The sequence below is a fragment of the Podarcis raffonei genome, chromosome 2 (assembly GCF_027172205.1).
Source record: "Podarcis raffonei isolate rPodRaf1 chromosome 2, rPodRaf1.pri, whole genome shotgun sequence".
NCBI classification, from domain to species: domain Eukaryota; kingdom Metazoa; phylum Chordata; class Lepidosauria; order Squamata; family Lacertidae; genus Podarcis; species Podarcis raffonei.
Window position 1 is genome coordinate 106,455,543 of NC_070603.1, and position 243,793 is coordinate 106,699,335.

Consider the following 243,793-nt stretch of genomic DNA (forward strand, 5'->3'; position numbering starts at 1 on the left):
AGCATGAATAATTCTAGATATAAAATTGTAGTCTCTTAAGAACCTGTGCAGTATTCAACTCATATGTGTGCACATTTTATATATGCATTTGTGGTTTGAAATGATATAAGATCCTGTTTTGTTAATGAAATAAGGCTTTCAGAGGCTACAAGCCAGAATTTTCCACTGGAAGGAAAATGCCTCTGTTTATCACCAGTGGGAATCACCAGGCAAAGAGCACAGTTGCACTTGGTGCCTGCATGCAAGTTTCCTGTTAGGTAAAGTTAAAGGGACCCCTGACCATTAGGTCCAGTCGTGACTGACTCTGGGGTTGCGGCACTCATCTCGCTTTACTGGCCGAGGGAGCCGGCGTACAGCTTCCGGGTCATGTGGCCAGCATGACTAAGCCGCTTCTGGCGAACCAGAGCAGCGCACGGAAACGCCGTTTACCTTCCTGCCGGAGCGGTGCCTATTTATCTACTTGCACTTTGACGTGCTTTCAAACTGCTAGGTTGGCAGGAGCTGGGACCGAGCAACGGGAGCTCACCCCGTTGCGGGGATTTGAACCGCCAACCTTCTGATCAGCAAGTCCTAGGCTCTGTGGTTTAACCCACAGCGCCACCTGTGTCCCACTAAGTTTCCTGTTAGATCATCCAATTGACCCCCGTGGGAACAGGATGTGGCAGTAGATAGGTCTTTTTATGTTATGAATGTTGTTTTTTCAAATATCTGCCACCACGGCTGTGGGAGGAGACACCAGTGGCAGCCACCTAGGGAGGACAACCAGGTCTGTGGGGACCTAACATGTGGCTGCTTCAATATCCATGAGAATGGCATTTGTTGGAACATTGGAGAACAAGGGGAGGGGGTTCTCATATATACCTTTGTCCTGCTGTGGCGACTTCTGTATCTACTTTATTGTGTTTTATATGTACAGTACACCCAGAATACAAGGGATGCGGGTGGCGCTGCGGTCTAAATCACTGAGCCTCTTGGACTTGCCGATCGGAAGGTTGGTGGTTCAAATCCGCGCAGTGGTGTGAGCTCACATTGCTCTGTCCCAGCTCCTGCCAACCTAGCAGTTTGAAAGCACGCCAGTGCAAGTAGATAAATAGGTACGGCTGTGACGAGAATGTAAACGGCGTTTCCGTGTGCTCTGGCTTCCTTCACAGTGTTCCATTGCACCGTAAGTGGTTTAGTCATGCTGGCCACATGGAGTGGCGGAGCTTCATGCTCCAGCACTGGGGGCGGAGAGCAGGTGGGGCGGGGCTGGCATGCGTCCTGGGGGCGTGGCGCGCTGCCCGCAGGGGCAGGGCACCCAGCGTGAGTGGGAGGGCAGCCGCGATGGAACCCCACTGGGATCACGCTGCTGGGGGCGGTGCGCTCCCCACACACCCCTCTTCTTCCGCCAGTGGCCACATGACCTGAAAAGCTGTCTGTGGACAAACGCCGGCTCCTTTGGCCTGAAAAGCAAGATGAGCGCTGCACCCCATAGTCGCCTTTGACTGGACTGACCCGTCCAGGGGTTCTTTACCTTTTCCTTTTTTCACACCTGTAATTTATGCGGGGGTTATGTTCCAGGGATCGCGCCTAAAGCCAAAATCACATATCTATCATCTATCTATCTATCTATCTATCTATCTATCTATCTATCTATCTATCAATCATCTATCTATCTATCTCTCTATCTATCTATCTATGGTGGGTGGGAATGTCGTTTTCCTTCTCTCTTTTTTGCCACAAACATAAAGCTGAATGCACACAAGTTAAATGTGTGCAAGATGTGTACTTACTGTGTTCTAAACTGCCTTGAGGACTTTGGTCAGTAGGCCGGGTATAATTTATTTATTGCTTAATTATTTTTTTTATACTGCCCTTCACCTGAAAATCACTGGGTGGTTCACCAGGACAGGAGTATAAATACTCCTAAACAAAGAAACAAACTTTTATTTTCATACTTTGCCTGTACAAAAATGTTCTCTCCAAAGAAGGAAGTGTAAAGTGACAGAACAGCAGAGCGACACAAGGGTTACTTTTAGATGCCTGTACAAAAATGTTCTCTCCAAAGAAGGAAGTGTAAAGTGACAGAACAGCAGAGCGACACAAGGGTTACTTTTAGATGCATGGGAGTGGAGTATCTGCTGAATAACGAGGAAATGACAAGCATCATTTCGAAAGTTCGACATTTCACATTGTTTCTTTTTGGCAAGATGACTTGAGATCCATTTTACAGTGGTACCTTGGTTTGCAACCATTTTGGATTACAACCACATCAAACCCGGAATTCCATGTCCCTTTTTTGGATTACAACCCATTTTTTTATTATTACAACCCATTTTTGGAGGGGGAGGCCCCATTAGCGAAAGCACGCCTTGGATTACAACCTGTTTTGGTTTACAACCAGACCTCCGGAACGGATTATGGTTGTAAACCAAGGTACCACTGTACTTCGAAAGAGTGAGGCCAAGAGGAGGGGTGAGTGTGGCTTGAGGGAGAAAACAAGGGGCCCACTGACACCCTGGGCTGAAGGGCCCGCGGTTCCCATTTATACTACAGAAGGGATGGAAAACTTCTGGCTCTCCAGAGGCCAATGGACTACAACTCCCATCATCCCATTCTGCCCGAGGCTGATGGGAGTTGTAGTTCAGCAACCATTTGGAGGGCCCCCGTTTCCCAACCTCTGTACTAGAGGGGAGAGAGCTTGGTTTGAAAGGTTATTCTTTCCCACCTGCGTGCTTCTGTTTGGCCAAAATCAAGAGAGGCAATCAGGACAGACTGGCGCCTGGTGCCACCACACCCTCAGTCACCAGCAGCAAACAAAGGTCCTTTGAGCTACGGGCAGCACTGCCAAGTGTGTGTCACATAGAAACCATATATCTTCTTCTGTTTACATCTGCAATCTACATCTACAAGGGCTTAGAGGAGATGCCAATAATTCAGAAAGCAAGCACATACATTTTACGATCAATTGAAAACAGGAGCTAACACCCTGCCCCACCCCCTGGCCGTGGCTGGTATCACTATCAAAAGCTATAATTTAATGTTCATTGTGAAGACTTGTTTGTGATACCTCGGCGACACGGCTGCAAGCTTAATAAGCTTACGTCTAGAAGCACCTCAAGTTCTGTAATACACAACCAAGTTATGTGTGCATTGCAACAGGACAAGTCTCGACCTGCCTTTTCAAGGTGGAATGGTATTGTATGTACACACCAAGCACAGAAGTGATCTATATATCAAAGATGCGTGCGCATTTTTAAAGTAATTTTTATTATCGTATTCCAAACAGAAAAAATAAAAACATAAGGACTCATATAAAAGACACCCCCCAACGCATTCGACAAACACACGACAAAACAAAAAAGCGTTCCCTCAATGTAATTCTTAAGTGATATGCTTGCTTTGTACTTAATTGAACAAGAAGCAGGCTGGTGACCAGAACAGGTAGTTTGATAGATTTGTAGTTATTTAATTGTGTATTCCTTAATAGCTTACCGTTGGGCAAAATGCTGCCTCCATATTTCCCCTCATATATTCACAAGTTAAATTGCTAGAGAAACCTGCTTTTAAAATGAAAGCAGAAAATGCAAAGAGTGGAGGGGGGCAGGTTAGTTCTGCGGATACAGCCCTGAAATGACCTGCCGGTGAGCAGTTTAAGGTTTCCTGTTAGCCAATTCAGTTGCAGTAGGGCCGATATGACTGTCCTCCAGAGCACCTCTTTTGGGGTGATTGCAGCGTCACATAAATTACACATGGCAAGACACGGCTTCAATATTGCACAGCCCCTCCTCTGGCGCCAACGCCACACAGCGGCCTCCTGACCTTTCCTGTGCCGTGACTGGCGTTAACTTGCACCGCACTATCATTTCCACGGCAACCGTTTCCATAACCACTGTGCAAGACGATGCCTAGCCGGTGGAGCAGCCTCCAACTCGGCCGAGTTTGGCCGCTCTTTTTCGTGGCGTTGGGACTCAAAAGGCCCCGGACTTCCTTAGCAAGCAGAGCAGCCTCTCCTTTAGCTTACTACACTGAGTTTGGACCTTCCTTTTCACATCCTAAAAAGGTAAAGGGAGCCCTGACCATTAGGTCCAGTCGCGGCCGACTCTGGGGTTGCGGCGCTCATCTTGCTTTATTGGCCGAGGGAGCCGGCGTACAGCTTCCGGGTCACATTGCCAGCATGACTAAGCCGCTTCTGGCGAACCAGAGCAGCGCACGGAAACGCCGTTTACCTTCCTGCCGGAGCTGTGCCTATTTATCTACTTGCACTTTGATGTGCTTTCGAACTGCTAGGTGGGCAGGAGCAGGGACCGAGCAACGGGAGCTCACCCCATCGCGGGGATTCGAACCGCCGACCTTCTGATTGGCAAGCCCTGGGCTCAGTGGTTTAACCCACAGCGCCACCCGCGTCCCATCCGCAGACCTAAAAGGCTGCAAATGTCTGGCTTCCTAGGTTCTGTAGTGGAGGGAGAGCCCCATTTCACAACCCCACACGTTCTCCACCGGGATGCGCGTCTCTCCTCAAGCGCAGCTCGGCCTGCGCAGTTTGGGATGAGGAGCAAAAGGGACCAGGGAGCTCGCAAACTTCTCCGTGGCTGACCTCCAAGGCTGATGCCTCTGGCTCCGCACAGCTTTCTTCCTCTCAGCCTTGAGCAAGCGGCACACGAGGGCCTTAGCGCTGGCGCGGAGCCATCTTGGGGTTGAGCTGGAAGGGCCCTGAAGCACCCTGACCAGACCTGGCAGTTCCTGAGGCAGGCGGTATCGAGGAAGGAAGTGCAAGGCCCGAGGGATGTTGCGCCGGCCGCACAGTTTGCTGAAGTAGGCGATGACCCAGTCGCCCTTTCCTCGCACGGCCCCAGGCTCCCCCTGCAGTTCGCCTTTCAAGCAGGCCATGGCCGCCCCAAACAGGTCGTGGGGCTCTGGTGCTTTCATGCCGCCGCGCCGGGAGGCCTTCCCTTGCCACAGCCCGTAGGCGCGGGCGCTGCCGACGCTCCACAGCAGCAGGACCTGGCCCTGCTCTCGGCTGACTTGCTCTCGCTGGGCGTACACCCAGGGCAAGATGCCCAGCCGCCCCACGTGGCCCAGCTCCCAGAGGTCTAAAAGCACGGGGCAGCCCAGGGCTGAGCGCAGCAGCGCCGCAAAAGCACACACCAACTGCTTGTGCTCCTCCGAGTCGGGGGAATAGATCAGCAGGATGGGGCGAGAATGGCGCTTGCCCGGTACGTCTGGGGAGAGAAGGGAGAAAGCGGAATCAGGAGTGCTTCTCATAAGAAGGTGCTGACCCTTGACAGGGACTTCCGAGTGGTGGCTCCCCAGCTGTGGAATGCCCTCCCTAGTGAGGTGCAACCTCTCTCCGCCGTCATTAGTTTTTCAGGAGGAATTTGAAAGCGTTCCTGCGATGGCTGAAGGATACTGTTCCTGACCAATCTTCAAGATCATTGAATAGAAACAGGGTTTTAATTGATTTTAGAATATTTTAAGCAGAGGTTGGGTGGCCACCTGTCATGGCTTGCTTTAGTTTTGATTCCTGCACGCCAAATGGGGTTGGACTAGATGACCCTCAGGTTCCCTTCCAACTCTATGATTCTGTGATTCTGTTTACGGCTTTTTAGTTGAGTCACAATTGTTTTTAGAATGTTTTTGACTGCTTTAGAATGTTTTTACTTTATTTGTAAAGTTGTATTATCTCTTTGCCACCATGGGCTCCTTGGGGAGGAAGGGTGTGGCATGAATCCATAATAATAATAATAATAATAATAATAATAATAATAATAATAATTTATAACTAACACCCCGCCCATCTGGCTGGGTTCCCCAGCCACTCTGGGCGGCTTCCAAAAGGAGATTAAAATTACATTAAAACATAAATAATAAAGGTCTTAGGTTCCTCCTAAATGGGGCCTTGCCAACCATGAGCTACAACGGATCGCCAAATGAGGCTGGATGTAGCAGCATGAACCACCACCGACTATGAAATATCCCTTCCCAGCAGATCATGGGACTGATAATGTCTGGTGTTTATTCTGTTTCCATCATCCTGCTTTAGCTGAGACATGTGTCCTGCTCATAATGCAGCCTGCTCCCGGTTGCACCATGAAATCATAATACAGTCATAAAGGTAAAGGTAAAGGTACCCCTGCCCATACGGGCCAGTCGTGTCCGACTCTGAGGTTGCGCGCCCATCTCGCTTAAGAGGCCGGGGGCCAGCGCTGTCCGAAGACACTTCCGGGTCACGTGGCCAGTGTGACAAGCTGCATCTGGCGAGCCAGCGCAGCACACTGAAACGCCGTTTACCTTCCCGCTAGTAAGCGGTCCCTATTTATCTACTTGCACCCGGGGGTGCTTTCGAACTGCTAGGTTGGCAGGCGCTGGGACCGAGCAGCGGGAGCGCACCCCGCCGCGGGGATTCAAACCGCCGACCTGACGATCGGCAAGTCCTAGGCACTGAGGTTTTACCCACAGCGCCACCCGTGTCCCAATACAGTCATACCTTGGGATAAATATGCTTCAGGATAAGTATTTTCGGGTTGCACTCCACGGCGACCCGGAAGTAACAGAGCGCGTTACTTCCAGGTTTCGCCGCTCGCGCATGCGCAGATGGTCAAAATGACGTCACATGCATGTGCTGAAGCGGCAAAACGTGACTCGCGCAGACACGTCTTACGTTCGCTTCAGGATGCGAACGGGGCTCCGGAACGGATCCCGTTCGCATTCAGAGGTACCACTGTACTTCAATGGAGAGCAAATGGAGGCTCTGGCAACGATAAGCTCCTGACTAGAGCAGAAATTAAAATAAAAGCTGGATGCTGAGAAGAAGGAGCCATTAATAGAGAAGGCTTTTAACTGCATGGCCTGCAGATATTTGCTTTATGTTGGTACGGAAAAGAGCCTTCTCTGTGGTGGCACCTCCCCTATGGAGATTTGGCAGGCACCAATATTGGATGCTTCTGGCATGCTTTGAAAACATACCTATTTGCCCAGGCATTCCTTGGCCATCAATGCCAGTTTTTAGCACCCTAATTAGTGTAACTGATGTTAATATTTTACTCATATGTTTTTATGGGTATTTTTTAGGACTTCTTGGTGTACTGCCATTGCTTCTTGGTTGTAAACTGTTTTGGCACTCTGTGGAGTGAAAGGCAGTACAGAAATAATTGAAATGAATTCATAACTTTGTCCTGCCATATTTTTTCCACATTGACCCTACACACACTTCCAGGCAACGGACTAACATTTTTATACACAAATGCCACCACATGGTAAGAATTGTTTTTGTCATTCTCAACCAATCTTTTCTGGAAAACATTCAGGTTTTTCTTACGTTGCTCTATGGAACGTTATGTATACTTACGGTGTTAAACAATAAGAATGACTATAATTTAGGGCAATTCCTAAATATGCCCCTATCTCCGAGGGAGTCAACATGGCGCCCTTGAGAAGTTTTTGGACTACAACTCCCATCAACCCCAGCAAGCATGGCCAATCGTCAGTGTGGATGGGAGTTGCAGTCCCACAAAAATATTTGCAGGCATGTGATGAAATACAGAGGGTGCTACTGCTCTGACAACTGTCTCACCACACAGGACTGAATTACTAGAGTGCGTCGCCTTTTGGGAGTGGACACCAAGACCATATAACACTGGTCCTGAAAGACCTACATTGGCTCCCAGTATGTTTCTGGGCACAGTTCAAAGTGTTGCTGCTGACCTTTAAAGCCCTAAACAGCCTCAGCCCAGTATACCTGAAGGAGCGTCTCCACCCCCATCATTCAGCCTGGACCCTGAGGTCGAGCTCCGAGGGCCTTCTGGAGGTTCCCCCACTACGAGAAGTGAGGTTACAGGGAACCAGGCAGAGGGCCTTCTCGATAGTGGCACCCGCCCTGTGGAACGCCCTCCCACCAGATGTCAAGGAAATAAACAACTATCTGACTTCAGAAGACATCTGAAGGCAGCCTTGTTTAGGGAAGTTTTTAAGGATTGATGTTCTATCATGTTTTAATACAGTGGTACCTTGGTTTACAACCATAATCCGTTCCAGAGGTCTGGTTGTAAACCAAAACAGGTTGTAACCCAAGGCGTGCTTTTGCCAATGGGGCCTCCCCCCAAAAAATTGGTTGCAATCCAAAAAAAGAGGGTTGTAATCCCAAAAAAGGGACACGCACTTCCGGGTTTGACGTGGTTGTAATCCAAAACAGTTGTAATCCAAAGCAGTTGCAAACCAAGGTACCACTGTATTCTTTTGGGAGCCGCCCAACAGTGGCTGGGGAAACCCAGCCAGATACGTGGGGTATAAATAAATTATTATTAGTAGTAGTAGTAGTATTATTAGTATTATTATTATTTCAAAGACATTTCCCGCCCTTTCACAAACACACATTGATAGTTCTTCTTATTCCTCTGATGCTTCTTACCTCTATGAAGCCTGCGCAGAACACAGCGAATTAGCAGAACGGCTGCGACGAGCAGCAACACTAGTCCTAGACTCACTCCAAAGGCCAGCAGCCCCCAGTGCCTGTGAGTCACTAGTAGGGGGAAAAAAGGAGGTGAGAAATTAACACAAATTAACAACAACCTGCACTACCTTTCCATCTGCTCAGGGATCTATGTACGTTGTTTCTCTTTCCATCCGAAACACTCCTAGCAAACTCATTCTCTGAGTGTGGATCTTCATGGAGCCAAAATTTGCACCATCCATTCATGCACAAGCGGGGGAGGTATCGCCAGTCTCTGGGGGAACCTCAAGGTATGCGGGAGCACTTTAAAATAAATCAATCAATCTAAGGACCGTGTGTGTGTGTGTGTGTGTGTGTGTGTGTGTGTGTGTGTGAAAGAGAACCAAAACAGACCAATGAGAACTGAACATGCTCAGTGGCCACAAAATGCTGAATGCCTCTTGGAAGACTCCTTACTGGGTAAGCAACAACTGCTATTATGGAAGATAGCAGGACTGACAGGAACCCCGCATGAACCAACCCAGATCCCACAGTCATCATCGGAGGTCCTTCTTCGTGTTGTGCACTCTCCAAGACAGGTGTGGAGGGTGGCAATGGGAGAACGGGCCTTTTCAGTGGTGGCTCTGCACTTAGGGAATGCTCTCCCTAGGGAGGCACTGCCTGACACCATCACTGACTACATGTAGGCACCAGGCAACCCCTTTTTTTCTTTTCAACCAAGCTTTCTTTTTGGGTCTTTTTGCTTGGAGTGCCATAAATAATAACAGTATCAACCTGAATGGGAGCACTCACTACTGCAACCTTTTGTTGCAGGACCCACTTGCCCATCCTAAAATATAAAGTTTTGATGCCATCTGTTATGTACTGAGTTGAATAGGATCCAAAAGGCAGCAGTCTGATTGGTCCTAGAACAATAGCATTCAGAATGCAGCAGTCTGATTGGTCCTAGAACAATAGGATTCAGAATGCATCAGTCTGATTGGTCCTAGAACAATAGGGTCCAGAATGCAGCAGTCTGATTGGTCCACAGGAGCCACCCAATCCAGCTCCAGGTGGAAGTGAATCCGCAACCTGATTGGCCTACAGGAGAATCTCGGAATTAGCCAATCACGTGGGGCCCATTGTGTAAATAATGTATATAAAGCAGACATTCTGGGGGAACTTCCATTCCTCCTCACCACTATGAGCTGAATAAAGAGCATGAAATCCACTCTCGACTCTGAGTATATTTCACCGTCCCTTCTCTCCATGGTATATATGTGCTACTAAGCCTCTTATGACTAACCCTACTAGGGAGCCTTAGCATTGCAGCAACACGCCTTGAGGACTCCATCCTTCAATGGAGAGTCTTCGTTGAGGACTCTCCTTCATTGGAGAGTTTTAAGCAGAGGTTGGATGGTCATCTGTCTTGGATGCTTCATTTGAGATTCCTGCATTGCAGGGGGTTGGGCTGGACCATTGTTGGTGTCCCTTCCAACTCTTTGTGAAATATACTCAGAGTCGCAAAGTGACTTCATGCTCTTTATTCAGCTCATAGTGGTGAGGAGGAATGAAAAGTCCCCTCAAAGTATCTGCTTTATATACATTATTTACACAATGGGCTGCACATGATTGGCTAATTCCGGAATTCTCCTGTAGGCCAATCAGGTTGTGGATTCGCTTCCACCTAGAGCCAGATTGGGTGGCTCCTGCAGACCAATCATACTGCTGCATTGTTCTAGGACCAATCAGACTGCTGCATTCTGAATCCTATTGTTCTAGGACCAATCAGACTGCTGCATTTTGGATCCTATTGTTCTGGGACCAATAAGACTGCTGCATTTTGGATCCTATTGTTCTAGGACCAATCAGACTGCTGCATTTTGGATCCTATTCACTCAGTACATAACACTTTGATTCTATGTTCTCCCAGAGGGTACTGATATTTTCCCCATTCGCTGGCTGACAAAACAGGTTCCCCATCCCTGCCTGCACAAAAGAACAAGTGGTACGTGCACTACAACCCGCCTCCGTGTACTACAAGATCTAGAACATCTAGTTCTGACTCATTACTCTTTCCAAGAAGACTTTTCACTGTTCCACATTTAGCTGGGGCCATGGTCGTAGCCAAACGAGGGGGTGCAGGCAGGGAGGGGCAGCTGCTCCCCCCCCCCCAAATCAATAAAAGTACACATAGCTAACAGAGGTTCTGCCCCACTAACAAAAATCATGGCTACACCCATGGCTGGGACCCAGCAAAAACAACCAGGCAACCTCACGCAAGGAATGACACATGCAGCCACGCCTCACAATGGGGCAAGGTGCTGTTCCTTAAATCCCTCCCGCTCCCAGCCTAATATGGGATGGCAACTTACCATCTGGGCACAGAAGCTGTTTGCCAGCGAAGCGCACATCAGAACGCCAGACCTGACAAACCAGATGGAGAGAAAAGGCAGAACACTTGAAACAGGTTTTAGTGACACAAGACTGGACTGTATACAAGATGCACAAGTGACAATAAATTATTTCAATTTCAATTCAGTAGCTCGCACGCTTTGCAGCAGTCAAGCAGGGAGCCAGTGGTGCCGGTCTCCTGGATCAAGCCCCACCTACTGCTGAAACTGTTCTCTACCGAGCAAGGTTCTACTCAAAGTCAACAAAAGAGGTTTAAAGACTCTCCCAAGGCAAATATTTAAAAAATGTAGCATAAACACTGGCCTGTGAGCGCTCCACTTGGATATCAGCCTTTACCAAAGGTGTCATGGGCTTTGAAGACACTCGAACTCAGGAAGCAAGGGAGAAACGTGCTAAGAGGAAGGCATGGTTGGCAAACCCTCACCGTGATCAACTCCCACCTGTCCCCAATGTGGAAGGACATGTGGATCCAGAATTGGCCCCCACTGTCACTTACGGGCTCTCTGTTAAAACCGTGTTTATGGAAGACAATCTTACTCGGCTACAAGTGATCACCAAAGAAGAAGAAGACTCAAACTAGACCCACTGGAGTTAATTAACCACCGTATTTTTCGCTCTATAAGATGCACCAGACCATAAGACGCACCTAGTTTGTTTTCTAGTTTTCATAGGAGGAAAACAACAATAAAAATATTCTGAATCTCAGAAGCCAGAACAGCAAGAGGGATTGCTGCGCAGCGAAAGCAGCAAACCCTCTTCCTGTTCTGGCTCCTGGGATAGCTGTGCAGCCTGCATTCGCTCCATAAGACGCACACACATTTCCCCTTACTTTTTAGGAGGGAAAAAGTGAGTCATATAGAACAAAAAATACGGTATGTCTGTTAACTCCAAGGTGACTCCTCTGGGCAGGACTAGTGATGGATACAATCCAATGTACAGTGGTACCTCTGGTTACGTACTTAATTCGTTCTGGAGGTCCGTTCTTAACCTGAAACTGCTCTTAACCTGAAGCACCACCTTAGCTAATGGGGCCTCCCGCTGCCACCGTGCGATTTCTGTTCTCATCCTGAAGCAAAGTTCTTAACCCGAGGTACTATTTCTGGGTTAGCGGAGTCTGTAACCTGAAGCGTCTGTTACCCGAGGTACCACTGTATATTACAATACAGGGTGTGGTGGGACTTAGGTTGGTCCTTACCAGTACACAGCTTGTCAATGCCCGCCAAGGAAGGATGAGGTCCAAGTCTCCCAGGCTTGATCTCTCCAGCTGCAAAACATAAGGGTGAGTAGGACATGAGGCCCAGTCCTCTGCCTCACTCCAGAAAAAAAATGCAGCCCATTTACCGCACCTTCCCTCACGCATCGTAGAATTGTAGAGTTGGAAGGCACCCCAAGGATCATCTAGTCCAGCCTCCCTGCAATGCAGGAATCTCAGCTCAAGCATCCACGACAGATGCCCATCCAACCTCTGCTTAAAAATCTCCAAAAACCTATCACCTCCCGAGGGACTTCATGCCACTGTCAAACAGCTTGTGCTGTCAGAAAAATCTTCCTGAAGTTTAGCCGGAATCTCCTTTCTTGTAACTTGAAGCCATTGGTTCGAGTCCTACCCTCCAGAGCAGGAGAACACAAGCTTGCTCCGTTTTCCATGTGACAGCCCTTCAGATATCTGAAGATGGCTATCGTATCTCCTCTCGGTGTTCTCTTTTCCAGGCTGAACATACCCAGCTCCTTCAGCTGTTCCTCACAAGTCTTGGTTTCCAGACCTTTGACCATTTTAGTTGCCCTCCTCTGCACACGTTCCAACTTGCCAATATCCTTCTTAATTTGTGGTACCCAGAACTGGACACAGTACTCCAGGTGCAGTCTGACCAAGGCAGAATAGAGCAGTACTATTACTTCCCTTGATCTGGACACTATGCTTCTATTGCCAGAGTGGTGCATGCTCTAGTTATCTCCTGCTTGGACTACTGCAATGCGGTCTACGTGGGGCTATCTTTGAAGGTGACTCAGAAACTGCAATTAATCCAGAATGCGGCAGTTAGACTGGTTACTGGGAGTGGCCACCGAGACCATATAACACCGGTCCTGAAAGGTCTTCATTGGCTCCCAGTATGTTTCCAAGCACAATTCAAAGTGTTGGTGCTGACCTTTAAAGCCCTAAATGGCCTCAGTCCAGTATACCTGAAGGAGCGTCTCCACCCCCATCATCCAGCCGGAAACTGAGGTCCAGCACCGAGGGCCTTCTGGCAGTTCCCTCGCTGCAAGAAGTGAGGTTACAGGGAACCAGGCAGAGGGTCTTCTTGGTAGTAGTGCCTGCCCTGTGGAACGCCCTCCCACCAGATGTCAAAGAGAAAAATAACTACCAAACTTTTAGAAGACATCAAGTTTTTAATGTCTGGCACTGTATTGTTTTTAATATTCGGTTGGAAGCCACCCAGAATGGCTGGGGAAACCCAGCCAGATGGACAGGGTATAAATATTATTATTATTATTAATGCAGCCTAGAATAGGATTCGCTTTTTTTGCTGCTGCATCACAGTGTTGACTCATGTTCAGCTTGTGGTCCACTAAGACCCCCTAGATCCTTTTCACATGCACTACTGGCAAGCCAGGTGTCCCCCATCTTATATTTGTGCATCTGGTTCTTCCTGCCTAAGTGCAGAACCTTACATTTGTCCCTTCTGAAATTAATTTTGTTGGTTTGGGCCAGTCCGGGTGGATCCCAACCCAAGTCAACCCTCCTCCTCTCCAGCTCCAAAAGTCACTTACATGGGTGATGGTATAGACAGGCGGCTCAGGCTCACACTGGTGTGGAGATTGCTTCTGACAAAAGGCCGAGCTGAAGGATGCTGGTGCACGAGAATGAAAATGCAAGTGGAGCTGCCACGGTTTGACACTCATAGATACATTCCAGGCAGTGTCTAGGAAGAAAGACCGGCACCAAGTTGTTCTAATGTCTCAGACCTTTTTAGGCATATGTTTGCACTTTAAGCAAAAAATTAATTCTTACAAACTCTTAGGCGCATCTGATATGTGTGTGACCGCGGCATCGCGCTGAACCCGGAAGTGACCTGGAAACGTCACAATAACTGCACAGAATAGGGCAGAACAGGGTGGAGGTGAAATGGGGTGTTTCAAGGCTCTTCCAATGGTGTTTTGAATATACGCGATTTCACTTAAACGCACGGGGCCTTGGAACGTAACCCCCGCATAAGTCGGGAGTTGCCTGTATAGCAACATCATACACGCATAAAATATATCCCAGAAGGTGGAGTTTAGGCAACACATCCAAATCAACATGGGTCTTCAGAAAACTAAAGCAGGGGCAAGTGAAAAAAGCCTAGATAGGTATCCTGGCACCCTTGCAGTTAGTTCAGTGCTGCCTACAGTAGGCTGTAAGTATTCTGTATTTCCACTACTTTTGCCACATGAGGGCGCAATTGCGTTTCAGTGTTAACAATGCAAACACAGCTCTTCCCGATTAAAGGAAACAAGTGACAAGACTGCTCAAAACTAAGCAGGAACATTTAACTTTAAAATCCACATAACAAGCCATTCTGTTTTCACAAAACAAAGTTGGGGTAAGAATCTTCACGTTGCTTTAGACTGACTACAAACACCAGGGAAGTCTTTTGTTTCAACCGTTCATTGTTTATGGTCAACATGTTTTCTGCCAGTTAAGAGGACCGTGCATTTACGCCATGGGTAGCAAACTAAGGCCCGGGGGCCAGATCCGGCCCAATTGCCTTCTAAATCCAGCCCATGTACGGTCTGGGAATCAGCATGTTTTTACATGAGTAGAATGTGTGCTTTTATTTAAAATGCATTTCTGGGTTATTTGTGGGGCATAGGTATTCGTTCATTCTTTTTCTTTTCAATGTATAGTCTGGCCCCCCACAAGGTCTGAGGGACAGTAAACCGGCCGGGTGCTGAAAAAGGTTGCTGACCCCTGCTCTATCCTCTTCCTTAAAAAGGTAAGGGGACCCCTGATCATTAGGTCCAGTCGTGACCGACTCTGGGGTTGCGGTGCTCATCTCGCTTTATTGGCCGAGGGAGCCGGCATACAGCTTCCGGGTCATGTGGCCAGCATGACTAAGCCGCTTCTGGTGAACCACAGCAGCACATGGAAATGCCATTTACCTTTCCACCAGAGTGGTACCTATTTATCTACTTGCACTTTGACGTGCTTTTGAACTGCTAGGTTGGCAGGAGCAGGGACCGAGCAACGGAGCTCACCCCGTTGCGGGGATTTGAACTGTCGACCTTCTGATCGGCAAGCCCTAGGCTCTGTAGTTTAACCCACAGCGCCACCCGCGTCCCATCCTCTTCCTTAGTGTTCCCTTTATAGGACTTAGCATGGCAGAGAATGGAAACAAAAGCAGAATCAATTGGCTCTGCCTGTCAATTTCTCTGGCTCCATCTACCGTCGGCCCCCTTGCCTTCTGCCCTACCAGTCCCAACGAGCACCAGCCTCCACTGACAGTCGAACAGCAATGAGACAACCTGCTTCTGAGTGCTGTTGTGATGGGAAAGGAATGTACAGACACGGGTAGAGAAAACAGCTTTGGGTCCGTGCTTGCAACCCTAATGAGCATGATTTCTGATTCAGTGAGAAGGAATCGCCTCCCTTGCCCCAATCACCACCTCCCCATCATCCTACGATACCAAACCAGCAGGTTTGAGCTGCAGACTCACCTGTCCGGAGTGGGCACTCAATGTGGCTGCTGTTTTTGTAGGAAAACTGGAAAAGACAGACAGCAAAGACACTGGATCACTAGAAGAGCTGGGGCTGGTGAAACCAAACCAGCAACTCACACTCACAGAATGAAAGAACGGCAAAATCAGCAGGAGTCCTCAATTCTAGCCCCCTGCCTTCCTTCGGGGGGGGGGGGGATACAACAAATATCTTTAGCGGGAAAGAAATCCCACATCTCCATTCCTCCAGTGACGGACAACCTTGAATGCAGTCATACCTTGGATGACATGCCTTGCAGGTCGAATGTTTTGGCTCCCGAATGCCACAAACCTGGAAGTGATTGTTCTGGTTTGCGAACATTCTTTGGAACCCAAACATCTGATGCGGCTTCCAATTGGCTGTAGGAGCTTCCTGCAGCCAATCAGAAGCTGTACCTTGGTTTCCAAACATTCTGGAAGTTGAACGGACTTCCAGAACGGATTCTGTTCGACTTCCAAGTTACCACTGTACAGGACTTGAACTGATCTCATCGATCAAGCCAACTTAAAACTAAAAGTATTTGTCCAAACCTGCTCTTATAAAAGACATGGGGAGCTGCTTTTTAATGAGTCTGACCATTGATCCATCTTGCTCACTACTGTCTACAATGGCTGGGAAATGGCCTTCCGGGATTTCACACCCCTTCTAGCCCTACCTGGAGATGCTGGGGATCAAACCTACAAAGCAGCAGGTGCTGTACTGCTGAGCCACATCCCTGACCCCAGCAGTGAAGATTCCGCGGCACTCCTGAAAGCAACCTGTCCCAGTGCACCAACACCCAGTCAGCCAGTCACTAGGACAGCATGGCTGTAGCTCAGCGGCAGACGCAAAAGGTCCTAGGTTCTGTCCTTGGCATCTGCAGACCAGGGTGAGAATATCCTCTGTCTGAAACCCTGGAGAGCCGCTACCAGTCAGTGCAGACAATGTGGAGGTAGAAGGACCTATGGCGTGATGACTCAGTGGAAGGCAACTTCCTATGTGCCTAAGTTCTTCCCAATGTCCTAACTGAATTCTTGTGCTTGCAGTTTTAAGCCCACGACAATGGCTCATCTAGAGCCCCTAAGACTGCAGACCTTAAGAGTCAGCCCCATGTACACTGTAAACAGCTAAAAACTTCAGCAGGATTTGGATAACGTTTGTAATGTACTAAAAACTAAGGTAAAATGGGATTTTATAAGAAAAATAGGGGAAATAAGTGAAGCAGTGGGAAAAGATTGAAAATGGTAACCATGGAAGGGGGGAGGGGAGTCAAAGGATTCAGGGAATCCTCAATGATGATGATGATGATGTTTATTGTTTGAATTTAAATTTGCAATGTAAAACTCAATTAAAAAAAAGATTTATAAGACAGACAGCCCCATAGGACTCCATGTAACTTCCTCCTGAGTCAACCTTCATAAGACTGCACTGCACATCACAGGGTCTGTTTTCCTTTGGACAAAAGCTTTATGCTTTCGAAGGCTTATCAAGTGCAACGCTTTTCATACTCTGTGACATATGGAAAGAAGAAGAAGAAGAATTTGGATTTTATATCCCGCTTTATCACTACCCTAAGGAGTCTCAAAGCGGCTAACATTCTCCTTTCCCTTCCTCCCCCACATCAAACACTCTGTGAGGTGAGTGAGGCTGAGAGACTTCAGAGAAGTGTGACTAGCCCAAGGTCACCCAGCAGCTGCATGTGGAGGAGCGGGGAATCGAACCCGGTTCACCAGATTACGAGTCCACTACTCTTAACCACTACACCACACTGGCTCTCACTGCTGGAAATACCCCAGCAGGGACTGAGAGCTCATCTGTACCTTGGGCTTTCTAGGCATGGGACAAGCCTAGATAAGCCTTGAGAGGACATGCCTTGGTTGAGGACCAGCTTGTCTAGATCAGGGCACACCAAGTCATATCCTTCTGCAAGAAGTGAAGTTCACTTTTTTTAAAAGCACACAAACATCTACATCCCAATGCTATCTACAGGTGAAACTAAAAAAAAAATAAAAAATAGAATATCGTGGAAAAGTTCCTTTATTTCAGTCATTCAACTTGAAAGGTGAAACTAATATATGAGATTGACTGATAACATGCAAAGCGAGATCTGCTTCTACTTCTCAGAGGTCCAATCTTACTCCATTTGCAATGCTTGTTTTGCTGATTTCATTGAATATTCTCATTTTCCGAGATGGTTCATTTGGGGTTTTCATCAGCTGTACGCCATGATCATCACAATGGTAACAAAGGAGAATGTTAGCCGCTTTGAAACTCCTGAAGGCGAGTGAAAGGCGGGATATCAAATCCAAAGAAAGGCTTGACATATCTTGCTTGGCATGTCATGAGTCTATCTCATATATTAGTTTCACCTTTGAAGCTGAATGACTGAAATCAATGAACTTTTCCACGATATTCTAATTTTTTGAGTTTCACCTGTACTAAATCCTATAATGATAATGCAACTCCCAAGCTTCCCGTTGCTCTCCTGAGACTGTGCAGAGTCCAGATGGCTGCAAGTGGCAACAGTTTTGGGCAGAAAAGATTTGGCACTAGGTAACTGACTTGCCAGTGTCCGGTGCGAGTAGCGACTGGGAAGCAGGCCTCACCTTGAAGCAGAGCCGAGGGTGAACATCCACCTCCTCAAGGATGTACTCCTAGAGAAAGAAAAAAACATGCAAGGATAATCTTGATTGTTTATTTGCAATATCCATCTATCGCTTAGCATGCAAGACCTCTAAGCAATAAGGCACAATAAGATCATTTCAAAAGCACTCCATTATCTTCTCTCCTATATCAATTTCCACAGCTCAACATGGCAAGGGTGAGGGAACCTGTGACTTTTCAGATGTTGTTGGCATCCAACCCTGCCCACTCCAGCGAACAGGGCCAACAGATTGACGTTTGCTGCAATTCAGCATTGAAGGGAAGCGTTCTAATGAATAATGTTTTATTATGTTTTTATATATGTTGGAAGCTGCCCAGAGTAGAAGGGGGAACCTAGTCAGATGGGCAGGATGCAAATAATAAAAATTATTATTCCTTGGAAAAAGAAGAAGAAGAGGAGGAGGAGGAGTTTGGATTTGATATCCCGCTTTATCACTACCCTAAGGAGTCTCAAAGCGGCTAACATTCTCCTTTCCCTTCCTCCCCCACATCAAACACTCTGTGAGGTGAGTGAGGCTGAGAGACTTCAGAGAAGTGTGACTAGCCCAAGGTCACCCAGCAGCTGCATGTGGAGGAGCGGGGAATCGAACCCGGTTCACCAGATTACGAGTCCGCCCCTCTTAACCACTACACCACGCTGGCTCCCAGCACAAAAAAGCACAGGACAAGTGGGAAACTGCTTGGACCTGTGCTTTCAAGCCACAAAACAAGTGGACGTGTTGACAAGCCCTATTGCTTCCTCCAGTTCTGCCATCCTTTAAACACCCCAGTCTCCCCTCTTTTACTCTTTACAGTGGGCAAGGAGCACCAATACGTATTTACCCTTAATGAGGACATACTGCTAAGCCTGAACCACTTGTTTGTGCAAACAGGCTTGCCAGTCTTTGGTGGCTCAAAGGCATCAAGCAATGATTCAGTAGCTAAATATCTTTCCACGTGCCTCTACTGCTCCCTTTCCCTACCTGCTGTGGCAAAACCGAGCACTACCACAAGGAGGCAGGGAAGGCAGGGATCAGTTCCGAACGAACGTCACCCTAAGAGCATCATTGGATCCTTACCCGTTACCACCCCAGCAAGCTCCTAGTATGACCGCCCCATGCTTTCACCTGACGTAATCCTGTGACTGTGGAGTTGGGGATGTCTTGACAGGCCGCACCCGGAGTGGCGCTTTCTTTCCAGCACAGGGAAGCATTGGGATGAAGCAGGCAGCGGCCGCTCAGAGACATAGCCATTTCAGCCTTGCCGCTGTTGCTGTAGTCGCGAAACTCCACCGAGGACCACAGATCTGGACCATCTAGAAGAGAGGCAGCAGCGGGGGGTGTAAATATGATTAGACTGTTGAGTCTCCAATAGACACTGATACCTTATAACAGGGATGAGGAACCTGTGGCCCAGTGTATGCTGTTGGAACCAGGCAGAGGGCCTTCTCGGTGGTGGCAACCGCCCTGTGGAATACCCTCCCATCAGATCTCAAGGAAATAAACAACTACCTGACTTTTAGAAGAAATCTGAAGGCAGCCCTATTTAAGGAAGTTTTTAATGTTGGATGTTTTATTGTATTTTTAATATTTTGTTGGATGTGTCCCACAGTGGCTGGGGAAACCCAGCCAGATGGGTGGGGTATAAATTATTATTATTATTATTATTATTATTATTATTATTATTATTATTATTAAAGGTATAGGTAAAGGGACCCCTGACCATTAGGTCCAGTCGTGACCGACTCTGGGGTTGCAGCGCTCATCTTATTGGCCGAGGGAGCCGGCGTACAGCTTCCGGGTCATGTGGCCAGCATGACTAAGCCACTTCTGGCAAACCAGAGCAGCCATTTACCTTCCCACTGGAGTGGTACCTATTTATCTACTTGCACTTTGACGTGCTTTCGAACTGCTAGGTTGGCAGGAGCTGGGACCGAGCAACGAGAGCTCACCCTGTTGCAGGGATTTGAACCGCCAACCTTCTGATCGGCAAGTCCTAGGCTCTGTGGTTTAACCCACAGCGCCACCTGCATCCCTATTATTATTATTATTATTATTATTATTATTATTACTACTACTACTACTACTACTACTACTACTATTATTATTACCCAGAACTACCTAGTTCAAGTTATGCCCTTTAACCACTACATCACATTGGCTCTCTTTTTGTCTGCTGGACTCTTTATTGAATCAAGTAGGTACCTCCAGCAAAACAAAAAACAGGGGGGGGGGGACGACACCAATACTACCTCATTTTTACACCCAAGTAAATGTATTAATAGTCTAATGGGCAGAGCTAGAGATCAATTTAGTTCTAATAGAAAAGGGGGCTGCATTCTTTCATTAGGGCTAACTAACCAGAGAAAAAGCAGTCTGCTCTGCTTCTGCACCTTTAACAACAGCTCAATGTGCAGAAAACAGCAGAACAGAGCTGTCTTTCCCATTGGTGTTAGTGGTTCCTTGCGCCAGGGCGCCAGCCTCTCAGGGGCGCCCCAGCGAGTGGGGAAGCTGCACCCCCTCACTTGTTTGGGAGTTGCTGGGGGGGGGGTCGCCAGAGGGATCTTTGCACCATGGCGCCGGATATGCTTCAGATGGCCCTGCAGCAGATGAACATTTCACGGCAAGAAGCTATGCATACTTGCTAAGACCTGCATACCAAGGTCCTCTCAAAGGCACAGGAGCAGAGGCTAGCAAATAAATTTGGCATGCCTGTCCTCCACAGCAGACCTTAAAGGTAAAGGTACCCCTGCCCGTACGGGCCAGTCTTGACAGACTCTAGGGTTGTGCGCCCATCTCACTTAAGAGGCCGGGGGCCAGCGCTGTCCGGAGACACTTCCGGGTCACGTGGCCAGTGTGACAAGCTGCATCTGGCGAGCCAGAGCCGCACACGGAAACGCCGTTTACCTTCCCGCTAGTAAGCGGTCCCTATTTATCTACTTGCACCTGGGGGTGCTTTCGAACTGCTAGATTGGCAGGCGCTGGGACCGAACAACAGGAGCGCACCCCGCCGCGGGGATTCGAGCCGCCGACCTTTCGATCGGCAAGCCCTAGGCGCTGAGGCTTTTACCCACAGCGCCACCCGCGTCCCTCACAGCAGACCTTACCTACCTAAAATAAACACTATTGGCATAACAGCCATTCAGCCCTAGCAGCAACAGAGCTAGACAGCATTGGCAGAGCCCTGCTGTCATCAGACCCGGCCCTAGAATAAAGCAAGACTCACAGGCCTCTGGCTGATCCCAGAAAGGGCACACTTTTTTGCGCAAGCTGTCGTGGTGCTCATGATACGATGCCTAGAACAGAAGGGAGGAAAGTTAGGTCCAAGTTGGCTGCTTCCCAGTCTTGATTCCCTCTGCAGTCCCCAGACAGAGGGCTCCCACCCATGTGCTAAGAGGCACCCAAGAAAAAATGACAGGTGAGCCCATTCTGTCCTGGGGTGTTTCCAGATTGTGGGCTTGGGGTAAGGGGCGCGGGAGGCTTAACACTGTAAATGGGTCGTTCACAAACAAGTCAAATCTGGATGAAATTGGTGGTGGCGGGGAACGATGGACTGGACTTTGATGCCAACAAAACTGCCAAAATTGCATGCATAGGGAGCAACCATCCAGCAATCAAGACCCATCTGGAAACATTCTTGGATGTTCTGTCCCCTGCCCAGCCATGGCCACTTTCTGTAGATGGCCTGGAGTGGGTAGGAGGGGCTCTTAAAGGCACAGCCACCCACAAACCTAAGCAAAATCTGCTACAAGACTGAGCCGCAGAAGTAAGCCTCAGCTCAGCTCAGGTTCCTCTCCTCCAGCCTTCCCCAACTTGGTGCTCTCCAGTTGCTTTGGACTACAACAGCTGGTGGGAGTCCAAAGCAGTCAGAGGGAACCAGGTTGCAGAAGGCTATTTCAATCCTTCTTCCCCCTCCCAGTTCTGTTTGTGCATCTCCCCGCCCACCCACAAGAGAGACGTATCTCTCTTTTCTCCTCCCACTGAAAAGTCTTGGAATCGTGGGCCCCTCAACATGATGCGCACATACCTCAATACATAAGCATGGGAGCAGGCGCTCATACGACAGCAGAGCAGGGTGATGCTTGGAGACCAGAACCTGGGAAGAGGAGAACAGGGCCATAACATTGAGGCTCTGGCACAGAATATGTTTGTAATTCTTCTTACTCAACCCGCACATTCCCCTTCATATCCCTCCAGCCTGTTTGTCCGGCCTTTTCCTCCCCCACCCCCCCATTATTTAATTGTTTTATTGTTTGTACAGCAAGCAACAGCCTCCTTGCTCTTCCTTCCTACTAAAGGTAAAGGTAAAGGGACCCCTGGCCATTAGGTCCAGTCGTGGCCGACTCTGGGGTTGTGGTGCTCATCTCGCTTTATTGACCGAGGGAGCCGGCGCACAGCTTCCGGGTCATGTGGCCAGCATGACTAAGCCGCTTCTGGCAAACCAGAGCAGCGCATGGAAATGCCGTTTACCTTCCCGCCGGAGATCTATTTATCTACTTGCACTTTGACGTGCTTTCGAACAGCTAGGTTGGCAGGAGCAGGGACTGAACAACGGGAGCTCACCCCGTCGCGGGGATTCGAACCGTCGACCTTCTGATCGGCAAGTCCTAGGCTTTGTGGTTTAACCCACAGCGCCACCCGCATCCCATTCTTCCTACTAGATGGGTCCATTTCTTTTCTTTCCTCCCTTCTTTCTAAATTTATTTGATTTTCAGATTAAAATTTTACAGTCATATATCAAATATAGACCAAACATAAACACTAGATTCCAAGGAATCTCTTGGACTTCCCTCCTTCCCTTTGTGGGTCCTATTGTCAATCATTTCCTCCTGCATCTTTTATGATGAGCCAAATATTTTACATCTCCATTGTGTCCAAAATTCACCCTTAAACTACAAGTGATATTCCAATACTACTAACGATTTTAACAGTCTACAATGGTCTTTAAGGTAAGTTATAATTTCCCCCCAATCCTTATTAAAATTTTGGTCTTCCTGATTTCGGCTTCTTCCGGTCATTTGAGCCATTTCGGCGTAATCCATCAACATGATCTGCCATTCTTCTCTGGTAGGGACTTATATCTCCTTTTAGATGGGTCCATTTATGTTCCTCCTCTGCATCCTTCCCCTCCAAGGTCTCACCTGCTGGTGGAAAGGCTGGCCCAGTTCCTCGCACTCCAGAGCCAGCTGGTGGCAGAGGCGTACTGTGATGTCAGGGCCCTCGGTGACAGACACCTCAATAGCCCGTTCTGCTGGCACCCATCTGTGGTGGAACTGTGGAACTTCTGGGGAAGGAAAAGCAGGCTGTGGCAGAGGAGAAAACCCAATCTGGAGCAGGACAATTGGAACGATGATGCGGCAAGTGATGAGGAGTTTTGGATTTGATATCCCGCTTTATCACTACCCGAAGGAGTCTCAAAGCGGCTAACATTCTCCTTTCCCTTCCTCCCCCACATCAAACACTCTGTGAGGTGAGTGAGGCTGAGAGACTTCAAAGAAGGGTGACTAGCCTAAGGTCACCCAGCAGCTGCATGTGGAGGAGCGGAGACACAAACCCGGGTTCACCAGATTACGAGTCTACCGCTCTTAACCACTACACCACACTGGCTCTCCACACTCACCACACTGATGTGTTTCAAGGCTTCGTGTATGTGAGGTAATACATGGCGTTGGTATGGAAATGTTGCAAAGCCTGCTATTGCTGCATATTCTATTGCCTATCAGCCATTGTGTGTACTTTGATATAGGATTAAATTCTTGCATGTGCAAGTTACAGAAATATATTATGCTCGTCTAAGACCTTGGCCTCTCTCCCCTCTGCATTGGTCACAGAATAATTCTGGAATGCCAAGGAAGGCACTTTGAATACCATCTATGACCAGTGTTTCCTGAACACCATTTTCCCCCAGCACAGAATTTGAAGATTTTCCGGGCACAGAATTCCAGACCCCTCAGGAGTGGCAGTAGGCCAGGCCTGTATTTATTCTAGCCATGTCTTACCTAATTGGTTGTTAGGGATTAAAAGGCTTTCGTTGATGCTCAGCACCCCGCCAGGAATGGTTTCCAGCGAAACAAGCACCCGGCGGCCGCTCTCTGCTGGGAAACAGTCAAATAGCACCTGCCACTGGAGAAGGAAATGCCACAGTGAGAATGGTGCTCACCCAGATCCCCTGCTTGTAAATCAGGCTGGAATCTTGGCCTGTCCCAAGCTGAAGTAACTCTCTAACTAGTAGCTGCAACGCTACTGCTCTGTAAGCGATTATCTGGTGAATCTCTTAAACAGCAGGAGTCCACAAAATGTACAAGCCAGACTGCACACACCACTGCATCATCACATCCAGTGCTTTTGGGGGTATGAGGTGTCACTGCGCATATCTTGGCAATGGAGCGGCAGTTGTGAGTACAAAATGGCTGCCATGCACAGCAAAAAAAAAGGAGAGGTGATGGTATTCCGTATCAGTCACTACCACCACAAAGAAAGCACTGCTCATATCCATTCAAACCCCTGATCATGGAATCCAGTGGCTTGTGGAGGGTCTTGAACATACCAGCGTTCAATTTGTAAAAAACCCCACACATTTCTAGCCCTCATGAATTTAACTTTAAAAGGTTGAAGCAAATTATGTTAATTCCCAAGTCTTCTCCATCTGTTAATTGTAGAAAGGAAGTACAGTAGTACCTTGGTTTACGAACTTAATCCATTCAAGAAGTTTGTTCTTAAACCAAAGCATTCTTAAACCAAGGCGTGCTTTCCCATAGTGGTGGGGGACTCAATTTACAAAAGGAACACACTCAACAGGAAGCGGAATATGTTCTGCTTCCAAGGCAAAGTTCACAAACCAAAACACCTACTTCCGGGTTTGCAGCATTCTTAATCCAAGTTGTTCGTAAACTAAGCTGTTCTTAAACCAAGGTACCACTGTACTTCCACACAGTATTTTCCCACAAGCCTCGCTCGTAAGAGATGGGGTGCCATTCCTCAAGTCTGCCTGAAACTCAACATCACAATGATCCCTAAGCCTAGAAGAGCATGCATGCTGGTTGCAGTCACCCAACAGGTCCTCACTCTGCACAAGCTCAAGGGCATCCCCATTCATTATGAATTTACAAGGAGTTGAGTTGACCACTCAAAGCAAGTTTTTTAGGGTTCAGTCCTGTCCTCTGTACCTTTTCTACGTCAGGACACAGACATCCCACCAAATAAACTCGGTGTCTGGTACACTGCTAGGGCCATCAAAAGATGGGGGACTGGGAAGCACAGCCAAGTTTCTAAAACCAAGGCCAAGGCTGAGGAATCTGTGACCCTCCAGAGGTTACCATACTACAACTCTCAACCACCCAAAGAATTTAGGTTCCCATAAAATTACACATTGCTCCTACATTTTGCAAAGATGTTGAAAGACACTACTATGAATGAGGAATGAACAAAGACTGGTCGTTTCCCAATGCAATGGTCAAAAGTGGGGTTGTGGTGTATATGTTTCCACCTTTCTTTCCTGGCACAGAACTGCTGTGCTGGCAGGCAGAAGTTCTGAAGCTTTTCCCAACATGGAGCTAAAGGAGAACTTAATCAGCTGAATTTTGGCCTTTCGTACAGCTAATAAACAGAAGGCAGCGACATCCTGTTGAGTGGCGGGAGAGAAGCCTCCCCATCCCAGTCCAACACGTCCAAAGGAATGGTGATAACTAACCAAGGTTCCAGCGCCTGCTCTTCTGAAGATCTGAAGCCAGCCAGAGCGTTTGGAACTTATAACCAGGAAATGCAGCTCCAGTCCTTCAATGCCTGAGGTCAGGAAAAAGAGAGAATAGTGTTAAGTTGTGGGTGAACATATCAGACAACACAGGGATTCTTCAAACAGCTCTTGTTTATTCACAGGCCAGAACAGAGCTGAACTGAAGGGTTCAGTCAGCCTGCTTATATAGAGCTCCAGTACAACGTAACTGTAACAATTTTCTAAAACTGTCCAATCACTGAACGTCACTTTCGATCCCTAATTTGCATAACTATCTACAGTATCCCCCTGCTGTGCCAAGGAGAACAGGCAGTCCAAGGCAACACAAATCTTCACTGAATCCTGGTATTACTTATCACTTTAACGGAGCAATTTGTATCCCACTTAATACGGCAGTTTCGAGGCAGTAGAAGCAGTCTACCTCTCCTGGTGCTTGCAAGGCGGTGTGCGTGCTGTGCATTTGCGGGTTTGCTGAACAATTGCATCATATGGTTCTGAGTTTGTGGGTGCCAGGGTCCCCTAAATTCCTGGGCCCAATAGGTGCTAGAATTTAATCAAAGCTTGGGAGCTAGAATTGCAGAACCGCAGAGTTGGAAAGAAACCCAACGGTCATCTGGTTCAAACCCCAGCTATGCAGGAATCTCAACTAGATCATCCATGGCAGATGGCCATCCAGCTTAAAAACCTCCAAGGAAGGAGAGACCACAACCTCCAGAGGGAGACCGTCCCACCGTCGTACAGCTCTTACTGTCAGAAAGTTCCCCCCCCCCCCGAAGTTTAGTTAGAATCTCCTTTCTTGTAATTTGAAGACATAGGTTTGAATCCTACACTGCAGAGAAAGCAAACTTGTTCCCTCCTCCATGTGACAGCCCTTGAGATATTTGAAGGTGGCTATCATTGTTAGAATTCCTGCTCCATGATTGCAGGCATGAGATTGTGGTCTATCACATGATGGTGTATGTTTTGACTCCACAGAGTGGGAAGTGACGGAGACAGGATGTTTGTGTTACTGTGTTCCATGAAGTGGGACTATTGTCCTTTGTTCTTTCTCTTTGCTGTCTAATGCTAGAGAGAGAGGGAGCCATCTTGCAGTGCCCCATGTGTAAATAAAGTAGATTAGCCAAAAGGCTGAGTTGCTGAGGTCTGTTACGCAAACTGCGAAGACTTTGCGGATCCTTAAGTGTGACGATGTCTGTTGGCATCGATCGCTGCGACGTTCGGGCTGAAGAAAGCTTTTGAAGCTCCCAAACGATCGACCAGGAGGGAGAGAACATGCCAGTCGGGCATGTGTCTCTGCCAGGGTCCTACTCGAGAGTAGGACGAGCTCATGACAATCATATCTCCTCTCAGTCTCCTCTTTTCCAGGCTAAACATACCCAGCTCCTTCAACCGTTCCTCGTAAGGCTTGGTTTCCAGCCCCTTGATCGTCTTGGTTGCCCTCCTTTGCACACGTTCCAGCTTGTCAACATCCTTCTTAAATTGTGGTGCCCAGAATTGGACACGCTCCTAACCCTTCTAAACGACATCCCATTTACATTCGTTTTCTATATCTCATTGCATCATGAGAACACTTCAATAAAAATATTAACTGTGATTTCCTTCCTCCCCACACCTGTTGTAAGAACCCCGGCTGGATCAGGCCCTGACCCACCCCACCTGCTCCCACATCATACCTGTAGCGTTCAAAGCCAAGCGAACACGCACACACGTCTGGCGCTTGCGGAACAGCTGAACTGGGCTTAGGCTAAGGCTGGGCACACGCAGGGATAGGGCTTCCTGCAGCTTCCGCTGGCATCGGAATTTGGACCAAGGCAGGGCACCATACGCTGTAGAAAAGAACAATAATGCAATTATGGGATAAAGCTGGAGAAGCATCTTGGAACAACCAGCCAAGAGGAATGATGTGTGGGCAGCCCATTATAATAATAATAATTTATTATTTATACCCCGCCCATCTGGCTGGGCTTCCCAAAAAATATTAAAATACTATAATACATCAAATATTAAAAGCTTCCCTAAACAGGGATGTCTTCTAAAAGTCTGGTAGTTGTTTATCTCTTTGACATCTGATGGGAGGGCGTTCCACAGGGAGGGCGCCACTACGGAGAAGGCCCTCTGCCTGGTTCCCTGTAACTTGGCTTCTCACAGTGAGGGAACCGCCAGAAGGCCCTCGGAGCTGGACCTCAGTGTCCGGGTAGAACAATGGGGGTGGAGACGCTCCTTCAGGTATACTGGGCCGAGGCCGTTTAGGGCTTTAAAGGTCAGCACCAACACTTCAAATCCATCATTAATGCACCGTTATTCTATCCATGACATATTGCAGAGTGCACAGTTGTTACACACCTGCAAAAAAACACTCATCTGGAGGGTCTCTTAGGGTTTAAAGTGAAATGAACTTCTGTCGTTTCTGTTGCAATAGATTTAAAATGGGTCTTTTCCGGAAATCTGAATTATAGTCCCAGTACTCCAGCCAACTATAAGCACACTTGCCAGTACTTTCCATCTCCTCCAACTCAAAAGCCATTAGCCTGTCTCTCCTTCCCTTCCCACTCTGTAGGGTCCCTGCAAAGAACTCCATACACCTAGAAAGCTAGCATGTCAGGGTGGAGGATTCAGTTGAGCCTTCTCCCTGACACACTATTTTCCTACGTGCACAGCTTTCCACCACCCACCCCTCCACGGAGGAACATTCAAGCATGTACCTTCACATCTCTGTGACACTTTTAATAAACTGGCCTGCACTGAGCCTTTGGGAACCTCCAGACTGTCAGTATTGAAAAGTGTGGGATGAAAAAATGACTGAATGGGGAGACATCTAAGTACCACACAAACAATTCAGGAAGAACACAGGACTAATGCAGCCTACACAGATGTTTAGAACGCTTACAGAAGTCTTAATTTGCTTCAACCATCACGGCTTTAACTTTCTGTATGTTTTAAATTGTGGTTGCAAACTTTTCAGAGATAATTTTATTGCTTTACCTTTTTGGTAAACCACTTTAAGGTGTCCCTCCCCCCCCCCCCAGCAATCAAGTGGTATATAACTTTTACGAGATTGATTAATCAATCAAATTCTCATTGTCATATAAAGGTAAAAGGACCGCTGACTGTTAGGTCCAGTCGTGACCGACTCTAGGGTTGCGGCGCTCATCTCGCTTTATTGGCCAAGGGAGCTGGCATACAGCTTCCGGGTCATGTGGCCAGCATGACTAAGCCGCTTCTGGCTAACCAGAGCAGCGCACGGAAACACCGTTTACCTTCCCGCCGGAGCGGTACCTATTTATCTACTTGCACTTTGACGTGCTTTCGAACTGCTAGGTTGGCAGGAGCAGGGACCGAGCAACGGGAGCTCACCCCGTCACGGGGATTCGAACCGCCAACCTTCTGATCGGCAAGTCCTAGGCTCTGTGGTTTAACCCACAGCGCCACCCGCGTCCCTCATGGTCATATAACCACCATGCAAACATATCAGAATGAACGCTCAGCCAAGACAGGATGTAATCTAACCCCTGTGCAAACAAATCATAATAAATGCTCAATAAACACATTGCCCGGAGGGACCCTTGGTTATATTCTGCAATACAAGGACCCTTACTGCACTCTAGGCCAAGCAACACCCTAGAGTTTAGGAGTTCCAAAATCTTTTCTCTTCAATGTCCACTCCAAAATGCCATGGTCCCTTGCTGCAATCACAGTTGCCACACAAGCAGCAGTACAGGGGCGCTTATTTTCTTACTTACCAGTAGCATTCCAGCATTCCTGGAAAAAAGAAACAAGAGAGAAAGAAAACCTCAGTGGGGTAAAGTGGAATCAATATCTCTCCCTGCAATCCTAAGGCAGAAGCATATTTGCCGGAAGCAAAACAGACAGGCAGGGTCCACAAATGTTTGCTAGTCCAAGGAAGCTGAGAGGTAAAGAAAGTACAGTGGAACCTCGGTTTTCGAGCGTCTCGGAAGCCAAACATTTCGGAACCCGAATGCCAAAAACCCAGAAGTAATTGCTTCTGTTTTTGAACGCACCTCAGAAATTGAACCGCTTCCGAGGCACGTTTCTCAATTTTCTCAGTTGAAATTGCCGATGGCCCTTTGCGACTCAGTTGTCAAATGTTTTGGAAGTCGAATGGTCTTCCGGAACGGATTACATTCGACAGCCGAGGTTCCATTGTAGTTCTTCTCACAACATGCATTTCATTTATGAAGATCTCACTGGTCTGGTTCATGCATCACACTAAGCCACAATATAATGAATACAGTGGTACCTCGGGTTACATATGCTTCAGGTTACAAACGCTTCAGGTTACAGACTCCGCTAACCCAGAAATAGTGCTTCAGGTTAAGAACTTTGCTTCAGGATAAGAACAGAAATCGGGCTCCGGCGGCGCGGCGGCAGCAGCAGGCCCCACTAGCTAAAGTGGTGCTTCAGGTTAAGAACAGTTTCAGGTTAAGAACGGACCTCCGGAACAAATTAAGTACTTAACCTGAAAGCCACTGTATATGGCTTTCAGTAACCTTGTGAATGTGCTGGTGCCCAGTGAGATAGCACTTTGATTTATGGGACGCAAGTAAAGCCGTGATGAGAGGATTTTTGATACAACAAAATACACTAAAGAAGAGAAGTCAAAATGAGAGGAAAGAGAAAATCTTGGAAAAGATAAAAGAAGGGGAAAGGAAACTAAGATTGAAACCAAAATCGCAAGAGATTTTAAGAGAAATTAAATTATACCAAACACAATTTATGGAATTGATGAATCAAGAAATAGAATGGAAAATTAAACAAATGAGACAAAAGACTTTTGAATCTGCAGATAAATGTGGCAAGTTATTGGCTTGGCAAATAAAGAAGAGACAAAAACTCAACACGGTAACAAACTTAGAAGTGAATGGAAAGAACATATTCAACCCAGCTGAGATTAGGAACTGTTTTCAGAGCTACTTTAGACAATTGTATACACAAGGGCCGCAGAAAGAAATGGATATACAACATTTCCTCGACAAAAATGGGCTGAAAAAGATCTCTCAGGAAAGTAAGACAATTTTGAATCAGGAAATATCAGCACAAGAAATAGAAGGTGCCATCCAAAGTATGACGCTGGGCAAATCTCCCGGACCGGACGGATTGACTTCCAAATACTACAAAGTTTTGAAGGAAGGGTTATTACAACCCCTGAAGGAAGTCTGTAATGAGATTATGGAGGGGAGAAGGGGACCCGACACGTGGAGGGAGGCCTACATCACACTTATACCAAAGACAGAGACTGAAAAGACCCAACTTAAGAACTACCGACCCATCTCGCTACTAAATGTGGATTATAAAATCTTTGCTGATATTTTAGCAAAGAGACTGAAAAGAGTTTTGATGGAGGAGATTCACGGAGACCAAGCGGGCTTTCTCCCGAAAAGGCACTTGTCGGATAACGTAAGGAATATAATTGACATTTTGGAAAAGTTGGAAGTGAATATAAACACTAAGGCAGTTTTGATATTTGTGGATGCCGAGAAAGCCTTTGACAACATGTTGTTGTTTAGTCGTTTAGTCGTGTCCGACTCTTCGTGACCCCATGGACCAGAGCACGCCAGGCACCTCTGTCTTTCACTGCCTCCCGCAGTTTGGACAGACTCATGTTTGTAGCTTCGAGAACACTGTCCAACCATTTGACAACATATCTTGGAGTTTTATGCTGAAGAACCTCCGGGGGATGGGGGTAGGCCAAGGGTTTGAAAATGGTATAGGTGCAATATATTCTGATCAGAAAGCAAAATTAATTGTAAATAATGTGGTTACAGAAGAGTTCAAGATTGAAAAAGGGACACGTCAGGGGTGCCCTATCTCCCCACTACTCTTTATATCGGTCCTGGAGGTTTTGCTAAATATGATTAGGAAGGACCAGTTGGTTAAAGGGGTTCAGGTCGGAGCTAAACAATATAAATTGAGAGCATTTGCAGATGACCTGGTACTTACATTACAAGAGCCAGAAGCTAGCACGAAAAGAGTTTTGGAAATAATTCAAGAGTTTGGTCAAGTGGCAGGATTTAAATTGAATAAGTCAAAGACCAAGGTATTGGAGAAAAATCTAACACAGTTTGAAAAAGAAAGGTTTCAGAATGTGACAGGGTTGACTGTGGTTAAAAAAGTGAAATATTTGGGGATAAATATGACAGCTAAGAATGTGAATTTATTTAAAGATAACTATGAAAAAACTTGGATAGAAGTGAAAAAAGATTTGGAGATTTGGTCAAATTTGAAGCTTTCCTTGTTAGGTCGAATTGCAGTTATAAAGATGAATGTATTGCCAAGAATGTTGTTTTTGTTCCAAGCATTGCAAATAATGGATAAGACGGATTGTTTCAAGAAGTGGCAAAAAGATATATCTAAATTTGTCTGGCAGGGCAAGAAGCCCAGAATAAAATTTAAGATATTAACGGATGCAAAGGAAAGAGGGGGATTCGCCCTGCCAGACTTTAAACTGTACTATGAAGCGGCAGCTTTCTGCTGGTTAAGAGATTGGCTACTTCTTGAAAATACAGATATTTTGGATTTAGAAGGTTTTAATAACATCTTTGGGTGGCATGCATATTTGTGGTATGACAAGGTTAAAGCACACAAAGGCTTTAAAAACCATATTGTCAGAAAAGCACTACTAAATGTCTGGATTAGATATAAAGATTTGTTGGAAAACAAAACCCCAAGGTGGCTGTCACCAATGGAAGCTAAGGCAATTAAAAAGTTAAATATGGAGTCTAAATGGCCAAGATATTGGGAAATTCTGGAAAAGGAAGGGGGCAGATTGAGATTGCAGAGTTTTGAGAAACTAAAAGGGAAAGTGAGAGATTGGTTGCATTATCATCAAATAAATGAAGTGTTTAAAATGGACAGTAAAATAGGCTTCCAGGTGGAAAAATCAAAATTGGAGACTGAATTGTTAGAATCCAGCACTAGAAATTTGTCAAAAATGTATAATTTGCTGCTGAAATGGAATACACAGGATGAAACGGTTAAATCAAGTATGATTAAATGGGCTCAGGACATTGGTCATAACATTATGTTTGCTGACTGGGAGAAGTTGTGGACCACCGGGATGAAATTTACGGCATGTAATGCCTTAAGAGAAAATATTATGAAGATGATCTATAGGTGGTACATAACCCCAGTCAAGCTCGCAAAGATTTACCATTTGCCTGATAATAAATGTTGGAAATGTAAGGAAAAGGAAGGTACATTCTTTCACCTCTGGTGGACGTGCCCGAAGATTAAGGCATTCTGGGAAATGATCTATAATGAACTGAAAAAGGTATTTAAATATACCTTCCCTAAGAAACCAGAGGCCTTTCTCTTGGGTATTGTCGGCCAAGGGGTGTTAAAGACGGATATAACTTTTTTTATGTATGCTACAACAGCAGCAAGAATACTCATTGCGAAGTACTGGAAGACACAAGAGCTACCCACTCTGGAAGAATGGCAGATGAAGGTGATTGACTACATGGGCTTGGCAGAAATGACGAGCAGAATCCGAAACCAGGGAAGAGAAGCAGCGGAAGAAGAATGGAAAAAATTTAAGGACTATCTAAAGAAATATTACAAAATTAATGAAAGTTAGAATGATGTTGGACTAGAAAATAAATGGTTACTATTAGTAATGGATAAGATAAGGAGAATAAGGAAGATTAAACTAAATTAAAATAAGGGAAGATTTGCTGAATAATTGATTAGAAATTGGAATACAGAAAAGGGAGGCATGAGGAAGTCGGAGAAGAAAGGTATAAGAAAATAAGATCTGAAATTGTACTTGTTTTTGTTTTTGTTTGTTTGTTTGTTGTGTTTATTGTATTGTATTGTTATGTTTTTGTGGTTATAAAAAATTCTTTAATAAAAATTATATTAAAAAAAAATAAGAGATAGCACTTTGATTAATGAAACGATATGTCCTTTGAAATGTGTTTGTGGGAAGGGGGGGTATTGTTTTGTTTGCGTTCTTTTTTTTATTATGTACTTTGTGGTTTTATTTTGTATTTTTATGCTGTGAACCACCCTGAGATCTTCGGATGAAAATTCAATAATCAAAACAAAACTCACTTTGCTACTGCTACTTCCCAGCAGGGCTACCAACTTGAATAAAATGGGGGGGGGGCAGATAAACCCTACCCTGCAAAACTGATCACAAGATGTGGCACACACGCCATTTGAATGGCAATGCCCATCAACTTGGGTGTGGGCCTCTCAAATATTTTATTGGGGGGTGGGCAAAGGGACCTTGGCTCCTAAGCTCCCCAGGCGCTTTAGTTCAGCAACGAAGCCAAGACACTTCACCCCCCCCAAAAAAATCTGGGAACTGTAGTTTCCTTCTCACGGAGCTACAGTTCCCAGCATTTGTGGGAAGGGTTGCTTTAAATGTGCGCACAGCCCAGGCCTATGTGTTTCAATGCCTCGCTAAAGTTCTGCCTAGCAAAAACATTTTACTGCCTGAACAGCAAATGGCCCCTCCTCCCGTGAAAGTCAAGATGTGGCATACCCAAGGTATTTTGGCCCGTGAGGCAAAAGTGAGCATTAAAAAAACCAACCCAATGCCTCTCATAATTTGCTGACTTTTGTGATCCTCAAAAGCTGCTGCCTGAGGCAGTTGCCTCACTCTGCTTAACGGCAGAGCCGGCCTTGAAAAAAACAATGAGTCCACGGAAGCTACTAGTTCACCCACCCACCCAATCCAATCTTAAGTCACTTGTGGCTTGGAAGGCGGGGTTGAATAAGCCACAAATTTTAACACTTCTCTGTCTAGTCACCCACAAGTGATCGTTATCACAGGAAAGTGACAATTTACAAGCTGCTTCCGCTTCGATCCTCACGTATTCGATTCTCACTGAGGAGGGATACTTATTATGCCCCGACAGATGTGGTTTTCTCCATGTTTATGAGGGTGATCTCTCTCACACTAGATATCTATCTATCTATCTATCTATCTATCATCTATCTATCTATCTATCTATCTATCTACACACACACACACACACACACACACACACACACACACACACACAATGTTGGGGGGGGAGGAAGAGGAAGAGAGGGAGCTCTGATTGTGTAACACCTCACACCTCAGCGATAATAAATCACTGGCAAATAGGCGGCCATGCGCTACCACTGAAATGTTACTCAATCAGATATGTGCCCCTGTGGATGAGAGTGGGGTGCCGTGAGTTTAAATTGAAATGTACTCAGAATTCCGTTCCGGCAGCTCTCAGGTGGGCGCCGTTGCCATTGTAAGAGAACAATGGAGGTGTTCCTGGCGAGTTCCGGCACCTCTTTTTCTAGAAAAATAGCACTGTATACCCCCCTCTTCCTGAATCATCTGTGAGACTGCTATTTAGTCCTGTAGCAGGCCCAAACCAAGAGGCCACTGTTAACTGCTGGGAAACCGGCATACAAGGGGAGGCAAATGAAAGGGTTAATCTCAATACTATCTGCACCTAAGCTAACTTCTGCAGTTGTGGTTAAGCAGCTAGCAAAAACCGCAATTGCAAGCTGTGAGCTACTTCCTCTTTGCAATTACTTGAGCTCTGCAAACCAGGAACTACTCTCTGCACATGCTCTTTGATGCAGTAACGCAAGAGAAGAACACACGAACAAGGGAAGGAGGGGCGTTTAGCTAGCCATATGCCATATAAGGAAATAAGCTTAACCTTGCCAGCTGATTGGAGAATTTGAAGAGGTGGGAAGAGATGGGCAGACTCTCAGGTATAAAGATGCTTGTTTATTTGTATCTATGGGCCAGTCTTTTGGGAACGATCCCACTGGCCACCTCTGTGCACAGATTTCAATAAAACTTTTTTTCTCCAAAGAAGAATCTTTCCTGGTGCTTTTTGCTCTCTCTCTTCGGCCCTGGGGACGCAGGCAAACGATTCCCTGGCAAGGATAAGGCTTCAGCCTTCATTTTGGTGCATTGGCCGGGAATTGCCCCACCCCAGGGGGCCGGGGAGGGCCAGGCCCGACCTCGGTGAACAGCCCCGGACCGGCGTTCGCGGCTCCAAGTGCGCACCCCTGCCTGTTCGTGGGGGGAGCCAGCCACACCGCTCCGGAGTGAGACACCTGGTCGAGGGAGAAAAGAGGACGGCCGAAGGAGGGGTCCGCAGCGGAACAGGTAAACCCTAAGGGAAAGGGCGTGGTAGGAAGCCTGGACAGCTTCCCCTGGCTGTGAGCAGTAGAGTGCCGCCAGAAAAGGGATAAAGGGTCTGGCTGTGAGCAGTAGAGTGCCGCCAGAAAAGGAACAAGGGAACTGGCCGTGGCAATAAGGTGCCGCCCCGCCAGACAGGGACGGGAAAAGGGAAAAGGGGAAACAGAGGTGGCAGTAGAGTGCCGCCAGTAAGGTTGGGGAAAGGGGAAACAGAGGGAAAATTATTTTGGTGTGTTTTGTGTGTTGCATGTTGGAATTATATTGGGGTGTGTTTTGTATGTTGCATGTCAGATACTCCAGTGGTTGAATTGTCAAGTGTGGGCCGGGGCTTAGCGTCCCCTTGGCCGAGCGATTGCAGGGCTGTGCATTTCTTAGCAACGCGAGTTCGCCAAGTCACAGCCTGTAGTGGTTGGTGTGTGAAAGGATCTTAAGCCCGGTTAGGAGCGGAGTATCTGAAAAAAGAAAAATGGGGTCTGGGCCAAGCTAACGTAGTCCTCTGAAATGCTTTTTAACCAACTGGAAAGCAGCTACGAAGCATGATGATTGGGTTCAAATTGAGAAGAGAGAGGATGAGGACATTATGTGAGGTTGATTGGCCCACCCAAGGAACTAATTGGCCCTCGGAGGGCAGATTTAATTTGCAACTAATCAACCCACTATATCAAAATATCTTGAACGTCCACCCAGACCAGATCCCTTATATTTCTACCTGGAAAATCAATGTAGAAAAGAATCCACCGTGGCTGAAAGCCTGCCGAGGCGACGCCCCACAAAATACAATTTGTGCAGTCCAACCGGCAGGGAAGTCAGAAAAGCCCCCGGTGATACCAGAGCCGGAAGGAGAAGAGGGGGAAGTCATTAAACCGCCGCCACCCTATGCTCCACCAACTGCCCCTCTAGTGAATCCCCCAGGCCCAGGGCCCCAGGACCAGGGAGGAGCCGGCCCTCAGCCTGAACCCTCCAAGGTTGATGAATTAGAGAGCAAAGAGGAAGAGGATGATGAGGAGTTTATGAAGGGACTAATTGAGTTAGCAAAGAAAGGAAAAATGTGGACACAGTATCAGACAATTGAGATTGCAACAGTATGTACAACCCTATGCGAAAGAAGTGGATGTTAGTTCCCATTTGTTGGCAGCAGCAGGATGTTCCCCAACACAAGGGAAGAAATGGCAGGAGAAATGGATAGAAGCAGCAACCAGGGCGTCCCTCTATAAGTCCCATAAGGCACAGAAAAAGGGTGGGACTGCAATGATGCCTCTACGCAGAGTGTATGACCCACCAGCCCCCCAGGACAGGGTGGGGAAGCACCACCATGCACTTATACAGTCCAACATGTGCCTTTTTTAAGTGCTGATGTGTGCAATTGGAGAAATTAGAACCCTACCTTTGAGGAGAACCCAGATGATATTGCCAACGCCCCATTATAAAGGCTGCCTTTGTAGCTCAGGCAGCGTCCGATATTCGCCAAAAGAAAAAATCCAGAAGCCTGAGGGGTTCATCGGCCATGGGCTGGAATAGATGTTGGAAATAGCTCAAACCACTTACAATCAGAGAGATGAGGAGGCCCAGAGAAAAAAGGAGAAGTATCAAACAAGGAAGTTGATGACATTACAGGCAGCCGCCCCCACCCCTCAGAAAAGAGGAAGTGCCCGGGGAGGAGGGCGAAGCCGTCTGGGGAGGAATCAGTGCGCCATCTGCCGACAGGAAGGGCACTGGAAGAGAGAATGCCCTATTCTATTATTAGGAAGAGATTTGTTGGTAAAGTTGCAAGCCCAAATTACTTTTAAGCCATCGGGAGAAGCCACAATGTCCACTATGTCACTTGGGGAACTGGTTGTGGAGGCACCCCTTGAGGGAACACTGGCGCCTCATGATGGTAAAAGAAGAGGAGGGACCCATCCCCGCCAGTATTCTGGAACAAGTGAACCCCCCAGGAATGGCAAAGAATATCCCACCAATAATTGTGAAGCCCAAGCCATTTGTCAATCCTGTTGCAGTAAATAAGTATCCCATCCCACGAAGGGCGACTGAAGGAGTATGGGTGCATCTAGAGCGACTGCTCCAACATAGGATCTTGAGGCAATGCCAATCACAGTGAAACACCTCTTTTGTTACCAGTGAAGAAAGGAAGCAGGCTATTATCCTGATACCAGAACCAAAGAACTGCAGGGAACTCCGTGGCTTTCTGGGGTCTGCAGGATTTTGTAGGATATGGATATTTAATTACAGCATCATTGCCAAGCCTCTACATGAGTCAACCAGAGGAACTGAGAGAGACCCCTTTGTTTGAGGCACAGAACAACAGCAAGCCTTCGTGGATTTGAAGAAGGCACTACAGCAAGCCCCAGCGCTTGGCATCCCAAATCCCTGAGAAACCCTTTACTCTATTCGTGGATGAGGACCAAGGGACAGCGAAAGGGGTTTTGTGCCAAAATTGGGAAGCTGGCAACAGCCAGTGGCATACCTATCTGAGCGCCTGATGCCTACAGAACAAGGCTTACCGCCGTGCATGAGAGCAGTTGTGGCAGTAGCCACCCTACTGAACAAAGCAGACAAATTTACTTTTGGCCAAGACACTGTTTGTGTGACCCCGCATGCAGTCCCAGCTCTGCTTGACATGAAGGGTACCTATTTCCTCTCCCAAGCAAAGATGATGAAGAATATTTTAGCAGGCCTGACCTCAAAGATGAAGCAAACCCCCACTGGCCTTCATGGTTTGTGGATGGAAGCAGCTTTGTTAAGGCTGGACAGCGGAAGGCAGGCTATGCAGTGGTAGCCTTGGAAGACCAAGTGATCGAAGTGCAGCCACTCCCGCCTGGAACGTCGGCCCGGCTGGCATAAATAACAGCGCTCACCAGAGCCCTGACCCTAGCAAAGGGACAGAAGATAAACATTTATACTCTAAGTATGCCTTTCTGACTTTACATGCCCATGGAGCCTTATGGAAGGAAAGAGGTTTGCTTACCTCCAGAGGAAACCAGGTGGCCCACCCACAAGCCTTATTGAACCTTCTGGATGCTGTATGGGAGCCCGAGGCAGTGGCAGTTATCCATTGTTATGGACACAAAACTGGACTAGGAGAAGTGGCCAGAGGAAACCGACTAGCAGACAGAGTGGCCAAGGAAGCAGCCCGGGAACCAGCTCCCGCGTCAGTTATTGGAGCACTGGTCCCTGGAAGGATCTTGAACACCGCTGATAAGCCAATATACACCAAAAGGAGAGGGACACTGCAGATGCCCAGGGGCTGACCATGTCCAAAGAAGGATGGTACCTTACTCATGATGACAGAATATGGATTCCAGAGTCCCTTTCTTGGCAGATTACTCAGAGATACCATGAGTCCACCCACATGGGACCAGATGCCACAACCAGACAGCTGAAGCAGTGCTTCTACATAGCCCACCTTTATCAACTGGCAGCCCAGATTTCCAGGAAGTGCCCGCTATGTCAAAAGAATAATCCCAGAACCGGACCCTTGGCTCCCCCGGGGATTCAGCATAGTGGAACTGCACCCATGGAAGACCTTGTTGTGGATTTCACTGAATTGCCCCGCTATGGACTACCTAGGTCAATAGAATCTGACAATGGACCAGCCTTTGTCCACTCAGTTTTGCAATAACCCCCCATGCTAGTCAAAATGTGCAGTTTGATAATTATGTGCAGTAATTCTCCCAAGATTTTCTCTTTTCTTAACAGGTGGACCCAGGCCCACTGCTGTTAAAGTTGCTGACCTCACCCCTTGGGTCCACCACACTTAAGTGAAGAAGGCTATTTTAGATTGGACAGTTACACCAAATCCTGATGATCCTCTGAAGCTAACCATCTCCAGAAGAGCGCCAGACAACCGCCCTGCTGGACAAGTGGATGGGAGGGACGCCCGCGGGCAGCGTCCCCAACGTAGAGACTTTTTTTCCCCCCCAGCAAATTCTGAGGCACCGCCAGGACTTTTGATATTGGGGCCAGAACTCTTTGATATAGTCACTCTGTGTGTCAGGCCTCTGCAAGGGTGGATATATATTCCTGTGGGTATATGTTAATATATGTAGAGGGAGAAGCCCCTTTCGGATACAGTGTGTTGGGAAGAAATCATGAGAGTATTAAGCATCCACAAGGACAGGTGGGAAAATTGGTTAAGATAATAGGCTCCTCCTTAGAGAGGTGGGACACAACCTCCCAAGAAGCAAGGCAGCTGATAGAGCACGAGTATCAGTGGGCCCTTCAGCAATAAAATAGATATGTCCCAGATAATACTGTCAGCATTTCAGCCACCATTGATCACATGGAAACAATGATAGCCAGGAACCCGCTAAAAACTACAGGAGGTGATCTATGGGGTTGGTTATATTTCTGGCTGCCTCATGGCAGTTGGCTCAGGCATATTGTGGTATTATTAGCAGGGCCGCTATTAATCCTTTTGCTTCTTTGCCTCTGTATACCCTGCTTGGTGCAATGCTTACAAGGTGTGATGCAAAAAAAATAAAATATCATGGCCCTTATTGTTCTCCCCCAGGATTATAAACCCAAGAGACCAGGACGAACCTAGGAGATAGGTTGTCCAAAAGAAGAGGAGGGAATTGAAAGGGTTAATCTCAATACTATCTGCACCTAAGCTAACTTCTGCAGTTGTGGTTAAGCAGCTAGCAAAAACCGCAATTGCAAGCTGTGAGCTACTTCCTCTTTGCAATTACTTGAGCTCTGCAAACCAGGAACTACTCTCTGCACATGCTCTTTGATGCAGTAACGCAAGAGAAGAACACACGAACAAGGGAAGGAGGGGCGTTTAGCTAGCCATATGCCATATAAGGAAATAAGCTTAACCTTGCCAGCTGATTGGAGAATTTGAAGAGGTGGGAAGAGATGGGCAGACTCTCAGGTATAAAGATGCTTGTTTATTTGTATCTATGGGCCAGTCTTTTGGGAACGATCCCACTGGCCACCTCTGTGCACAGATTTCAATAAAACTTTTTTTCTCCAAAGAAGAATCTTTCCTGGTGCTTTTTGCTCTCTCTCTTCGGCCCTGGGGACGCAGGCAAACGATTCCCTGGCAAGGATAAGGCTTCAGCCTTCACAAACAATCTCAAAGCGATGTATAACTGGTAGGAAAACAAACGATGAGTACGAAATGATAGCTTAAAACATCCCCAATTAGAATTGAAGGCTGTCGCATGTTAAGGGCTCTGTATCACTGGAAAGGATAAACATAAGGAATGAGCCAGTTCCTTCGCACAAAAGTTTGTGAGAAGGAGGGAGGCATGTATTCATGATCTGAATAATCCCTAGTCTACCATAATGTGAAACGCTAATAATTCGAGTGAGTGGGTGAGTGTGTTAAGGCATTTAAGGAATTTTTTTTGGTAGGTGGGTTTCCCCCCCCATTTTTTTATTAAGGCATGGGGTTTGTGGGTGGAATTCGACTAAGTTTTACTCAGACCCACTGAAATTAATGAGCAAGACTACGTAAGGTCCGTCCATTTTAATGGCTCTACTCTGATTGATACGTGTTTAATCTTCCCTTAAAGCCATCTAAGTTGGTGGCTATCAGCTCTTCACATCTCGTAGGAAGGAGTTTCGTAGCTTCACCATGTGAAGAAACACTTCCTTTCATCTCTTCCGAATCTTCCTTTTCTGAAACGTCTTCAGTCTTACAATATCCTTTTTGAGGTGAGGCAACCAGAACGGTACACGGGTTGGCAGCATTACGATACTGGCAGTTTTATTTTCAGTCCCTTTCCTAAACAACCCCTAGCACAGCATTCGCTTTTTTCGCACACATTTATCTTAGCAAGATGGGAATCGCTAAGGCCGCACTACACACATTTAAAGCTCATGACTTCCCCTAAAGAATCCTGGGAACTGTAGTTTGTGAAGGGTGCTGCTAACTGTAGCTCTTTGAGGGGTAAACTACAGTTTCTGTGATTATTTATGGAGGGGAAGCAATGCACTTCATAGCTCGGTCGGTAGAGCATGAAGCTCTTAATCTCAGCATTGTGAGTTCAAGCCCCACATTGGGCAAAAAACCCTACATTGCAGGGGGTTGGACTAGATGCCCCTTGCGGTCTCTTCCAACTGTACAATTCTGTGATTCTGTGAAATATAAGGGGTGGTAGCCAACTAATGGCTTATCCACACTTTGCTTGTCCCACATCCAGAAATCACAGGTCTGAGAGGTTTTCTGCTTGTTCTGTGCTTTCTAGGCAGATTTTTGTTTGCCATGCAGTTTCCCCCAGGAAAACATGCTCTTTACTGCTGAACTGGAACAAACAGCAATCCATAGAAAGCCCCATTGGAGTTTGGACTGATTCAGCAATAAACTGAGGGTTTTCTCAGGGGAAAGCGGCGGGCCAAGCACAAGTGTGGAAAAGCCCTAGGTTTTACTCAAAGTAGACCCACTGACATTAGTTAACATCCATCATAAAGAAAGAACATAAGGATCTATACATCCAATTGTTAACAGCTGCAAGGATGTTAATGGCTCAAAAGTGGAAAGGAATGGCTTTAGAAGTTCAGGATTTGGCTATAATGGCAAAAGCAACAAAGAGGAAGAATGGCAAGTGAATGTGGAAATAAATTATGGGGAAACTGGTTGTTCCTTATACGATCCCCCCCCCCAAATAAAATAACTACTTCCCATGGAAGAAAATTTAAGGATGTCTGGAGGGTTTCTTAGAGGAGAATTTTATGTTAAGGTGTATTTTCTTGCAGAATATTATGATCCGGAGCCATTTTATTTCCTAGAGCAGATTTGTTGATTTTCCTGAACGACTGTCAGATGATTACATAAATTTGAAAAATAAAAGGAAAGGAAAGAAAGAAATCGGCGTGACTTACGTTACGTCCATCGATTTGAACTGTGAGGGAAACTTAGCTGAATACTACCTGTTGTGTGTATAACGGGGGCGGGGGGGGGGGGAGAGAAAAAACCAACCAGAGAGCCAAAGAGCAGGGCGACTGTCAGATTCTTCTGACAGTCCTCCGCTGTAGGGTCCCTATCCTGCACTTCCACCACGGACAGCCCTCGCTTCAGTTGCTCTGCGGGGCACTGCAACCCTGCCTTGCTGTCACAATCGTTAACGGACTATGAACCACATTCCTGACAATACTAAGCGCGCTGCCTCTTTTCCAGTTCCCTGACGGATCACATTTGCAGATACATCGTGCCACAGCATTCTCTCTCCTCACGCTTCCCCCAAACCCCCGAAGACATCCATATAAAGAAGCAGAGGAAGCAAGAAGGACATTCTCCTGTCACCCGCATTAAAACAACAAACAAGAAAGCAGCCTGGGCAACTCTTGGCTTCAGAGAGCGCAAGGAACAGCCGGGCACTCAGAAGGGTGCCCAGCTTTATCCCATGTCCCTCTTTCCCATCAACCGATAAAGGATTAGCGCTCAAATTTTGGGGTTGCCCTGCGTCTTCAGTGTCTGAGGTCTGCAACATCCACTGCCCGCCCCTTGCCCCCAAAACAATATCGTTGCACCTGTAAAAGTAAAAGCATGCTTACGAAGTTGGTGAGGAGCTGTCGGCGGGCAAGAGGCAGGTAAGTTTGGGGTGCAGCATGCAAGAGGCTCAGGAAGAAGGCGATGGGCAGTAGCAGGGCACTCGTCGTGGGCCTCCCCATGGAGTGCTGGGCTGGAGCTCAGCTAGGCCGGAACATGGCTGTTGTTAAACAGTCAAAGAGTCAGATCTCAGCACTCCTAGGCCAGGCAGCCGCAGGCAAGTCTCCACCCCTCAGTCTCTCCGTTCCCTGCTCTGCCTTGCCCCAACCTAGCCAGTCTGGCCTGCCTGCATTCCTTGGCGGCTGCTGCTGCAGCTGTTCCAGCAGGGGCTGGGTGTTGCTGTTGGGACAGCCTGCGAAGCCCCACAACTCAGAGGGGTTCCGTTTCCCCTTCTGCCCCCATGTCATTGCAGGGTTCTCTGAGAGGCGGCACACAGCCCAGCTTGGCTTAATCATTTCTAGCCCTGGGTCAGGGGTTAAAGGGCAACCAGGACATGGGCGTAAACAAGGGGGAGCAGGGAGGGGCAGCTGCTCCCCAAGCAATAAAAATACTGTATTTTTTGCTCTATAAGACTCACTTTTTCCCTCCTAAAAAGTAAGGGGAAATGTGTGTGCGTCTTATGGAGCGAATGCAGGCTGCACAGCTATCCAAGAAGCCAGAACAGCAAGAGGGATTGCTGTTTTCACTGCGCAGCGATCCCTCTTGCTGTTCTGGCTTCTGAGATTCAGAATATTTTTTTCTTGTTTTCCTCCTCCAAAAACTAGGTGCGTCTTGTGGTCTGGTGCGTCTTATAGAGCAAAAAATACGGTACATAGCAAACCGAGGTTCTGCCCCAGCCCCACAACAAAAGGCCACACCCCCCCTAACAAAAATCCTGTCTACGCCAGTGAACCAGGACCTATGAATCCACTGAGAGGACTCTCCCCATGTAAACTTTTACAGCGCTAAAGCCCACCCTACGCTCCAGGCTCATGCTCAGGAGCAAAGCTTCATTCATTCTTTACAACAACCCTGCAGAGTATGCCACTATCACTCTTTGTTTTATGGAACTGAGGATGAGGGAATGCGGCTGATCATAAAGTAGAGCTTTCCAAACTTTCTATGTTGGTGACACACTTTTTAGACGTGCAGAATTGCACGGCACAATAATTCAGTTTTACTGACAAACCAGAGGTGTAAACTAACCCCTTTCTAGCGCTGTGAGGAGCGTGGGGAGCGTTCGCACGACACATCTGCACACAGGACACACAAATGTGTCACGACAGAGTAAGGAAAGTTTTGTGGTAAAGTGTCATGTGGGGTCTGAATGTCCCTGCCTCATGCTTCGATCTCTGTGACGTGAGCTATTAAAAAGATAAGGAGTGTCACCTGGTTGCCTATGCAATGCAAGGATCCTGCAAGATCAGGAACAGGTGGGCTGCTTGTGTTGCCTTGCTTCTTCTGCGATTGCGAACAGGTGCAAAGAAACGGTCCTGAAGTTCGTTGGTAGTTACCAGTTCTCTTATCTGCATGGAGGTTTGAAAGACAGATCAATCAGAAAGGCGTCAGCATCACACGCATATGAAAAGTTTTGATTGGAGGAATTTACTGTTGTTCTCGAAGGGGACATTGCTTATACAGTGGTACTTCAGGTTAAGTAATTAATTCGTTCATAACCCGGAACTGTTCTTAACCTGAAGCACCACTTTAGCTAATGGGGCCTCCTGCTGCCGCCGAGCCGCCGGAGCACCATTTCTGTTCTCATCCTGAAGCAAATTTCTTAACCCGAGGTAATATTTCTAGGTTAGCGGAGTCTGTAACCTGAAGCATATGTAACCCGAGGTACCACTGTATTGAAGGACGGGCGCCTAATGTTTACTTTAGGAATTCAGGGACATAAAAACTTTACTGTTTTTTATTGTGCTATATTTCATGTTTTTGTGCAAATAAGGGCCTGGAAATTTGGAACTAGTAACCAACTTTAGCGCTTTTACAAATAAAGTGATGCTTTTTGGGGAGTGCATTTTTCGGTCAACCACCAGAAAATTGGCACTGTAATAGGGAGTGACCATATTGTGTGGGGGTTCTGTTCCTGACCCCTGCACATGTCTCATAAGCCAAGCCAAGCCCATTATGCCCTGCCCCCATCATGCCCTCTTCTGGGTCCAAAATGACCCACACTTTGGTGGTCACACAAAATTGGACACAAGCAAAATGGTCACCGCCTGTACTTCACAAAGCACTTCAATTCATTATGAGTGGTTAGGATGAAGAGTATTCTGCTTTTTGTACATTAGAAACCCAAGCTGCATGCAAACTGTACCTTTAAAGTATATTCAAAACACATTTCCCCTCAAAGAATTCTGGGCACTGTAGTTTCTTAAGGGTTGCTGGCATTCTAACTCTGTGAAAGGTAAACTACAGTGCCCAGAATTCTTTGAGGGTGAGAATGTGCTTCGAATGTGCTTTAAAGGCATAGTGTGCAAACAGTATTTAACTGGAGTGAAAAATTGCTAATACAAACTGAAATTGAAGCTGAAAACAGGGAGGATGAAGGAGGGGGATATATGCTGCCAAGATAAGAGAGGTGATGGCAAAGAAGGAAGAGAGATGAGGAAAGTGGGGAGAGGGCTTCATTTCAGATCAGCTCTTTCTCTCTCTCTCCAGATTTTGGAGCAGCTTGCTTTGAATGGGAATTCTTCCTGCAGATATTCCTTTAAGGTCACTTTCTTAATTCTCCCTGTGAAAGCTTGGAGCCAGCCTGCAGACTACCACTCAGATCTTCTCCAACCTTTGTTCATCTTGTCAGCCATCATCCTTCTTAGATAACTGCCCCCCACGTGTTCTCCCCTCCCCAACTACCTCCCCCTAAAGCCCATTCTCAAAGAAAAGCATCAACAGAAACACAAAAAATTGTATGTTGGAGCCACCGCAAAGCTTCCTTTGCAATACACACACCTTGTTTGTTGAGCTTTCCTGCCGGAGCGACTCCTGTCACATCCAAACCGTACATTCAAAGCACATTATACCCCTCACAAAAATTCCAGGGGGAGCATGGTTTAACCCTCACAGAGCTACAATTCCCAGCACCCATTACAAGCTACAGTTCCCGGGATTCTTGGGGGAAAGCTCTGAACTTTACATGTATGGTGTGGGTGGTGTTGCAGAGTTTATCATTCCCTGGTTGCAAACCTATCAAGGCACACCTCCCAAGTCACCAGAGATCCTTCTTTAAGGCTTCAAGGTCAGCACTGCTCCTTCTCTCTCTCTCTCTCTCTCTCTCTCTCTCTCTCTCTCTCTCTAATGCTTTCATTTATTTTTCACGGTACGGAAGATACATATTGAGAAAGCCATTGTTACGACAGTAAACAACAAATAACCCGCCCCGATTAAATGACAGACTTTTGTCACGCTCTGTAATGAAGTGTCACTGGATTACTCTAAGGTCACAGCACATTTTCTCACGGGTGGATTCCTGCCACAGTCTGAACCATTTATGTACTCAACTAACATTCGAAGTTGAGTTTCCCCCAGTAGCAAAACAGAGAAGTGTTTCCAAAAAGTGGATGCCTGTGTCCAGTGCCGGATTTACGTATAAGCTAAACAAGCTATAGCTTAGGGCCCCACTCTCTTGAGGCCCCCCCAAAAAAGTAAAAGAAAAAGAAAACTGGATGTACATTTCTAAAATATCTAAGATAAATAACAAATAAAATAAAACCTACATACAGCAGCAGTGTTTTGTGTTGTGTAGGCTCCTATGATGTAAGTAATGGGCCCTGCCTGCTAGCCTGCTCCCTAAAATATCACTGGTTTGCTCGTTTCTAGATATAGGGTGCCTACATTCTGCATGGACTGGTTGCAGGGCAACATGTGCAAATGGCTTTAGATACCTATTAGGTCCATAAATTAACATATAGCATATATTCTTTTTTATTATTCTTTTTTTGAATATTTTATTAGTTGAATATAAGAATAACATATAATCAAATACAAGCAATAAAATAGAGTTTTCCCCCAATGCCCCCCCCCAAAACAGCCCCAACTATGTCCAGGTAATTACATTAGTAATATAAGCAAATGAAAAAAAATTTCTACAGTTGCTGGTTTAAAAAATATCATTCCACATGTTCCCATGTGTCTCAGGTGGTTTAAATGCATGTTCTTTCTTTGATGCATATGTAATAAAGAAGGACCACGTTATGTAAAAGTTATGTAGTTTCTCATGTTGTTTTCTTTCATGTACCCTTTCTGTTAACTTTTCCATCAAAATTAATTCCCAGACATAAGCATACCAAACTTCATATACGTTCACGTTTAATTTCTTCCAGTGTCTAGCAACAGCAAGACATGCTGCAGTTAGAAGATGCACAATTAAGTCTTTGTCTCTAAGATTTTGTGCTTCATCTGCAAATATAGAAAGCAATGCTATTTTGGGATCTAAATTGATCGACTGAGATGTAATTTGTTCCATTTCCTGAAATATTTTTAACCAGAAGTTTTTAATCAATGGGCATTTCCACCACATGTGTATAAATGTTCCTTCATTCCCACAATTTCTCCAGCATTGTGGAGAAATATTTTTGTCTATTTTGCTTAGCAATGTGGGATGCAAGTACCATCTGTGGGTTAGCTTTAAGGTGTTTTCTCTTATTTGGGCAGAAATAGCTCAAAATGGGGCTTTTTGCCACATTCCTTCCCACAAACTATCATCAATCCCTTCTCCCAAGTCTCTTTCCCATCTAGTCTTTGAGATACAGCATATATTCAACACAAAAAACAGCGATAATTTGTTGTTGACAAAGGACAGCTGGGGGGCCCCATTACCTTCAGTAGCTTAGGGCCTCATCAAACCTAAATCCGGCCCTGCCTGTGTCAATGTGCACAAGCAGGCACATGTGTGGAATACTGCTCTCCCGCACCACCACCACAAGCCTGCCCAGCACTATATACCAAGGAGAGCTCCACAGGTTGACCTCCAACTACAACCCCCAATATTATTGACCACTGGCCATGCTGGCTGGGACTGATGGGAGCCGGGAGCCCACAGCATCCGCAGGTTCCCACGCCGACTACCACAAGTGCAACGCTGCGAAGAGAGTGAAGGTGTCTGACTGCATCCTGGATTTTAGGTGTCACAGAGTTGCATCTTCCTGGGGGAGAAGGGTGGCAGTCCTACAGCAGGTGGAAGCAAGCTCAAACGAAAGGGAGAGCTTTTCAGGGGAGCAAGTTTGAAGGCCTTTCTGCTTAGCCCTAGCCACCTTAGAACATGCGATGTCCCACCAAAGGGACTTGAACTTACCTACCTCGGCCGACTCCCCGTCAGAGCGAATTCCCCTCCTCGCATCTCTTTCAGACAGCTACTGCACAGTCATCCCTTCCTTGCTTCTCTGCCCCGTCCCCACCCACAGGTTTTTTATTTTGTGTGTGGGGTTTTTAAAAAATATTCTAAATGAAGAACTGAAGTTGGGAAATGGGGACATGCTACAGGGTGACCTGGTTTAGCTGAGGTTTCCTGTTGGGCAGACTCTACAGGTAATGAGGACGCTCAACAGCAACTCATCAGCCGATGTGGTGAAAGGAAGCACGAGCAGAAACACTGGGTGAGAGAGAGGGTGGGGAGAGGCAGAGAGAGAGAGAGAGAGAGAGAGAGAGAGAGAGAGAGAGAGCGCTTCTTCCATTGAGGGCATGTCAAGCAGCCAGCCATTCTGGCCTGGCTCTGCCACACCTGTGCTGCTCTGATCAAACATCAACATGTGGATCTTGGCTACCTCCCAAGGGCACAAATACACATTGATTAGAATGAGCAGCAGGAAGCCCTGTAGGTTACGTAGATCAGGCCAGGAAACCTGTTTTTTTTTCCACCCAGCTTGGGCAAGGTCCCATCGGCCCAAAACACTAGTGTTTACATTTCAGAAACAAGAGAGTTCAGAACAGCCTGGAAGTCAGGTCCTTTCTCCAGTACCTCGGATGCCTGTCTGTCCCACATGACAACACTTTGCATGCATAGTATTATTCAAAACGCCTACCATGATCTCAAGAGATTCACAGCAGACCTGGGAGGTAGCTTTATGTGTGTTGCATTAATGTTGTTGTTGTTTAGTCGTTTAGTTGTGTCCGACTCTTCGTGACCCCATGGACCAGAGCACGCCAGGCACTCCTGTCTTCCACTGCCTCCCGCAGTTTGGTCAAACTCATGCTGGTAGCTTCGCGAACACTATCCAACCATCTCGTCCTCTGTCATCCCCTTCTCCTTGTGCCCTCCATCTTTCCCAGCATCAGTGTCTTCTCCAGGGAGTCTTCTCTTCTCATGAGGTGGCCAAAGTATTGGAGCCTCAGCTTCAGGATTTGTGCTTCCAGTGAGCACTCAGGGCTGATTTCCTTAAGAAAGGATAGGTTTGATCTTCTTGCAGTCCATGGGACTCTCAAGAGTCTGCTCCAGCACCAGTTGCATTAATAACCTGCCTCTTTTCTATGATAGAACTCAGGACGCCTTTGAGATCATAGAATTGTAGAGTTGGAAGGGACCCTAAGGATCATCTAGTCCAACCCACTGCGATGCAAGAAGATGCAGCTGTCCCAGATGGGGATCGAACCTGAAACCTTGGTGTTATCAGCACCACACTCTCACCAACTGAGCTGTCTAGGCTTACAGGAGGTTCCCAGGCAGTTTCCAACCCAGACCTGCTTTGCTCCAGCAAGGTGGTTACTTCACGAAAGGGTGGTTACTTCACGAAACTGAGTGAAAGGATACTTATATGACCATTTCCAGAGGGCGCCCCCCCCCCCATGTAAGCCTGCTCTGGCCAAAACGACAAACGGGCTAGCGGTAAGGGATGGAGGAATCTATCAATTACAATTCTCGCAGTTTCTCATTTTCCCAAACTTAAATTCAGTTCTGCACATTTCCATGGCAATTTGTAATCCTCAGGAATGTTCATCAGCATCTTGGCAAATATTTCTCCTAATCAACACATTTTTGTACGCAGTTTTGAATAACGTACACTTTTCTGCAAAGCAATTTCCCCAAATATAGTGGTACCTCGGGATGTGAACAGGATCCGTTCCGGGGCCCCGTTTGCATCCTGAATGGAACGTAAGATGCAACGGCATGTCTGTGCGTGTGCAGGTCGTGTTTTGCCACTTCCGCACATGCGCGTGACGTCATTATGAGCGTCTGCACATGCGCGAGCGGGGAAACCCGGAAGTAACGCACTCTGTTACTTCCAGGTTGCCGCAGAGCGCAACCTGAAGCACGTTCAACCCGAGGTATGACTGTACGATGCGTTTTTATAGCAAGTAATACATTACACACTAGTAGCTTAGAAGAAGAAGAATTGCATTTCTCCCTTATAATATATATGCATTTTTGTAAACTGTGGTTGAGAAATTCATTGCAAAATTCAGAGAAGTGTGAATTTCAAAGGACGGCTTTGTTTCAGTTTGCATATTGTTTAAGAAAGCACGAGTCTGACAGATACACCTTTAAATATGAAGTGAATAAGATTTCTCCACCGTCCCAAGCTAGCAGCACCTTAAAGGCTAGCCAATTTATTACGGCACAAGATTTCATGGATCAAAGTCAACTATATCAGACGCATGATCTTAAAACGGCAGATTCGTTCATCTGATCCAGATCAGCAAGATCCTATGCCATACTATGTTGGCTAGACTTTAAAGCGCCACTAACCCGTTTGTTTCTTACATGACCCTGCTAAGCGAGTTGTCGTCACCGTGAATGCTTGCACAGAACACTTTATTTAAATGAAGGCTCACCTACCCTGGTTCAAAGGAGGCAGGGTAGGGAATTATATCAGATTACATGGCTCTTGCAAACTGGAATGGGATAAGGTAAACCTGGGTTCAGTTTATGACCCAAAAGTTGTCAATTACAGTTTCGAAGGCAGAGGGCCTTCTCAGTAGTGGTGCCGGCCCTAAGGCATGCCCTCCCACCAGATGTCAAGGAAATAAACAACTATCTGACTTTTAGAAGACAGCCCTGTTTAGGGAAGTTTTTAATGTTTGATGTTTTATTATATTTTTAATATTCTGTTGGGATAAGGTTACCAGATTTTTTTCCAAAGAATCCAGGGACACTTTTTTTTTGAAAAGATAAAAAAAAAGTTATTAAAAAACCTTATTTTTTTAAAAAAAGAAATAATATCTTCTCTTCTGTGGTTTCCTCTGTCACACGGTCTTCCTCTGGGCCCCAGCCTGCTCTCTTGGCTCCCGGCTCGATTTGGGTCGTGGGGGGGGTCAGCAGTTACCCCAGTTGACGCGTCAGGTGTCTCCAGTTCCCCCTTGGCAGTGGCGGCGGCAGCAGCAGTCTCAGCAGCCCGGAGCCAGCCTGGTAGCGCAGTTGGCTCTGGCTGGCTTCAGGAGCTGCTTGCTGCCATGGCGCCTGCCATTTTGCCTCGCCGACATATGATGTGTCTTATGCCGTTGAACCAATCACGCAACATTCATTCCCTACTAATAAATCTACAACACTTAAAATATAAATCCAGGGACATTAAATGAAATCCGAGGACATTCCAGGGACACTACTACTACTACAGTTTCAATGTATTACCTGGGGATTGGAGGGTCACCCTCTCAAAACCTGATTGACACGCATGTTTCCAAAAGGAAAGGCCATATATGGTTTGCGTGTGATGGGAAAGATCTCTGTCTAAAACCTTAAAAGACCTGCTGGCAGCCAGGGCTGACAAGATTTGATGGACCAATATTAAGGTGGCATCCTCAATTCGTATATCTCAGCTTTCCTCGCCTTGGGTAATAGTTGTGTAAGTTAATAACATTGCTTACATAATGCTTGACAGCATTCAGAGTGCTTCCCATATATTTTCTTGCGGCAATACTGTAAGTAGTTCAGTATGATTATTCCCATACTGCAAATGGGAGAGACTGAGCTTGGGAGACAGCAGCTTGTCTAAGAATCTAGGTGAATTCATGGCAGGCGCAAGATTCAAAGCACAGATTCTGGATCTGTGGCTTTGCAACTGGGCCACTGGACTCCACTGGTTCCTAACTTTCCTTTTTACATCCTGCTGTGACATTCCTATTCGGATGGCGGAACAGTATATTTCATATTGGATGTCCACCTGGCCAGGGGTGGAAAACCTGCCTTGGTCTTCTGCTCTGTGCCTTTAATAGTAGAAATCAGGATAGGAGACCTTTTGCAACCTGGAGATAAGCATTAGCTGTTAGAAGGTTCAGGAGCAAGCGAAAAAGTTGGCAAGCAAATTCCACCAGGAGTGGCCACTGGGCAGGACTTTGAAGTCCAGGGTCCCACTCGGCTTAAGAAGCAGCCCCCCCCCCCAAATGCAGGAAGGCTGCCTTGCCATATTTCGAAATGTGAAGTGATACACGCTGCCGTCTAAAAGAATAATCCCCTCACCACCCTGGTTAACACCATCAAGTTCAGAATCTAAAATTATCTAACTGCACCACTGAGTTCCACAGCACTTATTTCGAAGTTAAACACAGATGATAGCTCAGTTGGTTAGAGCATAATACTGATACAGTGGTACCTCGGGTTAAGAACTTAATTCGTTCCGGAGGTCCGTTCTTAACCTGAAACTGTTCTTAACCTGAGGTACCACTTTAGCTAATGGGGCCTCCCGCTGCCGCCGTGCGATTTCTGTTCTCATCCTGAGGTAAAGTTCTTAACGCGAGGTACTATTTCTGGGTTAGCGGAGTCTGTAACCTGAAGTGTCTGTAACCTGAAGCGTATGTAACCTGAAGCGTATGTAACCCGAGGTACCACTGTAGTACCTCGGGTTAAGAACTTTGCTTCAGGATGAGAACAGAAATTGTATTCCGGCGGCGCAGCAGCAGCAGGAGGCCCCATTAGCTAAAGTGGTGCTTCAGGTTAAAACAGTTTCAGGTTAAGAACGGACCTCTGGAACGAATTAAGTTCTTAATCCGAGGTACCACTGTATTCTCAGAGTCCCTTCCAACTCTACAATTTTATGATTTTAAGTTAGTGTGCATACTGCAGCCCTCAAAATGTTCAAGGACTGACTTAATCTTCAGTCTGCTGCAGCAAAACCAGCACAGAGACTTGCGATACCTTGCAGGGGTCCTTGAAAAAAACGTGCAACTGAAACGTGCAATTAAAAAGAAAATGGCGGAACAAGACTTCTTGGGTGGCAGTTGTTACTACATCTAGCTTGATTTCGCTTTTGCTCCAAATACCAGTGCCCGAAAAAGGAGCCCCTCCCTTCTGAGGAATGAAAACTCATAGCAGTCTTAGCATTTCAGTTGTTATTCTTATTCTTGATATCTCTGTTATGAACGGCCCACCCTTCACCCTAAGGTCCCGAGGCGGTTGCAACAATTAAAACACAGTGTTAAAAACGTTTCAAAACGACTTACCATCACAAGAAATAAGGCAGGTGCTAAAGACGTACAACTCGGGTGCCAAGAGCCAAGGTAAAGAGGGGCGTCTTCAGCATTTGCTGAAAGCTGTATATAACAAAAATGCCAAGACACACCTCTGTGGGGAGGCAGGGAGTTCCACAATTTAGGGGCTGCCACAGAGAATGGCCTCTGCCGATCTTCACACCTGAGGGATCTAGGGGGAAGGAGGCAGCCTGTCAGGTGTTTGTCCCATCAGAAAAGATAACACTGCAGCTATTTCTGTGCATCTCATTCTGTGGTGCCAATACGACTCCTATTTACTATATACAGCCAGGACCTTTCACCACCGCCCACCTATGAGTCATGCGAAAACATCCTTCATGCTACGAGCCAGGTAGCTTGGAGCTAGCCAACACTCCTGTCGAAACAGATACCCTTGGATTCACTTTCTAGGTTGGTATCAAATCAACATTTTTTTCCTCTTCTCGCTGTATGTTGGGGGGCGTTTTCCATCAATGTGGTTCAGGCTGCTGAGGCAAAACTGATTAAAAGAGCTACCGTAATTCTTTAATACCGGAAATTGGATCTGAGCCCCAGGTTGGGCAAAAGATTCCTGCAGGAGGTTGGACTACATGACCCTCGTGGTCCCTTCCAACACAATCAATGGGAAGATGTAGAATGGGGAGATGTAGGCTTGCCAAACATTAGGAAATTTCCTGACATGTCCTGGTTTTCGGGTGTAAAAATGGCGTCTGGGGGAATTTTGGCGAAATGGCAAAGTGTCAGGGAAAGCCCGGATGTATGACAACGCGATGGAAAAAGCAGTGGAAACAGCTCAAAACCTTTAAAATCACTATTTTGGGGCTAGGTTTTCCCCCAAAAGCTCAAGAATTTGGGTTTGTTCTTCCCTCCCAAAAATTTTTGGTTGTTTCCTAAAAAAACCTCAACAACTTTGCGGGTTTCAGGAATTCTACTTTTTGAAATATGGGAACCCTAGGAAAGATGTGCAAATATCTCACATGAATACCAGGAGGGTTGCAGGATATATGCTCATTACTTTAATGTCTGTGGCCTTTGTTGCCTCTCCAAAACTGCTGCTTGTTGTCCTTTTCACACATAGACACCTTGTCTCCTTGCCCTGTTTAAAGGGGTGGAGATAAAGAGGGGAAAGCTGTTTGTCGGTGGAATGGAATGGTTGGTCAAACTGTCCTTCTTGCACCACAGCACAGAGACATTTTCCCTCTCTTTTTGGAGCTGGGGAGGGGAACCACTGCAGCTCCTTGTCAAGGGCGCAAGGGACCCCAAGTATGCCTCTGATAATATAGAACCAACTCTTCATGTTGTGGTTTTGAACCTTGATCTCTGTTCCAGGAGCCATTTTCTCATGTCACAGACGCCTTCGCCCCTGATCTCATTAGTGTAATTATAAATGAATTCATTGTTTCAATACCCAGAAGCGGTGCTGTTTTTCCAGAAAAGGAGGTGCCGGAACTCACCATGAACACCTCCTTTGTTCTCTTAGAATGGCAAAGGCGCCCACCTGAGAGATGCCAGTTTCTGCAAGTTCCAGTTGGGGGAAAAAGCCCTGCCCTGAAGTCCATAAAGGTAAAGGTAAAGGACCCTTGACAGTTAAGTCCAGTCGCAGACGACTCTGGGGTTGTGGTGCTCATCTTGCTGTACAGGCTGAGGGAGCCGGCGTTTGTCTGCAGACAGTTTTTCCTGGTCATGTGGCCAGCACGGAAATGCCGTTTACCTTCCCGCCAGAGCGGTACCTATTTATCTACTTGCACTTTTTTGCATGTTTTTGAACTGCTAGGTTGGCAGGAGCAGGGACCGAGCAACAGGAGCTCACCCTGTCGCAGGGATTCGAACCGCAGACCTTCTGATCGGCAAGTCCTAGGCTCTGTGGTTTAACCCACAGTGCCACCCGAGTCCCTCCTTAAGTCCATACGCATATGCAAAACCTGGCCCTGTGTACGCTTACTCAGAAGTAAGGGCCACTGTTTCCAGTGGGGCTCACTTTCAGATAAGCTGGATAGGACTGCAGTCTTACTTAGTGGCAAGATACATTGGCTGATAAGGATAAAGGCACACATTTCACACGGTTTGATCTGCATGATTCTTTTTAAAACTTTAAATAGCAGCTGCTGCCGGTGGGGCAATCAGGATGAAGATCACAGTATAGGACGGAGTTTTTTTTAACCCTTCAAACCCCTTGTCATTATCCTGATAAACATTTCCCCTCCTTCCCAGTTTATTTACAATGAGTGGGGAGCTGGCATTAAACTTATCGGAATAAGGAGAAGGGTTGATTTGCAGTCCATGAACACATGGAGCCACAATTATATTTAGCACAGTAATAGTGAGAACCCGTCAGGTCTTATCGGGGCAGATAACAGCCATTTATATAATAATTTTCAAGTTTCATAATGAAAGGAAGCTTCAAAAGCATCGCAGCTCCTGAATCTCCATGGTGATTGTAGGCAGTATGTAATTAAGTATAATCATGTGTTCTTCTGGAGAGTATCTTTCCCCTATTAACCTGGGCAGCGCTTCGTTTCTAAAATGAAAACGTCCTGGGTTCAGGCCTGCCTAGACATGGGTCAGGAAGCCATGATGAAACCATGATGTAGGCATGTACTATTATTGCTCTGTGCCTCCCTTTACTTACAGCCATCTTAGCCTATAGTCAGATGTATATAAAACAATCAGACTGTACTTACTAATAAGCCCACCTTGAGAACTTGTCTGTGTTCCCAGAATTTAAGCAGAATTTGAGTTGGCCTGACCAGAATTGTTGGTCACTTGCGTGAGAAACTGAGGATACGAAAACAGAATATTTATATTTTAGGAACCCGCCCCCGCTAATTTGTTTTAAACTCATTTTAAAATTGTATCTTTAAATTGCTGTAACCAGCCCAGGGACCTAGCGGTGAAGGACAGGTTGGTTGGAAAGAAAGAAAGAAAGAAAGAAAGAAAGAAAGAAAGAAAGAAAGGTCATTTCCATCTGAAAGTTTTTTGTTCAGTGGTTTACTCTGTAGTAAAAAGATTGCAGCATTTGACCACAGCAAAACAAACAGACTATGCATACACACCATACATTTAAAGCACAATACTCCGATTAGAACTGTAGTTTAATCCTGGCAGAGCTGCAGTTCTCAGCACCCTTAATAAACTACAGTTTCCCAAGATTTAGGAATACGTGTCTGCTTTAAATATACTAGCGCATTTGCAGTCAAAGAGGCCTTTCTGTAGAGGAGGTTAATTATTGACAAAAAAGGACAAACATGGTCAAACCAATTAAACCTTCACTTCCTTATTCATCATTAAAAAAACAAACACAGAGATAATTAAAGAGGAGTGAAGGGGAAGTGATGGAAATTAAGCAGAGAAAAACAAACTGAAATATAATTGGCCGACTAATAGGAATTTAATTGTGTGATGCCTGAATTAAAGCTCTTGAGTTTCCCCAGTGATCCTGAAAACCTCTAGAAGTCTAGAAGAACAGAATCTATGTGGCTGCATGATGATTTCAACACGGAAATCAATAAACTATGTATTCCTACCATGCTTGGATTCATGCATGCAACCAATTATTATTTTTCTACTGATTAAATGCATAATATAAAACTTTAGCCTGTTCAAAGTGCTTTGCATGGATTATCTTAACAATATTTACCAAAACCATTAGTAGTAATAGTAGTAGTAGTATTACACGTACTGTACTACTAATATTGTTGCTGTTAACCCCATATTAGGGGCTGAAATTAAAGAATGGTGGCCCATGCTTTTTTCTAGAAAAATAGGTGCCAGAACTCACCATGAAGTTGTTACGATAAGTGCCACTCTTTAACAACAACAAATAGACGTGCCATGTTATAATAAAAATCCTGCTCCCTTTCCCTTATAGGGGATCTAAGAGCCCATATAGAGTCCTTAAGTAGGTTCTCTATTGGTAGGAGAAAATAACAGAGGCCAACCAGAGAATTTTTTTTAAAAAAAATATTTTTTATTAAGGATTTTCTTGTTTTACAGAAGTGTAGTGCCTCGTATTTCTTCTTCTTCTTCCATGTAACATTTTTACAAATCCGTTTCATTTGTTGAGGCATTAGGGGGAGAAGAAAAAAGAAAGAAAAAAGAAAGGGGGGGTGGAGAGAGGGAAGATGGATGGGGGTGGGGTCGGGTGGCGGTGTTTCTATTATGTTTAATGTATGTAGAGTTTGGTGTCAGCGTTGCTTGTGTTGTTCACTTGTGTTCCTTTGGTGGTGAGAGAGGTTGGGGTTGGCCTAGGGTGTGATTGTTTGCTTGTGATTGGCTGTGGTAATCTTTGTTTTCGTGTGTGAGTGAGGTGTGTGTGTGTTTTGGATCAGGTTAGCCATATTGATTTGTATGCTGTTGGTGGATTATTGTCATTGTCCTGTTGGGTTGTGTATGTGATAAAGGGGAGCCATACCGGGGTGAAGGCGTCTTCTTCTGTTTGTCCCCGTGTCAGTTTCAGTTTATTAGTTAATTTTTCTAGTAGGGCTGTTTCCCATATTATTTGGTACCATTGGTCCATGCTTACTCCTGACAGGTCTCTCCAGTGTCTGGTTATGGTGTTTCTGGCTGCTGAGAGCAGGTGGGTTATGAGTTCTTTGTGGTGTAAATGGGCGTTGTTGTCTTGGAAGATGTTTAGTAGGGCCAATTCTGGGGTGATGTCTATTACTTGCTTAGTTATTTTACATATTTCTTGTATGGCTGTTGTCCAGAATAGTTGAATTTTGGGACACTCCCACCACATGTGGAGGTATGTGCCTGTGGAGGTGCACCCTCTCCAGCATTTTCCAACCAGAGAATATTGAGAAGCAAGGCAGCTAGTAAGCCTGATCTTTATTAACTGTTGCAACAGGGTGCTCACAACCACACGCAGGCAGGAGGGACCCAGAACAATGGTGCGCAAGCCCTTATATAGACTTTTGAAGCTGCCCACCCTGTAGCCAAAGACCACCCCCCAAAACATCATACATACATCACAGAAGGGGGCGGGCTACAGCACAAATCCTGTCTGGCAGGATACTGATACTGATCACTTGATTGCTTTACCTAGGCAGCCTGGCCATTCCTTTTGAGATGCTAAATACTTAGTTCCTGAATCCAGGTCACAGGCTCACCCTGTTCATACATAATACGCCCTTAAGATAGGATTTGTGGGCAAAGAGGCAATGGTGAGGTTTTCCCATTTCCTTCCTCACTGCAGAGAATTTTTGAGGTGGCTGGAAGAGTCAAAATTGCTTCGGGATTGTTCTGTACTACAGTGGTAACTCAGGTTACATACGCTTCAGGTTACATACGCTTCAGGTTACAGACTCCGCTAACCCAGAAATAGTACCTCGAGTTAAGAACTTTGCTTCCGGATGAGAACAGAAATCGCGCTGTGAACAGAAATCGAGAGCCAATTTGTTTGGGAGCCAAGGCGTTCGAACTCCAAGGTGTTCGAGATTCAAGGTATAACTGTACAGTGGTACCTCCGGTTACAAACTTAATCCGTTTCGGAGGTCCGTTTGTAACCCAAAACCGCTTGCTAATGGCGCCTCCTGCTGCAGCCGTGCTGCTAGCGCGCAACTTCTACTCGCATCCCGGGGCAAAGGTCGCAACAAGGGGCATCTACTTCCAGGTTAGCGGAGCTCATAACCTGCAGCGTTCGGAAGGAGGACGGTACATAACACGAGCTTCCACTGTAATGGCAACAGTGCCCACCTGAGAGGTACCAGAACTGAGTTCCAGTGAATTCCTGCTTTTAAAAAAATCCCTACATGTTGAGTGGCTGTATTAGCACTACCTAATCCGATCAGAAGGTCGGCAGTTCGAATCCTCGCGATGGGGTGAGCTCCTGTTGCTCGGTCCCAGCTCCTGCCAACCTAGAAGTTCAAAAGCACGTCAAAGTGCAATTAGATAAATTGGTACCACTCCGGTGGGAAGGTGAACGGCGTTTTCGTGCGCTGCTCTGGTTCACCAGTAGCAGCTTAGTCATGCTGGCCACATGACCCGGAAGCTGTACGCTGGCTCCCTTGGCCAGTAAAGCGAGATGAGCCCCAGAGTTATCCGCAACCGGCCCTAACGGTCAGGGGTTCCTTTCCTTGGTCAGACACGACTAAACAACTAAACAAAAGTAAATAAATAAATCTGGTAAGGGCTCCCTCTTGTGCACACCATAGCAATGTATGTAGCAGCTGCCACATAAAAGCAGTGCAGCCACTACACTTTGCTGGGAGTTGCAGCAATGTCCCAGCAAAAATGTTTCCAGGCACTCCTTGCATATATGTCATCATTTTTATTCTAACACCCTCCCCGCTCAAAGTTTAAGTACTACACAGAAAACTGCTTTTGTACCAGGTTGGACTATTCTATCCATCTTGCTCAATATTGTCTGCTTTGGCTGGCAGAAGCTCTCCTGATCTCCCTGATCCTTTTAGCTTGAGATCTCAGCTAGGGACTTTCTGCATCCAAAACATCTGCTCTACAGCTGATCTACAGTCGTCCCGTCCCCTGCCCGTCCCAGTGTAAATAATTCAGTATACAACATGTCACCTTTTCTAGAACACTTTTACATCTTCAAAGAGCTTCACAATCCTTAGCTTTTATCTCCCGCAATGGACAAGGAAGAAGGCTAAACTGAGGCAGTCTTTTGTCCGAGGTTACCCAGAAAACTAAGGGACGCGGGTGGTGCTGTGGGTTAAACCACAGAGCCTAGGATTTGCCACTCAGAAGGTCGGTGGTTCAAATCCCCGCGACGGGGTGAGCTCCCGTTGCTTGGTCCCTGCTCCTGCCCACCTAGCAGTTCGAAAGCACGTCAAAGTGCAAGTAGATAAATAGGTACCACTCCGGCGGGAAGGTAAACGGCGTTTCCGTGCGCTGCTCTGGTTCGCCAGAAGCGGCTTAGTCATGCTGGCCACATGACCTGGAAGCTGTATGCCAGCTCCCTCGGCCAGTAAAGCGAGATGAGCGCCGCAACCCCAGAGTCGTCAGCGACTGCACCTAATGGTCAGGGGTCCCTTTACCTTTACCCAGCAAACTACGCAACATAAAAATAATTCGAGACAGTCCCATGCAGGGCAGGGGGCAGCAGGGTACACTCAGAGGGCTAAATTGGCTGGGGGTCTCCACCAGGCTGCCATGCCAAGGATGCCCCATTCCTCCCAGCCAATGAGGGTCTTATTGGGCAAATCGGCCATGCTGTCTGTATGCACTGTATGGCTTTGATAGTAAAATCTGGATCTGCATTATTACGTACTAGTGTGTAGTGTCAGATCAGATTAGGCAGCGGCACGGCCGTGGCACATCTTACAGACAAAACTTCTGCCTTGGGCCTCAGACAAACTCTGCATGGGCCTGATTTGAGGCACATGGCAAAGGGAAAGGAAATCCTCACTTTTTTTTATAACACATGGCAACCGCTTCTGGAATACATGAGACACTAAGTGTGATCCACCGAAATCCCATGGCAACATGTGCAAAGATTTCTTGGACTAAAATACAGGGGTGTGAGTTAATCTTTGAAAGCTGGCTGGTTGGTAGGTTTCAAGTTGAGTTATTGTGTGTACAGTGGTACCTCGGGTTACATACGCTTCAGGTTACATACGCTTCAGGTTACAGACTCCGCTAACCCAGAAATATTACCACGGGTTAAGAACTTTGCTTCAGGATGAGAAGAGAAATCGTGCTCTGGTGGCGCAGCGGCAGCAGGAAGCCCCATTAGCTAAAGTGGTGCTTCAGGTTAAGAACAGTTTCAGGTTAAGAACGGACCTCAGGAACGAATTAAGTACTTAACCCGAGGTACCACTGTATGTCCTTTTTAATTTATAAAGTTATTTAAAATAATAATAATTTGAGGCAGCTTCACCCGCCTCCAGCACAACCTGATGAACTGTATATATGTCGGTTTTAATTTCTATGCAAATTGATGTGGAAATATGCCTCTATGAGAGAGAGAGAGAAGACAGAGGAGGATGAAGAGGATTCATAAAACCAATGTGTTAACCATCTTGGCTGCAAGTTTCATATTGGTTGCTCAACTTGTATTTGGCTGAGAGTCCATGCGCACCCTCTGACGTAAAGATTCAAACCATTTTACGCTTTCCTTTTTTTAATGAGGCGTCTCCTCCCGGATGTGAAATAATCAAGCAGTTCCTGGGAACTGGGAAGCATTGCGCTAACTAGATGTTCATACCTTTCCTTGCCTCTCTGCATATTGATTTAAAATTCTCCGTGGGCAGGTGAATTTCAAATTAACGCTCCTGGCTGGCGGTTCCCTACACGGGAATATCACGTATATCAAAGAGTGCTTTTAAAATAGGGTTATCATCACCAGTGCTCTTTTTTCTAAATGTTTAGGGGTACTCTCATTTTCCTACTCATATTGAAATACTGCCCCTCAATGAGGCCAAACTTAGATTCACAACATGTTTAGGGCTATGCGTACCCCTGCGTACCCCCCCCCCCCCGAAAAAAGGCACTGGTAATTACTATGAGCGTTTGTTAATTGCCACTACTCCATATAACATGTCCTAAAGCAATTCACAATCATAAAAGCACACATAATGCAATGTTTAAAACATACATCGAAAAGATAAAAGAAGATTTTTACCAGGTTCTGTTTAGTTGTGTCTCTCGTTTCCATGGATTCAGGCCAGAATTAGGGGGTTGTTTCTCAGACAGGACCTTGACTCGTTTTATGAAGGCAACAGGAGCTTTATTTGCCGATCATCTAACAGCAAGCATCACCTTTTATAACTCTTCTCACGGCCCTCCTCAAGATTTCTCCTCCCATTTCCACCCCCTTTCCATACACACCCAAACCTCCAGGCTCTTTCTGGCCTTCATAACCTGCCTTTTTTTACACACATCCCTCCTATGACAGGATGTCCTTGGAGATTCAATACGCCACATGCTGGCTCTATGTTATTACGCTATCACAGAGATTTAATCTCGGCCACAAAGAGATCTTGCCTTAGTAATACTTTCTAATTTGCATTAGCAATACTACTTTATTTTTCTGCAACTTGCATGAGTCATACCGCTTTCTTTGTTTGCTAACCCTGGACTTAATCGTATGTATGCAACTGGGAACAGTGACCATAGCGCTATCAGATTCAGCAAATATTAGATCTGCACATGGCGAAGAAAACCAAACACAGTTGCGTTTGACTTCGAATGAGGAATCTTTGAAAGATGCGAGGGGATTGGCAAAAGGAAGTTGGAAGGCAAAGAAGAGGCTCAAATCTTTCCAGAACGCCTGGGGGCTGTTCAAACCCACAATAAGCGGAGTTAAGCTATACAGTAGTACCTCGGGTTAAGTACTTAATTCGTTCCAGAGGTCCGTTCTTAACCTGAAGCACCACTTTAGCTAATGGGGCCTCCCGCTGCTGCCGCGCCACCAGAGCCCGATTTCTGTACTTATCCTGAAGCAAAGTTCTTAACCTGAAGCACTATTTCTGGGTTAGCGGAGTGTGTAACCTGAAGCGTATATAACCCAAGGTACCACTGTAATTTATACCGCAGTTCGGGAAAGGGTAGCTCCTAGGCCAAGGGGATTTCAGCATGGTTGACAAGGAGGGCCAAAAAAGCTATTAGAAACAAGAAGGTTTCCTTTAGCGTTTTTATTCCTGTTTTTATTCAGTTAATGGCATTTATCAATTGCCTTGCACAATAAAAAGTAAAACGGCTAGACAGGTTAAACTAGGACCCATAAAAGCAGTTTAAAACCGGGGGGCGGGGGGAATTAAAACCCATAAAAAATTAAAGAGAAAGAATTCTGTGCATATAAAGAATTGAGTGCAAAAGCAACTAGAGGAGGAATAGAAAGAATTATCATTTGAGTACAGCAAAAGCAGCAAGGAACAGATATAACTAGAAAAACAAAAGACGTGTGTGGGGAGAAAAGCGATAAAATCTACCTTTTAAAAAGAGTGGGTGGGGAAAAGTAATTTGGTCTAAGAAACATCAAAGCATGTAACTGTCGATTAGATGATGCTGGCTTCATCCCAGACTCTATAAAAAACTATGTGTTAAACTAATTGAAAAATCCCCTTAGCTTGTTTTCAAGCAACTTTTTCCACTTCTACTTAGAAAAGTAAAACATATTGGAACCAATTTTAGATTCTACTTACCCATCAGAAAATTACTCTCAGATGCCTACAATATTATCTGCAATGTGATGAGAGGGGATCCAATCTCATTAAAATCGATGTGGGAAATGGATTTGCACTGTGAAACTGATAACACAAACAGGCAGCAAGCCTTTGCAATTATTTTGGGGAAAAGTATTTGAATACATTTTTTTTCTATTAGGGGACACATAGCACAAGCTGATCCAAGGATAACTTTAGTAAATCTTACTAACTTAGTTGGTCTCTAAGGTGCTATTGGGATGCGGGTGGCGCTGTGGGTTAAACCAGAGCCTAGGACTTGCTGATCAGAAGGTCGGTGGTTCAAATCCCTGCGACGGGGTGAGCTCCCGTTGCTTGGTCCCTGCTCCTGCCAGCCTAGCAGTTCGAAAGCACGTCAAAGTGCAAACTAGATTAATAGGTAAATGGCGGGAAGGTAAATGGCGTTTCTGTGCGCTGCTCTGGTTCGCCAGAAGCGGCTTAGTCATGCTGGCTACATGACCTGGAAGCTATACGCCGGCTCCCTTGGCCAATAAAGCGAGATGAGCGCTGCAACCCCAGAGTCGTCCACGACTGGACCTAATGGTCAGGGGTCCCTTTACCTTTAAGGTGCTATTGGAAGGATTTTGTTTGTTTGTTTGTTTTGTTTCAACTATGGCAGACCAACATGGCTACCTGTAACATTACCAAATCTGTCTATAGATACCGATAATAATTTACTCTTTAATGAACCTACTAATCTTTCTCATGTCTGCAACAAGATACCTGTTAGCACAATATTGGAAAACAGCTACAAACTTAACTCTAGAGGTATGGTAAGGCAGACCACAGATCACAACACTTATGGAGAAACTAACAAAGTATATTTGGGCCCTAAGAAGCACAAAGGCTGAAAATGATTTTGGAACAGTATAGTGCATGTTTATGAATAACACTGGAAAGGACAGTGCTATGTCTTCCCCACCCACGGCTCGCTATGGAACAATCTGTTAAGGCGGAGATTAGAAGACACTTCACTGATAACTCTTAAGATATTCTACAAACCAGCTCAATATTTAAATGTATTGTTTACCATTGAATATGCATGGAATTTTTATTGGAGGTGGGGGGATATATGGGGATTGCTTGTTATATAAGTCTTTTCAGTCACTGAAAAATGAAGTTAAGAAAAGAATCATTCAGTGGAGGGGAAAGCCCTCTCTTTATCTACTTTATCTACTGTGGATTTCCACTGAATGAATCAGAATTGAGATTCAAGCGCCAGACCCCTGTTGCAGCCTGTGCCGCAAACACTTGCAAATCTGTAGAAGTCAGGACATGGGTCAGAGACACCAAACAGCCATACAGTGGTACCTCGGGTTAATAACTTAATTCTTTCTGGAGGTCCGTTCTTAACCTGAGGTACCACTTTAGCTAATGGGGCCTCCTGCTGCCGCTGTGCCGCCGGAGCACAATTTCTGTTCTCATCCTGAAGCAAAGTTCTTAACCCGAGGTACTACTTCTGGGTTAGCAGGGTCTGTAACCTGCAGCGTCTGTAACCCAAGGTACCACTGTATTGTGAATACAGTTGTACCTCTAGCCTCAGTAACTTCCTCTTGTCACATTTATTTTCCAGGTTGTACAGTCTGCACACAGTGACAATGATCACTTCATGTCTTATGAACTTAATTCGTTCCGGAGGTCTGTTCTTAACCTGAGGCGCTATTTCGCTAATGGGGCCTCTTGCTGCCGCTGCGCCGCCAGCACACAATTTCCGTTCTCATCCTGGGGCAAAGTTCTCCACTTGAGGTAACTCTTCCAGGTTAGCGGAGTTTGTAACCTGAAGCGTTTGTAACCTGAGGTGTTTGTAACTTGAGGTACCACTGTACAGTGGTACCTCTGGTTACGAACTTATTTCGTTCCGTAGGTCCGTTCTTAACCTGAAACCGTTCTTAACCTGAGGTACCACTTTAGCTAATGGGGCCTCCTGCTGCCACCATGCCACAGCTGCACAATTTCTGTTCTCATCCTGAGGTAAAGTTCTTAACCTGAGGTACTACTGCCGGGTTAGCAGAGTCTGTAACCTGAAGCGTTTGTAACCTGAAGTGTTTGTAACTCAAGGTACCACTGTAGTTTGTTACTTTGCTGCAGTGAGTGGGCAATTCCCTAAGTAATAGAGATGCGAGCATTATGCCTGCTGGATTGGCAGTCCATGTGTCAGGGAGAGGATATCCAGATTTGCACCCTCGGGACATCTGGAATTTCCTATCTCCCCATATCCTTTTGCATATTCCAAATCCAATTCAAATCCCCTCCCCCTTAATAAAATTCCTCTTTCAGAAAACTTTTATGAACTTCATGCTCTATGAAGGGGACGGTGTCTCAAGTGTCTCTGTCCCTGAGGACCTTTGGTTTTTTTCTGTTGTTTGCTGCCAGCCTCCTATCCTCCTCGCTGCCCTTGGAGCTGCCTGTGTCATCCTCTAAAACTGCCACCAAACTGCTGTGTGCATCTTCCTGTGTGGTTGCTGTCAGCACCTTGGAATCATGGGATGCTATCAAGCTGGAATGGAAAATTCCTAGTCATCTCTCACCCCTGCAGAGCGTAACTTTCCTGCAACTTGCTTAAAGTCCTTTTTTTTTTTTTTGCAATGTACCTGCACCGAGATCCTGGAAAGTTAGTACTTTCACTCCTTCCCATTCTGTGCTGGGTACTGCTTGGGCGTTTTGCATTTTTTACGGAGCACACCTGAAGAATATTAGCCTCTGGGATGTTGCTAGTATCGGAAATGTCTGGGAAAACCTCTTTAAACCATGCCACCGAGGTGGTAATTAAATCCTGCCTTCCCCATATCTTCAAGGACACTTCTCAGTCTCAGATTACTTGTGTTATTTATGTTCTTCCAGGGTATCCACCGTAGGCAGTAGATTCGCAGTGACTATAGTAAAGGTCTCAATGGAAGTGTTGTGCCTCAGGCCTATTCCTACTGTAGACTCTGCAGTCTTTTCAGAGGAATCCTTTTAGAACTGTTGCAGACAATGCTATTTTTCTTGAAAAAGAGGTACCAGAACACATCCTGAATGTCTCCCTTGTTCTCTCGTCATGGCAATTGCACCCAATTTTGTCCCAATTTCCTACTGCTTGAAATATATCAGGATAAAATAATAATACTGTGGTATGGGAGCAATTATAAGTAGCTATTAGAGAATCAGCATGTTAAGCTCGATTAGCGTATCAGACATAAATTGGGGAGATCTGCCTCAAAATCCTCCTCACAGAGCTACTATCCTCTTTTTTTTAATAATATTTTTATTAAGCAATTTTTATATTAATACAAACAAAACATACATAAACAAACAACAAACAATAACAGAACAAAAAACAGGTACCATTTCATATCCTAATTTCTTTAACCTTTCTTCCTCGACTTCCCCTTGCCTCCCGTTTCTGTATTCCAAATTCTTATAATTATTCAGCGAATCTTCCCTTATTTTACTATAAATTTATGTTAATCATCCTTATTCTCTTTATCTTAACCATTACTAATAGTAACCATTTATTTTAATCCAACATCATTTTAACTGTCATTAATTTTGTAATATTTCTTTAAATAGTCCTTGAACTTTTTCCATTCTTCTTCCGCCGCTTCTCTTCCCTGGTTTCGGATTCTGCTCGTCATTTCTGCCAAGCCCATGTAGTCCATCACCTTCATCTGCCATTCTTCCAGTGTGGGTAGATCCTGTGTCTTCCAGTACTTTGCAATAAGTATTCTAGCTGCTGTTGTAGCATACATAAAAAAAGTTGTATCTGTCTTTAACACCCCCTGGCCGACAATACCCAAGAGAAAGGCCTCTGGTTTCTTGGGGAAAGTATATTTAAATACCTTTTTCAGTTCATTGTAAATCATTTCCCAGAATGCCTTAATCTTCGGGCACGTCCACCAGAGGTGAAAGAATCTGGTGGACGTGCCCGAAGATTAAGGCATTCTACTATCCTCAGCCCTCTTAGCAAACTACAGTACCCAGAATTCTTTGTGGGAACTCATGTGCTTTGGACATGATTTAAATGTATGGTGTAGATCTGTATTAAGAGTCGCTTTCAGAACCAATCCTGTTCTGTTCTTCAGCTTCTCTTTTTGCACAGCGGAGCAAATGTCTACACCACTTGTGACTACAAGGAAGCTTTCTATGTGTGTAGGCAAGAGATCCCTGTCAGATCATATTCTCACCCCACAAACCTCCATTTCTTTCCTATTGACAGTGGCATTCCTTAGGCCCGTGGGCATCCATGGAATTTTGAGAAAGGGCACCCATCACAAGATGGCTGCTGTGGGGAATGGAGCAACACAAAATGGCTGCCACCTCTCAAAGAAGAGAAAAAAGAGCCAACATAGACACACATAGGGCATTCACATCAGTAGGGAAAAATGACATCTACGCCACTGCTGCGCTTGCTCAGAGAGAGCTCTTTGCTTCTCTCCACTATGGATAGGAAGGTGGCTGTCCAACTGCAACATCCAATGAAATGTGTCCAAGCTTAATGGGGCATGTTTCAATGTGAACAGGAACTGAGCAGAAGGCACAAACAGCCTCTCATGTGTACTGTGGATTTTTGAGGGGATATTTACTGAGACCTTTCACGGATACTAGATGTACTGGTGGGCACTCTTAGCACTCATACACACCACATTGTTATCTGGCACTACGAGGCCCTCAGCGCTTCCTGAAGACAGAACAATGCATGATTGAGGGTGGTTTCACCTATAGCAGCTCAAGCCAACTGCCACCATCACACCCACCCCCTGCTAATTAAAAACAAAACCCAGGTGCAACGTTCTGCAATATTTTTCTTTATTTGGTACCCAAGTACATGGGGGTGTGGGATGTGCTGAAACTCATTAGCTGGGAATGGGGTGGTGGCAGCAGTCTCTGGGGCACCCAGGCAGTTATAGGAAAAGGCAAGGGGAGTTATGAGCAAAGATGGAAACCCATCTACATGACTAAATGAGCAAGGGACAGCAGGCTGTGGTTGCATCGATTGGGCAGTTGGGCTTTGGGCAGTGAGGCTACAGGGAACCAGACAGAGGGCCTTCTCAGTAGTGGCGCCCGCCCTGTGGAACGCCCTCCCATCAGATGTCAAAGAGATAAACAACTACCTGACATTCAGAAGACATCTTAAGGCAGCCCTGTTCAGGGAGGTTTTTAATATTTAACGCTGTACTGTTTTTAACACTTGATTGGGAGCCGCCCAGAGTGGCTGGGGAAACTCAGCCAGATGGGCGGGGTATAAATAATAAATTAGTAGTAGTAGTAGTAGTAGTAGTAGTAGTAGTAGTAGTAGTATTATGTAGACGATTGATGTCTGTAGTGATGTGTGCGGTTTGAATTGTGGGGTAGGCTGTCGAGCGTTTTGCGGTGGTGCCCCCCCCCAAAGCTCAACAACTCTGGGCAATCTCCCCACAAAAAGTGCAAGAACTCTGAGCAATTCCCCCCCTCCCCAATTATTTGTTGCGGTCCCAAAAAATAGGGGTCGTTATACACAGAAAAATACGGTAAGTACACATAGCATAATCTCTCAGAAGGGCTTGACTGGGAACTCTTAAGATGGGTGAAACGTGATGGGACCTCAAGCCTCACCATGAACAGTTCTCTTACCCAACTCACATCTAACCAACTCAAGAAGATGGAGTCAGACTGCCTGGTCACGATTCAGCGTCCTGCATCTCTCAGTCTGAGCAAGCTAGGTAAGGTCTTTCTGAAAGGCACCAGTTGCCTCTCCTGTAAATCCCTCCCGAAAGGAGGGTTGCCCAAGTCTGCAGCTCCTAGTCCCTGTGGTTGCCAGCAGAAGGTCGGAAGGCACCCAGAGGCTCACCTTTCACCCTGCTCAAACGGAGCCCTTGCCATCTCCCATCAGCTTGGCAAGATGGGGAGGGCAGAGAATCCCAAATAGCGCCATCTGCCTCTGCTTGAGCAGGGCACCCCTGAGCCCCCACCCCAAGCCCCCAGACATCGCTGCATGCAGGTGAACTCCTGGCCGCCTGTTCATTTCTTCTTTTTCTCCTGTGTGCTGGTAAACCAGGAGTCCAGCAGCTTCTTGCTGTAATACAGCTGCCAGCCGTGAACCTGCACGGCGACCACCACCAGCAAGTACATGACGGAGACGGCGGAGAAGCCAAAGATGAAGCGGTAGGCCTTGCCGTGGCGGTAGAGCTGCTGCGCCATTGGGAACATCTCCATGCTGCCATAGATGAGAGGCGCCACTGAGAAAAGGCCCGTGCTGATCATGGAGATGACCAGGTAGCTGATGTTGTTCCGCGGGAAGGAGAAGAGGCCGAAGAGCGAAGGGATGATGCTGAGCAGGTAGGGGTACTCCCACTGGTAAGGCATGGCCACCTGGTCGTGGGGCAGCAGCTTGAAGTGAGCGACACACATCTGCGCTGCCACCAGAAGCCACAGCGCTATCTGCATGTAGATCAACTTCTTAATCTCCGACTTGAGGGACACACTGTGGGAAGCAGAGGGAGGGAGGGGGCGGCAAGGGTGAGCAAGAGCCAGCACTAAAAGGTAATTTCAAATATGGTGGTGAGATAGTCAACCCCAAGACAAACGGGTGTAGAACTAGGCAGAATGACATAGGCTATAAGCTAAAAAAACCCAACAAACCCAAACAAGCAGGGAGTTGATTTTCTGGATGTTAACCCCTACCATCTCAGACTGCAGAATTATTATACTATTGCTATTTTTTATTTTTATTATTATTGTTGTTGTTGTTGTTGTTGTTGCTATTTATTAATAGGGGCGCGGGTGGCGCTGTGGGTAAAAGCCTCAGCGCCTAGGGCTTGCTGATCGAAAGGTCGGCGGTTCGAATCCCCGCGGCGGGGTGCGCTCCCGTTGCTCAGTCCCAGCGCCTGCCAACCTAGCAGTTCGAAAGCACCCCCGGGTGCAAGTAGATAAATAGGGACCGCTTACTAGCGGGAAGGTAAACGGCGTTTCCTTGTGCGGCTCTGGCTCGCCAGAGCAGTGATGTCACGCTGGCCACGTGACCCGGAAGTGTCTCCCGACAGCGCTGGCCCCCGGCCTCTTGAGTGAGATGGGCGCACAACCCCAGAGTCTGGCAAGACTGGCCCGTACGGGCAGGGGTACCTTTACCTTTACCTATTTATTAATATATGTACCACTTTATGCCAAAATAAGCTTCTAAGCAAAGCTTACTCTCTCTTATTGACCCCATTTTTTAGCACAGACAATAATCCAATGTAGCACAAAGTTTCATTTTTGTGTCACTTATTTTCATCTCAGATTCCCAGACATTGTTGCGATGCAACTGCCATCATCCCTGACTGCTGGCTGAGCTGGCTGGGGATAACATCCAGCAACATCCAGGGACCCAGCGTTGATGGACGCTGCTCTACATCCTCAACCATGGGCCCTCAAGTGCTGTTGGACTACAGCTCCCATCATCCGTGACCACAGGCCATGATGACAAAGGCCGAAAGGATTTGGAGTCCAACACTGGCTGCTCTCGACCAATTGAGCAAAAGAATTCCGACTGTACTGGTCTGTGGCAATTGGGATGACCCTATTTTAAAGAACAGAGAATCAAATATTTTATGGGGGGTGCTGCTGATAATTTAATTCTAACATTCTGCAAGGAAGGTGGAGCTGCAATCCAGCTGCCGGCTTCTTTTTTTAAGAACAAGTTTCCTGTGCCTTTAACAGCTGCATAAGAAATCAAAATTCAGTAGAGGAAAACTTTTCCTAGTGCAGATACTGTGATGGAGAAGGCCTGGCTAGCTGAATCTCCAGCTGTGTGAAAGACACAGGCAGAGGAAAAACAAAACCAAACCTCATTAGTAGGTGGCCAACCCATCAACCTCTTCCCACAATACCGGGTCTCCCCCCCCCCCCCAGTCTTACTGCATAGTGATTTACCGGGCGATCTGCACAACGACGTTACATGCATTTAGCTTTCCCCCACCCACACTTTTGAGCAAGAGGGCGGCGGCGCAACGACGCTGCCCGATAAGCGGACGGGGGGGGACCCCACGTTGGCGAATGACTAAGGAGGGATGACAGCGGGAAGCTCCGGCAACGTGCACTGCTGCGGAGGCGGGGGAAGCAGCCTGGTTTCCCCCGCTGGGCGCGCGGCTTGCTGGCCCCACCCCGCACCCCACCTCATTTGGTAGTGCTGTGCCACGCGCTCCCGGTGCCGGAAGTCGCTGCCGTCGGTTCCAGCGGCTCGAGGTCCCGCGCGGGACGCCATCTTTCACCAGGAGGGTCAGCGAACCCAAGTGCGCATGCGTCAAACTAAGGCCGTTCCCGTTCCCTTCGCGTCGGTGGCTATAATGTTGGAAGCGAGGGGGCGGATGTTTGCTCCCCGCGCCTCTCTGATTGGTAGCTCTCGCCGTCTCTCGTGTGATGCTGACCAATTCCCTAGTAGGAGAAGGAAATGCGGGGGGGGGGAGCGGCGCCAATACGAAACTACATTTCCCAGCGGACCTAGCGAGCCATTTCGGGTTTAATCCTTCCTCCGCCGATTTGCGCGCGCGTGGGTCTGAATGGAGCCTTCTGCTCTCCTCGGGGTCGCGATGTTCCGCTCGAGCCCTTGGTGCCTCCTCTGCGGGTGCGGAAGGCCGTTCAGCTCCCGCGCCTGGTAAGAGGCTCGTGAGGAAACTCGGCAGGGAGTCGGGTTGCCCCCCCCCATGTGTATCCCACTCTTTCCTCTCAGCCTGTGCCAGGCAGAAATTCAACAGGTGTGGTTTGGTCGTCGTCCCCCAACACCGGGGGTCTAAGTGATAGGAGGGAGGCATCACTTGTTGAGCTTCCAAAGCTAGCCATTGTGGTGTAGTGGTTAAGAGCGGTAGACTCGTAATCTGGGGACCCGGGTTCGCGTCTCCGCTCCTCCGCATGCAGCTGCTGGGTGACCTTGGGCCAGTCACACTTCTCTGAATTCTCTCAGCCCCACTCACCTCACAGAGTGTTTGTTGTGGGGGAGGAAGGGAAAGGAGATTGTTAGCTGCTTTGAGACTCCTTAAGGGGAGTGATAAAGCGGGATATCAAATCCAAAAGGTGGCTGCAATGATAATGAGGCCCAGACGTTTCTTCTGGATACAGATTTAAGTTACTGGAAGGAAGCTCCTGACTCTTCCTTGACGTACCAGCATCCTGTTAACTGGACAGAGGTGTACAGGGTTGAGCTAGGGTTCCTTTGGGGCTTAGCCCCAAGAACCTATTTATAGTGTTAAGGCCTAATTCTGAAAAGTATGGATAAAGAAAAAAACGCCTCCAAGCACGTGCAGAGTCCCTTTTGCTTTAATCGGTAAGTGCAACCTGGTATTAGGAAGCAGGAGATCTAAAATAGGTAATGGGTTTTTTGTTTTTTTTTAAATGCAACATTGAGCCACTTTTGCCCCACAGAACAAAAACCCTGTGGGTGGTTTGACTGACGAGTTGGGAACGTGGGGAGAGGCTGTTGGTTGAGGTGGTGGAGAGAATATTGGATGACACTGGGTGCGAGTGAAGGGAGATATTTGGGGGGGGGAGGGAATCAGAAGGTGTTTGAGATCTGGTTGGATAGGGGTCGAGTTTGTGAAAAGCGTTGCGTGGTAGATAATAAGCCCTCTCTCCCCACTGGCCCTAAATGTGCTCATTCGCGTGTCTTACTGATTTCAGTTAGATTTAGAGAGCTAGTGTGTCTCCTTTCTGATGTTACAACTACCCTGTGAGAGAGATGGAGATGGAGGCGTAAAAGAACACCATCATTACATCTGTTTTAAAACTGGCTCCCTAGGGTCCCTTTTGCTGGCTGTTGCCCATAATCATAATAACCAATTCTCTACATACATATCCCAATTTCGTGTTTTTCTCCCCCCGCGTAAACTCGTTTACTTGATCATTCTGTATTCTGAGCCCCTTGATGGGCACAGACCCATTATATAATCCAAAGCTGTTGTTAGCAGCTTCTCTCATAGATGCAAGATATAAATCCAGATCACTATTTATGTATTGTTAGAGGAAGTTAAGAGGGGCAGGCAAGCTGAAGGAGCCAGTGTCAGAATGGGAGAGGAAAGTATGGAGCTTAAGGCCAGCTGGCTATATATTGGTGATTATTTACGGTTTCTTATTTTGTAGGTATCAGTTGCTGCAGAAGCAAAGAGGCTCACGGAAGCCAGTCACAGACAACTCCAGTGAAGTAAGCATCTTGAGTCCCACAAGATCACTCAGCCCCGAGGAAATGTTGAACCTGCTGGAAGCATCAGTAGTGCATGCAGATGGTATGTCTGTCATTTCTCATAACACTAGAACGACATGTGAAAAGGATCTTGGGATCGTAGCCTTACCACAAGCAGCACATGAATCAGTTAAGTGTGATGCAGGCTCATAAGATTTGAGGATTCATTAATAGAACCATAATTTCTAACTTGCTGGAAGTGATTGTTCCCATTCATTCTACACAAATCAGACCTCAACTGGAATACAGTCGTACCTTGGATCCTGAACACCCTGGAACTCAGATGTTTTGGCTCCCAAACGCTGCAAACCCAGAAGTGATCATTCTGGTTTGTGAACGTTCTTTTGGAACCCGAATATCCTGCAGCCAATCAGAAGCCACAGTTTTGTTTTCGAACATTTTGGAAATTGAACAGACTTCCGGAACGGATTCTGTTTGACTTCCAAGGGACGACTGTACTGTGTCTGGTTTGGGGTGCTGCATTTTAAGAAGGATGTGGACAAATTGGGACAAATTTAGTATTCTAGTGGGGTGGGTGAAGACGCAGTTTCACATAGCTTAGCCCTAGAGTGTTATAATTCAGACCTGCCTGCACAACTTGTGCTCACCAAGCTGAATGCAGCTCTCAAGCCATGTAGGATGGCTTTCCAGATACTGCACTTGACAACTTATGCTGGGTTTTCAGCCCAAGCAAGGTACAGGCAGTAAAAATAGGTGTATAGATCCTCTGTTGGTCTGCCATACATGGTTAGTGAGCTGCATTCTTCCTAATTGTATAGACCTGGTATAAGCGAATGGAAAAAAACGTTGAGAGTAAAAACTGGCCTATTAGCTTTGGCTGCTCTATCGGAGGACTGTGAACTTGCAGTAGATCCCCATTCTGCTTATGCAGAAAGTGTGCAGAATGTAGTTTGCGTGGTTTGCATAACTAGTATAATTGCACAGCATACCTTTGTGTGTTTATGTATTCTCTCTCCCCACAGCCCTGTCCCGATCCCTCTGAATTTGGTGTCTTTTGTTTAGAATGCTGCTATCAAAAAAAGAGATGTTGGGGAGAAGGGGCCATACATTTGAAAGGGAAAGGAAATATAGAGATGGTGGAGAGGAACAGGGAAGCCCCTTACCCTGAGCATGGAAAATTCCACCCAGAGCCTCCTTTCGATTCTGCATTGTGGCAGAGGTTGTTGACATGTTTTGGAGTTGGTTTGAAGACTCCAGCAATCACCATTTGTCCCTGAGGCTCCTGGTTCTTTTGTATTTCAGGTTCACTGGTGGCCATCAGCAAACCCCCTGGCTTACCTGTGACAGGTATGTGGCGTTACATTTTGATGTGTTTGGATCCTGTGGGGTTGCGTGCCTTGGGCATTTCCTTTTAAAGTGGAAATGCAGGATTATAGAAATGCCTTTAGAAATACATACAGATATGCCTGTACTGTACAGATTAAATATGTGTTGTATGTGGCCTCCCCTTGCGCTTGGCAGTTAGTGCAGAATGCTGCAGCACGATTACTGACAGGAGGGAGGCCTTCTCAGCATATAACACCTGTACTCAGAGGTCTGCACTGGTTGCTGATCCACTACTAGGCTGAGTTCAAGGTGTTACTATTAGTATATAAAGCCCTTAACAACGCTTGACTAGTTTACCTGTGAGATTGCCTTACCCCACATGTGCTTGCTGAACTGCTTTGATTGGCAGAATTGGAACTTTTAGAGATGCCACATAATATTCACATTGCATCTGTCAGAACTTGATCATTTCGTGTGGCGGCACCGACGCTTGGGAACTCCCTGCCTGTTGATATCAGTCAGACACCTTCACTCTATTCTGCTGGAGGCATTCTTATTTAGACAAGCCTATCCAGATGTTGCGCTGTGGGTTAAACTACAGAGCATAGTACTTGCCAATCAGAAGGTCGGCAGTTTGAATCCCCGCAATGGGGTGAGCTCCCGTTGCTCGGTCCCTGCTCCTGCCAACCTAGCAGTTCGAAAGCATGTCAAAGTGCAAGTAGATAAATAGGTACCACTCCGGCGGGAAGGTAAACGGTGTTTCCGTGCGCTGCTCTGGTTTGCCAGAAGCGGCTTAGTCATGCTGGCCACATGACCCGGAAGCTGTACGCCAGCTCCCTCGGCCAATAAAGCGAGATGAGCGCCACAACCCCAGAGTCGGACATGACTGGACCTAATGGTCAGGGGTCCCTTTACCTTTATCCAGATGTTCAGAAAGTTTGTATGAGTTTTAATTTGTTTTATTTTATTCTATTATGGTTTTAACTTTCTGTATGTTTTAAATTGGGACGCGGGTGGCGCTGTGGGTAAAAGCCTCAGCGCCTAGGGCTTGCCGATCGAAAGGTCGGCGGTTCGAATCCCTGCGGCGGGGTGCGCTCCCGTTGTTCGGTCCCAGCGCCTGCCAACCTAGCAGTTCGAAAGCACTCCAGGGTGCAAGTAGATAAATAGGGACCGCTTACTAGCGGGAAGGTAAACGGCGTTTCCGTGTGTGGCTCTGGCTCACCAGAGCAGCGATGTCACGCTGGCCACGTGACCCGGAAGTGTCTGCGGACAGCGCTGGCCCCCGGCCTCTTGAGTGAGATGGGCGCACAACCCTAGAGTCTGTCAAGACTGGCCCGTACGGGCAGGGGTACCTTTACCTTTTATGTTTTAAATTACCGTTGTAATTTTTTTTAGTGATAATTTTTAAAATGTTTTTTTGTAAACTGCTTCGAGGTTTTTTTCTACAATCAAGTGGTATATACATTTTTTGAAATAATAAGTAAATAACTGAGCTCCCAAAGTAAAGCTGGACCAGGGTGGGAAGGGCTGGCAAGCCTTTGCCAAAACAAGCCTCTTCTTTGCAGCCGTGAGTAATGGCTAGCTTCTGTGTGGCATTAATAATTTTTCCCTCCTTCTCTGCCAACAACAGGCAAACCGGAGGAGCTGACTTTGCTGTCTCTTTTACCGGATCTAAGCCAGAAGCTTGGCTTCCCACAGAACCTCGATGTGATAAAAGCTGCAGTAAAGTAAGTAAACGGAGACAAGGTTTTGGAGAGAATGACAACAGGCTGTGTACAGGATGGGTGTTATTGATTTTAACCCCACCTTTCTTCCACCATAGAACTTAAGGCAGCATGCATGTGCTCCCATCCAGATACTACTTTGCTTCAGCTTCCCATCCTGCACCTCCAGACCATGCCCTGACATAATCACTACACTACACACTTGATCTTAGCCAGTTGATCAGCAAGAGGGGACTTGATCAGCAAGATCAAGGACACTTGATCAGCAAGAGGGCATTCAGTAAAATCCGATTAAACTGGTGTATTGCAAGAGAACCCATAGCAAAGAAGTTAGACAGCTGATCTGTACTACAGCTCCAGTTTTCTGGATATGATCGTGTGCTCCGAATTCACTTCAGAACTTCTGTATGCAAAGAATAAAATAAAAATGGTTGCCAGGGGCTAGTGGAAAGATTCGTGATTGGCTCTTGGAAGCCAAAAGATTGCGAGGCTGGAGCAACTCCCTATAAGGGAGGTTATATAACGCTTGGAGATTACTCGCTTAGAAAAAGGGACAACAGCCAAGGACTATTTGAATAAATATTGTAATATTAAAAATTAGAAATTACTTGAAAGTACCAAATAGGCCTAGGATTAAATTAGGATTTATTTAAATAAATGGGGTTTAGAACACTAAGAAAAGTGAATAAATTTGATTATAATTGGAATATTGTTGTTTAATAATGATATTGGAAAGCTGTTACATTCAGACACAAGGAAATTCAGAAGGGAGGGACTAGAGGAAGTCAAGTAATATAAGGTTGGATTTTTAAATAATTAAGTTTGTGTTGTATATTTGTTTGTTGTTGTTTTTCATAGATGTATTTTTTGTTTTTGCTTTGGTTTGTTTCACGGTTGTGCAACGTTTGTTGCAGTATTTGTTATAATTGTAGAAAACTTAATAAAAATTATTGCGGGGGGGGGGGAGAAAGAAAAAGGGACAACAGGGTGGGGAGACATGACAGAGGTATATAAAATAGCCTCAGATACTGGCGGGAACTTGTAGCTGTTGTGACCTTTGGCCATTGATGCCACCTTGCCTGGTTTTAAGCAAGGCACTATTCTGTCCACGGGATTACTTACTCATGGCCTGTGTCAGAGAATCAAAGATAATAAAGGATTTTGCCTCTCCCTAGGGAGAGTTCTGGACTTGTTCTGCTCTCAGGTTGCCCGAGCACCACCCAGCGCCTGCAGGATTTCTATGCCCGATGTAAGAGAGCAGGAGATCCAGCCGCTACCTACTGGTGAGATGAAGACTTCCTAATCGCTTCCCGTTTCCATGGTAGGGTAGGGATCCCTCAGCAAAAAGACTTTAGGTTCCCATTGTGCCGTCCCCATTTCCTTCAAAGTGTTGTGTCAGGGAACTGCCATCGGAGCCTAGAGTGGAGGTAAGGCTCCCTAACGATGCAGGAGAAGGGACCAGCAGGGAGAGAGAGCAAACTTCCTTTGAGGAAGGAAATAGGAGGGACACCAGGAAGCAAGGGGAGACTGCGGAGAGAGGGCTCCGAGACTCTTCCACAGAGACCAGCGGGGAGAGCCCAGGACCTCCGTTGGGCACGCCCACTCTGCGCAGGAGACTTCCGCGCAGAGAGGCTAGGAGGAGACTTGGGGTCAAAGAATTTTTATGCTGGAAGAAGTTCAGAAAACGCCCACTGACGGATTCTGCCAGCGACTGACACAGCCCTGGAGAAAGGGCTGTCCAGCCAGGGAAAGGTTTAGCCAGGCAACGTTGCCTAGAGCTGCAGCACTCTTTACGCACAAGCAACCCCCAATTCCCTTTACACGTTGTAGGCCCAGTTTGGTGTGTGTGTGGCCTGACAGAAAACCTTCTCTTTGCAGTGCTGTCACTACCAGGATCCCTGCAGCCTCAGAAGGGGAAATTCGTACATGTCTCAAACTGATAAAGGTCGAAGACCATAAGCTGGTGAGGATAGGTTTTTAACAGGGAGGGAGGAGAGGATTTGACTCCAGAGAATTTGCCTGCTGCTGTGGGCAGCTCGTACTGTGGAGTCCTTGCAGGGCCTGAAAAGTTTGGTCTCGCTTCCTCTGGGATCCAGTTGCCTGGGCTGGGCGCAGGGATTATTTTTGCTGCTGAAGTTTCCATTGGCCCTCAGGAAACACACTGACTCGGGGCTTCTGTGTGGGTTGCAGGTGGTGCCAGTGGCTTCCCCTTCTCGAGGCAGCCTCCAGAGGAAGGAGGTTAGAAAAACACAGACACTCTATAAGGTGCTGGACTCCCGCGAAGGCTGCGCCTTGGTGCAGCTACAGCCACTGACAGGTGCGTGACGGAGGCCCCGTGGCACAGAGACAGCGCAGGAATAACTGGAAAGGGGCGCTGTGATATGGAAAGCAAGCTGAGAACCTGACACAAGTTCCCTCAGTTACAGCTACTCCCCCAAGATTTTTTCCATTTATAAAATGTATAAACTTTTTGATCAAAAAGCTCTCCAGGTAGCCCAGCATACACTTTGGAACCTGAGATAGCAAACCCTTAGCCGCCTCTTCTTTTTACAGTTGATCAGGTTTCTAGCTCTCATGACTGTAGAGAAACCTCTCCTGTACATTACTGCGTAGTTGTTTACTTGACGGGCCGGAAGCCAAATGGAACTGGGTTAGGTACTTTTATAATTAGGCAATGGGGTGTTCATGACCAGTTGATTTCCCTGTCCCTCTCTGCCTTCCCTTTTCCTTCTCTTATTTTAAGCCTCTTTCTCTTCCTTTCCTCTTACCATCTTAGCCTTGCCCCCCCAGAAATGCTTGCCTGCCCTTTCCACCCCTTTTTGCACATTTAAAGTGTTTAGTTTTGCAAATTACCGTATTTTTTGCTCTATAAGACTCACTTTTTCCCTCCTAAAAAGTAAGGGGAAATGTGTGTGCATCTTATGGAGCGAATGCAGGCTGTGCAGCTATCCCAGAAGCCAGAACAGCAAGAGGGATTGCTGCTTTCACTGCGCAGCGATCCCTCTTGCTGTTCTGGCTTCTGAGATTCAGAATATTTTTTTTCTTGTTTTCCTCCTCCAAAAACTAGGTGCGTTTTGTGGTCTGGTGCGTCTTATAGAGCGAAAAATACGGTAATGTGGAGCAAACCTCTGCAGTCTAGGTTTCTGTCCTTTTGCCTCCTTTCCTTATTTTGGACTGCAGAAATCTGGGTTCCTTGGGTACAAAATCAGACTGTCATAGTTCTTGTTTTTGGACGCTGTCCATTTGTCTTACTCGGGTTTTAAAAAGAGCTTGGATTGCAAGGGTCACAGTGTGAAGCATTGTTGGGAAAGTCTACACTGAGGCCCCCTCTTCATCTCTCCTTTGTCCTTTTGGCAGCTTTCACTAACCAACTCCTGGTCAGCCTGATACTGCTGCTGAGCCCTGCGCTAGGGGACCACGTGTATTCCTCCCGTGTGGGGTCTGTCCTGGGGGAGCCCTTCCTCTTGCCAGCTGAGAGTACCCTGCCTCGCACACAGGTACCAAACTGCTCTGATGCTGCCTCCTATCTTGGTGTCGGGGATATACAGAGCGATGTAGCAGGATAGAAGGAAGGAACCTGACTGAGCAGTGCCTTGGCACAGTCAAATCTCTGTCTCCACAACCCAAGGCTATACCACTTGGGAGATAGCAGCAGCAATCAAGTTTTACATCCATTGGGGAACCTTTTGCCCTGCAGATGTACAGCTCCCAACATCCCTGACCATTGACTGTGCTGACTGGGGCTGATGGGAGTCCAACAACATGTGGCTCCTCATCTCTGCTTTATGGCCATACAAGTAGCTGACATTCCTGGCTACAGCCTTCCAACGTCTCTTTGTGCTCCTTTGTTTCCTTGTAAAGTGGGGCCCAATGGAAACGAATCTGTTTCTCCCCAATCCTAGTCAAACACTCTAACCGCTCCATTGCGCCGGCTCCCTCCTAACTTCTGATGGCAGGGACATGCCTGGAGTAGGGCCTGCTTTTCGTTTATTACGATGGTATGCTGCATTATTATTATTATTATTATTATTATTATTATTATTATTATTATTATTATTAACAACCACCCTGTGATCCTTGAAGAGCGGTATAAAAATCTGTTAAATAAAACAAAATAAACTCTTTGCTTCCACGCTTTCCCCAAGCTGCTACTAACTTAACGGGGGCAGACGGGTACCACACAGGTTTAATTCCTTATTTGTTTGTTTGATTAATTGATTGATTGATTGATTGATTGATATCTGCCTTTCATAAGATCTCAGGGTGGTTCATAGAATAAAATGATCTTCAAAGCAACTGAACGGGGGTGGTGTACAGGTATTTAAAATCAAAGGGAGAACCAGACTAAGATCTTCCACACCACATCTGATTTGGAGCTCAGTTGATCTTCCTACTGTGCTTGGAAGCTCTAGGTTCTGCTCAGCGAAGAAGCTGCCTCTCGCCTTGGGACAAGTCACTGTTCTGTAATGAACCGTCCAAGCTTGGCAAGGATAAAAATGACACTTGGCTCCCTCTCTTGGGTTAGAGCAGGCTTCCTCAACCTCGGCCCTCCAGATGTTTTGAGACTACAATTCCTATCGTCCCTGACCACTGGTCCTGCTAGCTAGGGGATGATGGGAGTTGTAGGCCAAAAACAGCTGGAGGGCCGAGGTTGAGGAAGCCTGGGCTAGAGTGACAAAAAGCTCCCCCTCCCCAAAGTAAAATAAGACTGCTATGCACTTTCCTGTAGAAAGTTGTAATGATGACGCGTTCCCCTCCCACCCTCTTGACAGGTCCTAGAAGATGCTCTGCTGAAGAAGCTGTGCCTGCAGCAGCAACTGGCGCACCGATTGCCTCTCCACCTGCACCTGCACCAGCTCCTCCTCCCGGCCGCCGGCTCCCCTTCCTCCCGCACTGTGCTCACGGCTCCTCCGCCACCTTTTTTCCTGAAGACCCTTTGTCTTCTGGGCCTCGCCTTGCCGCAGGACAAAAACAAGCAGTGACAAGGCATCCGAAGCGTTTGCCTCAGCTCAGCAGGTACCGCCTGCCCCGGTCAAGTGGAAGTGATGGCTTTTGACAGCCAGAAGCAGGTCTCTGCCAGGTTCTTGCTGCGGGAAGAAGCGTCTCGTCTCCTACTGGCCGGATGCTCACAGAGCTGCTGCTGAAGGATGTGAAAGGGAGAGGCTTCTTTTATACCTCCTGCTGTCTTAACAGGGCAGCAAAAGCAATTTTTGGAACTTTTGGTGCCATGCAGCAATGAAGGTAGCAGCGAGGGAAACCTGGGTTCTAGAGTTTATGTTTGCCCTGATAAATGCAGCCTCCACAGGCTGTGAACCAGCAGGCCAATTGCGTGCACATGGTTGCGCCATGGCAACGCGAGTCAGTGGCTGGCTTGAGGTCCAGGCCGGAAAAAGCTTAGGCACACCCAACTCCTACTGAAATCGGCAGGAGTGCTGCACTCCCATTACCTCTGATGGGGTGCACGCGCTCCTCATGCTGTGTGGTTTATGCTCCTTGCAGCACTAAGCAGTTGCTTGCCAATGGTTGCCTCTGGCACTCAAGATAATGGCACTCTTCTGGGGGGTAAAGCAGCGTAGGCTTCTCTCCTTTAATCCGTATATCTATGAAACACAAATGACTAATGAAAAAAATGTGCTTTGGCTTTTCACTATTGATTTTCTACACACACACACACACATATATATATGTACCTCGGTTTAAGAACAGCCCTGTTTACGAACTATTCGGTTTACGTACTCCACAAAACTGGAAGTAGTGTCCTGGTTTGCGAACTTTACCTCGGTCTAACAACGGAAGCCGAACGGTGGAAGGGCACCGGCAGTGGGAGGCCTCATTAGGGAAAGCGTGCCTCGCTTTAAGAACCAATTTGGTTTAAGAACGGACTTCCGGAACGGATTAAGTTCGTAAACCGAGGTACCACTGTATATATATAAAATCAGAACCTTTAAGCATAAAGAGCTGTTGCTGAATGGGTTTCAGATAAGGATCCCTTTGCTTATTCTGTGTCTTCTATTGAACTGAGAGTAATTTTTAAAACTGTCCAGGCCACCATTCCATATGAATATTCTCAGGGTAACTTTTACGTGAAAAAATAAATAACTAAATGGCAATAAGATGAAAACGCAGCTTCAGAAGTGGCAGCAATATATAAAATTCTGTTTTAACGAAAGCCTGGGGAAAAGACAAAGGCCTTCCCCAAGTGATGAGCAGACTGAAGGGCAGGTGTCATGGGAGCCTCCGTGGACAGAGGGTCCCATAAGCCACTGCTGAAGAAGCCCCACCCACCCCCAGTCACCAGCTGGCACCATCCATGATGCCAGGATGTGGGGGCATGAGTGTGCAAGGTTTTGTAGGACTCTGAAGTGGGAAATAGTTGGAATGCTGGTTTAAAATGTTGTCTACTGCTGGCAGCCGGCTCCTCCTCCCGTCTTATCTGAAGCGGCTTTGTGTAATCTGAAAGCTTGTCCTCTTCTCTGCTGATACGAATTGATCCGATAAAGGTGTACCTTCCTTGTTTTCATGCCTAGTAATTTAGTAGTAAGATTGATTTGATAACCGCTGGACTGGTGCCGTTTAACTTACGGCAGGAGGTGCAGAGTTGGAACAAGTGCTCTTAGTAGTGGCAGATGGTTATCTTTACAATGGCTTTCTGTCAACAGGGTAACCGGAGAGCCTTGTTGAGTTACTGCAGTGCGAGAAGGCTTTTAAAGTGAGATAACTGGCATAAAATTGCAGGCATCAAGTTCATCCTGTTTTCAGGCTGTATTATGGTGCAGAGGTGCAAGTTGAGTTCAGAGTAGAGGAATGTTTATGGGGTGGGGTGAATCTAGTTTTGTGCTATGCACATAGGTCCAGGCCACTGAGAGAGTTTGCAGACCTGGGCACAACCACATTACTTGGCCACTTTTTCCTTTTCTTCTAAAGAGGGTGGCTGCAGAGGGGTCTGGCGCAGTCTTCTGCAAGGGCCGTGGGCCAGAGATTCCTGCTTTCTAGCAGCAGCAAGTGAAACTTACGAGAGGCAGAATCAGGGCTCTTGTTTGCAAACATAAAGGTAAAGGTACCCCTGACCATTAGGTCCAGTTGTGACCGACTCTGGGGTTGCGGCGCTCATCTCACTTTATTGGCCGAGGGAGTCAGCGTTTTTCTGCAGACAGCTTCTGGGTCATGTGGCCAGCATGACTAAGCCGCTAATCTGGTGAAACCAGAGCAGCACACAGAAATGCCGTTTACCTTCCCGCTGGAGCAGTACCTATTTATCTACTTGCACTTTGTGCTTTCGAACTGCTAGGTTGGCAGGAGCAGGGACCGAGCAACGGGAGCTCACCCCATTGCGGGGATTCGAACTGCCGACCTTCTGATCGGCAAGTCCTAGGCTCTGTGGTTTAACCCACAGCGCCACCTGCGTCCCGTTGGCAAACATACACACACACTAATAATAGGAAACAAGCATTGTTTACTTCCTTCAGAATGAGGATTGCTGTTTAAAAACCTACAGTTTATTCTTCTTTAAAGGATGGAAAGGCCAGCTTTTGTCCCAAACAAAATCAAGAACTACAGTGGTGCCCCGCAAGACGAAAAACTCGCTAGACGAAAGGGTTTTCCGTTTTTTGAGTCATTCCGCAAGACGAATTTCCCTATGGGATGGGCTTGCTTCGCAAGACGAAACGTCTTGCGAGTTCGTTTCCTTTTTCTTAAAGCCGCTAAGCCGTTAATAGCCGCTAAGCCGTTAATAGCCGTGCTTTGCAAGACGAAAAAACCGCAAGACGAAGAGACTCGCGGAACGGATTAATTTCGTCTTGCGAGGCACCACTGTACATAATTTCCTCCCTCCCTCTCCTCCTGTCTCTCCCCTCGTTCCACCCATCCCCACCAATCGTATTAAAAGAATGCAGCTTATGGTTTATTGTGCAGCATGTAAGTGTCAGAGTGCTACCTGCAGTTAGGCTGCTTTGGAAAGAACGAAGAAGAGCGACTGGAAAATGTGTGCACAGCCTTGCTTGCATTTTGGCTCTTGCTGCCATCTGGAGCCAGGCTGCAGCAGAGCATCACCAAAGTGTGCGTGTGAGAAATGGAAAGAGACTTCTTTGTTTTGTGCATTATTGTGTCTCGTGCTGGAGGGCTGCAGCATGCTGTGATTTCCCCCCCTGTTGTCCACTTTGTAGCTATAAAACAAATGCTACTGCTGGAATAAGTTTACAGGTCTTTGGTCAGCTAGAGAGGCCAGAATGGAAGAATCTTAATGCATGGAGTGGAAAGCAGGAGGGGCCATTTAGATACGTTAAGGCATCAAAGAACATTTTCAAATGTGACACAAGGGTTTCCCTGCAAAATAAAAATAAATAAATTAAAGGGTCGGGAGAGGAAATTCCAGGTACTACAAAGTGATGTTAAAGGTTTTGGTATTTGGCCTGGGTGAGGGACTACAGTGGTACCTCAGGTTAAGTACTTAATTCGTTCCGGAGGTCCGTACTTAACCTGAAACTGTTCTTAACCTGAAGCACCACTTTAGCTAATGGGGCCTCCTGCTGCTGCTGCGCCGCCGGAGCACGATTTCTGTTCTTATCCTGAAGCAAAGTTCTTAACCTGAAGCACTATTTCTGGCTTAGTGGAGTGTGTAACCTGAAGCGTATGTAACCCGAGGTACCACTGTACTTGTACATTTAACCAACGAGGAGTTTATCAGCCCTTGGTAGAAAATTATGGCTCGAAAAGCCTCCGGTTGGACGTTGATCATCCTTTTTATCTCATTTGGGTTATGACATCACCCTTAAATCCTCTTTGAAGAGCCTAATAATAATAATACAAATTAGCAAAGTGTTTCTTTTTGAAGAAGGGAATAGTGCCAGCAGTAGGGAAAGACTGGAGTCTAGGAAGCTCCTTTATATAGAGTCAGAAAGATCATTGGTCCATCTAGTTGAGTATTGTGTCCAGAGGCTGGCAGAGCCTTTGCAGGGTTTCAGATAGAAGTGTTCCTGGGCTCAGCCTAGAGTTGTCAGAGGCTGAACCTGGTCTCTACTGCATGCAGAACACATTCTCTTCTCTTACACTACGGCCCTGAGCGCCACTGGTGCCATAAATGAGCCTTACTCCCATTCCACTAAAATCTCATACTAGCACAAGCAAAGCCTGCCAAGACTGTTGGGTGGTTTCTTTGTAACGTGGTCAAGTTTCAGATTTTACCATTCCGTACAAATGACAGACTTCTCAACGTCCTCCATTTTAAAGAAAACAAATCAATCCCCAACCCCTTTGATCAGAACGTGAAAAACTGAATTCTACAAAGATCAGACTGCAAAGGTAGAAGTTTATTTTTCTTTCACAAACTGCAATCCACAAAACCACTCCCCCAAGGATGCAAAGAATATTTTTTAAAAAACAGACTCACCAAGGAAAGCTGTACAAATGTCAAACACAACCGCACAAAACTTGTATTCTTGGTTCTCTTCAGTGGTTTAGGAACAATGAGCAACCAAAGAGATGCATCAAAGCTTCCACTTCCTGCCTTTAATCATTGCATTTGGAGAGTGGATGGAATTGCCACTCGCTTTTTTACTGTCATTGCCCCTTAATGGCAGGAGTAGCGGTGGGGTAGAGAAGGAATCTGTGGCCCCCCAGAATTTGGTAGACTCCAGCTCCCATCACCCTCAACCATTGGCTACAGTGGCTGGGGCTTATGGGAGCTGAAGTCATAACAACATTTGGAGGACCACATTTCCCCATCCTTGCTTTAATGGCCGTCTGACATATTGAAATATAACAGGTGGAGCTTTTCCTGCCCCTCTGTATATGAGAAAAAGGTTTACCAGCTACATGACTCTGTCTCAGGCTGCTGGCAAGTATGGGAACAGGGCTGTGTTTTTGTGTAAGTAAAAACCTTAAGCTTGAGTAAGAACAAGGTAAAAACAAATTATAGCATGCTTTTGTATTGTAACAAAAAGATACGGCACAACTATATAACCAAAGCCTAGATAAATATATGGAATAATAAAAGTAATTTTTAAAAAAATTCTTCCAGAAGGTGGTAAGATTCAGGTGGACTTCCAGAGGAGAGCCACCCAGAATCCTGAAATAAAGATGCCTTTATTTCGAAGTAAAACTAAATCTGTTCATCTAGCCCAATACTGACCATGGTGACTGTCAATGACTCTTCAAGGTCTTAAGAAAAATCTGACCCCAACCTTTCTACTTGAAATCCCTCAACTAGCAATGCTAGGGATTGAACATGTGGCATTCTGCACGCCAAGCATATGTTTTGCCCCTAAGCTGTGGTCTCCTTCCCTTTCTCTTCCATCTCCTTTTAATACAAGAACCATGCTAGCCAGCAGCTGCTCCAAACCTGCTTACAGAGACCATCATGGCATGAGCAAAGGTGGTCTGTTGTGTAGAGTTTCATACAGGAGGATGGAACCTCAGCATGGAGGAGAGGCCATAAGGAGCCAAGCCACGTCCTAGAACAGGGAATCTGTGGCTCTCCCGATGTTGGAGTCCAGCTACCATCAAGCTTAGCTGGCATGGCCACTGTGATGTGAATTGATGGACTGCAGCCGCTGGAAGTCAGACACCCCTTTCCTAGAACAAGGAACTAATGTCTTCATTTCTAGCACCACTTGGAGCTGAAACCATGGGAGAGACCTGCTAGAAGGCTATGGGATTTATAAAACCATACTGTGGCTATTAAAACATTTCCATTTGCACATACACCCAGAATCCACAAGCCATCTAACATACCGTATTTTTTGCTCTATAAGACTCACTTTTTCCCTCCTAAAAAGTAAGGGGAAATGTGTGTGCCTCTTATGGAGCGAATGCAGGCTGCGCAGCTATCCCAGAAGCCAGAACAGCAAGAGGGATTGCTGCTTTCACTGTGCAGCGATCCCTCTTGCTGTTCTGGCTTCTGAGATTCAGAATATTTTTTTTCTTGTTTTCCTCCTCCAAAAACTAGGTGCGTCTTGTGGTCTGGTACGTCTTATAGAGCGAAAAATACTGTGCCTATTTCCCCCCCTCAAAGGCAGGCATTTAACAAAGCCTGCATTGCTACTACGTGGTAAATTAATGAGCTTTCAGGTGCTTTGCATTGGCCACGGGAGTGATAGGCTGAAGCGCCGCTCTTGTCTTTTCCTCCCCTCTGCATGTCAGTTCCCAGAATTGTGTTGCACTGTATTTAGCAGAACCCAGTGTGGAAAGGCTTTGAATTTTCCCACTGAGTTCTATATGACGAATGTAACTGGGCTGCAACCTGGAACACAGTTAATTGGGTAAAAACAGACATTGGAAATTCCAGGAATGGAAGGGGGGTAACTCCCCGTTTTCCGGAACAGAAGAGTCACAGTGGCACCAACAGTTTTATCCCCTCTGAAGAAACGAATGTGAATCCTCCAGCTGCCAGGCACCAATTTGTTGCTCCTTTTAAGCCTGGCGGCAGGATAAGGAGATTGTGGAGGAGGCAGCAATGTTTTGTGGGGAGGAAGGAGGGAACAAAAGCAGGAGCTACGGTAAGTTCAGGTGGGGTGCACAGGAAGAACAAAGGCTGGACCCAGTCCCAAATCCACACCTCAAATTTCACTAGCAGTATGCTTACCATGATTTTTATATATTAAGATAACAGTCTTGAATTTTGCCTCTCATACCCAAACATTGTTAATGCTCCATTGTGACTCTAAAATACCATGCGGGGAACTGACTTTCAGGAAGTGAAGCAAAGACTGGCCAGAGAGTTTTATGAGTGGAGGGGAAAGAAGGCAAGGCATCGGTAGAGAATCATATTGCCCTCTCTGCACCCCCAAGCCAAGTATGAAATGCCTCCTGATCCAATAAAATAGCTATTTCCTTTTTCTACAGCCAGGATTTTTTAAAAAAAGATTCAGGCTAGTATTGGCAGCCCAGAAGAGCCTCGCTTCTCTTGGGTGGGGTTATTCTTGAACCCTGAAGGCAGCCCATCTGGGGGAAGGAAAGCACTGATCCTAAACCTCCACTGCCTGGTGGGATATCTTTGGGAGAAGAAAAGGCTAAGGAGTAAACCCTACATAAATCCAGAGGAGTCCCTAAGTGGGTTGGGTCGTGGGTTGGTACAACACCTTCTGATAACTCTTGCAGCCAAGCTGGTGCCAATGTACGGCTCAGCTTTCCTTTGGAACGCATCAGCGTGGCCAAGGGTGGAGTCCTGTTCATCTGGCAGCCCAGAACTTCCATATTCACTGCCCAGGCTTGTACCCCAGGGAGGCCATTTTGGTGTGGCTAATGCAGCAGTTTGGTTGCTCTAAAAACGTAGGGTGGCGGTTTTATCTACACAAGAACCAAGCAGGTGGTGCTGTACCAATCCAATGCCTAGTGCAAACGTAAGGAACAAAAGAGGCTTGCACATTTGTCTGAAATGCGGTGAGTTTGCTTCCACAGTAGACTCGACACACAAATTATGACTATATTGTTTCTGCCTTCTGTCAGGGAAGAATTTCTGAAACCAGAGAGCATCTTTTAGCCAAAGGTTGGGTTTGCCTCCTCCCCCCCCCCACCTGTCTGACTAGCAAGAATTCAAGAGGCGAAAGTTTCACTGGATTAATGTGATGAGACAAATTGATGGAGGGTCTCGCTAGCTCTGTGTTTCTGAGTACCAGTTGCCACTGACTGCAAGTTGGAGATGGGTTGTCGCCTTCATGTCTTGTTTGGGTTGGTGTCAACTGGTTTGCCACAGTGAGAACAGAATGCTGGACTAGACAGGCCTTTGGTATGATCCAGCAGAGCTCTTTTTTGTTTTTTAAGTTTCACTGATGGGCGGACGGGAGTACCATCTGCTGAATTTGATGGTCTGGCAGCTGTAAAAATCACAGGAGCGCCACCGAGGTGGCATGGGGTGTGGGAAGAGTGACAATCTTACCTGAAACCTACTGTAAGACTAATAATTTTATAATGGGGCCTATGGGATCCTGTGCCCTAGATCAGTAATTTCACACAAAATGTACATATTTAAATGCTAAAAACATAACCCAGCACCCAGCATCCATTCCTAGAAGCCTTTTTCAAAGACATTTCCAGGGCTTTTTTTCAGCATGAACTCGCTGGAACCTGGTTCCGGCACCTCTCACTATTGCCTTTCTAAGAGAACAATGGAGGCATTCATGGTAAGTTCCGGCACCTCTTTTTTCTAGAAAAATAGCACTGGAAATTCCTATACAATGGAACCTCGGAAGCTGAACACCTTTGAACTCGAACGTTTCGGCTCCCGAACAATAGAAATTGTTCCGGTTTTCGAACAATTTTCAGAAGCCGAACATCTGGTGCGGCTTCTGATTGTCTGCAGGATGCTCCTGCAGCCAATCAGAAGCCACGCTTTGGAAGTCGAACGGACTTCCGGAACGGATTCCGTTCAACTTCCAAGGTACGACTGTACTGGTATTAAAGCCAATATTTCTCTTGTTTGTCCACCACCTATTTTTACACTGCATCTCTCATTGTCAGAGACAATTGTGTATTTACAGGCTGGTTACTTAGAAGCTGGCCAGGTTATCATCCATGTTTAATGCCCTGGTTAGCAATTAGTATTTACTGGGAAGCTATTTTGAGGACATGATAGATGGTATCAAGCTGTCCCCAGCTTTGTGAACCTTGAATTCCTCTGCACATATACTCTTGCCTCCGAGTTGGCAGCAGTGGGCGCTGGTTAGTGGTCAGATTCGGGGAGCCCTGTTGTCCTCCAGACACACCGGATGCTGATCCCTGTGTTAAGGACTGACAAAGGCAGAGGGCAGCAAGCATGGTTCTTTGTTTTAGCATGTGAGATAGAGCCCTCTTATGACCTAACGGGTCTCTTTCGCTCTCAGCAGTTTTGATCTTCTTTCTCCATGGCTTTGCAACTCTCGCCTTCCGCTGGGTCTCCCAGGGTGCCCCATTTTTCACATCGATGGTTGGAAGACTTCCAAAAGTTATCAATCGTGTGATGGGGAAGAGCCTAGGAGCAAGCTAATTCTGCAGCCTGGCGGTTGTTTCGGGGAAGCAGAAGAGAGACCCGGTCATCTTTAGAATCTACAAACAATTGATTCAGGCACTGCACGACCCACTAGAGGTCTTCTCAAAGTTCCAAGCCAGAGTGGATTTCTACGTGCAACTCTCTCGGAGTTCCTCCTCAAATTTTTACCAAGCCTGACGGCATCAAGTCGGCTGCCGTGGCGGAGTTATTGCATGTGGTTTCATAGTCTCCTTTTCCCCCCACTGGAGGCAATACAGACATCTGATTTTCAAAAGCTGGTACCGGTACCAGGGGTGGCAGGTGTTGCACATCCTAGACATATGGGTGAGGGAAGGATCAGTGGTTACTGGTCTGGGAGGGGAGAAGCATGTCCAAAGAGGGGGTGTGGGGTGTTTGTGGTGACCTCTCGGCTCCTGCTCGAAGCTGCAAGATGTGTTCTACAGAGGGAAGCAGCTTTCGACAGCCTCCAAGGATGGAGATGCAGAAGGAGGCAGGCAGAGAGGGGAAATGCCGGTCAGTGGGGCTTCTCGGGGCAGGAGTGTGGTCCCGTGAGCACTCAGGGACTCGGTGTATACCTGAGCCTGGCATGAGATGACCACCTTGCGGTAGAAGAATTTGGGAGTTCTAGGAAGCCGCCGCCGAGGCCCAGCTCTGGAGCCGCACAGCACTTGCCAACTTGCCATGGCTTTCCCGTTGCAGAGGAGGCGGGGGAGCTTGTGAATTGCAGCCAGGCCTGGGGAGGAACCAATAATAGAGCACGTTGCCTTGATGCTGAGAGACCCCGGAAAGCTCTAAAACGTTCTAAAAAGAGCGCCCCTTCCGCGCAGATGGACGGCCGCTTTTTAGCCATTGGCAAAAACAACAACAACCCAAAACAGAATTGTGCAACGGCCTCCCAAATGAGAGGAAAGCCCTGGCCCAGCTCCTTTTGCAACAGCAGGGGAAAGGAAGGGAAGAAACGAGCCCATGCAAAACTCACAGCAATTTAACCCCAACAGCCACTCGCAGGCCCCAAAGCCCAAGACTCAAGAAGCAGCGGTCAATGCAGGGAGGTGTGGGACATGTCACAACATACCATATACACCACTGAAGAGGCCCACCACAGTGGACAGGCACCTGACTGAGAACCTGCGGGCTGAAAGACACACTCATCTCAACCTGTGAGCTTTGAGCCCTACTCAGGGATGAAATGCCTCGACTCTAGGCCACTATGAGCGTAAATGTACAACAAACGATGAAAGGAAGCAATACTTTTGGCAAGAGCTTTGGAGGAGGCTGGTGACTGATGAAAACGAGAGAGTCCAACTGTCTCCATGGTGTTTTATGGGCTGAGCAAAGCTACATATTTTTTTTGCATGTTTGCAAACCTTAATATTCCCCTGTGTTCCAGGTCTGCTCACACCTCTCTGTTGTGCACATAAAGAATAGTGGGTGTGTACTTTGAACACTCCAATGCTGTATATTGTTATCAGTTCAGGCCTGTCATGCAACTGTTAAAGACACAGGCAGTCCCCTTGGAATGGAAATTCAGTGACAAGGCAAGTTTCACCTGTTGGATTCAGTCCATCACACAAGTGTTAAAGGCAAAGGGTATTTTTAAAGAAGACTGGCAAGCCTACAATGGCCTCGGAGGCACAAACCCTATTTGGCCGATTATTTTAAGAGGCTATGAGGGCCCAATGGCAAGCTCTACCCTTTCCAGTACATTCCGGTTCTCTGAGTTATACTCAATTATATTCAGTGTGGATCCATTGAAATTAATGGACCTACATTAATGATGGCCATTACTTTCAATGGGAGGAATTCAACATCACGCTAAAACAAACCTTTTGGCAGTGCAAACATTTCTGTTTGCTTGACAGAATGACCCCATGTTCTGTTCTGGGGTGGTCCCAACCACATACACCCTAAGCTGATTTTTTTTTTGGGGGGGGGGTTCTGGGGGGGGGAGGAGTCCCAGTGTGCCAGCAGGAGTCCTTGCACTGGTTATCAATAGCAGAGCTACTTACCGTAGTTGGATCCAGCCCAACTTTTAAGTAAAAGTTTAATACAACCCCCAGTATTTATATGGCGAACTGCCTGCTTCTGAAAAATGTCCTTTAACTCATGGAGGGCTATTAATAAGATGACTGTGACTTCTGGCAGGGAGTGGGGCTTGCATGTATCGTTCATGATTGTAACACACAAAAACAATGAATGCCTCAAGAGGGAAAAGCAGGAGTCCATTGTGAGGATAAGGAATTTCATGAGAGTGAAAAGGGCCAGCTTTAAAAACTTTTTTTTTTTTTTTGCATTAAAGAGCATCCCTAACCATGAATGATATTTAGGATCATGTTTAGGATAAGCTAAGCACAAGAGGAGCCTGCTGGATCGGGGCCCATCTAAGTTCAGCATTCTGTTCTCATACCACCTCGGCTTGGTCACCTGAATTTTGCTAGTCATTGGTTATTCATGCATTATGCTTCATTCCTTGAAGAAATATTTGGTATATACTGTTGTACATTCCTACTAAATTCAACCAAATGGGTGGTTCCTCGACCATAAAAGTTTGACAGAAGGGCAAGAAGTGTGCGGTTCATCCGACCTCCTCCTCTGGCCCACTCCCTGCCATCACACACTGTGGCCAACGTTCCTTCAAAGTCCTTTATTGGGATGGAGAGTCTAGCTCTTAAGAAAACATGATTCCCTCTCCATACAACCCCACGTTGAGAAGTGCTGCCCAGACCCTATAAATATATATAAATATGTATCTATTTATATATGTGTGTGTAGCATGATTCCTGCCTGCGGCGACAAGCCCCGAACGAGGGCTGCTCCTGGGTCAATGGGGGCTCCTGCCCTCCCTCTGCTGCCGCCTTCGGATCATAGACGCTCTGATGGCAGTGAGTTCGGTGGCTGAAGCTAAATCCATGCCCGGGGGGGACGGGGGATTTGGGGGCACAGGGATGCTGTGCATCAAGTTGCGCAGGTGCTGCTGCACCCTGAGCCTCACGGGGTAGGCGGAAGAGAAGGGAGCGCGAGAGGCCGCCAGGTCAGGAGAGAGGGGGAGAGAACCCATTTCCTGCGACCGCATCTTCAGCCACAACTCCCTACCTGGCATCGGGGCTGCCTTGCTGGGCACCGGAGCCACCGTGCTGGCGCCTTTGGGATCCTTGGCCTGGTGGAGGGCGGTCTCCTGGGGGGCTAGGCTCTGGGAGCTGGACGTGGCACAGAGCTGAGCCGGGCCGGACAACTTGCCCCCCGGGACGACCGTGGTGGTAGCTATGCTATGGGCCATCAGCACTTTCCGGTTGCGGGGGGCTGCGCTGAGCTTGCTGGGCAGCTTGAACCTTGCGGACGTCGAATCGGGGACCTTGCTGCCGGGCGCCTTCTCCCGGGCTTTGTTCTCCTTCCCAGGAGCCGCAGGCTCGGTCGCCTTGCCGTTGGCGGACGCCCAGCACGGGGTGGGGGCTCGTGGGGTATCCTGGTTACTGCGCCGGTAGATCAGCTTGGGCTTGGGCTTGGGCGGCCCGCTGCTGTTCCTGGCGTCGCTAGGCACGGGGCTTCTCTGGAGCGGAGGCCTCTTGACGGTGGAGCCTTCTACCAAAAGGCTAGTGCCAACGTACTGAGGGATTTCCACAGCTGCCTGGGGAGATGAGGGAAACAGGGTGAGGCTGCCAAGCACCCCTCCAGCTCAGAGGGGCAGGGCAGCAGGGATTCTCGGCGGCCCTGGCTTGCAAAGCTGCCACAAGGCTGAGAGAGATATCCTGAGACGGGGCTTTGGGGACACGGTTTCATCACTGGACACCGAGGTCTAGCTCCGAGGGCCTTCTGGTGGTTCCCTCACTGCGAGAAGCGAGGTTACAGGGAACCAGGCAGAGGGCCTTCTTGGTAGTGGCGCCCGTCCTGTGGAACGCCCTCCCATCAGATGTCAAGGAAATACAACAACTATCTGGCTTTTAGAAGACATCTGAAGGCAGCCCTTGATGTGTTATTGTGTTTTTAATATTCTGTTGGGAGCCACCCAGAGTGGTTGGGAAACCTCAGCCAGATGGGCAGGGTATAAACATAGCTGTCAACTTTTCCCTTTCTGTAAGGGAAATTCCCTTATTCCGAATAGGATTCCTTGCAAGAAAAGGGGAAAGTTGACAGCTATGGGTATAAATAATAAATTGTTGTTGTTGTCGTCAAGCAGAAATGGTCCCTGGGATGCATCTGTGTCTGGTGCAGAGGAGGCCCAAAGAAACCCTTCCCAAACTGTGACCACATACATGCTACGGCGTGTCTCGAGAGAACCACTAGGGTGCTTTCAAAAAACCGAATTGTTAAAAAGGGTCCTGTGATGTTCCTTCCCATAAGCCCCCTCCAAGAATAGGTAATTCTGGAGCATCTCTGCACCAGAGTGAAGGAATGATCCAACTCCACCTGATGCCACAGCAGAATGACCCAGAGGAGGCCATCCACTGCAGTTCCGCAGGAGGTACATTCAGGACAGTGTCTGCTTCCAATCTGGAAGGCTCAGTAGGAAGAGCATGAGATTTCTGCACTGCACGGGGTTGGACTAGCAACTAGAGGTTGCCAAGCTTGCTCACTCCACTCACCCAGCCTATCCACCAACCCCTTTGCCAGCTGCCCTTCTCCCACACCTGACCAAACCCCTCTCTCTTTACACTGCTCCTCCCCTCACAGTGCATCCCAACCCCAAATGCCTTTCAACAGAGGGCAAGGGATGCTTCATAACGGCTTGCTAAACTGCTCTGTGAAGTGCCTCTCCCTCCTTCCTGGGCTGCCTGCCACCAGCAGTGCTTCCTTGCTCTCCTGCCTGTGTTCGTCACACTGGAGTTGGCATGGTCAACTGCAAAGCATGTGAACTGCAAAGCATGACAACAGCCTTAGGTTTCTATATATATAGGAAGAAAGGGGAAGTCTGTGTGTGGTGCTGCCTCCCAACCAATCAAGGCACACTCTGTAGAGAAGAAACTCAGGCCTACTTTGAGGTCCTGTCCCATTCCATGAGGCACTGAAGACAGCTCTGAATGACCTCCCTTAGCTTTCTGTTGGCCATTCCTGCCAGCTGGCTCCTCAGGCACCTAATCAGCCTGCAGAAAGGATGAGCCATCTGCATTGAAGGCTACCAGATGGTGGCAGAGCAAGAACCCAAAGGAAAGGGGGGCAGAGCCAGTGCAAGGCAAATAAGGTAGACTGGGGAGATGCTTTATCCAAGCAGCTAATTCCAGTCCCTGAAGCTAAGGCAGCTGGGCCCTGTGCACTAACCTGTTTGTAGATGAGCTCAAAGTCTCCCGTGTTGCAGTTGCGATCGTACTTGCGATCGATGACCACACGCAAGGTGTCCTCCTGCACGCTGGCGCAAAGGCGGGTAGTGATGGCAGTGGAGGCTGCCATGGTGGGGCTGGCATTGATCTCAATCAGCCACGGCTGGTAATCTTCTCCAAAGAGGAAGTCTGCGCCGTAGAGCTCAAAGCTGTTTTTGCGGAATTCCACCAAGTCCTGCGAGGTCTGCATGGCGTGAATGATGGCGGCCTTCATGCCGGGCACAATCACCGTGGACCACGCCTCGGGGGCTCCCATCTGTCGCAGGTGGGCCTGGAACTGCTCGGACGACCACATGTTGTCGCGGGGGAGCTCAGAGTGGCGGTTCAACGAGTTCTCGTAGTGCTTCTGGATGGAGTTGTTGCACAAGTGGATGGAGCTGGGTTGGAGAGGAGGGTAAGATCAGTCCACAAGGGGCGGGGGTTAGGTGCATCAGGCAACAATACAGGATTGGGACCCGGGACCCGGGAGGTGTGCTAAGCCACAATAGGAACACAGAAAATCAGCCCATCTATCTCAGCGTCATCTATAGGGGCAAAGAGTGCAGCGGCACTCAAGGATTTTGGAAAGGAGGCTTTCCCAGCCTTACCAGGAGATTCTGGGGACTGAACATGGCACCTTCTTCATGCAAAACAGAGGCTCGCCCACTGAGCTGCTCCCCATTCTCAACTCCTTCCCATCTATGGTGATCAGGGATACTGTTATGTACTGAGTTGAATAGGATCCAAAATGCAGCAGTCTGATTGGTCGTAGAACAATGCAGCAGTATGATTGGTCTGCAGGAGCCACCCAATCCAGCTCCAGATGGAAGTGAATCCACAACCTGATTGGCCTACAGGAGAATTTCGGAATTAGCCAATCACGTGCAGCCCATTGTGTAAATAATGTATATAAAGCAGATACTTTGGGGGAACTTTCATTCCTCCTCCCACTATGAGCTGAATAAAGAGCATGAAATCCACTCTCGACTCTGAGTATATTTCAGATACTTCTTCCCTGTATGTGCTGCTGTCAAAGAAGCCTCATTCTGCATTCTAAAGAAGCCCTGTTCACAAGAGCTCTGCCCCCGGCGGCTGACTTACCAGCGTGGTAACCACAGTACTTCTTGGGCATTTCTCCCCTGCTAGGCTCCAGCAAAGCGCAAGGCATGGCTGCTCTGCATTGCTCTGCATTCTCCCTTCCCAAAAAACCTCCTCTCCCTCTACTTTAGCCCCACAGCACCCTTGTGGCTTTCTGAACCAGCCCTATCTTCATCCCTCCCCGAAGTACACTCTCCTTATTACTGCAACCACACCCAGGCTCCCAACTCCTTTTTCATGCTCATACTGGATTTTCACTCCTCGGCCACCAGTTCCTTTTTCCTTTCTCCCACCCTCCATTTCTTCTCCACCCTCAGCTGCCCTCTCTTGGGGCTCTCCAAGATATTCAGTGGCCAGCTACCATCACATGCCTTTTCCCGGTTACATTATGCTGGTCAAGTTGCTTTGGCAATGTCTACAGAGCACGTGGGTCTGCACGAGAGCGCTGATTAATTTCATGCAACAGATTTCTCACCTGCTCGTCAGGGCACATTGCCCTCACAAGGTGCCTTATCAAGAGAGAATTAAAACACAACACACACAAAAACATATATGGAGCTTCGCAAGGTTTCAGGCAGGTCTGCAATCTGCTTAAATGGTCAGAGCTGTAGTTCACAAACTATTTACCCGGGAATAATAACTGGGATGATCCTGCAGAATTTAGAAGAGCACAGAAAGCTGCCTTGTACTGTCAGGCCAGACAGTATTGTCTCAGTATTGTCAGCACAGACTGGCAGCAGCTCTCCAAGGATTCAGGCTGGAGAGATTCTCTATCCCACCTGCAGATGCCAATGCATAAGCCTGAGACCATTCTGCATGCAAGGCAGATGCTCTTCTGTGGATCTGCGGTCCTCACGGGACATCAACGAGACTATTTAAGACTGTGAGTGGCATGCACAGAACAAAGACTTCACAAAGCAGCAGCAGCATCTCTCTCTCTCTCTCTCTCTCTCTCTCTCTCTCTCTCTCTCTCTCTCTCACACACACACACACACACACACACACACACCAACCACACACATCAAGCTGTATCCAGCCGTGGAGAAGATAAGCAATCCAACACTCACGTGTCCAGTTTGTGTAGGGAAAAGGGCTGCGTGGAGAAGCGGATGTAGCTATGCTGGTAGAACCAGATGGTCAGTGGGTTCCAGTCGGTCACCAGGAACCACTGGCGCAGATCAAACTTGGTGCCAAAGATGAGCAGGGGCGTCTCAATGTATTTCTGCACCACCCACTTGCCGTCCTTTACGATCATGGGGTCGCAGTCCACTAGCTTCACTATTTCCTCCAAGCGGTCCATGCACATGATGCCTGTTGGGAAAGAAACAAACAAAAGCCCTGGCGGTCGTGACAGACCCACGTCCGTTCCATCCCCACATCCTTGCTATCAGAGCAGTTCAGAGCAAAGCAAAAAGCTCAGGCACCCTTTCTGCAGAAGCCAGGCTAGGTAGACAACACCCTTTCCACAGCCGATGCAGTGGAGACGGCAAGAGAAAAAAAGTGCATGTTTTGTGTTACTGGTGTCCAACCTCCACTCAACAAATAGAACTACTAGGGTGGCTGTGAAACTCATGAAGGTGGCAGTCATATCACACCAGGATCAGGAGCCCAGCATAACCAGGTGGTCATCAGGTTGTTGTGGCAGGACTAATGGAATGCATTTTTATCTTTGGCAGCAACAACAAAAAACGGTTCCAGAAAGGGCCTAGGGTTGCCATATTTAAAAAAGTGAAAATCTGGACACAAAAGTTTAATGACAATCACCAAAATCTACACTACCAACACAGGCTGCCATTTCCACTCGAGGGCTGAATACTGGCCATGTCCAGGAAATTCTGGGTGTATGGCAACCCTAAGAAAGGCTAGCAAATGTCAATGATAGGAAAGGATCTGCCTTTGGGCTTACGATCTGAAAGTCACAACACAAAAGTGTTTTGGTGACACTTTGGCTCTCACCCTATAATGCTGATTCGTAGTTGGGGGTTAACTCTGAGCAACCTCAATCTGCCACTAGGGCAGGCTGCATTCACTGCAGTAAGCAAGTCCCTTCTCAGTTGGCCTTCACTGTCTCATTTGAATGTGTGAACTCAATAGAGAGGCCGGAAAAACCTTCCTCACATTTCAACTGCTGGGTGTCAAGAAAGCACACCCTCTCCTCTCTGAGCCTGCTGGGTGAGGGCTGCACCGGTTGCGCACAGTGCCTTAGCAACCAAGATTTTTTAATAACAGCAAACTCAAGAAGGACACAACAGGGATGTGGTCCGGGTGCCGCTGCTCAGGAAGAAGCCCAGTGTGAACAAGCCCTTTGCCAAGTCCATTTTTCCCCAGTCTCCCCCTAATACAGTGGTACCTCAGGTTACATACGCTTCAGGTTACAGACTCTGCTAACCCAGAAATAGTGCTTCAGGTTAAGAACTTTGCTTCAGGATGAGAACAGAAATCGTGCTCCAGTGGCACGGCAGCAGCAGGAAGCCCCATTAGCTAAAGTGGTGCTTCAGGTTAAGAACAGTTTCAGGTTAAGTACGGACCTCTGGAATGAATTAAGTACTTAACCCAAGGTACCACTGTATGCTCTTTTGGATTATCAACTCGCCTCCATATGCAGCTCCGCTTCTCTCACCTCTGCCCCGGGACTTGGCTCCCGGCTTCACAATCCATATGTTCCTGTCTCCTTCCATGTCCAGCTGCGGGACGACCTTTGACAGTCTCTGAAGGACATCTTCGCACCGCTCGACATGGGCACCCGTCTGCACCATCTGTGCCCCCTCGCTGCAAACACAAACACTCAGAGCAAGGACCCCACCCATTCTCCTGCCAGCACGATCTGCTTGGTTCGGACAGGCAGCTCTTCTAGAAATGAGCTGTATACCGGACTCAACCACAGCTTTATCTAGAAATTGGCACGGTTATGACCAAGTGGTAAATCTCAGAATATGGCCTCCTAATGGACCATTGCACCATTAACAGATTTACAGCCCTTGCAGTCGCAGAGGGAACTCGTGGCTCTCTAGATATTATTAGACTCTAATGGGGTGGAGCTGTGCGTTAAACCACACAGCCTAGGGCTTGCCGATCAGAAGGTCAGTGGTTCGAATCCCCGTGACGGGGTGAGCTCCCGTTGCTCGGTCCCTTCTCCTGCTAACCTAGCAGTTCGAAAGCACGTCAAAGTGCAAGTAGATAAATAGGTACCGCTCTGGCGGGAAGGTAAACGGCGTTTCCGTGCTCTGCTCTGGTTCGCCAGAAGCGGCTTAGTCATGCTGGCAATGTGACCCGGAAGCTGTACGCCGGCTCCCTCGGCCAATAAAGTGAGATGAGCGCCGCAACCCCAGAGTCGGCCACGACTAGACCTAATGGTCAGGGGTCCCTTTACCTTTACCTTTTAACGCCTATCAGCCACAGCCAGCATGGCCAACACATCAAGGGATTGTGGGCAGTATCTGACAACATAGTTCCATTTGCGTAAGGACTTCTGGCTGCATTACGAACTCCCCCCCCCTTCCCCTATGCACCCCCTAAATCTGTTCTTGGGGTTCTCTGAACCCTCTGGAGGATATTTGGAGAGGGTGTGGGAACATGCAGGGAGAGAAAGTCCTTGTGCTGATGGAACTACTTCAATGGGATACCACCCTATAGGCGTTTAGCCCAACAACATAGAGTAGGCTGTAGGTTCCCCATCCCTGGGCTTGGGATACATGAGCATTTTCAACCACAACGTCTCAGGTGCTATAGAGCACCTGGGAGAACCTTCCAGGTGGCTCAGATTTCAGTAAAGGTAAAGGGACCCCATTAGGTCCAGTCATGACCGACTCTGGGGTTGCGGCGCTCATCTCGCTTTACTGGCCGAGGGAGCCGGCGTACAGCTTCTGGGTCATGTGGCCAGCATGACTAAGCCGCTTCTGGCGAACCAGAGCAGCGCATGGAAACGCTGTTTACCTTCCCGTCGGAGTGGTACCTATTTATCTACTTGCACTTTGACGTGCTTTCGAACTGCTAGGTTGGCAGGAGCAGGGACCGAGCAACGGGAGCTCACCCCGTTGCAGGGATTCGAACCGCCGACCTTCTGATCAGCAAGTCCTAGGCTCTGTGGTTTAACCCACAGTGCCACCCGCGTCCCTTGTCAGATTTCAGTACCCAACTGCAATCCCTTCCTCTCTCCATTGTTTCCCATGCCTAGGGCCTTCATACTCAGGTCCGACAGTCATTTCCCTTCAGTCTTTCAGACATAGCCCCCAAATTTATCGTCCCCAGTTTGTGATGATTAAAAACAAAGCAAAAACAAAGAGAGAGAGAGATTAAGAGCATGAGCATGTAAAGATGAGCAAAACTGCCTAATTCACGCAACACAATTCACATAACCTACATAACAAATTTCTGCATGGACACTTCTCAGTCTGCTAATTCCTGCAAAATTTTGTTTGAAAATAGAGCCACATTTCCAGCTCTCACAATTGTGAAGGGAATGAAAGATGTTCAAGGAGTTTCTGCTCAATGCCCCTAGAAAAAAATCCAGGTTTAATCTGGCAGGACTTTCCAGTAGTCAGGGAGTAAGAATTTCTTTACACAATACAAACCCCAGTCCTTCCCTCAAGTTCCCCATTAAGTCCCTGTATCTTCCTCTACATACCCAGTTGCTGTAATCCTGATAGGTGTAGTTTATTCCCCTGTTTGTGTTAGAAGATTGTCCCTTCAGAGTTTATGTAGGCTGCCCTCGTGCCATCGTGATCACATGAACCCCATTCCCAAGGATGCTCAGAGGGGGGAGGAAGGGCAGGAAGAGAGCAAGGAGGAAGGAGAAAGGCAGTGGCTGCAGAGAAGATAATGACACAAAGCTTGTGGTTCAGTCCTGCCCGGTGTGTCCTCTTTTGTCAGGGGCAAGCTACAAAACAAAGCGCCCTAAATGCAAAATCTGTATGTGCGTCGAAAACCTTCTTTCCTAAAATGATTCTACAAAAAAATAAAGTGGGGCGACAAATATTGCTAAACTGAAATGAGCACATACACACAGAAGATGTTGTACCCAGGTGCTGTCCATGCATAAACAGAATGGACTTCCACTTGTGCAACATTATTTCAGCTTTCACTGCCTACCTCCAGCCTTCTGAATACCCTCAAATAAAGTTTTTTTGGGGGGCTTTGAGAGTGGGGTGGAGAGACAAGCGGAAGATGCAGTCTCCTTGCCCAAGTTAAAGTCGACTTGGTGGATTCCACTCTATGCAAATGGACACAAATTTGCACAAAGATCCAGTTCTGGAATTGGGGCTTCCCGGGTTCAAGAACAGATGGTTTTGCTGTGTGGTATATTCCAGGATCTCTTATACTTACTGGGCTAGCTGGTAGTAGCCATGTAGAAACTTTTCCCATTGTGACTTTTTCATTAGCAAAGGAGAACCAGATTCTCTGTCAATGTCCTGGTGCCTCAAGCTGCTCATGTGTTCCTCGCAGGCATGTATCGCAGTCTCAATCAGCTGGGATGAGAGCAGGACCCCTTTCTTCCGGCTGGTGTACTGCTTGACTTTTGAAAACGAAGGGTTGTTGAGCCAGTTATGCAAGGCACACAAAGCAAGACTGCCTGAGATACTGTTTCTGCTGCTCCCTGTAAATCACAGACCTTCCAACATTTCTCCCATGAAACTAGGGACATTCTATTCAATTATAATAATAATTTTACTATTTACACCCCACCCATCTGACTGGGTTGCCCAAGCCACTCTGGGTGGCTTCCAACATTTATATACGTATACATACATACACACACGCAGCTTCCCTATATAGGGCTGCTGTCAGATAGCTCAGGAGTCACATAACTCCATATCTTCCAACATTTCTCCAAAGAAAACAGGGACGTCCTAAAGAGAAGCGGGACATTTCAGGATCAAATCAGAAACCAGGATGGTTTCCATAAATCCAGGACTGTCCCTGAAAAATAAGGACACTTGGAGTGTCTGAAATCAAAGCAACACACACACACACACACGAACAGTCACAAACAGAGACCTAGGTCTTTTTTACAAACAGATTCCCAGTTGTCAGCATCTGGCTGGACACTGAGGAGTGGTGGTTGGAAACTGACTTGGAAAAAGTGATCTGTGATCTGAGGGAGCCTAAAAGCTACACCCACCCACCCAGCTCACTTCAGATAAAGAAACTCCATTGCACTTCTTTCTTAGGACATTTTCACATGGAAGACTTGAAGCAAGCTCATGCTCTAGTTAGTTTCTGATCTAATCTCCATTGGAAAGAAAGTTCATTTCAATGTCAAACACCTCTACTCCATTCTCTCTTCTTACACAGAGGAGACCAGCCCAACCACAGACAAGAGAAGGATCACTCAGCTGTGAAAAATATCTTAAGAGAAAAAGCCAGGGGGCTACACTTTTGGAAGTAGTCCATAGCCACTTCTCAATAGTCTCCCCTAGAACACAACTGATGGCATTAGCAAAAATATCAAGAGAAAGGCAATTTATCACATGTTCTGCTCTCCCATCCAGGACCTTCTCCAGGTACTCCACGCTGGAGACGGCGGTAGAGAAATCTCTGTGGCTGTTCCTTTTTTGAACACACAGCTCCTACCACTTACCTGGAGTCTCTGGGAAATTTGGGGGCTCATTCTGATTAGCATCCAGTCTTGTCATGTTGGGTTCATTCCAGTATCGTTTCACCACCACTTTGAGAAGGCTCCTGGCTGCAGTGAGCTGGAAATCCTCTACCATAACAGGGAGGAAGGACACATAATTCTCTGGTGAGAATCCAGAGCGGGGAGGAAAGGAACCCCTAAACTATCCTCGTTCCTCAACTTACATTTGAGGGCACCCATTCCATCCACCTACCTCAGAGGAGGAGATGGGAAGCAGGGCTTGTTTCATTAGCTTTGCTGGAGGCCCAGTTCCATCAGGTGTCTCCTGCCCCTGATTTGTGCCAGCTGGTCATCATATTTAGAAACTGATGCCTGAATTTTTATTTCCTCTTCCTTCCCTGTCTTTTGCACTTGCGTATTGTGTTGTGTTTTTTTTTTAAAAAAAATATAAGCCAGCAGGTAGGGACTGTTCTGTTTTGATTGAAGCAGCTTAGGTAAAGGTAAATGAACCCCTGACCATTAAGTCCGGTCGTGGCTGACTCTGGAGTTTCGGTGCTCATCTCGCTTTATTGGCTGAGGGAGCTGGCGTACAGCTTCCGGGTCATGTGGCCAGCATGACTAAGCCGCTTCTGGCGAACCAGAGCAGCGCACGGAAACACCGTTTACCTTCCCGCCAGAATGGTACCTATTTATCTACTTGCACTCTGACGTGCTTTCAAACTGTGTTGTTTTTAAAAAAAAAAATATAAGCCTGCAGGTAGGGACTGTTCTGTTTTGATTGAAGCAGCTTACATACAATCAAAACAGACTTCCTACTGCACTACTTTCAAAGTAGAAAGTATATCCCAAAACATGGTGGGCCTTTACTCTGGGATAAGGCATCTCTCATTCCATTGTCCCCATTGTGCTAGAGTCATGGAGTTTCCTTCTCTTCCCCACCCCACCAAAGGAGAGCACTGTGAACAGTTCTCACCAATAAAGGCATGCTTTTCATCTTCAGCTCCAAGGCGGTAGCAACGTGGGAAAAAGGTATCAGCATCAGCCTGGTCAAACCATGGCAGGTTTCGCAGGTTCAGACACAGCCCTACCTGAGAAAGAAGGGATGGATTGCAGCGGCTTAATTTCCCAAGTCCCCACAGCACACATACACAAGCCAGTTGGGCCCAGATCCTGCACATTCCTTTTCCCAACTCGGAGCGCCATTCGCACTCTGATAGCGTGGCCCAGACGTTCAAGAAGCAAAAACTCTGCCCACCTTGGTGGTGAAGGTGCCCGCCTTGGCATAGTGGTTCATCATCTGATCTTTGCGCAGGAGGCGGCAGTCAATGACATCACGCCGGTTGGTCCAGATGAAATAGGGGATCTGATTGCGAACCAACCTTGACTGCCAGGGAAAGAGGAAGGGTAAAAAGTAAATGTGGAAGCCTAGTGAAACAGCACAGAAGCTGGTTAAAACAACAACAACAAAAAGGACAAGGTAGGTGGGGGGGAAACTGGGTGCAGGTGACAGATATGCTGTTGGGAAAGGTGAAATATGAACAGGCAGCTAAATTATTGACTGGAACAAGGTGGCATGATGGTGGCCCAACAGCACTGGCTTCCAATTTTTGTCCAGACCCAATTCAAAGTGCTGGTTTTGACTGTTATATGGCCTTATATGGTTCAGGACCATTATAGCTAAAAACTGACACCCTGAGATCATCATCTGAAGCCCTTCTCTGCATGCCACGTCCAAGGGAAGTCTGGAGGGTGCCAATGGCCAGACAGGTCTTTTCTGTAGTAAAAGGTAAAGGGACCCCTGACCATTAGGTCCAGTCGTGACTGACTCTGGGGTTGCGGCGTTCATCTCTTTTTATTGGCCTAGGGAGCCGGCGTACAGCTTCCAGGTCATGTGGCAAGCATGACTAAGCCGCTTCTGGCGAACCAGAGCAGCGCACGGAAACGCCATTTACCTTCCCGCCGGAGTGGTACCTATTTATCTACTTGCACTTTGACGTGCTTTCAAACTGCTAGGTTGGCAGGAGCAGGGACCAAGCAACGGGAGCTCACCCCATCGTGGGGATTCAAACCTCCGACTTTCTGATCGGCAAGTCCTAGGCTCTGTGGTTTAACCCACAGCGCCACCCACGTCCTTTTCTGTAGTAGCTCCCATTTATGGAATGTTCTCTCTAGGGCGGCCCACCTGGTATTAACCTTGTCATCTTTTTTGACACCAGGTGAAGACATTTCCCCCCAAAGCATTTGGGCACCCCTAACAATATAGTGTTGCACTGTTAAATGTTTTTAAAACAATGTTCATATTACTGTTTTTGTTTGTTTGTTTTCATTTGACTGTAAATCACTTAAGGACCTTTTTCTATTTGAGAAGTGATGTATAAATGGAAAAAACCCAAATCCTGAATAAATCTAGGTGATGCTGAAGAACACAAGGAGGGGGTCTATGATGATCAAACAGACAGCATGTGTATTGCAGCGGTTAGAAAGTATGATTAGGATTGAGGAGACCCAGATTCACATCTCTACAAAGCCATATAGCTCACTGGGTCACCTTGGTCCAGTCACTAGCTACTAGCCTATGGCTGGGTACAAAACCAGAGTATAAAAAGTGCATGTCCGATTTTTCCATGTATGTTTTTGTCCATGAACAACAACACATGAGTGTTTTAAATTGAACTGTATACAGTGGAACCTCGGATTTTGAACGTAATCCCTTCTGGAAGACTGTTCGATTTCTGAAATGTTCAAAAGCCGAGGATCAATGGGTGGTCGGCAAAATCCATTGAATAAATGGAGAAACACACCTCAGAAGCCATTCAACTTCCGAGGCACATTTGAAAATGGAAGCAATTACTTCCGGGTTTTCGGTGTCCGGGTTACGAATCATTCGATTTCCGAGATGCTCGAAAACCGAGGTACCACTGTATAAGGCCAACCAAAACATCACAGAATAGTGTGCATGCTATTAACGATAGAACCTGGAAAGCTTGCACGCTGCCTTGTCACATTTGGTTGGCCTCTATTGCCTTAGTATGGATCTACTGATATTGGGAAAATCTGAATTAGATGGAGGTGAGGGGACTGTGGGCTGCAACCTGGATGAGGACAAGGTGGTGCGGAAGGCATGAAAAGCATGCATCAAATCCACTTTAAACTGCCCTGTGTGTTTGTGCAGCCCTCAACGGGCTTTTGCAGGAACCAGAATTGTGGAGGGAAAGGTTTAGCTGCTTGAAGGAAGCATTTAGGGGTAAGTTCACCATCACATCAAACTAACCATAAGGCTATAGGTACTATCAATGGCATCATCCTGTTCATCTTCCCCCTCTTCCTCCTCATCTGTGAAGGAAATGGAAAACAGCGGAGACAAGGGTCACTCACAGTCATTATCAGGGAGCAGTCTCCTTCTTGGACACAGTGAAACTGTATTTAAAGTGCTTATTACTGTGGGTAAGTCCATAAAAAGATGGGTGCTCATCCATATATTTAATTATTTTGTTATTTTTGTAAACCACTTTGAAATTGATAACCACCTTCAAATCACTGATAGAAAGGCAGCATGGGTTTTAATTTTATATATCTATATACACACATAAATGTTAAATGCAGAATAGCAGAGACACACCTAATGATACTTATTCACACTTAATTTTATAAATTTAAGTTGTAGAATGCACACTCTGAAGAGGCTAAATTAGGAAAATAGTGCAGAGTGCTATTTTATTAGCAAATGTATACAGATCTTGGGTTGCCAGTGGTTTCCTTCCAAAACCTGGAGCAATATTTACATCAGTTACATCTTTTTCTTGTTACAAAAATGCCAAGTGAAATCTAAGAGCGTTTTTTCCAGCCAACCTAATATAGTCCATTTTACTGCAAGTTTTACATTACATTCTTTAGTCTTCACAAACGTAGCTATTTTGCTGTGTTTTCCCTTGCTGTGTTGCCAACATAAACCTCATGCTTAGGAAAACATAGTAATACCATCCTGTGTTTCCTTGTAGCACTTTTACACAGTTCACTGCAAGCTCTTTTAGGTCCAAACAATGGCCATTTGAGAAGGTTAAGTAACCCATGAGAAACAGTGTAAAGTCAGAGGTGACATTTTAAGAGAGGTGGAGGTAGTTTTAAAGTACTATTAGTGCCCTCAACACACATACACACACATTTCCAATCCTAGGACAAAATATAGCTTGGCTTTTCAGGGGGGCCACTAGGTGGCGCATCGGAAGATGGCTGACAATAACATCTCTCCGACCCACACGAGGTAATTTGGAGGCTATGATGGGGGTAATTAGCCTCCTTAACCCCCCCAGGATTGTGGGGGGGGCAGCCCTTGCCTGCTGTGCCCTATAAAACCCCCGAATTTGTGGGGGTGGGGGCACTAGGCGCAAAGCCCTCCTGTGGGATTCTGGCACTCCTGGACGCCGTCCCTGATCTGCGCCTCTAGCTGCAAGAATCTTCAAAAGATACACTTTGGACGAGATAAATTGCACATACTTCAAGGAAAATGGGGGAGTAAAGACTGCTGACAGAAGAGATCTCTGATAACAAGACAAGAATAAAATAAGAGAAGATACGTCAAGATACGGTATGACAAATGAATGAGGGGGGAGAAAAAACCTGCCTTTCCTTTTTTATGTGATTAAACAAGAATCCCCTCCCCTGACGAGTCAGAAAAGGACTTAAGCTGTGGATTTAAGGCTGTGTGGAGATGAACTTTCGAACCAAAGCAATGTTTCAAGACGAAGCTGGAAAGCTAAGAGTTTGGGAATGACGCAGTTAAAAATGCCGTCGCCATTTTGGGAGGCATTGTTGGAGCTCTTGGGTCTGGGAGGAGAAAGAGAGAAATAGAGCTGTTTACATATCGTGGATCAACTCCTCGGTGGGACTTAAGAGTGACAAATGCCTAATTTATGATGGAAAGAGCGATGTTATCTACGAAGGAGATATATGGAAACCATCTGGACTTAGATTGAGGAACGGGAAATTCACACAGGATTATTATATTTGCTTATCGGCTTAAGGAGACTAACAGAAGAGATCGTAAAGGAAAAAGAGAAATTATATGAACAAGATATGATATGGAAACATCAAGATAAGACTGGATAGAATTATGAACTTTGTCTGGACTGATTGGGACTGATTTGGACATTAACGCAGTAATAAGAAGATGATCTGAATCCCCTTTGGATCTTGAAGTATGGGTTCCCCCAACAAAATTTAAAAATTTGGCTTAGTAATTTGGAAGTTATGTGATGTGATTTAATTTGATGTGATTGGCCAGTTAATAAAAATTATTTAAAAACAAAACAAAATATAGCTTGGCTTTTCAGTGTTTCACACTGAACAAATGAAAGCCAGTTGTGATGGGCACTGATTGACTAGTGCCCATGCCATGTCAAACCCAAGTCTCTCTATTAGTAGCTTTGCACCTGTTTTTATAGCGTGCATGAATTTATTGGGAGCAGGAACAGATTAACATGTCCGGTGCGTGTACATCTGAGATTCTTCCAAAAATTCAAAACAAACGTTTGAATGTTTTTAAATACCATTGCAGAGGGTTAAGCTAGATGCACCTTGAGGTCCCTTCCAACGCTACAGTGATACGATTCTATGAAATATCTCTTTTTATGTGGTTCTAATTGAGAATCCCAATGTTTCATTTTACATTTTTGTAAATCGCCTAGAGGGTTTCCTCTTTTGTAAATATACAGTCAGGCAGCATATAAATTTTGTCCGATACAATTAAAAGAGAAGTTGCGAGAGGCTGGTGGCCTTACCGTCCTCAGGCCCGTCACTGTCATCACCATCTTCATCCTGCTCCCCATCAGGCGGACGTTCTCGCTTATTCACTACTTTAGCCACCTTGGGAAACTTCCTCTCCACCCAGCCCCTGCCAAGCAGCCGTCTCCGAATCACGGGGTAAGGGCCGTTCACCATGAAGATCTTCCTTTGCTATGGGGCAACAGGAGAGGCTTATCAACTTTGCCCTGCAGCGGGGAGGGGGGGCAGGGACTCTCCCCTCAGTGATGATGATGATGATGATGATGATAACATTCTCCCCATTGGGCTAGGTTGACCCATCCAACCAAGGCTACAAAAGAGGGGAAATCAGGCAGGCTGAAGGCTAAAAAGGTAGAGACCAGGTAAGCCAAGGCCACTTACCTTGATGGCTCTCTCCACAAACTGCCTGGCTTGCTTGAGGCGCTCTGGGTTGAAGGAAGAGTTGAAGTTGATGCTGCGAGGTGAGCGTCCCTCTATCAGAGAGGCTGCATCTCCTGGAACGAAAAAGCTAGGCTTTCCAACCTTTGTGACCTCTTAGCATTGATACGGAAGGGGGGGGGGCATGTCTTCTTCACCTTCTTCTTCGCTACAATATATCCATTTATTTCCAATTGTCAATGTCAAAAGGGACTAAAATCTATAAAATTCATAGGAAATCAACGTGCCAATTTGCTCAATTTCTCTAGGACTCCATGACACCTCCCCTGTCCTCCATAATCCCTCAAGTAAGGTGTCAAGACCCTAATCCTGTCAAATCACTCTGCCAAGCCTTTCCTCCGGGCAATGCCAGGTGACAGAATATGCATACATGGACCATTGACTTCTCATCACCGGTACTCAGGAAGTGCTTATTTGTGCATATCTCCAGCTCTGCATATTCCCCCCTCCCTCCTCCATATGTTAATCCAGTGTAACCCAACCTCTCCTTAATGTATTTATGATGTAATCTGTGTAACCCAACCTCTCCTTAATGTATTCATGATGTAACTGTGATGTATTTTGCACTGTATTCTGGGACATGGAGGGAAGTTTCAAAAGTTCATGTCACCCCTTTCTCGCTGTTCAATCTCGTCTTGAACCTGTTGCGCAATAAACTTGGATCTTCTGCAGTTTGCTCCTGTCTCCGGCTGAGCTCATTTTCTTCCGCAGGGACCCGCGGACTTAGTCCGACGAGCTGGGTGGCAGAGTAGCCCCGCACCCAGATTTTACCGTGACAGCACCTACCTCACACCAAACAGTGGTACCTTGGTTGTCAAAAGGCTTGGCTCCTGAACAAATTGGCTCCCAAACACCGCAAACCTGGAACTGAGTCTTCCAGTTTGTGAATGTTTTTGGGAGGCCGAACGCCCGACGCGGCTTCCACAGCTTGTGCTTCAGTGCAGGAAGCTCTTGCAGCCAATCAGAAACCGCGCCTTTTCGAATGGTTCCGGGAGTTGAACGGACCCCTGGAACAGATTAAGTTCGACTTCAGTTTACGAACTTAAACTGTACCAGAAGTCCATTCTTAAACCGAAACCGTTCTTAAACCAAGGCACGCTTTCCCTAATGAGGCCTCCCGCCACCAGTGCCCTTCCACCATTCGGATTCCATTCTTAGACTGAGGTAAAGTTCTCTAACCGGGACACTACTTCCGGCTTTGCGTAGTTCGTAAACCAAATCATTCGTAAACAGAACTGTTCTTAAACCGAGGTACCACTGTATTGTGTCCTATATCTATTGCCCAGTGTGCAATAGATATAGTTTGAAATATCTATTGCCCACCTTTGTACCAGCTGTCAACCAGGAAGTCCAATTAGGCAAGGATTTACAGGCAGCCCACACTATCAACGGTAAAGAATCTGTAGCAGCCTGATGGGAACATGGGTTGGATGCACGACTCATATCCACCAGGAGTTATGAATTTGGTGTTGTGGGCCTGATTCTGTAGAATTCCCTCCCAGCTGAAATCAGACAGGCCTTCTCCCTGTTGAAGGTCAGGCATGTAACAAAGGCCTTTCTACTTCAGCATCCATTTTAAGGAAGTTTTGTTTCCATGTTTAATTTTAATTGAACTTGCCCGTTGTATACTTTTCAAAATAAATTATGTGCACTGCTTAGAAACTGCAAAAATAAGTAGGGAAAATAAGGCAAAGAGGATCAATAAACAAAATAAAATAATAAAGCAAATCTAGAGGGGATAGCAAATCACATGAACATCAACCCACGGCACAGAACGACTGGCAGCACCTTGGCAACTCACCTTCTGGTCTATACCTGCTGGTATTAGGAGCAGTGGATGGATGGCGGCGAGTGGGGTGCAGCTGTGTACGTTCGATGTTGGAGGGGGCATCTCCGTCAGGCTTCAATCTGCCAACTGAACACAGTTGGATGAGGAACATTTAATAATAATAATAATAATAATAATAATAATAATAATAATAATAATATTTTATTTATATCCCGCCCTCCCCAGCCGAAGCCGGGCTCAGAGCGGCTAACAACAGTAAAAATAACACAGTTTACATAAAATCACAATCAATTAATTGAAATACATTCTAAAATCAATTCATTCTAAAATCAATTCAGGGTCAAATTAATGGCAACCATTGGGATAGAGTTATATGAGGATTACAGAAGGAGGGGATCAGACTGTGCCTTGGCCAAAGGCCTGGTGGAACAGCTCTGTCTTGCAGGCCCTGCAGAAAGATATCAAGTCCCGTAGGGCCCTAGTCTCTCGTGACAGAGCATTCCACCAGATCGGAGCCACAGCCGAAAAAGCCCTGGCTCTGGTTGAGGCCAGCCTAACCTCCCTGTGGCCAGCGGCCTCCAAGATATTTTTATTTGAAGACCATAAGGTCCTCTGCGGGGCATACCAGGAGAGGCGGTCCTGTAGGTACGACGGTGCTAGGCCATGAAGGGCTTTAAAGGTTAAAACCAGCACCTTAAATCTGACCCTGTACTCCACCGGGAGCCAGTGCAGCTGGTTTTTTAAAAGAACAAGGGTTCAAATGGCACATATGGGGACTACATGGCTAGTCTAAGACCTATTGTAATACAGAAAAGCACACCTGAAGAAGCAGGACTCATTTCTGCTGTGACTTAAGAACGGGAGAGGCAGGAGATAATGGATTTCTCACTTAGGGCCGTATCCAACACTGCAGCTTTGTTGGTGCAACAGATTTCTGTACATGATCTAGAGCAGGGGTAGGCAACCCAAGGCCCAGGGGCCGGATGCAGCCCAATCACCTTCTCAATCCGGCCTGCGGACGGTCTGGGGATCAGTGTGTTTTCACATGAGTCGAATGTGTCCTTTTATTTAAAATGAATCTCTGGGTTATTTGTGGGGCCTGCCTGGTGTTTTCACATGAGTAGAATGTGTGCTTTTATTTAAAATGCATCTCTGAGTTATTGTGGGGCATAGGAATTTATTCATCCCCCCCCAAAAAAAAAATATAGTCCAGCCACCCACAAGCTCTGTGTGACGGAGGACCGGCCCACGGCTGAAAAAGGTTGCTGGCCCCTGATCTAGAGCCTCCTCTTTTTCTTTTGTCCCCTGCCCCCCTGGTGCATCCTCAAAATTAGTTCCAAAGCATTGGAGGAGCCTCCAGAGCAGATTTTGGGGGTGCAGGAGGAGGAAAGGAAGCAGAAGTCCACATTGTGTCAGTGGAACCCTGCTGGTGCAACACTGGATACAATATTTGTCAGTATGTACTAAGCATAGTCAACCTTGCTTGATCTTTAAGGCTAACCTAAAACATTTTGCTGCCTGAAACAAAGGGCAATATTAAGATAATGTCCCAGCCCCAGTCCTGACTGGATTGGCAGTCTCCCCTCCTCTGGTTTCCAGCAACTGGCATTCAAAAGCATTACTGTGCCTTCCACCATGAAGGTGGACTAACCTAGACAGCATCTTAAAAAGCAGAGACATCACCTTGCTGACAAAGGTCCTTCTAGTTAAAGCTATGGTTTTCCCAGTAGTGATGTATGGAAGTGAGAGCTGGACCATAAAGAAGGCTGATAGCCGAAGAATTGATGCTTTTGAGTTATGGTGCTGGAGAAGACTCTTGAGAGTCCCATGGACTGCAAGAAGATCCATTCTAAAGGAAATCAGCCCTGAGTGCTCACTGGAAGGACAGATCATGAAGCTGAGGCTCCAATACTTTGGCCACCTCATGAGAAGAGAAGACTCCCGGGAAAAGAGCCTGATGTTGGGAAAGATGGAGGGCACAAGGAGAAGGGGACGACAGAGGACGAGATGGTTGGATAGTGTTCTCGAAGCTACCAGCATGAGTTTGACCAAACTGCGGGAGGCAGTGGAAGACAGGAGTGCCTGGCGTGCTCTGGTCCAGGGGGTCATGAAGAGTCGGACACGACTAAACGACTAAACAACAACCATGAAGGTAGAGCAAAGTCATCATGGCCAACAGCCATTGGGAGCCTTATCCTCCAGGAATTTGCCCAATCCTCTCTTAAATCCATCAGTGGCCATCACTGTTTCCTGTGGGAAGGAGTTCCATAGTTCAATTGTACACTGTGTGAAGAAGGGCACGAGGTTGGGAAAGGCTGCTGCAGGCATCCTTTTGCCCTGAAGGCACCTCTTGGACCTAGGAAGCATGGAGTAGAAATCTTGGAGTAGCTGCTACCTTACCTCCTCTGCTGGTCCTTCTGCCCCCTCCAGCGTCACTGTCCCCTCCTGCTTTACACTTTGGGCCCAACTGCGAGAGATCAAAAGAAACACTGAGGTTGTTAAAAGATCCTATGACTCCAAAAGGAATGCAGCCCCACAAGACTTCCAGGGGATTGCCCTACTCCAAAGGCAAATGCAGCAAAAATGACCCAATAAAGGTCAAACAAAATGCGGCAGCTAGAGTGGTGACTGGGAGTGGCTGCCAAGACCATATAACACTGGTCCTGAAAGACCTACATTGGCTCCCAGTACGTTTCCGAACTCAATTCAAAGTGTTGGTACTCACCTTTAAATCCCTAAACGGCTTTGGTCCTGTATACCTGAAGGAGCGTCTCCACCCCCATCGTTCAGCCAGGACACTGAGGTCCAGCGCCGAGGGCCTTCTGGCGGTTCCCTCACTGGGAGAAATGAGGTTACAGGGAACCAGGCAGAGGGCCTTCTCGGCAGTGGCACCTGCCCTGTGGAATGCCCTCCCATCAGATGTCAAGGAAACAAACAACTATCTGACTTTCAGAAGACATCTGAAGGCAGCCCTGTTTAGGGAAGTTTTTAATGTTTGATGTTTTATCGTGTTTTTAATATTCTGTTGGGAGCTGGCTGGGGAAACTCAGCCAGATGGGCGGGGTATAAATAAATAAATATATTATTCTTATTATTAACACTGACGAATCTGCAACTCCCATGACCACTGTTTCTTCTAGGACAATCAGCTTGTTCTTGGATCTTCAGAAGCTCTGTTCAAAGAGTTGCAGGAAAGCCCCACTCAAAAGCCCCACTCAAAGCACTACCTCACCCTGTGCTTTGAAAAGGGCTTTGCAGGCCAGCAAACGCCCTTTTGACAAAGCCTCCACTTTACATACCTCACAAGTGACTTCATATATGACATCAGGTGTTGTAGAGCAGGTGGGTGTGGCCTGGCCGGCCAAATAGGGAGGGCATAATAGAATGGGCATAATGAGGTTCCCCACTCCTGTTCTAGGTCTTGCTCTTCTTTAATACTGGATTTATTTTTTGGACAGGAGGGGTGTGAGCTTGTAGTGCAGTGAGAGAGCATCAGCTCTGCCTCTCAAGGCAGCTGCAGAGACTACCACAAAGCACTTAGATTTCTTTGACTGCCACCCTAGCCCAAACACCCTTTAGGGGTCACTGTAGTCTTTGCCCATTGTGTGGTGCCTGCAACCAGTTGAGAACTTGGAGTAAACATGCCCACCATTTATGGGTCATGACAGCCTCTTCAAAACTGAACTGAACACATATCCCATGTATTTCGGGGGGGGGGGCTGCTATACAAGCATTCTACGCTGACGTCCTGGCAAACTCAGCTTCCATTTCTCGAAACCCAGCCCGTATAGCTCTGGGGAGAAAACCTTGCAAATGTGTGGTTACCAGAGTCTGGTGAGGAAGTGAGCAGGGCTTACAAACAGAGAGGCAAGCTGTTACTACTTTAGTTAGCTTTTTATAGTACCCTACAAGTTAATCTACCCCTCAGATCCTGCCCTCTTTTAATTCCCTCAAGTCAGGGACATGAATTCCAAATCCTTTCAAAATATTGATCGCTGAAACAATATATTTGTGCAAAGCAGTACATTCCCAGAGAATCTGGATCTTGGCTGTCCCAATAAGCAGCTCCGTGGTCAGTCACCTGCATATTCTTGGTGCCAGCTCCACTGCCTGTCCAGCAACTCACAGTGAACAGGTATGTCAGTCATGGCGCACCGCACAGCCACCTGCAGGGACAAGGTGACAACTTCACTGTTGCAGCTAAGCTAGAGAACCCTCCTCTCCACATCAATATCCCATATAGGAGCTCATGACAGAATATAATCCGCAGACAGACACCCACATCATACAACCTATGGCAGCTGTCCACTTTCTATTATTGGACGTAGCCAGGATTTTTTTTGGGGGGGCAGGCCTTTTGTTAGGGGGCAGAACCTCAGTTAGCTATGTATTTTTATTGTATTTTTATTGATTGGGGGGGGGGCAGCTGCCCCTCCCTGCCATGGCAAAGAGGAAATTTTTAGTAGGGAAGGATGGATCTGCACCCAGTACTGCTTATTCTTGTTGGAGTCCATTGATAAACCTACCTTTTCCCAGAAGCTTTTCAGAAATGCTCACTTGGGTTCGGACAGAGCAGTAACAGCTGAGCTGACCCAAAGGTGCCCTTCACTGTGTTTCTGCTTTTTTTGCAAACTTAAAATGTGCTTTTAATTTTGGAAATCGTTTTGTAAAAGTGCTTTTTCCTTCACTGCCAGGCACAAAGCAGCTCAGGTCATTAGACAGGGAAGCACTGCTTGATCACATCAATACACACATACACACACACACACAAGCCATTGGGCACCCTTCCCCATCCAAAATCTAAGCCAACAGTTCCCATACCCCCAGCTGCTTCTCCTCGCTATCCACCCTCCAGCCAAGCACAGCATTCCCAGGTGAACATAACCCTGTCAGAAACAGGCCTTTGAGCTCCGAAAAACCTGGCACCCCAACATAGGTGCCAACTCCCTGAGCACCCACAATATTCCCCATGAAGGAGCCGGGCACCCACAGGGTCATTGCACGCTGCATGGCACCCACGTCCCCGGGGCACCCACGGTCGCGGGGCCAAGTTGGCGCTTTTGCACCGCAACGGAGACGAGAGCACCTCTGTGCATGTGCAAAGGGCATTCCTCTCACCGAGCGGTAACGAGGCCATCAGGAGCCACGGCAGACGAACCCCGTTCCTCCTCTTGCATGGGGAGCTCTTCTTCTCTCCCCACCCACAAAGTTACTACCCCACAGCCTGGTTTCCACGGCCGGCTGCCCCAACCAGCATCCCCCCCCAACCCACGGGCAGTTTCCGAGTCCCTCCCCCGAAAAGCCGAGGCTCCCGCTCCCGCTGGCGGCGAGGGCCCAGCTCCTCCGCAAGGCTCCCATGCGGCTGTTTGGCGTTTCTATGGAAACCAGGGAGAGCGGCAGGTGCTCCAGGAGAGGCCTTTTCGTTTTGCTTTGTTAAAACACGGGCCCCTCCCCCACCCCGGGGCCTTTCAGAAAGATATTTTGCAAAAGGTATTCTGAGGAGAATTTATTCTGTCCCAGAGCAACTGAAGCTTGCTAGCTAGATAATGGCCACGATAAGGATAATTAGAAAGGAGATCTCAAAAGCCCTGCACCTCTATTTTAAGCTGCTCTCCAGGAACTTCTTTCTGAATCAAAACAGGGATGTTAACTGATCAGCAGAGGTCGTTTGCCAAACCCTCCTTGCCTACTATATCCTTCTCTCTCTTTCTTGTGGTTAGATAAGGCACTCTCATCAGTGCACTGCTTAAAGTAGAAATTGCTAACCAGTTCCTGAGCTACAACTCCCATTAGCCTCAGCCAGCAGAGCCAATGGTCATGGAGGATGGGAACTGTAGTCCAACATGGATCTTGGGAGAACCAGTTCGGCTGCCCGTGCCTTAAGGATATTGGGCGGCTCTCCTGTGCCCCTCAAAATCAGGTGTGGGGAACTTTTGGCCTCCCAAACATTGCCAAACTACAACTCCCATCAGCCCTAGCAAGCATGGCCAGTGGCCAGGGAAGGTGGATGTTGTAGGTTCAGCCACATCTGGTCAAACGTGCCTCACGCCTGTTGGCCATCAGGCAGGAGGATGGATGTAGCAGTCCGTGCTGGCTAGCTCTGATGGGAGTTGTATTTCGGCAACATCTGGATGGCCCCAATTTCTCTTGCCCTGAATTAAAGGAATTGTGGCAGCAGGGTCTCTTTTAAAGTGACCACTTCTGGCTGATAGGATAGAGGGATGTAGTCATCCAAGATCCAAGGCGACGTGGGCAACAGCAGGAACCAGCCAGGCAGGAGACGCAAGAGAGGTTTGTGTAGTCAAACTGCAAATGGGGGAAATTACATCAAGGATAAGACTCCAGAGGCGGAGGAGTAAGGCTTAGGCAGCAGGGTTCAAGGACCAACTTGTTGAGCAACGAACAGCTCAAATCAGGCTGTTGTAGGTGCAAGTATCCTTAGCTGGCCTGAGGCACACACATCTACACGGGCTCTATCCAAAAGGGACATACTATTCCTAATTTACCTTAGTTGCGGCTCATACTGTCTCCCTGCTACCTCTGGTGACTCATGCACATTTGTGGCTGGCCCCCCGTGCTTGGTGTCCACTTGACCCTGTCAAATTCACGTGGGGGCAAAAGCCTACTTCCGGCTGCAGGTATACGAAGCCCAGACTGGGCACAGTGGGAGGGTTTGTGGCTCAGAAGCAAACAACCTCCCTAGGCTTGAGGCCTACCTTGCAAGAGAGGGCCAATGGCATTGTATTATATCACCTGCTGGAGACCTGCAGAGAATGCTCAGGATGGCTCACCTATGACATCAAAGGGCAGTGGAACTACCATCGTATTCCAGGATTCTGTTCCTTCCTCCCATTGGCTTGGCTTCTTAAGGATCGCACACCGACCACTCCTGGCTGAGGATGGTGAGACAGCGGATGGGGGTAATGTTTCCCTTTCGTTGCCTTTCTCTAAAACAGACTGTACGGAGGTGTGTATGTTATCTGAATTGTTTTTTGTCCCTCCCAGGGGGATCAACTGCAGGAAAGAAAAACCTTCCACCACTCTCTGAAAGACAAGCTAGCTAAACTAGGAATTCTTCAGCAGTGGAGTGCTACTATCATCAACACAGGAACAGATGTGCAACACTTGAGTTTGGCAGGTGCATGAGGTAAGGGGCTTCGTGTTCATTGGCTACAATGTTCAGAAGGGACAACAAACCTGCCTCTTTAGGTCTCTTTGACATGAGAAACTGGATTTAGCAAGTCAGGTTTATCTAGGTTTCAAGTCCAGTAGGTAGCAACCAACAGCCCCCACCGCAAATACATTTTGTCCTCAGAACCACGCAGTCTTCTGAAATCTAGCGTCATTCATTGCTTCCCCACATTCATATGGTTCTGCAGTTTGTGCTTGCTGTGCAATAGCCAAGCTGCTGGATCGCCTTTTGCCTTGCAAAAGTCTTCGCCACTGTCAGCAGATGCTTTACTTCTCTTGCTGCTCGGCTTCAGGACCATTTCAACTCTCCCCCCCCCCCGAGTCTTGGTGTAGACAAATGCGTGTGCGTGACTGCATATAGAGTATGAGGATTTGCTATGCTGCACAAGAACGTCAAATCACACTTCAGGAAGCAGCCCACAAATCCATTTATAGGCTACAATGCTCTTGCCCACAATGGCAGAAGCTGAGCTTGAGGAACCAGCAATGGTTGTTCTCCTTAAGAAAAAGGGAAATGCTTAAAACAGACCTTTACAACTTCTAAAAAAAGAAAGCGGAGACATTGCGGTGGTGCAGGGGGAAAGACAGGAGAAACTGTGAAATTTAGTTATTTATATACATTCTTCTCCTTTTGCCAATTAATGAAGCGACATTAATGTTTTGCTTTGAGGCAGAGAATATTTTGCTAACTTTCAGTAGAGGAATAGGCAGCGTTGAGTGTAGGATTTAATGTCATATTTAAGCAAACTGTCACTTCCTTTTATAAAACCTTCAATACCCACTACACTGCCTCAGTGGCTTAGGAAAGGAACAGCTAACCAACTCCCATCAGCACCAATGTTAGGAATGACTGGACCTCTGGGGAAGGGCCATAGCCCAGTAATGGAGCACACACTTTGTGTACAGAGGGTCCCAGCTTCAAACCCTGGCATCTCCAGGGAAGGCTGGGAGAGACTTGTGCCCCCAACCTTGGAGAGCAGGTGCCAGTCAGTGTAGATAGACAGCAGTGTGGTAGATGGACCAAAGGTCTGGCTCAATGTAAGCAGAATGTATGGAGGGCCATATGTTAGCCACCTCTACCATGGGTGCACATCCTACAATATACACACCTAATAAATAAATGCCTCTTGTACCAAAACCTTTCAAAATAGGTACAATGTGAGCTTTAGAAAAGGTGGAGCAAATCTACCCAGCAAGAATATTATCTTCACTTCAGGGAGTATTAGCTGTTCTTTACAAAGCAAGGAGATACCCTCATAACATAATAGAACATGTTCTTTGTAGGGAGCGTGGTAAATTGTTTTGCCTTGGCTTGGGAGAATGCAGCCTACAGTCTACTAAGGTGCGGAAACAGCACCTACTCTGAAAACATCCTTTAGGGCAGGCACAGGCAAACTCGGCCCTCCAGATGTTTTGGGACTACAATTCCCATCATCCCTGACCACTGGTCCTGTTGGGTAGGGATCATGGGAGTTGTAGTCCCAAAACATCTGGAGGGCCGAGTTTGCCTACGCCTGCTTTAGGGCAAACACAGAACATTGGTCAATCCTAGTTGCTGGGACACGACAAGAAATGCCATGCGCTTCCCAGGCAGCAGAACCAGACTCAGCACACCACAGAGAAACCATGCAACCACCGCTTAACTTCAGGAGGCAAGAAGGGGAAAAAAGGCTTTAATAGGGAAGGTCCCAGAGTAAGAAAGTTACAGCAAGTGCCATAGCAAAAAGAACCAAGAGTTACAGATTCCAGCTCCGTCGCGTTTTGCTGACGCATGGCCTGGCCCCTCCCATCACAGCTCCCTCTGGCACAGATGTGGAAGGGAATAGAAAGGGAATGAACAGGAGGCAGTGCTGTGCTCAGAATGCTCTGATTGCTGTGGGAGTAAGGGAAAGTGGGCTACAGAGAGGGCGATCTCTCTAGAGAAGGGGAATGACTTGGCACAGGGGAGGACTGCCATCTTCAGCACCTGGCTTGCCTGCAAACTCATGATTCCGCTTGGGAGGCGGACCAAGGTAGTCACACCTTGTGCCAGTTTGTCCAAAGAGATGCTTCAGGCCTCATTTACTGGGGCCAAACCTTATAGAGAAAGGCAGTTTTTGTGTGTTATCTGTCAGAGGTGATTTTTTGCATGCACAGCACTGAGATGAACTCCCGCAACAACTCTTTCTGAGGGCTGCTGGAACAGTCGATCCTTCCCCCTCCCCCACAAGGCCTCGGCCACTAAGAGACTCAAGTAGACAAATAACAGCAAGTATCAGTCATTAAAAAAAAAGAAAAGGATATCAAGTTGACACAGTCTTAAACAAGCACAGTTTTGTTCCAAAATTATTTAAAAAAGCACCCTCCCCTCCCCTGGGCACGCTGGCGAGCATGGTGTACATTTAGCTGGGACAGCCCCCGCAGGTCTGGCTGCTTCTCATCTTGCTCCCAAACTGTGGCCCTCTCTGAAGCCGCAGCAAGGTGGCTGTGCAGAGAGAATGAGAAAGCCAAGCTGTGGATTCCAGCCCTTAGTCTAGAACTGTGGGGGGAAAGAGAGAAAGAGAAGTCAATTAATTCAAAGTTGCATTACTCAAATTGATTAATACAGCTTCTCAGAGGCACACACTATTAACACTCGCATACACGGGCTAGAAAAGGGCCTTTTCAGTGTTGGTGCCCTTACTGTGGAATACCTATCCCCAAAAGGCTCGCCTTGTGCCTAAATTATGGTGTTTTCAGGGCTAAGTGAAGATTTTTGTCCCTGGGCCCTTTAGTGCATTTGAGCTGGTTTCCATGTCATATTGTACAGATATTTTAGAATTTTGACAACATTCAAATTTTAAGCTTGTGAAATACTGAGAAAACTTACTGTATTTAGAAAATTTCTTAAATCTCTTTATATTCAAAAAGAATCTCAAAGCAACGTACAAAAAAGAAACAAAATGTATTAATAACCAGTGGCCCCAGGTCACCTCAGGGGCATGTGGCCCTGTAAGAAGCACCTTCTCCGAAGACTGAGGTGGCCACTGTTATATAGGAGATAAGGCACTTTCGTTCTCAGGTTTCCTAAGACATTAAGGCAGCCTTTCCCAACCTGGTGCTCTCCAGATGTTTAGGACTCCAACTCCCATCAGCCCAGACGGCATGATCAATGTTTAAGGATGAAGGGAGTTGTAGTCCAACACCATCTGGAGGGCCATAGGTTAGGGAAGGCAGTGTTACGGGCTTTGTACACTAAACCTTTGTAATACTAAACCTTAAGCCTTGTCTTGCGGCATATTGAAATCAACTTTGTAGATACAGAAGTGTCACAAATATTAAATGAACCAAAATGACACAAAAACTGCAACACCCTGGAACGGTTCACTTCTCTAGCGAGAACTTTACAAGGGAAGACATCTGGAAGAGGTTGCTACCAACCTTTTTGCTATCACCTCCAAGGGCTTGTTTGCATTTTCATTGCTATTAGCAGCATGTAACAGGTAATTCAGATCACTTCTCTTGGAACTTGGAATCCAAACAAGCTCCTATTTGATTCCCATTGGAACAGTCCATACCGAGGGCTTTGTGCTCCCGAGTAACAAACAAATGTAAGGAGCAATTTCTACTACTCAAGGCTATGTGATGAACTGTATACAGTGGTGCCCCGCAAGACGAATGCCTCGCAAGACGAAAAACTCGCTAGACGAAAGAGTTTTCCGTTTTTTGAGTCATTCCACAAGACGAATTTCCCTATGGGCTTGCTTCGCAAGACGAAACGTCTTGCGAGTTCTTGCGAGTTTGTTTCCTTTTTCTTAAAGCCGCTAAGCCGTTAATAGCCGCTAAGCCGCTAATAGCCGTGCTTCGCAAGACGAAGAAACCGCAAGACAAAGAGACTCGCGGAACGGATTAATTTCGTCCTGCGAGGCACCACTGTATAGTCAAGAAGATATCTGAACCCTGATATATGCCCACAGACAATTTTGTATCACATAGGCTTCCCGCTGTTTCTAAAAAACATTTCATAAACACTTGTGATAAAGTTCTCCATTTTCATTTCTAAACAATTTTACATGTATACAACATTTTATTCATATGCCGGCTTTCCTTAGTTAAAACCATGCTCAAGGTGGCTTGCTACATGAAAAAATGTACGCAATTTTGTTTTTTGTTTAGAAGGCATTGCTCTTCTACAGATGGCGCTGGCAGTCACATGACTTACCAAGCTCCCACAAACCACTGGTGAATTTTGGCATACCATTTTTGTTTCACTTCTGCCTAACAGACCCTTACATTCTTCAGGAACTCCTCTGCCACAATGCGAGCTCTGGCATTGACGGACAGCTTCATCTCGCTGATTTCCTTGTCAATTTCCTCCATGAAATGAATGACAAAGTCCACCAGCTTGTGCTTGTACATCTGCTCTGTATGGAAGTTTGTAATCAGGAAGCTAATGTCATAGCCCTGGGATAAAAGGAAAGCAGCATGTGATTAGCATCTATTAAGCAAAGTTTCAACAATCACACCTCCTACTCACTCTGACACCAACTCAGCATGGGGAGAAAGAAATTATCCTGCTTTTTTCTCCCTTCCATAAACAGTTTGCAGATATATGTAGTGGGCTTGGCTACATGTAACAGTGAGAACTAGCTATACTAACCACCCAGTCAATAAAGCCAAGCCTTATGAGGAACAGTTGAAGGAGCTGCATATGTTTAGCATGAACAAGAGGAGACTGAGGGGAGATATGATAGCCATCTTCTAATATCTAAAGGGCTGTCGCCTGTGTTCTCTCCAGCTCTGGAGGGTAGGACTCAAACCAATGGATTCAAATTACAAGAAAGGAGAATCCAACTAAACATTAGGAAGAACTTTCTGAAGTTAAGAGCTATTCAACAGTGGAATGGACACTCTTGGAAGGTGGTGGACTCTCCTTCATTAGATGATTTTAAGCAGAAGTTGGATGGTCACCTGTCATGGATGTTTTAGTTGAGATTCTTGCATTGCAGAGGGTTGGACTGGATGGCCCTCGGGGTCCCTTCCTACTCTACAATTCTGAGATTCTATGATAATACATTCAACAGCTGAGAAGAATCAGGAGAATACACAGACCACACTGGAGTAATGGACCTAACCCCTGTTGTCTGCAGATACTGCAACACCAATTATGGAGACAGCCATTTTAACATCCATCAGTGTATAGCAGCACACACATGCATATCTCCTGTAAAAAAATGCAAATCAAGGCTTTGGTATTCACATCAACTCAGTCATTTGGACTCTAGCGACCAAGCGCAACACAGGGCTGAAACCACACCTGTTTTTGAGTCATACCAGTGCTGCAAGAGGCAAGCTCACTGTTAGCCATGGTCACTGCTAATACTACTGTGGAAGATGTTGGCAGTCAAGCAACATCTTGAAAATAAAAGCCACTCAGTCAGACATCTTATCTCCTGAGAGAGCGTCACATTACTGAGAGCAGTGAGGTGTGGGATATGCTACAACAGCTGTCAAAGAAATGGCCTGTGTCACATGCTGTTGCTTGGCTAAGAGACAACAGAAGAAGCCCTTTGTAGCATGCCACTGACCCTGGGTCAAGTCTCCTTACCTCAACTGGTTTCCGACGTAAAATGAAGAAGTTCTCTGCTCTCATCATCATGAAGCGCATAAATTTGTGACACAGGATCTTCTCAATCTCATCGGCCTGCAGAAGGAAAAAGTGACAGCCATTAGCGTTTTGCAATGACCACCCCACCCTTCATCTCCCATCCATGCTTGGCTTACCTGCTTCACTGCAATGCTGACTCGCACAGAGTTGATTGACCCTTCAATTAGGACCTTTTCTTTCTCATTCCTGCTGATGATCACTGGCTGCAGCAGTAATTCCTTGCTGCTTCTGCAAACCCACAGAGACAAATCTATGTCAGGGACCACGGAGAGGCACATGTTGTCTCTCCTTCGGAAGGATTCCAGCCATAGCGCAATCCAATGTTCTCTCCTCTGCCCAACCATTGAACTTGTATTCCTAAATGCAAGCTCTGCAAGTTTTCACCACTTTTTAAAATTCAGGAGGCGGTGCCCAAAAGTTGTGGAATTCCTTCTCCAGAGGTGCATCTGGCACCCTAATTGTACTGTTATCATCATATGCTGATGGCACACCTCTTTACCCTAAGCCATTTGACATCTGAGACACATTTTTTAGAGTCCACACCATTGTAATGATTGTTAGTTGTTTTAAATATGTTTAACATTGTCTTTTTAATCTGTTGTAACCTGCCCTGGGACTTCATGGTGAGTAAGAAATCATATAAACAATTCTTCTTTGGACCAAGACAACAGTGTTAAGTCAGCTTCCAGTGCTTATACCTTTGTCTGGCTGATGTAGATAACGTATGGCCTGCTGGCTGCAATCTGCCCTCTGATGCCTGCCCCACCAGCAGCTGATATATGATAACTCAGCCATGGGATAGCTGTTCTGGGCAAGGAACATCCCAGATACAGAGCAGGGGCTATACACTGACAATCACTGTCCTGAGGACCCTGTACAAGGGATTCATTCAACTACTTGACCAGAGGAATTGAGGTAGAACATGCAAATGAGCACAATCAGAGAGAGTTCCTAAGACTCTTTATACAAAACATCATTACAAGTGCCATCATATTCACTTTCCAACTTTGGGGGAGACTTTTGACCTAGTAAACCATCTTGTTCATTTTGTGAGCAATCCAATGTCTACGAGCCAGGCAGCTCTAGAATTTGCTCCTGCAGCTAGTCTGGCAGAAGACCGAAGAAGGTCCAAGTCTGGCAGTTGTGGGCAAATGCCTTTCTGGCATTAGTCAGACCACAAGCACTTCCTCTTGTGTAACTGCACTTTAGCTCACACAGAAGATATTGGATTCAGTAAGAAGCCGTGGGAGAGTAGAACCATGTACCTAAACTCAATTGCCATCCCAGTATTTCTAAAAGGGATGAGAAATCCAATAACTCAGAGTGCAAAAGGGCAGTCCAGCAGACAGGAGCGTTGGGAAAGGGGTCACCACATATCAAGCCTGTTTATGCAATATAGACTCACTGCCACAGCCCACCTATTGAAATTTGGTATGTGGAGTGTAGTTGTGATTCTAGTTAGAAAGTAGATATTACTTGTTAAAATCCCACACATGCAATAAGGATTTGTAGAGCAAAAACAATAAAATCATTTATTACAGGAGTTATATAACTTAGAAAGAGAAACTCTTCAATCCAAGTTAAGTAATCATTCTAGACTCTAGAGAACACAAAGGCAGCCATGCTTGCTCTTTTGTTCTCAGAGGATAGATCCAAGATGACCTCTCATCGTGAATGAGGAGTATGAGATGGAAGTTGAAGAGGATGCAGCCTAAGCAGTCTAGACTTCAAAGGATAGAGAGGTCAACTTAGAAGTCAAAGACATAGAGATAGTCTAGGAATGTGGCGGTTCCTTACTCTATCAGTACCAAGTCAATGCAAACCCCTTTCTGCAAGGTGAGGTTCAGCCAGACGTCTAACACCACCGCAGTACCTTCCTGCAGAGTACTGATGTAAACTACATACAACACACAGAATACAATTGTTCTAAAGATAGTGACATAAGAATGAGGACCAGGAGCTTGCAAGACAGGCACAATAAAATGTGTTGATTTTACACCTGTACATTTCAGGCCAACTAATGCACCCATATGAACCATGGTGCATTAGTCATATTTGCCTTCTGAGCAAATGTAAAATTATCCATTTGTTTCACAGCTGAGACCTTGTTCAAATATTTCTCTAAACTGATTACTGTACTCACACAATTCAGTAACATTTTGACTAGGGAAATATCTGCAGGGACTCTTAATGCTCAGAATTAGATGGCTCCCTTTACACACTTTCACATAGATTTTATCGCAGTGGGGAGGGAATAAACAGCAGGAGGAGACAAGCAGAGAGCAAGCATAGGCCTCACTTGTTGGTGGCCATGCCACCTGTTTCCCATACTTAACACAAGTCAGTAGAGTGGCATTTACTCCACTGATTTCTACCAGAATGATTCCTGGGCGAGGCCCCCTCTTAGCCAAGGAAAACCCTCAAGTGGGAGGGCAGGAAGGACTTTCTGTTTACCATGAGTATCTAAGCAGCTGCAGTTTCCCCTCAGCTGCTAACCAGACTTTCCAGCTGAGGAACTACAGGGAGATAGCAAAATGTTTCTTTCCTTGCTACTGCTCTTCATACGGCCATCTTTCTTTTGCTCCCTACCCAAGACAGTACAAAAAGGAAGTCAAGGCAAGCCTGTGGCTACTTATTTAGAAATGACCCAGGAGGTTAGGGAAGTCTTTGGTTAGAGCACCCAAGAGGATGCAGAAGGAATAGAGATATCTGAATGCTGCAGTCCATGCATAGCTCTTTGAATCAAACCCTGTGCTGAAATCAGAGAACATTAAAAATGGGCCATCCACAGTTCCAAAAAGTATGAGGAACAGTAGATATGGAAGATTGAATTTGTGTAACTGCAGTCACCATGGTCCACTTAAGGGATGAAGCAGAGGAATGGAATGAAGCAGTGGCATGACAGTTGATATGCAGAATAGGAACAAGACAAAAATAAAACAAAAGATGTAATAATAATCACCAACGGATCAACACTATCCATAGCAGGATGATGAGATACTTGGGCCACGGAAATTAAGAAGAAGGTTATTGTAGTCACAAAAATATGATACGATGAAGGGGAATAATAAGCAGAAGTCAAGAAATGAGAAGGTAGAGGGCACTAGTGTCATGACAGCGGGGAGAAAATACAAACAGCAAAAAAATGAATCTAAAATTGCAAGCCCCTGGAAAACCAAGAAGAGCTTTTGTGCTGACCAATTAACAGTGCACACGAGGACAACTCATAAATAAGTTCTACTTAATTCAGTAGTGCTTACTCCCTAGTAAATGAGGTTAGGACTGCAGCCTTAAATGTTCTACAAATAAAAGTTATTTTTTAAAAATGGGTTTGCAGCCTTTTTTATTTATTTGATTCCCCCCCCCCATCTTTTAGGGTCTATACCCTTCAAAGGTGGCTTACAAGTCAGCAAAACACATCAAAACTCTAGGATTTCAATTAACAACAGACAAAACAGATTACCACAATGTAGACCACACTTTTTTTAAAAAAGTATTTAGGGTATCGGAAACCTTGAACAATGGGTGGCGAGAGAAAGGTAGCAGAATTAAGATGCACACCGTCTCTCCACCAGCAACCTACCCTGACAGCTATCATTTCACTTTGGAGTGCATTGCAATGTGGAAACTTTTCAGTCCCCATGGCAACCTTCAGGCCCTTCCATTCATTCTCCCTCGACTCCACCTCCTCGGTTTCCGCACTTCCGTATGCGGCTTTTATCCCCCAGCCTTTTGCCTGCATCTGCTGCCTCTGCTTCCCGCAATGAGCCCTTGAAGGCCCGTTTCCATCAGCCACCCTTTCGCTTCGCGCACATTGCTTTAATCCCCGGTATTTATAGGTTTAAAAAAACAACAACACCCATTCATCAATCGACACCAATTCATAGCCATCGGAAAAGAAAAAGCAGGGAGTGCCGACAAGCCGAAGGAGACCATTCCCCCTCCCTTCAAAAAAAGCACATTATTATTATTATGAGCAATATTTATTATGCAGCCCCATCCCCGCCCCCAATACCCACCACCACCGACACCCACCTGACTTCCACCTCCGGCTTGTTGTGCCGCTCCACCACCTGGGACGAGAAGTTCTCCAGGCACAGGGCGGCCTGCAGGGTAGCGCGCACAGCATTGAGATAAGGGCGAAGGGTGGCAGTCTGCAAGGAAGGAGATTCGACAGGTTCCCCCCCGTCAAAATAAACGTCGCACCTTTAAAACCGCCGCCCGTGACGTCACCGCGCACCCTCCTCCTCCTCTGGGCAGCAAGAGGCCTGTCAGCCGGGCCTGGGCGAGGCGTCTCCCCTCAGCGCCAAGCTTCCCTTCGGAGCCCCCTTAACTCCCTCCCCGGGCCCGGCAGCGCCTCCCCTCCTGCCCTGACCGGTTACCACCAACGGACAACCCTCCTCCCCTTCCCCTTTCGGCGGGCCTCGCGCTGCCCCAGCCAGGCCCTGTCAGCCAGACCCACCGTCTCACCCCCTCGCCCACCCCCTCAACTCCCTCACCATGGCAGCAAAGGCGGCAGCGGCAGCGGCAACAGCCGAGGGTCTTGGTCCCAGGAACGGAAGCGGAAGTGGCCCCCGCCAAGACGCGGAGGCGGCGCGCGCGGTGGGGTGGGGGGAGAGAGAGAGAGAGAGAGATCCTCGTTTCTGGAACGCTCCAAAATCTTTCGCGGAGGGGGGTGGATAGGTGGATGCGCGCTCTCAATACCGGCTCCTCTCGCCCCCGCCCGGTTTCTGGAATTAGGTGAGGTCGGTGTTTTTTAATACAGTGTCGGAAAAGAACGCAACCAGCCCTTTTTGTCTTTTGTCGTTTGCTTTCCTCGCTCTGTCCCTCCTGACCCACCCCTGTTCCTCAGTTGGTACGACCGAAGCCTCCCTGTCTCCATATTTGGGAACAAGAGAGCTGTGGGCGTGGCCGGAGGGGACACGGGCCAATAGCAGGAGGCTGAGGGGAAGGAAGAAAAGAAAAAAAGCCCCGTAGAACTTGACTCTCGGCCAATAGGGGCGGGGCGGCCGAGGGAGCGTCCAGCCAACGGGGAGGCGCCGCAGGAGGGGCCAGGAAGGAAGTGAGCGGAGCTGAGGAGGAGGAAGCAGTCCGGCGGGGGAGAGCTTGGTCTCTATCTATACAGTATAGCCTTCGCCTTCCCCCGCCTTGCAGTCGCGAAGGCGCCCCGCCCGCGGCGCTGCTTCTCCCCTTCCCTGTGCGCATGCGCGGGCCTTGGTTGAGTGTAACCCGGAAGGAGCCCCTGAAACCGGAAGCTACCCCAGCAATCTCCCCCCTCCTTCCTCCAGCGCCCCCTCCTGGCCTCTCCCCCCCCCCCACGCTCATTCATCACCTGTTTCTTCATCCTGCACATTGGGTCCGTTTTTCCAATGCTGCTCATCCCACCTTCCAAACCCTCATTGCTTTGTGCTTTTCTTCCCTTGCACGTTTGTGCCTTAACCCTGCAGAGGGTCTCCCCTCCCGCTGCCCATTCTGCGGTCCCTTTCCCACCTGCTGATGTTCTGTAGACTAGCCTTGCCTTCTCGTTCTTTTTTCCTTCTCCTCTTTTTCCTCCACCTGCAACCTGCTTGCTCCCATCCCTTCAACACTTGCCCCTCACTGTGGCTCCTTGCCTGCCCTGCTGATGATACCTGTCACCATGTCTCCATCGATGCAGGTTTCCTGGTTGTGAGCCGCCTCCCTGTCTCCGGTTATCCGTAGGGTAAGAGTTCTCTGTGCTAACCTGTGTCACTTGGCCAGTTAACCGTTATCGGTTTTTGTACAGTAGTACCACGGGTTACATACGCTTCAGGTTACAGACTCCACTAACCCAGAAATAGTACCTCGGGTTAAGAACTTTGCTTCAGGATGAGAACAGAAATTGTGCTCTGGCGGCACAGCAGCAGCAGGAGGCCCCATTAGCTAAAGTGGTGCTTCAGGTTAAGAACAGTTTCAGGTTAAGAACGGACCTCCGGAGCGAATTAAGTACTTAACCCGAGGTACCACTGTATTTTGTTTTGCTTTTACTCCCTGCTTGTTTTGATCCTCCCTCTTGGCACCTGCGTTTGTTGCTGTTCCGTTCCTTCATGTCACTTTCTCTTCTTGCAGACCCAGCTGGCCGCACCATGTCTGAGCTAAAGGACTGTCCCCTTCAGTTCCACGATTTCAAGTCAGTGGACCACCTGAAGGTGTGCCCTCGCTACACAGCTGTGCTGGCCCGTTCGGAAGATGATGGCATCGGCATTGAAGAACTCGACACCCTGCAGCTGGAGCTCGAAACGCTGCTGTCTTCTGCCAGCCGCCGGCTTCGGGTGCTGGAGACTGAGACCCAGGTCAGATGGAAATCAACCTGCTCCATAGAAGGGAGTGGTTCCCAAACTTCTTCCCCTTGTGGATCATTTGAAAATTGCTGAGGGGCTGCCTGCTGTAGCAATTCTAATAAGCTGTGCTAGATGCTGAATGGTTTTTAATTGGATTTAATTGCATCTTTTAATTGCATTGTTTTATTCATCTGGAATGCAGTTTTTTATAGAATGAAAATCATAAAACAGTAAAAGGTAAAGGGACCCCTGACCATTAGGTCCAGTCGTGGCCGACTCTGGGGTTGTGGTGCTCATCTCGCTTTATTGGCCGAGGGAGCCGGCGTTCAGCTTCCAGGTCATGTGGCCAGCATGACTAAGCCGCTTCTGACAAACCAGAGCAGCGCACGGAAACGCCGTTTACCTTCCTGCCGGAGTGGTACCTATTTATGTACTTGCACTTTGACGTGTCTTCGAACTGCTAGGTTGGCAGGAGCAGGGACCGAGCAACAGGAGCTCATCCCATCGCGAGGATTCGAACTGCCGACCTTCTGATCAGCAAGTCCGAGGCTCTGTGGTTTAACCTACAGCGCCACCCGCGTCCCATCATAAAACAGTATAAGCAGTTAAAATAGAATTAAAAATCAATACGAATATTTAACACAGTGGTTGTGGCATCTCCTGTCTTCAGCCACAAATCCACATATGCGTTGCAGACCACCTGAATGATGATTGCGTTCCACTGGTGGTCTGTGGACCACAGGTTGGGAACCCCTCCTTTATCTCATTCAGAAAAGGGCAGCCTAATTTATCAAGGGGTGTTGGAGCAACTCCACTATGAAGAAAGGTGACAATGTTTGGGGATTTATTTATTTTTTGTTAAGAGGGACATGAGAGAGGTATAGAAAATTATACATGGTGTGGAGAAAGTAAATAGAGAAATTTCTCTCTCGCTCCTGATACTAAAAGTCTGAGACATCTAATGAAGTTGAATGTTTCAGGAGAGACAAAAGGAAGTGGTTCTTCACATAGCACATAGTTAAGCTATAGAATTTGCTCCCACAAGATGTAATGACAGCTACTGACTTAGATGATTTCAAAGGGGGATTAAGCAAATGTTCTCCCTCTTCCGTCAGAGGCTGTATGCTTCTGAATAACACTTGCTGCGAATCACAAGTGTCTGTTAGAATTCCTGCTCCATGATTGCAGTCATGGGATTGTTGTCTATCACATGACGTTATATGCTTTGACTCCACAGACTGAGATGTGACAGAGACAGGATGTTTGTGTTACTGTGTTCCATGAAGTGGGACTATTGTCCTTTGTTCTTTTTTTCTCTTTGCTGTCTGCGGATCCCTAAGTGCGCCGGTGTCGGTTGGCATCGGTTGCTATGATGTTCGGGCAGAAGAAAGCTTTTGAAGCTCCCGAACGATTGACCAGGAGGGAGAGAACATGCCAGTCGGGCATGTGTCTCTGCCAGGGTCCTACTCGAGTGTAGGCCGAGCCCCTGACAGTGTCGAGGACATTTTGTACTCGGGTTCTGTTTGTGGGGTCTTCCACCCTTTCCACCAGTTGCAATGTAGCAATTGATGGAGCTAAATTGGGAAGGCCTTGCAAGAGTCCTAGGGCTGTATCCAAGAAAGTGGATTGACTTCTGCTCCTGCAATAGAATTCGCCCCATGCATTATTCCCAGATGTACACTGCAACCCCCCAAAATCTGCCCAGGAAAGCCTGCTGAAGGAGGGCAGGTTCTGTTGTGCAACCAGAAGTTCTTCCATTTGCACAGTTAGTTTGCTCAATTCAACTCCTAGATGTGCAGAAGTGGGAGGTGGTGCAAAGAACCTGGACAGCATCTAGAAGGCCTTTTTCACATGCCTGCTACACTCCCTGATTCTAAAAATGTGGATTTATATATATTTATATCTTGCTCTAGCACAGTGCATTTCAAGAAGAAAGTGCTTGTACCTCTAAATGTTGTCTAGCATGTGGCATTGCCAGTGATGAAGCTACCTTTTTCTGTCGAAACCTCTTCCAACACCTGAATTCCCCCCTCCCCAGCTCAGGTGTGCTATGAAAAGAAGAATGCAGTGCAGGAGTCACTGGGACCAAGGAGATGGGAGCAGTTTTGGGGCAGTGACTTAGCAGCCTATGAATGAATGAATGAATGACTATATCACCTTTTTCTCTAACAGGGACTAACAAAGCAGCTGTTTTGGTTTTTTTCAGATCCTGACAGATTGGCAAGACAAGAAAGGAGACAGGAGGTTTCTGAAGCTGGAAAAAAAAGAGCATGAGTTGGGCACTCCTGTCAAACATGGCAAACCCAAGAAACAGAAGCTGGAAGGGAAAGGAGGTCACAGCACAGGACAGGGTCCTGGTCGGCCCAAATCCAAGAACTTGCAGCCCAAAATCCAGGAGTACGAATTCCCAGATGACCCAATTGATGTGCCCCGTATCCCCAAAAATGATGCACCTAATAGGTATGTGGGAGAGGGATTTCCACTGCAGCAGTAATAATGAAAAATACTTTGTTACATATAATCTGCATATCTTGAAGGGAGAATCTATCTATCTATCTATCTATCTATCTATCTATCTATCTATCTTTGCTGGACTGCAAAGAAACCCAAAACACTCAAAGCGGTTTACAAAAAGGAAACAAGAAAATCAAGAAAAGTTTACAATAATACTTTAAAACTTACAAAAAGATACTGCAACCAATTAAAATTTGTATGAGCTTTATAAGCATCTGAGTAGGCTTGTTTAAACAAGACTGTTTTTAGCCCAAAAGAATACAGCGAAGGCACCTCCTTGAAACAGATACACCTCTGCAGCAATGAAAATGTATTTTTGAAAGCGGTCGATTTGAAGATGTAACCCATTGTTTTGCCTGCTGTATGCAGATCAAAGGAAATGAGTTGCGTTACATATCTCTGTACAAAACCCCACAAGATATGGTTGGAATATTGCTGGATAATCAGTTTTATATTACAGTGGTACCTTGGTTTACAACAATAATCCGTTCCGGAGGTCCGGTTGTAAACCAAAACTGGTTGTAACCCAAGGCGCGCTTTTGCCAATGGGACCTCCCCAAAAAGGGGGGGGTTAAAAAAAATGGGTTGTAATCCCAAAAAAGGGACACACACTTCCAAATTTGACATGGCTGTAATCCAAAACGGTTGCAAACCAAGGTACTACTGTAATTTAGTGTACTCCACTGAGGGATTTAGGTTGTCTTTTCCTCTTGTTGGCCAGAGTACCTGAGCTACAGGTGTGTATGTTTCTCAGTGTTAGTGTCCTGCTCTCTTGTTTGCAGGTTCTGGGCCTCGGTGGAGCCGTACTGTGCTGACCTCACCAGTGAGGAGGTGCGTACCTTAGAAGAGCTCCTCAAGCCGCCTGAAGACGAAGCAGAACACTACAAGGTAAAAATCAGCTTAATTGAGACACTTCATTCAGCCTGCCTACCTGCCCCTTCGCAGCCAAGTTTCCTGACGTCCACCAAGTAGCCCTTTTTATTTATTTATTTTAAAAAATAATTTTAAAATTTATTTTCCATTTAATCATATACATTCACATTCATATTATCTACTTTACCGCCCAGGCTCTTTAGAGCCTATCGACTTCCTTCCCTCCTGCCACATGGCTTTCAAAATTAACCTTTATATCATTGCATTTTGTACGTTATCCGGTTCTAATTGCACTCATTACATAATGGTTCAAAATATAAATAAATATAAAGAGGTGGAAAGTTTCTCATTTCAAGTCGTCAGACCACCCTGCTAGAGATGTTAATTGCTTACAATAGTCTTTCAGATACCGTATAAATTTACTCCAGTCCTTTTGGAATACTTGATCGTGCTGTTTTCGGACTTTTCCTGTCAGCTTCGCCTGTTCTGCAGAGTCCAACTTCTCATTGAGAGAAGTTGCTGTAACTCTCTTCTTATCTTTGAGACTTGGCTATTGCTGGATATGGAACTTTTATAGCCTTAACACCAGCCAGATATGTGAGACAGCGGGTGCCAAAGTGAAGGGAGCCTCCTCACACGAGCCACCTCCGTTATCTTTAGCGGCAAGGTCACATGTTGATGCTTCCCAGATAACACGACCAGCGTCTTGTTCACATTCCCTCTCTTGACCTTGGACATTCCCCTGCTTCATGAAACACCTCTCTTGTCGTTTATATATATTTACCTTGAAAGGCTTTTATCTGTCCTTTGTACCCAAGAATTCAACATGGCCTTCTGCCATAAGATTGGAAGAATAAAAGATGCAACATCTGGGGTTATATAAAATACCAAAGCCAGCTTAAACAACAGCTGACACATTATTGTTATTTATTTTTTAATTTTGTATACTGCCCTATATACCCTAAGGGTCTAAAGGCGGTTCACAGAATAAAATCAAGATATAAAACCACAAAATACCTAATAAAAATAAAAACAACAACCTAATAGCTTCCCCCACCCAAAAAAACCCCCAAAACATTTTGTCAGGGAACTGCCATCGGAAGAACAGGAGGTGAAAGGGCTCACAGAGGTTGGGAGAGACTTATCAGCTGAGGAGGGAACCAGCAGGGGGAGAGAAGGAGCTCCAAGGGAAAGTGAGTCGGAGGGATGGCTCAGAGACACTTCCAGTGAAAACAGTGGGGAGGTTTCAGGACCTCCTATAGGGACACCCACTCCTCGCCGGAAACTGTCGCGCTGAGAGTACAGAAGGCGCGTTTCCGTTAAGGAGTTTTTATGCTGGAAGAAATTCCGTAAACGCCCACTGTCGGATTCTACCAGCGACTGACGGAGCCATGCTTAAGGAGCTCCGTTACAGACAGAGGTTTGTGGACTTAGCCAAACTCTGAGGGACTAGAAATTTCACGCACAAGCAGCTCATCATCCCATCACACATTTTAAAAGGGCATAGGAGGTAAATCGGATCAACCAAAGACCTGGTTAAAAAGGCACGTTTTTGCCTGGTGCCTAAAGGTGTATAATGAACATCAGAGAATCACAGAATCGCAGAATTGTAGAGGTGGAAGGGACCTCAAGGGTCATCCCAGTCCAACCCCCTGCAGTGCAGGAATCTCAGCTAAAGCATCCAAGACAGACGTCCATCCAACCTCTGCTTAAAAACCTCCACTGAAGGAGATCCCACAACTTCCGGAGGGAGACGGTCCCACTGTCATGCAGCTCTTACTAAATGGAGATAAAACTTCACACATACCCTCAGTAACACCTGGCGTTGGCAAGATGAAAGAGCTCTCCTCTGCATCCATCTTGCACCAGTATTTCATCTGAGCATGGGCAGTGTTACTTCTGCCCTTGCTTAACGTGGTTCTCCTCCATGGTTTTGCCTGCTCAGCGGGCTGCACCTGCCATTGGGCGTGTTGGATAACTGTCCTAGGTGGCAAGCAGACAATTTGTGTGCTCCTCTTCCCTTCTTTGCCTCTTGACCGCTGCATTTAGCTACAATGCCTGTTTCAGTTGCCTAGCGAAAGGTGATGGGGATATCACTAAAAGCAACAAAAGGGAGGGTGCCTGATACATTGAGGGGCGCAATGGAGTTCAGCATGGAGCAGGTTTGTTGGGGGAGGGAATAAGGTAGTGCACGTGGTGAAATGGAGGCAAGGACTAGCGGGAGGAGGAAACGGCAGAGGGTAGGGCAATGGGATTTGTATGGAGCTACATCCGGGGATGTGGGTGGCGCTGTGGTCTAAACCACAGAGCCTGGGGCTTGCCGATCAGAAGGTCGGCGGTTCGAATCCCCGCGACAGGGTGAGCTCCCGTTGCTCGGTCGCAGCTCCTGCCCACCTAGCAGTTTGAAAGCACGTCAAGTGCAAGTAGATAAATAGGTACCACTGCGGCGGGAAGGTAAACAGCGTTTCCGTGCGCTGCTCTGGTTCGCCAGAAGCGGCTTAGTCATGCTGGCCACATGACCCGGAAGCTGTACGCTGGCTCCCTCGGCCACTAAGGCGAGATGAGCGCCGCAACCCCAGAGTCATCCGTGACTGGTCCTAACAGTCAGGGGTCCCTTTACCTTTACCAGCAGGCAGGAAGAGGAAACGGTAGAGGGTAGGGCAGTGGGATTTGTGTGGAGCTACATCCGGGGAGGGAGGGAGCAAAACATCTGGACATTGATGAGCGGAGGCAGAGTTATTGCACAATGTGAATGCACGGTTTTCCTGCCCCTATAGATCCCACCTCTGGGGAAGCATTACTCCCAGCGCTGGGCCCAAGAAGACATGCTGGAGGAGCAGAAGGACGGGGCTCGAGCCGCCGTTACTGCTGACAAGAAGAAAGGCATTTTGGGGCCCCTGACCGAGCTGGACACTAAAGGTACCCGAGAGCCTTCTGCGGAATCTTGTGCCATCTTTTCTGGGGGAGTTTGCAGCTCACTAATACGGGCCACACTTTATATGTCACCAATACGGCGCACACTTTTATGTATCGACATGCCACGGGCTTCATGCAGCCCTGAGTCAAACTTTGTGTTGCCCTGCAGGTCTCTTTCCCTGCCACACCTGAGCTGTTTAGCCCTAGGAATAGCTGAGAAGGGCTCCCATAGGGGGTGCTTCTTCGCTGTTCCCGGACAGCCAGATGGGTGGGAGGCACATGGCAGGATCACTCAGATCCCGTCGTTTGCCTCCCGCTTCCTGCTGCAGTTGGCACGGTAGCACCACTCAACTGTTCCCAGCACTAATCAGTTGGAGAGGCAAGCAATGTGCAATTGATTGCTGTCATAGATGGAGGGGAAAGTTGGCAGGATATTGGTGGGCAGGGAGGCAAGGAGTGAGTGAGAGAGGGCAAGAGAGAGAGAGAGAAGGGGAGGACCCAGGCCCTGACTACACCTATTGCCAGCCCTGACCCCTCCATGTGGCCATTGATCCACCATTGTATGTAGCACTTGAAATCTTCCCCACCCTTCCTTTATGCAGATCAGCCTGCAGGTGTGACTCCCGGTTAACTAAGGATTCTTGGGCAGAAGTCTTCAGATAGAATCATAAAACTATAGAGTTTGAAGGGACCAGAGTTTCCCAAACTTGGGCCACCAGCTGCTTTTGGACTGCAGTTCCCATCATCCCTGACCGCTGGTCCTGCTAGCTAGGGATGATGGGAACTGTAGTTCGAAAACTGCTGGAAACCCAAGTTTGGGAAACCCTGATCTAGTCCAATCCCCTGCAATGCAGGAATAGGCAGCTGTCCTGTACGGGGATTGAACCTGCAACCTTGGCATTAACAGCGCCACGCTCTAGCCAACTGAGCTATTATACCCCTAGGCTGGCAGGGCCTTTAAGGTTTGATGGCCCTCGGCTTGATGGACTGCTCATCTAGGTTGATATAAGGTTCTTCTCATTGACTTGTGGTACACCCAAGGTTTTGCTTTCCCTTACGGCCTTGTGGTTATTATGGGAAAGCCCAAACTCTTTCCACCACAGAACATTCCTACGCGGTTGGGCGTCTGCCTAGGGGTTCCCGCTTTTGCCTAAGGTGCCAAGCCAGCCGGCCCATCCCACTACTCAACTGTTGATTCAAGCCAGCAGAGCCAGCAAAGTTCAGAGGAATTTGGCCACCCTCCAGGTGCCCGGCTTGAATCCTTGTTGACCTCCTGTCTGCAACTCCCGGCAAGATCAAGGCGAGGTCTTACTCGGCGATTCTTCCCAACGTGAAGAAGAACACACCACTCCTCCCCCCAGGGAGGGGAAAGAGACAGACAGAAATGTATCTACATGTCTTTATTCCTGTCTTTCCAGCAGTACAGAGAAATCATGTCTGTACTCTCTCATCCCAACTGCAGAGAGAGAAAAACTCCACCCATGTACTTCCAGTACAGGGTCATGTGCCACTCTGAGCTAACATCCGGTGCTCAGTACACTGAATAGACCGTCCCTGGTTCCCACGGTACAGTCCCATAACATCAGCTTCCTGTTTACCATTCCAGCCACCTGGAGCTCGCTTCTGCATTGCTCCTTTTTCGTAACATCAACTGCTCCTTTGTTCCCACCCTTTCCAGATGTTGACGCTTTGCTGAAGAAGTCGGAGTCCCAGCATGAACAGCCTGAGGACGGCTGCCCCTTTGGACCTCTGACCCAGCGGCTTCTGCAGGCATTAGTAGAAGTAAGTGGACAAAATCCAGACTCCTTTGGCTTCAGCAGGCCCTGATTTCTCGGGGAGAGGAGGTGGTGGCATCAGAAGGCCAAGACCCTGTAAGCCTCACCTCTCCCATCTTCCCTCTCTCTGTGTAGGAGAACATAATCTCCCCCATCGAAGACTCGCCTATTCCTGAGATAGCAGGCAAGGACTCTGCAGCTGATGGGGCCAGCACTTCCCCCCGCAGCCAAAACAAGCCCTTCAGGTGAGCGCTTCGTAGGATAGTAATAATTATAAGTAATAAATAATAAGTAATAAAAATTTATTATTTATATCCCGCCTATCTGGCTGGGTTTCCCCAGCCACTCTGGGTGGGTCCCAACCAAATGTTAAAAACACAATACAGCATTAAACATTAAAAACTTCCCTAAACAGGGCTGCCTTCAGATGTATTTTAAAAGTCAGATAAAGTGGTACCTTGGGTTAAGAACTTAATTCGTTCCGGAAGTCCATTCTTAACCTGAAACTGTTCTTAATCTGAAGCACCACTTTAGCTAATGGGGCCTCCTGCTGCCGCTGCGCCGCAAGAGCCCGATTTCTGTTCTCATCCTGAAGCAAAGTTCTTAACCCGTGGTACTATTTCTGGGTTAGCGGAGTCTGTAACCTGAAGCGTCTGTAACCTGAGGTACCACTGTAGTTGCTTATTTCCTTGACATCTGGTGGGAGGGCATTCCACAGGGCAGGTACCACTACCGAGAAGGCCCTCTGCCTGGTTCCCTGTACTTCTCACAGGGAGGGAACCGCTAGAAGACCCTCGGAGCTGGACCTCAGTGTCCGGGCTGAACAATGGGGGTGGAGACGCTTCTTCAGGTACAGTGGTGCCCCGCAAGACGAACGCCTCGCAAGACGGAAAACCCGCTAGACGAAAGGGTTTTCCGTTTTGGAGGCGCTTCGCAAAACGAACTTCCCTATGGGGTTGCTTCGCAAGACGAAAAAATCTTGCGCGTCCCCGCGGGTTTTTTTCGCTCCCCCCCCCTTTTCCTAAGCAGCTAAGCCGCCTATCAGCTGTTCCACTGATAACCCGCTTAACAGCTGATCGCTGAAAGCCGCTAGACCGCTGTAGCGCTAATCCGCTAAGCTGTCAATGGGCTTGCTTCGCCAGACGAAAAAACTGCTAGACGAAGAGAATCGCGGAACGGATTCTTTTTGTCTTGCGAGGCACCACTGTATACAGGACTGAGGCCATTTAGGGCCTTAAAGGTCAGCAACTTTGAATTGTGCTTGGAAACGTACTGGGAGCCAATGCAGGTCTCTCAGGACCAGTGTTACATGGTCTTGGCGGCCACTCCCAGTCACCAGTCTAGCTGCCGTATTCTGGATTAATTGCAGTTTCTGAGTCACCTTCAAAGGTAGCTCCACATAGAGCGCATTGCAGTAGATTCTTGTTCCTTTTAAATCAGCCTTCTAGAAATCTGCCCTTTCTTTTCCCTCATTGGCACTTTTTGGGGTGGAGGCTGGGGGAGTTCCTAATATAGTCAAACCTCGGCTCCTGAATTTCTCCATTATTGTACGTTTCGGCTCCCAAGTGCCGAAAACTCGGAAGTAATCGCTCCGGGTTTCAAACAATTTTCGGAAACAGCTTCCGGGGAGTTTTTTCCTTTTATCTCCATTGACTTTGCTGACCACCCTTTGATCCTCTGTTGTTAAGCGCTTCGGAAGTTAAATGGTCTTCTGGAATGGATTACGTTTGACAACCGAGGTTTGACTGTAAATCATGACTGTATACCATCACAGCAACCAAACTCTAAAAATGGGTTCTAAATCCTAGCTGCATAAAAGGGCAGCTGTGAAAACTCACAAGCAGTCCAAGTTATTTGCCTTCAGAGGCTTGTAAAAAAACAGGACTTAAAAACAGAGAAAAAGATTAACGTTTCAGCTCAAAAGTAGCTATGTTGGTGGCAGCTTCGTGGGAGAGGTGGCACTGCCAGGTGTTGGGGTAACTGGGGAAACTGTCGGTGCCATTCCCCCCCCAAAAAGCAGCCCAGGACTAGCCACTGGCGTCACCTTTCTTTACAGCTTTTGTATACTCTTTTCTGTCACAGGTGACCTTGAGACGGCTTACAAATGATAATATCAATGCAAACCTTGAAACACAATGGGCTTTATCCAACACTGTCTCTTCCCCCTTCACTCCCCTGCGCACGCACACACACATACTGCACACTCCCAAAAACTGGGGGTTGGAGCCCCTCTGGAGCAGATTTTGGGAGAGGAGACGAAGAGGAAATCTGCTGCATGAGTGGAACCCGGTGAAAACATAAACTACAAAACGATGCTAATTTTGCATACCGCTAAATTGCCAAAGATGGCAATCAGTTCTGACTATACGGAAGGCGGAAATGGCTCTTGGGAAACCGAGGCTGAGAACAAATGACTCAGCCAAAGCTTGCCAGGTGTTCCAGTTTACTGGAAGGCTCCTTACCTAGGTCTAGACCAGTGTTTCCCAACCTTGGGTCTCCAGCTGTTTTTGGACTACAACTCCCATCATCCCCAGGTAGCAAGACCAGTGGCCATGGATGATGGGAATTGTAGTCTGAAAACAGCTGGAGACCAGATGTTGGGAAACACTGGTCTAGACCTTATGCTCTGCTCCCCGCCACCAGACCTCTTGTGGGTGCTGAGGTTTCCCTCACCGTGGCACCACTTCTTGTGTCCTCTTGCAGCGTGCCCCACACCAAGTCTCTGGAAGGCCGCATCAAAGAAGAGCTGATTGCTCAAGGCCTGCTGGAGTCGGAGGACCGGCCTGCTGAGGACTCGGAGGACGAGGTGCTGGCCGAGCTGCGGAAGAGGCAGGCTGAACTCAAAGCCCTGAGCGCGCACAACCGAGCCAAGAAAGTTGAGCTGCTCAGGTGGGAAGAGGAGGATAATGATTTCTTGCCCATCCTTCACCCCTGGCTCCCAGGGTGGGTGGCAACGTTGTAAAAATGCAAGGTTGAAACCGGTTAGAATAATTTACCGTTTGGAAAAAAAACACAGATGTGGGTGGAGAATCTAATAGCCTCATCCCTTTGCCTTCTTGGCCATGCAGATGTTTTTCGTTTCATTTTTATCGCCCTCCTCCTCCTGGGGGGTTGGCGTTCCGGACCAGAGCTGGATAGAGATGGAAGTGCAGACTGCCGTGGCTTAGGGTTTCCATGGTGTGGTTGAAACCTCCCCGTGTTTTATCCAGTTTGGGACCGCTTTGCGTTAAGGACCACCTTTCCCCATAGGAGCTTGTCCGGACCCTCAGATCATAATCAGAGACCGTTCTCTGCATGCTACCTTCCAGGGAGACCTGGAGGGTGTCAGAAAGAGGCCTTTCCTGCCTTAGCCTCCTATCTGTGGGATGATCTCAGGAAGGCCTGCCTGGTGGTTGAGCCAGTGTGGTGTAGTGGTTAGGAGCGAGGAGCGGTAGACTCATAATCTGGTGAACTGGGTTTGTGTCTCTGCCCCTCCACATGCAGCTGCTGGGTGACCTTGGGCTAGTCACACTTCTCTGAAGTCTCTCAGCCCCACTCACCTCACAGAGTGTTTGTTGTGGGGGAGGAAGGGAAAGGAGAATGTTAGGCGCTTTGAGACTCCTTCAGGTAGTGATAAAGCGGGATATCAAATCCAATCTCTTCTTCTTCTTATTTATTAAATTTGCCCTCGTTTCAGCCCCAGGCGAATATGGTTTTGTTTTCCTGGGCATGTGAATGGCACCAGTGACCGGATTATTTAAATACTGCTGTGTGTCAAATATAAATAAGTTTTTTTCTTTAATTACTGTGTTATATTCCTGTTGCAAATCTGCTCTGGGGGTTGCTTCCCGTTGCTGAAAAGCAACCCGCGGATCCCGCAAACCCCCTAACCCCTTGCAACCCTTTGCAGGCTGGCCAAGGAGGAGCTGCACAGACAGGAGCTGCGCCACCGGGTGCGCATGGCTGACAACGAGGTGATGGACGCCTTCCGCAAGATCATGGCTGCCCGCCAGAAGAAGCGCACCCCGACGAAGAAGGAGAAAGACCAGGCCTGGAAGAGCCTCAAGGAGCGCGAGAGCATCTTGAAACTGCTTGATGGCTAAGCCCTCGCATCCCGGGGTCGTGTTAACTGGGAACCCCTTAGCCCAAGCGCCTCCAGTTTGAACCGTGGTGTAGGCCCCAGCTTTAAGGGAGGCGACAGCTGCAAATATGGACTGCAGCAGCTCCCTCCATTCAGCTTACCAGCATCCTGTTGCAGCCAGGGACCTGGGCAGGCTGGATTTGGCCTGCTTGCCACCCCTCCTTCCTGTGTGTGGCTAGGAGCACTCGTTGCATGGTGAGCTGGGGCAGGGGGAGCCTTGATTGCTGCTAAAGTTGGCAGTTCCTCCTCGGACATCGGCAGGGCCGGCTTGCGGCATTGGAGATGGGGAACGGGACAGAGCCTATGAGTTGGGTCTGAGCATCGCACAGACGCTTCCAGGACTCTGCCAGCAGCGTATGAACTTGTGGAGGCGGATGGCTTTGGATTCTGTTTCGTATTTTCTGCCCCCCTTTCGCCACGCCGCATGCGAACCTTCGGAGGCTGCAGAGACAGCGAAACCTCGTAGGCGGCGGCCAGAATTCCCCAAGCGCCTGAGTGGCGTTCAGCTGGGAACAATTTGCCACAACACTCCGGTGCCCTAATCTGGGACAGACCCAAGTTAAAGTGGCCAGTGAAGCTCAGAAACTGGAATACCGGTTTGTGTAAATAGGTGCCTGAAGTGCGTGGCATTGAGCAGTAGAGGGAGCTGCTTGTCTCCCGTAGGGTCTCAGCTGGACTGTTCACTGTTGGCCTGTGACAAATAGTGAAGGTCCCTGTGCTGTGGAGGATTATGGGTGTTTGTGAGCCTGAGAGGCAGCCCTGACGCCTTTCCTCTGCTCCCTGTCCTGCTCAGCCTCTTCCTCTGGTGGTGTGATGTCTTCTGCCCCTGCTTCCCCTTTCTCTGATTGTCTAAAGTACCTACCGAGGGGTTGGCCTTGGTGTGGGAATCGAGTAAAGGGGTCCCCTGGGTTCTAGATGCAAGGGCTGATTAGAAGAGGCCCTAGGGCAGTACGTTCCCTGCAGGGCAGAGCAAGGCCGGTCAGAAGGGAGGGGCTGGAGTGGCCTTGGCTGGGCCTGAACAAGAAAATCACTAATGGGAATAGCAGCTAGAACCAGCGGTGGGGAAAGCCCCTGGGTATGGAGAGTCATCTTCCATTCTCTCCGAACCTGTGTCTTGGCTCAACATCCTGGGAAAAGGCGCAGACCTAAGAAAGCGAGTGGGGAAGAAGTAAAACATCAGGGTCTCTTTCCCCATCCCCTGTGGGAAAGAGAAACAAGCAGGAGAAGGGCAGACTTCTCAGATCCACGGGGAGAGGGAAAGGGAGGGGGGCAGAGCAGAGATCACCTGGCTGAACCCATGTCGAGAACTCTCAACCCTGCCAACTGCATAATATCTAGCCAGGCTTCGGAGGGCATACAGATCAGGCGAGGCCAGCACTGCCTTTTCTTCCTCTGTTGCCTGCCAAGAGCGGTTGGAATGGTCCTGCCCGCTCTGCCTAAGTTTCACCTTCTTCTTGCTCCCTTTATATGGCATTGGGGTGTCAGGTGATTGACAGGCCCAACTGGCCTGTCAGAATGGCCTGGAGGGGAGGGGGCCAGGAAGCTGAGGACCCAGCGCCCTGCTCCCAGCTTTACGCAGCTGGCTGTAAGTGTGTGTTTACCGTTTACTGTAGTCATGCCATATTGCAGCGCTGCGCAAGGGAGCCTCAAACTCCGGCTGGCATCATAGCACAATTCCAACACAGCAGTAGGAGGAGAATGAAGCAAGGCTTTGGGCTTCCTCTTGGACACACCTCACCAGCTGCACTTTACCTCCTGAAAGTTTGATGGGCAGCTGACGGCTGTCTTAATTAAGCATACAATGCCTGTATTTAAAAACGCACTTGGGGCCTGTTCTCTTCTCCTCCCCCCCCCCCACTCCTTTCACTTACCAGCAACTTTCAAACACTTCCTGCTGTGCCTGCCTAGAGGAGGTTTCAAGCCTCATTGGTCTGTGACGTGAGGCGACTTTGGGAACAGATGGTTTTGGGGGCTGGAAAGGGCAGCGGCGGAGAAGCCCGGAGGAAGGCCTGGCATTTGGGAGAGGATCGAATGAGTTCTTCACACGTTGTGGTCTCTTCCAGTCTGTGTCAACATGGTGCCTCACTAGAAATTCTTCCAGAGTGTCAATAAACACATGACTACGAGAGCAGCTGGTGTGTTTGGGTGTAAACTTTGTCAAGGACCCTAGGGTTTGGATAGGACCCAAGAGGATGTTACTGATAAATTTGAGTGCTGTAGGAGAAATTGACAGAAGCTGAAGGGGATCTAGCAAACCCCAACCTAAAATAGCACGGGAGACTTTGGAGCAGGCTAGCCAAGGCTTTGGATGTACAGTGGTACCTCGGGTTAAGTACTTAATTTGTTCCGGAGGTCCGTTCTTAACCTGAAGCACCACTTTAGCTAATGGGGCCTCCTGCTGCTGCCACGCCGCAGGAACCCGATTTCTGTTCTTATCCTGAAGCAAAGTTCTTGACCTGAAGCACTATTTCTGGGTTAGCGGAGTGTGTAACCTGAAGCGTATATAACCCGAGGTACCACTATATTCTTGAAATACAAGCAGGTGAGCCCGGACTCCTAGGACGGAAAGGTCAGTACTACTGAGAAGGTATAACTGAAGCTTAGTGGAGACAACTCCTCTGATCAGATTAGATCAGCTGGAGGATATAACTAATTCAAAAAGTATTGATGTAGCAGAAAAGAAGGGGAGGTGTGTTGTTGTTTTTAAAGTGTACCGCTACAGGGAAAGATGAGCAGGGTAGCCTGTAAAGAGGAACTGGTAAAACAAAATTAGCGAGAAAGAAATAAAAGCCACATTGTGGCTTTCACAGTCCACTGAACCAAGGAAAGGATGGGGATGGTGAAACACATTACAAGGAAACGTTTCAAGGAAGCAAGACTTTAATTGACTTCAACTGCTCTGATATCTGCTAGGCTTCAAGCTCTACTAACCAGGGAATCGCCCAACAAATTCCTGCCAGACCTTGCTGACAACAACTTCCTCTTCCAGAAGGTGGAGGAATGAATTAGGGGGGTTGACTGTCCTTGATCTGAATTAATAGGGAAGAGTTAGTCAGCGAGATGCGAGTGGCAGGAAATTTGGGGGGGGGGGAGTGGCCGCAAGTAATGATGGAACGCATCGTTTTGTGTCAAGCCTAAACTAAGGATCAAATGTGTACCTTGGATTTCGGGAAAGCTGATTTTGTTTTTAACAAGTTCAGGAAAATACGACATAGGATTTGCGTGCCAATGTGGTGTAGTGGTCAGAGTGTCGGACTAGGACCTGGGAGACCAGGGTTCAAATCCCCACTTGACCATGAGACTCACTGGGAAACCTTGGGCCTACTTCACAGGGCTGTTCACCACCTTGAGCTCCTTAGAGGTAAAAGGCGGATACAAATGCAATAAATAAATTCCGCAGCTAGATAGGGACAGGAGTCAAAGTTGGGCGGCATCTTCTGGAGGAGGAGTTACTAAAGGCACAATCTCAAACCATTCCAATGAGAGAGAATGGCGAGGCATCTAAGAAAGCCAGGGTGGCCCCCGCAGCTTAATGAGGAGCTGGAAATAGAGAGCCCGTGTTTGAGAAGTGTAAGGAACGACAGGTAACCAAGTAACCAGGTGAAAAACCTGGCCTGTAGGGCCAGTGTCAGGAAAGCTAAAAGCTCGGAATGGTGAAATTTGAACAGAGCTGCTCAACTGTTTTCCCTGACATCTCCCTTAAGGGAAACTCTGTCTAATCTTAAATAGAAGATGTAATAATTTATGCCAGAAGGGAAAAACAGTGGCAGGTAGCCCTGCTCTCGTTTCATTGGAAGTCCTGCATTTTTATAAAATTGTTAATAAAATTGATAAATTAGATAAGATTTTTATAGCACCTTTTTGTTTTGTTTTGTTAAGTTTTAGAATTTTGTGCGGCCTATGTATTTGATGGTCTTCTTGTCCCCGATCTGACGGAGCAGGTTTCAAGTCTCCTCTGAACTAAGGTGTGGGTGGGTGTTAATCCTAAGGTGCTTGGGAGGGTTGTACACCTTGTACATGCAGAGTCCCTCTGTGCCTTTGATATCCCGGCTAATGTTTAAAATTCCTCCAGTATACTAGTCCTTTCGAGGTAGCCTGCTACCAAAAAGTCCTCTGAGACAAGGTTGGAAGAGCTGGGTATATTTAGCATACAGGAGACTGACGGACACTACAGCGTTCTTCAAATACAGTGGTACCTCGGGTTCAGAACTTAATTTGTTCTAGAGGTCTGTTCTTTACCTGAAACTGTTCTTAACCTGAAGCACCACTTTAGCTAATGGGGCCTCCCGCGCCACCGCCTCACAATTTCTGTTCTCATCCTGAAGCAAAGTTCTTAACCCGAGGTAATATTTCTGGGTTAGCGGAGTCTGTAACCTGAAGCGTCTGTAACCCGAGGTACCACTGTACTTGAAGTGTTGTCGCATAGATAAGGTCAAAGACTTGTTCTCTGATGCCTTAATGGGCAAAACTGGATCTCAATGCGATTAAGGTACAGAGGTGTTTTGGTGGAAAGCAGAGAAAAACATCTTGCTGGAATAGCAATTTGAACACACACACGCACACACGCTTCCTAAGATGCTGGGATCTCGACCTGCACTTCGTCAGGTCGTTTCCTGCTATGCATGTTTTTACTCAGAAGTCCACCCCACTCGGGTCAGCATGCAGAGGATTGGAAGCCGCAAGCAGGTGCAGAAAAGCTGTCTTTAAAAGCGTAAAAAGCAATTACTATCATTATTTGTTTCGAACATATTCTGAGGATCTCATCTGCGTTGCAATAGGAAAGGATGTTCCGATGCGAATTCCTTCTTGCGTGCATTGTAGCAGAAACGAAGATGTTTAAATCAAATGTGCTTCCTTATCTCGTATACTTTTATTTATATTTATCGTGGAGTGAGAATAAGAGCAGACAATTAACACAGCGCTCCACTCCACCCAGTCTCGCCTTCCATAGTACCCTAATGTTGACCTTAGGGGCTGCAGCTCATGGCGTTACAAACAGCGGATAAAAACTAAATGACTCCTGTAAAAAGGGACCCCCCCCAAACTTTTTAAACGCCCCCCCCCCGCGATAAAATTCCTCCCCTGCCTGTTCTATCCCTAAATCAGGCAGCCCAGAGCGCCGCGGTGTGTGAGCGTGCGCGCTCTTGCGCTGCGTATTTATGAATGGAGCGGCGGCGCTGCCTTCTCCTCCATCCAGCCCCGTTTCACTTCGGTTTAATCCCGTCGCCAGGCAGGTCCCGCCTCCCGAGCCTCGGATTGGCTTCGTGCGGGCTCCAGCTCCGCCCTCTCGCGGTGACATCGCCGCTGGCTGGAGGGCGAGCGCGCACAGAGCTGGGGAGGAGAAGGCGGAGAGGGGCGCGACGACGGACGCCTTTCCCCCATCTCGGCTGGCGGCGGCGGCGGGGCGCGGAGGACCCGAGGGAGCCGCTGCCGCGCACTCAGCTCGCGAAAGCGGGACAGCCCCGGCGGAACCGCCACCGCAGATCCCTCCATGTAAGTAAGGAGGGCGTCTCGGGACTGCGCCGACCGGGGACAGATTGGAGACGGATGAATGGGCGGCTGGCGGCGTCGTCTGTCTCCCTGGCTGCAGCCGTGCGCCTTTCTCTGCCTGCTGCGCCCGCGCGCCTCTACCGCTCCTGAGCATGCATGCTCGCCCGGGTGCGGGTAGGGAGGTCGGCGTGGATCTCGACCTGCACCCCGCCAGATCTGCGCTGTGTGAGCCTTGGCTGCCTGCATTTGCCCGCGCGATTTACTTCTTCTCCTTTTCCTTCCTCCTATGGTGAGCTGTCGTTGCGCGTGTGCCTTGCCTGCCTCTCACTCCGCAGCACATCATCTCGGCACTTGGCCGTTTCTCTGCACCTGCTTGAGGCTCCCAATCCTCGGCATGCTGGCCCGAGGGGGAGGAGTGTAAACATGCATAGCAGGATCAGCGTTGTGCAATCCTCTCTCTCTCTCCAAAAGGGATCTGCATAATCGCCTGTGCGAATGTGTGTCCGGTGCGTGGAGAGGGTATGAATGGCTCGAACCTGTGTGAATAGGTGCACAGGTGTGCCTGAGTCGCCGCGGCCATTGTCTGCGCAACGCTCTGCACTTCTGCCTGCATGTGATTGTATCTGACCCATGCACATACTTGCGCACTGTGCATGCCTTGGAGCAGGATGCCATGTCTGGAAGGGCTGCGTAAAAAGTGGCACATGCCTTTCTCTGCCTCTCTGCAGCTGGGGAGGAGAGACACGTTGCCAAATATGCCTGCCTCTGCCCCGGCTCTCTGTCTGCACAATCTTAAAAAAAGATAAATGATGCATGTCTGAGTGAAGAAATGGGCATAGATCTTGCTCTTCCCTGTGCATTGATGTGCGCTTATCTCCAAGCAAATGTACATGTGTCGAGCCATGATGATGCTAAGCGTGTGGTTATCATTGACATCTGCCTGCATCTGTCTGTGATGTTATGCAATTGTTTTGTAGGCATGAACCTGTCTCTTTCGATAGGTCTATTGTAGTTCTTCCATGTGAAGGTACAAGTGCATATGTGATGCCACCCGTGTGGCTGTTTCTTTGCCTACTTGTTGAATGTATTTGTTTCTGTTGGTGCCTGTTTCCATGTAGCGGTTGTCCTCATATGGGTGAATTTAGGATCTTTCCAAATGATTCTTTAACGCTCTACCTTTGCAAAGCTCTAACCCATGCATACAGACAGACAGACAGACAGACATAATATATACTGGTATATATCCTTTTAATACCTGTTGTGGAACAAATGGGGGGGGCGCGACACTTGTTGTAAAAGGGAGAGCTGAGAAAGTGGGATTTTTAAAAATTAATATATAAAAAGGACACATACTACCAATAATAAGGGAGGGGAGCCCATTTAGCCTCTTTGGGCAAGCCAGCCTTCTCCATCCAAGTATTGCTTCTTTTTTTACTCATTTCTTCAAAATCCAAATCACACTACTTTGGGTGTTTGGTGAAAACAGGATTCTTCCACTTTGTAGCATTATTATGGATAATCTGCTGTAATTGCACACTCATCGTGGGCACTGATTGGACTGTGCTGATGTCGTGTTTTCTCCTTACACACACACACACACACACACACACACACACACACGCTCCCCCACCATATACCATTTAAAAACCTCCTCTCACCTTCCTTTTCTGGGGAGGAAATAATAATTGCGTACCTGAGGTTTTTTTAATACCAGCACAGATGATTCATCTAGCGAGATTAAAAAATAATAAGAATCAGGCAGATTTCCAGTTGCTCCATTCCACTTGGTGCTTCCATTCATGGGCAGCCTGTTAGCCACTGCAGCAACCTCCCTTTCTGCTTCCTCCGGATACAGGCAAACAGCAGGATGGCACTTTTGCATTGTATCCCCCTGCCGTCACCCCTATCCACCACACTCCTACCCCTAAAGGGGAACATGCCGTCAGCAATTTCTGCTGCAAACAATTAGCATGAATGCTGCAATTGGTGGGCAAATGCAAATGGGGCACGTGAGGGATGTGTGTGTGTTGGTCTAGAATATTGCATTATCACTGTGTGTATCTGTGTAGATGACCCTATGCCTGGTTCTCTAGAGGGGTGTGCGCCTGTCTGTTTACATCCCTGCGATGATGGCATTTGCCTTGGGTAGCGCTGAGTCTCTTCCTGCCTGCCTCTTCTGCGTATGCAGTGCTCCATTTACCAGATACAAAGGTTTCGATGGAGAGTTTATTGACGTCTCTGGCCTTCCCTTGTGGCTTGGTTTGAAAATACAGGGGTATCTGATGGGAAGCCCAAGACGTTGTTGAATTACAACTCCGTTTTCATCCCGTTGTCCATGTTTATTGTGGCTCATGGAAGTGCAACAATATCTGGTGGGCCACAGGTTTCACATCCCTGGGATGGGGATGCAGTAGAGTAGCTACAAGGGAAGCGGAGTCTGTAGTTCCATGTTAAAGTCCTTGCGTTCTTCAATCCCCTGCAACTCCAGTTCCTTTCTTTTTTTAAATGTCAGGCAGTAGGGTTCTGCTTGAGACCTTACAGAGCGGCTGCCATTCAGAGAAGCCAGGTCCTTGTCTCTTAACCTTGTAGCAACTTGTAGGGTATGAATTGGCAGGCAGCAGCCGTGTTAGTCTGTTGGAGCAAAGCCAAACACAGAGTCCTGTGACACCTTCAAGACTGGCACCTTTTCCATCAGATGTCGCTGCCCACCTGCCAGTTCTTCATATGCAAAGCTATCTTTAGTTGCCTGCAGTGCTGTTTTGCTAGAAAAAGAGGTGCCGGAACTCACCACGAACTCCTCTCTTGTTCTCTTATAGTGACAACCTCGCACCACCTGAGATGTGCCAGAACTGAGTTCCGGTGAGTTCTGGCTGGAAAAACAAAAAAAGCCCTGGTTGTCTGGCTTGCCTTGTCTTTCTTACTTTACTTAATGTAAAGCCTGATGAAGCGGACTTTACTCCATGGTCGTTTATACCATAATAAAGCTTGTTAGTCTTTAAAGTGCTGCAATACACTTGGTTAAAGGTAGCGTTGGTCAACTGGCAGCCTGAGATCCCAGTTTGTCCCCTCTGGCCCCCTGCAGCAAGATCTCTGACCCAGTGGTGTCTCTTTGCATTCCCTGGGCATGTGTACTGTTTTCTCCTTAACCTCTTCCTCCCCAGAGTGATCAACAGCAAAATTGAAAAGCTCTCTCTCTCTCTCTCTCTCTCTCTCTCTCACACACACACACACACACACACACACACAGGTTTGATCCAGAGAGTTGCAGGGTTCTCTCCTTCTTATGCACCTCAACTGCTCTCTGTTATGTGAAAGCCAAGAGACGTGCAAAACAGTTGTAATTAACTATCGGGCAGAAGGGGAGAACTCTCTTGCCTTTGCCTGTGCCTTGGCTTGGCAGGACCAGGTGATTTAACAAATTACATATCCCCCACCCTATGAGTGCATCCTGGATTTGTCTGCATGCTATTCAGGCTGCCTTCAAGTTGTCTCTGTTTTTCAGGAGGGATTCAAGCTCATACCCAAAATGTAGATTTGTGCAATTAAAGCGAAGTAAACCACTCTTTTAGGGACGCGGGTGGCGCTGTGGGTTAAACCACAGAGTCTAGGACTTGCCGAACAGAAGGTCGGCGGTTCGAATCCCCGTGACGGGGTGAGCTCCTGTTGCTCTGTCCCTGCTCCTGCTGACCTAGCAGTTCGAAAGCACGTCAAAGTGCAAGTACATAAATAGCTACCGCTCTGGCGGGAAGGTAAACGGTGTTTCCGTGCGCTGCTCTGGTTCGCCAGAAGCGGCTTAGTCATGCTGGCCACATGACCCGGAAGCTGTACGCCGGCTCCCTCGGCCAATAAAGCGAGATGAGCGCTGCAACCCCAAAGTCGGTCATGACTGGACCTAATGGTCAGGGCTCCCTTTACCTTTACCTTTTAAACCACTCTTTCACCCTAGTACAACAAATCCATTTCCCCCAGACTTTTTGCACATGGACACAAGCACACATTGGGAGAGACTGACACATTTCCACTGTGTAATGGGAGTGGAACCAGTATGTTGGTCCTTCAGCACTTGCTCAAGTCAACATGGGACTAATAATAATAATAATAATAATAATAAATAATAAATATGCTGACCGCCGGTGTAGGCTTCAACTCCAGGCAGTTTTGTGAAGAGGAATCTGCAATTATACAACACTGACTCATGAACACCAGACCCGGCCCTTCCATGTTAAGCTTTGTAGGTGCTGCACTTGGCTTGCGGTTCATAGTTGCATTTTGGCACTTAGCTATCTCGGCTGGATGATTCCGCACTTAGGTTGCCTGGGGCATAGTGCTGCTGTTTCTCCTGGTAGGAGGAAGTGTCATTCGATAGCATCATGTGTCAATTCATCTAAATGCAGGCTGATGTAAAATGGGCTGTTAATGTTGCCGTTTTTAACGATAGCCGTGACACAAATATTTCTGCCCAGGTGGGAGAAACCTGGCTATATAATGAAGAGATGAGGAACGACTCACTAAAATCACCCCTGACCATGCTAGCTAGACCTGGTTGGGAGTTGCAGTCCAACAAGAACATGTGGAAAAAAGTCCCGCATCCCTGTTATTAGAGGGCAGGATGTCCCTTTGGAGTTTGGACAGCATTGGTGTGGGTCTGGGTCTGGCTGGGGAGCAGTTAGAATTGCTGGATTAGACCAATGTCCCATGTAGCTAAGCATTCTGTTGTCACAGTAGACAACTAGGTGCCCTTCTGAAGCCCCCAAGCAGGACAGGCATACAACCACATTCTCCCCACTTGTGAACCCCATCTTTGTTATTCAGAGGCATATTGCCTCCGACATAGCAGGTGGTGCTGTGGTCTAAACCACAGAGCCTAGGGCTTGCCGATCAGAAGGTCGGTGGTTCGAATCTCTGCAACGGTGTGAGCTCCTGTTGTTCGGTCCCTGCTCCTGGCCACCTAGCAGTTCAAAAGCACGTCAAAGTGCAAGTAGATAAATAGGTACCACTCCGGCGGGAAGGTAAACGGTGTTTTCGTGCGCTGCTCAGATTTCGCCAGAAACAGCTTAGTCATGCTGGCCACATGATGTGGAAAAACTGTCTGCGGACAGATGTCGGCTCCCTCGGCCTATAGAACGAGAAGATGAGCGTGCAACCCCAGAGTCGTCCACGACTGGACCTATCTCTGAGTGGTGTGAGATTCCCGGGGTTCCGGGCGTTCTTATCCAGGGTCTGTGTTTCTTTTTGGGAACAAGGCACAGCGGCGTCTGCGGTGTCTTTATGATATGATGCAACCTGATCCTATAGCACAGGGCCTCCCAGCATTGACACTCCAAGAGAGTCTTGCTTCTCCCCTAGTGGTAGCCTTGGATTCAGAAAGACACCAGCTGTGGTTCTTTGCAGCTTGCTGACTTTTACAGAGTGCAACCTTTCCCCCCTAAGCCACCTCACAGCCAGTTCTGAAACTCTGCTTTTGAACTCTGCTTTGGCTTTCCGAATGGCTCGTTACCTTTCCTTTGTCCTTCTTAATGGCTCGTCTCCCAGGCAATTTCCTGCCACGGGAAGCTGTCCTGGCTCATATTGTAATACTTGCTAAATCCAGTGTCTGGCATCCGGTTTTAACACTCCAAGCATTGATTAAATTCTAACATTTACTGAATCCAGGAATTTAGGGTGTCCAGCACTCAAAAACTCATAACAATATCTTTTGGAAAGTTCCAGTTACAGAAAGGTAGCCGTGTTGGTCTGCCATAGTCAAAACAAAATTTTTTTTTCCTTCCAGTAGCACCTTAAAGACCAACTAAGTTAGTTCTTGGTATGAGCTTTCGTTTGCATGCACACTTCTTCAGATACCTGAAGGTCAGATACACTTCTTCAGGTATCTGAAGAAGTGTGCATGCACACGAAAGCTCATACCAAGAACTAACTTAGTTGGTCTTTAAGGTGCTACTGGAAGGAAAAAAATTTTTTGTTTTGGAAAGTTGTTTGTCTGTGCATTTGCACACCTCTTAAGATATTGTGGCTACATTTGAATGTATTTCTTGTACACATCGGTTTTATGCAGATACCTATTTGAACCTTTGGAGGGCTTAAATTAACCTATATGTTTAACTAAGGATGGCTGCACTTACGGTTATTGCATGCTTAATATGAGCTGATTTTTGTTGTTGTTCATATATTATTTATTTATTTTTCTTTCTCGCTCTCATTTATTTTTCTTCTGCTTCTCTCTCTCTCTCTGCCCCCCCCCCAATTTGTTAAATTTTCAAATAACAAAGGGTATCTTAATCAAATTTTCCACAGTGGTTCCTGAGATCAAGGAGCGGTTTTTTTGGTCTGGATTTGGATACAGTTGGATACCATTTTGTCCCAAGATGGCAGACTGAACCTTTCAAAAACTGCACTGCTTTTAACAATCAATTTCAAAACTGCACTGGTTTTGCTGTTGGTTTGTTTGTTTGAATTCCTCAGCACTTCCATCAACGAACCTAGTGGATGCAGCTCCATCAATGAACAGCTGACCTGATTGTGGGTAGCGTGGAAAGGCAGTGACTCCAATCCTTGAAGTTCGCAGGCAGTTATATCAGTTTCGCCAACTACCAGGAGCATGTGGGCACATTTAAAACTAGTGCGCCAGCTCCGCCTGTTCCTGGAGATGTCTGCTCTGGCCATGGTGACAGTTACACCCTGTTTGGATTTATGACACAAGAGAGGGCCTTCTTGGCAACTGCTTTCCGATTGTGCAATGCCCTTCTATGACAGGATAGCCTGCCCCTCTCTCTCTGCTTTCCTTTTGCTGACAGGAAAATACTCTTTTTCCCCCCTTGTTCCGACAGGCCTTTTGGCCACTAAGTGTCTGTTGTGGCAGGGTTTTCAGCGTTATACTTTTATTTTTCTTAAGTTATAAGTGTTCTCAGTGCTTTTAAATAGAGTTACTTATTCAATTGCTTCCTAGTATTCATATTTCTTGCATATGTTCTTAGTTATATCTGTTTTCATTTATGTCGTGAGCTGCCACAGATCCTCTTGCCTCTTTAACACCTGTGTTGTCCACCCAGAACCAGACAACATATTAAAGAAAGACTCATGGTACAGACCCCCTGAAGTGGTACAGTGGAACCTTGGTTGTCGAATGTAATCCGTTCTGGAAGACTGTTTGACAACTGAGACTCAATGGGTGGTCGGAAAATTCAGTTGAGAAAATTGAGAAACGTGCCTCGGAAGCCGTTCGACTTCCGAGGTGTGTTTGAAAACAGAAGCAATTACAGTGGTACCTCGGGTTACAGATGCTTCAGGTTACAGACTCCACTAACCCAGAAATAGTACCTCAGGTTAAGAACTTTGCTTCAGGATGAGAACAGAAATTGTGCGGCGGCAGCGGGAGGCCCCATTAGCTAAAGTGGTGTCTCAGGTTAAAACGGTTCCAGGTTAAGAACGGACCTCTGGAACAAATTAAGTTCTTAACCCGAGGTACCACTGTACTTCCAGGTTTTTGGCGTTCGAAAACTGAAATGTTTGGCTTCTGAGACGCTTGAAAACCGAGGTTCCACTGTACCAGTTCAGAATTGCATGTTTTGAATGCTTCCCTGTGCTTTTAACAAACCTCCCCCCCCCCCGCCCCGTGGAAAGATGACATAGCACAGCCTTCACCAACCTAGTGCCTTACAAGTAGATGTTTTGAACTACCACTCGCATCAACCCCAGCAAGGGTGGGCCAAGAACAGGCCTGCTGGTGTCAGGCCAAGTGGTCCATCTATTCCAGCATCTTGTTCTCACAACCTCTGGGAAGCCACAAGCAAGACCTGAGCACAAGAGTTACTGTTATTGTCAGTTACTGTTTTCAGCAACTGATATTCAGAGACTCTGACAATTGGAGAAGGATAAAGTAGCGTCACTTTCCCTCTCAATCCCTAACATGCCGACCTGGGAGAGAAGATACGACCTAAACCGGGAAGAGAACAGGGGTACAAATCTTCTCTTAAAAAAAAAAAAGAGGACGAACATCCTAACCCCATTTGACTGGGTGAATGCTACAGAAATAAGATTTGACTTCCTCCCCCCGATGTGCTCCTGTCTGCTACAGTGAGCAGAGCTGTTTTCACTTCAGAAAACAGAGCCAAGAGGAACTTCAGGTGGCCTCACATGACTCGGGTGAATGTGGCCTTCCTTTGGAGGAAGGGAACAGCATTACGTAATTCTCTTCTTAAAATGTTTGCGAACGGTAGATCGCATCCAGCGTTAAATCATACTTTGAGTAGGCGCTTGGGAATGAGTGGGTATGACTAATTTAGGTCCATTAATTTCAGTAGGTTTCCTCCGAGTACAACGTAGGCTGCATTATCCACTATATTTTTTAGAGCACATTCAAAGCACATTCTTTCCCCTCGAAGAATTATGGGTATTGTAGTTTGTTAAGGGCAGCTGGAATTGTAATTCTGTGAGGGGTAAATGACAGTGCCCAGAATTCTCTGAGGTAAAGAATGGACCTTAAATGTGCTTTTAAGGTATTTGTGTGTGCACAGCCTCAGTTGGCTACAACCCAGGAGATTTTATTGTGTTTTGACTGATAACCTAGAGCTCCTCCAGGCAACATGTTTGTTGAGCATTAATCCTGATTTGCTTGTGCGAAGCAGACATTAGAAAATGCCCAGTCTTTATTGATCTGATTTGTTTGCAGGGAGCCATTTTCACCTTGAATTGCTTGTGCAGCTTCTCATTAACGTCTTTCCCATCACTTTCCTAACAGCAAAAATGGTCAATCTTTAACAAGTGAGTTTATTGCGCCAGAGTCGTGGAACGTTTTAGTCCGCTTCAAGTGCGCAAACCCAAGTGCCTGCTATGCGATGGAAATCCCTCCTTGAAAAGACTGACATTCTGTGGCAGCCCTTGTCTTCAGCATCAGGCATAAGGAGCAGAAGTAAACCAGAGGCCTTGTCCACACTTCCTCCTCCGCTCCCACCACTTTCCCTCGGAGAAAGCTGCTCTTTAGCACTCAGTCAGAGCAAATGGCAATTCGGGTTTTCTCCGGATTGATGTTTGCTCCGATTTAGCACTAAATGATGGGTTTTCTGTGGGAAAGGTGCGGGCGGAAGCGGAAAACCACTCAGGGCACAGGGCAAGTGGGAATGTGGATGAGCCCAGAGTAAATCTTTCAAGGGAAATGGACACCCTCTGGCTTAGCCTTTCCGGAAACCTCCAAATGCTGCTCACTTTAAAGTTCATTTGAACACGGTAGCTCACGTCGCAGCACGAAGGCTAGGCCGTAATTCAGCCTTTGCCAACTTAATGTTGGCTGAGGAGAAGTTGCACTCCAAATCATATCTAGAGGGCATCAGGTTGGAGAAGGCTGCTTTGAGGGTGTGTGTGTGTGTGGGTGTGTGGTGCGCATGAGTGTGCAAAAGTAGGGGCAAGCCTGGCCCCTTGGGAGATGGAGGTTGAGGCAGAGGAAGGAGCTATGTTTTCGGTGTTGCAGGAGCTACAGCTGTTGTCATGGCAACAGCTGCAATGTTACCAAACAGGCTTAAAAGCCTGAGCAATATGCTGAAGGGCACAAAAGTGACGAGGAATTGGGAAGAGGGAGGGCGAGATGAGCTGAAGCAAAAGACGCCCTTGGGTCTGGCCACTGTACCCCACCTCACCCCACTGCCCCCTCCTTGAAAGACTTTGCCAGGGGGAGCCAATATGGTGCCTCTTTCAAGATGTTGGATTATCAACTCACATCAGCCCAAGAGCCAGCAAGGCCCATGGTCAGTGATGATGAGAACTGGAGTCCAGAGACATCCAGACGGAGGGCACTATCTTGCAGACCCTTGGGCTAAGCCTTTGGGGGGGAGACTCTAACCTGAATTCTGAGGTCCCTCTGTAAATCAGTTAATTTTAAACTGAGCTGCTTCACCAAAGATGATATACCAGCCTTCCTGGACATTGGTGACCTCCTGATGTTTTAGACTACATCAGTCCTGAGCATCAGCAATGGTTCCTGTGGCTGACGGAAAACGGTAGGCCAAAACATCTGGCTGGGGAAGGCTGTGGCACATCTTGGGTTCCGTATCCCAGCTCTGTTGATGCTGAGCAGCTGAACAGTGTGAGAGCCTTCTGCTGAAAGGCGGCAGGTGAACTTTGTTCCTTCATATGCATGGGATCTGCAGAAGCAAACTGAATATGTAACACTCCTGCAACACTCAGGTTGGCCCCTGTTTGCTCTCCTCCTAGGTAGTGCTTAGCTCCAGGAAAATTCAATAAACACACGAGACGTAACCGGCTGTGTTCTTCAATAAATAAGGTATACTATTCATGTATCAAATCATAAATTTCAACGGAAGTAACTCGTAAAGTTCAACAAACGAACAAAGCAGAAGACCCAGTGGATCAGATCATTCTCTAGTCAGTTCATTCATAAGGTCTATCTGTGTAATACAGTGGTACCTCGGATTACATACACTTCAGATTATGTACGCTTCAGGTAACAGACTCCGCTAACCCAGAAATAGTACCTCGGGTTAAGAACTTTGCTTCAGGATGAGAACAGAAATTGTGCTCCGGCGGCGTGGCAGCAGCAGGAGGCCCCGTTAGCTAAAGTGGTGCTTCAGGTCAAGAATAGTTTCAGGTTAAGAATGGACCTCCGGAATGAATTAAGTACTTAACCTGAGGTACCACTGTAGTGTCTATTCCACCTGTCTGTTCATAAGGTCCAAACAATCCACACGAAAGGTTGTAGCAGTTCCACAGAATCCTTTCACAGAGTCTAAGGATTTCTGGAATTTTGGCCTTGTTTTGCCGTCCTGGGCTTCATCAGTAGTTAAAGCTCATATGTGATATTACAGGACAGTGGATCTTATGGCATAGTAGTAGCTACTACTACTTTGCGGTCCTGTTCTAATGCCGATATCCCTGTTCTTCCTCTCTAGGCCCTGAGTTTGCTCCACCTGCCTGCCCCTCTGCTCTGGGACAGCTGGGCACAGGGCAGCCCAGAGGTTCAGCCCGATAAGAGACATGCCCTTGGAAGAGGAGGAGCCCAGTTGGAAGAAACGAGCGGAAGATATCCGGGAGATCTATGAATTCCGGGAGGTGCTGGGCACGTGAGTCGTTGTTTGTTTGTTTATTGCATTTACATCCCACCTTTTTCTCCAATGAGCTTAAACTGGTGCTCGTGGTTCTCCCTCCCCCGCCCCCATTTAATCCCCACGACAACCCTGTGAGGTAGATAAGGTTGATAGGCAGTGGCTGTCCCAAGGTCACCATCTTCAGCGATGTGTGGGGATTTGATCCTTGGTCTCCCAGGTCCTAGTCTGGCACCCTAACCACTACACCACACAGCCATGTGGTTATTAGGGATATCTGGGTGAGGGCTGATCCTCTAAGGCAGGGGATTTACAGTACTTTATTTTCATGAAAACCTCAAGGCCCACCAACTTGAGCCAGGTTCAAAATAGCAGCTTGTTTTCTTCATTTTAGTTTTCTTCATTTTCGGGAAGAGGGTGCCTTTGTTGTTCTTTCTGTTATTAAACAATTGGAAGGACCCTCGTGCACCTTCTGCAAATCTCCTAGCAGTAGATGCTGCCAGCTGATGTTCTAAGAGCTTGTTTTCTATCATCACGATTCCAAGGCTGTTAGCCTAAGCTAATTGACCTTGTCTACATGAAACAGGAATTAAAAAATGCTTCAGAGTCACACTGGTTGCCATGGTTTACTGTGGTGGGAGTGAGTTTACCCTCCCTTGGGGCCTCGTGCTTCTCCTCTGACACAGCTGCAAGAAGGGGCTTGGAATATTTTGCGTCTGCTTTTTTAATTTTGTTAACCACATCTTGTGCTTAACCTTAACTATGGTTTGTTTGAAAGCAGCCAACTTCAAGCAATAGCTTATGAAGCTGTCTCGTTTCACCAAGCCATCGTTAAGCTTAGCCACAGTTTAGGGTTCGAGCATAACAGTGACTGTGGTTAATTGAAATTAGAGGCCTCCATTCGTCTTCTCTTGGCTATGCTGGATGAGGAAGAGAGCACATGAAGAGAACAGGGAGTGTTAGGCTCGTTCTGGTCGAGATAAACCATGGCTTATAATGATATCTAAACAAAACCACTTCCTTATATTTTGTGCTACACCCATGAGAGATAATAACCCTAGTATTGTTTATCTGATCAGTTTTTGAAAAATGTGTTAAGAGTCCATGAGGCGGCTGCTGCTTATTGATTTCTGCCTTGTGTTCCGCTTGAGCAGGGGAAGCTGGCTGATAGCTCATTTCCTGTTTGGGGACTTCCTGCCATGAGAACAGGGTGCCACACCAGCAGGGGCTCCTCTTCGGTTCTTAACTTCTCATGCCCCAGTAGGAGACTGTCTAAAATGTAGGAGCCAGGTGTAGGGTGAGATGCAGGGTCCAGGCTCCACTAGTGGCAAACGTCTTCTCCCCTGCCCCATCCTAAACTGCTGGGCACACTCCACCTTGAATTTGTACCAAGGCTGGGCCAACAGGTGGCGAATGCGCTTTGGAAACCTGTGGCTTCAAATATTAGCACAGGGCTCAGTCAATATTGACAGGAGACCTGGGCTGCTGCTGAAGTATGTGGCCAGTCAATAGTACCCTATTTTTTATTTTTTTGCAAGGAGGGGTTTTTACCTCAGGTAGCACATGCTCACAGGTGCTACCTTAAGGTTTTCAAGGTTCAGGTCTGGCAGTGGCGAGGGCTCTCTGTTATCTAGGCAGCTATTTTCAGCCTCTCCTTTCTCCAGTACCATTGGAAGCAAAGCAACTCAGCTATCTGTGTGGGTCTTCATGATCAACAGCAGAATAAATGAATGAACTTTTCTGTTGGGCAAGAAACAAAGCGAAAGCCTTTCTCTGTCCCCATCCTGTCCCCCACTTCCTTATATGTGTCCATATTTTCTTCCAACGTGGTTGTGATATAAGGCAAGGATAGAAAGACTTCGTGCTTGAGAAATCTAATTGGGTGTGGGTGTGTTTTATTTATTTAAAAGCCTTTTAAAATTGCTTTACACTATATATTACGTTATATCTATCTATGTCTATATCTATCTATATCTATATCTATATGGATAGATATTGGTGTGTGCTGTGTATGCAGTTGTTGTTGTTGTTTAGTCGTTTAGTCGTGTCCGACTCTTTGCGACCCCATGGACCAGAGCACGCCAGGTACTCCTGTCTTCCACTGCCTCCCGCAGTTTGGTCAAACTCATGCTGGTAGCTTCGAGAACACTGTCCAACCATCTTGTCCTCTGTCGTCCCCTTCTCCTTGTGCCCTCCATCTTTCCCAACATCAGGGTCTTTTCCAGAGAGTCTTCTCTTCTCATGAGGTGGCCAAAGTATTGGAGCCTCAGCTTCAGGATCTGTCCTTCCAGTGAGCACTCAGGGCTGATTTCCTTCAGAATGGAGAGGTTTGATCTTCTTGCAGTCCATGGGTCTCTCAAGAGTCTCCTCCAGCACCATAATTCAAAAGCATCAATTCTTTGGCGATCAGCCTTCTTTATGGTCCAGCTCTCACTTCCAACCACCACTACTGGGAAAACCATAGCTTTAACTATACGGACCTTTGTTGGCAAGGTATGCAGTATGCAGTAGACACATGCAATTTGAATGGCTTTAAAAAAGGAGTAGACAAATTCACTGAAGTCCAAGACTATCAACAGCTACTAGGCACAATCTTCTACTTCCACTGTCAGAGGCAATACGCCTCTGAATACCAGTTGCTGAGGAATTGCGGGTGGGCAGAGCGCTGTTAACCTCATTTGCAGCTTGCAAGCTTCCCATAGGCATCTGGTCAGCCACTGTGAGAACAGGATGCTGTGCTAGATGGGCCATATTAGCCTGATCTGGTAGCCTCTTTTATATTCTCAATATAACAGCAATATCCATTAAAACAGCAATGCAGCATAATCTCAACGAAAGAGTGCAAAAGAATAAAAACAAGTAGAATAGAGATTTGTGCACAAAAATCAGGGTCCAGTCTTATGGGTCAGGGGAAACCCTGGGCAAAAAGGTAAGCCCTTTTATAAAATGTTCAAGGCAACTGGTGGTGGTGGTTCATGTAGGGCAGAGGGAAGAACTTCAAGATCTACAAACCAGGGGTGGATGCAGGATGATGGCACAGGGCATCTTCGAATCAAGAGTTAAGGTGCCACAGAGCACACGCTTGGTTCAGGAATTTGCTGTCAGGACCAGAACTGAGATCACTGCGTAGCTCAGTTGGTTAGAGCGTGGTGTTGATAACACCAAGGTCACAGGTTTGGTCCCCGTATGGGACAGCTACGTATTCCGGCACTGCAGGCAGTTGAACTAGGTGAGACTCAGGGTCCCTTCCAGCTCTACAATTCTATGATTCAATAATAATAATAATAATTTATTATTTGTACCCCGCCCATCTGGCTGGGCTTCCCCAGCCACTCTGGGCGGCTTCCAACAAAGGTTAAAAATACATTAAAATGTCACACATTAAAAACTTCCCTGAACAGGGCTGCCTTCAGATGTCTTCTAAATGTCAGGTAGTTGTTTACCTCTTTGACATCTGATGGCAGGGCGTTCCACAAGGCAGGTGCCACTACCGAGAAGGCCCTCTGCCTGGTTTCCTGTAGCTTTGCTTCTCGCAATGAGGGAACCGCCAGAAGGCTTTCGGTGCTGGACCTCAGTGTCTGGGTAGAACGATGGGGGTGGAGACGCTCCTTCAGGTATACTGGGCCGAGGCCATTTAAGGATTTAAAGGTCAGCACCAACACTTTGAATTGTGCTCGGAAATGTACTAGGGCCCAGTGTAGGTCTTTCAAGACCGGTGTTATATGGTCTTGGCGGCCGGCCCCAGTCACCAGTCTAGCTGCCGCATTCTGGATTAGTTGTAGTTTCCGGGTCACCTTCAAAGGTAGCTCCACATAGAGCGCATTGCAGTAGTCCAAGCGAGAGATAAGTAGAGCATGCACCACTCTGGCAAGACAGTCTGCGGGCAGATCTCAGCCCTTTCTCCCTCTCTCTCTCCACAACCTCCCCCCTTCATAAAGGGCAATGAACCTTAGCCCTGTGGTCAAGGGCTGTGTTTGACACCTCAGGTGGAGCTGCCTGGCAGCAAAGGAGCTCAGACTGGCTGGCTTGCAAAGTAAAAGGAGGGCAGCACCCGAGACTGGCTAAGACACCTAAGCGGGATTAATGTGTTAATTACAGAAAGGATTAGAAGGTGAGAGCTCTCGCAGAGGTCACCATCATCCAATCTCTGGAGGAAAACTTCTCTGGTTCCTCACAATCCATGTGGGGTTCTTCTCCTGCAGGCCTCTGTGTGACAAGTCATGCCACCCTCCCTAAGTTACCAGTTTAGATTGCTGCTGCCGCAGACGGGCACCGTGTTTTATCTTGCATCCATTTTGGTGCCAAATGACACGTTCAGGTGTTCTATAAGAGGAGGCTCAGTCTGGCCACTTGTGTTTTGAAGGAAAAGTAGCCATGCAGGGTGCCGAAGCAGAATGTGCTCTCTGTCCGGATGGGGTTCCCACTCCAGTTCCCCATCAAACCTCTCCTTAAGAGGCCATCTTAAGTATCCTTTTAAAAAAGTGTGGTTTGGCCCTTATATGGAATTGGCACGGACTGCCCTTTCTGCTCTGGCAGCTCAGTCAATAGAGCACGAGACTCTTACTCTCAGGGTCGTGGGTTCTTGGGCAAAATATTCCTGCATTGCAGGGGCTAATAATAATAATAATAATAATAATAATAATAATAATAATAATTTATTATTTGTACCCCGCCCATCTGGCTGGGTTTCCTCAGCCACTCTGGGCGGCTTCCAACAAAGATTAAAAAAACATTAAAATGTCACACATTAAAAACTTCCCTGAACAGGGCTTCCTTTAGATGTCTTCTAAATGTCAGGTAGTTGTTTATCTCTTTGACATCTGATGGGAGGGCGTTCCACAGGGCGGGCGCCACTACCGAGAAGGTCCTCTGCCTGCTTCCCTGTAACCTCACTTCTCACAGTGAGGGAACCGCCAGAAGGCCCTCGGCGCTGGACCTCAGTGTCTGGGTAGAACGATGGGGGTGGAGACGCTCCTTCAGGTGTACTGGGCTGAGGCCATTTAGGTTAGACTAGATGACTCTCGTGGTCCCTTTAACTGTACAATTCTGTGATTCTGCCTCGTGCATTTCAAGGCTGTTTGACTCTAATGCAGGGGTGTCAAACTCAAATTCATCGGGGGGCCGCATCAGCAGTTTGGTCACCCTCAAAGGGCCGGTTGTATCTGTCACATCACAGGATGGCATGCGCTCAATATAAAAACAAGTGGAGGTTTCCTGAATGCATGTAAAGTGGAGGTTTCCTATGTAGAACGGCCAGCGCTACACGGGCCACATGACGAGGTCTGGCGGGCCGGATTCGGCCCGCGGACCTTGTGTTTGACACCCGTGCTCTAATGTATCACCTACCAACCTCTCTGTATACACATACATAAACACAGAGGAACCTCCTTCATACAAGTCTAGGCCATCTAGCACCGTACTGGCAGCCCTGACTGGCAGCATCTCTTCAGGGTTTCAGGCAGGAGTCTCTCCCAGCCCTTACCTAGAGACAGTAGGGGCTGATCCCAGGAAATTTTGCATGCAAAGCATCACATGCTCTACCCCTGATCTGCATTCCTAAGCATCCGCACTTGCCAGCTGAGGTCAGCCCTACCCACCACATCTGATGGTGGAATTTAGTCCAGGAAAGCTTCTACCATCCTAAACTTGCAAATCTTTCAGGTGCCACAAAACTCCTGAGCTGCTTTTGCTGCAATGGGCGCTAGCACAACAAATGCTTCAGGGTCACAACCTCCTTTTAGGTAAAGGTAAAGGTAAGGGGACCCCTGACCATTAGGTCCAGTCCTGACCGACTCTGGGGTTGCGGCGCTCATCTCGTTTTATTGGCCAAGGGAGCCGGCGTACAGCTTCCGGGTCATGTGGCCAGCATGACTAAGCCGCTTCTGGCAAACCAGAGCAGCGCACGGAAACACAGTTTACCTTCCCGCTGGAGCGGTACCTATTTATCTACTTGCACTTTGACGTGCTTTCGAACTGCTAGGTGGGCAGGAGCAGGGACTGAGCAATGGGAGCTCACCCCGTCGCGGGGATTCGAACCGCCGACCTTCTGATCGGCAAGTCCTAGGCTCTGTGGTTTAACCCACAGCGCCACCCGTGTCCTTTTATGTACTTATCCCTAAATCAGATTAGTCAGCTCCTGAATATATTTTACCAACCCTTTTTTGGGTGTGTGTGTGCAGGGGGTACTCTCAGCCAGGATGGTTTAAAAAGTGGTAAAATGCATGCTTAGGGAGGATTGAGAATGCTAAATAATGGCAAGCAAAAACAGTGGCATCAGATTTTTGTTATTTTTGTTAAATTAGCCAAGCTGCGGGGGGCGGGAAGGGTGTTGATTTCTGCTAATAGAGTCAGGAGGAAGTGGGAGTAGCCAGATAGGACAGCAGGTTTCGCAAGCCATCATATGAAGTGGCGTAACTTTGTTTTTCACGAGAACATAGGAAGGGTCTGGTCTAGCATCCCGTTTCCCACAGTGGCCAGTCAGCGGCGCCTAGGAACCTCACAAGCATGGTGCGAGGGCAATAGCCTGGTCTTGAAGATGCTCCTCTAGCAGCTCAGGGAAGGGCCGTAGTTCAGGGGGTGGGACATTTGCTTGTATGCAGAAGGTCCCAATTTTTTTTTTAAATGTATATATACATTTTTATTAGTTTTTTTAACATATCATTTCCAACAGTCATATAACATAACTTCTTATCTTATACAATGTTTTGGACTTCCGTCAACACCTCTGATGATTTTTCATTCTTTATCACTTATTCTGCATTTCTTAATTCCTCTCTTACTCTTAATTATCATTAACTAATCATTCTCCTCATAGTCGTTCTTGCAATATTTCAAATAGTCCTCCTTACAAAACTTCTTGCAATCCTACTAGCGTAATCTGTTCATTACTATTACTTTTCAAATAGTTTGTATATTTACTCCAGTCTTCTAAGAATCTCTGGTCCCGCAGGTTTTGAATCCTTCCTGTTAATTTATCTAATTCTGCATAGTCCACAGAAGGTCCCAAATTCAATCCCTGGCCAATCCAGGTAAGAGAGAGACTTTTGTTTGAAGCGCTGGGGAGCTGCTGCCAGTCATTGTGTTGAGTTGGATGGGCAAATATGTACGTAACTGGTATCCAGGTCCTCCTCTGATTATCTGGAGATAGTAGGTACCTATCATGTGTACCCACCGATAGCCTTATCCTCCTACGAATTTTCCTGGACCATAAAAAGCAGCTGGCAGGTGGAGATTCTCTGACGGGGCAACAGGGCTCACTGGCATATGCCAAGTGGCATATGGTGCAATGGAGGGGACGGGTGCTGCAGGTTGTGAGCTGTGCCTGTCCTCGCAGCAGCGAATTCCTCAGAACCTGCCTCTCCCCATCTCTCCTTGGCTTGGGCCCCGAGTGCCGCTTTGTACAGATAACAAACCCTTTCCTTCCTGGCCAGAGACTGAGCCCATTCGGCTCTGAAATTGTGCCATTTCCCTGCCCTCTCTTTTCCCCTGCCCTAGATGGGGCTGAAAAGCCAAAGGGCTCTAATTGCAAGAACCGGCGATAAGCAGGGAGGGGAATATATAGATAGTGCCCTTTGTTTGCTAGCTTGTGTTCTTATTCTGAAGGTGGCACAGCCAAGGCCAGCCAAGAAACCAGGATGGTGTGTGTGTGTGTGTGTTCATACACACCTGTGCAGTGGGACACCACCACAGAGATACAGGTTTTAGAAGCTCTCTGCTCAGGTAGAAGGGCCCATGCCTCTTGTCTCCAGATCCTGTATCACTCCTTACCAGGAATCTGTGGCAATTCCTCCTATTATAGCCCAATCCTCACCCTCCTGCTGCCCAGATTTCACTGAACTACGACTCCCATCATCTGCAAGCAGCATGGACAGCATCCAGGCTGCCAAGCTATGAATCCCTTTCCCTTTCTAATCCATCTGTAGATCCTGGAGGACTTGGCTAGATTTGCTTTTCCACGGATGCAACCTGCGTGGTTCTGCTTTTAAACTCACCCCCTCCCTTGCTGGAACACAGTGTGCCCAGTCTCTGTCTTCTTCCTACCTGGCGCTTCCTCCCAAATTCTTTACCTAGCGCTTCCTCCCTTCCTCCTCTCACCCCTTTCTTCCTGGCACATTCTCTCCTGCCAGCCCGGTTCCATCTCTCACACGCTCTCCTATAAATAGCTGAAATTCTGCAGGTTGCTGTGGTGACAGCGGCTGGGTGAGAGATCCAGCTGGGCGTGATGGGGAGGGCCTGGTGCTGGCAGGATGTCAGGTCAGAAGATGACAGGGGCCTTGCCTGCACACACCCACGCCCCCTCTGTGTTTATGGGTTGGCTTCACCCCATAGCTTTCACTGTCTGGAGCTCCATCCATGCCGTATTCCTGTGCACGACGTTGAAGTTGCTTACAAGTTCCTGATTTTGCACGTGGCTTTAAAACACATCTTGGTCAGAAAACGTAAGGAACTAGATGCCCCTGTGTGGCGATCACACAGGGCCCCCGCATGTTTGACGGTCTATTGACCCTGTGCCACCACTGTCATTGCGTTCTTCGCTGCCACCAACCCGCTTCTCCTCACGGGTACACACGGAGTCCAGTCAGTTGGTAACATTAACAAATAATCAAGTTTATTTTATAGGCATGAACAAGCTTAAGGTTTCAGTTAATTTTTCTTGGCAGTTTCTTAATCTTAGTTCCTTAACTGTCTTATTCATTCCTAACAACTTCAAACTGATTATCCCAACTAACTATCTATCTGACTCCACCTAACAGTTCCTCTCACTCTCTCACAACACAACTCGACCAATCCAAGGACTTTTATCCTCCCTCTTCCTTCTCCAACTCCCAACTCTCAACTGACTTCCAAAAAACACCCACTCTAACCCTAACTCCTCCTATCAGCTTCCACTGGCCAATCACATCACACTCATTTTAACCCTTTCCTTATGACCCACCTAGGAGGCAAACGCTACACCCTGAATTCCGAAATAAGCTTGGGTCTGCTGCATCGTGACGGGGGGGGGTGACTCTTCAAGATCCGCAGTCATTTCCCCTAGCCAAAACATTTGACTTTATTATTTTTATTTATAAAATTTGTATACTACAGCGGTACCTCTGGTTGCGAACGGGATCCGTTCCGGAGGCCCGTTCGCAACATGAAAAGAGCGCAACCTGCAGCGACACGTCTGTGCATGCACGGGTTGCGATTTGCCGCTTCTGTGCATGACGTCATTTTTGCGCTTCTGCACATGCGCGAGTGGCGAAACCCGGAAGTAACCCTTTCCAGTACTTCCGGGTCGCTGCGGGACATAATCTGAAAGAACGTAACATGAAGCGGACGTAACATGAGGTATGACTTTACCCTTCATCCGAAGATCTCTGGACGGTACACAGCATAAACGTGCGCTGACCCCAAATGAAAACGATAAATAAGGAAGTGGGCATGTGTACCCCAATAATCAGCCACTCCTGTTGATAGACACCTGTACCTACTGGAGAGTGTCTTCTATAAAATGGCCTTGAAACCCCAGGCCCTCTGAACCAAGGGATCTACATACCTGGCTAAGAATGGGACAGGCCTGTCGGGCTGGGCTGGCCTGCTCCGCCGTCTCATTTCCCTCCCCTCCCCTTCTGTTTTTCAGAGGTGCCTTCTCTGAGGTGGTCCTGGCCGAAGAGAAGTCGACTCAGAAGCTGGTAGCCATCAAGTGCATCGCAAAGAAGGTGTTGGAAGGGAAGGAGAGCAGCATCGAGAATGAGATAGCTGTGCTACACAAGTGAGTGGCGCTCCCTCTCATCCCCCACCCCTCCCTTTGAGAACAGCCACTGCTGGGTCAAACCAAAAGTCCTCCACTCTGGTCCAGTGACCCCGTCCAACAGTCCCTGGAAGAGGAGCAAGGTGGAAACAGTCCCTGCTTACCCCCAAATACCCAGGGCATGCTTGCGTGGCGTTGAGAACAAAGCAATGGCGCTTGCAATAAGCTACCTGAACTAGTGGGGTGGGGTGATAGACAGAAAGGCAACTTGTTCTTCCTTCTCCTTTATTCCTGTTCTTTTAGTAGCTACATGTTGGTAGACCACATGACTTCCTCGCAAGCTCTGCTTCCTTCCTGCTCCTTCTCCAAGTGTCAATACCAGTATGAGCTAGCAAGGGCTTATTAAATAGTGGGTGAACATAGCAGACGACACAGAGATTTCTCCAAGTAGTTCTTTATAAGTACAGTGGTACCTCGGGTTACATACGCTTCAGGTTACAGACTTCGCTAAACCAGAAATAGTGCTTCAGGTTAAGAACTTTGCTTCAGGATGAGAACAGAAATTGGGCTCCGGCGGCCCGGCGGCAGCAGGAGGCCCCATTAGCTAAAGTGGTGCTTCAGGTTAAGAACAGTTTCAGGTTAAGAACGGACCTCCGGAACGTATTAAGTACTTAACCCGAGGTACCACTGTAAGCTGGAACTGAACTGAACAGCAAACAGCTCAGCCGGCCTGCTTTTATAGGCAGCTGGCTGTCAACATTGTAACAACAACAACCCAGGGTTTCCTGCCTAAATTAACTGACGTGGACCTGAGTGAAAACTACATACACAATACTCCTGGTGGCCAGGGTGAGAACTTCAGTACATAACAGGGTTGGTGTTACCTTCTGCAGCTCAGCCACGAGTAAAACCTATGCTTAGAATGGCTTTGTTGGCCATGAGGAATAAACCCAAAGTTTTCTTTATGCTTTCATCCGGCATCCTGGTAATAATAATAATAATAATAATAATAATAATTTATTTATACCCTGCCCTCCCTGGCCAGGGCCGGGCTCAGGGCTACTAACACCGAATATAAATTACAATAAAATGTAATAGAAAAAAAGGGGGGGGGAAACCCAGTTAATTAAAATACGGCTTAAAATACAGCTTAAAATGCAGTCTCATTTTAGTAGTAGCCCATAAATCAAGACCATAAAGGGAGGAAACATCAGATATTCACCCAAGCCAGCAATCCATGCTGGTCCTACATGGGCCAGCAGAAAAGTCAAGGGAAAATTTATATACCAAATCCTATATAAGGGGTCAGAGTGAGTCCAAGCCAAAGGCCAGGCGGAACAGCTCCATCTTGCAGGCCCTGCAGAAAGATGTCAAATCCCACAGGGCCCTGGTCTCTTGTGACAGAGTGTTCCACCAAGTCGGGGCCAGAGCTGAAAAGGCCCTGGCCTAGTTGAGACCAATCTAACCTCCTTGAGACTCAGGACCTCCAAAGTGTTGTCATTTGTGGACCTTAAGGTCCTCCGTGGGGCATACCAGAAGAGGCGGTCCCGTAGGTACAAGGGTCCTAGGCCGCATAGGGCTTTAAAGGTCAAAACCAGCACCTTAAACCTGACCCTTTACTCCACTGGGAGCCAGTGCAACTTGAATCTAAGGAGCTGCCGTAGATGCATGGAAGGGACTACAGCTTATCCGTGTCCCGTTTTCATGTGCCAACACAACACTTTTCATATTTCTGGATGTCATGCACAGCCATGCACAACTCGGGATTTGCTTTGCTCTTGCAAAATCTATATACAGTGGTACCTGAGTTTTTGAACGTAATCCATTCTGGAAGACAGTTCGAGTTCTGAAACGTCTGAAAACTCAATACAGAAGCCTGAATTCGGAAAACTCAATACAGAAAGCCGCGTGGCATGTTCGACTTCCGAGGCTTGTTTGAAAACGGAAGCATTTCCTTCCGGCGTTTATGGCATTTGAAAAGCGAAACGTTCGTCAGCGGAGACATTCGAAAACCGAGCTACCACTGTTTGTTCTGCAAAAGCAATGAATGTTGGTGTTGGGCTTAGAATTCAGGATCCCAAATTTTTCTGTTTAAACCAAAAAAAAGTAAGCAAGTTTCCAGCTGTTCTGGATGCATAGGTAGGGTTGAAAAGGTATAGTTGCTGCCTGCTGAAAATAAACCTGAAAATAAGCCTGCATAGGTAGGGTTGAAAAGGTACAGTATAGCTGATGTGCAGGAAATCTCTCCCCTCATACATGTGGCCTGCCAGCCTGATCACATGTCAACAGCTCTTTGCATCATCTCCATGGGCGCATAATTTACTACAACTGATATCTGGGCCTGGGATATCAGCCTTTCTGAAAATAGTCCTGGTTGGCACTGCACAGTGTCTCCTTGTGCTCGGAGCATGCCACGTTTTCGTTCCTGTGACTCTCTCATGTTCAGCGAGGGCAACTAATCTATGACCTCTGTCACGAGCATTGGAGAGGGAAATTCAGGAGAAGTGGCTGCCACATCTGGAGTCTCCATTACAGAGTTGGAACCTGCACTTCCCATCCTCTGAGTACAGGGGTGGAGAACCGAGTACAGTGGTACCTCTGGTTAAGAACTTCATTTGTTCTGGAGGTCCGTTCTTAACCTGAAACTGTTCTTAACCTGAAGCACCACTTTAGCTAATGGAGCCTCCCACTGCCACCACGCCGTTGCTGCTCGATTTCTGTTCTCATCCCGAAGCAAAGTTCTTAACCCGAGGTACTATTTCTGGGTTAGCGGAGTCTGTAACCTGAAGCGTACGTAACCCAAGGTACCACTGTATCCTCCACATGTGGCTGAATCCAACGCCCATCATCCTTGACCATTTACCATGCTGGCTGGAGTTGATGGGCATATAATGCAGGGCACGATGCTCGTGAGACCCTCCCAGCTACCTGCCATTCTATTATTATATTATACATATACATGAGCACATAAAAATTATATGCAAATTTGTGCCTTAGCAACAACCCTGGGCCACAGGGTTTCTGGGTCCAAAGCTGTGAGTTCTGGGGTGTCAGGTCCAACAAAACGAAGGCAGGTTCTCCCAACCAGTCCAACATCAATGACCATAATGTGGACCATTGAAACTGGGAAGTGGGACGCTCACTCAAAGGAAGTACAGTGGTACCTCGGATTACATATGCTTCAGGTTACATACGCTTCAGGTTACAGACTCCGCTAACCCAGAAATATTACCTCGGGTTAAGAACTTTGCTTCAGGATGAGAAGAGAAATCGTGCCCCGGCGGCGTGGCAGCAGCAGGAGGCCCTGTTAGCTAAAGTGGTGCTTCAGGTTAAGAACAGTTTCAGGTTAAGAACGGACCTCCAGACAAATTAAGTTCTTAACCAGAGGTACCACTGTACTCGGTTCTCCACCCCTGTACTCAGAGGCCCCGTTAGCTAAAGTGGTGCTTCAGGTTAAGAACAGTTTCAGGTTAATTACGGAACTCCAGAACGAATTAAGTACTTAACCTGAGGTACCACTGTATTTTCCAGGAACTAGTGAGTGATTTCTCAAGGAACCCGTTTCAATAGTGACTCTTCTGGTTAAGGCAAAAGGGTAGGGAAGAGGTGAGGTTAAAGGAAAGAGCTTCTGTACACATAAAAAGTGACCATCTGTCTCCTACTAATAAAAATCAGCTCTAGAATATGATCTGGGTGTTAAGGTTACTTCCAGAGTTAGCCTGGAATTGCTACCCTTTGTTCATTCACTTTTTACGGAGGATCCAGATGACATCATTCCCCAATTATTGCAGTCCCATGGCTTACTTTTTTCTTTTCTTCAGACTTGTTTTGTTTTTAAATACTAGGACAAATATAGTATATAGAGAGCAAAAACTCCAGCAACAGCCTATCCAGTGCTGTTGAGCCTTTTTGGGGTGACTTTAATTGAAAGCTTCCTGCTGATCACTTCTGCTACTATGTTCACTAGTTCCTCTTGAGCACGGCAGTGGGATCACTGATGACTTGCCCTTGTCCTTTAAAGGTAAAGGTAAAGGGACCCTTGACCATTAGGTCCAGTCGTGGCCAACTCTGGGGTTGCGGCGCTCATCTCGCTTTATTGGCCGAGGGAGCCGGCGTACAGCTTCTGGGTCATGTGGCCAGCATGACTAAGCCGCTTCTGGCGAACCAGAGCAGCGCACGGAAACGTCGTTTACCTTCCCGCCAGAGTGGTACCTATTTATCTACTTGCACTTTGGCGTGCTTTCGAACTGCTAGGTGGGCAGGAGCAGGGACCTAGCAACGGGAGCTCACCCCGTGTGGGGATTTGAACCGCCAACCTTCTGATCGGCAAGTCCTAGGCTCTGTGGTTTAACCCACAGTGCCACCCGCGCCCCTTTCCTTTAATTGCTGCCTTAACGTTGGCTTCTGCCCCTGTGTCTGTGATGCTGGGAGGCTTCGATTACTGGCTTCCTTTCATTATTTTCCTCTGGGTGGGATTCATCCAAGCTGTTGTGTGCAAGGGAAGAGGTCTGCTTGCACAACAGGAATCCCTGCCCCTCCTCCCCCTTTGTGCCCGCACCCCCCCCCTAAAGCTGTTCTATGGGGAGAACCCTGAGTAGGTTTAGGGATGTTTGGAATGGAGGGAATTCTCATTGCACTAATGGACCTTGTTCTAGGCATGTAAACCCCACTTACCGCTATGTTGAATTCCACCTCCTCTTTCTTTCTTTTATACCAAATTGCTATACATTATTATTTCAGCAGTGAAGGAGGACGTGGCTCTCTTTTGTCACCAAAAACAATGGCTGCACATTTAAATGTGCAGCTCACCCACAGTCTCCCCTATGAATTTTCATGAGTCTCCCCTCCTATAGGTTCTTCTTGACTACTACCAGTGACATCACAAGTGAGTGACACAGATCGGTACCTTTACAAACTTATTTGTTTTTTAAATCTTTTGAAGCCGAACCACTCATTTTAAGCCCTCTTCAAAACAAAGCTCCACCTAATGCCTGCAAACTGGTCTGCATGGCAACACCCTGCGTTTCTTAAAAAATATAATACTTTTCTTTCTTTCTTTCTTTCTTTCTTTCTTTCTTTCTTTCTTTCTTTCTTTCTTTCATATATATTTAAATAGCTGTTTCTGGCTTGTGTGCTCATTCTTCCCAGTATGTAATATATATACAGTGGTACCTCGGGTTACATACGCTTCAGGTTACCTACGCTTCAGGTTACAGACTCCGCTAACCCAGAAATAGTACCTCGGGTTAAGAACTTTGCTTCAGGATGAGAACAGAAATCGTGCTCCAGTGGAGCAGCAGGAGGCCCCATTAGCTAAAGTGGTGCTTCAGTTTATGAACAGTTTCAGGTTAAGAATGGACCTCTGGAACGAATTAAGTACTTAACCTGAGGTACCACTGTATATAGCATTTATTTGACCCTTCCCATACGTTTCTTCAGTCAAGTACTTCACATACATTAGCTCGGGAATTCTTACAACAACCCTGCAGTGTAGATTTTGCTATTATTCCCTTATTGTAGGTGTGTGTGTGTGTTTTTGTGGGGCAGTGGCCTGAAGCTGAGAGCAGTAGTTTGCTTAAGGGCACCTGCTGGGTTCACAGCAGAGGCAAGATTTGATTCTGGGGATTGTTTGTTGCATAGCTCTGTCGCACAGCAACTAGCTTATCACCGGGACATTATCTCTCTGTTTCTCTCTCTTTTAAAGTAGCTTGTCAGCCTGTTCCTCTCAAGCAGCATGAGGAAACCTCTGGTTGGCCTCCCAATATTGCTGGACTACAACGCCTATCATCCCTGACCATTGGCTGTGCACTCTGGGACTGGTGGAAGTTGGAGTCCAGCATTACGGAGGGCCAAAAGTGCCCATCCAAGTTGTACAGTGGAAACCCTCGGGAGAAAGGGTGTTGCACAGCCGGTGCTGGTTGTGGCCAAAGCTAGGAATAAAATGGATGGGAGTTGCCACCTGGACACCCACCCCCTTGGTTTTGAAACAAAGGTACAGGCAACACCCCGCTTGCCTATGATTTATTTGTGTGTGACTGCATACACCGCCACGAAATAAATAAATAATCCGTCTCAAACTTGGGAGTGGTGGGAGAGAGCTGGAGAGTTCTTGTGGCTTGTGAGGAGACCCTCCCCAGAGCCCGAAGAGGATGTCAGCGAGCCAAAGGCCAGAAATAAATGTTTAAAATGCTTTTAAAACACACACACACACACACACACACACACACACACACACACACACACACCACTTATGGGTTCCAAAATGGTGCAGGGAACTTCTGCTGCTACCCTGCTCAACAGCTGTTGGGCAAGAAGCTGTATTGCAGTGGGCTCGGGTGTGCTGTTCCCTTGCCCTTTCTGGTGATCTGGAGGCAAAGGGACTGAATAAAAGAAAAAGAGCATGTAAAAACAGGTCTTTAGAGCTGGCACAGGCAAACTCGGCCCTCCGGGTGTTTTTGCGACTACAATTCCCACCATCCCTGACCATCGGTCCTGTTAGCTAGGGATGATGGGAGTTGTAGTCTCAAAACATCTGGAGGGCCGAGTTTGCCTGTGCCTGGTTTAGAGGGTGCTCCCCACACGCTCATATCGCTTATGGGTGGGGCAGGGCAGGGCGGAAAGTAACCCACGCATAAGTTGCCTCTGCCATTGGGGTCTGTGAAAATAGCCTTGCCCGACAGAGAAGCTGGGAAGCAAGCCTTTCAGGCTAAACAAGGCAGAGTGATGATAATCCACGGACCTCTTGCTGAAGGAGCTTCTCTTTCTCTTGCAGAATCAAGCACCCCAATATTGTGGCTCTGGATGACATCTATGAGAGCGGAGGACATCTCTACCTCATCATGCAGCTGTGAGTTGAAGGCTGGGAATTAGAGGAGTCCCAGCTACGGCCGGCCCAGGGGGGTGGGGGTGAGCCTCTTGGCACAGCCTGGCAGCATTGGTGGAGCTTGTGGGCAGAGCTCACCCTGACCACCCTCTTCCTGAAGGGGTCTCTTTAGGAAAGCAGGCCTCACCAATGTTTTTCCTCCCCAATGTAGGGTCTCAGGCGGGGAACTCTTTGACAGGATTGTGGAGAAGGGGTTTTACACGGAGCGAGATGCCAGCCAGCTCATCCGGCAGATCCTTGACGCTGTCAAATACCTGCATGACATGGGCATCGTACACCGCGACCTCAAGGTAGGGGCATGTACCTGTGTGGGGATTTCTGTCGTAGCCGCCTCGGGGGTTAAGATGTGCATTTGCACAACTGTTTGCTGAAGGCCGGACTAGACAATTCATCCTATTAGCAGTTGCTTGGGTGGCCTTTCCAAAATAAAAATAGCTGGCAATTTCCCTCTGCTGCAGTCCTTGGACCTTGCTATGGCATAGTTTGGAGGGCTTTAATCCTTTGTCTCTTGCTGCTACTCCAATTTGGATTTGGGGCTCCATGCCCCCCTCTCCACGAGTTGGAAGGAAAGCTTCTGTTTGCCTCCTCCCATCCCATGCCCAGTCTGGACTGGGACCACAGCAGGGGCCAAAGGCCCCCTTATCCCCTGCCAAAACCTCAGTCCAAGATAGGGGGCGCCCCATACCTGCTATTCATTTGCTAGTTGGGGTGAATAGCATCTTGACTAGTCTGGTCCCTAATCTGCTGTAGGACGTGGGTGGTGCTGTGGGTTAAACCACAGAGCCTAGGGCTTGCCGATCAGAAGGTTGGTGGTTCGAATCCCCGTGACGGGGTGAGCTCCCGTTGCTCAGTCCCAGCTCCTGCCAACCTAGCAGTTCAAAAGCACATCAAAGTTCAAGTACATAAATAGGTACCACTCCGGTGGGAAGGTAAACAGCGTTTCCGTGCGCTGCTCTGGTTCGCCATGCTGGTTAGTCATGCTGGCCACATGTACGCTGTACGCCGGCTCCCTCAGCCAATAAAGCGAGATGAGTGCGCAACCCCAGAGTCGTCCACGACTGGACCTGATGGTCAGGGGTCCCTTTACCTTTACCTTAAACTAGAAATACAGCTTTTGTATTTACCAGTCAAGTATTAAGAGCTTACTTCCGCCATTGTCTTGTGGTTTAAGACCTAAACAACATGTAGTTTTTGATTAGATCTCTTTCCTGTCCCTTGAAAGCAGCCTTGGAGGCAAGGGGGGAAAACTGAATTGGGGCTGCCATGAAGAGGAGGGAGATTATAGCCTTCTTCCCTACCGCCATTCATTGATGCAAATCATTCCTTCTCCCCACAAAGTTCTCATAGCTGTAGAGGGGCAAGTGGACATTCATTTATTGTGCCTGTCTGCATTTCACCCTGTGAGCTTCTTCTTATTCTGCAGATTTTGGGGCGGTTAAACATGATCTTGCTTTCAATACTGTTATTACCTGCCTGTAAACATTTTGGGGCAGACATAACACTTCATTTCCTGTCGGCGTGTAACGTCCTGCTGATATCCTGTAACTTCTTATGCCACAAATTTCCTGGGCTTTATTCTTTCCCTCTTTTCTTGCCCCATAGCACAGGATTGCCCCTCCAGATGGCAGTAGCGTGGTAATGCCAGGGAAGCGTTGCATAACAATTTACAAAGCAGGATGATGTGTGGATGGTCCGGTATAAATCCACTGGAAGTGCACTGTTATTTTGTCAGTGACACATTTCAGAATACAACACCCCACAACACACACACACGCACACAGTCTGGGCCCTGTGTTCAAGAGCAACTTCAGGAAGCTATGTGGAAAGAGTGATTTTTGTACCAGAGAATTGTTGCGGGAAGGTGGGGTTAAACTCTCAATGTCTGCTGAGAAAAACACTAGGAGAGTCCACTACTCTCACAACATGTTGATTTTGTCCCTTAAAGAAGTTCTGATTCTGGGATAACTGGTCCCGTAGTTGTGGTGGAAATGGTTCTGTGCCCTCAAAGTTGAGGACAGGATACAAGTTGATAATCAACATGCAGAGACAATGGAGAGCCGTTCAAGTAGTCAAAAATAGCATAGGAACAACCCCAAAGGAAAAAGAAAGACTTACATAAAAAAGGGAATTCTTCTTTAGGCCAATTCTGAATGCCTTAGTTTGAAGGTGGGTGAGTTAAGAGTGTGCCGTGTTAAAAAGAGAACAGGACACAGTGGGAATATTAGAAACAATTGGATATTTATAATCAATGGATTTTAAATCTGTAGAAAGAATTCTATGGGAAGGGAGTGCAGGGTGTGGTGGTTTTCCAAGTCAAAGGAGGACTCTCTTGAGAACAGTGACCACAACACCATCAAATTCAATATATGGGTGGGAAATTGCCTAGAAAATGCAACACAGGCACATTTAATTTTGGGCTTGGGCATCTATAGCAGCCCAATGATTTAGGCTGGCACTGTTTTGAACGAAACTCTGCCAATAGTTGATTACTCTTTTGGATGTGTTTTGATTTCCCTGTGAGCTTGGCAACCATGTGCTTACATATGTACATAACATACTGCTGTTCGCCTAATTTTATTTTACGGAATGGACGGCACAGTTTCGCTTCATGTTTTCTTCCAAAAGTGGGGTCACAAACACGGTTCGTGGCTCAATTGAGGAAGTCTCCTTCCTGACCTTACTTTCTCTTTGGCCTTTTGAGGCTGAACCACCATATGTTGTTGCTAGCTCCAGCTATGAAAAATACAAATCGGGATGTTGTTGCCGCTAGTGAGCGGGGAGGAGAGAATGGCTCTTTTCACCTCGGCTGGCTCGGGACAAAGAGAGAACAATTCTTCCCAGTATAGCACTCCTTGCATCATTCAGCAAAAGAGGGAAGAGCAACAAGTTTGGTGGCTGTTCATCTCTGTGCTCCAGCACCTTGCTGTACTCTGTCCTACACTCCGCCTAATGGTAGGGCAGGCCCTGTGGATATTCTAGGGTGCATGCTCAGTTCTTGCAATATGCCTGTCTGGGCCTCATTGAAGCCCCAAATGAACTAAGAGTGTATTAGAACACCATCTGTACTGCCCAGTGGCTGCATGGTGTCACAAGAGAAGGCTGGCAGTGCCCAACAAGCCAACTTTCATGGAAGCTGCTTTGCCATTACTGATCTCATTTAGTAACCTCTCCTAGTCCTCTGCCAGTCTGTGCAGCAGATTTTGACCAATTGCCTTATTGCAAACTTTCCGGTTTTGCTCATTTCTGTGTCTTGGGAAAATGGATGGGCTGCTTTTTTCCTGTAGTAAGACGGAGCTGTTCCGCCTGGCCTTTGGTTTGGACTCAGTCTGACCCTTATGTTTCCCTCCCCTTATGGTTTTGATTTATGAGCTACTTTTAAAATGAGGCTGCATTTTAAATTGCATTTTAACCTGTATTTTAAATTGTGTTTTTCCCCCCTATTATGTTTTTACTGTAATTTTACTGGTGTTGGCTGCCCTGAGCCTGGCTCTGGCCGGGGAGGGAGGGGTATAAATATTATTATTATTATGTGCATGCTATTGATGATAGAACTTGGAAAGCTTGCACACTGCTTTGTCACATTTGGTTGGCCTCTACTGCCTTAGTACGGATCTACTGAGAACCATTTCCCCGCCTGTTGGGTGATGAATTCAATGCATCTGTGTTCTTTTGGCCATGGCCGCAACCACATCCTCACATGTCTCAAAGTGAACATTTGCTTCTCCCATTGCTTGCCCACTTGGATTAGCGCATGGGTTTTGGAACTGAAACTTAGATGTCTCATAAGAGCTTAGGAAGAACCTGCTGCATCAGGCCAATGGCCCATCTTGTCCACCATCTTGTCTTCACCATGGCCAACCAGATATCTGTGGCAAACCCATAAGCCAGACTAACAAAGGCACTGTTTCTTTCCGCAGTTTCCAATAATAATAATAATAATAATAATAAATTTTTATTTATATCCCGCCCTCCCCAGCCGAAGCCGGGCTCAGGGCGGCTAACAACAATAAAATAATACAACATTCTAAAATCATTTCATTATAAAATTAATTCAAATCAAATTGATGGCAGCCATTGGGCTCGAGTTCTATGAGGATTACAGAAAGAGAGAGGGTGTCAGGCTGTGCCCTGGCCAAAGGCCTGGTGGAACAGCTCTGTCTTGCAAGCCCTGCAGAAAGATGTCAAGTCCTGCAGGGCCCTAGTCTCTTGTGACAGAGCGTTCCAACAGATCGGAGCCACAACCGAAAAAGCCCTGGCTCTGGTTGAGGCCAGCCTAACCTCTCTGTGGCCCGGGGCCTCCAAGATGTTTTTGTTTGAAGATCGTAAGGTCCTCCGTGGGACATACCAGGAGAGGCGGTCCCGTAGGTACGAGGGTCCTAGACCGTATAGGGCTTTAAAGGTTAAAACCAGCACCTTAAACCTGATCCTGTACTTCTGTACAACTGCTATTCAGAAGCATTACTGCCTCCAGCCATCATCTTCTCAGCTTTCTATTTTGGTTTGGGCTTCCATTTCAGCATCTATGCATCATGAACTCTGTGTTCTAGGCCAATCGAGATTTTGGGGAAAACTATCCCCAAACCTGATGTCCTGCATACTGGACAAATCTATACAACCACTTGAGCAGCCGCTGAGTTCTAATGAAGTACAGAAGGTGTACTAACTTAAAAACCCAACGATAGCACAGAGCTCAGATGACTGTTTTCCACAGGGCAAGGCTGGCTTTGCTGTGTAGCAGTTGCTTTGAACGGGAGATTACAAAACGGATGACGTTTTTTGGCTTTCAAACCCTATCCCTGTACAGCACTTAAATATCAATGGCTGGCACAACTACAAGGATGTAACCACAAAGGATTAGATAAGAATTAGCTCACAGAACCAAAACAGGCTGAGATTTTTTCAACCTGCAAAACAGGTCCGAATGCCCAAAGGAAACAGATAAGGATGGTATTTATAATAAGGGTGGTATTCTGCTAAAAGACAAATTTTCTCAGATGGCAACTTGGCACCGTTTCACACTCAAACGTGTCTCTATGAAGTGGCTTCTCATATGCTGCTCTGTACTAAATAAATAATAGTAAATAATAATATTTTATTTATTTATACCCCGCCCTCCTCAGCCAGAACTGTGCTCAGGGCGGCTAACATCAATAAAATTACAATGAAACGTAATAGAAAAAGCGAAGAAAGTTAATTAAAATACGGGATAAAATATGGGTTAAAATACGGGTTAAAATACAATTTAAAATGCAGCCTCATTTTAGGTTATAGCACTTTGTCTGGAATTATTTTACATAACTTGATAGCCTGGACTGTTCCAGCTCTCTCTTGTAGAAACCATGTTTTCTTAGCTGCTTCTTTTTGAGTGATAAAAGCTTTCAGGCAATAAGGTAGAAACATCTAGCTTTGGCATTTAGATGTTTTTGTTGCTTGGCCTAACCTCTGAGGTTTCCCCTCCTTCTTCGCTTTACATCATAATTGCTAATTCTACTTTGAGCAGTAAGATTTCAAGAATCTCAAGTCTCGTGGTTGTAGCGATTGGCAGGCATTTAACATTACACACTTACAATTTAACTATTGCAGCTTGACCTCTTCCCCTTCCCTCAGGGAAATTTAGTTCTGTGAAGGGCTAATATGCTCCAGGAGAAAAAGAATTGGTATCTTAAATAATGTATTGTGTAATGTCCCCCTCCCCCCAAAAATTATGTTTACCTTATTGTGACAAGGCTACCTTTAATCAGCTTTTAGAAGTATGTTTAACAGATCAATCCATGCATTTCTTATGCACATTTGATTTACTTATGTCCATAGAATAGAACTGTAGAGTTGGAAGGGACCCTGATGGTCATCTAGTCCAACCCCCTGCAATACAGGAATCTCAACTAAAGCATCCATGACAGATGGCCATCCAACCACTGCTTAAGAACCTCCAATGGAGGACAGTTCCGTGTTCTTTTCTGGACCAAGCTTGTCTTGATTATTTGGTTTTGTGTGGGGTTCTTTCTTAAGATTCTTAGAATGGTCTTTTCTCCCTACTGCCTGCATAATTTCTTTCTGCATTCCACCATGCTACCTGAACTGTCCCAACTGGCCGTTATAAGAACTGCACTTTAACAACTAGTGCCTGACTTTTGTTGTTTTCCTCTACCCTCCTCATCCCTTTCCCCTTTTGTGTCGTGTCTTTTAGACTGTAAGCATAGAGGGCAGGGACTGTCTTGTTTTTTTACTGTTCTGTAAGCCACACTAGGACCTTTTTTGTGAGGGGGCTGAAGTATGGGATTAAAAAAAAATGCTTTAAATAAATTGTTACTTGGAGCTCTAGTCTGACAGTATTTATCTCCCTCTTTCCCCTCTGCTCTCTGCCCTTGTTAGCCCGAGAACCTGCTGTATTACAGTTTGGATGAAGATTCCAAGATCATGATTAGCGACTTTGGGCTGTCGAAGATAGAAGGATCAGGAAGTGTCATGTCTACGGCATGTGGGACTCCAGGTTATGTGGGTGAGCTGCAGAGGTTTCTTATTCCGCCCCCTGCCCCCCAGTTGAGAAGAGTGGATCTGGCTGACAAAGAAAATCACTGCATGCCATGAGGGGGGGTTTATGAGGAGGTGGGGCTACAGTTTGCCTCCAGCTTTCCAGACAGGAGGGACGTATTAAGTGCCTTTCTAAATATGGATAGCACTTCAGTGTAGGAAAAAGCATGTAAATCCAGTGTACAGTGGTACCTCAGGTTACATACGCTTCAGGTTACATACGCTTCAGGTTACAGACTCCGCTAACCCAGAAATAGTGCTTCAGGTTAAGAACTTTGCTTCAGGATGAGAACAGAAATCGGGCTCCGGCGGCGCGGTAGCAGCAGGAGGCCCCATTAACTAAAGTGGTGCTTCAGGTTAAGAACAGTTTCAGTTTAAGTACGGACCTCCAGAACAAATTAAGTACTTAACCTGAGGTACCACTGTACATTGTAAGAGGGGCACCATTCATGTGTTTCGCCATGTGAAATTATGATTAGCCACAACCTCCCAACATGTGCTCAATGTACGTATTTTAAAATGTATTTTGGGTCTTTTGTTGGAAGCCACCCGGAGTGGCTGGGGAAACCCAGCCAGATGGGTGGTGTATAAATAAATTATTATTATTATTATTATTATTATTATTATTATTATTATTATTAATGATCTACTGTACAGTATCCCCTTCATGGATCACTGCCTTGCCGTGGCGAAGGGGCTTGAAGAACTCAGAGAAGCTATGAACTATGCCGAGCAGGGCACACAAGATGAACAGGTCATAGTGGAGAGTTTTGACCAAACGTGATCCACCTGGAGGAGGAACCGGCAAGCCACTCCAGTATCCTTGCCAAGAAAACTCCATGGACAAAGACAACAGGCATATAAAAGTTATGACGCTGGAAGATGAGCCCCTCAGGTCAGAAGGCGTCCAACATGCTACTGGGGAAGAGCGGAGGGCAAGTACAGGTAGATCCAGAGCTGATGAAGCGGCTGGGCCAAAGCCGAAAGGACGCTCAGTTGCGGATATGCCTGGAAGCGAAAGGAAAGTCCAATGCTGTAAAGAAAAATATTGCATAGGAACCTGGAATGTAAGAACCATGAACCTAGGTAAGTTGGAGGTGGTCAAAAATGAGATGGCAAGAATAAATATTGACATCCTGGGCATCAGTGAACTAAAATGGACGGGAATGGGCGAATTCAGTTCGGATGACCATCACATCTACTACTGTGGGCAAGAAACCCGTAAAAGAAATGGAGTGGCCCTCATAGTCAACAAAAGAGTGGAGAAAGCTGTACTGGGATGCAATCTCAAAAATGATAGATTGATCTCGATACGAATCCAAGGCAGACCTTTTAACATTACAGTAATCCAAGTTTATGCACCAACCACTGGTGCTGAAGAAACTGAAATAGACCAATTCTATGAAGACTTACAAGACCTTATAGAAGTGACACCAAAGAAGGATGTTCTTCTCATTATAGGGGATTGGAATGCTAAAGTAGGGAATCAAGAGATAAAAGGAACAACTGGCAAGTTTGGCCTTGGAGATCAAAACGAAGCAGGGCAAAGGCTAATAGAGTTCTGTCAAGAGAACAAGCTGGTCATCACAAACACGCTTTTCCAACAACACAAGAGACGACTCTACACATGGACATCACCAAATGGGCAGTATCGAAATCAGATTGATTATATTCTCTGCAGCCAAAGATGGAGAAGCTCTATTCAGTCAGCAAAAACAAGACCTGGAGCTGACTGTGGCTCAGATCATCAGCTTCTTATAGCAAAATTCAAGCTTAAACTGAAGAAAGTAGGAAAAACCACTGGGCCGGTAAGATACAATCTAAGTCAAATCCCTTATGAATACACAGTGGAAGTGACGAACAGGTTTAAGGATTTAGATTTGGTGGACAGAGTGCCTGAAGAACTATGGATGGAGGCTCGTAACATTGTACAGGAGGCAGCAACGAAAACCATCCCAATGAAAAGGAAATGCAAGAAAGCAAAGTGGCTGTCCAACGAGGCCTTACAAATAGCGGAGGAGAGAAGGCAAGCAAAATGCGAGGGAGATAGTGAAAGATACAGGAAATTGAATGCAGATTTCCAAAGAATAGCAAGGAGAGACAAGAAGGCCTTCCTAAACGAGCAATGCAAACAAATAGAGGAAAACAACAGAATGGGAAGAACCAGAGATCTGTTCAAGAAAATTGGAGATATGAAAGGAACATTTCGTACAAAGATTACCATAATAAAGGACAAAAGTGGTAATGACCTAACAGAAGCAGAAGACATCAAGAAGAGGTGGCAAGAATACACAGAGGAATTATACCAGAAAGATATGGATGTCTCGTACACCCCAGGTAGTGTGGTTGCTGACCTTGAGCCAGACATCCTGGAAAGTGAAGTCAAATGGGCCTTAGAAAACACTGCAAATAACAAGGCCAGTGGAAGTGATGGTATTCCAGCTGAACTATTTAAAATTTTAAAAGATGATGCTGTTAAGGTGCTACACTCAATATGCCAGCAAATTTGGAAAACTCAGCAGTGGCCAGAAGATTGGAGAAGATCAGTCTACATCCCAATCCCAAAGAAGGGCAGTGCCAAAGAATGCTCCAACTACCGCACAATTGCACTCATTTCACACGCTAGCAAGGTTATGCTTAAAATTCTACAAGGAAGGCTCAAACAGTATGTGGATCGAGAACTCCCAGAAGTGCAAGCTGGATTTAGAAGAGGCAGAGGAACCAGAGACCAAATTGCAAACATGCGCTGGATTATGGAGAAAGCTAGAGAGTTCCAGAAAGACATCTACTTCTGCTTCATTGACTATGCAAAAGCCTTTGACTGTGTTGACCACAGCAAACTATGGCAAGTTCTTAAAGAAATGGGAGTGCCTGATCACCTCATCTGTCTCCTGAGAAATCTCTATGTGGGACAAGAAGCTACAGTTAGAACTGGATATGGAACAACTGATTGGTTCAAAATTGGGAAAGGAGTACGACAAGGCTGTATTTTATCTCCCTGCTTATTTAATTTATATGCAGAATACATCATGCGAAAGGCTGGGCTGGATGAATCCCAAGCTGGAATTAAGATTGCTGGAAGAAATATCAACAACCTCAGATACGCAGATGACACAACCTTGATGGCAGAAAGTGAGGAGGAATTAAAGAACCTTTTAATGAGGGTGAAAGAGGAGAGCGCAAAATATGGTCTGAGGCTCAACATCAAAAAAACGAAGATCATGGCCACTGGTCCCATCACCTCCTGGCAAATAGAAGGGGAAGAAATGGAGGCAGTGAGAGATTTTACTTTCTTGGGCTCCATGATCACTGCAGATGGTGACAGCAGCCACGAAATTAAAAGACGCCTGCTTCTCGGGAGAAGGGCAATGACAGGCCTAGACAGCATCTTGAGAAGTAGAGACGTCACCTTGCCAACAAAGGTCCGTATAGTTAAAGCCATGGTTTTCCCAGTAGTGATGTATGGAAGTGAGAGCTGGACCATAAAGAAGGCTGATCGCCGAAGAATTGATGCTTTTGAATTATGGTGCTGGAGAAGACTCTTGAGAGTCCCATGGACTGCAAGAAGATCAAACGCATCCATTCTTAAGGAAATCAGCCCTGAGTGCTCGCTGGAAGGACAGATCGTGAAGCTGAGGCTCCAATACTTCGGCCACCTCATGAGAAGAGAAGACTCCCTGGAAAAGACCCGGATATTGGGAAAGATGGAGGGCACAAGGAGAAGGGGGCGACAGAGGACGAGATGGTTGGACAGTGTTCTCGAAGCTACAAACATGAGTCTGTCCAAACTACGGGAGGCAGTGAAAGACAGAGGTGCCTGGCGTGCTCTGGTCCATGGGGTCACGAAGAGTCGGACACGACTAAACGACTAAACAACAACAACTGTACAGTATGGACTGCTTACATTAATGTACAGTATTGCTGGAGTGTTTTCATATGTCAGAGGGAGATATTTCTATCTTTCCCCTCTCCTGTTATAGTTGCAAATTCAGATTAGATAGATAGATAGATGTTTAAAATAAATGCATGATGATCTACTCTTGGATTTCATGCTTTGTTTCCGGCACAGGGGTATTAAAACTGAAATATCTAAAACAGTCCTTTCGCTGGGACTTTACAGGACAGGGGATTCCCTTTCATAGGCAGAATGGCAGCCTGGGGTGGGATGAAATAAGTTTCATTCAACTTTGCGGGAGATGAAACAATACTCAACCCGCCACTGGCCCTACCATCTTTTGTTGAGGGAGTGGCTGTCAATGAGTGACATTTGCAGTGCTGTTTTTTCTGGGGTGGGACGCAGGGGTACTCATACCCATAAACATTTTGTGAATCTTTGTACTTTTGTCTATTTGCTGTATTTATTTTCCCCCAATTTGAACTACAAAATGGTGATTTTTCTTGAGTCAAAATGAGAGTACTCCTAAAGATTTTTTTTTAAGAAAAAAAGTACTGGACATTTGTATCTGTTAAGCATTATAGAGTCGTTGTGCCATGTTTCTTGTAGCAGAATAATAGCAAATTGCTCAAAAATAGATGTTTATTATTCTGCTTTGAACGCCAACCTTCTTTGTTCCATGGCATCAGTTTTAGCCCCAGTTCCTTTCAGGCTCTGTGCTTGTCATTTCCACTTTGTCCAGGTACCCAATTTCGTCTTAAAAAATGCTTCCATTCCTCTTACCAGTGGGAACCCATTCAACAGTGTTAGCCTATTTTTTGATTCTCGGGAGAAGACCACCTATTTCATTTGGAGCTAATTTGTGATAGCTCAGCCAGGAATTCATAGTCATCCCATCAGGATTGTCCCTCGCCATATCATATTCCAAGGGTTGAGTTTGCAGCTCTGCATCTATACACTTAAAACTTCCTCTGGTAGCCCTCTTTTTAACTATACATTTTAGAGAAACCAGCTTGTGGGTGAAAGGCTCGATTGTCAATTGTTTCACCAATGTTTTGTTGTCCACGTTGTTGTATTTTGAGTCAACCTGGACTGTAACTTAGCTACTCAAAGGCCTGGAAACGATGCCTTATGAGGAACGGCTAAGGGAGCTGGGCATGTTTAGCCTGGAGAAGAGGAGGTTAAGGGGTGATATGATAGCCATGTTCAAATATATAAAAGGATGTCATATAGAGGAGGGAGAAAGGTTGTTTTCTGCTGCTCCAGAGAAGCGGACACGGAGCAATGGATCCAAACTACAAGAAAGAAGATTCCACCTAAACATTAGGAAGAACTTCCTGACAGTAAGAGCTGTTCGACAGTGAAATTTGCTGCCAAGGAGTGTGGTGGAGTCTCCTTCTTTGGAGGTCTTTAAGCAGAGGCTTGACAACCATATGTCAGGAGTGCTCTGATGGTGTTTCCTGCTTGGCAGGGGGTTGGACTCGATGGCCCTTGTGGTCTATTCCAACTCTATGATTCTATGATTCTACTTTGGTGAGAATGTTACTTAGGGATGAAATAAGTTTGGAGGAGACTTACAAGTCGGGGGTGTGAAAGGGGGGAATCTTTACAAGGGAGAGATGGCTGGCATGACGTGTGTGTGTGTGTGTGTGTGTGTGTGTGTGTGTGTGTGTTGTGCGTAGAAATTCCTGGGAGAGCACACCTTTAGAAGGAGATCCCTAGTACAAGGGTTGCATCTCCCCATCTGTCCCCAAACGACATTTGGGCAACAGGGAATTTCCATCTCTAATGGTCACTTTCTTCTTCTTTCTCCCCTTGGGTCTGGTCCAGCTCCTGAGGTGTTGGCACAGAAGCCTTACAGCAAAGCGGTGGATTGCTGGTCTATTGGAGTCATCGCTTACATCTTGTACGTACTGAGTTGAATTGAGATGGCGGTGGGCCTGGAGCCAGATGCCCTGCCTCCTATTGCTCCTGAATTCACATATGCAAAGGGAGTCCTATTCAGCTAAACACTGGACACTCCCTTCCACTCTTCTCCTTCCACGGTGCTTCTGGCACCACACAGTTACTTTTGCCTGTTCATTTATGGGCCTTTCATTTCTCCTTTACGGACAGCTTGAAGTTTCATAATATTGTCCCCCACCAAGGCCCACAACTCAACCACCAGAGCCACCTTTACCGCTCACAGAGCTGGTACATCCTCTCTTGGGGATTATTACTGTATTTATCAGTGTATTTTGGGGGACTCGAAATTTAGAAAATGGGGTGTGTGATTGTCCAGAGTTGCTGAGCTTTTGATAGGGGGGAATGCCCAGAGTTTTGGAGCTTTTTTGGGGGGGGGGAGAATGCCAAAAATTGCTCACCAGACTGTCCAACGCTGCAACGTGCACACGTCGCATAATCCAACAATCGCCTGCCCGATCGCTGCAAGCAGCCGCCATTTGCCCGCCCAATTGCCACAACAGCAGCCAATCAACGGCAGCCCTTGCCACACCCACCAATCACCCGCAGAATCACCACTCACAATCTCCTACTTGCAGAAGCAACAAATCCCCCATCACCACTCTGCACTACCCATGTATAAGATGACCCCAAATTTTTGACACTGTTCTATCAGAAGAAACCCTTGACCTATACATGGAAAAGTACGGTACTTCATTCCAGCTACAAAATACATTACTTAAAGGTAAAGGGACCCCTGACCATTAGGTCCAGTTGTGACCGACTGTGGGGTTGCGGCGCTCATCTCGCTTTACTGGCCGAGGGAGCCGGCATACAGCTTCTGGGTCATGTGGCCAGCATGACTAAGCCGCTTCTGGCGAACCAGAGCAGCGCACGGAAACGCCGTTTACCTTCCCACCAGAGCAGTATCTATTGATCTACTTGCACTTTGACGTGCTTTCGAACTGCTAGGTTGGCAGGAGCAGGGACCGAGCAGCGGGAGCTCACCCCGTCGCGAGGATTCGATCTGCCGACCTTCTGATCGGCAAGTCCTAGGCTCTGTGGTTTAACCAACAGCGCCACCCGCGTCCCATAAAATACATCACTGGATCTTTAATTAAAAATGGGGTTCGGAGTAGTTCACCATTGCTTAAGGCAGTGGCTTTTTGCCAGTTCCGGGAGGTATGTTCACCTGATCTACATTTCCTACTTAAACTGTGGGGATTGGAACTCAAGTTGTACACCTGCTTCTACACTTCCTGGATCTCCTTAGCTTGAATAATGTGATCCTCAGATGAAGGCTGGTATATAATTTATTATTATTATTAATAATGATGATGATATCATCATCAACATAGGTTTATAAATGTGCTTTTTGAAAGAAGACACATTTAAAATACATATTTAAATGTACACATTTTCATGCAGACTTTTCATTTTAAAAAGTCGGTTGAAAATGGGCTGGAATGGACTTAGGGGTAATGACAACTATTATTTATTTATTAAATTTCTATTCCGCCCTTCATCTGAAGATCACAGGGTGGTTGACAATACAAAAGCACCAAAAAAGAGAGATGCCATCGTAAAACAAACAAAAACGGTGCAACTGCTGTTATCGGGGCCAGGCAAAGACATTTTGGCACCTGAGGCGGACCCAGAAATGGCTCCCCCTCTCTCCGCCAGGAAACAAGGGGTCAGGGGAGATCAACTTCAGGAAAATAGAGGGGAAGAAAAGATCGACTTTGGGATCTGCAGCCCAGGTGAATCTTGCCACCTGAGGTGGTTGCCTCACCTTGCCTCATAGGTGGGCCGGCCCTGACAATGATTCTACCCCTCTAATCCCCTGGTCAGGAAGTAACCTCCTGTCTTTTTTCTTCTTCTCTCCCCTCACTTTCCAGTCCATTTACCTCAGTTCCCCACATTATTTTGCTCCTTCACAGCCTATACATTTATTTCCAACTCTCCCCGTTGTATATTGCCATGCCTTCTGAGTGTCACACATGCCCTTTCCCCACTTTCTCCCCTCAGACTGTGTGGCTATCCCCCCTTCTACGATGAGAACGACACGAAGCTCTTTGAGCAGATCCTGAAGGCCGAATATGAATTTGACTCCCCCTACTGGGACGACATATCAGAATCAGGTGAGGGAAGGAAATGGTGGCTTCTCTGAATGCCAGTGCTAGAACCAAGGCACATATTATGTATATTTGTTTTTTTTTAAAAAAACTGCTGATTTGATAAAATTTATTGCTTGTTTTTTCAGTATTTTCTTGCGGATATTTTAGATCGCTTTATCTAAACAGCTTAGTGGGCTTTTAAAAAAATGAATAAATTGGTAGATAACTCTCATTAATTAAAAATAATAATAAATGGAATCCAATGGATCTGTGCTGTGGGAAGCGGCCAATGGCACCACTCACTGGCTAACTCAGGCCTTCATTCACTTCCTTTCTCCTCTCAGCCAAAGATTTCATCCAGCATTTAATGGAGAGAGACCCTAAGAAACGCTTCACCTGTGAGCAGGCACTACAACACCCGTGGTAAGGAGGAATCTGCACCCCATCATCCATTTAGCTGGCTTTGAGTCTCTTGGCTCCTGTTGACCAGTTGTAAAAGGCAAGTAAGGGGGAGACCAACCTGGTCAGAGAAGGAGCACCTGCAGGAAGTTTGCTTTTTCCTTCCTCCTCCCTGTCCGAAAGATCATTAAGCTCCAGCTGTCCGGTGCCCTGGGACTGCAGAAGCAAGAAGAAAGGGCACGTTGGCTACCATTCATTGGCCAAAGGAACAAGGGGTGCCAATTGCTATTTGAGCAGGAATACCAGCCAAGAAAGGGATGCGGGTGGCGCTGTGGGTTAAACCACAGAGCCTAGGACTTGCCGATCTGAAGGTCGGCGGTTTGAATCCCCACGACGGGGTGAGCTCCCGCTGCTCGGTCCCTGCTCCTGCCAACCTAGCAGTTCGAAAGCACATCAAAGTGCAAGTAGATAAATAGGTACCGCTCCAGCGGGAAGGTAAACGGTGTTTCCGTGCGCTGCTCTGGTTCGCCAGAAGCGGCTTAGTCATGCTGGCCACATGACCCGGAACCTGTACGCCGGCTCCCTCGGCCAGTAAAGCGAGATGAGTGCTGCAACCCCACAGTCAGTCATGACTGGACCTAATGGTCAGGGGTCCCTTTACTTTACTTTTTACCAGCCAAGAAGATGAGCCTGGTCTGAACTGGATGTAAATGCCCTTTTATAGGTCACCATTTTATTCCGGCGTTGGAGAACCGATCTCTCCCCTCTGCCTTTTCCCTCCACTCGCCTTTCCTTGTGTGTCATTTCTTTTCAGTTTGCAAGCCTGATGGTAGGACTTTTCTCTCCCCCTCTCCTTATTGATGGGAGACGATCATTGTCTCTGAAAAGTGGCATTAAAAACAAATACAATGGAAGAAAGCGGGAATATAATGCTGCGATCTTGCAACCACTTGAGAGTAAGCCTCTCATTGTACAGTGGTAACTTGGTTTAAGAACAGTTTGGTTTATGAACAACTTGGATTAAGAATGCTGCAAACCCGGAAGGTGTTTTGGTTTGTGAACTTTGCCTTGGAATAAGAACATGTTCCGCTTCTTGTTGAGTGTGTTCTATTTGTAAATTGAGTCCCCCGCTGCTATGGGAAAGCAGGCCTTGGTTTAAGAACGCTTTGGTTTAAGAACGGACTTCCGGAATGGATTAAGTTCGTAAATGAAAGTACCATTGAACTCCCATCGTACCTGATGAGAGTTGTAGCCCCAAATATCTGGATGCCATTGGTTTGGAGAAGGCTGGCCTACAGGATTTCAAAGTTGGCACCAGGTGAACTGATCGGAACAGGAATTCCCTTAGGTCCTGTTCTTATTAGCAGTTCGCATTGCTTGGAATGGTGGAGGCATCTATTGGTATTTCAATGCCTTCTATAGATGTTGATCTTGGGATCCTGATGGGTTGACATGGTGAAAGGTGGTCCTTTAAGTACAGGGGCCCTGGACCGTAGAAGGCTTTACAGGCCAAAGGCCCTCCTATGGGGCGTGTTAATAAGAACCAATCTGCTCTTCCTTCCAGGATTGCTGGAGACACCGCACTAGATAAGAACATCCACCAGTCAGTCAGTGAGCAGATCAAAAAGAATTTTGCCAAGAGCAAGTGGAAGGTAAGGGCACGTCCTGCAGAGAAGCAGTCGGTGGGTGCTTTTACCCATGAACCTTAAATCTGTCCCTGCTCAAATCAGACTGCAATGTGAATGCAAAGCCTTTGTCCACCAGAATATATGTTTGCTCTTTGCCTTAGTATAACCTTTACCAATGATATTCACTTGTGGCATGTGTCTCTTGCATATTTTTAGTATTTAATATACAGTTGTATGGATTGATATTTTTTGTATTATTGATTTTATGATTATTTCTAACTGTTCCTGCTAAGTTTCTTGGGGGGAATCGTTATACTTACTGTTCATTTGCTATGTTGTGAACTTTGGCACAATTTTGTGGGAATGTGGCATACAAATTAAGCAGATGGGGATGGTAAGGTAAAGGTAAAGGGACCCCTGACCATTAGGTCCAGTCATGACCGACTCTGGGGTTGCGGCGCTCATCTCGCTTTGTTGGCCGAGGGAGCCGCCGTACAGCTTCTGGGTCATGTGGCCAGCATGACTAAGCCGCTTCTGGCGAACCAGAGCAGCACACGGAAACGCCATTTACCTTCCCGCCGGAGCGGTACCTATTTATCTACTTGCACTTTGACGTGCTTTTGAAGTGCTAGGTTGGCAGGAGCAGGGACCGAAAAACGGGAGCGGGGATTCGAACCGCCGAGCTTCTGATCGGCAAGTCCTAGGCTCTGTGGTTTAACCCACAGCGCCACCCGCGTCCCTGCCTGATGGGGATGGTAACCTCCCTCAAAATCTCCTAGGAACTCCAGTTTGTTGAAGCTGTTTAGAATTTTGTTTTGGGATTCCTATCTATCCCCATCCCAGGAACGCCCCGGAAAAAGGAAGCAACTTATTGATCTAGTTTAGGTCCATGGTGAAGATATACTTTTATAGTAAACACAGCTGAGAATAGATATTTGCAGTCTTGAGTTTCCTTGGTACCAATAGCTAGGGAAAAGAAGAAAGGCTTTCATTTTCTGTTTGTCTCATTTGCCACACAGGCGTCACACACCCCATACATTTAAAGACGTGACTCCCCCCCCCCACCCCAATAATTCGGGGAAGTGCAGTTTAACCCCACACAGAGCTACAAATCCCAGCCGCCATAAACTACAGTTCCCAGGATTCTTTGGGGGAAATAATGTGCTTTAAGGGAATGGGGTATACAGCGACAGCATCTCCCCCATCTTTGACAGCAATCTGCTTTTCTTTTTTTCTTTCTTTTTTGTCCTACACAGCAAGCCTTCAACGCAACTGCTGTGGTCAGGCATATGAGGAAGCTACAGCTTGGGACCAGCCAAGATGGACCTGGTCAAGCCATGCAGGAGAGCAATGGTGAGAGGCTGGGAATGGCTTTTGGTGCCGCAGGGTATTCCCCTCCACGTACTGTCGTGACACCAGTATAGAGCCGAAACAGATTTTCTCCTCAAGACCTTCGTCGGTGAATCTTGATATTCACTAATGGCTGGTGGTTAATATTTGTGTCTGGTATCTGGCAAGGTTTGATCTTACTATTTGACCCCCCCCCCCCTCAATACACTGACATATCCTAGGCATTTGAATTCTGAGGTAAAATTTCACCTCAGTGTTGACATTCTGCATTTGGAACTTGAATGGCAAAATTGAAAGCAGTGAGTGATGTCAAGTTAAATACACACGAAAGCTTGTAGACCTTTGACCCCAATCCCATCCCCGCCTTCCTGTTAACAAACACACTTTCTCCAGAGCTGGAGGATTTCCTCTCCTCTTTTCCCATTTATTACTTGGGACAGAATGGCAGTAAATTGGTATAAATGGTTGTAAGGGCCAGCAGTTTCAAAGGCGCATGACCTGTATTCAGGCATATGCTGTTCTGTGGCCTCACGAACTGGCTGTGCATCAACAGCTTCCCTCACAGTTGCTTCTTTGTGATACCCTCACACTTGACTTAATGTTCCCTCCCTCACCCTTTGTAAGGTTTTATTCCAGTGTTGGCGATCCTTTGGACACCCTTTGGACATTTTTCCGGACTACAACTCCCATCATCCCTAGCTACTGGCCGGGGCTGATGGAAGTTGCAGTCCAGCACCTGAAAGGCCACAAGTTCCCTGTCCTTGTGACTCCCACTGTCTTTTCCCGCCATTTATAGCTTCTGCCATCTAGTGATGGCAATGTCAGAAAACAGGAAAAGGCAACTCCCATTTCCTTCCTAGTGCCCCTGAAAACTCACTCCTGTTTGCTTTGTCCAGGGAGCCACTGCCTGGCCTTTCCTGAACTAGAAAATAAGGAAGATGTTTTGTTGCTCCACCAATTACTGTTGTCCGAAATTCAGCAAATTTAGTATTTGTCTGCGAAGGATGGGTGGGCTTGTGGAGAAGGAATGGGGGGGTTTGGGAGTAGGATGTGGGTGAAGAAGGACGTTACAGCTTGTTTTGAAACTAAATATTTTCCCCTGTGTGTGTGTGTGTTATATCAAAATTAAACACATTCACTGCTTTCCACACTTCTTTTTATTAAAAAAAAGTTTACATACATTGGACACAATATGCACACACTTAAATTGGGTATATTGATTAACCTTTGGGGGCAGTTCCCCCTCCCTTGTTTCACCTTGCAGTTTGGCCAGTCAATGAGACGCCATTTGGGTGGCATAGCAATAGCAACTTAGGCATAGTCTGTTAGGGATTCCCTTTACGACTGCTGAAAAATGAGGTTTTGCTCACAGCTGGGATTCCCTGCAAACACAAAAGGATTAAGGTGCTATATATAACCTAGTGCAAAAGCCTATCCTTTGTAGTATGTTGACCAGAAGACAGTGGCTAGGCAGCTTTGCCTCGCTGACTTTGTGCTGTGGTTGTTGTGTTGTGTTGTGCTTGTAGTACCAGTTAGCCCAGTCCTGACAGTCCCTTTTCTCTTCAGCAGGCTCAGCTTCCAGTAGCAGCGAGGAATCCTTGGGGAATGGTTCTCACCGTCAGATGCGGGACTGAACGTTCCCCAGTGGACAGAGGACACAGATGGCGGTGCCAGGATCAACCCACTGTGGGGCGGGTGGCCAAAGCCCCACTCTGCTGTGCTACCACAAGTGGAGCCAGGGAAGGGTTTGGGACTGCCCCACACCCCTCCCAATTAAGTGTGGCTGAGCCCCACCGCAGGGAAAGCTTCCCTTGCTAAGCCACGCCCTCCTGAACCTGGACATGGGGCCTGATCGTTCATAAGCCACACACTTCCCTGGAGATGCTTCTTCTTCTTCTTCTTTTTCTTCTCTCTCTAATACAGAGCAGCCAAATGCTGGCCGCAGCCAGCCAGCTCTGTCTGTGCCCTATGCTGACCCCCTACCCGAGCTGACAATGTCGTCCTCCTCCTTGCCCAATCGTGTGGTGTTGTCTAGGAAAGACCACACAATGGCCTGCTCAGGCCCTTTGCAGCAGCTGTGGAGCTTGAGGATGCCTCACCCCCCTATAAAAACCCTAACGCAAGTCCTCCACTCAAATCATATCACCTCCAGCCAACAAGCAGGTTCACAAAGAGCGAGCCTTCTAACTCTAGATCACCCTAATCATGTCACGAAGGAAAACAAAAGCTGCTTGTGGACCCTTCACAATTTGATCTTGAGGCGCGCCTCCCAATAAGTGCATTTCCGCTATCGAGAAACGTGAAGCTAGATTGAAAGGCTGTTTCAATCTTCTGGTGTCATTTGGCTGTCTGTGGGCAAGGACACGTTATTTTTTAAGAGTGGTGGTTTGATAGAACCACAGCTACCCTTGACACAGATGTACGTTTTAAATATATATATACAGTGGTGCCTCGCAAGACGAAATTAATTCGTTCCGCAAGTTTTTTCTTCTTGCGAGTTTTTCGTCTTGCGAAGCACGGTTTCCCATAGGAACAGAAGAAGTGTGCATGCACACGAAAGCTCATACCAAGAACTAACTTAGTTGGTCTTTAAGGTGCTACTGGAAGGGGAAAAATTTTTTTTGTTTTCCCATAGGAATGCATTGAAAATCAATCAATGTGTTCCTATGGAAACCGCCTTCAGACCAGGTCCGGGGACAGTCTGTCCCCCGACCTCTTCTGAAGGCTGGGGGGGGGGACACAGGGGCTTTTCTTCCCACCGCCAGGCTTCAGAAGGCTGTTCTGAAGGCTGGCGGTGGGAAGAAAAGCCCTTCTCCCCACCTCCTGCCCCGCAAGCTCCGGGGACAGGAGGGCTTTGCTGCCGACCGCCAGCATTTTAAAAGCCCCCGGGGCGATCTTAAAATGCTGGCGGGCGGCAGCGAAGCCTTCGCTGCCGACCGCCAGCATTTTAAAAGCCCCCGGGACAGCGGAGGTCTTCTGAAGGCAGGCGGTGGGCGAAAGTCTTTGCTCCCCCCCGCCTGCCTTCAAAAGCCGTCCGGGATAGCGGAGAAATGCGCTGCGCTTCTCCGCTATCCTGGGAAGGCAGGCGGGGGGGAGCAAAGACTTTTGCCCCCCGCCGGCCTTCAGAAGAGGTCCAGGACCTCTTCTGAAGGCCGGCGGGGGCCGAAAGGCTTTGTTCCCCACCGCCAGCATTTAAAAGAGGTCCCCGGAGATTTCCCTATGGGCTTTCTTCTTGTGAAGCAAGCCCATAGGGAAATTTGCCTTGCGGAACGACTCAAAAACGGAAAACTCTTTCGTCTTGCGAGTTTTTCGTTTTGCGAGGCGTTCGTCTTGCGAGGCACCACTGTATACCCAGGCAGAGGTGGGAGAGAAACAGTTTAGCTGACTTTCCATATGGTTCCGGTTGAACTATGGGGAAAAGGGAACTGTGTTTGGGTACCTTGTCAGTTCCTGCCCATGGCCCATACCATACCATCGGCCTCCAGAGCAAATCCTGCAACTGTTTTTAAAATGCTTTGTGTTTTGTATTTTTCTTTTTGCGGGGGGGGGGGTCAGGGAAGGAGCGCACTTGCAGAGATATGTGTATGCCTCTGTTTTCGAAAACAGCGTAGGAGTAGAAGGGGGAAGGCAAGATTGAGTGGTTGTTGAAACATCGTTTCGGCACGGGAAGCAACTCACCGATGCAGGATTCGGCTTGTTGGGCCGATGCGTTTGCAACGCCAGTTGCCAAAAAGGGAAGTTCACACCATAGACGACGCTCCCACTGAGGCAGCCCTTGAAGCGCTGGGTCTGTCTTCATCCAAGCTGGCCTTTGCACCACCCAACTGGCAGAACCAGGATTCTTTCCACTGTGTAGAGTCCAGCCTTCCCCATCCTGGTGCCTTCCATATGTTTTGGACGGCAACTCCCATCCAACACAGCCGATGTCTAGGGGGTCATGGGAGTTCTGTAGTCAACGTTCTCCAACAATGTTTGGAGAAGCACCAGGTTGAAGAAGACTGGCTTGGTCCCCTTCCCCTCTCGCTCTCCTGCCTGCTCTTGACGCTCACAGCTCCACATTTTGCGCCCATGTTCTCTCTGTCTCTGCACTCTCTTGGTTCAAGAGGACTTTCTAACTCGAAGTTTCTATTTTGTTGCTTGTTCTTGTATTAAAAAGGAAGAAAGCGCACATGTCTTCATCTACCCTATCTGCGGGCAAAGGGGTGGGGGAAAAGAAGGGAGCTGCCGCTGGTGCCCCCTCACCCAGCAACCAACCGAGGGGGGGGGCACTGCACACACTCAGCAGTGTCTAGATCTGTTTCTGAAAGTGAAAGAAGGCTAGGAGAGTTTTAGGAGGACACAACTTGTTTATTGTTATCGTTACAGCACCTTGAAGTCAGCTAAGCACTTTATAAAAGGGTAGAAATAAATAGGTCTCTGCCCAAAGCAGCTTACAATCTAGAAATAGTCAAGACGAAGAAGGCAGGGTTTGGTATAGGGAACGGTAGGTCAAATCGCTGGATGATTAAAAAAAACAAAAACACATGCCCGTGAGCCAGCTTTTCAAATCCTATGGATTTTGATGGGGAAGAAACAAGCACGCTTAAGTCTCTCCCAGTGAAATCAGCGGGATTTTAAAGGGCTTAGCTCTGACCATAGAGCATTCTCATGGTACAGGTTACAAAATATAATTTTAAACTCCACTATAGAAATGGAGGATGTTTTACCAAAACAAACAAACAAAAATTGAGGGAAAAGGACACTTAAGAAAGAAAGACAAAGATGCTAAAAAAGATAACATATTGAGCTGCAGTGAATGTATTCAGGAACAACATTCCATATTAGTGGAAGGAAGAGAAAAGGTATAATAATATTTAATACAACAAGAGGTTTTAGGTTCGAGCAGAAAAAAAATGAGGTGAATTAAAAGCCCAGACTAGAATAAAGGAAGAAAACTCAACTTGGGCCTGTTAAATAAACAAGATGGACGTTCCTTCAGATGGAGACTATGTTGATGCAAAAGCCAGAGGGGTGAATGTGTTGGTAGATGTTTATGGATGCATATAGGTTGGGAGGGGCTTTTCAAGGCCAGAAGGTACTTCTTCAGTGGTTGGAATGGGGAATATAATATGAAGCCAGAAGGGAGGCAAGAGGGGAGCTTCTTGGGCTGGGCTTCGGCCCAAATGGCAGCCATTTTTAGTGTCTGGAATACCAGCAAACAACCTGGTGTTCTCCGCTATCCCCACCTTGACAGCGGGTGGCTAGTCCTCTCCCTAGAAAGCTGATCACCAGCAAAGCACAATAACCCCAGTTCAACTAAAACTGGTCCCGATGAGCCACACAATTGTATGCCTCTACTCAGAAGTAAATCCCATTGGGTTCAGTGGGGCTTACTCCTGGGTAAGCATGCCTGCAATTTCAGCCTTGGTCCCTCTGGAAGCAAGGGGACTTGAGTTCATTACAAACTTGTTCCTCAGGCCCAGCAGAGTGAAAGTGTATTTTGCTGCACAAACTGATATCTGGCAAGTAGTGGGAATTCCTTAATCCAACCAGCGGCGAGGGTTTTGCCGTCGCAGGGCACATGCACAAAGACACCGTTGTATGTATGTATATACAAACATGTACATTTACAAGTTACGTACAAAATGAGAGCGCCGTGGAGTTAAAAGCGTGACCTCTGCTCCCTTGCGCGCACACACGACTTAAAATCTTCTCATTTCAAAGGACACTCTAGCCTAACTTTTAAACCACACCTAGATTAAAGTTTAATAGGGCCCACTGAAATTGCTAAGCATGGTGGGATCTGGGAAAACCGCCACCAGCTAGTTCCCCACTTCCCCACCCAATGTCAACAAGATCACAGATATCGATGAGACTCCAGCCCTCAGCAGCTGGCCTTGAAGTCTACCTGTCACACATCCATTATGTGGAGAAATACTTTTTGAAGTGAGGTAACTCCTAGGTCTAGGTCTATAGAACCAAGACCCTGGTTCTGGTAAGTAGGGACTCTGAATTGAGAAACCCAAAGGCCTGAACTGAGAAACCAGCCTACGCCACACTTAATACTGTACCCCAAAGCCAAAGCAAATGACCAAAGCCACAGGAACAAAACAAAACAAAAAAAGAGGATTCTATTCTATAATACATTGCGGTTACACATCAAGCTTACAACCACCACAGGAGACCCCTGGTGGAAAAGGACAACAGCAGTTTAACTAAGAGGAGAGCTCCACAGCAGACCAGCCTGCTTCTCTTTCTGGCAGCCCCTGTTCTTGGTGTGGATGTTCCTGTGCCTCTCCAGCCCTGTAGAGGACATGGTTTTTCTTACTTGCCCAAGCCAGGCACACAAAACAGGAGGCTGTGGGAGAGGTTACGATGTCAAGGTGGGAAGGGTGCTCCTGGCAACTTTGACACAGCGGTGCTTGGCATCCGGATCAGAAGATTCCTGGTACTTTCGTAGATCGGCACAAAAAAGAACCTGGCGAAGGAGGGCAGAGAGTCAGAATTGCGGGGGGAAACAAATGTTTATGAAAGGTGGTTTGGAAATAGGCCCCCCCAAGAAAGGAGGAAGCAGGTTTCTGTGTGAGCCAGGTAAGAGTTTTGCCAGCTGTGTCAGAAGAAGCAAATGTCAACTGCCGTATTTTTCGCTCTATAAGACGCACCAGACCACAAGACACACCTAGTTTTTGGAGGAGGGAAACAAGAAAAAAAATATTCTGAATCTCAGAAGCCAGAACAACAAGAGGGATCGCTGCGCAGTGAAAGCAGCAATCCCTCTTGCTGTTCTGGCTTCTGTTATAGCTGTGCAGCCTACATTTACTCCATAAGACGCACACACATTTCCCCTTACTTTTTAGGAGGGAAAAAGTGAGTCTTACAGAGCAAAAAATACGGTATACACAAATTGGCAATTTTACACTGAGGCCAAGACAAAACAAAAACAGGCCTAGAGGCAAAAAGGCTGTGTGCACAAATGCACCATTCAGACCAGTTTAAAACAGGGCAGGTAAGCATACCTTAGATTAGCATCTACTGGGCTGTGTATTATTTTGTCTGTATATACAGACTGAAGAAAGAAACATCTTCACACAACATGTTGATTACTTTGGAGAACATACTGCCACAAAACCGAGGGATGGCCACCTGAGTCAGAAGGCTTGAAAAGGGAAACAGGTAATTTGGGAGGGTGGGTCTATTGTTCCTTCTAACGGCCAATTCAAGCAAGGTGTTGTGATCGCTATGGATGGCGAACCCTTCCACTCAGAAACAATAGGGAGGTCCACTGCAGGCTCCAGAGAATCCTTGGACTTGCAGAGGCACACAGGAAAAAAGAGACGGCCACCACATCTCTCCCAGCAAGAAAAGCAGGCTGCGCACGAATTGATAAAAGGGAAAAGGCAACTTTGCATCCGAAGTAGAAAGTGATAGGAAGAGGTGGGGAAAGCAAGGAGGCAGAGAAGAGTCGGGAAGAAGGTGACATGAGGGGAGAGGGACCTGGAACAGCAAAAACATGGGACAAAAACTTGCCGGTCCCAGTTGTCAATGGCTGTTCTCCATGTTGGCTAATGTTCAGAGGAAGTATTCCGCAAAAATACCAACGACTGGGGAGCAGTGTCGGAGCTTCGTGCTCCGGCACTGGGGGGGGGGGAGAGCAGGAAGGGAAGGGGCTGGCGCGCATCCCAGGGGTGTGGCACGCCACCTGCGGGGGCACGGCACCCAGTGTGGGTGGGGGGGCAGCGGCGATGGCACCCCACCGGGATCGCGCTGCCAGGGGCGGTGTGCTCCCCCAGCACCCCTCTTCCTCTGCCAGTGCTGGGGAGGAGCGGGGAGAGCTATCGCCTCCAAGCCCTGCTTGTGAGCTTCCTAGGAGAACCTGGCTGGCCATTATGGGAAGGAAGATGCTAAACCAGGCGGACTTTGGGTCTGGTCCACCAGGTCTCTTCTTATATTTTAACATAGCCCAGAACAGAGGTCCCCAAACTAAGGCCCGAGGGACTCGTTTATCCTGCCTGTGGCGATCCCCGCCACCCGCTCTTACCGGCACTGCACGGCTGCCCACTTCCGGGTCAGAGGAGCACTGGAAATAGCTTGTGCGCATGCAGAAGTGTTATTTGTGCATGCACAAGCGTTATTTCCGGTGTACATCCGGGTCAGAGGAGGTCCGTTCACATGTGTACAAGCTATTTCTGGTGCTCCTCCGACCCGGAAATGCACCGGAAATAGCATGTGCGCACGCGTATGGGCATGCACTCCCCCGCCCTCCGGCCTGCCGTGTGATTGGCACTGGAGACACCGGCCTGAGGCGTGGTAAGTTTGCTGACCCCTGGCCTAGATGAAGTAAATATTCCCCTACAAGTCGCTGTGGCGAGAAAAGCTGGATCATATTTACTTAACTGTTTCTGCTTCTGAGATAATCCCCAGACATTGACCATTCACTCTGATGCCCTTTAAAAAAATATATCAATGATTCTTACAATTCTGAACTACTTTACCCTCAAGCCGATTCCTGCAGTTGGACGATCTAGCTGTTCTTGTGTGTTTCCTTCTCACGCATGGCCTTGCACAAAGCCGCAGAAGAAAAAGAAGAGGATTTTCCACTCATTTACTCACCGCTTGTGCCCATCCAGCATATGGTCCCCACAGGCTCCGGAAAAAGTTCCCTGAAAGCAGAGCAGTCAAGAGGGCAGCCTTAGTGAGTTGGAAGGCAACAAGGTGCCTTGACAAGGGAGTGGATTAACACAACCAGTTCTTCAAAGGAAGTTCCCTTATACCAAGCAAGACCCATTGGGTCCATCTAGCTGTGTGCTGTCTGCCCTGCCTCTCCAGGATTGGATAAAACATGGGACTTTCTGCACTCAAAGCAGGCGTTTTACCGCCAAAACATGGTGATGTCTCTTCCTTGGCTCACATTGGCCAGAATGCTTCCTATCTATGCGGATGTTCCCACCCCCATTCTGAAGATTAGAGCCCTAATCTCTTTACTGCCTCTCCTGGTATGTCCCACGGAGGACCTTACGGTCTTCACACAAAAATATCTTGGAGGCCCCGGGCCACAGGGAGGCTAGGCTGGCCTCAACCACAGCCAGGGCTTTTTCGGCTGTGGCCCCGATCTGGTGGAACACTCTGTCACAAGAGACTAGGGCCCTGCGGGACTTGACATCTTTCTGCAGGGCCTGCAAGACAGAGCTGTTCCACCAGGCCTTTGGCCAAGGCACAGTCTGACCCCCTCCTCTGGTAATCCTCACAGAAATCTAGCCCAATGGTTGCCATTAATTTGATTTGAATTGATTTTAAAATGAATTAATTTTAGAATGCTGTGTTACTTTTATTGTTGTTAGCTGCTCTGAGCCCCGCTTCTGCTGGGGAGGGCAGGATATAAATAAAATTTTATTATTATTATTATTAGGAGAGGAGTTCCCTGACAAACCATAGTGAGCACTTGTAGCAATTGGCAATGATTGGTTCTAACTTGTTCTATAACTGAAAGGGCTCTGCTGCCCCCTGCTTTGTGGGAGGAAGGCAAGAGTGAGTTTGAGAAGTTGCAACTGAGCAGCCACAGTTGAGTAGCATTTCAGCAAACCATTAACCCCTCTATCTGATGGAGCCTCTGCAAGCCTCGAGCAAGCAAATTGTGTATTTTCTGGTGCTTTTCTGAAGGAGTGGGCATTGCTGCCCACTTTGTCATCGTCACCTTGTTTTAAAGTTATGCTGGCAGTATACAGCAGCAAGCAGTGGGACCTAAAGGTAAAGCACCCCTGGACGGTTAAGTCCAGTCAAAGGAGAATATGAGGTTGCGGCGGTCATCTTGCTTTCAGGCCAAGGGAGCTGGCGTTTGTCCACAGACAGTTTTCCGGGTCATGTGGCCAGCAGGACTAAACCGCTTCCGGCGCAATGAGACACTGTGACGGAAGCCAGAGCACACGGAAACGCCGTTTATCTTCCCGCTGCAGCGGTACCTATTTATCTACTTGCACTGGTGTGCTTTCAAACTGTAGGTTGGCAGGAGCTGGGACAGAGCAACGGGAGCTCACTCTGTCGCTGGGATTCGAACTGCCGACCTTCCAATCAGCAAGCCCAAGAGGCTCAGTGGTTTAGACCACAGCACCACCCACAGTGGCAAGGGTCCCAATGCAGAATGCAAGTCTGAGGTTGCATGCTGAACCGAATCCAGGAAGGGTTCACAAGAGGCAGGCACCTGACCCCACTGGCCCTCACCGATCTCTCGGTGCACCCGCTCAGTCACACTGCGGGCCCCCATGCCAAGCTCCTGGCCGTAGTACCGCTTGGCAACCTGCCATATATGGGTGTCCACCGGCACGGCCTCTGCCTTGTCCAGAGACATGAGACACACGCAGTCGGCCACCTGCAAAGGGAAGCGAAGAAAATTACACCACGATAGCGGACCTTGTTTGCCGTTGCTGGAGGACACACAGCTACAAACAGGCAGCCGTGTGTCAAAGTTCAAGCAGTCCCCTCCCTACCACACTGCCATAGTTATGCATTCATTTGTTCACTCCCTTCAAAATGTTGTAAGAGAGCCAGTGTGGTGTAGTGGTTAAGAGCGGTAGTCTCGTAATCTGGCGTCTCCGCTCCTCCACATGCAGCTGCTGGGTGACCTTGGGCTAGTCACACTTCTCTGAAGTCTCAGCCCCACTCACCTCACAGAGTGTTTGTTGTGGGGGAGGAAGGGAAAGGAGAATGTTAGCCACTTTGAGACTCCTTAGGGTAGTGATAAAGTGGGATATCAAATCCAAACTCCCCTTCTTCTTCTTCTTCTTCTTCTTCTTCTTCTTCTTCTTCTTCTTCTTCTTCTATAACCTATAGTTATGTATTCATTTGTTCACTCCCTTCAAAATGTTGTAAGCTGCCTTTTAGGATCAAACCCGCCCAAGGTGTTCCCCAGCGTATAAATTCACAGTGTGTCATTCATAATAAATTGTAAACCACGTCACAACATTAGCACACAGCAAGAACCAGCAGTAATAAGTGGGGTAGGAGAGCTTGAAAATAATGCCAATATATTTCACAGCTGGCAACCAATGCCAAAATATACCTCAGTACAACTCCCCCAAATATGGCCATAAAACCTTAATTCTCTTCCCCTTTAATCAGCGAAATGAGGCATCCTTAAGGCCTATCATTTTAATACATCAGTACATGAATGAGAAGCAAATTTCAAATACATTAATACTCAACTCTGGGAGGCTTAGTTTGGTCAGAATCCAGTATATCTGAAGGAGCGTCTCTGAGGTCCAGCCCGAGGGCCTTCTGGCGGTTCCCTCACTGCGAGAAGTTACAGGGAACCAGGCAGAGGGCCTTCTGGGTAGTGGCACCCGCTCTGTGGAATGCCCTCCCACCAGATGTCAAAAAGAACAACAACTACCAGACTTTTAGAAGACATCTGAAGGCAGCCCTGTTTAGGGAAGCTTTTAATGTTTGATACATTACTGTATTTTAATATTTTGTTGGAAGCCGCCCAGAGTGGCTGGGAAAGCCCAGCCAGATGGGCGGGGTATATAATAATAATAATAATAATAATAATAATAATAATAATAATAATAATTTTTTATACACTTCCAGAATTAACACTAAATACTTTACTTCTGGTAAATGAGCCACCATAGCTGCTAGAGGGCTGTGAAAATTTGCATCCTGGGCTTTTTAGGCTCATCTACCCATGTATTATGTGAAACCAAAGGGGCGCATTGGTTGCCAGATGTGTGGCTCCCCTCCTCCACCAGTTCTCCTACCCTACTATAACACAAATCAGGAACAACATTCGGAAAGAACAATAAAATAAAATACAACTATTGTTAGAATTATCAACACCATCTTCAAACTTGTTAGTTTGCTGGTTACATGAAGGTCTCCAATTGACTTACAATGCATTGAAAACATAAAAATACATGTGGTGGACCTGTGGTAAAGTGAAAAATTTCTGGGAATTAATAAACAATGAACTCAAGAAAATTTTCAAATATACTTTTCCAAAAAAGCCCGAAGCCTTTCTATCGGGGTTGATGGAGAAGGAAATTTTTTTAAAGGATCAAAAAAATTTTATGTATGCCACAGCGGCTGCAAGAACTATGCTGGCCCAGAATTGGAAGACAGACGTAATACCTACCATTGTGGAATGGCAGGTTAAGATGATGACGCAGAACTGGCCAGATTGTCGGGAAGAATTGGAGACCAGGATGAACAGAAGTTTCAAGAAAGTTGGAGTAAATTTATGGTGTACATAAGAGATAACTGTAAAACCTTAAAGGCACTGGCAGGACTGGAATAACATGGTAAATATAAAGTAAAATAAATAGAATACGTGATGTGAGAAAACACAAGATACTTGCCGAAGGGGTGGAGGGAGGTCAGAAGCTCAGCAGAGCTAAAGGTAATTATGTGACATATGTGTATTATAAGTGTATGTTTAATGAAAATAATAAAAATTTATTGGTTAAAAAAAAAAGAAAACATAAAAATACAATACGCCATAAAAGCAGAATGAAACAAACCCTGTAAAAGCCACAGGAACCTTGGGTAGCACGCTTAGTAGCTAAACAACATCATATTGCAGGGGAAACCCCATCTTTACCTGGCACCCAAAAGATGTTAACGGAGGCGCTAGGTGGGCAATAACAACAGAGGGATAAGGTGCCTAATTTGTACTCACCTTGGCTCCCACTCCAGGCAGCGTACACAAGGCGTGTCGAGCCTGTTCATAAGGAACGGCTCTCAACTGCTGCAGGCCGGCAGCCCCACCAAGCGTCTTCAGAACAGCGCGGGCACTCTCGCTAACAAACCTCGCCCGATATCCGAAACCAAGGTCCCGCAGCCGCGCTTCTGTGTCTGCTCCTGCAACAGGACACCCAAAGAAGGATGGCAGCCTTTTGAAGAAACGCTACGGTTGTCTAGAGAAAGACGTATGTCCGGCAGCCATTATTATTTCCTAAATGAAATGGCTAACACAACATTGGTCAATTAACCAGTCCTCTAAAATAAAAGATGAGCACACAGCTTACAGGTCAGCTACAATGCCACTGTAACACGCATGCTCCACATCCCAAAAACAAATATCCCTTGTATTTATTTATCGACCTATTTGTACCTATTTATCGACACCATAATGACTGATGAACCAACGTATACTTGAGGGAAACAATAAGTTTATCTATTTACATATATAGTACATAGTTCTGTAACCTTAATTATATATTTTTGTTATTTTGTTATTGTTGTTTTCCTGTTTTTTAAATGTTTTTTTCTTTTCCTCTTCTCTTTTCTTTCTTACTCAGTGTAATACTCTCAATAAAACACAAATAAACAAACAAAATTAATTCCATGTATCCAGCTGGAATTTGTTATAGGCTATCCTTTCCTAACCCTTAGGAGATTTATCCTGCTTAAATCAACATTAAGGCAAAAAAGGCAAAGGACCCCTGGACAGTTATGTCCAGTCAAAGGCGACTAGTGGTGTGGTGCTTGTCTCACTTTTCAGGCCGAGGGAGCAGATGTTTGCCCGCAGACAGCTTTCTGGGTCATGTGGCCAGAAGGACTAAACCGCTTCTGGTGCAACGGAACACCGTGACGGAAGCCAGAGCGCACAGAAATGCTCTTTACCTTCCCGCCACAGCAGTACCTATTTATCTACTTGCACTGGTGTGCTTTCAAACTGCTAGGTTGGTAGGAGCTGGGACAGAGCAACGGGAGCTCACCCTGTTGCGGGGATTCGAACTGTTGACCTTCCGGTCGGCAAGCCCAAGAGGCTCAGTGGCTTAGACCACAGCGCCACCTGCTCCCAGGATCCCTGTGTACCCCAGGTTCAGTGGTGGAAATGTAATTGATCTATCATAGAATCACAGAATTGTAGAGTTGGAAGGGATCACGAGGGTCATCTAGTCCAGCAGGAATCTTTTGCCCAACACAGGGCTTGAACCCACAACCCTGAAATTAACAGTCATGTTCTACTGACTGAGCTATCCCAGGAAGCTTCAGGCTCTCACAGAATAAACAGCCCTGAAATTTGATCTATGGATTTCTGAGCGCCCACATTTTTTGAAACGGGAAATTTTGTTCCTCTTCAGGAACCAATCTAGGTGTTAATACCATGCTACACTTCGCCTCCCAAGTGCTGGCCCACCCATGAGGTGTGCTGAAGCATCTGCCGGTGGGGTCACATGATGGCAACGGCGGCTTCCAGCAAGATCTCGCGAGAGTTGGGACAGAGCAGCAGGAGCTCACGAACTGCCGACCTTCCGATTGGCAAGTCCAAGAGGCTCAGCGGTTTAGACCACAGCACCAACAGCTCCCTTTTTAGTCTCTCAAAAGGATTTCAGCCAATCCTCCACAGAAGGCCCCTTTGGATAATTCCACACATTAGTGATCTTAGTTTCTGCAGCGGTCAATAAATTGGCCGCCTTCCATTGTTCCAGATACTCAAGAAGCAGCACCAACATAGGCAGCGCGTAAAAGCTACTAGAGGCAAAGAGTTCATATTCCATGCTCAGTTGTTAAGGGACAGCAACCGCCATGCAGTTTGAGTCCAGATTCCTCTTGGGTCACCCATGAAGAGCATCCTTACCTGCCATTGCCTGCAGCGAGGGGAATGCGTGGTACGTCTTGGTGTCCAGCTGACAGAGGCGGCGCCCAAAGACCTGGCACAGATGCTGGATCATGTTGGTGATGCGCGACAAGTGGTTGTTGGAGGTGCAGATGAAGGAGAAGAGGCATTCTACGGGGTCCTGTCGCAGCACCCGCACCCCTGAGAAGATAAGAAGGTGGGAGGGAGGCAACGTCGTATTTACGGGACCGCCTCTCCTGCTATGCCCCGCAGAGGACCTTAAGGTCCATGAATAATAGTTTAGAGGTCCCGGGCCCTAAGGAAGTCAGATTATCCTCTACCAGGGCCAGGGCCTTCTCAGTGATGGCTCCGACCTGGTGGAATGCTCTGTCCCATGAGACCAGGGCCCTGCAGGATTTAACTTCCTTCCGCAGGGCCTGTAAGACAGAGCTATTCCGCCTGCCTTTCAAATTGAACTTAGCCTGATCTTTTATTCCCCTTCCTTCCCTCCCCCTCCCCTTTTTATGAAGATTACCCGCTCTGGGATCCCACAGCTAATTCTCCCCTGGTCTCCTCACTGGCCCAAATAGGACTAATTTAGCCAGCTAGCCCTGGTGATCATCTAATGTTTATTGGATGGATTTCCCCCCTAAATTGATTTTTGAATTCCGAATTTATTATTCACGTTTTATACTGTATTTTATGCTGTTTTTTTGTTGCATCAATTAAGTGTTTTAAATTTGTTGTTAGCCGCCCTGAGCCCGGTTTTCTGAACCAGGAAGGGCGGGGTATAAATAAATAAATATTTATTTATTATAACAAACACCCACCTAAGTGATAGAGCTTGACACACACTCTCTCTCTCTTCAAATAAGCTGAAAAGGGTGCCCCCAGACTGATGGCTCTCGGTGGCTAAGGGCTGTATGCACTCAACAACCCTGTCAAATTCATTATCAGGTACAGTGTGTTTTAACCCCCCCCAAGTTTCTAGTCCCTGAGGCAGCAAACTAGAGTTGAAGACATGTAGGCAACAAATTGTGAAATACAAGAGGCATATACCTTGCGGAGAGGGGAAAAGAGGCCAAGTAGGCTTGTGGTTTGTTGGCCTGAAACAGGAATCAAGGACCTCCTCCCAATCTTCCATTAAAAGCAGAAGAGTCTCAAATTAGCAAACTGAGCAAATGTACCTAGTTGGCATTATTTATACAAGTAATGTGATTTAACTTTTTTTTAGCGCTGAAAAGAGTGTGACTTTGCAGCACAATTCAAAGTGTTGGTGCTGACCCTTAAAGCCCTAAACAGCCTCGGTCCAGTATACCTGAAGGAGTGTCTCCACCCCCATCATTCAGCCCGGACACTGAGGTCCAGCACCGAGGGCCTTCTAGCGGTTCCCTCTCTGCGAGAAGCCAAGTTACAGGGAACCAGGCAGAGGGCCTTCTCGGTAGTGGCGCCCGCCCTGTGGAATGCCCTCCCAGCAGATGTCAAGGCAATAAACAACTATTTTACTTTTAAAAGACAACTGAAGGCAGCCCTGTTTAGGGAAATTTTTAATGTCTGATGCTCTTTTGTTTTAAATATTCGGTTGGAAGCCACCCAGAGCAGCTGGGGAAACCCAGCCAGATGGGCGGAGTATAAATAAATTATTATTATTATTATTATTATTATTATTATTATTATTATTATTATTGCAGCAGATTTCTGGACTTTTCAAATGCAGCAGTAGAAAGCCATCGTTGCAAACACTAGGGCTACATATAGCGATCAGAACAATAGATCCCTCTTTAACATTGCTTGTCTGCATGTATCCAAAGACCTTGCTGCAGCCACAAGGACAAGACATGTTAGTCCCTTAAAATAAGAAGGGGGAAATGAACCTAAAATGACTGGGAGTCCAAACCTCACACCTGCTTCTGTGTGAAAATGTGTGCATTTGGCATTGTGCAATGCAATCCTGACGTAGCTCTATTAGTCCCAGGTAAGGTAAAGATAAAGGGACTCCTGACCATTAGGTCCAGTCATGACTGACTCTGGGGTTGTGGCGCTCATCTCGCTTTATTGGCCGAGGGAGCCGGCGTACAGCTTCCGGGTCATGTGGCCAGCATGACTAAGCCGCTTCTGGCGAACCAGAGCAGCGCACGGAAACACCGTTTACCTTCCCGCCGGAGCAGTGCCTATTTATCTACTTGCACTTTGACGTGCTTTCGAACTGCTAGGTTGGCAGGAGCAGGGACCGAACAATGGGAGCTCAGCCCGTCACGGGGATTCGAACCACCGACCTTCTGATCGGCAAGTCCTAGGCTCTGTGGTTTAACCCACAGCGCCACCCGCATCCCTAGTCCCAGGTAAAGGAAACAGCAAAAAGACCAAGGCCACCTGCCTCCATCTCCTGAGATGTGCTGGTGAACTAACTGGGAAAACTGCCCCCTCTCCTCTCTCTCTTCCATCACACAAGTTATCCTTCGCTCATGCCATCACAGTTAATAGAGTTGCAATGCCACCCTGAACCTCACCTACCTGGGAACTTGATAGCCACTTCTCGGAAGTGAGAGTCCACATAGGACCAGCCCTGGTACAACGCAGACAAGTTGACGTGCAGCTGGAAATAATCCTGGAGGATCTGCGAGGGAGTCAGCCCATCCGTCCCCCGGACCAGCTCTCCTGACAAATGGCCGCCCGGGCGCTCGCTGGTACCAGTGCGGATGGCTTCAGGCTGTGCCTGCTTCCTGCCTTTCTTCAGCGGTGGCTCAGAGAGGCTGTCTTCTTCTCTGCTGCCATCCTCCTTCTCCTCTTCATGAAGCGTGTACCAGAGCTGTTCTTCTGACTGGGTGAGGGTCCAGACACGTCCCACCAACACACCAGTCCAGTAGCCAGGGCTGGTTTCGGACCACCTGAGAGGAACGCAAGGCTTTTTAGCAGCAGGGACAGACCAACTGGTTTGGAGAAGCTAACTTAGGCCTTCCTCCGCCTTTCCCTTTATGCTCCAGAAGGTGGCAAGACCTGTATCTTTGGAGTCACAAGGCCCGTCACCACCTCACAGCCACAGCTATGCTACACTATCCTACAATACACTTCCACCAACTACAGTGGTACCTCAGGTTAAGAACTTAATTCGTTCTGGAGGTCCGTTCTTAACCTGAAACTGTTCTTAACCTGAAGCACCACTTTAGCTAATGGGGCCTCCCGCTGCCGCCGCACTGCTGCCGTGCAATTTCTGTTCTCATCCTGAAGCAAAGTTCTTAACCCGAGGTACTATTTCTGGGTTAGCGGAGTCTGTAACCTGAAGCGTATGTAACCTGAAGCGTCTGTAACCCGAGGTACCACTCTACACGACACCTTGTTTCACACGCACGCTCTTCTGACATCAAATGCGTCCCCCCCAAACTGCAAAAAAAAATGGCTCCCTTATTAACTTTCTATTCAGCATTGTATCCTCCCAGTTCTGTAGCAGCCCAAAGGGATAAAAACATCCTAGACGGGTGATGTTCTGGGGTCCTGTGATCCTTCACAAAGGAATTCAAAGAACTGAGAAAGATTTACTTATTCTACTTTATGAAGCCGTGTATTTGATTAGAAGCAGGATGTCTGCGGTTTTTTAAAAGAACTGAATCAGAACACTATTGATCAATAATGCAGACTTTTGGAAGCTGCGTACTGAGACCATCTGGCTCTGTAGTGGTAGGCTGTAGCTTCCCACAGTTTCACAAACGGTTCACAGTTTCCCTACCTGGAGATGCTGGAGGATAAAAACATAGCAAGTGGCCTGTTGGATCAGGCCAAAGGCCCATCTAGTCCAGCATCCTGTTCACACTGTGGCCAACCAGAAGCACTCTCCCTTCCACCAACTGATATTCAAAAGCATTACTACCCGACAGTGGAGGTAGAATGTTTCCACTGTAGCTAGTAGCTGCTGATAGTACTCTCCTCATCCAAGTCATCCAAGTTGGGGGCTGCCACAAACAGCCAATGTCCACTGGAAGCCCACAAGCAGGTCCCTAGCCCATAGCACTGTTCCTACTTGTGATTCCCAACAACTAGTATTTGGTGACTTACTGCCTCCCACAGTGGAGGGAGACCAGAGCCATCATGGCTAGCAAGAGTTGAACTTGCAACCTTCCTCAAGCAATGCATGCACTCTGCCACGCAGACCGATATACCCCTCTGACATATCACAGCCAGCATTTGAAATTCACCAGGCGCCAGGCACATTTTGCACCTGGCTACCAGCCACTCGTGACCAAGCGAAGACACTCAGGTACCAGGATGATGCCTGATGTTTCCACCACCTGAAGGTGCATGCCTGGGGATCCTTGGATCTTGACGGTTTTCACACACTAGCAACACATCCTGTAGAATTCTATCTGTGCAGTCAGATAGATGAATGTCAGGAAGCAAAAAGTCATATTGGAAAATACGACTTTCAAGCCGTCTGGACCCAAAATGGCAACTAGGCATTCCATTTTGGCGACTGCAACCCTGGTTTAAGGAGCCATCTGTCGCCTAGTATTTATATATTGTATAGTCGTACCTTGGTTGTCAAACACCTTGGTACTCATACGTTTCGGCTCCCAAACGACTGAAAACCGCAAGTGAGTGTTCCGGTTTCTGAACATTTTTTCGGAAGCCGAACATCTGATGCGGCTTCCGCTATTGTTTCTGGCACACCCATGCAATTGGAAGCCAATCGAACGGACTTCCTCAACACATTCTGTTCGAAAACCAAGGTACGAACGTATGAGGTTCTAACGCTGATCACAGCTGCTTTCCGCAGATGGTTGTGGGGAGCAGGAGAGACGTGGAGTTAAAGTTGCAATCCTAACCTTACCTACCGGGGAGTAAGCCCCACTGAATTCAATAGGACGTACTTCTGAGTAGACACTGTTAGAATCAGGGCTTTTTTTCCCAGGGGGAACTCACAGGAGCTCAGGTGGGCGCCATTCATTGCCGTTCATGGTGAGTTCCGGCACCCTTTTCTAGAAAAAAACAGCCCTGGTTAGAATTGTGCTGTAGCCCTCCAGTCTAAATAAGTGTCCCTTTTTCCAAAGTGGATTCTCTCTCCCCTTCCGAATTATTAAAAAAAGAGCAGTTGCCATAATAAGTAAGCAACCCATCCTTTGCAAGCCCGTGGCCAGGATGCATAGAAATTTGCAGGTGAGGTTCCGTGCGGCAGACACAATGGTGCTTTGCTGAAAGCGCAATGCAGAGCCATCGGCAAGAGGGCAGAGCTGGCCATATTTTTTTATTTATATATATTTATATATATAAATTATTTATATATATATATGGAGGCTTTTTTGTGCCTTTCGGACGCGCAGCTTCATCTCCATGCCAACGAGGGGGAAAAAACCTGCACTGCACAAGAGCCTTGCAGAAAGAGGAGAAAGAAGGTGGCAACCCGAGAAAGGGGGGGGCAGCGAGAGAGGGGCACCTTGGAGATAATAATAATACGAGGGAGCAAGACATTGGCGGCGGGGGGGGGGGACGGGACACCCTTTCTTAGCAAGGCTGCCATTCCGCGCTCGGGAGCCGCCAGGGGGCGCACTAACCGGAAGGTCTGCCCGCCACAGAGCACCAGGTCGAGGCGGAGTTGGGCGCGCGGGCAAGGCAGGGAGCGCCAGGGGGTAGCGCGAGGCAGCGGGGCCGGGCGGGAGTCCATGCCGTTCCTCCTTCTGCTGCTGCAGCTGCAGCTGCCGCCGCCGCCGCCTTCGGGGTGGACGCGGGGATGCCGCTCTTGCCGCCGCCGTTGTTGCAGCTGCAGCCGAGCGCCAGACCAGAGCAGCTCCGAAGAAGCCCGCAAAATCACCATAGAGTTGTTGTTGGTTTCCCTCCCCCCCCCACCTCACCGCCCCCCTCGCTCTCCGCCGAGTTCGGAGGAGGGATCGCGCAGGGGTAGACGGAGCTCCGGCGCTGCCCGCTCTAGGCCGCTGGGGTATACTCTGTGGCTCGAGTGGGCGGAAGTACTGGCCTGGGAGTTGGGCGGGCGCCGCGAGCTAGGCCTCTCAGGAGAAATGGCCACAAAATGGAAGGGAGGGGAGGTTGCTTCCCCCCCCCCGCCCAGTTCAACACTATATATCTAGTAATATCTATACATATCTGTTTATCTGTCATTTGAGATAGTACTTTATCTTTTATCCATATGCCACAACATGGACAGATGATTGGGGAAGTCCTTTCTCTCTGCTTACCCCATTCAATAGGTAAAGGGACCCCTGACCATTAGGTCCAGTCGTGACCGACTCTGGGGTTGTGGCGCTCATCTCGCTTTATTGTCAAAGGGAGCTGGTGTACAGCTTCCGGGTCATGTGGCCAGCATGACTAAGCCGCTTCTGGCCAACCAGAGCAGCGCACGGAAATGCCGTTTACCTTCCCGCCGGAGCGGTACCTATTTATCTACTTGCACTTTGACATGCTTTCGAACTGCTAAGTTGGCAGGAGCAGGGACCGAGCAACGGGAGCTCACTCTGTCATGGGGATTCGAACCGCCAACCTAATTGGCAAGTCCTAGGCTCTGTGGTTTAACCCACAGCGCCACCCGCGTCCCACACCCCATTCAATACATTCTATTAAATTAAAGTCCCGCAGTGGACACCATACTACTACTACTACTACTAATAATAATAATTTGTTATTTATACCTCACCCATCTGGCTGGGGTTCCCCAAACACTCTGAGCGACTCACAACACAATATTCAAAACACATTAAGAAGAAGAAGAGTTTGGATTTGATATCCCACTTTCTCTGTAAAATCGAATCAAGGCTGTGGTGCATACCCCATTGCGAAAGGGGTTTGTGTCCGTGTTGCTGCCGCCACCCAAGATACAATTCCGCACTGAGAAGACACTCTGAAGCATCACTTTGCATCGAGTCTCTTCCACAGGCTTGTTGGTCCCACAGACCAGAATGCAGATCAGGTTGTGAGATGGGGGACAAAGTAGGGAGAAATTATGTTGCTGTTGGAAGTGCTGGAAATGTGGAGATTCAATACCTAAAGCACGCCATGTACAGTGTGCAAGAATTAGTTCAGATGATTGGAAGGCTCTCCATAGAATAAAGTGGGTTTTTTAAAAAGTGCTATTTTTTAAAGGCTGTAGTGACCTTCAGCACCACTATCCCAAAATGTGGCTCAGAAAATGATCTGATGCACTTCTACTGCTGAATGAATCTAACCAAGCCTGGTTCTGTGAACTGCCAGGATGGGAGGTCCCTTGGGAACCATATATAGCCTGCTTTGAGTTCTCTGGAGTGAGCTGGGTAAGAGCAACATAGGGATTGTTAAAAAAGGTACCTTATTCATATGTTGTTTCTGGTGGTTGCTTTTTAAAAAGCAAATGAGGTTACCAAAATCACTCCTACAGCAGCACTTGGGCACATATTGTTAGTGCTAAATGAACAGAAAATAATGGACAAAAGTACAGAAAAGGCAGGAGAACATGAAAAAACAAAACACTTTCCCTCATCTCTTCTGGTAACAAGAAAGAGAAAAAACAGACACCATTGGTTCCAAAAGAGCCATTTTATTTTCTAAGAATTGATAGAGATCTTCTTCCTCCAAAATAAATACAAGTACAAATGCGCACCCGGCTGCAGCAGAAAGAAGAGCCGGGGGCCTACAGGGCAAGGGGGGGTGGGATCAGGCAGAGCCAGGTTCCAAAAAGCTATAGTATCAAAATGTGCGAGTGAGAAGACAGCGGCCCTGCTCTGCAGAGTGTCGGTAGGACTGGGCCGAGGAAAGGCTAATGGATCAGGGCAGGTACTATGATGCAGGGAAAGGAGGGGCCGGGGTCTGTGTGTTGGTGAGTGTTTATGGAGCAGCCCAAATAATTTACATTCTCCCACTATTGTACAGTATTTTACAAAGGCCCAGGGGACCTCAGGACCCAGACAGTGGGGTATTGTCCTTGGGAGCTATACAGGCAGCTGGGTGTCGCTCACGCAGCTGGTCAGGGCAATTCCAGGCATGGAAGAAGGAACGGCAGGCTGGCACAAGAGGTAGGCTTGCCCACACGGAGGGCACAGTGCTCTGTGGGTGTGCTCAGCACACTGGAGGGGCCTTGGGTGCTCTACGCAAGCTCCCGCAGCCTGGCCACTGAGGGCCCAGGCTTCTTGAGGCTGGAGCTCCCCGCTCCCCTCTCCCGTACAGTCCAGCTGCACCGAGCGAGCAGCCTGGGCGGGAGCCCCGGTGAGGGTCAGTCGCTCTCGCTGGAGTCGCTGCTCTGCTCTCCTTGCACCTTATTGCGGTGCTGCATGGCCCGGTGGTAGGCGATCTGGACAGACTTGCGGATGTTGGACTTGCGCCCCTCCAGCATCTTCTCCTTGTCCAGGTCCTGGTTCACACCCAGGGGCACGAGTTTGGTGCGGGGCAACCACTGCCTGCAAAGGAAACAGAGTGACCCAAACTCACTAGGGGTGCTTGCCTCCCCTGAAGGGAGAGGGCTTCCCTGTTCTCCCAAGTCTCACCCCCCGCATCCTTTCTCGGTATGGGGCAGCTCCACCCCCAACTTTATCCACCAGGTTTCCTCTGCCCAGTCATGGCAGCACCCCATCTCTGCAAACATCCGTTGTGGGTCCTTACCAGGTACGCTTGTTGTCAAAGAAGAGGACCAGGTAGAGATGCTCCCGGGCTTCCTGAGTCATCTGCTCTCCCAGCTTCAGCACCTCCAAGGGGGGGACGGGGATGGGGACGCCATGGTGGAACATCCCTTCCCGTGGCATCTTAGGGTCAATGATCTGCCAACAGGGGAAGACTGGACATCAGAGAAGGGCAACTACACAGATGTTGCAATAGAGCATAGCTGTCAAGTGTCCCTTATTCAAAGGGACAGTCCCTTATTCCAGCACCATGTCCCGCTGCTGTCCCTTATTGATGGATGTCCCGTAAATGTCCCTTAAATTTCAAAGGAAGCAGCTCCTCTCCCTCCCTCCCTGCCGGCCAGGGAGGAGGGAGGCTCCAACTGTGTTGCTTGGCTGTGTTGCTCACCCAATAAGAAGTCTAAGAACGACTGGGGGGTGGAGCTTGCATGCCTTGTGTGTGGCTGGTTAATGCAAGCTGAGGGGTTTTTTGAATGCTGGACGCCATTTTGTTGCACGTGCTGCTGCAAACTTTGCAGTGCAAAGCCAGGTCTGGGAGCCATCTTAAGTTGAGGCTGCATAGGCCTTGTGGTGCATGTGATTCAGATTCTATTCAGTTGAACCTCTGGTTACAAAGTTGGTTGGACAGTGTTCTCGAAGCTACAAGCATGAGTTTGACCAGACTGCAGGAGGACAGGAAGACTGGAGTGCGGTCAGGCGAGGCTGCAGGTCCCTTATTTTGGCTGCTGGTCCCTTATTTTCAAATCTGTAAGTTGACAGCTATGCAATAGAGAAATTGTTGAGCGTGAACACACACACACCAGACAAGGAAAGGCTGCACTCGTATGCAGAGTGCTGGAGTGGGGAAACTCCCAGGTTCGAGCCCCAGTTTAACTGTGAAACTCACCAGCTGGCCTTGTGCAAGTCTGTATATGTCAGCCTAACCCGCACAGCATGCAAATTGACTGCCCTGAGCTGCTTGGAGAAGATGGAAATGTGACAAGTAAACAGATTGGGCAACTCAGCATTGAGGCTTTAAGGACCAATATGGCCTTTACACGTTAAACAGCCTGAGTTGTTCACCGCTCACAATTGCACACATATGCTGCTAGCGGTCACAGAATTGGGATTCTCCCCAAACCTTTGCTGTCTGCAATTCTTCCTGCCCCTTAAAACAGGTTTCTGTCCTTCATGGGTGTTGAAGAAACATTTCAAAGGCTCTTGTGTCGTGCGCAGTAACGTGATGAGACATTAGAGAAGTGCGCAATCTTAAAACTTAAATGTTGCGTTTAGAATAAATTACTAACGCAACAACCATTTAACGTTTCCGTTAACTCCAGGCTTATGCTAAAAGGTACTGATTAGGCAAGTAAAGTAGTCCATCTATATCGTTGCTAACAGACTGGTTGTATGGTTGCACAGCTTAGGGTTTAAGGTTGTGCAGGCTGAAATCTTGAGTTCAATTTTCAACAAAAAAAAGCACTGACAGAAGGTAGTAAGGCAGAAGCTGTGGACCCTTGCTCATCCAGATGTTGTGGACTACAACTCCCATCATCCTTGACTATTGGCCATGTCGGCTGGGGCTGATGGGAGTCGGAGTTTTCTCTCTCTCTCTCACACACACACAAAATTACCCTTTTTTCTCCGCAAGAATTAGAAAAGTCCATTAAAAAACAACAACTGAATACTGTGTTTCTGTTGGTTTCTACACTAAGTAGCATTTTCTAATCTGCATAAACTTTCCTTTCTCACAAGACCTGTCCTTGAAGCTTCGCTTGGTTCATAACCTCATTTTCTACTATTGTTTCAAAAGGTGCATCACCCCTACCAAGGTTTCCAGTGGCCTTAACCCTCCTTAACCCTCCTCCGTGCATATGTAGGCGTGCTCATCAAACCCACCAGTGCTGGATAAGAGGGGTAGCCCCTGCACTTGGCCCACACCAGGTCCAGGGCGTCCAGAGGGGAGTCCTCATCTTCAGACAGCCAGCCGGCCGATCGGCTGATGCTCTTCCGCACCACTGCACAAAGACGGAACGAGAGGGGAAAGGGTGTAAACGCCATCCTTCTCACCAGCCCCACCTCCAGAGAGGAAAGCAGAGGAAACGCTGCCCCAAATACTCACTGCCATGGCCCACCCCTCGGCCGGTTCCCACCGAGTAGGACTCGTTTTCTGTGCCCGACGTGTCTTCGCTGCTGTCCTCCGGGAAATTCACGCGGGAGAAAGAGGGCTTCCCTCTCCCTTGTTTGGAAGGAGTTGTGCTAAATGGGAGGAAGCAGAAGCAGCGTTAACTTTCCACGTTCCGCAGAAGCCTGGGAGATTGCTACAGGGTACAGGGTTATAAAGACTAGGACTAGCCGCCTGAGAAACAGTTTCTACCCAAATGCGATTTTGGTTTTAAACGCATGGATGCGGGTGGTGCTGTGGGTTAAACCACAGAGCCTAGGACTTGCCGATCAGAAGGTCGGCGGTTCGAATCCCCGTGACAGGGTGAGCTCCCGTTGCTCGGTCTCTGCTCCTGCCAACCTAGCAGTTCGAAAGCACGTCAAAGTGCAAGTAGATAAATAGGTACCACTCCGGCGGGAAGGTAAACGGTGTTTCCGTGTGCTGCTCTGGTTCGCCAGAAGCAGCTTAGTCATGCTGGCCACGACCCGGAAGCTGTACGCCGGCTCCCTCGGCCAGTAAAGCGAGATGAGCGCCGCAACCCCAGAGTCGGTCACGACTGGACCTAATGGTCAGGGGTCCCTTTACCTTTACGGAGTCTGTATGGGAGTATATTGTATTTAAAAATGGGGTATCAGAGTTTTTAGGGGTTGGGATAGCTGGGATAGCAGGCTTGTTGGGTTTTGAATGTCTTATGTAAATTTTTCAATTTCATTGTTCTGTATGGGACAATGACAATAAAGATTATCGTATCGTATCGTATCGTACCTCCGCTTTAAACACAGAAGAGGGAAAGGAATGAGACCAGTTCCCTGGGAAGTCCAAGAAGGATGTACTGCAGGAACTTCCTGCATTCGATGCCAGGATTGATCTCGCCACTAGAACTTTGGGCAAGCATGGCAGGTGAGGAAAATGTCCTCAGCCTCCCATTGCAGCATACGTCAGAGAAGCCCTCATGGATCAGACCACAGGTCTACTTAATCCCACATCCTGTTTCTTGCTGCGGCCAACCTGATACTGGAAACAGCATGCAGGTAACTTGACTACTAGTCGCTCATAGCCTTGAAACGTGCGTAAATTTCTTTTTATAGAGGCATACAACGCAAGCAGCATTGAAAGGCGTGTTGTGTACACTGCTTCATCTGGAACAGTGCCTGGATTTACAGCAGCCTGATCCACAGCCATGACTCACAATACAGTGCCTAGAACCTGGTCAAAGCCACTACTTTTGCAAAATCAGCCATTTCCTTGTGGCACAGTTCTGCTTTTGGCCCACCATTATCCGGAACATATCAATGTATACCCGGCAAGCGGTTGTGCTAAGACCTTGTGGCAGGGCGGTGCATGTGTCTGACAAGATTCCCTTCAAAACTGGAAGGGCAGTTTACAGAGTTCACACTTGCCACCTGGGAAACTGCCTGACCTGGGACTATCCATTATTCTGCACTGTGCACCTAGGCTAAGGGGGGAAAGAGGCCCAGCCTCACAGCTCCATGCACTGGGAAGGATCTCTTGGTACCTGGTACGGTCCGAGGCGGCGCTGCTGCTGGTTGTGCTGCTGGACTCAGATTCAGAGCTGCTGCGTGGAAGGTTGTAGTCGTTGCGATAAACTAGGAAGCTTTTCTTGACCGGCTGATTGCCGCTGCTGAAGCCGTTGGCTGGCAGATCTGCAGAGGGTGGGGAGGGGAGGGCAAATCACAACAGGCTCCGATACAATGCCTATAACTGAATTCTCCAGTTGACAAATGCAATGGCTTTCTCCCCGGCCAACCATTGCACTACAAATTGTGAAAGCTGGATTCAAGCACAGATGGATCCATTACAACAGTGTTTCCCAAACTTGGGTCTCCAGCTGTTTTGGACTACAACTCCCATCATCCCTACATAGCAAGCTCATTGGTCAGGGATGATGGGAACTGTAGTCCGAAAACAGCTGGAGACCCAAGTTTGGAAACACTGCATTACAAGCTTTTCTTTTTTATCTGTTCTGTCCCCTCCCCTGTTCTCCTCCCTCATGCTTTTTACATCTTTCTGTGCCCTTCCCAGCAATGTACTTTCAGCCTCTGTGCCCCATCGGCTTCCCAGAAGACCCAGCCCCTCTCTTTTCACCGTTGACGTTACTTTTACCACTTTGTTAACTGGGACAAGGTGCTTAACCTGACACAGGCAATACTCTCATATCAAACTGTGGCCACTTTATGCGGCACTGAACTAAATCTGCAGGGCACAATCTAACAAAAACGGCTTGCGTTATTTAATTCCTTCCTTGCACATATGCAGAGTTTGCAGCAAATCCCACCTCCCTTCCAATATAAGCATCTCCACTCGTGACATGGGACTTGTTGTGGAAGGAAAACCGTCCACACACTGTCTCAACTTGGACCCATTCCTCACTCACCCATTGGAGTGTCATCTGCCGATTTGTCGCTGTCGCTGTCCGAGGTGGAGCTGGGCCGCGGGCTCCTCTTGCGCGGCCGCCGGGACACCATGATTGGCAGCTGAGGGGGTCCCACGGGGCTGTTCCCGTGACCCGGAGCCAGCTGGCTGTCGCGGTTCTTGGGCGGGCGCCCCGGACGCTTGGGGGGCCCGGCCGTTTTGGGGTTCTTCTTGGAGAAAAGCACCGACGTTCTCCTGCCGACTTCGTGTGCAGGCGTGGAAGATGAGTTGGGGCCAAGGCCTGGAAGGGCAAGCAGTGATATTACTCAGAGGATGAACACGAGCACTTCCCTTCAGTATCCCCACCGCCCGTCTTTGGAAGCTGAACGGGTTCATCTGAAGGGATTGCAAATTTTAGGTTATATATTCAATTTATATATTTTTAAACTGTTGCTATATCTGTATTGTCCCTGTTATACCTAATTGCAAATTCAAATACATCCCTATCGTGTTTTATGACTTCCTTGATATTGTATGTGGGCTGGAACTGGTCTGTGACCAAAATAATAATAAAATTCATTCACTCAGGAGTTCCAGAGTAGGGGATAACGCTAATAGGAAGTGGCAGATCCCACTCTATGAGCTGCTGGGAAAACACTGGGAATCTATTAGGGCTGATGCCAAGGAAGATGTTACTGGGTGTCGATGTCGATATATCATCCAAAGCCGGTTTGAAAACCCGACTGTGGGGTTGCAGCGCTCATCTCGCTTTCAGGCTAAGGAAGCCAGCGTCTATCCACAGACAGCTTTCCGGGTCATGTGGCCAGCATGACTAAACCGCTTCTGGCGCAACGGAACACCGTGATGGGAACCAGAGCGCACAGAAACGCCGTTTACCTTCCCGCCGGAGCGGTACCTATTTATCTACTTGCACTGGTGTGCTTTCGAACTGCTAGGTTGGCAGGAGCTGGGACAGAGCAACGAGAGCTCAGCCCGTAGTGGGGATTCAAACCGCCTACCTTCTGATTGGCAAGCCCAATATCATGATGTTGAAAACCAGGTATCGCCCAGCCCTAGGTGTTATACCTTGAACCTCAGCCCGGGTCTGCTTGCCATGCCCCTTTCCACAGACCCGAGAGATCATCAACTGAAGTGCAATATTTTCTGGGAATCCTCCCGAGGAGGACATGCTGTACTGCTCCCCTGGCCAAGCCCCTCCCACTCGTGGAGGACCCTGCTTGTGCTACAAGCAACCCCTGCCTGGCTGGGAACTGGCTGCTCCACGCGGTCCCAGGCCCCGCCACCCACCTTTGCCGGTCTCCTGGCTGCTGCTCTCCTCGGCGGCACTGTCGGTTTGCGTGTCCTTCTCGCAGGGGTTATGGGCCGGCAGGATGATGCGGGTCAGGGGGCCATGCCCATCCCTCCCCGACTCCCGCTGGTGTGCCAGTTTGCGCCGCAAGGCCGTAATCTCCTTCTTGATCATCTTGGCCCGCCGGCAGCAGCCCACGCTCTGCTTCCCGGCGCTCACCTCGGCCAGGCGTTCCACCAGCAGGCCCAGCTGGTCTTCCAGGGGCAGGTGCTTCTGGTTCTCAGACAGCAGCATCCGCTCCTCGTCTGCGCCAGCAAGGAAACAAAGCCCAGTATAAGAAGGAGGCTTCTGCCGATGGACCAATGAGAGACCAGAACCCAGGAGGCAAAGAAAGGAGGCAGGGGTGGGGGAACCTGTAGCTCTCTGGGCATTGCGGGACTACAACTCCCATCAGCCCTTGCAGTCAGGGATATTGGGAACTGGGATGGGACAACAGCCAGAGGACCACAGGTTCCCCAGGCCTGACACTGTTACGCAGCATCTCAGTCCCTAAAAGGGGGGAAACGGAGAGCAGGAAAGCATCATGGATAAGGATGGGGGCGGTTGCCTTCCACAATTCCATATGCATGCAGTTTTAGGTGCATTTCACATCCCTGGGAATTCAAGTAGCTTCTATCTCCACCTCCTTTCGTTGAAAGTTTGTTAGGTTCCAGATTTCTGATTATAAATCTTAAGATGTGTTCATTTCTTCCTCCTCTCCAGCAGCCAAGCACATGGAAAAGTAGCTTGTTGGACTATCTGTCTCTGGGGCACTCTGGCATGAGCGAGTCCGACTGTTAACAGCCTAGCTATAAGGATGGCCACCGTGGACTGTAGCTACCCACCACTGCCCCATACATAATTCTTATCTGGCTCCTGGCTGCCAATATCTTAAGGCACGGTGAAAGCCTCACCAATAGTTTCAATGATGTGGAAAAGCGAGGAACATATGAAGTTTTAAGAAACAGATATACCAGACTTTGGTGGTCAACCTCTCTGATGTGCAGATCTGACTAGAGTTATCTTGCACTTTTCTGAATTTTGCAGCACAGTTCTCGACTTGAAAAAGTACCAAGATACACATAAAAGTGCTTTTTTATAGAATAAAATACATGTAGAAATATGTCCCTTTGAGACAAAATATGTTTAAAATAGTGTATTTGTGAGAAAGTGCATTGAAAGCTACATCTGGAGTACACGTGTTGATATGGATTTTTTTTAAGAAATGCAGATCTGTATGGAGATGGGAAGGAAGGAATTTATTGCTGAACACATGCAAACCAGCCTTCCTCAGCCCGGTGCTTTTCAGATGTTTTGGGCTCCAAGTCCCAACAGTCCCAGCATGCATGGCCAATGGCCAGGGATGATGGGAGTTGTAGTCCAACAACATCTGGGGTGTTAGGAAAGGCTGAAACTGATATGGACTGGAAACAGACTGGTCCGTAATTCTTGCAAAAATGAATAAATTAAATATTGCAATTTAAAAACAAACAAACAATGAAGATATTTATGAAAAACACGGTTGTCTGCATACTTTCTTTAGGGGGCAGACCAAAGAGACCTTTCAGACAGGGCTGTTAAAGACCGAAAGACAAGACCAGTACCAACAGCTCTTAAAGAAGCCCTCAGATGTCAAGGAGATAAACAACTATCTGACTTTTAGAAGACATCTGAAGGCAGCCCTGTTTAGGGAAGTTTTTAATGTCTGATGTTTTATTCAGTTTTTAATCTGTTGGGAGCCGCCCAGAGTGGCTGGGGAAACCTAGCCGGATGGGTGGGGTATAAATAAATCATCATCATCATCATCTTTGCATCCTCTTCGTCACAAAGCAAAGAGGAGGGCAGTTTCTTGAGTCTAACCCACAATACAAAGGGCTCAGTGCTAAAAGGATTCAAGACAACATAGGGTCCTTTTACTCTTGGCTAAAAGCCAGGGTAGCAAACAAACAACCGTAGAGGCTCAGGGTAAATGTAAGTTGCCGGGTGAGAGGATAGGTGGGAGAGAGGAGAGGCCGCCGGAGGATGGTTTGTGTAAAGAAAGCACATCACGATGTTTTCCTTCCTGGAGGAAAATGAATTCCACCCCCCACCCCACCCTCCTTCTTATTTGTTGGCCTAGATACACATTGGAGGATTGTTTAATGCTTGTGCCCCGTAAAAGGAAAAAAGAAGTGAGCCAAATGCCACTAGGCAACCTCTTGTCTTGGGACTTGAGAGGAAGGGGAAAGTTGCCAAGAGGGATTCTAGTAGTTGAAATTCTGCAAACCACCTCTGGCAGCTTGTCAATATACCAAACTGCAATTTTTGAAGGCTGGTGGGCTGCTGCAACAGGAAAGTTTTGGCCCAGGCTCCCACTTTCTTAGCCCCTGCAGCTCTGGAAAAGTCTCCTTTAGTTAGCCTTCCTCTTTTCCAAATTCACCCCTGTGACCTCCTCCTCTCGGACCACTTCCATCTTCCTCCGTGATGCTCTCCTTGCCCAGCCCCTCCTTTCACCACACTTCTTCCCCAGGAGGCCTGCCTCTTTCTAAAATCGCAGCAGCTCAGTTCGTGCCAGCCAGGTCCCTCCCTCTACGTGCCCTTAGGGCAGGCAGCCAACACTGCCAGAAGCTCCAGCCCTCCCACAAAACCCTTTTTGTGCTTTGTGATAAAGGCATCTCGGCAACGGATGCAATCTCACTGGGGAGAGAAGGCAGGGGCTTTCTCTTCAGACACCCCTTTCTTCCCAGTGGATCCAACCCAAGTGAATGCCAGCTTCTGCCCAGGCAGGTTTCAGCTCTGGCACTCCTGCCCCTACCCAGGCAGCCACCATCCCAATCTCTGGGCATTAGCAGTTTCTTATACTGACCGTTCTCGGTGCTTCGCAGAGGCGCCTCGTCGGCGGCCATGGGGAAGTGCATGCCCGTCTCGAAGTCAATGCCCATCTTCTCCGCTTGCCGACGCGCCTGCCGCAGCACGACGTCCCCTTGCTCCCGCAAGCGGACGGCTGCCCGGTAGAAGATGGTGTCTTTGGCGTTGTACTTCAAGCAGTTGCTGACGATCAGGTTGAAGTCCTCTTCGAACTCGTCCAGGTTCAGGTAGCGATAGCCCTCCAGCTTCTGCTTCATGGTGTAGAAGTCCATCGGCTTCTTGATGTGGTCCAGGTAGTCTGGGACCTGCAGCGGGCAGAGAGAGAGAGAGAGAGAGCAGAGCGGCTAAGAGATGGGGGAGATGGCCGCCCCGGGGTGGGGGATCCCTGCTCCAAGAGAAGACGAAACAAAAGTTAGAAGCAGTCCCGAAAGCCTCTCGCCCAATCTGGAGCAATTTCCCCACGGAGAAAGGGGCACTGCCATTCAGCGCGGGCACACAAAGTCGGGCACCTTCCCCCAAGGCCCTGTGAACGGCGTTCTCCCACCCCCACCTTCCGAAAAAAGAACGAACATTTAGAAAGGCGGGTCGCTTGCAAGGGGATGCAAAAAGCAAAGCTGGCAGGCTGCTCGTGAAGAGGTTTGGGACCTTGCTCCCAACTTCTGCTGCTCTGCATGTGCTGCAAGTCCCCTAAAAGTGTCTGCCTGCAGTCTTCCTCGCCATACCTGGCTACCCCACCTATTACCTCTCAATTTCCTTTCTCAATAGGCCTCAACCTCAACGCACCACTCTCTCTGCATCACAGGAAGTTCTCCAAAACCTCTCTTGCCAGGCCCTGCACCACCCTGACTAAGGGCTGGGGATAAACCTCTTCTTCTTGCTAGGTAAAGATAGTTCCAGCATCCTCCTCCCATATATAACAAAGCTGTGTGACAGAAAAACAGGGTTTTTTAATATAATTAGGCTGTACTGGATGGAATAGAGCAAGCCTGATCTGATGGTAAGTTTGTACTGCTGAGAGGTGGGTCAGCAAAAAAATAAAATAAGGGAGCGTCCTCAAAAAAGGGGGCTGATAACCAGACATTTCCAGTAATCTACCACACACATTTGCCTCGGCCTGCAGTGATCTATTCAAACAATTTGTTTTTTTATCAACAGTCAGAAATGTAAAATGAACCTTTAAAAAAACAAAATACTTCGGCTGCAGAGTAGACAATTCACTTTGATGGAGTGGTGCTGATTTTGTGTATTTTTGCCTTCCCAACTGCCCAACCTAGAAGCAGAATCTAAATCTGGACTGAATTGTTCCCTCTTTCTGATAAAGACAAGGTACCCCTTGAAGGCTGAGTTTTGCTTCTTCGTAGCTTTTCTACTTTCTGTATTTATTGAAATTAAAAACAACGAAGATGTGTACTCCGCTCTTCTTAATTCCTTAATACGAATGACGCATTGACCTTAAATAGCAGTACGGCTTTCAGAGGAAGAGTATGAAGGACCGGCGACATTGGGAATGTAACACTAAACCATGACTTGGTCCTACGTAAACAAGCAACAGTGAGACTTGAACTCGTCCACTGCCTTCCGCATGACCAGAACAAGGACTTTGTGAACCTCTATCTCCAGTTTGTGTGTGTAGAAGCTCTAAAAGCAGTCTGGCTGGGCAATGGTGTCATTATTTCCCCTGGTGGTGACCAGCGTGTAGGGCAAACAGATCCTCTTCTATAAGAGAAGTCACATAACCCCATACAAAATCAAAAGGAATAGAACAGTCCAGCTTGAGTTTAGACGGCCCTTGTCAAATTGCCAACCTGTAACCCCCTCCCTGCTCCTTCATGGGAAACTCTTGGGGCTTTTATCTTGGTGACCTGGGTGACTCAACACATTGGCCTCCCTCCTCTCCTCACCCTGCAAAACGGACAATTCCCGAAGCAATTTTTGGTGGTGACACTGACCACAACCCACCCCCCTCAGGGTGGCGTTAGAATTTACCTTCTCATTCGTTACCAAAAACAAAGATGGCGGCCAACTGGAGTGGGCGTGGGTGGTTTTGTTTTGTTTTTAAAAAGAGGGCCTAGGGCAGGTGTCAGCAGTGGGCCGTCCCAGAGCACGGAGGAGCAAGGAGACCATCTACTGACGCCAGGCCTGGAAATGGCGTCTAACCCTGTCAGGAAGCTTTGGACCATCGTACATTCGAGCTACTTGCCCAGCCAGCGGGGCCTCTGGTGCCTTTCGCACACACAACGGCCCAACCCTGTGGGCGTGCGAAGGAAGGATCAGGGTTGTTGGGGGCACAGGACAGGACAGGCCCAGCGCCAGGGCTGGATGGGAACAGAGCAAAGTATAAATTGGGGGTTGAGGGGTTCTTACTTCGTAGAGTTCTGTTACCTCAGACAGCGGGACCGGCTGGCTGAAGATGTTGCCCGTGTCCTTCTCCTGGAGCTGCTCCAGCGTCCGGCGCAGGAGGATGAGGAAAGGGGTCAGCTGCATCTCCAGGGCCACCTGTTGCATTTTGATCTGAAACACAGAGCGGGGGGAGACATTGAGCTCCCGGGTCCCTGGGACAGTCCGCTGCGCCTCAGCCGGGGACCTCTGAAGTAGCATGGGGTTAGAAAGCAACAGCGCCCAGGGCAGAGGGGAGGGGCAACTGATGACCCTCCAGGTGCTACAACTCCCCACCCCCCACCAAGTCCCTGACCACTGGCTGTGCTGGTTGGGGCTTGCCGGAAGTTGGGAGTCCCCCATAAACTCTGCGCTGTAAGAGAATTTCACTTACGGGGCGACCAAGCCATCTTTGGGGCAGCTGGCCTGCCATTATGGACTTGTGGAAGCCCCCAATATGCTGCTGTAATACACCCTTACCCTCCTCCTCCTCCCGGGGAATGCAGAGGTGCATCATGGGCAATCCTGGTGCTGCTTCGCTCCTGCCATGTCGGAACATGGCCTGGGAGCGAGCTCTGGGGACAACGGGAACTAAGTGTGAACAAGAGGGGAGCAGAATTCGCACTAGAGCCGACAATTCACATCTGCACAGGAAGTTTTTAATGACAGTTTTGTTGCGTTTTTAATATTTCGTTGGGAGCCGCCCAGAGTGCCTGGAGCAATCCAGCCAGATGAGTGGCATATAAATAATAAAATTATTATCTGGAGAAGCTTGGCCCCTCCCCAAACACCCCTCAGACAACCCCTTCAGGAAGGGTTTGACCACCCCATCCCATAACTCCCCTAGGAAAGCCCTGTGCTCCCCTCTTATCATGCCACTTGGCTACGCTGCAGAGGTCCAACGCTTCCCTCTCGCCAGTCCGCGCCAAGCGTGTCTCCCTCCCTCCCCAGGAGAGGACACCCCAATCTCCCTTTCCCGCCGCGGTTACCGTCTCTCTCTTGAGCTTCTCCCGCTTGCGTATTAACTCCACCAGCAAGCGCGCTCGTTCCAGGTCGTGGCGGAGGCGCTGCCAGGATTTCAGCTGCTCTTTCAGGGCCCAGTTCTTATCCTCTGTGTTATCTCGCTGCAGGAACATCAGAGTCTATGAGAGGAAGGGGCATCCCTGCCCCCTGCCAGGTCTCCACGGCTCTCGAAAGAAGAGCGGCAGCTGGCTCCGCCCAGGGTTGCTACGAGGAGCTGAGGGGAGGGGGGCAGTGGCAAACGCCAGAGTGGTACAGGGCACGGCAAGGCAGAGACCCCTTTGGCGGGGTTGCAAGAGGAGGCCCGGTGCCTTCCCTCTCCCTCCTGGCAGAAGGAAGGAAGATGCACAGAGCTGCCTTGCACAGAGTCGGAGCGCCCTGCATGGACTGTCTACCCTGAATGGCGGCAACTCTATGGTCATGGAAGAGGGCTTTCCACCCTCCCACCCTCCGAGAGTGAGCCTGCAAAGCTGGTCCTTTTTGGTTAAGCCAGGGGTCAGCAAACTTTTTCAGTAGGGACGCCGGCCCACTGTCCCTCAGAGCTTGTGGGAGGCCGGACTATATTTTGGGGGGGAAATTGAATGAATTCCTATGCCCCACAAATAACCCAGAGATGCATTTTAAATAAAAGCACAGATTCTACTCATGTAAAAACACCAGGCAGGCCCCACAAATAACCCAGAGATGCATTTTAAATAAAAGGACACATTCTACTCATGTAAAAAGACGCGAATTCCCAGACTGTCCGCGGGCCAGGTTTAGAAGGAGATTGGGCCGGATCCGGCCCCCGGGTCTTAGTTTGCTTGCCCGAGAAATCAGCCTAAGCTTCTCCCGCACAACCCCATGCTCCTTCAAGTCCAACAAACAATGGCAAGCGGGTGGCCATGCACCAGAGGCCTTGCTCTTGGCCCTGCAGGCACCTGGCAGTCACGCCCCACTCTTCCCCACCCCCACACGTTCGCCCTGGCCCCCAACCTCAAGGGAAGACGTACCTGCTCAGCCTTGGACACGGGAGGAGGAGGGGCCGGCCTCCCGGGCTCGCAGTTCCTATGTGACTGCAGGTGTGTCTGGAGCCGGCGCAGCAAGGGCACTCCGTTGCGGGACTGCCTCTTCAGGGTCCAGTAGCTGTGCAATCTCTGCATGAACTGGCTCTTCCTCTGGAGGGTCAAGCGGTTGGTGATCTTACTGAGCCTGCAGGGGAAGAAGGGGCGGAGCGGGGAGGGTCAAGCGGTTGTGTTGCAAGGCCAGGGAAGCACGGCGGTTCCGCCTGTACCACAGGCCTAAGGAAAATAGTTCAGCGGCGTTACTGTATTGCAGAACACACCGACAGCGGGGTTTGGAGACGGGGGAAAAGAAAACCTGGGTTCAAATCTCCTACGCGTCGTGGAGCAGCCTTGGCCGTGTTGCTAGCTCTCAGCCTTTTCCACCACTTTCATCAACCACAAACGTCAGAGATGTGGCGCTGATGTTATTATTGCTACGTTGCTGGTGAATGAGAGTTCTGCAGTGGTCTTTTCACTTTGCCCTGCCTCAGAATCCGTCCATCTGTGCACCGCTAGGAGACCAGAGGAAGGGCTGCCAAGGAACTAGGTCACGAGCAGGGAAACTTTGGCCTTCCTGACGCTGCTGGACTACAAGTTCCCATCATCTGTCGCCATCCACTATGACGGCTGGGGCTGATGGGAGTTGTAGTCCTGCAAAATATCTGGATGGCCAAAGGTCCCGCACCCCTGAGCTAGGTGAAGGATGAGGCTAAAATTGGTTTGCCCAAGCCTGGGACATGGATGTGGCACCTGGTTAGATCCTGAACAGGGGGCAATATCCACCCACCAACTTTCTCCATGGCTAAAATAGCCTGTTTGGCATCCCATCGTTGGCCTCCGAAGTCTGAGAGTGAAAAAATCAAGAATCTGGTGGGGTGGAACGCCTTTTCCTAAATACATCACACCGCCAACTAAAGGACCAGGATGCACCTGGGATGATTGAGGTTTAATGGACAACTTTTTAGATCTGACCTGGCCTCAAATCTCTCCTAAGCCGCCAATTCACTGTCTCTCTGCTTAACCCCGAGCCACAGTTGCCACTTGCCTCTTCGCCCCTGCATGGGACAAGAGCACTTCTCTGCAGTCAGGAAGACGAGTGGCTGGTGGCTGCAGCAACAGAACCGCTGGGAGCCCCTGCCCTGGAAAATAGTAATGTTATTCTATTTATTGATTGATTATGACATTTATATCTCACCTTTCCTCTCCGCAGAGCTCAAGGGGGCACAGGAGTTCTCTGCCTCCCCATTTTATCCTCGCATCAACCCTATGAGTTAAGTTAGGCTGAGAGGCTGTGATTGGCCCAAGGCCACCCAGCGGACTTCACGGCCAAGTAGGGATTTGAACCCTGGTCTCCCAGCTCCTAGGGACGCGGATGGCGCTGTGGGTTAAACTACAGAGCCTAGGGCTTGCCAATCAGAAGGTCGGCGGTTTGAATCCCCGCGACGGGGTGAGCTCCCATTGCTTGGTCCCAGCTCCTGCCAACCCAGCAGTTTGAAAGTACGTCAAAGTGCAAGTAGATAAATAGGTACCGCTCCAGCGGGAAGGTAAACGGCGTTTCCGTGCGCTGCTCTAGTTCGCCAGAAGCGGCTTAGTCATGCTGGCCACATGACCCGGAAGCTGTACCAATAAAGTGAGATGAGCGCCACAACCCCAGAGTCAGCCACGACTGGACCACGACTGGTCAGGGGTCCCTTTACCTTTACCTCCCAGCTCCTAGTCAAACACCCCAGCCACAACACCACATTTGGCTCTCTTACGGGAAGCCTGCAAAGCAGAAGATGAGGGCAACAGCTTTCTTAGCTGCTGGTGCAACTGGGACTCGGAAGCGTGTTGCTTCTGAACCTGAAGGGAGCATCTAGCCAGTAAGATTTGTAGCTATTGACAGCCTTATCCTCTAAGGAACTTAAGGTACAGATTTGCGGGCAATTTGCCTTTGCTACAAGGCTAGTTTCATTAGCTGTGGTGGGATGGAATGCTGTATTTTTTAAAGCATTTTGTACACTCAAAAAGGTGCTCAAGAAGTATGCAGCGACAAATTAAAGATTTGCCTTGTCGGCAAAACAGACCATCGAGGTCCATCGAGACCAGCATTCTGTTAACAGCCGCAGCCGGCCATGTAACTCTTGAGAAACCCACAAGCAAAGCAACAAGGGGAAGGCCTTCCCCTTGGGGATGTGGTGACACACAGCGGAGGAAACACCCACCACTGCCGGGCTTGTTTCCTGCTCCCAACGGACAGGATCGCAGAACCGTCGTCCAGCAGGAGAGCATTTTTCACCATGCAGCGTTCAGCCTGGAGTAATTTGCTGCCTTGCTGTCTTGCCCACACAGGTGAGACAAATTCAAAAGCGGGGTTCCAAGGGAACACAGAATGGAGTCCTGCCCGACCTTGTCGTCAAACCGTTTCTTTGGCCATAAACAATCTTCTGTACTCACATAGAGAGGAGTTGAAAAGGAAGGAAGAAACAGGAGACCACCTTACCGCTTAAAAAACGGGGTGCTGTTTATGGACAGTTTCTAAAATGTTTTTAAATTGTTGTTTTATTGCTAGTAATCCGGTCAGGGGTTTCATGACGCCGGAGCGGTATATGAATTTTTGTAAAATGGATAAAATAAATACACACCCCTAAACAGTGTTATTTTTTTTAAAGAAAAATAAGGTACCCTTGAGTAGCCCCAGAAAAAAGCACAGCCCCTAACTCCTGAAATGTTTGTCCGTGCCAACATTAGCAGTAGCCGTTCTCCACTTATTCCCAAAGTGCTTCTCCTTTAGCAGAAAGATATATATATATTAAATTATTTTTAAAAATTAAATCTTGAACAGTCATATGCAAACTTACTGAACAAAACTCCCATGATGGTAAAAAATAAAATAAAATAACTTGCACCCTCGTGCAGAGACACGTGCGCAGTAGCTTGAGAATCGAATGGGGAATCTGTGGCCCTCCAGATAAAGCCGGACTCCAATTCCCATCAGCCGGCATGGCCAATGGTCGGGGACGATGGGAGCCGGAGTCCAGAAATGTATGCAGGGTCTCAGAAAAGCCCAGTTTAAGCCCCTGATCAGCTGTGGAGCTTGCACAGCAACCTTGGACAGGCCAGCCTCTCTGGAGATTATCCCACTGGTTATTCTGAGGCTAAAACGTTCCCTTGAATGTAGACGAACTGCAAACGTAGTAAATAAAAAAGCAGGCCTTTCACAAGCACCCAACACGTTTTCGTCTCAAGTGGGTGTGGCCCAAGACAGTTTGTACATAGCAGGCCTCTGGATTAGGCACCCCAAATACTGATTGACATCCGATGCCCCTTTAAATGGGTGGGGTATGATTGGTTTGCTCCTCTTCTTATTTTATTACGTATTTTGCGTTTTTTGATATTGTACTTTTATGCCGTGAACCACCCTGAGATCTACACGTATAGGGCAAATATATAAATAAGAATAAACAATAAAAACCCAGGGATTATTTTTTGCCTGCGCTGTACAGACCAGCCTGCAAAGCCCCAAGTAACCCGGACAACGACCTCGCCGCTTCATGATGTGGTTCCAACTCATTAAGGATGTGGAACGAGCGGCTGGGGTGGGGGGAAGAGAGGGCACCCTACCTGTGGGGAGGAATGCAGGGCACCGACACCACCGGCGCAGCCGCTCTCTTCTCGGCCAGGATCTTCCTCGCCTTCTTCATCTTAATCCGGGACTTGGCCTTGGCCTTCTTCACTTTCTCCGAGCTCCAGCCTTTCCCGTCCTCCTCCTCCTCCTCTTCCTCCTCCCCCTCGCTGTGCGAGAGGGCGGGCAGGCGCCGCATGGAGCCGGGCGGCGTGTGGATGTCGCAGTAGGCCGTCTTGCGGACGCTGAAAGAGGTCCCGTTGGCCCCCGTCTCGCGGACGGGCTCCATTTTCATGTAGAGCCCGGCCTGCTGGGCGCAGGTGACGTGGAAGGCGGTGTAGCAGTTGGCTTTGTGGCACTGGATGCAGGCGCCCGAGCCTCGCTGCTTGCAGATGTAGCACGTCAGCTTCCAGCGGGCGGGAGGGATGTGCTCGATGCTGTCGATGGGCTCCAGGAAGACCGTGTTGGCGAAGCACACCTCCGGGATCCAGAGGGCGCACACCACGTGGGCCCAGCGCCCGTCGTCCGTCTGCTTGAAAGCGCCCCCTTTGTTGGGGCACAGGGCGCAGTCCACGGCCCGGGAGGGGGACTGCAGGCAGCGGCGGCACAGCCACTGGCCTTCGGGGATGTAGGGGACGCCGTAGCACTCCTGGTGCACGGCCAGGTTGCACATGTCGCAGAAGAGGATGACATTGCTGTTCTGGCACTCGCCGTCGTTGCAGATGCAGCAGACGGCGTCCTCGTCCACCAAGGCGTTGGGGTCCCCCTTGTTGTGGCTCTCAAAGTAGGACTCCTTCTCCAGCCGGTCCATCAGGTACTCAAAGATCTCCTGGGGGATGGGGCTCACGCCCTCCGTCTTCCGGCGCTCGTTCATAATGTCCAGCCAGATGTAATCCTCCTCGTCCATGTCGTACTCGACCTCCTCGTCCAGCTCCTCGGCCGACTTCTCAATGTATCTGGGGCGAGCGGGGAAGGAAAGGGACAAAAGCACACGGCTCGGTGACCGGGAGCGACTGAGAGCCTTTACAACTGAGAAAAGCGACTATAGGGTTGTTGGCTGTTACTTGCATCTTTCCACCCGGGCCTGCCCTTTAAATGCTAGAGGTCAGGGACTGGCTAGATGACAAGGAGAGGTGGGAGGCACCAGCTGGGAGACCCCCAAGGGAAGCCCCAGAGCATGGAGATTGGTGGTGGAACACAGAGGAGAGGTCCAAGGGAGAATGGGAGGGAGGAATGGTTGGCTGCTGAAGAAGCAACAGGCTTTAGTGAGCAAGGAGAGCCTGTGACAGGGAGCAGCTCAGACTCAGAGGCTGAAGCACAGAGGGAACAAGAGGCTGCAGGAGAATCCCAGGAATCTGCCTCTCCTGCTGCAACGAGCTCCTCTCCCTCGTTGTCTCTACGGACACACAGGGTGATGGATAGGGCGGAACAGAGATTGCAGGTGCCCCAACGTCGTTTGAGGCTGCTTGGGAAAGGTCTGGGGTAAAGAAGTTGACTATCAGCCCTGGCAACTGCTCTGTTAGTCCTGTCAGGATGTGTCACTGAGCTGTGTGCAGTTTTCTCAAATCAAGAATTCACTACACTGCCTAACTCTGCAACTTGTGTGTTGACCATAGCTGTCAACTTTCAGATTTGAAAATAAGGGATCAGCAGCCTCGAAAATAAGGGATCAGCAGCCTCACCTGTCCCGGGAACAGTCTACGGGATATCTAACAATCCAGGATAGCAGCCGGAAACGGCGCTGGAATAAGGGAATTTCCCGCAAAAAAAGGGAAGGTTGACAGCTATGGTGTTGACCTGCATCTGGCCCAGTTCTGAAGCTACACAGTCTGTTTAAAAAACATGATTTGGTTGCTTTGAACTACAGAGGGAGACCTGTTACCCCTAGGCCTGAAAGCAGGAGCACAACAGGACAGGTTTTGACTGGCAGCCTAATACTAAGTGTTGCCAGTTTGTTCCACCTTGAGAGTCACTTGTCATTTGTTCACTTCCACCATTTTATGCAGAGAATTCTGGAGTTGGAAGGGACCACGAGGGTCATCTAGGCCAGCCCCTTGCAAGGCAGGAATCTTTTCCTCAATGTGGGCCTCGAACCCACAAGCCTGAGATTAAGAGTCCCATGCTCGACTGACTGAACCACGGCTGCTGCTTCAGTGCTCTCTTCCTGGCAGAATCAGCTGAGTACCAGCATGAGCTCTGCTTGCCATCCCTCTTCCTCTATGCTGACAATTCTGGTCACAGCCATCCAAGCCCTTTTTCCTTTGACCTGGGGTGAGGGGGAGAGAGAAACCTATCACGTCACTCTGTGAAAATCCTTTCATGCAAGCCGCCGTACTACTTACAAGTGAGTGAACCGGACTGGGGGAAACACCGCTGCAATCAGACAAAGTCTTCCAACTTCAGCATAATGTACCTCTCAAAAGCCAGGGGTAGGGAGGTGGTGTTGGGGAATTAAGGAGTCTCTCCAGGCAAGAACACTTTTTTTCTACCCTGCCCCCTGATGCCAGGGAATTCTGTGGCCACCGGGTAGGAATACTGCTGTTCCTGATTCTCCTCCCGAGGTGCAACCATCCCCCTCCTGTTAGGAAGGGAAGAACTCTTCCTTTGCCCAAGGGACACAGGCTGCCTTGGTCTCCAAGCTGCTACAAGGCGCAGCCAGGAGATGCCCTCCGAGAGGGAAGTGCAGAGGCCCCTGAGAAATGCTCAGCAGCACCTCCTTAAAGTGCTCTCCTCCCCATTTGAGAACCTCAGCTTGGATGGAGATGATTAATAATATTGTATACCACTTAAGGGGGCACCTAGCCCATCTAGGAGAAGGAAAACTCTGATCCTAAACCACCAATGCTTTGCAGGATACCATCAGGAGAAGAAAAGGCGAAGGAGTAAACAAGGGGTCAGCAAACTTTTTCAGCAGGGGGCCAGTCCACTGTCCCTCAGACCTTGTGGGGGGGCAGACTCTATTTTGAAGGGGGGGATGAATGAATTCCTATGCCCCACAAATAACCCAGAGATGCATTTTAAATAAAAGCACACATTCTACTCATGTAAAAACATGCTGATTGCCGGACTGTCTGCGGGCCGGACTGAGAAGGTGATTGGGCTGGATCTGGCCCCCGGGCCTTAGTTTGCCTACCCATGGAGTAAACCCACACAAATCCTGAGTGGGGTCCCTAAGGCGGTTGGATGGCACCTTGTACACCTCCTTCCTGCAACTCCTGCAGCCACGCTGGTGCCAAACGTACTGCTCTGCTTTCCTTTGGACCAGATCAGCGAGGCTGGGCAGCCCAGGACCTCCCCACACACTGCCCAGGCTGGTGCCCCAGGGAGGTCACTTCAGTGCTGTTAATGTAGCAAAAACAACACGGGAGGTAGCAGCTACGAGTTACCACTCTCCGCAGTCACAGCAGGTGCTGTGATTCTCCAGCAGGGCTGGGTGATATATTGATACATTGCCCAAAACACGTTTGAAGTCCATATTGTGATATCGGTTCCATAGTTTTTGACCTGGCACAATATATTGCAAATTGTGGTGGTGTGTGTGTGTGTTATGAAAAAATCACAATGTGGGGGAAACAGTGAAGCTGGACAATGCCTGTACATAGCTCCATCCTTATTTCAGACATTGTGATAGGTCAGTATATCATGATGTTTAGGGGGGTGATATATCACGATTTTGAAAAACCAGATATCGCCCAGCCCTATTCTCCAGTGGTCTGACTTCACCCCAGGAGGCGAACGCCATTGTCTCTCGAGACATATGGATGCTAACAACATACCACATAATATAAGAAGAATCTCTTAAGTTGCTTACATAGGACACAATCAAAACCCAAGCACAATCCCGCAAAGCCCTCTGAACCACAGCTCCATAGGGTGCCCCCAACCCACAGGTGGTACCTGTAATACGAGGAGGGGCGAGGAGGGGCATCAGGCGTGTCCTGGTCCAGCTCCCGGTACACGGCCTCTGGGAGCTTGGGCATGTTGCCCGCCGAGGCACTGTGGTGGTGATGGTTGGAGTCCTTACGCTTCTCCTTATTCTTATGCTTGCCGGCTTTGGGGGCGACGGACGGCGTTTCCGTGTTCTCCTTGTTGCTGTTGTTCTCCGGGACCTCTTCGGGCGCCTCGTCGTCCTCGGACACCACGTCCAGGTTGTCGAAGATGCTGATGCGGTGCACGCGGCCGTGCAGGTCCACTTCCACCATGCGCTGGGCCTGCGCGTAGGTCATGACCTCTCGGCCCGGCGACTGCGAGGTCTCAGAGGGGCTGGGCGACTGCTTGTTGGCCGCCCGGCCGTGCCGGCCCTTCTTCTTGTGCTTACGCAGAGGGGCGCTCTGCGGGGGCGGGGGGTTGTCATGGTCGTAGTGGTAGAGGTGGTACTCGATGCCGCTGTAGCTCTTGTAGATCTTGCGGCAGGTGTCCACGGGGCACTCGTACGGCGGCTTGGTGGCCCGCAGGTTGTGGCAGAACGTCTTCACGTCAAAGTCCACCCCCATGGCGCCTGCTAGCTCTGCAGGGAAGGGGGAACCAAGAGCGGAGAGGTCAGGGCTGGCGCACCACCCGGATACCTACCAACGGTTTGCTCCCCCAACCCAAAACACCTGTGCCGGGAGGAGCCAGGAGCTTCGCAAACAGGCTTCTAGCACGTCGTAACAGGACCTGCTCCACTCCCAGACTGATCTAGCACAAAATGCACACGGGGACCAGGCCAATTCCCAGAGGCACGAACGTGACAACCACATCAGAGACTGTTGTGCAAAATTTTGCACAGAACTGTACTGCTTCTTTTCCCTAACCAGGTATTACACCTCATCCTCTTTCTCCGGGGTTATTGCCAAATCACGCAAGGAAAAATGTGGGCAGCAGCCATCTGGGCACTAGGGACGTGGGATGCTATTCTACTCATCCCGCCTGATGCTGCCCATCTAAGGAATTTCTGCTGGTTGTGCAGGGAGCAGGACAGGTTCCGGTTTTCTGTCTGTCTAGCTCAGGGACAGGAAACCTGTGGCCCTTGAGGTGTTGCCGGACTACAACTCCCATCACCCCCTGACAGATGGCCATGCTGGCTGCGGCTGAAGGGAGCTGCAGTCTAACATTTGGAGAGCCTTGAGGTTCTCATCCCTGGTCTAGCTGTTCTCCGTTCCTCCTACAAATTGCTCCTCAAAGCCCACCTTTTCAGCAAAGCTTTTCCTGAACCTCTTCACTTTCTTGCCAGCTGACTTCCCTGTATTGCAGCCTCACAGAGTCAACTAATATAGCATTGTCGGCAGGGGATTGGCATGGTAAACATACAAACTGCAAAGGTAAGGCACGGAGCTCCAAAAATACCACCAATTGGCTGCACCAATAAGCCACAACCATGTAGCAAGTCTCTGTTGTGTCCACCTCTATTTCTAAGGCATGTGGCCAGTTTCCTTCCCTTCGTATTTTGTTTTTTGTGACCTTCACGCCTGTGATGTCCTGCAACATTCAAAGCCATTTTTACCCCATTATCCGTTCCCGTCTTCTCTCTCCACTCCATCCAAGGCAGGCCGTAAGCCCTCTAGACAGGGATCCTTCTCACTTGTATTTTCTGTTCTTTGCTAGGCACACTGCTACCACTAAATTTTAAAGCAGCAGGAGTCTGGCAGTGGCGGGGAAGGGAAAGAGTTTGAGAGTATTAGCATTAACCAAACTACTCATGGTATCCTCCCACTACCCCCCAGCTGTGTAAGAGACAAGCTGGGCCACAGTTATCCAGGCTCTGGTAACATCCCATGTGGGCTACTGAAATGTGTTACATGCTGGACTGCCCTTGAAGACTACTCTGGAATTTCAGCTGGGATGAAATACAGTGGCTTAGAATGTTAACTGCAACTGGCAGAATGAAACATGAATCAGAAGTTCTGAAACAACTCGACCAGCCCCAATCCATTTCTGGTTCTCAGCTTTAAAGCTCTGAATAGCCAGGTATCTAAAGGGCTACCTTTTTCTCCCCATGAACATATCCCCCTTCCAAGGCCCACTCAGAAGTGAGGTAGATGGCAAAGAACCACTTCCTTTTCAGCACCAGCTTTTTCAGCACCAGCTGAAGGCTTTTGTTCACCCCGGCTTTTAATGTAAACTAGCTGCAGGGACACGGGTGGCGCTGTGGGTTAAGCCACAGAGCCTAGGACTTTTCCCAATCAGAAGGTCGGCGGTTCGAATCCCCGTGACGGGGTGAGCTCCCGTTGCTCTGTCCCAGCTTCTGCCAACCTAGCAGTTCGAAAGCACGTCAAAGTGCAAGTAGATAAATAGGTACCACCCCGGCGGGAAGGTAAACGGCGTTTCTGTGCGCTGCTCTGGTTCGCCAGAAGCGGCTTAGTCATGCTGGCCACATGACCCGGAAGCTGTACGCCAGCTCCCTCGGCCAATAAAGCGAGATGAGGACCGCAACCCCAGAGTCGGCCACGACTGGACCTAATGGTCAGGGGTCCCTTTACCTTTACGTAGCAGCAGAGAATGACAACTAAGACAAGGAAAGTCTGGCTAGCAACATGGAATGGCCCTCGATTTAATACTACCCACAGTTGTGCAACTGAGAGCAACATCAAAAAGGGAAGTGAAAGAATGCCCGTCACTTGCCACTTCTTGCTCAGGCTCTCTCTCACACATTGCTTCTGTCATGCCATGGTGTCCCCTAGCTGGAGAGGAAATGAAAATTAATGGGAAAGGTGTCAGGCAACCCAAGTTGCATTGACTTCCTTTCTACAACAGGAATCAGACTGTAGTAGGAATGAAAATCCCAAGCTTTGCCTGTGTGTGCAGCCTCCAACCACTCTTTGCACCTGTTGTTGTTTACTACATTTCTATACCGCCTTCCATCCAAGGATCACAATTTACAATATAAAAACACAAAAATGTGCAAACAAAAACAATATCCCCCAATTGCTCTTTCCCTTTAGTAGTACACTCTGTTTGTTTGTTTGTGCATGTGTTGTTGTTGTAGCACCAGGAATAAATAGAAAAGGGCTGAAAGAGAACACTGAAGGACGCCAATCAGCCCACCACACCTTTTGGCCCTGATAACTCCCACATTGCCTTTCTCACCTGCGGCATCCTGTGCTTGGAGCAAGGAAGAATTAGCACAGAAAGGATAGGAAAGCAGATAGAGAGGCTTGACCCTGCTTTACACACTGCAAACCTTACATTACCTCTCTCATCCCACGCTGTGCCAGCAGGAGAACGATAACTACGGGAGAAGAACGAGGGAGGGCAGGTGGCCGTGAGGCTGCTCCCATCACACACCACCTTCCCTATCTCCAAGGCACCACAGAGAGATCACGGGAGAATGAGTGGGTAGCAGAGAAAGATGCCAACCCAGTATGCCACCACCTTTGCCCTCCTGCGGTGTACCACGAGGGCAATGGGTGGCGGCCATCAGGCTACCCACTTTTCACTCCGTGGACCTTCTTTACCTTTGTGGCACCTTCCAGCATAGGTGGGCAGGGCAAAAGAGCAGACTCGTGCATGCAAACCCCACGCCACCTCCCCCAACAGCAGGGCAGCAGCTGTCATGGGAGGGGGCAACCTGGGCAAAGCAGCTGTCAAGCCGCCTCCAAGGCGGTTCTCTCTCTCTATCTTCATGGTGCTGGTGAGAGGGGGGGGGGCAGAGAAGTCCGCACACCACATCCCCTGCTGTTGGGCACATTGTCCCAGTGGGCACTAAAGAGATGTTGCAGGACAACAACGCTGCTCCTATTATTATTATTATTATTATTATTATTATTATTATTATTCTGATGTGCTGGATTTGTAGACCGCCCTTCGCCCGTAGATCTCAGGGCGGCTCACAGCAAACCCATCACCCCTGGGGGGCGGGCCACGGATACCTGCTGCAATGGGAGGGAGAGGGGCTGTCTAGCGCGCGCGCGCTCTTCAATCTCATTCCCACGCGCGCGCACTTCCTGCATGCATCGGAGGTGGGGGGGGGGAAGTGTGGGTCGGATGTGGGGCAGGAGAAGAAGGCGGCTTGTGGGTTGGCGGGGCAGGAGCGGTGCGCGGGGGGGGGATATCGGAGGAAATGCCAGCCGGCCCGGCAATGCTTTGCCCGCCGCCTTCTCCCCCCTTTGCAAGGCGCACACAGACCCACGCAGAAGCAGCGGCAGCCCCCGTTCCCTCGGAAGAAACCCGCCCGCCCGCCCGCCCGCCGGGCGGCTTCCCCTCGCCGCTCGCCGCTCCCCTCCTCCTCCCCGCCCGCAGGCTCTCTCACCGCGCTCGGCCTCAGGCCCCCCGCCCGCGGCTGGGCGGCTGCTGGGCGGCTCTCGTGGCGGCAGGGCCCATGGGCCCAGCCCGGCCCGGCCCGGACAATGGAGAAGGAGGAGGAGGCTCCGGCGGCGGCGGCGGCAGCAGCAGCTCCTGCGCGGGGAGGCCCCGCTGGGTAAACCCCTCCTTGGCAACCGCACTTTCGACACCCAGCTCGCCCGCCGTGTTTGTGTATGTGGGGGGCACCTGCCGATCCCCCCCGCCTCGCCACACACGCACCCCGGTGTTTTTTTTTCCCCCACCGTCGTCTTCCAATTTGCAAGGTCAGACTTCCCGGCCGGCGGCCGTGGGCGAATCTGCCGCCGCCAATGTCAAGGCTGTGCTGTAGTCGAGAGTGAAGGGGGGGAGCGTTGAGGGGGTCTCCCGCTCAGGACGCCTGGGTCCCTCTCCGGTCCAGCTCCGGGAGGAGGAGGAGGGGGAGCCCCGTTTCCGTGCCAGGGGGGTTTGGACTGGGACTTTTTTACACCCCCCACCCCGTCCCACCCCGTCCCACCCCAGCTCCCAGGGCACCCAGGCAGGAGTAGGGGGCTGGGGAGTGCAGCCCCCTCTCTCTCTTGACAGCTTTCCCCAGGGAAAGAGAGGGGAGGTTGCTACTGAGGCTCCAAAGGCGAATTATAAAACGAGAGGTGCAAAGCTTTTGGCCTGGAAGACCTTCTAGGTAGTGGCCATTCATTCAGGGATGTGTAACAATAGCAAATGTCGCTTTCCACGACAATAATAATATTGCTCGTGCTGAGCCATCATTGCTTTTGAGCAGGGATAGGGAAACAGGGGTTGCTGGACTGCAACTTCCGTCACTGGCCATGCCGGCTAGAGCTGAAATCCAGCAACATCTAGGGGACCGCAGTTGCCCCAGCCTGCCGTCATGGGGAGACCACAAGTTCCCGAGTGCTGCTTTGCAAGAAAGGTGACTGTTACGCAGGTATTCGTGCAGGGGCTGGCAGAGGCAACATATGAACCTAGGCTCAGTTCTTACAGAGTGTGCAGAAGTAGGCCCTATCGCTAGCTTAAAATGCAGCCAGGTCATTCTTTTTCTTTGTCTGGATCATAAGAACATAAGAAAGGCTTCCTGGATCAGGCCTGCGGTCCATATGTAGATCAGCATCCTGT

The 243,793-nt window shown here is 47.8% G+C and overlaps 8 protein-coding genes across 18 annotated transcripts; 3 read left to right on the top strand and 5 right to left on the bottom strand.

The window, feature by feature from the left end:
* Positions 1–3,232: 3,232 nt before the first annotated feature.
* IL17RE (interleukin 17 receptor E) lies at positions 3,233–62,747 on the bottom strand. Of its 2 annotated transcripts, none has more exons than XM_053378469.1 (18): positions 62,532–62,747; positions 44,936–45,072; positions 43,573–43,727; positions 29,651–29,669; positions 27,584–27,736; positions 25,869–25,960; positions 24,178–24,301; positions 23,320–23,462; positions 22,206–22,274; positions 21,405–21,474; positions 19,307–19,494; positions 18,143–18,190; positions 15,518–15,563; positions 13,592–13,743; positions 12,018–12,086; positions 10,783–10,834; positions 8,387–8,497; positions 3,233–5,201 (listed from the first exon to the last, which is right to left on the bottom strand). In XM_053378469.1, the coding sequence occupies exons 3-18, from the start codon at positions 43,687–43,689 to the stop codon at positions 4,498–4,500; spliced, it is 2,157 nt and encodes a 718-aa protein (XP_053234444.1). In that variant the 5' UTR covers positions 43,690–43,727; positions 44,936–45,072; positions 62,532–62,747; the 3' UTR covers positions 3,233–4,497. The 2 variants fall into 2 exon arrangements, with proteins under 2 accessions (XP_053234444.1, XP_053234445.1); XM_053378470.1 differs by lacking the exon at positions 62,532–62,747 and adding an exon at positions 48,846–48,918.
* Positions 62,748–68,855: 6,108 nt separating this feature from the next.
* Positions 68,856–72,346, bottom strand: JAGN1 (jagunal homolog 1). Its single transcript, XM_053378520.1, has 2 exons — positions 72,201–72,346; positions 68,856–70,531 (listed from the first exon to the last, which is right to left on the bottom strand). The coding sequence occupies exons 1-2, from the start codon at positions 72,287–72,289 to the stop codon at positions 70,069–70,071; spliced, it is 552 nt and encodes a 183-aa protein (XP_053234495.1). The 5' UTR covers positions 72,290–72,346; the 3' UTR covers positions 68,856–70,068.
* A 179-nt stretch (positions 72,347–72,525) lies between these two features.
* Positions 72,526–83,784, top strand: RPUSD3 (RNA pseudouridine synthase D3). Of its 4 annotated transcripts, none has more exons than XM_053378508.1 (9): positions 72,528–72,679; positions 74,158–74,300; positions 75,521–75,565; positions 77,175–77,271; positions 78,444–78,551; positions 79,147–79,231; positions 79,459–79,585; positions 80,626–80,765; positions 82,041–83,784. In XM_053378508.1, exons 1-9 carry the CDS (start codon positions 72,585–72,587, stop codon positions 82,248–82,250), a joined length of 1,050 nt encoding a protein of 349 aa, XP_053234483.1. In that variant the 5' UTR covers positions 72,528–72,584; the 3' UTR covers positions 82,251–83,784. The 4 variants fall into 4 exon arrangements, with proteins under 4 accessions (XP_053234485.1, XP_053234484.1, XP_053234483.1 ...); XM_053378511.1 differs by lacking the exon at positions 72,528–72,679 and adding an exon at positions 72,686–72,779; XM_053378510.1 differs by lacking the exon at positions 80,626–80,765 and having other exon boundaries at positions 72,526–72,679.
* A 6,977-nt stretch (positions 83,785–90,761) lies between these two features.
* Positions 90,762–129,618, bottom strand: LOC128408720 (tubulin tyrosine ligase 3-like). Its single transcript, XM_053378744.1, has 21 exons — positions 129,516–129,618; positions 129,052–129,170; positions 125,133–125,244; positions 124,957–125,052; positions 123,642–123,812; positions 116,281–116,340; positions 114,600–114,666; positions 112,212–112,325; positions 110,354–110,466; positions 109,969–110,143; positions 107,463–107,524; positions 105,447–105,575; positions 105,165–105,279; positions 104,195–104,320; positions 102,940–103,129; positions 100,238–100,386; positions 98,685–98,928; positions 96,482–96,917; positions 94,322–94,853; positions 91,804–91,961; positions 90,762–91,540 (listed from the first exon to the last, which is right to left on the bottom strand). Exons 1-21 carry the CDS (start codon positions 129,516–129,518, stop codon positions 91,385–91,387), a joined length of 3,327 nt encoding a protein of 1,108 aa, XP_053234719.1. The 5' UTR covers positions 129,519–129,618; the 3' UTR covers positions 90,762–91,384.
* TADA3 (transcriptional adaptor 3) lies at positions 119,021–143,812 on the top strand. Of its 4 annotated transcripts, XM_053378494.1 has the most exons (10): positions 119,021–119,119; positions 119,205–119,346; positions 131,104–131,327; positions 133,522–133,775; positions 134,612–134,717; positions 137,480–137,621; positions 139,297–139,400; positions 139,529–139,638; positions 142,097–142,282; positions 143,283–143,812. In XM_053378494.1, the coding sequence occupies exons 3-10, from the start codon at positions 131,121–131,123 to the stop codon at positions 143,473–143,475; spliced, it is 1,302 nt and encodes a 433-aa protein (XP_053234469.1). In that variant the 5' UTR covers positions 119,021–119,119; positions 119,205–119,346; positions 131,104–131,120; the 3' UTR covers positions 143,476–143,812. The 4 variants fall into 4 exon arrangements, with proteins under 4 accessions (XP_053234469.1, XP_053234466.1, XP_053234470.1 ...); XM_053378491.1 differs by lacking the exons at positions 119,021–119,119; positions 119,205–119,346 and adding an exon at positions 129,666–129,756; XM_053378495.1 differs by lacking the exons at positions 119,021–119,119; positions 119,205–119,346 and adding an exon at positions 130,070–130,240 and having other exon boundaries at positions 131,110–131,327.
* A 5,013-nt stretch (positions 143,813–148,825) lies between these two features.
* CAMK1 (calcium/calmodulin dependent protein kinase I) lies at positions 148,826–196,965 on the top strand. 3 transcript variants are annotated; one of them, XM_053378500.1, is made up of 13 exons: positions 148,828–149,006; positions 151,820–151,862; positions 159,899–160,069; positions 169,674–169,805; positions 176,557–176,631; positions 176,819–176,957; positions 183,040–183,166; positions 188,924–188,999; positions 191,063–191,175; positions 191,496–191,574; positions 193,115–193,202; positions 194,435–194,531; positions 196,098–196,965. In XM_053378500.1, the coding sequence occupies exons 3-13, from the start codon at positions 159,984–159,986 to the stop codon at positions 196,160–196,162; spliced, it is 1,077 nt and encodes a 358-aa protein (XP_053234475.1). In that variant the 5' UTR covers positions 148,828–149,006; positions 151,820–151,862; positions 159,899–159,983; the 3' UTR covers positions 196,163–196,965. The 3 variants fall into 3 exon arrangements, with proteins under 3 accessions (XP_053234476.1, XP_053234475.1, XP_053234474.1); XM_053378499.1 differs by lacking the exon at positions 151,820–151,862; XM_053378501.1 differs by lacking the exons at positions 151,820–151,862; positions 169,674–169,805 and having other exon boundaries at positions 148,826–149,006.
* Positions 196,966–200,614: 3,649 nt separating this feature from the next.
* Positions 200,615–214,909, bottom strand: OGG1 (8-oxoguanine DNA glycosylase). The gene is made up of 7 exons (XM_053378496.1): positions 214,605–214,909; positions 211,576–211,949; positions 209,083–209,262; positions 207,175–207,356; positions 204,723–204,870; positions 203,118–203,167; positions 200,615–200,985 (listed from the first exon to the last, which is right to left on the bottom strand). The coding sequence occupies exons 1-7, from the start codon at positions 214,862–214,864 to the stop codon at positions 200,878–200,880; spliced, it is 1,302 nt and encodes a 433-aa protein (XP_053234471.1). The 5' UTR covers positions 214,865–214,909; the 3' UTR covers positions 200,615–200,877.
* A 1,649-nt stretch (positions 214,910–216,558) lies between these two features.
* Positions 216,559–242,762, bottom strand: BRPF1 (bromodomain and PHD finger containing 1). Of its 2 annotated transcripts, none has more exons than XM_053378464.1 (14): positions 242,631–242,762; positions 238,301–238,910; positions 234,403–235,359; positions 230,749–230,947; positions 229,726–229,878; positions 228,743–228,871; positions 226,359–226,665; positions 223,474–223,779; positions 222,188–222,466; positions 221,309–221,456; positions 219,751–219,887; positions 219,528–219,646; positions 217,633–217,787; positions 216,559–217,430 (listed from the first exon to the last, which is right to left on the bottom strand). In XM_053378464.1, exons 2-14 carry the CDS (start codon positions 238,894–238,896, stop codon positions 217,247–217,249), a joined length of 3,669 nt encoding a protein of 1,222 aa, XP_053234439.1. In that variant the 5' UTR covers positions 238,897–238,910; positions 242,631–242,762; the 3' UTR covers positions 216,559–217,246. The 2 variants fall into 2 exon arrangements, with proteins under 2 accessions (XP_053234439.1, XP_053234438.1); XM_053378463.1 differs by having other exon boundaries at positions 228,725–228,871; positions 242,631–242,761.
* Between the last annotated feature and the right edge of the window lie 1,031 nt (positions 242,763–243,793).

Excerpts from the sequence above, each read along its gene's own strand:
- IL17RE (XM_053378469.1), bottom strand. The coding sequence starts at position 43,689 with ATGGGGAGGCCCACGACGAGTGCCCTGCTACTGCCCATCGCCTTCTTC. Across the intron at positions 22,275-23,319 it reads GCCAGCCTTTCCACCAGCAG|GTTCTGGTCTCCAAGCATCA; the intron begins GTGAGACCTTGG and ends TCCTCTTCCCAG. Across the intron at positions 5,202-8,386 it reads TCTGCGCAGGCTTCATAGAG|ACGTACCGGGCAAGCGCCAT; the intron begins GTAAGAAGCATC and ends TTCTCTCCCCAG.
- JAGN1 (XM_053378520.1), bottom strand. The coding sequence starts at position 72,289 with ATGGCGTCCCGCGCGGGACCTCGAGCCGCTGGAACCGACGGCAGCGAC. Across the intron at positions 70,532-72,200 it reads GCACAGCACTACCAAATGAG|TGTGTCCCTCAAGTCGGAGA; the intron begins GTGGGGTGCGGG and ends TGCTTCCCACAG.
- RPUSD3 (XM_053378508.1), top strand. The coding sequence starts at position 72,585 with ATGGAGCCTTCTGCTCTCCTCGGGGTCGCGATGTTCCGCTCGAGCCCT. Across the intron at positions 74,301-75,520 it reads ATCAGTAGTGCATGCAGATG|GTTCACTGGTGGCCATCAGC; the intron begins GTATGTCTGTCA and ends TTTGTATTTCAG. Across the intron at positions 79,586-80,625 it reads GCAGCTACAGCCACTGACAG|CTTTCACTAACCAACTCCTG; the intron begins GTGCGTGACGGA and ends TCCTTTTGGCAG.
- LOC128408720 (XM_053378744.1), bottom strand. Across the intron at positions 112,326-114,599 it reads CAGAAGGACCAGCAGAGGAG|TTGGCAGATTGAAGCCTGAC; the intron begins GTAAGGTAGCAG and ends AACTGTGTTCAG. Across the intron at positions 96,918-98,684 it reads TCCCTACACAAACTGGACAC|CTCCATCCACTTGTGCAACA; the intron begins GTGAGTGTTGGA and ends TCTCCAACCCAG.
- TADA3 (XM_053378494.1), top strand. The coding sequence starts at position 131,121 with ATGTCTGAGCTAAAGGACTGTCCCCTTCAGTTCCACGATTTCAAGTCA. Across the intron at positions 131,328-133,521 it reads TGCTGGAGACTGAGACCCAG|ATCCTGACAGATTGGCAAGA; the intron begins GTCAGATGGAAA and ends GGTTTTTTTCAG. Across the intron at positions 133,776-134,611 it reads AAAAATGATGCACCTAATAG|GTTCTGGGCCTCGGTGGAGC; the intron begins GTATGTGGGAGA and ends TCTTGTTTGCAG.
- CAMK1 (XM_053378500.1), top strand. The coding sequence starts at position 159,984 with ATGCCCTTGGAAGAGGAGGAGCCCAGTTGGAAGAAACGAGCGGAAGAT. Across the intron at positions 160,070-169,673 it reads TTCCGGGAGGTGCTGGGCAC|AGGTGCCTTCTCTGAGGTGG; the intron begins GTGAGTCGTTGT and ends TCTGTTTTTCAG. Across the intron at positions 183,167-188,923 it reads TGGGACTCCAGGTTATGTGG|CTCCTGAGGTGTTGGCACAG; the intron begins GTGAGCTGCAGA and ends GGTCTGGTCCAG.
- OGG1 (XM_053378496.1), bottom strand. The coding sequence starts at position 214,864 with ATGGTGATTTTGCGGGCTTCTTCGGAGCTGCTCTGGTCTGGCGCTCGG. Across the intron at positions 209,263-211,575 it reads AGTGGCTATCAAGTTCCCAG|GGGTGCGGGTGCTGCGACAG; the intron begins GTAGGTGAGGTT and ends TTATCTTCTCAG. Across the intron at positions 204,871-207,174 it reads TGCCTGGAGTGGGAGCCAAG|GTGGCCGACTGCGTGTGTCT; the intron begins GTGAGTACAAAT and ends TTCCCTTTGCAG.
- BRPF1 (XM_053378463.1), bottom strand. The coding sequence starts at position 238,896 with ATGGGGGTGGACTTTGACGTGAAGACGTTCTGCCACAACCTGCGGGCC. Across the intron at positions 229,879-230,748 it reads CCGTGTCCAAGGCTGAGCAG|ACTCTGATGTTCCTGCAGCG; the intron begins GTACGTCTTCCC and ends TTCCTCTCATAG. Across the intron at positions 228,872-229,725 it reads AGAAGCTCAAGAGAGAGACG|ATCAAAATGCAACAGGTGGC; the intron begins GTAACCGCGGCG and ends TCTGTGTTTCAG.